This window comes from Meriones unguiculatus, chromosome 5, assembly GCF_030254825.1.
Source record: "Meriones unguiculatus strain TT.TT164.6M chromosome 5, Bangor_MerUng_6.1, whole genome shotgun sequence".
NCBI lineage: Eukaryota > Metazoa > Chordata > Mammalia > Rodentia > Muridae > Meriones > Meriones unguiculatus.
In genome coordinates, this window is record NC_083353.1 from 34,085,718 (window position 1) to 34,374,075 (window position 288,358).

A 288,358-nucleotide genomic window follows, 5' to 3' on the forward strand; every position below is an offset into this window, starting at 1 on the left:
GAGCAGGAGAGACCATTTCTACGCACATGGTCACAAAAAGGCATTTAAGACAAAGCACACATCTGCAAGCCAGAAAGAAAGACCATACCAGAAAGCCCTCTGAAACCTGGATTTTAGACTCTCTAGCTTACAGACCCCTGAGAAAGCAGAGTTCTGTTGTTTAAACCATGTACTAGGTAGTATTTTGTTATGGCAGCTTGAACAGACCAAGACAGATACTGAAACGAGACTTCTAAAGAGAAAGGCATTTGCATAGTTTACAAAGCAAGACAAAAACTATGTGTAATGAGAACTTAATTTAAAAAGCAGCGAAGAAACCAGAACTTTCATACATTGCTGATACAAATATGAATAACACAACAATTGCATAACTATCTGGTATGTGCTCAAATTCTTAAGCATAGAGCTAACAAAAGACCTAACAATTCTCTTCTTTGAATTTACTCGAGATAAAGATGCACACTCACACAGAAACTGGTACACAAATTTTCTAGCAGCATCATTTCTCTGGTTCTCCTTTCTTTTTTTCTTTTCGGGCAGGTTCTCTCTATGTAGCTCTGGTTGTCCTGGAATTCACTATGTAGAGAAGGCTGACTTTGAACTCATAGAGTTCCGCCTGCTTCTACCTCTAAAGTTTGTGGATTAAAGGCATGCCCTACCTACTATACCTGGCAGTAGCAACATTATTTCAAAGAGCTAAATACTGATAACAACTTGAATACTGATCACATAATAAACAGCTCAATAAAACCAGATAGACACACACACACTGAAAATGGATGAGCTGATACATGGAAACAATGCTAAATGAACAAAGCAATTCACAAATTACAGATTATCTGATTCCATTTGTGGAAAATGCCCAGAACCTGCAAATCCACAGAGACAGAATGTAGATTAGTGGACAGGCTGTTTGTGGGAGTAGAGTCTGGGGAACTTACTAGTCCAATGGTCTGCTGTGGACACTGGGAGGGCGAAGCTGTCCTGAATCAGAGTTTGTGGTGGCTATGCGTATCTTTGCATGAGCTCATACACAGTAACTTACTATAAGGATACATACTAAAACATTAATAAAGGTTGTATGTTTACAAATGGTCTGCTACTCACATTTTTCTTTCTTTAGAGACAGTCTGACTCTACAGCCCTTGTCTTCATCCTCTGTGTAGCACATGCTGTCCCTGAGCTCACCACAGTCTTTTCACCTCAGTTTTCTAAGTGATAAGATTCTGTATATAAGTCCTCTTGACTGAATACTTCTTTCATTTCTTTTAATGTTTTTGAGTCTTCTATTCTGAGTATTCTTTTCACTGATCAGACAATAAATAAACAAGTAAACGAATAGATGTTATGATTAAAATAGGTTTAATTTCATGTCCTGGGTACATTTTTTTACAGTCATTTATCAATTAATGAAGGAAAATAATAGCTATTAACTTAAATTCTTCCCTGTGTATTGACAGATCCTCTGCCACTGTTAAAAATGCAAGGCAAGCTAGGTGTAGTGGTGCACACCTTTAATCCCAGCTATTGAGAAGGCAGAGCCAGGTGGATTGCTGTGAGTTCAAGGCCAACCTGGTCTATACAGGCAAATAAACTAAATAAACTTCTTGAGGTCAGGGACTTTATTTTTTTCTCAGTACAATAAATCAAAACCTAGTGTGGTGAATGAATCAGAAAGAAATTAGTGAAGACCTCCCTCCTTGTCTTTTCATTCTAGAAAGCCATAATTGATCTCAGAAGGCAAGAACTGGGCAGACAATAATAGCCCAATATGACAAACACTATCATCAGGTGCTAAGAGACTAGATTGTAGGGACACAAAACCTGGGCATTAAGACAGGACACTTTAGGAAGGTAATTTCTAAATTGAGTTTGCAATGAGGAGAGAAACAACTCTATGGAAAAGGCTGTTGCATGTACCAAAGTGCAATGCTGGGTATTCATGAAATTTCACTGGCTGTGGTTAAATTTGTGTGAAAGTTTTAATGAGAGAAGCGGGTGCAAGAGTTAGTTAGGAAAGGTCTGTACTATGAAGGGCCCTACACAAGCTCTGAGTGGGGTTTCTTTTGAAGCAGAGAGTAATTAGGACTGTAATCTGATGGTGATTCCAGCATTAGATGCTCTTCTCTTGAGTTTGAAGACTCCACTATTTACAGTCTCTTTACTACACACACATTTTCCTACAGAATATCCAGGAGTAAGTTGAGAACCCAACAGGGCTTTGAGAGCTATTAAGCAGCTGTTTTATTGTCCACCTGTCTTTCCTCCTCACTTCTCACCCCATTGAGGAGGAAGTTTCGATCTTCATTTGGGGAGAAGAGAGCTACTTGGTTTGCAGTTCCAGACCTGAAGGAAGCAGAGTCCTGGCTTTTGTGCGACTTTGCTTTAGAGAGAAGGTTGCTTTACTTTGAAGTAGCCCAAGGTTCCAGCTAGCCCCTTCAGTGTGGCAGGTGAGGCCTCATTTTCTCCTGCCAGTGCAGCTTTTGGGGTATCGGGAGACTTAGCAGTTAGGTGTGTCTTAGGATAATTAGCTAATTACTCTGGATGATGCTGGATTTTATGTTAAATCTTAAGCTCTTCCTTGCCTTTGTATAATCCATCTTTACCACTCTTCTTAAGGTTTACCCACTATGTGCATCTGTGCATTTGTCTGTAGACCTGTGCATAATGTAAGTGGTTGTGAACTGCCGTATGTGTGAGTGTTGGGAATCAAACCAGGTTCTCAAGAGTAACAAGCACTCTTAACAGATAAGCCCTCTCTCCAGCCATTCTCCTGCTATCTTAATGGTTCATTTCTGCTCTATTTTGATTACTAGACTAACATCTGGCCTTTAATATTATAATATGATAAAACATATCTAAAATCACATCATATAACCATCTAGAGAAGAAGTCATTGAATGCTTTCATGTAAGCAAAAATTATTCAGTGTGCAGGACAGATGTGAAGGAAGCAGTGATCCATGTGAAAAACAGCAGTTATCTGACCCCATTCAATACAGTGCTAGGAAAGAGGAAAATAGCTAAAGGAAGGGGAGAAGACACAGTGACAGACGCTATGAGAACAACACTTACAAATGACTTGATTCTGTGCTGGACAGCACGCCACTTGTTTTACTAGTGTTGGTTTATCTACTTCCTTTAATCCTGATGAGGAAGAACTCTTTTTTTTTAATTACATTTTTATTTTTTATATTAATTACAATTTATTTACTTTGTATCCCAGCTGTAGCCCCTTCCCTCACTCCCTCCCAATCTCACCCTCCCTCATCTCCTCCCTGCCCCTCTCTAAGTCTACTGATAGGGGAGAGCCTCCTCCCTTTCCATCTGACCCTAGCTTATCAGGTCTCACAAGGACCGGCTGCCATGTCCTCCTCTGTGGCCTAGCTAGGCTGTTCCTCCCATGGGGGGTGGGGGAGTCAAAGTGCTAGCCACAGAGTTCATGCCAGAGATAGTCCCTGTTCCCCTTACTAGGGTACCCACTTGGATACTGAGCTGCCATGGGCTACATCCAAGAAGGGATTCTAGGTTATATCCATTCATGGTCCTTGGTGGAGAATCAGTCTCAGAAAAGACCCCTGTGCCCAGATATATTTGGTCTTTGTGGAGCTTCTGTCCTCTCCAGGTCTTACTAACTCCCTCTTCTTTCATATGATTCCCTGCACTCTGTCCAAAGTTTGGCCATAAGTCTCAGCATATGCTTTGATACACTGCTAAGTTGAATCTTTTTGATTGCTGAGTAGTATTCCATTGTGTAAAAATATCACAATTTCTGTATCCATTCCTCAGTTGAGGGACATCTGGGTTGTTTCCAGGTTCTGGCTATTACAAATAAAGCTGCTACAAACATGGTTGAACAAATGTCCTTGCTGTGTACTTGAGCATATTTTAGATATATGCCTAGGAGTGGTACAGCTGGATCTTAAGGAAGCACTATTCCTAATTGTCTGAGAAAGCACCAGATTGGCCATTCTGCCAAAAGCAATCTACAGATTCAATGTAATTCCCATCAAAATACCAACACAGTTCTTTATAGACCTTGAAAGAAAAATTCTCAACTTTATATGGAAAAACAAACAAACAAACAAACAAGCAACAACCCAGAGTTTCCAAAACGACTCTGCACAATAACAGATTGTCTGGAGGTACCTCCATCCCTGATCTCAAGCTGTACTGTAGAGCAATAGTAATAAAAACTGCATAGTATTGGCAAAGAAACAGAATGGTGGATCAATGGAACTGAATAGGAGACCTAGAAATAAGCCCACACACCTATGGATACTTGATTTTTGACAAAGAAGCCAAAACCATTTAATGGAAAAAGACAGCATCTTCAACAAATGGTTCTGGTCTAACTGGTTGTTTACATGCAGAAAAATGAAAATAGATCCATACTTCTCACCCTGTACAAAACTACAGTCCAAGTGGATCAAAGACCTCAACATAAAACCAGATACTCTAAATCGGTTAGAAGAAAAAAATGGGGAACAGCCTAGAACTCATTGGCACAGGAGACAACTTCCTGACCAGAACACCAAGAGCACAGGCTCTAAGAACAACAATCAATAAAAGGGACCTCATAAAACTGAAAAGCTGTAAAGCAAAGGACACCAGCAGACTTTGTCACTCCTTCTTCAGGGCCCCTGCCTGTACCTTGCTACTCCCTGTTACTTTGACTTGCAATTCAACACATGATTGTCTACAACAAGTTTGCTTTTAGATAGGAAATTAAATGCTGCTTTTAAGAATGTATATGAAAGCTTGAAACAGTATCTCAGGTAGCCCAGGCTGGCCTAGAACTCCTGATTCTTCTGCTTCTGTGCCCAAGGCCTGATTGCAGGTATGAATTAATGTGCCCAACTTCTAAGGCTTTTCTCTCAGACCTTCCTCAATTCCTAAATTCTGATGACATCTAAGTATTTTACAATTTTATGCTACTTTGATTTTTTTTTCTTCCTAATGAGAATTTTGGTTATAAAATTATCTGTATATGTGTACTTACTTAATTTATTACTATTTCCTATTGCAAATTTGGTAAAGATTGAGTCATACCCAGGTCTCCATTTGTATATTTATTTTAGGTCACTGTTACGGTTTCAGTATCTATCATGTGGTATGTTGTATAATGAACAATCAATTTCATTGTTTGCATAGATTGTAAGCTTTCAGGCTTATACCTGTCAGCTCTCTTGAAGGAAAGAGAACTGATTGAATATATGTTACAAAGGAGATTTATGCGATTCTTTACACAATAGGACCTGTATATCCTAAAGATGCCTTTCCACATGCTGGTGAGGTTGAGAACCTAGTGGTTCCTCAGTCTACAAGGCTGGGCCACTCAGCAGTCACATTGTGGTGCTAAAGGCCAGGAGGTTTCCTGGAGCGCTGCTGGGGAGACCACTGAGGGTGGAACAAGCTAGCCTCCAGTGTCACTGAAGAGTGACAGCAGCAAACACAGCAACAGTCAGGAGCAGGGAGTAAGGGTGGCAGGAAAAAAGCATCAGTGTCTGTTCTTGGAAAATATTTTCCCTACTCGCTTAATCCTTTCAGGAAATAACTGTCACAGGCCCACCCAGAGGCACACACCTTAGCTGATCCCAGATCCAGTCAAGTTTAAATACTAAGGTTAATTATTACATGGTTTAATAATACAAGCCACTCAGTGTGTCTCTAGGACGTGAATGAGTGTCACATTACCGCGTGTCCCAACTTCTGTTTGTCTGTAAGATTTACTCCTGTTCCTGCTACAAGCAATTCCCACCTAAATGATAGCAAAGAATTTTGGTTTTATAAATTCATTACCGACCACAAATATGTGTGCCTTTGAGATAACCATTATTCCAATCAAGTCATAGATCAGCTATTTTTGAGAAAAAAGGTCTGGAAAAATAATCAAAACCCACAAATTTTTGTGCAAATAAGAGCTGGTTCATACATTTAATCTCCCAATTCAAGACGAAACTGCTAGTGTACGGATTATAGTGGAAGATGGCAATACAATCCAAGTTTCAAAAACAAACGGTGCCAGAAATGTGGTCAATTCTTTGCTTGAGGAAAATTAAAAAGGGAAATAGAAAACAAGACAAGAAATTTCTGAGTTAGGTTCTCAAAGGAAGCAAGAAATTACAAAGTTCAATCTCCTTTGTTGTCTTGAGGTAATATGATCATAGTGAGTTTTTCTTTATTTTGGTTTAATTCATAATTGTATTGTCATAGGTGATATAGAACTTGCTTTTTACAGAATACCAAATAGTCTATAAAGTAACACGATATAATTTCCAATGTGTGTTTACTATGTGTGAATTTCCTTTTTACATCACTTAATTCAGCAAGGAAGATAGAAAACTACTGTATCATTTTCTCACTACTGTGACCAAGGGAAGAGAGGTCCATTTGGTCTCATGGTTCAGGAATACCATTCTCCAAGGTGGGGGAGGCCTGGTGGGAGCTTGTGATATGGCTTGCTTACATTTTCATGGACTTTGGGACAGAGACCTCTTGCTGGAATAAGGGACAGGCTGTAAATTTCACATCACTGGACCGAGCTTCCTCCAAATCATCTTCCTGAAATAGCTCCACCTGCTGGTGATTAAGTGTTCTAACATATGGCCTGTAGGGGAAATTTCACATGCAAAGACTAACAGCCAGTTAATAACAAGAGATAGAAATCTGATTTGAGTTTTGGATTTATGAAATTTTGATTTATGAGTAACACACATGTACACACACAGGGAGAGAGAGAGAGAGATTGCAGAGAAGACATGGGGGAAAGAGGGAGAAAGAAAAAGTAAAGGAGTGAGGAGGGGAGGAGGGAGGGAAAGGCATGATGGTTTGAGAGAGGCGGTGCTGGAATTTGAAGGCTGCAGAATCTGACTTCAAGCATATATATATTTGTCATACTCTGATTCCTTTCACGGTAACTTGACACAGTCTCTTCACAAAAGACTTCGTTTCCTGACACCATTGAAAGGTGTTTATTTCTGCTGCTGCTGCTATACTTAACTAGTTACATCAATAAATGTGTAGATATCTGCTAGCAATTGTTCTGGTTTTAGGGTTAATATGACTACAAGGGTCCTTACTGTCTGGCCATTCCAGTAGGAGGTCTAGGATATTATAGTAAGTGCTGAGCAGAGACTGACTATTGATTATCAGATACTGGCTCATTCCTGGAGCCCAGAAGGTTCTCACTGAATAACATATGGGGAAATGTCAGGGGTACACACCAACATGTTATTTTCCAGTGATGGTACAAGAAGACCAACTAACCATAGAGTTGAAGAAGAAAGATGGAAAAAGTCGTGGGAAAGTAGAGGACATTCAGTTCATGTGGGGATTTGTAAGTAGATAGGAATTAGTTTAGTTTAATGGACTTAAAAAGCCACTGGAGTGTTTTAGTAAAACAAATATCCCACTTCCATATGGAAATTGGTGTAGGGGTGCAAGACTGAACTGAGTAGATGACTCAAGTGCTATCATGATATTCCAGGTGAGGTGATGGCTTGAGGGGAGCAGTGGATCTTAAGCTGAAGAGTTCGGAATCTCCCCAGAGACCTGTTAGAACACAGCTGTGCCTCTGCTGCCCTCTCCGGTGGCTTCCTCATCTGGTATACCTGTGATGAGGGCAAGCGGGAAGGCCATGCTGATGCTGCTTCTACAAAGGTCAAACAGGGCCACAGGGGAGAAAAAGGGAAAATATTTGGAGTATATTTTGAAGTTGAAGTGATAGGCTTCAGTGGGTTGAATTTATGGGGTTGAAAGAAAGAGGTCCATGCTCAGAGTTGGGGTAGGTGACAGGGATGATTTTATCCAAGTAGAGAAGATCTCAGCAACCAACAGTTTTAGTAGGTGACAGTAGCCAAGAATTAGGATTGAATTAAATCCAAAGAAAATTCTGAGGATATTACATTTTTAATGTCTAGATTACACTAATTATAATAGGTGATGTATTACGGCAACCAAGTCCTTTCACTGAGGTGGTGTGACTGGAGTAAAGGACATGGCTATTTTTTGCTGATCCCAGCTAAGTGATGGGTCCAGCACGGATTGAAGTTGGAGAAGATTGGAACTAGAGGATTGATTTAAGCCAAACAGAAATGACCAGGCCAACTTTCTGGCAGGGCAGAGCTTGGAAGCGGCATTGGACGATGTTTTAATCTGGGACATGTGGAATGCCGAGCGATGACTCAGATGTCTGCAGATGAGTGAGCAGGATGAAGTGAAAACCTGGTTTTTACGAGTCACACATGATAATCCCCAAAAGCCTTTGCTGAGTGCATGTGTTCACTCCATCTGAGGGTCTGTCAGCCATTGCTGAGTGCTTTGCATCCATAAGCTGGTTTAAATCTTATAATTTCCCAGGAGAGAGGTGTCATTTTTTTCATTTTTCTAGAGATGACAGGACAACGTGGTTGACATCACATATTTGGAGCATCTTGAGTTGGTGTTTATACTTGATGCTGGTGAAATCCAACCTACTTTAGATGTCTTCAGTCTGTAAAAATGTAAAGCACACTGTATGTTTGAGTGCATGCCCATGTGTGCGTGTCCGTGTGTATGCCCACATATGTCTCTGTGTATGTGTGTGTGTAGGAGGAAGTAGATTGTTCTGCTTTGGGTCCAAAATGCTTAATGTCAGCCAGTAGAGAAAAATCAATGCCCACCTCCATCACTGTCCCTTTATGAAACATCTAAGTTCAGTCATATCACTTGAGTTGGTAGTTGGTATTTCAGGAATTTAGTTCATTATAGATGTGGAGAGTGTGCAAGGCCTGTGCCTGAACGGTATCTCCGACATAGATTTATCCAGAGCTTTTATCACTGTTTTCAAGTGCTAGTAATTTAATAATATGTTTGAAAGTGTGACATTTTCTTGCATTTCACAGAAGGGCATTCTGAAGTCCTAGGCTGTGTGGCTGCCTCCCTTCCCATTCCTTTGTCTTGTATCTGTCATCTCCTCTTGCATTCTAGACCTTTATCTTCCAAATCAATGTTTACTGGGAACAAAAGAGCCAAAGCACAGGATTCTGTTGATGCACACTTATTTTCGCACTGTCTCAGAAGCCGCCCTGTGCTTGCACTGTGCTCCTGAACCCTGGCTGCTGGCACCATGGTCCTCCTCACACAGATGAGACGGAAAACTCAACAGGCTTGCTGGTGAATCAGACAGAGAAGAAAAATAGAAATTTTAGAAACGTTGTTTCATAGGTTTTTTTTTTTCTTTTTTTCTGCCGAGAGAAGCATTCTAGAGTGCTCATGTGCTTTTATTTTTTGCCAGTTTCCGAATGAGTTATTCACTTGAAAACTTAGAAGCTGAACAAGGACGGGAAACCTAGTAACTGGATGTAGGGTCTTTGAGGGCAACAGGATGATAGTTTTTAATAAAAAAATATTCATCAGTACTATATTATGAAGGATAGTGAGTATTTAGTTTTGTGGAAACCCCTCTGGTTGTGAGGCATGGATGGCAGATCTATTATATGCTTAGTTCCCTGCTAGCCGGCCTTTGTTTCCACAGAAAGAACTTTAAAATGCACCTTCCTGCTTATAATGTAAAAAAAACAAAAAACAAAAAAAAACAAACAATCAAACAAACAAACAGAAAATACAAAGACAAGCCAAAAGCAAACACTTCCAAATATCAGAACATAAGATTTTTAATTGCTGACGGTTACAGAAATATAAACATAGAGTATGCTTTGCCTGAGTGTTCCTGTGGCATGGTAATCCTGGGCTGGTCAAGTGAATAGAAGTAGGATGTCATCAGGGATTGGAGAGTGTGTGAAGACATGCCTGTCTCCCATAGGCCACGTAGGTTACACTTGTTTCTCTCAACTATGAGATATATGGATCTAAATGTAATCTGTTGCCAATTAAGAAGAGATATCACAAATACTTTTTTATGAAGCTGAAAGTAAGAGTGAATCACACCTTTAGTCCCGGCACTCAGTAGGCAGAGGAAGGTGGATCTCTGAGTTTGAGGCCATCCTGGTCTACAGAGTGAGTTAGGACAACCAGGGATTCTCAGAGAAGCTCTGTCTTGACAACCCTCCTTAAACACAAACACACAAAAAGTGAGTCACAACCTGGTTCAACATCTGTTATAGTGGAAAAAGTAAAGTTATTCTCATGAAGGTGAACTGAATGAATTAGAAGAAAATACGAAAGAAAAAACTGCCCCAGCCGGGAATATCAATTCTTACCACTATGGGGGAGATTCTGTTGTTTACAAGGTAGAGACAAGTAGGGATTTCAGTTGTACTTGTGAGACCAGCTTTTCTTCCCTGGCGAATAGAGAAGACACTTCTTAGCCCTGGCTATGGAAAAGGATCAATGAATCTGACACAAGGGCAGGAGAGCCTTGTTGATGCCATGACCCATGGGACCTCCAGACTATATGACTGATAAGTGGGACCCATTGGATTCCCTTTTCTAGTTATTCAAGTTAAGATAATGGAAAGAAATATGCAATTGTGAAATAGCCACACCATGTTGAGCCCTAACGAAACAAAAGCTGGAAGGATCATAAGCTCAGGAGGGCAGCGATTAGGACCACCTACTTCAGGGGTGGTTGACAGAGGGAGGGAGCCTGTGGACAATGGTAATCTCATGGCAAACTCTTCTTCCTTCAACACGGGCTGTGTAAACCTCAGTTGTAACCAAAGGCGTCCAGCTCAAACACTGACTGTTAGTTTTTGCTTAGGATTACTTGGTGGTCAGATATGGACACTTGCCATCATTATACTTCTACATACTTAGGGATATGAAAGGAAGAAGAAGGCAGATGGAAGAAGCAAGCAGCACATTCCTTTTTAAGAGGAATATGTTAATTTGGTGAGTGTTCAGTGGCAATCTAGTTTGGAAAACTCTCAGCCCATTTCAGCCTTCTTAGCTTTTTCTTTCATTCACTTTCTATAAAGATAAGATCTGAGACTGCACATAGCGTAAAAAATAGGATGACTGCTATTTACCCAGAAGGAAGTTCTTGCATGCAGGAGCAAGCTATGAAATTCTATATCAGCATTCATTTCTGAACATAGATGGGAATCAAGTTTTCATTTTGATTTGCTTCACAAATTAACTAGTGTTGCAGTTTCATAATTTACCTAAAGTAATCTGAAGATAATTTTTGGATCAAATTATGTTAAATTTATGTTCTGTAGAAAATCTTACTTTTTCCACATCATCCAGCATATTACTTAGTTCTAACATTTTGTTTCTTATAACTGATTGACTCTACCTTGGAATGAGAATAACTAAGCAAAGATCACAGTGAGACTGCAGACAGGTTCTTTGGTTGCCTTTAGAGAATGCACATAGAAAGACACATTGCATATCACAGGCCAGGAAGTGGGACTGCAGGCCACACAGACAAGATGCCTTCAGACAGATGTCAAAAGAAGAGTGACATGCAAGAGAGTGACAAGGAAACCACTGATAGCAATATGAGGTTGATGAGTGCCACCAGGAAGTCTGCTGGAAGCTGCATGCATTTGTTACCTTACAAGGAAGCTGTTTTGCATTTTCTCTATAAAGTACACTTTAAACATTGACAAAACAACAAAAAGTGGAAAGTCCTCAATTTGGAAAGGATATTCTAGAATCCTATCCCTTATTTTATAAAAGTCCACATAGCAGTGTGTTCATGTCTAAGGCCTCCAAGGATGGACATACTTTAAAGCTTTGGGCAAGGCAAAACAATCCCTCACTGGGACTTAGCAGGTCTGCAAGGGTGCCCCTTGGGTATTGCAAGACATCCCTGTGCCCGGCTCCTCCACAGCCAAGCTTTCTGGGCCAGACTTTATTTTGGGTTAGGATAGATGTTTCTTTTTATTTTCTTTTGTTCTGCTGCAAACTTCTTACCACTTTAATTCTCTCCAATGGCTTTTGGTGACTCCACGGCACTGAGAAACCATCAGCTGCAGCACAGTTACAGGACAGCCTCCTGCCCCTCAAAGAAGGGGAAAGCAATCAGCTGTGTCTCATGTTACACAGCTGCTAACTGCTCTTCTGTGTATTTGAATATTCTGTGTACTAACGAACACATATACCATGCGACTTCGCATGGGTGGCTGTCTCCGGGCATACTGATCTCAGGATGCAGCCACTTTATATATTAGACACCATCACACACCAGTGTGTTTCATGGTGAGTATGCCATTACACCTTCCCTGTTGCTGATGAGTCTGTTGAGGAATGTACTCATTGTTGCTATCATCTGGCACTTTTGAGTATTGTGGTTATGAATGTTTGGTTTTTTTGGGAGCTATATACCTAGGGGTAAGATTATTGGTTTAAGGGAAGCAAAAAAGGCCCAGTTGCTCTTGTGGAAGAGGAAAATTTTATCTGCACAATACCCATGTGGAGGTTCACAGGCATCCAGAGCTCCAGTACCAAGGCGTTTGTTGCTCCTTTTGACCACTGAAGACAACAGGCACATATATGTCTCACAGACATACACACAAGCAAAACATTCATATACATAAAATTAATAAATTACTCCTAGTGACATACTGATACAGCCACAGAACAACCTCACTCAACCTTCATCAGACTTTTTTCAGCAGGTGGAAGTTAACACAGAGACCCATAATGGGACAACGTGCAGAGGGTGAAAGACTTGGGCATATTTTTATTACACCCCACCCATCAAGGCACAAGGGTGTACATGGAAGAGGAAATGGAAAAGTAAAGACTTTACTACACAGAGGTGGCCAGCGACTTCCAGGAGGCAGAGTGTTCCAGACACGAGAGGGCTGATGTACTTATGCACTCAGAAAGACCGTGACAGCTCACATACAACCTGCACAAGTTCAGACCTGACAAAACCCCAGCACAAAGCGAGGAAAGCAGATACAGAGTCCCACCTCTAACCAATAATAAAAAAAAGAAAAAATTAGAAGATCATTTGGTCTATGTATGGTAATGTTATATTATTGTTTTTAGGAAGCATGGACTTGGTTTACAAGGAGGGTAACATTGACAGTGTTCTCAAGCAAGTCATGAAGGCAGAGAGGGCATGGCTATCTGCATATGGAACCGTTTCTTCAAGCTGCTGTCATTCCAGCATGTGGCCAGGGGATATCTGACTGTTTTTAAACTGAGCAGATCCAAGGAGACAAGCTGATATCAGTCCCTTACTTCACCAATGAATTTGTTGACTCAAACAATAGCAATAGTAAAGGGAAAGTGATCATCATTTTGAGAGAGAATTGGGAGAAAGTGAAAGGGGTTGGTGGGAGAAAAGTAAGGGGAAAATGTTAATTCTGTTTCAGTTAAGCTATATTAAATAAAGATGTGATTTTGGTATACGCTTTCTCATTAGAAACACCATTAATGTTTTTATGAAATTGTTTTTATTTTTCCATGAAATAGCTTATTTATTAGAAATAAACACCTTTTGCCTAGAACAGAAGAGCCACACATCTCTGGAAAGAGACAGGAGTTTATGATTCTGACTGTTTTGCCAACATTACTCGACAAGCTTTACTCAACAACATTACTCAAGGGTTGAGTAATATCCAAATTTAAACTGGGAATTCTGTAATTTGTTTGGGTTTCTTTTCAGTGGAGGGTCCAAGAAACAAGACGGGTTTTCTTGCTTGTCAGCTAATGAACAAACATAGAACACCTATAGGAGTTGTCTGAGCAATTGTTAACCATGTTTAGAAGACATTTAAAATTGTTTTCCAGCTTCACAAAATGTCTCTATGCCTTTGAGAATGTATGCTCACATTCTATAGATCTGAAAGCTTTTGACATTACTTTTGAGCCTTCCTTTGCTGGACTTAAGATGGTTTATGTGGAGAGTCAGTGGTGCCGAACATACAAAATGTTGTACTATAATAAAAAATACAATCTGTAATTATGATTATATAAAGGTCAGTTGATTATATTTCTATACTGCTTATTCTGGGACATTAGAAGAAGGTTATTGTTCTTTACAAAGAGAATTTTGAGTATTTTTGAATAATTATTATTTTTATTTCATTTGCCTGCCTGCATGTCAGTGTAAGGGTGTCACGTCCCCTGGAACTGAAATTACAGACATTTGTGAACCTGGGTCCTTTGGAAGAGCAGTGAGTGCTCTAAGCCTCTCAGCCATCTCTGCAGCCCTGAGTATTTTTAATATCTCCATTGTTAGGACATTTATTTTGTAGACTATTTACTTCCCGTTTAGGTTCACAGGTAACATAACACTGTCTTGTTAACCACGACAGTTGTAATTCTATGCCACTGAATTTCAAAGTTTTTTGTGTTACGAAACTATCAGAGACTATACGTAGTAATAAAGCTAACGTGCTAATCAATACAATAAGTAAATGCAATGATAAATGAGCATGATGGGTGCAGGTCAGGCTCCTGTGAAATTCTGTACACCGCACTCAGCTGAAATCTTCTGCAGATCCTCACATTTTATTATCTTAGAGATTGACTCTGATATATGTTAGAACGTGTGAGTGCATTTGTACCAACTTTTCTTTTTAAGGAACAGAATCAACATTGGGATGGATGTAGACTGTAATTTGTTCAGTTTTCCCCCTCAGTTTTGTTCAAACACTATCATTGTAAACCTCAAGGTCTGAACATAATACTTTGGTGTTCGTTGTGGGGAGGAGAATGGTCAGCAAGGGAAACATAACCCCACCAGTCTCTTTTGACTGGGGAAGAAATAAAAATAACCAGGAAGAGAGACCAGCAGCAGAGGCTCAGCATCTGTTTCACTTTCTTAGGGGACTCATTCATTAAAACCCCAGCGTAGCTAAGCTGGACTTCAGTGAAGCTGTATTTTAACCCAATTAGATTGGGATCAAAGAACATGAACAAGGTAGAGAGAAAGATGGAGGGTGCCCCGGTTATAAGCATCTTATGTTCTACTACATTGGATTGCATCTACTACAGGAATTGTAAACTTGCAGGCACAGTGATGCATTTTTGAACATCTGAGCTACTATACACTGAAAACACCATGAAATAAAAATAATCTCTTCACACTTCCCAACTGGCTGTTTATCAACTTTTTCCTTTCCCACATTTGTGCATGAAGTGTCCCTTCACAGCCAGAAATCCTGTGGTGTTTTTGGCTCTGATTTGGACAGTAACTTGCTTATTTTCAAAGTTAACAGCAGAAAGCGAAGAAAAATGTCGTCTATTAGTGTGTTACATTATGTAAAGAAAACAAGATTGCTGCACACTGCCATCCACTATCCTTTCCAACCATGTCTTTAAACCTTTTCATTTCAAATCAAACCATCATACTGAACAGCTCCCACATATCTGGAGTTGGAAATGAATCCAGACTGTGGAGGTCTTAGGGTGGCTGACCCATTTATTTGAAGTTTTCATGGGCTAAATCTCCATCAAACAACCTCCAAGGGCACTCACACAGATAACCACAACACATGATCATGTACAAAGTGCAGCCAATAGCAAGTGTTAAATATTGACATTCTCTTCCCGTAGCCCCTGGAAGAATCGTACAGGACTCAACCTTTTCAACGGTGCTTGTGCGCCCGCTTGCTTTGAGGTTCGTCAAGTGTCCATGTGTAATGGAGTCTGAGTGTGAATGTGTTGTGGTTTTCTTTCAGATGAGCCTGAAGCCAGATGTGTTCTGTCTGTCAGTAGGCTGAACAGGACATGAGGAGACTATTAAAGGAGACTTTCCTCCTTGGCAGGAGCGGATCCTGACAACATGCTGTTTCAAAAGCAAAATTCAATGCTAAGGATAAAGGCGATAATTCCAAACAATGTTTTGTTTTGCTCGTGATAATTAAATTATGGCATCCTAGAATTAAAAGATACTTTATTTTCACAGAAAAGTGAACAAATTGTAATTATACTATATTCTGATATTCTGATCCACTAATTATACATATGCACTTCCGTGGATCTCCGTAGAGACGTGAGGGTTGGTTAGGAAGAACTAGTAACTGGCAGCAGGGCTTTCGTGCTGGGAGCAGCTTCGGCTTTGGATTGGGGTGATGATCAACTGAGATGAGTTATTTTTAATGTTTGCCATTTAATGTGAATGCATAAACGTGGCATGTGAGAAATTGAAAATTAGAATAACTTGAAAAAGAAGTTACCTTTTCTGGCCCCTTGCCCTTAAACAGAATGTTGAAGCTATTCTGGATGCCCTGTTATTTTTCCTCTCAAAGATTTTATTGATGGAGAACTTTATTCCTAGTCACTCTAGTGTGTGTGTATGTGTGTTTTTTAAACCAAGGCTATAATTTTTCTTTATCTTTAAGCTAAATAAAGAAAGCATAAATATCTCTAAGATTTTTCTTTAGTTTTGTTTTCTTTATGGAAGATGAATATAAGTGAAGAATGCCGGGCTGTGAAGAGAAGCATTAGGAAGAAAAAGACACTGATGAAGATGTCTGCAATGTAGTTCAGGACTGTTTGACCGCCAGCAACCCTCATAACATGGACTCATTTATGGAATAAAGTATTAGATTAAAAGTTTGAACAATACTACTTTTCTGAGGCAGAAGGACTTGAGTGGTAAATGCCATGATGTAACTGACAAAGTCTGGAAGAAAGAGACCGGAAAAGGACCAAGAGCTCTAGAGTGACTGCACACACAGCAGACACCTTCTTTCCCAGTATTTTAAAAACAGAAGCATCAGCAAGACAATACTGTATTTATGTGGCTGGGATAGCCAGGCCCCTGGCTCCTCCTGAAAGGGCTGTCACTGGTGCTTTCTCTACTGAGTTAAATTAGAACTGGTAGGAAGAACGGAGAGGGAGAGCTGAACAGCTTCAGAGACTGCCCAGGAATTGGAGAGATTCTGAGGACTAAGAAGGAAGCTCTTCCATAGCCCTCCCACAAGAATTTGTGCTTCAGTTTCAGCCCTTTCTACTGTTAGCTTGCTTCTCCCTTGATGGTCCCTGTGTTGTTGGGCTGTGGCAGCAGCCCTTGCAAAGGATGCCTGCTGTCTGTGAGAGCAGGACAGGCTCCTGGTGCTTGCCACTGGCCAGTCTTTTAAATGACATCCACAGCTCTCCCTGAAGCTTCTTTAGTGGGACCCACGATTGTTTCAGTGCCTGCTTAGTGGTGATTCTCCATTTGTCTGTTAGCCCCTCCTTTCCTTTAAACAGTGCTGCCCTACTTCTGCATTAGGGTTTGTCTCTGGAACAGGATTTACATCAACGTGTCTTAGGGATCTTTTGTTTATTATATTCAACTGCTTCTTTGGCTTCCTCTGGCTTCTTCCCTGGATTCTCATTCATCATTCCTATTTACTGTACTGCCTGCTTATGCTTTATGTTTTATCCAGGGGTTCTGACAAGAACCACCCTTTGTCTAACATGATGCTGGAAGATGTAGTCTTACTAGTTTGTAGCAGCAAACTATTAATAAGACAAGATTTCTGAATTTTAGCAACTAATAACTCCAAGAATTGTGTCCTAGGGGAAAAGAATATTGATTAAATGTTAAAACTTATAATATTCAAAAGGATTTATATATACAATCACAATTTAAAGCTAGCCATCTGCTCTACTTTACATATTTAACTATATTAGTAAAATCCTACCTTTTCCAAACCTAATTTATACCTGAGCAACCCTGGCTGTGTTATCAGTATGGTCATATCCTGTAGAAAAGGACCACCTTTGTTTTCTTTAAAAAAGTACAACTACAATTAAAAATAGGCTTTCTGTGTATGTGGAGGTGCTGCAATTTAATGACAATAAATAATTTAAATATCATAAAGTATGTTGAAAAACGGTAGGCTATATTGCTAGTTTATAAACCCTAAAAATATAACACTGACATATTTATATAAGTTTAGAAACTCTATATGTTATCCTCACAATAGTTCAATGTGTTAAGGAGCAATAACTTTCTCCAAGACGTATCAACAGTCTCACTAAGAGGATGATAGCATCAGCCAAGACCGGGTAAGGTCGAGACTCTGCATGTAGTTCCCTTTAGCTGATACTCAGTCTGGAGAGTCAGGGAACTCTCGCTCCACTCCTCTTAACTGCATTGTTCGCCTGCTTGTTTTTGCCCATCGGTGGCAATCCTCTGTAAGACTAAACCTTAATTACTCTTCCTTTTCTGCAGCACAAGGCCGTCTAAACTTGAGTGTACAGACGCTGATCGCGTTATTTATGCCACGATATTCTAAGACCCAAATCTCTCTTGGAAAAGCTACGAAACTCATGAAACGGGAAAAGGCAATTATTAGTTGGCAACGACACAGATTTTCTTTATGGAACTTTGAATTATGCCTCTTTAGCAGATCTTGGTCACATAGGCCACTGAGTCTTGCACAGCTGTGGTTTAACCTCCAGTACTTTCGTAACTTTTTTTTTTTCTTTTTATGAGATGTAGCTCAGTTCTGACATTTAGAAGATTGTGGCTTTGAAGCGTTTGTGCGGACTCTCTGCAAGCATTTTCTTTTGCTAATGAACTAAAATTGATCTCTGTAATTGAAAGATAATGACACTATTTGAGTGTAATGACTAAATGCCAAGCGAGACGGGGCTCGGCTAAGGCTCCCCGTACCCTGTCTATGGCGCTTTATCTTAATTGTAAAATCACATCGTATAGCACCTCACAATTGCTTAATTACGAAGAAAAAAAAATAGTAGAAGCAGTGGGAAGGGACAGCCCAGAGCTGGTTCAAAGCTGGACTTGCTACAAAACCCTGGTCAAGTGTCTCTGCGCCTCAGGGCTGCGCTGCTCGCCCGCAGACTGGCGCACTTGGGTTATTTAAGGTCTCCTCAGTGTTTCCAACTCTGAAGCTGAATCCCACCAAATTGATTTTTCATAGTCAGGAGGAAAAAAAAAAAAAAAACCGAACAAAGCTGAACTGTGAAATATTTGACAAGCATTAACAGGATTGAACATGTTTTAGACATTCAGTGTTCTGCAGGAGAAAAGAATAGTTAGGAAGTGTCCCTGCCCCCACTCACCCCACTACTGTATAACGTGTATTTGTTTAAATTGGAAACACTGAGCAATTACACTAAGCTGTTTTTGTGCTTCTTGTGGTTTGGATGGAGAGGGAATGCTCCAGCCCATAATGTCACAGGAAGTATTGCACTTTTCAGACTCAGAGCTGAGGACCTGATCAGTTTAGGTGGCCAGATTATATGAGAACCCTCCTGGAGATAGGATTATGAATTTTATTTACTGAAATTGCCCACCTCTTGGGGAACTGAGAAAAAAGCAGATGAAAGTGGAAACTGCCTGAAACAGCAGAGCGCTGCTTGCTTGACTTCTTCAGAGAGGCTCATCATTAAGCCTGGAAGTCAGAAAGCTCTACAGCTAGAAACCGAAAACCTCCATTTATAACATACGCATTTCACTAACTCTTCTAAAATCAGATTTACCAATTGACTCACACACAAAAATACAATTGTCTGTACAATTTTATGAGTGGATACAGAATATGAAATTGCAAAAGAATGTTCACATGTTTTTTAATTACAATTCTTCAAGACAAAACTACTTTTTTATTACTTAAGTCTAAGGTAACTGTCTTAAAATTATCAGAGATTAAATTATAGAAATAGGTGAAATAGACTGCCTAATAAACCACAAACACCTCACTTTATTTTTACCTAGGTCTGAAAATAGCACATATGCATACATTTTGAAATGAAAAGGTAAATAAAAATGCTGTTGTAGAGAAGATAACTTGAATTAATAAGCTACTACTTTTTTCTGCCTCTGTATTTATAGAAGGCTAGCCTATCCATTGATACCAATGCATATTTTGTCGGCTAACCTCCTACAATATTTGATAATGCTTACTCATTTTTTTAAAGGACAAAATATTGTGCCACCTGTAAACAAGGCTCATTCTTATAGCCTTCCATTCTGAAAGAGACGATTTTGTGTTTTCTACTCATGGTTCTTTTTTCTAGTGATAACTGCAGCTTCATGTACACAGAGAAAAGCAAGATGCTTGCTACAGTTCACAGCAGTCAAGCAGTTCAGGGACTATTGTGCAGGAAAGGTCTATTTTTACCCAGAATTGAAGGAGAAATGAAAGAGCAAGTAGCCAAAGCTAGGAAAGATGTTTGGATCAGGAGCTGATGCATGGGAGGCGCTGGAGGAGCCACTGGAGGGGCAACTGTGAACCCTGAGGTGTTACCTCAGTATCTAGCTACCGAGGCACCCTGCACACCCCCCCCCCAGCTACAACAAAACCTCCGCTAGCCCTTCCTGCAACTTGGATGGCTTATCTAAAAGTTAGAGCAACTGTACAAAATCAAGTAAAAGGAAAAGCTCTAAACTGCTTGGAAGCCAGGATTACTTGAACAATATTTTAAATGAGGAAGCTATCTTCTGTGGAAATATTGAACATAACAAATCACATTTTTTAATGTACCAACTCATTAAAGAACTCTCCAAAAAGAAATTTTATTTTGTAGGGGAAATTTGTTCAGAAGGATGCCATTTTATTCATGTTATGAATTGGGATTGAGCCTATTTTGTGAAATCAAATTTGTGGGGGAAAGTGATATAAGAGAATTTATGAAAATAATTATGTCTCTGTAGGAATAAATGAAGTACAAAACCACGAGGGTTGATATGCATAATTAGATTCTTTCTAATGTCAGTTATGTATTTTTTAAACTGATAGAAATATATGCATGATACATACATACATATATGAATATATGTTATATATAATATTATACATATATAAAATCATAGGAAGAAAGGAAGAAGCCCGTTTACACACATGTGACTGCAGTAGTAAAAGAACTCTGCCTTAGAGGTTTAAGCTGCCCCAATTAAATTTGTCGTGCAAATACTCCTGTTAGGAGCCAGTGCTTCAGCCACCAGTGAGTTCAAGTTCATTGCCACAGACACTGCTTCTCTCCTGTTCTGAAGACAGTGGTGATTGTGCTTTAATTCACCAGGTCAATAAGTGACTGGAAAAGGACTCAAACTCCTATACTGATCTACGTCTCGGCAGCTCACAGTGACCAGCAGTGGAGGACAGGGCCTGGCATTTCAGTGGGTTGTGTTATAAAACACTGATGTTCAGGGATGACTGTGACTCCTAAAGAGCTTCACATGAGTGCCTCTCTGCTTTCATTTCTAACTCTCGGCCTCTGAAACTTGGCAGAATTTCATGCTGTCAATGTTACCCCAGCCCTTTTGGAGAGTTGATGGTGAGTCTGAGCTTGAGCTTGCTTTGTGTATAAACACAAAATGATCAAAAAATGCTTACATCTTGATGGTCCTGGTACCATCAAGAACAGCATCACCCGGACACCATTGCCTGAAACTTGGTAGAAATACAAATTCCTTGGCCTTATCTCAGACATAAACAATCAGGAGATTTGGAAAAGGACACAGCAATCCTTCCTCAGTCTTCTGGGTGATTTAGTTGTGGGTTCAAGTTTGAGAAGGGGGGTCTCAAGAAAAGGGTTCTTGCCTCACACCTGCCACTTTCTAGTCATGAAGTTCTGGAAATTTGCTCAACGTCACTGAGTTTCTGGTTTCTACATCCATACAATGAGGGATGTTCAGCAATGGGCTCTCCCAGTCCTGACATTCCCAGGGCACAGCATTCTAATTACTCAGCAAAAGAGAATTCATTAGGAAAAAGAAATGCCTGGACATCTGGCTGCAGTGATAATCTAATACTGTTCAGCCACACGCCACATTCATGAGTTTAATGCACAGTGATCCTTCTCAATCCTCATTAATTTCAGATCTTCCTCATAGCAGCTACTGTAAAATAAAATGAGCCTGCTAAATAACTCAAGACCAACTCAGTTGTAAGTAGAATAAATGACAAGAATCGTACTTTTAATTGTTGAAAATGTTGCACAGCTTTAATGATATAATAAAATTCAATGTAAAGTATACAGCTTTCCTTGGAAGATTTCCTTTCCCACACTTATCATAAACCAAATGCCTAGAAAGGCATTTATTGGGCCTGTAAGCACTAATAGTTTGCCACAATTCCCTCTTTGCTTTATGCAATTTATTTAAAGCTTAAAAAGTGATAAATATAGCCGGGTGTGGTGGTGCATGTCTTTAATCCCAGCACTCAGGGAGGCAGAGGCAAGCGGATCACTGTGAGTTCAAGGCCAGCCTGGTCTACAAAGTGAGTCCAGGACAGCCAAGGCTACATAAAGAAACCCTGTCTCAAAAAACCAAACCAAACCAAAACAAAACAAAAAAAAGTGATACACATTTTTTATAAGTATCCGGTAGACTTCTAACACACCAGTGGAAGTTAGCTAGCCTAAATGGCTGAAGGGTATGCTTCTTTCTTTTCTGTTTTCAAGAGTATGTTTCTTATCTCTGGAATCTTTATCATTTTAAAGGTGATTTTCGAGTAGCGTATTATTTCCATCTTATGCAGAAGTGCATTACGATTTGGCAACTGGAGAATCCACTGAGCAGTGCTAGATGTACGTATTTATTACTATCAAACATCAAAATGAGCATTTACTTCTTATACCTGGCATGGGACTCCTGCTGCAACAGGATTAGAACTCTGAACCCTGAGAAACACAAGTGTTGATATTGTATGCTTAACTGTTTTCATGCCATTATTTTCCTAACTGGAATAGCTTTTTAAAAAAGCGCGTAGGGTATTCTAGTATTTGAGACACACTAGTAATAAGTCTACCTGAGTAATGAAGCAAGCGGGCAGCTGTTTCCTTCTGTTAAACAAAGGAAAGCCACCGTCCACGTGCAGACTCAGTGTAGCTCAACCTTTCCCCTCTCATCTGTTCATCCTCTCGTTAACTGAGATGCATACAACCCACATGGTTGCTTTGTCGAAAAGGCTCTGTGAATGTGATTGCTTTAAAAACAAACAAACAAAAAAACAAACAAACAAACAAACAGACAAAACAACCGGTCAGTAATGGTAAACTTTTTTATGCTATTGTGGAACAACAGAATACAACGCCTAACAGTATTTTGTTGCTTATTTTCTTAGCAAATATAAACCAGGACATTAGTTATAAAAAGAATCTTGTATGTGAAATGTTCAAGAAACAAGCGCCGCACGAAGTAACTCAGACCAGTTTCAACACTGGGCAACACTTCGGCTTTTTACAGGAAGTTGTTGTATTCTCTTACTTGCAAGAAATTATTTCAAATTATTTTCTTTGGGTTTGAGGTGGGAACTGAGATTCTTTGTATCAAATCGATTAAAAATAAGAAAACAGTAAGCGGTCGGCTTTTTCAAATGGCTTTGTCATTTGTCCAGAAGGCGGCGCTCTCAGTCCGTACGCAGCGGCGCTCAGAGCAGACAGTCTGGTTTCTTTTCTGCAGCTAGGAAATTGTCTGACGCGGAAAATATCAACACAAACCATGCGTTTTGCCGCTGGAGCACGCTGGACCTCATCTGCTTAAAAAGATGCACGGATATAGTCATCACAGTTCATAATTTAATAAACTGCTAAAAAAAACCCACACATTTTCATTTTAGCGACTTTGGTCTCACAACTAAATTCGCATTGCTACAAAGACATTTGAATTTTGCACTAATATGTCATGAGCACTGCACCCGCTGCAAATTAATGAGTCTCTGAATAGCACTGTGCATTTGTCATTTGAATTTATGCTAATGCAATGAGGTCTCCTGGTGATGCTGATAGTCCATAGCAGCAGCTCGAACAGGAGACTGTGTGGGCACTTCCCTTCCACTTTATATCGTGACCTCCTCTCTTGTCTTTTCTGCCCTGTCACTTAGGCAGCAATCCTGTGGCTGGTTATTGATAGGCCTGCTAATTATCTTCGACTTTACACTATTGGCCTGACCCCCAACACCGAGCAGAAGCAATGGATCAGTGCTGAGAGAATTATGTACATCACACAGTGACAGGCTAGGACCAGGAGGTCAGAATGAGTTCACTGAGAACCACTGGTATTTGCAAAGGATGTTGCTATAGAAATTGTCGACATTTTCCGGAGATATAGTGTATTTTATATCAATAAGTCAATTAAAAAACTGTCTGTACTTTTTGCAGACACGATTAGCAGCATTTGTTTGTATGTGCAAAAAATAGAAGCCCAGCCCCTTTTGTTTTCCCATTCCTAGGCTATTTGCACTTCAGTCTAAGGCAAAGGCTCGAGTTATGCCTCTGGGTTATCAGGGCACGTAAGTCTTTATTCTGCACACATTTTCTATTGGTCATGGGTGTGTGGTGACACATTTGAATCTAAAGGTAGGATTGCTGGCACCTTGGGCATGTTGTATGGAGAAAAACGCACAAATAACAAGCTTGATGGAACATTAGTTAGTGACAAAAGGCTGCCAGTGTTTCTGTCCTTTGCTTTAAGACTTAACTGTGAAGTTATTATTATTATTTTTGTTTGGTACTTGCATTTGCCCTGCTTCTAGTTACTGAAAATAAAAGTGGGCAGTTTATTCTTTAAAAAAAATCAGATTTTTATGCTTAAAAATAACATGAAAAAAGTAAATTAAAAATAGAAAGCCTCAAACAAAAGTATATGTGTCAATTTTGCACCTTTTGAAAATTGTTTTTTGATTGTAGGATGTGTGGATAAGTATGCAAACTGTTTGTACTATACTGTACAATTAAAGCACCAAGTGAAATTTGGTTAAAATATAGCATTGTTAGCATCCATGCCCATGTCAAAAATGGTGACAGGTATGGGTGAATTCTTGGATTATCTCAGGTAGGAAAAGCATCCTGTGACTGAGGGGTAGCATAGCTCCTTACGTGACATAGCATGCTAAAATCTATACTCCTAAAGAAGCTAAACAACAAGGAAGACCTAGAGAAAATGCTCAGTCCTCATTCAGAAGGACAAATGTGATAGACACTGGAAGCAGAAGACAGGGAACAGGACGGGAGCCTACCACAGAGTTGAAGCAGTGGCTGAGACTCATAGCCAAACTTTGGGCACAGAACATTGAATTTTACGATAAAAGGGGGACATAGAAAGACCTGGAGGGGACAGGAGCTCCAAAAGGAGACCAAGAGAGCGAAACAAAACAAAACAACAACAAAAAAACTGAGCTCTGTGGGCCCTGCAGAGACTGATACCCCAACCAAGGACAATGCATGGAGAGGACCTAAACCCCCAGCTCAGAAGTAGCTCATAGACTCAGTGTCCAAGTGGGGTCCCTAGAAAGGGGAGCAGGGACTCTCTCTGGCATGAACTCTGTGACAGGCTCTTTGATCACCTCCCTCGGGGGGTGGGGTGGGGGAAGCAGCCTTGTCAGGCTACAGAGGAAGACAATGCAGCCAGTCCTGATGAGACCTAATTGGCTAGGGTCAAACAGAAGGGGAGGAGGTCCTCCCCTATCAGTGGACTGGGGGAGGGGCAAAGGGGGAGAAGAGGAAGGGAGGGTGGGATTGGGAGAAGTCGAGGGAGGGGGCCACAGCCTGGATACAAACTGAATAAATTGTAATAAATGATAATAATAAAAACAAAACAAACAAACAAACAAAAGAAGCAGCTTGAGGAGCTGCTTGAGGAGCTGAAGGTGACTTGATGATCGTCCGCAGTCCCCAGAATGAAAAGATTCTCTCTGAACGAACTCACAGGAAGAGGAACTAAATTCCAGCCCTTCAGCCTTGCTCATTGTTCAGCACGTGGACCCCAGCAGAGCAAGCACTGCTGTCCCTCCCGCTACCTGTTGGAGCTACGCGAAGGGTTAAAGTACTGCTCTAGAGAATGCAGCATACGGCGGCAGCTAATGGACTCTTCGCTGAGGCTCCTCCGTTTTCTATCAAGGAGGGGAGACGTTTTCACTCTTCTTGGAAAAACTTTGAAATGTAAACTGTTTCGATTGATGGCTCCTTCTGGCCCTGGCAACTCTTTTTGGTAGCTGGTGCTCTTTCTGTAATACTTGTTAAAAACGTCTCTGTAGCAAAGATGTTGTTTTTTTTAATGCGATTTTTTTTAAGTCGGCGCATGTGTGAGTACAGACAGGCTCTCATCTTGCACCGCCCTGAGACTGGCAGGTGAACACGCCCCCTGTTGTCCTTACTCGTTTGCAGTACTTTATAAGATTAGTCTCTTGGAAAGCTGTTTTCAGTCGAAACTGTCAATCCACTTCCAATGTGGTCCCTCTCGCTGGGATGACTTCTCAGAGGCTGTGAGGGTGCTGTGGCCAGCAGTCCCTTTCCTAGCCTGGTTATGTTCACTGTGCCAGATAACCGCTGCGAGCCCTTCCCTGGAAAGACTGCAGACACGGCTTTAAGTATACATATACATGTTTATCTTAAAGATCATATTTAGTATTTAAACCACATACCTTCAATCCCTGGTTCAATTTTAATCACTTTATCCTTTAATAAAAAAAACCATTTTAATCAGACATGTATGAAATGACTACTTGCATGTGATTTTTTTTAGTTATTAAAGATTATTTTCTTTAATGACATGAAAGCTATAACCACAAGCAATTTTACAAAGAAGCCTGCTTATCATAAAACCCATCTCTATTTCCATCTTATGTCTTCTTTGTAGTTTTTTTTAAATTTTTATTAATTACAGTTTATTCACTTTGTATCCCCCTGTAGCTACCTCCCTCCTCACCTCCAAATCCCACTCTCCCTTCCCCTTCTCCACCCATGTCCCTCCCCAAGATAGGGGCGGTCCTCCTCTCCTTCCTTCTGATCCTAGTTTATCAGGTCTCATCAGGAGTGGCTGCATTGTCTTCCTCTGTGGCCTGGTAAGGCTGTTCCCCCCTCAGGGGGAGGTGATCAAAGGGACAGCCACTGAGTTAATGTCAGAGAAAGCCTTGCTCTCCTTACTGGAGATGCACTTGGCGACTGAGTTGTAATGGGCTACATCTGTGTAGGGGTTCTAGGTTATATCCATGAATGGTCCTTGGTTGGAGTATCAGTCTCAAAAAAGACCCCTGTGCCCATTTGGTTCTGTTTGCATGTGATTTTTAATATTCTGTTAACAGTCTTTAACTATCCATTTGAGAAAAATGCATAAGGTAAAAATTGATCATCCTGCTTAAAATAAAATCATCCTGGCTCAAATAGTGAACTTTGCTAAGCCACTCAAAGCGGTAAGAAAAATGCCCATTTCAGTCTAAATTTTGACTTCTTATGTGGCTCTGATAGGCTCCTTACAATGATGAGTCATTCTTCATCTTGGGCTCTGTAGAGCATTTTTTTTTTTTGAGGTATGCATTGTTATTTGTTGGGTACTATTTTTCTTTCCAGATCATACAATGAGCATTACAGTACTATTTGTGTTCCCTAAAGAATGAATTTTGTTGTGTGTTCCAAGCCTAGTGCTGACATGTTTCTAAGTGGATCCACCCTTCCCTGAAAGGATCATTATCCTGTCCACCATGAGTTGTTTTTTTTTTTTTTTTTTTTTTAACTTGGAACCAGAGTTGACCAAGAGTGCATTCTACAGCCATGAGGCTGCAATTCAATACAATTCAATACAACTGTGTTTCTTGTCAAGTGTTAAGTCAAAGTCTGATTAGATATTCAACCTTCAGGAAAGAAACTCATGTCTACTGAAGTCATCTTAAGCCACATGTCTGCTCAGAGGGTTAGAAACATTTCTTTTCCTTTATTTCTACAGACAGACAGACTGGCTGACAGACAAATGTACATATACACACAGGCACTCATTCTCTAGTTTTGTATGCTTTCTTACGTATATGCATGCGTATATAAGTGAATAGGTATGTGTGCATGTGCATGTTTATACATGTAGATTTGGGAATAACTCTGTGTAGTTACACACAAAATGAGGCTACAATTATCACACTGTTATTTTCAGTTTTTGAAGTTATAGATCAACAAGAAAGAGTGGTGAGGTGTTACCAAAATATTTCAAGAGATTTTTCAAATTATTTACTGAAATGCAGGTACATCGAATCCTTCCTAAATAAATATGACATATATAATTCCTCCCTCTGGACAGGCTCTGTTGCTAAGTGTCTCTGTTTTAGCCCAGCATGCAGTGTCCTTGATGTATTTTAATTCCTATAGCGTTTGTATGAAGCTTGTGTCCAGGCCCCTGACTTCATGACAGCTGTAACTGAGTGCAAAAACAGGATTAGAATTCCATGAACAATATAGTGTAATTGGAAATAAATAGCAAACTTCAAACAATATAATTATTCTTTAATTTGAAGAGAACAGTACTAGGTGGCATTTACCTTTCATAGGGTGTTCTTGAATTCTTAAGTTTAATTCTTCCTTTTTTTTAAATTATGGAAAAATTCAAAGCAGAAACTAAATGACAGAACCTCTTGGTAAAGCTGGTATTTACCTTCTTTTAACCTTCACACTCTCTTTTCTTTCTTTTGGCCTATAGGAACTATGTTAAAATCTCTGTTTCATTGCCATTGTCATGGCCAGTGTTAGGACCAAGCAGAAGCCAGGCCAGGTGACTTTTCTGTAAGCCGAGATGAAAATCCTGGGAACACTGGCTTAGCTGTCAATAACTTCCTCCCATTGCAAAACTTTCTTCTTTTATTACAATGGGTTTAACTGTCCTAAACAGACTTATAACAATTCTTTCTTTCTTTCTCTTCCTTCCTTCCTTCCTTCCTTCCTTCCTTCCTTCCTTCCTTCCTTCCTTCCTTTCTTTCTTTCTTTTCTTTCTATCTAACTATGTATTTATGTATCTATCAATCATCTATGTATGTATGTATGTATGTATGTGTGTGTGTGTGTATCTGAGACAGTGTCACTATTTGGCACATGTAGTCCTGGAACTCAATATTTATTATCTCTGAACTCTCAGAGATCTACTTGTCTCTGCTGCCTTAATGCTGAGATTAAAGGTATGTTCTACCATGCCCTATTTGTTGATTTATTTTTTTTTTCATTTTTTAAAATTCTTTATTAATTACACTTTACTCACTTTGTATCCACTCCTGTGGTTCCCTCCCTCCTCCTGTCCCTATCCCTTCCTTCCTCCACCCTCTGCATGCATGCCCCTCCCCAAGTCCACTGATAGGGGAGGTCTTCTTTTCCTTCCTTCTGATCCTAGTCAATTAGGTCTCATCAGGAGTGGCTGCATTGTCTTCTTCTGTGGCCTGGTAATGTTGCTTCCCCCTCAGGGGGAGGTAATTAAAGAGCAGGTCAATCAGTTCATGTCAGAGACAGTCCCTGTTCCTATTACAATGGAACCCACTTGTATACTGAACTGCCATGGACTACATCTGTGCAGGGGTCTTAGGTTGGAGTATCAGCCTCAGGAAAGACCCCTGTGCTCAGATTTTTTTGGTTTATTTATTTTCAAAGAAACAAGAATATTCCTATTTGCAAAGTGAAGATGAATCTGTAAGCCTTCAGATGTGCAGCTTACTTTAAATGTGGGTCCCCTAACAATGGGAATAGGGGCTGTCTCTGACTCTGTTGTCTGACTTTGGATCCCTTTCCCCTAACTGGGCTGCCTTGTCTGGCCGCAGTGGGAGAGGATGTGCTTAGTCCTGCTGCAACTTGAGTGCCAAGGTGGGTTGGTCCCCGTTAGGGACCTTGGCTTCTCTGAGGATAGCGAGGCTTGGGGGAAGGAGGCATGAAGGTGAAGCTGGGAAGAGAGGAGGAAGGGGGCTGGGATCAGGCTAGAAAGTGATTAAAAATTAATTAATTAAAAAAGATCTCTTCTAAAGTAAAAATTATTTTTTTTTGTATTTTCAACTGTCAGTAAAAGAGATTGGGTTTTAAATAAATATTTCTATTATTTTTTTTTCCCTAACTCTCCCCATATCCAACTTGACTCCCTTCTTTTCCTGATTGTCCTCTTTTTAAAAATGTAGTAACCCTGGGCTGGAGAGATGGCTCAGAGGTTAAGAGCACTCACTGCCCTTCTAAAAGTCCTGAGTTCAATTCCCAACAACCACATATTGGCTCACAACTATCTATAATGAGATCTGGTGCTCTCTTTTGGTGTGCAGGTGTACATACAGGTAGAACACTGTATACATAATAAATAAGTCTTGAAAATAATGTAGTGACCCATCAACTCCTATTTTTGCTCTTCATGTATTTCTGGGTGGGATGTTATTCAGTGGAGCAAGGTCAACTTACCAGGCAGCACACAACCTGAGACCCACTTTGCAGTAGAGGGTCAACCTTGACACTATTAACGATATTCTGCTTTGCTCAAAGACAGGAGCCGAACATAGCTGTCTTCTAAGAGGCTCCACCCAGCAGTGGATCAAAACAGATGCTGAGACTCACAGCCTGAGATTCACAACTGGATGAAGTGTATTTTTGCTCTTCATGTATTTCTGGGTGTGATGTTATTCAATGGAGCAAGGTCAACTTACCAGGCAGCACACAACCTGAGACCCACTCCGCAGTAGAGGGTCAACCTTGACACTATTAACGATATTCTGCTTTGCTCAAAGACAGGAGCCGAACATAGTTGTCTTCTAAGAGGCTCCACCCAGCAGTGGATCAAAACAGATGCTGAGACTCACAGCCTGAGATTCACAACTGGATGAAGTGTAGGGAGTTTTGTGAAAAAGTAGGAGAAATGATAGAAGGACCTGGACGGGACTGGAGCTCCACAAGAAGACTAACTAAGCAGGGCCTAGAAGTATCCACAAGTGTCCCAGCTTGTGGATACTGAGCACTCAGTCGAGGATCATGCATAGATTGGACCTATGCCCCCTACACAGATTAACAGATGGACAGCTCAGGCTTCATGTGACTTCCCTAGTAAGGGAAAGGGTACTGTCTCTGACATGCACTCTGTTGCCTGCTTTTTGGTCACTTCCCCCTGGGGGGCTGCCTTGCCAGACCACAGGGGAAGAGGATACACTCAATCTTCATGTCACTTGATGAGCTGTTCTATTTCATTGATCTGCATGTCTGTTTATATGAAGCACTGTGCAGTTTTGGCTACTAAAGCTTTGTAGTGCATTTTGAAGCCAAAGAGTGAGATGTTTCAAGATTTTCTTTTTCCTTTTTGTTTAACATTGATTTTTACCTCAATATAGAATACAGGGAGTTTGACTAACATATCATTGATACTACAGGGAAATTTCAGCAATATACACGTTTAAACACTTAAAAAATCCATAAACAATAGATATATTTCCATTCATCTGCAAACTTCTCCAATTTCTTTGATCAATATTCCATAGTTTGATCCCCTTAGTTACATTTATTTGTATTATTTTTTGTAGATACTGTAAATAGAATTTCTTACTTGATTTTTTAAAATTTTACTATAACATGATAAATGGTTCTAATTTTGGTATATTGATTTTGTACTTTCTAATTTTACAGAAGTTGTTTATTAACTAGTTTAAACAGATGTTTGATGGGTTCGTTTCAGTTTTTTTTAAAGCATAAGATGCATCTGCATAAAAAGATTATATAATTTGTTCCTTTTCAGATTTTTATGTGTACACGCAGTCACAGTCACTGTGAGTCCTTTTTTACTCTTGCTTAATTTCTCTGGCCAGAACTTCTTCTGTGTGTTGAATAAGCATGATTGAAGAGGGCACTCTTGTCTTGCTCTAGAACTAAGAGAGGAAGCTTTAGATAGTGTAGTTTAGTATGAGGGTAGATGTGAGGTTGTTATATATTACTGTAAACTTCATTTGTCATTATGATGAGAGGTTTAATGTTCTCATTTCTTCCCACATTTTCTGAAATGATCACCTGACATTTGTCTGTTACATTCATATGATGTACTGTGTCTATTTATCTGTTTGTAGGTTGAAGCTTCCCACCATACTTGGCAAGAACCTTATTCAGTCCTGAGGAATGGCATTTACGATGTGCTATTGATTTAGTTTGCTAATATATTTTGGTCTGTGTTCATCAGTAGTGCATGTCTGTAGTCTCTGTTTTGCCATATCCTTGCTTGGTTTTAGTCTCTAAAAACAAACAAGCAAAGAGACAAATACAACAAAATTACAAATGAGTAATGAAAGAGTTAAGCTTTTTAAAAAGATAAACAAAATTGCCAACTTTTTAACAGCCTAAAGATGAAATAATAGGTGAGAAAATAAAATGTTAAAATCTTAAGAATATTATTTGAACGATGTCTGTGTCAATTAACAATTCTCTGTTGGGACCTCATCCAATTCATGTGGGGAAAGTTGAGCAAATTTTGACAATTTGAAATAAATCTAGGAACAGAGTACTACATATGAAATAAAGCCCATTAAGAGATTCAAGTGATCCTGAAAGTATGGCTCCTGAGCTTAAGTTCTTATTCAGGAACACTCAGCTCACAGTTTTGTGTGCACCATGCCACATTCCCCTCCTGCTTCCTATAGAGCCCACTCTAAGGTACAGTGTCAGGACAGTACTTTAAGTCACAGTGTTTTCCAGGTGATTTATTTTGCTAAAATACCATAATCATCTTAGTGGAATGCAATGAATTACAAATTATAAACAACTTTGAAAAATCTATATTTATGCAACCAAAAAAAATCCAAGTTTTCAGAAATCATATCTGGTAGTATGAACATTGTTTCTCTAGAAGATTATTCTCTGTCCTCCTCCCACTCCCAATTTAAAGCAACTAATTAGGAAAGGCTGTAACTAGGAAGGAGTGATTAACTCATTAACTTAATCATTGTCGTACTTGTGAATATGGACTTGTACCAGAGTTAAGAGGTTAATGAATTCAAATATGTTGTCAAAGCTGCCTATGATTTCAAAGAAGAGGATGGTATGTCATACACAGTTTAGATGCCGGGGAAGCAGAGCTCAGCTCTGATAAAGTCTGAACTAACAATAAGTTATTTAAATTGTATGGCTGATGGTGTGTAGAAAATAAATAAGAATTTCTCCTTGTACTATTGCCAGCATCACTGCCACCTGCGAAGTCTCTGCCACCAACATCATTATAGTCATATACTCCAAAATTTCTTGCTAGTGGGTGTTGGCTTGGTTGAGTACAGGTGACTGACACGCAGAGACTTTCTTCTGAAATTGTTTCTGGATATTTTCCTTTCTTTGAATGTTTTACAGCCATAGATCTGTCTACTCTATGTTAAAACCTTCAAGACTTGTAGCATGGTTCCCTGTGAACTTATTACCTGCTTTTTAAGCCTCCTTCTATAGTAGGTGTCATGCTAATTGCAGAGGTTCCACCACAACCCTGTATCAGCAGGATGACAATCTGAGTGGGGAAAGTCAATAAACAACAAAATTAAATATCCAAATCAACAGCAAATTCAACTGTCTTGACACAGGAAAAAAGCTTGGCAATCGAAAGGGCGGAAAGAAGGCATGTGTCTCTTTTTGTGTGTGGGTTCGGGGGTATGTGGGGGGGTTGATTGGAGAGTAAAAGAAAAGAATATACAGAGGTTTTATTGGCCATTAGAATTTGCATTTCATTTCAAGAAAACGAAAGATCACTGATGAGTTTTAGGAAGAAAGAACAAATCAAGAATTTAGTTCATTCTAAGAAAACTAAGATTTTCATTTGAATAATGCTATTGTTATTTGTGGGAAAAGTGCTGCTATGGAGAATATAAAAGAATCATAATAATGGAATGGTAAATAGTGGGTGGTGTCTAGAATAGAAGGTGGGGATGGAGAAGAAAGGGATATAATTTATAGAAAGAAGTGAGACACGTAACCTATTAAACAATGAGCAGTTAGTATAGATTTGGTAAAGGTCTCATGTGTCCACAAGATTATATGACAGTTGGGTAGACTATTTTGAGGAGAGATACCTCTCTGTGACTCCAGGGGTCCATTATAATTTTTCCTATTACATGGCATACCCTGGAGCCATGTAATAGTGGCCCCGTGGATGCTGACTATTAAATGTGCTTTGTTGCTTTGAATTATAAAATGGGATGCTGCGTTGAGTGTTGGTGTCCACAGTTTTGTTTACTTGAGAAGCCATGGGCTAGAAAGTGTACTGGGACTCGCAATTGTATCAGTCCCTAGGAAGGACATACCTTTTGCTGGTTGCTTTTTTTCAAGCAGGGCACTTAAATATTCACTCCTTGCTATAGTGCATTACTGTTCAGTGCTTTGCTGCCGTACAATTTCTATACATCATTTAGAGATTTTCTCATTGTATGCTAGCAGTAGCCCTGCTTCCACTGGTGAGATATCATGTATGTACCATAACTGTGCTTTTCAACCCAAAACCATATGTGAGCTAACGATAGGTGTTTGTGTGGGAAGAGACAAATACATCAGGACATGCATGCCCACTGCAAAGATTCTAGAGTTGAGATTTAGAAAGCAGGAGAGCGGGTTGAAAGAGTACCATGGCACATTCAGGGCAGTATAGAAAGGGCAGTATGATGAATTTCAAGTGGGGCTAGATCTATTGACATCATGTGTAAATACAGCAGTGGGTGAAGACGGACGCTAACGAGGAAAAAAGAGAAGTTCCCACAGAGTACAGCCCTGTTGCTGCTGCTACAGAGGTGTGCTGTTCAAAGGTGGCAGTATTTTATGCCTGTTATCTTTGATTTGTGCTGTTTTCCTTTAAAAAAAAAAAAGGCCTCACTCTTTAACCTAGTTTTTGTTAAAATTCACAGTCTTATTTTTACCTTATAAGTTCTGGGATTATAGGCACATGCTAATCACTCCTGGCTAGAAGGACAGTTTTGATATTCTATAGAAGAATTGACTGAGCCATGATTGGAAAAGATTGGACTTGCCTAGTGACTCAAAGTACCTAAATGGTTCTGCCCTTAACTTGGAGGTACAAGATAAACTAGTGAGGCATTTACTCTGTGGGTCTGACACATGAGCTTTGGCCACATGGGCTGCATGTGTTAACCCCAGCTACCGGCATCTCAAACGTTAATACATGTAACTTAATGCATCATATATCACACATACACCAATACATAGAGGATTATCCAAAACTAGAGAAATGATCAATTGTATTCTTTCAAAATGCTAACAGTTTAAAAAGTGCTCATTGTTCAGACAAAAGGAGAGGAGGACTTTTCCTATCAGTGGGCTAGGGGAGAGGCATAGGGGGAGAAGAGGGAGGGAGAATGGGATTGGGAGGAGACAAGGGAGGGGGACAGATAGGATACAAAGTGAATAAATTGTAATAAATAATAATAATAATTAATAAAAATGAAAAAAAGAGCAAAAAAGTGCTTGAAGGAATTGCATGGACTTTTGTGGATACTTTTTTAAAAAATCAGTATGTAAGATAATCTCAGATCCAAAGTTTTCTTCTTACAATATAAACTGATAATATTGCGTGTACATTAACAAAGTGAACTCCCTAGATAATATAAAATTGAACACATTGCATTTAAAAAAATGGAAAATTTCCATATGTTAATATTCTGGCAAAACAGTTGAGGAAAACATAATAAAGAAAGATGGGTGTCCCTGTTGGAGGATTTCTTGTCGATTTGATGGATTGAATGCTAACTAACAGTGAGTTAGCCCAGATGCTGGCTGCCAGGAGGGAAGCTGCTGTCTATGGTTTAGATGCTCTGAATGGAGAGAAACTGCAGTTGAACTTTGAAACAAGAGAAAATGCTACCTCATGTCATGTTCCACAGTATTTGTTCAATTCAGTTGTAAGTAGCTACAATTTTATTTCATAGAAACCTAAAAAGAAAACAGGCTCTGGTGTCAGTAATGTGCAGGTTGATCAGTAATGCTGTCAGTGCCTCAGTACCTCACCTCAGCCACGTGAAGCCAAAACAGAACACACCCAAGGGGATGAATGGCTTAAACCAGCAAGTGCGTGTCCCTTCCCTTACTTCTGTTGCTGGGCAATTCTGGGAAAGCCAGTTAGAATTTCCTACATTTCACACCTACTCCACTGTCAAATTTTCAACCAAGAAACTTCTATTTACTCTTTGAATCACTGTATTCTGTTTTCAGGGATAGTTTTCCTGACTGCATATTAGGTTGAATCCCATCTGTAGAAAGCTCTCTGACACATGTTTATAATTGCTCCAGGGATTATTTTCTCTGCCATGAATTTCATTAGGATAATTCCTGTGTTTTGTTCAAAATCGTGCTCTGTAACCTTGTTCTAAATCATTGGAAAAATATTTGCATTTTAAAAGGGCTTTGAGATAACTGGAAATTGAAAATAAGTTGTCCAAATCTTTTTCTAACAGTTTGAAAAAATGAAACCTAATAGTTTTTGAAAACATTGATATGTTATTTTAAATGGCATTATAGCTATTAAAGAAAAACTTAGGCTTGTATATTAAACAAAATGAAAGGTTTGATTGACAGGCAATTGTCTTCCATTTGCCCTCACAATCCCATTCATGGCTCTGAAAGTTGATGGTGGAATTGTCTTTGAGGGTGTAGCCACAGTACTGCTCTCTAGCCACATTCTGCTGAGCCTGTCTTGAATATACCCTTGAAATCTCCAGTTTTGAGACTTTTGCTACTTGTACTAAGTCAGCCAGGGGTTTCTGTAAGATTTGGATGCTCCTCAGACCTCCTGCCCTAGTCCATCCTTTAAGTGCTTCTACTGTCCCTACCATCTCGGCCTAAAACGGTTTTCTCCAGATTTGCACAGACATCACTTACAGCCTCAACACTGAAGCCTCTGTTTGTTCTGAGTCCGAGGAGGACTGGAGCTAGATGCCTTCAGGCCATGAATCCTAGGAATGTGCAGCAAGACTGCCTGAGTTTCCAGAGTGTGGACCCTGAAGGCGGTGCTTGGTTCTGCATGGTAGTCACTGGATAACAAGCTCTTCATCACTGACTGCTGAGCCTCTTGTGGATGCAAACCGTGGCTTAGAATACTCTGTTACTAATAAATATGATGTGTGTGCCCTCCTGGTTTCACAGGGGTTGGATCGGAACAGCTCTATTGTACAGTGTGGCTATTTGGATTAACAGAATAAGTTTCAGTCTGGAAGCAGGGACTGGAATAGGACGTTCTAGAATTTCTTGCCAATGTGCTATCAGTAATCTTGAACGTCCTTTAGAGTTACTTTTTTTATACATCCCACAAATAGTAGCCTTTTCTTCATCTTTACTTGGTGCAACACCAATTCTGCATCAGTCTGGAACCTGGGAGGGTGAAGTGAGATGTGAGTAGGTATTTTTTAAATTTCCATTCTCACTTTACACATATGCTTAATCAGCCTTGTAGTCTGAATAAGTAGTAGAAGCAATGCTTTATATTTGAGCTATTTTGAGATACTGAAAACATTCCATCTCTTTCAAAATTGGCCACATCGTTTTTTGATACTTTTCCCACTCTGAACATAAAACAGGTGCACCAGCAATCATTGGCACAAAGTAGAAACTTTTTGCATTGAAGACTGATCATTTTTTTGTAGTTCACTTCATCTTAGTCACCAATGTTGATTCAGAGATATTAAGTATGGTGATAACTTGAAGCCAAATTAGTCAAGATTTGGCCAGCATTAACCAGGGTTTGCTTTAGCTGTGGGAGGAACTTGCAAAAGGCAATATTGATTATGTCTGGAATATGCCAATTATAATTTGACATTCTGATTTCTGTTTTTTGTTTAACTTAGGAGCAGATTCTGCTTTGCTCTATTTGTGAAAGACAACTGGATGAGTGAAGATTACTGTGCAAGGAGTCTACAAACATATCTGAAATTAGAGGCAAAGAGAAAATGGTACTTCATTTGTGCTGCTTTTGATTGGGTAGAGGTGAGGAATTTTACCAAAAGGTGTTATTTTGGTAAAACAGGGAAGGATGGAGAGAATGAGAAAGCCAAGAGAGATGCCTAAGACAGAGGTGAAACAAAACATAATTAAGTACTTCCAAGGCTTTATATACGATTTTAGTGATGACAGCAGGGAGGAAATTCTGTCACCATGAGAGAAAGTGACTGGGAACTGAAGGCATGCAGAATGAATTGTCATGTAGAAATCCGGTGTCTTAGAGAAGTTATACATTTTGAACAGCATGGTCTACATGTGTGACAGAGATAATCCTAGCTGCTAATTATACTCTCCTAGAAAGCAGGAATCCTCTTGGCTGTAGATGAGAATGAAGATACTTGGAGATCCATGGAATAATGGCTTAGGAGGGTGATCCCTCATCCAAGGACCCGGAAGACAACTTTGAAACTTTTATTGAGCATGAAGAAAGTTGGGAGAGATCAGAATCTGTGAGGAGATTTTAGAGCAAACTCTGATCTGGGGGTGGCTGTCTTTATGACTAATGTAGGAGTGTCTTGGAAAGCAATCTTTCCCTCCATCCTACAGCAGAGGTTCAAAAATTCAGCTCAGAGAGCTGGAGCTGCAATCCTTGTAGTCAGAGAACAGCTTTTAAGGGACATGACCACACCTGAAATGTTTCTATATATAATTGGCTGCAGAAAAAGGGTTCAGGAGAGAAATCCAGGGGAAAATGCAGCAGAGATCTTAGTTTGCAGTCATTTAAATGAGGAGCTCTGTATACAAAGATGCTGCTTCTTACCTCGGCACCCCAGAATAAGTGGTTACAGGTTACAGTGTAGAGGTCAGAAGCAGCAAAATGAATAGAATGGGCCAACCACAGGTGAAATGAACTGTACTGTCCCTGTCAAAGCAAGTGTGGTTGGAGGGTCCCTGCATAAAAGTTTCCACAGAATCTCTAAAACAATACCTCAAGCAGATGAATCTGCTTGTAAGTAAGGCCTGAAGAACATGAGGCCTTTCCATGACTAAGTAAGAACTGTCCTATCTCTGTTGTCTTCCCTTCATTACATCACATAGTTCGCATCTATTGAGCATGGGAGAGAGAACAGCAAAGTGAATAATTTCAGGAGAAGGAAGACAGCCTGTGTGCTGCTAAGCTTGGCCAGGTGACAGTGGAGACACGCGCTTGTGAATGAAGGCTGAAATGTTAATTATTATGATTACATGTTATAATTTCTGAGTGAAATGCTAACATGACCCTTTAGAAATAAGGAATTTATATTATTGACAAAAGAATAAAAACCACAGGACCTGTCTCACTATTAATGCAGTGACATGATAAATGTTCCCCCCCTATGGTTGGGCTTAAAAGGTAAAGATAGAAATCATGAACTAGGATGAGTATTATTCCCACTGAAGTCTCCCTTCATTATTAGCTGCTTACATCTATTAAGGGAGTGGCACAGCTGTACACATCTGGTGAGCCTCCTCCTGGTTCCCTCTGAACCACCTCATGAGCCTGAGGAGCAACACTGTCCTTTCTCCAAGGGGATGTTAGTAGCTTCAATCGAGTGTGGCCCTGTGTGAGTAATCAGCTGCCCTGTTTTCAAGGCAGCAATGAGCATGCTGTGCTCCATGGACAGCATTCCACAACAGCCTAATGCACCCACCCTTCCAAACAATCTAAGAGCTTTCCTGATACTGAACCAGGGAATGGGCAGCCATGGCCTTGGTAACCACCCATCTTTGATAAGCTTCCAATCTGTGGATCTGCTGAAGCGACTGGCGTTGGTGACTTCAAGCAGATCTTTCTGTCTCAGCAGAAGACATTGAAGACAGCCTCTTAGCTGGAATAAACTCCAGGCCGCAGCTGTGGTTGGGAAAGAAGATAGTGTATTCTTTCTGAAAAGAAATTAGAGACCAACAAACCAAGTAATCCAATTAAAAATGGGGTACAGAGATAAGCAGAGAATTCACAACAGAGGAATATTGAACGGTGAAGAAACACTTAAAGAAATGCTCAATGTCCTTAGTCATCAGGGAAATGCAAATCAAAACAACCTTGAGATTCCATCTTATACTGATTAGAATGGTTAAGATCAAAAACTCAAGTGACAGCACATGCTGGAGAGGATGTGGAGAAAGGGAAACCCTCTTCCATTTCTGGTGGGAGTACAAACTTGTACAACCACTTTGGAAGTCAATCTGGAGATTTCTCAGAAAACTGGCAATAGCACTACTTCAAGATACAGCTATACCACCCCTTGGTGGTATACCCAAAAGATAGCCCACCATGCAACAAAAAATATTTGCTCAACTATGTTCATTGCATCTTTATTCATAATAGCCAGAATCTGAAAACAACCTAGATGTCTCTCAGTGGAGGGATGGATACAGAAATTGTGGTACATCTACACAATGGAATACTGCTCAGCACAAAGAAATCATGAAATTTGCAGGCAAATGAATGGAATTAGAAAAGATCTTCCTTAGTGAAGTAACCCAGAAACAGAAGACAAGCATAGTATATACTCACTTATAAGCAGACATTAGCCATATAATATAGGATAAGCATTCTAAAATCTACAGACCTAAAGAAGCTTAACAAGGAGAACCCTAGAGAGGATGCTTTAATCTTATTCAGAATGGCAGAGAGGATAGACACCAGAAGCGGGGATGAGAGGAAACAGGATGGGAACCTACTGTAGAGGGTCCTCTGAAAGGTTCCACCCAACAGGGGATAGAAGCAGATGTTGAGCCTCTCAGCCAAACTTTGAGCAAAGAATAGGGAGTTTTATGGAAGAAGGAAGGGGGGTGGTTTAGAAAGTCCTGGAGTGGACAGGAGCTCTACAAGGAGACCAACAAAGCCAAAAAATGCTGGGCTCAGGAGGTCCTGCAGAGACTGATGCATCTAGCAAAGATCATGCATGGAGAGGACCTAGATCTCTTGCTCAGGTGTAGCCGATGGGCAGCTCAGGCGCCATGTGGGTTCTTGTATAAGGGGTGCAGGCTGCGGCCGCTGTCATGAACTCGGTTGCGTGCTCTTTGCACTTGCCCCTGGCGATGAAGCCTTGTCAGGCCACAGAGGAAGACGATCCAGGCAATCCTGATGACAATTGATAAACTCCGGGCAGATGGCAGAGGAGAAATCTCCTTTTCAGTGGACTAGGGGAAGAGGAAGGGAGGGTGGGACTGGGAGGAGTTAAGGGAGGGAGCTACAGTCAGGATAAAGAATTAGGCACCTTCTCTGACATGAACTCATGGGCTGGCTGTTTGATCACCTCCGCCTGAGGGGGGAGCAGCCTTACAAGTCCACAGAGGAAGACAATGCCACCAGACTTTTTTTTTTTTTTTTAATTTTTTATTAGTTACATTTTATTAACTCTGTATCCCAGCTGTATTCCGCTCCCTCATTCCCTTCCAAACCCACCTTCCCTCATCTTCTTCCTGCTCTTTTCCACATCCACTGATTGGGGAGGACCTCCTCCCCTTTCATCTGGCCCTGTTTTATCAGGTATCTTCAGGACTGTCTGCAAAGTCCTCCTCTGTAGCCTAGCAGGACTGCTCCTCCCTTGTAGGGGTGGGGAGGCCAAAGAGCCTGCCTTTGAGTTCCTGTCAGAGATAGTCCCTGTTCCCCTTATTATAGGAAACCAATTGGTTACTGAGCTACCACGGGCTTCATCCGAGCAGAAGTTCTAGGTTATATCCATAGATGGTCCTTGGTGGAGTATCAGTCTCAGAAAAGACCCCTGTGCCCAGATATATTTGGTCCTTGTGGAGCTCCTATTCTTTCCCCATCATACTAACTCTCCCTTCTTTCATATAATTCCCAGGAGCCTGCCGCAGTGGGCCCTTGAAAGACTCTATCTAGCAGTGTATCATAACCAAACCTTCGGCAGAATGCCATCAGTCTTGATGAGACCTGATAGATGAGAGTCAAATGGAAGGAGAGGAGGACCTCTCCTATCAACGGACTGGGGGAGGGGCATAGGGGAAGAAGAAGTGGGGAGTGTGGTTTTGGAAGGAGATAGAGGAGGAGCTACAGCTGGGATACAAAATGAATAAACTGTAATTAATAAAAATAAAATAAAAAGAATTAATAAAATGTAAGAAAATACAAAAAAATAGCTATTTTTCCACATCCACACAGAATTGTATTTTAAACACACACACACACACACAGATGATCCCTAAGTTTTCATATTTGAAGATAAGAATGAGAAATAAAGTTTTTAAACTTTATATCACATACAATAGTCTGAATAATTTTGATATGTAATTCAGGCATATTCTCTCACCATTAAAGTTAGACTTAATCATTTATATTTTAATTATTAAATGATGATTAGTTATAAAGTGTAATGCATTAATATACATTAAATTGGCAATTTTGCAAGTAATATGTAGTATTTATTAAAGAAATACAATTTAATTTATTAAGCAGCACATATATTTTCTTATAAAATACAATGAGAAAAACATCATTTTCAAAAAAAGCTTACTTAAACACAGAAATCATTATTCTTTATTTTTTTCTAACTAAATTGTTGTTCTTATTTAAGTTAATGGCAAAATATACAAAATGAATACTCTTTGCTCCTATTTCAAAATCACACACAAGTGGCCCTACAGCAAGTTATAGACACTGTGCAAAAAGTGACAGTACTCACGCGCTAGCAGCTGTATTGCTGGGAGTCAGCCAATGGTTAAATTCCTCACTGAAAGGCAGCCATTTTTCCTAAAGGGTGCCAACCCCTCAACTCTATAGTGGTCTCCAAATAAATGCAACAACAGGCATTTTCTTTTCATAAATCTCAGGGGAAGGTGAGTGATCTTGTCACTCATTATTTCTTTTATCTTTTAGCCAGCGAGTAATGCCTTCCTTATTTCACTCTCTGTCTTGATATGTTTGGTAAAAGAAAAATGATTGAGGCGAGATCTAAATTCCCAGTGACAAACACCTCATCACCTTGACACCCATTGTCATCTTTTTCCTTGGAGAGATGCAAGAGAACTTGTGAAAAACTGAATACTGTGATTGATGACAACTGCACCCATGAACTGTTGTCTTCTTTTTATTTTGTGGTTTCTCCAATCTCCACTAAAGATGGCTAATTAAACATAAAACTCACAATAATCCTTGGTGTTGTGGGTTATTAATATTTATTATTGAATTATTTGTTAGTTAAACAGTGGTTATTCATAAACTAGTTGTATACCCAAATCACCAGACTAGGATGCATTTAGTTAACCTAGAGCACAATGCTGGGCAATGATTACTCCATCCTAAACCTCCAAACCTGCATAATTTCTTACCATTCAGATTTTATACATTATACTTGCTTTTATTCATATCTTAGGTCATCTCTCCTCGCGATTCTAAGTCTTCTCCTGCTAATCTCTCCTCTCCTACTCCTCCCACTCACTTCTTTCTCCTCCCCTCCAGACTAGGATGTCCCACCCTATTCTCTCCATTGCTCAACATTGGCTGGTTGTTTTATTGAAATTACAGAGAACAAATAGTGGCATTTTTACACAAACTTGAGACAGGTGATGCTTAGAATAAGCATCACAATGCAATGTCCAGAGTGAAACCAGATAGTGGGGAAGAGAAATCATCATTTGAATGAACAAGGGTAAATTGTATACATTTCACAAGAAAATTATACCAACACCTTGGCTTCAAAATGAATTTGTTAAAAATATAATTTTATATAAAATATATTAATTTACATACTAAACATTTGGTTGTAATTAGCACCAATTTCAGAGGGTCATTGTTTTATATGTCTTGTTTCCCTTGACATATATATGTCTGTCATATATATGTCTTATATACATATGTATAAAAACAACCAATGATACAGCACATCTGGGGAAAACAAAACTTTTAATATTTAGTTTGTTATTGTTCACTTTGAATTAATAGGTATCAAACTTGATATTTATCTTTTAAAAGTAGAAATGAAGTTTTGTGTATAATAGTGTATTTGCTTTTGTGAAGAAAACCAGGAAGAGAGCCTTAAGCAGCTTTCCCTATTGTCATTTAATCACAGGGAAAGGCCTTAGAGGATACTAAAACTCAACTCTTATCTAGTGACCTTATGGCAGACGCAGCTCCTGTTAAACATGATTGTTTTGCTTTGTTCTTGTTCTTTTGACCCATGTGTAGTTTCTTATTTTCTTTTTAAAAAGTCCCCAGGACATGAGGAAAAGTGGATGACATGCTCTGGTGACTGGTAGAGACCAGACCAGAGTCAAATTCACATGAGAAAAGTGCTTGACAAAAATATTTCATCTAAGATATTTTCCAGCTGAGTTTCTTTTGCATTCTCTTCCCACCACATTCTCTGAACAGAGTGGTGGAAAAGCTGAGAAGCTTACGCTCTGAGAAGTCCTGGGAACTCGGGCACAGAAAACCAGGTCACTTTTTCTTTCTTTCTTTTCTTTTTTTGGCTGAGTTTTTTGCAAGAAAGTAATCTTAATTTTGAAACTGAATATGTGAACTTTAAATTCGAAATAATTGTGTGAATAAAGAACAAATTTAGGAAAAATTCACTTCTTTTAAGTGTTGTGAGCTTCTCTGTTACATGTTTCCATGCTGTAAAATTGTACTCTTTCATTGAAAAAGAATGCAGAAGGAGTGAGATTATCCTTTTTAGCTTTGGTTTGAATTTATGTATGTTGCCAGCATAAAAATACAGTAAGCCTCATGTCACTGGTAAAAGTATTTATTAATTATACACACACAGATGGAATCAAGATGAATAAATATATTTTATTGAAAACATGTTGTCCACATTTTGGGTACTATCAATATTGATTATTCATTCCAAATCAACAATATATACAGACTCTAAAGTCAGCATAAAGTTTTGTCCTTAAATGATTTCTATTGAAATTTCATTTAATTCAGCAGTACAACTAGGCTGACATGGAAATGTTGCTAGATTTTTCTTTGTTCACATCCTGCATTCTTTTCTGAACTGTATTTAAAAAAAAATCATACTTAAATCTCCTTATAGAACAGTTGACAAAGTTGTCTGACGCCCTGAAGGATCTTTAAAAATATCTGTAAACAAATAATTTCTCTGTAATGGTTCTGTGTTTTGGACATGAGTACCTCATTGCTTTGTTTTGTTTTCTACTTATGTGTTTACTCTCAGCAGTATTGAACTACCTACTTTAATAATTTGATCCAGCCTCCAGATATCACATTTTTCTTCTGTCTCTACCCTCTCCCTCCTTGCTTTTTTTTTTTTTTTATTTGAAACGTGGAAAGGATTTTGAATTAAACAATTAAGAATGTGGAGGCCCTATGTTCTTAAATATCAAACTACAAACCTTTTGAGACTGGATTTCTTACAGAGTTTTAAAATTTCCCAGATTTATCAAAACATATAGAAGAAGCAATTTGTGTGTGTGTGTTATAATGCATCTTGTTTACCCGTGTTAACATGAATGTACATGAAGACTAAATGCATTTAAACTTCACATTGAGTTAGAGTTTTGACCTTTGTAAATTACTTGTGTCTACTTAGGACAGGCCAACAGATTTCACTTTTATTTTTGATTAATTCAAAACAACATATGTGTACAGTGAGGGCTGCACTATAGCTAAATTTGGCTCATATCATGAATCATTAGAATATATTGACAGACACATTGTCATTTTTACAAAGTTGAGGAGAACAGTTTTATAGGATAAGTCAATTATAAAGAGAGTTTCCCTTAGAATGTTACAAGTAAAAAAACATTTTTCCTGCTATTTTGAGGAAAAAATTGGATTAAATTGTTCACATCAATGTTTTTATTCTCTTTAAATAAAGACAAAAATGCTTAAGGAATATAGGTTTTCATATGAATTTAAATTATGAATTCATAACAGAAAGAAATTATTTCAGTGAAGTTTTAAGCAAGAAGCAATCATGGCCATTTCATGATGTCCATGCTTTTAGAATAATACAAATGTCATTGATGTATGATTTTCTTATTATACATAAATATATTTATAAGTCCCTTTCAATCAGTTAGCTACAGTATCACACATTTATTACCAAATACACAAGTATAGTTAAGCTCATAAATTTGAGTGTTTGTGTTTTGAGTTCATATGTTAATACAAATACAAAGCAATATTTTAAATGGATTGGCATATCAATTCTTATTTTTTCACGTAAGCCTGATATAATATGTACAATCTTACAAATGCATTCCTAAGTTTTGCTCAAGAAAGACACACGGGGAACATGCACTTGTGTAATTTTTTTGTACTTGATATACTATTGTTTTAACGTGGCTCTCTGCAGTAGAATGCTTTCACAGGCTGTGTTCATAGTGCTATTGTCTGTTGTTAACACCATAGAAAATTAAGGACCCTAGTGCAAATAACAGGCTTCTTAATCTTTATCAATCACAGTGAAGCACTTGATTTTGTTGGTATTAAGCTTAGATATCATTCTTTCCAAATTTGAGCAAACTGGACATGAATCTAAGGTGTCATGTTGGTATATCCAGAAGAATCAAGTTTGTGTCAGATAGTGATCACATTTGTAGCTCTCTTCATTCCAAAGTAAGCGCAAAGTTGAATTATCAATGGGACGTTGGCCTAGAATTCACAAAAGAAAAATCTTGGGCTAGTGCCTTTTGCTGGCAGCAAAGACAGATTTTATCAGTAATTTTAAGTGGATCTTTCATTGGGCTAGATTATTCTTCAGAGAGTATTACTTACATGCTGAGGCCTGGTTGAGTTTGCTGTGTACAGGCTGAGCTAGGCTATCCCCTCATCTGAGTAGTGAATGCTCTGCATAGCGGCCTTGAATATGTCAAATCATATCTCAAGACATATTGGTAACTTAGAGAGTTTTAAGAATAATATATATATATATATATACAATAATACAGTAAAATCCTTAGAATTTAATATAAATCTAAGCTACTAAACTTCATGTTTGATATTTAAGAGATTTCTGTACTATATTGTGGAATTTCAATTAAATGGATTGTTAGCATTTTAAAAAATTGCCTTTGAGCATAACATACTGTTAAGACTTTCTCTGTCTGAGTTGTGGTGTCCTAAGACACTCCTACCAGTGTCCAGAAATTACTGGCTTAATTTGGTCCAGTTCAGTGTGAGGTTTAAACACTCCACATGTGTTTCAATGTAGTTCCACCATTTTCCTCCAGTGGTCTGAAGAGTAATGAGGAAGAAAGCAAGGCCTGTTCTAACTGTAGCATTTAGGAAGGAAAGATCATGCATTGAGAGCCTGTGTTGCCAAAATGTCTTATTTGGATCCTTCTTATACTGGGTCTGTCCCATCTGACTTTGCAGAGTGTTAAATAGTAGATCTGGCTTTCAGTTAACTTTTACTGCTGGAATGGATTACATCTGGGGGACCCAGCACTGAAGTCTCCTGGGCAAAAGGACTTGTCTGATTACTGTGGTGAAAAGTCCTTTTAAGGGGTCTGAGCTGACCCTTTCCCTGAGCTTTGAGCTTTTCTTGTTCATTTGAGAATCGCAGGGAAATGAGCATCTACTCAAATACCAGTGAAGTCTCACTTATGTTCAAAATAGAAAGAAATTATTCATTTTGAATTAAAAATAAATATTCTGCCAACATGTCATTATTGTGAACTGACGGGTCAAGTAGACCAAGCAATTATTCCTTTGTTTCTACATGGGCATGACATTTTAAATAAAGAGAGCATGTCTCCCTTCCTTTGTCATTTGTGAATTATGTGAACCTTGAATCAGGCAAAGTTTTCATTCATACTCTGTACAAAATATGACCAGTGTTTAGTTCTTAAGCATCACAAAATTAAAGGACAATAGAAACAATATATTGCAGATGTCCGAATAGTCTACACTTTATATAACTAGATTCCATGAAATGAGCATTTTAAATGGAAGAGTTCAAAAGTTGCCTCCAACAGTTCTTTGACCACAGCTTCAAAATTAATACTTTTATAAAATGAAAGTCAAATACTCTCTACATACATTCGCAAATGAAAATGAAGAGGGGATGTTAGCTGCATTTATTTATTTATTTATTTATTTATTTATTTATTTATTGTATTTTCCATTTGCCCATGCCATTCTTGGTGCCTTGAAGAACACAAGTAATTTGAGGAAAAAAAAAGTTAGGTGTGTACATATTATGAGGCTTATGAAAGCAGAATTGTATGAGGGTTACGTTGGTAACATATTTACAGAAATTAGCCAACCATTGGTGTTTAAAGAGGCTAAGACACTGGTTTAAGAAAGAGAATGTCAAGTTAGAGATAGATTGCTTAGTGAATGTCAGAAGAGTGTGGGAAATTGAATACACAAAACAGTAAAACATCAACCTGGGCAGAAGTGAGTGTGTGAAGAAATAGCACTGGAGTCAAACTGCTTAATTCTTGTGAAAGCTGGGCATGGTGGTACATCCCATTAATCCTAATATCAGGAGGCAGAGGCAGGTTAGTCTCTGTAAGTTCAAAGCCACTAAGACCCTACGTCAAAATTAAAACAAAATGGCAGCAACACAGGAGTTCAAGAAGGGGTGTGCTGTTTAAGGTGGAGAGCATGAGAACAAAATGAAAACACTGAAAAACTGCAGTGAACACTGCTCCTCGCCTCAGGCATGTGTGCCATATACTCATAAACAAACGCACACATATATGTACACATATGTATACTTGAGGATATATAAACTTATAGACATATAAAGGCATCTATATATGTAGATATTGTATGTATGTATACATACACACACATATATATCTGTGTGTGTGTATATATATATATATATATATATATATATATATATATATATGAAGACTGAAGTGTTTCTGTACTTCACATTGGTTCTGGGATCAGATTTCTACAATCTGTTGGTTGTCTGTGTCTCCTCAAGTAGAGAAAACTGATCATTTTTTATTTTTACACATCTAGAATCCCTGGATCTAGCCCAAAGTGTTATGACATCTGGGCAGAAATGCAAAGGAAGCTTGCACAGATTGAACTTTCAACATCTGTCTGATGACCGGTTTTGGGCCAACCCTAAAGGGGATGTCCAGGAGCCTTGTCAGTGCACAAGGGCCTTGCTCAAAGTATTCACAGTAATCATAGCCACTGAGTGCAGGTTCTCTGTTTTTAAGAAGCAAGACTTAGAAAGGAAAACTATTGAGAGCTACACAGTATTGAAGGTCTTTATCCAACAGAACAAAAGTGGTACCAGACAGTGACGAATACTCTCAGCCACTGGGAAAAACTGTGAAATATAGCTGGTGCTGGAGGACTGTAGTTCAAAGGAAACAAGGGATCTGTCTGAGATCCCTTCATATTGACTTTGTACGTATAGACCTGTGTATGTGTTGGTGTGTATTTGTGTTCGTGTGTGTGTGTGTGTGTGTGTGTGTGTGTGCATATGTGCATGAGCATGTACAAGCAGTGTGAGAAGACAACCTCGGGAGCCATTCATGCTATCTTTATAGACAGGGCTTCTCACTAGACTGGAGCTCAGGGACTAGACTGGCCTGGCTGGCCAGTGAGCTCTAGATATTTGTTTGTCTTTGCTTCCCCAGCAATGAGACTACAGTGTGCACCCCCTCTCCTGCCGTTTTTATGTAGGTTCTGAGGCTAGAACTCATGTCTTGTGTTTGCTTTGCAAGCACTTTACCAACACAGCTATATCCCAGTCCCTTCACTTAGAATTTAAGTTAGAAGAGGTACTGTTCCTTTCTTTTAAAAATAATATTTTTCAATTGACTTACTGACTGATTGTATGTGCACGTGTGTGCACATGTCTGGATGTCAGGCAACAACTTTGGGGAGTCTGATGAGGCAGGGTTTCTTGATTCTGCTGCTGTCCCACAAACGTCAAGCTCACTGGTTCGAATTCGCCTGCTCACTTTCCTGTCTCTCCCTCCTGTTCTTCCACCAGAGAACTAAGATTACAGATGTGAGCACTCTAAAAAGCTGTTCACTGGATCTAACTGGAACCATCAGCCACACATAGTGTCCTTGCCTGCAGAGCCACCTCCCAGGCTGAGGATGATTACTTCTAGGCTCTGTTTCTCTGCTGGGACAGTGACACATAAGGTCCTCAAAGCATAAGCAGTCATAGGGCCCATGGCAATTTAATGTCACCAGCACTCTGCTGGCTGGGGACTGCAGAGTAGCAATGAGCTTTACTGTTCTGTACATATTCAGATAGAGTCAATTTAGAGAGCACAACCTCTCCATGGTGCCCTTGCACAAGCCTGTTTATGTACTTATTCACCTTACAAAGCCTTCAAGTATGCATGTGTTTTCCAACAACACATACAATGGTTCCAAGAAGGGAATTGTTACACAGAACCTAATAAAGTTGAAAGATTTAACTCTTTAACTTTTGGAACTCAGATTCTAAGCAAAAAAGTAAAGAGAAGCTAGAGAATCATTCTCTAGTGAGTCTTCCCTCCCTGACCCAGAAGGATAGTTTACTTCTGTTTCAAGAATTTAAAATTTTTCAGAGACTTAAGTGTGTATTTTACTTATACTTGGTATCTCTGTTTTATCATAAAATGCCTTGACTTGGGGCATAAGAATTGGAAAGTTTGTAATTAAAAATGAGAAAAGCATGAAAAAGACATGAAGCCTATAAGGAAAATTCTTGACAAAGGCATTTGCACTACGTGTTTGTAAATAACTCTCAAAGCCACGGAGCTTTCAGGTCAGCCTTTGGCTCTATATTTCCCAAAAACCTCTTAAGATTTTCATTTTATTTTTTTCCATAAAAAAATAGGAGTCTCTGAATCAGTGATAATGGCAAGGCAGAATTAGTGGCTTCTCTCTGTGGCGGGAAGAAATGGGAGGCACACAGGAGAGTGACAGGCCAGGCTGCTGCAGAGAGCTCAGAAGCTTGGGTTCCGTGTTTGGCCTCAGGCCAAAGGCTGCAACTAGCAGGAGAGTGCCAGCATCTCACTGTAATTGCATGTCCTGGAGCCTATTATTGCACTAATAAAAATACCATCCAATAAATCTGAGAAAGGAAGAGGGAGGGAAAACAGCACCAGGAAGAAAGGAATTGCCCCAAATATTTTATTATATTTAATAAAATTCTCATTAATGGGAAAAGAAGCTTTCTGCTAAATAAATGTGCTTTAATTTTATTTTCTGATTAATTTGATTTGGAGGAAAATGCAAGTAATACTGTTTTTTTTTTTCTTTTCAGTATGCTTTCTTAAAATACTAGTTAGAGGCAAGTCGGCATCAGAGAGAGACAGTGCTTTCTCTGGGAAAAGAGCAGCAGCGCCAGGCCTCCGGACACCAGTGGGTCTTTGTGATTAAGTCATGGCACTGAATGACCCTGTGGAAATGATTTGACCTCCTATAACCACAGTACTGTTTCATGCTTACAAATATCTTGAAATAAAAAAAATGTCAAGGACATTTGACATCCATATTATCATTTATCGTGGCTAATACAGGGCTTATCTGCCTACTAACAACCATAATGATCACTGCATAGGACATCTCTGGTAATTTTCTCAAATTAATAATGATAAAAGTTGACCTGTTTTTATGAGACAGTTCTCCTCAGTATCATTATAGACATAGGAGCAAGTCTTAATAAAGTTAGTCTATGAATGCAACCCATAATGAATTTTCCAATAACATCAAGAAACACACACAAAAAAATAAGAATTACGATAGCTAAATTTGTTACTCATTTACTGTAAAAACTTTCGCATACAAAAGAGAAAAAGAAAAAAAAATATATCACACTTCTACCGTGAACCAGATCCTTGTGAGTGTGGGGTGGAGGGATGATGAGTAGAAAAGAGGAGGGGGGAGGGGAAGAAGGGAGTGAGGGGGTAGGGGGAAAGAGAGAAAGCTCTCGTCATGTACCTCCTGGCAGGCCTAGAACTTGGAATTTACTAGGTAGACCAGGCTGGCTTCAAACTGACATAGATTCTCCTGCCTCTTACTCTAGAGTCTACCAGCTGAATCATAGTGTCACATACGTTACCTTTTTTGTTAGTGTTTAGGGAATACTATGACACACAGTAGAGATTAACAAATTATTTGATGAACAAATATACTTGGTTTTCTTTTGTTGTTATTCTCAGTATCATCTTTTAAAACAAACCTGATTTTCATTTTACAGAAGAGTATGAACAATTCTAAATCTCTTTCTCTCTCTCTCTCTTTATTTATCAGTAATACACAATCAGTAAGTGGTAAAACCAAAATAGTACTGATTTTCTTAATCTAAAATGAAATGTTCATAACAAAGGGACTTAGGCAGTATTTTAATTAATACCAATTATCATTCCACCTTCCAGAGTTTTCAACTATTACAATGACTTTAATGAGTGAAAGGCTGACATGATATGCCAGTGTACAGTGACTACTTCTCTTTTTCATTTTCATTTTCATTTTTCTTCACAACTTATTCATTATATATCCCGATGAAGCTGCCTTCCTCAACTTTCCCCAGTACTACCCTCCCTCTTTCTTCCCCCCTCTCCCATTCTCCTAGTCCACTGAAAGGGGGAGTTCTCCACTATTGCCATCTGCCCATAGCTTGTTAAGTTTCATCTCATCAGGACTGCCTGGATCCTCTTCCTCTGTGTCCTGACAAGGCTACACCATCAGGGGCGAGTGATCAGAGAGCAGTCATTTGAATTCATGATAGAGACAGCTCCTGCTCCCCTCCCTCAGAGATCCACATGGAAACTCAGCTGCCAATCTGAGCAAAGGCTCTAGGTCCTCTCAATGAATAGTCTTTGCTTTTTTCATCAGTCTCTGCAGGACCCTCTGGGCTCAGATCTTTTAGCTTTGTTGGTCTCCTTGTGGAGCTCCTGTCTCCTCCATGTCTCTCTGTTTCTGAATGAATGCATGAGATTAAGAGAGTGCTGACTTTTGCTTCCTGCTGGAAAAACCAGGCTGGTATGGTTTCTGTGGGTCCTCAAGGTCATGGAGCAAGGAAAAAAACCTTTCCCTCCTTTAAGTGTATTGAATGCTCTCTCTCCCTCTCTCTCTCTCTCTCTCTCTCTCTCTCTCTCTCTCTGTGTGTGTGTGTGTGTGTGTGTGTGTGTGTATGTGTGTGTGTTTATGCAGGTGCACATGCATGGGTATGCATATGTACATGGAGAGCAAGGATCAAGGCTGGATGTCTTTCTCAATCACTCTCCATCTATTTGTTTGAGACAGCATGTCTCACCGTAATCGAAGCTGACTGGCTATCTAGACTGGATGAGCAGCAAGAAATTCTCCTGCCTTCCCTTCAAGAACTGAGCTTACAGACACTCACCTCATGCCTGACCTTTATTTGAGAGATGGGTAAGCAAATTAAAGTCCTTGTGATCATACAGCAAGTTTTCTACCTACCAAGCCATTGTCCAGGCCCTCCCCGCCCCGTGCACCCCCCTCCCCCCGGCCAAGAGCTTGTCATGGACTTGAGGAGCAGATGCATGGATTTGGAAATCATGAGAGCCAGGAAAGCTCAGATTGGGGATGAGGCTGGATGTGGGTGATGTTTGAGCTGGGAAACCAGTGGGTTATAGTAGCTGATGGAGGACACAGTTTGAACAGCTCCAGGAGTAAGCTTGCTGCCAATTATGGTTGAGATTTTTCTTCAGAACCACTGCTTGGCTTGGTAAATGGGTTGGTGAGAATAAAACCTTTTGCACAGTATTGATAGAATGCCGTTAGCCTGGGGAGCTGGCTTTCAATTTATTGTTTCTCCACTCCTAATCTACTCTCTTTACTCTGCTTTGTACCACTACCATGAAACTTTCCTTGTTAACCAGCTGACAGCAAGTTAATCTTCATTAGCAGGATGCCAAAAGGACACCGCAGGGTAAAGGAGTGTCCCTTGGTCTCTCTGGCATATTCCTTCCTACTGCTCCTGCAGTATATGGAGCTAGCACATGGTAACACCCACTCCAGTGCTTGCTTTGCCAGCACCCAGCCTTGGCTACATTCCAACACATTTGTAATGCTCCAGAGTAGCTTTCAGCCAAGTTAGCCCACAGTGGTGAGTCGAAACTCACCGGTTTCTAAGGCAGGCCATTGAACACTTGAGCAGCACCCTAACAAGTGATTTCTAGGATGTCTGACTAGAATGCCAGTCGGGACTTTCCCAAATATCTTATTGGTACTCTATAGAGCAAACTCTTAGTGAGATTTGGGGCATCCCAAAGAACAGGTTCCAGATGATGCCTGCAACAACACACTGATTCTCAGCCATGAGAGAAAACAGTCTTCCAAGCTCCTTCCATTTTAGATACTTTGTTTTAGCACCGGGAGTGGAAGCTGTGCCTTTATCTGTGACACTGGGAGTGGAAGCTGTGCCTTTATCTGTGATCCCTCCGCATGGCCTTTAAGCTTCGTTTGTCTTTTGTAGTTTATCTTTCTCCCTTACAAGTTAATAATTTTTATATTACTTTTTATGTTCAAATTACTTGTGTGGTTTCTGTTTCCTGACCAGACCCTGATCAATATTCCGGATTGCCTTCAAAAGTAGTGCCTAAGGCAAAACGCCTGCCTGGAGTCCTTCATGTGGGAATGAAATCTTAGAAAGAAGACAAGGAAATAGACCTGAATGAAGGAAGAGCCAGTGCAAAGGGGAGTCTCTGCGCACATCAGGGGGTAGGATGGTTTTCAGTCCTGAGGACTCTCTGGAGCTACAGGAAATGCTTTAAAACCACCCAAGAAAGGAAGCAGGGGCTCCTCTAATCCTTTTTGTTGTTGTATTATTTTTGTTTTTTGAGACAGGGTTTCTTTGTGTAGCCCTGGTGGCTGTCCTAGACTCATTTTCTGGATGTGATGGGCTTGACTTATAGACCAGGCTGGCCTCAAACTCACAGAGATCCTCCTGCCTCTGCCTCCCAAGTGCTGGGATTAAAGACATTCACCATTCTGCATGGCTTGGCTCCTCTAATCTTTAAGAGAAGAAGGTCACAGCAAGGTCGTCTCAGACTGCATTAGTTTGGAGGTTATTTGGGAGATGGTTGAACCCTCCACACCTGCTCCTATAGCAGTGGCTCAGACAGCAGGTGAGCAAATACAGAAATACATAAGAATATTCAACAAAGGTATAGAAGGTGCTTGGTCTCATTTTTAAGATATGTTTTAAATCTATTCCATGACATTTCCAAAGAATGAATATGGTATTGATAAAGAAAAGTGAATGTTACAACATTTTCTTCTAATGTATAAAATAGAGTTGAACTGTCAGGGTCATTGGATTTAGCTGGTATTTTAATAATTCCCTCAATTAATATACTTATTTTGAGAGCTGGCAAGAGTCTTACATTAAATAAATGCCAAGCAGGTTAGTACACAATCAATGCTATTAAGATATGCTGTTATCAGAATTCACTGGAGAAAGATATTTCCTTTTCCTGGAGTGAGAAGCTGAAGCCCAAAAAATGGCATCCTTTCCACTAAAGCTGAGAGATCATAGATAACTAGCAAAAAGACTATGATATGGCTAGAAATCAAGAACAGTCAAAAAGTAAGTCCAATAGTTCACAATCAGCGTATAAATGAAAGTAAGTATCCCAAGACAGTCACACAGGAAAATCACAACGAAGATGAATCCTGATGCTGAACAATTGTCTTCTCCATTCAAGTGCTCCTTCCTATCAACTCTTCACCACCTCCTTCATTCCTTCTCAACTCATTGAGAGAGGCCTGAAATCAGTGCCTGCTTCACACTTTCTTTATCCACTTCCTGATCTTATCTTTGTAAGGACCACATGTCATCACCTAAAGCTGAAGATATGCGTTTCCAGGATTGGCTTCAATTTATCATCTCTTTTTTTTTATTCTAAAAACAAAAACTAAAAAAGAATTGATATTTATTTCAAAATATATTTTCAATTTAGAATTCCTCCAAAATATATCTAGGTTTTTCAATTTTAAAGATTATATGTGTGTGTCGTGCTAGGAGAGTGTAGACCTGTGCAAATCTTGGGGAAAGGGACAGCTCTGTAGAAAGGTTAATTTTTTCTAGAAACATAAGCAAACATCAAAGAAAGAAGGAAACTGGAAGGAAGATTTAGAGATGGCCAGAAGAAGCAACACTGATAGAGAGGTCATGCTTCGTGGAGATAACACTTTGCTTATCTTCATAGAAGTACAGGAGGAAGACATGGAGTTAAGCACAGAGGTGCTTGAATAACATACATGAAGGCTTTTCCAGGCTTCCTTGACCACCATTTATTCCTTCTCTGAATCCCGTTGTACATTTCCATGTAGCATGCTCTTGGCCCTTTTGACATTCAAAAGTGTACTGTCAAAATGTTTGAAAGCTCAGCCTCTTCAGTTAAAGACAGGAACTTTTCCTTAATATGTGAGCATCAGTGCTGATGAAGGCTGATGAGCTCCATGTGGTGGAGGGGAGAGATTTGGAGATTGATGCCAGTTTTGTCACTTACCAGCTGGTGACTTTAGGAGAGTCATTTCAACTTTGTATGCCTTAGCTTCACTCATTTGTAAAATGAGCATAATACAGCCTCCCTGAAAAGACTGTTAGGATGATTAAACCAGATTCTGCAGCCCAACAATTCCCCAAGTGTGTTATTTAGAATACCAAGCCCAAAAAATGATCCCCTGTAAGAAAACTCCATGCTTACTATTTTGTGAAATGCAGTATTCCACAGAAACCTCTAAATTAACCTCTGCACAAGTGTTTCCCTATATGTCTGAACAAGTCTTCTTTTCCTTAACATACACTGATGTAAGTGGAAGGCACAGTGAGTAACATGGCCAAATGGAATCACTTGTGCCTGTGTTAAGATATGCAGATTTTAAGATGCGCCCATGGCAATGAAAAGTTCATATGGTTACTATGATCCCATGAGCAGGTAGAAATGTAGAGATAAACACTGCAAAAATGTTATCAAAGTATACAAATTCTTTCATCGATTATACACTCACATGCACTCTCCATTGTATTAAAAAGGTTGGACATGCTCCAATAAACTGCTGAAATAGTGTCCTCTATAATGAAGTCTGTTGTAGTGTTGTAGAGAGGAATCACATTTAGATGCTTCTATCTTTTTATACTATAAGGGTTTTGCTCTGAATAAATACTACTTAGAAAAATATAGTTAGGTATAATGGCAAAAGTGAACGAAAACTGAACACCGATGATCACAAATAAAACAAAACTTAAATAAATCCTTTTGTAGTGTTATATCACGATACCCACTGTTATAAAGCATATTGTCTAATTAATAGGATATTTCTATTTTTCTTGTGTAAGTATGCCAATGATAATGTGAGTTCATAACAGTTTGCACGCTGTTATGCGTCAGCAGAGCCCATTTCCAGATCACCTGAACTAAGAATTCACGGCTAGAGAGTCTTAATGACATTGATCTGTAGAATGAAGTTCGCAGTTCATCCCCTGACTGAGAAGCAACTTAATAAGTGTTGTCATCAAGAGCCTTAAAATAAATGGCAAAATGTTGGTGCTTCTCCGGCTTTACGTAAAACTTGTAACAAATTGAAGTTCTGTGTTGATGAACTATCACATGGTGAAATCACATGAGTTTGCAGTTACTGTAACTGCTGTTGTTTTCATTGTGGTGGTTGTGGTTTTGCTTAGTCTGGGGCCATTTTTTGTTTCTGTTTAATAGCTGTTTTAAACTATACATCACTGTATATTAAACTGTATGCAATTCTAAGTGTTTAAAAACACAAGTTGAAAGTACATTTAGGCCAAGAACCTCATCACATTCACACTATGACAATTTAGTCTCAAATCCAGAAGGTACAAAGTGTGATAAAGCACATCCCATATTCAAATTTTCACAGTTCATAAGTGGGAGATTTGAATATGCAGCGAACAATACATAATATAAACAGGAAAGAAAAAAAAGCTTCACTTCCTATGCACAACACAAGAAAGGTGATTTGCAGTGTATTTCCAGTACACAAGGTACTTAAAGCATATTTGGCGACACTCAGCAGTAAGTGGAGAAACCATTGCTGTCCCTCCCCCCCGTACCTCCCCCCTCCCTTATCCATCTGATTTTGAGGCATTAGAATAGTTTTGTGGCTATGTGTGCTCTGTAATCCCGGCTGATGTTTTGATTTGAAGCTGTGATTGAATTAATGTCTCCTCCTCCTTTTCCTTCTCCTTCTTCCTCTTTGAAGATGTACCTTAGGTACATGTGAAAGCTACTAGTTTTATCTTTCCAAGGGAAAAATGGAAACAAGATGAGCTCTTTTATAGTCCTTTTGTCTGTCTATCCTTACTCAACTTGGTCCACTATTAATTTCCCAATGGGCTACTCCCTCTGATTTTTACTAAAAGGTTCACCATTTCTTAGTGGACTGGAATTTCCTGTTTGATACTCATCTGAAAATAAAGCCAGCAGGAAAGAAAAAGCAAGTTAAAAAGATCCAAAAGAATGTGCCCAGGGATACTTCTTGCTCTCAGAAATGCTTGATTAGCATTAAACCAGCAAAGGAAAAACAGAATAGCTAGTTCTTCAGTATATTTTCAGTCTCTCTTCTTCTTCCCTTCCCAATATTCATATTTTGTGGACTGGTCTCCAACCTCAAATATTCAGTAACCAAGAATAATGTGCTAGATAATGGAGTAAGGGGATCCTAGAGCAGTTTATGAAGGTTTGTAGATGAGAACAATCTGTTTTTTAACTCTTCAAAGATGTACAGATTTATATTGTACAGATACATACTTATCTTGTGTTCATATGAATCTTGATTGATTTTCAACATTTTAGAATGCTAGGAGATAGAAAAATGATCTTTATTAATTTGTTTTTAAGCATGTATTAGAGGATTTAGAAACACTTTATATCTCACTATCATGTTAACAGAACATCATACACACTGCTAATATTTTCCTCAACTCACTACAGAAAATGAAACATCGAAGGTTAATTTCCTTGGCCACAGCCTCACAGTTAGTGAATGTAGATCGGATGGGATCCTAAGCAGCTAACTACTAGAACTACTGTTCGCACCTACTACGATACAATCTTCTGATGTAAGAAGTTTGGGTAACTGCACAGAAGTAGCCCACGGCAGCTCAGTGTCCAAGAGGGTTCCCCAATAATAGGAACAGGGGCTGTCTCTGACATGAAGTCAGGGGCTGGCTCTTTGATCACATTCCCCTGGTGGGGGAGCAGCCTTACCAGGCCACAGAGGAGGACCTCCCCTATCATTGGACTGGGTGAGGGGCACAGGAGAATAAGAGGGAGAGTGGGATTGAGGGGGGGTTGGGAGAGAGGGAGGAATCCACAGCTGGGATGCAAAGTGAATAAACTGTATTTAATAAAAATAAATTTAAAATTAAAAAATAAATTAAAAAGGATCATGTTTGGCATGTGGTTTTATTTGTAGTGTCGTGTAACCTTACAGAGAGAATTTGGTGAGAGAGTGGTAATAAACACTATCATTTAGTACCTGGGAAGTACTCGGTCAATTGCATGCATAAAGGTGTGCAAAGGGTTGTTTGTTCTCCACACCTACTCATACTCTGACCAGCCTCGGTCAGGAAAAGGGTTAGGCAATCAGTACTTGAGACTTTGTGAGCCTCATATCTCTCTTGTCCTTCCCATCCTCCTCCTGTGTCTCATCCTCCCTCTTCTGCTGACTCCTGTTCCTCTTCTTCCTTCATCTCCACTCTTTTGTCTCTTTGTTATTGTGCTAAACATCACATTACATAATAAAACTTGTCTTTTTTTCTCGTATTTTACGAGCATGGATGTTTTCCATGTGTGCATGTCTGTGTGCTACATGCATTTAGTGTCCATAGTGGCTAGAAGAGGGCATTGGACCCCCTGGGACTGATTTATAGACTTTTGTGAAACACTATATGGGTGTAGAACTCAGGTCTTCTGCAAAAATAACCAGTGCTCTTAACTGTTTCATAATCTTTCCAGACCCCAGAATTTACCATTTTATAAATATATTCAAAATGTGTTAACCAGTGCTGGCCATGGTGGCTCATGCCTATAATCCTAGGACTGGGAAGGTTAAGACAGGAGACCTGTGACCATCCTGGGCTGTACAATGAGCCCCAGGCCAGCCTGAGCTATGCAGAAAAACTGTCTCTTCTGGAAAAACGTCCGTGATAAAATGTGAGATTATCACCACCATGTTCATGACTATTCATTTTTCTCAAACTGAAACTCTGTACCCATTAAATAACATTTTCATTCCCCAAATACCTACAGCCCCTGAAAAATGTCACCCTGCCTTCTGTCTCTTGATTTTTACTATTTTAAGCATCTCACACAAGTGGCTCTACACAGCGTTTTATTTCGTTCTGTGACCGACTTCCCGGAGCGGAATGCTCTCGACTTACAGCATTTGTCAGAACTTCCATTGCCTTTAAGGCCAAGTAATATTCCATTAAATGTATATACCAAAGTTTGTATACCTATTCATCTGTCTATGGACATGACCTGATTTGTGAAATTGCTGCTATGAACACGTGTGCACAATATAACAAAGAAGTAGATGGAAAAAGTGGAAACAAGTCTGCTAATAAAGAAGCCCAAGCCAGATGCCTTCAGAGTAGAATTCTGCCAGGCCTTTAAAGATCTATAATCAATACTTCTTATGCTAAAGAGAGAAAGAAAGAAAGACACAAGAAACAGAAGGAGCACTTCTGAAGTCCTGCAAAGCCACTGTAACTCTAACACCAGAACCAAGGTCCTATATATCCAGAAGTAGAATTGCTTTTTAGTTTAGTTTTGTTTTGAGAAACTGCCATACTGTATTTTTATAATGTCTATACTATTTACAGTGTCCTTTAAGTCATTTAGGTTTTCTGTCGCATCACTGACAACCCTTGGTAATTACTGCTCTTTGTCCTTTTTAGACTTTTGTGAGAGTAGGTGTGTAAATGGGTATGAATTAATTTGCCACTGCACTTTTGATCTGCCTCTTTGTGCAGAGGGTTGTTTGTTCTCCACACCTACTCATACTCTGAACAGCCTCGGTCAGGAAAAGGGCTAGGCAATCAGTACTTTAGACTTTGTGAGCCTCATATCTCTCTTGTCCTTCCCATCCTCCTCCTGGTTCTCATCCTCCCTCTTCTGCTGAGTCCTGTTCCACTTCTTTCTACATCTCCACTCTTTCGTCCCTTTGTTATTGTGCTAAACATCACATTACATAATAAAACTTGTCTTTTTCCCATTTTATTTTATGAGCATGAATGTCTAACATCCACTTATAAGTGAGTATATTTCTGTTTCTGGGATAACTCACTCAGGATGATCTTTTCTAGATCCTACTATTTGCCTGCAAATTTCATGATTTCTTTGTTTTTCATTGCTGAGTAGTATTCATTCCTCTGTTGAGTGACATCTGGGTTTTTTTCCAGGTTCTGGCTATTACAAATAAGGCTGCTACAAACATGAGTAGTATTCCATTGTGTAAATATACCACAATTTCTGTATCCATTCCTCAACTGAGGGATATCTGAGTTGTTTCCAGATTGTGGTTATTACGAATAAAGCTGCTACAAAGTTGGTTGAGCAAATGTCCTTGTTGTGTACTTGAACAAATTTTGGGTATATGCCTAGGAGTGGTATAGCTGGATCTTGAGGTAGCATTATTCCTAATTCTCTGAGAAAGCGCCAGATTAATTTCCAATATTACTTGGCCTTAAAAGCAATGGAAGTGGATGTGAAAGTTTACATTCCCATCAGCAGTGGAGAAGGGTTCCCCTTTCTCCACATCCTCTCCAGCATGTGTTGTCACTTCAGTTTTTGATCTTAGCCATGCTCACGGGTGTAAGGTGAAATCTCAGGGACATTTTGATTTGCATTTCTCTGATGATTAATGGATCTTAGCCATTCTAATGGGTGTAAGATGAAATCTCAGGGACATTTTGATTTGCATTTCTCTGATGATTAAAAAAATTAATATACATTTAATTTATCACTATTTATTCACTTTGTGTCTCAGCTGTAACCCCACACTTGTCTCCTCTCAGTTCCACTCTCCCTCATCTCCTCCCATGCAACTTCCCCAATCCACTGATAGTGGAGGACCTCCTCCCCTTCCTTCTGAGCTGACCTAACAGGTCTCATCAGGACTGTCTTTTATAGTCTTCCCTGTGGCCTGGTCAGGCTGCTCCCACCTCAGGGGGAGGTCATCAAAGAACCAGCCACTGAGTTCATGTCAGAGGCAGCCCCTGCTCCCATTATTAGGGAGCCCATTAGGAGACTGAGCTGCCATGGGCTAACCCTGTGCAGGGGGTCCAGGTTATCTCCTTGAATAGTCCCTGGTTGGAGTATCAGTCTCAGAAAAGATCCCTATGTCTAGATTTTTTTGGTTCTGTTGTTCCCCTTGTGGAGCTCCAGACCCTTCCAGGTCTTTCTGTCTCCACTTTCTTTTATAAGATTCCCTGCACTCTTCCCAAAGTTTGGCTATGAGTCTCAGCATCCACTTTAATACCCTGCTGGGTAGAGTCTTTCAGAGGCCCTCTGTGGTAAGCTCCAGTCTTGTTCCTTATTTTTACCTTCTGATGTCTATCTCATTTGCCTTTCTGAATGAAGATTGATCATCTTACCCAGGGTCCTCCTTCTTGCTTAGCTTCTTTAGGTATACAGATTTTAGTATGATTATTCTATATTTTATGTCTAATATCCACATATAAGTGAGTGTATACCATGTGTGTCTTTCTGCTTCTGGGATAACTCACTCAGGATGGTCTTTTTATCATTCCCATCATTTGCTTGCAAATTTCATGATTTCCTTGTTTTTAATTCTGAGTAGTATTCCATTGTGTAAATGTACCACAATTTCTGTATCCATTCCTCAATTGAGGGCCATCTGAGTTGTTTCCAGATTGTGGCTATTATGAATAAAGCTGCTACAAACTTGGTTGAACAAATGTCCTTGTTGTGTACTTGAGCAAATTTTGGGTATATGCCTAGGAGCGGTATAGCTGGATCTTGAGGTAGCATTATTCCTAATTGTCTGAGAAAGCGCCAGATTGACTTCCAGAGTGGTTGTACAAGTTTACATTCTTCACATACTTTCCAGCATGTCTTGTCACTTGAGTTCTTGATCTTAGCCATTCTGATGGATATAAGGTGAAATCTCAGGGTTGTTTTGAGTTGCATTTCTCTGATGAGTAAGGATGTTGGCATTTAAGTTTTTCTCTGCCATTCAATATTCCTCTACAGAGAATTATCTGTTTATCTCTGTACTCCATTTTTTAATTGGATTACTTGGTTTGCTGCTGGTTAACTTCTTGTGTTCTTGATATATTCTGGATATTAGCCCTTTGTCAGACATAGTGTTGGTGAAGATCCTTTCCCAGTCTGTAGCCTGGCGTTTTGTTCTGATGACAGTGTCCTTTGCTTTACAAAAGCTTTTCAGTTTCATGAGGTCCCATTTATTGATTGTTGCTCTTAGAGCCTGTGCTGTTGGTGTTCTATTGAAGAAGTTATCTCCTGTGCCAATGAGTTCAAGCCACTTCCCTGCTTTTTCTTCTAACAAGTTTAGTGTGTCTGGTTTTATGTTGAGGTTTTTAATCCACTTGGACTTTAGTTTTGTGCAGGGTGACAAATATGGGTCAATTTGCATTTTTCTACATGTAGACATTCACTTAGACCAACATCACTTGTTGCAGATGCTGTCTTTTTTTTCTTCCTATGGTTTTGGCTTCTTTGTAAAAAATCAAGTATCCGTAGGTATGTTGTTTTATTTCTGGGTCTTCTATTCAATTCCTTTGATCCACCATTCTGTTTCTATGATAGTACCATGCAGTTTCTATTACTATTTCTCTGTAGTATAGCTTGAGATCAGGAATGGAAATACCTCCAGGTGATTGGTTGTTGTACAGGATCATTTTGGCAATTCTGGTTTTTATGTTTTTCCATATGAAATTGAGAATTGTTCTTTCAAGGTTTGTAAAGAATTATATTGGTATTTTGATGGGAATTGCATTGAATCTGCAGATTGCTTTTGGCAGGATGGCCATTTTCACTATGTCAATCCTACTGATCCATGATCATGGGAGATCTTTCCATCTTCTGATAACTTCTCCAATTTCTTTCTTTAGCGATTTGATGTTTTTTTCAAACAGGTCTTTGACTTGCTTTGTTAAAGTCACACCAAGGTACTTTATGTTATTAGTGGCTATTGTGAAGTACATTGTTTCCCTAATTTCTTTTTTTGTCTTTTGTATACAGGAGGGCTACTGGTTTTGTTTGTTTGTTTGTTTTTGAGTTAATTTTGTCCTATCTACTTTGCTAAAGTTGTTTATCAGCTGAAGGAGTTCTTTGGTTGTATTTTTGGAGACACTCGTGTATACTATCATATCATCTACAGATAGTGATATTTTGACTTTTTCCTTTTTATTTTGTATCCCATTGATCTGCTTTAGTTTTCTTATTGCTCTAGCAAGGACTTCAAGTACTATCTTTAAGATATACAAAGAGAGTGGGCAGCCTTGTCTTGTCTGTGATTTCAGTGGAATCAATTTAAGTTTCTGTCCATTTCGTTTGATGTTGGCTATATGCTTGCTGTATATTGTATTTACTATGGTTAGGTATGTGCCTTTTATCTCTGATCTCTCCATGACTTAAAGCATGAATGGGTATTGGATTTTGTCAAACCCTTTTTCGACATCTAAGGAGATTATCACGTGGTTTTTCTCCATTTTGTTTATATGTTGGATTACATTGATGGATTTCCTTATATTGAACCACTCCTGCATGCTGGCAATAAAGCCTACTTGATCATAGTGGATGATATCTTTTATGTCTTCTTGGATTTGATTTGCAAGTATTTTATAGAGTATGTTTGCATCAATGTTCATAGAAGAGATAGGTCTGAAGTTCTCTTTTTTTGTTGGGTCTTTATGTGGTTCAGGTATCAAGGTGACTGTGGCTTCATAGAATTAGTTTGGTAGTGTTCCTTCTGTTTGTATTTTGTGGAGTAGTTTGAAGAGAATTGGAGTTAGCTTTTCTTTGAAGGTCTAGTAGAATTCTGTACTGAAACCATTTGGCTCTGGGTGTTTTTTTGGAAGGGAGACTTTTGATGACTGCTTCTATTTCCTTGGGGAATATAGGATTATTTAATCTATTTACCTGATCTTTATTTAATTTTGGTAAATGGAATCTAACAAGAAAATTGTCCATTTCATTTACATTTTCAAATTTTGTGGCATATAGGCTTTTGTAGTAAGGCAATGATTTTTTGGATTTTCTCAGTGCCTGTTGTTATGTCCCCTTTTAGTTTCTGATTTTTCTGGTTTGGATAGTTTCTGTCTGCTTTTTACTTAGTTTGGTTAAGGGTTTGTTCTTAAAGAACCAGCGCTTTGTTTCCTTGATTATTTGAATTGTTTTCTCTGTTTCTAATTCATTGAGTTCAGCTCTGAATTTGATTATTTACAATAGTCTGTTCCTCTTGTGTGTGTCTGCTTCTTTTTTTTTCCCTAGGGCTTTTAGGTGTGCCATTAAGTTGCTTGTATGAGATGTTTCAAACTTCTTTTTGGAGGCACTTAGTGCTATGAACTTTCCTCTTACAGCATTGCTTTCACTGTGTCCCATAAGTTTGGGTAAGTTGTGCTTTCATTTTCATTGAATTTCAGGAAGTCTCTAATTTCTTTTTTATTTCTTCCCTGACCAAGCTGTCACTGAGTAAAGAATTGTTTAGTTTCCATGTGTGTAGGCTTTTTGTTATTTCTGTTGTTGTTGAGGTCAAGTTTTAGGCCATGGTGTTCTAATAGGACACAAGGGATTATTTCAATCTTCTTGTATTTGTTGAGGCTTGCTTTGTGTCGGCTATATGCTCAATTTTTGGGAAGGTTTCATGGGGTGCTGAAAATAAGGTATTCTTTTTTGAGTTTGCGTGAAAAGTTCTTTATACATCTATTAGGTCCATTTGATTTAAAACCTCTCTAAGTGTCATTAATTCCCTATTTAACTTCTGTCTTGTTGATCTGTCCCTTGGTGAGAGTGGAGTTCTAAAGTCTCCCTCTATTAAGGCACTGGAATCAATGCGTGATTTAACCTTTAATGATGTTTTATTTACAAATGTAGCTGCTCTTGTACTTGGGGCATAGATGTTCAGGATTGTGATGTCCTCCAGGTGGATTTTTTCCTTTGATGAGAATGAAGTGTCTCTCCTCATCTTTTTTTATTAGTTTTGGTTGAAAGTCTATTTTTATTAGATATTAGGATAGCTACCCCAGCTTGTTTTCTGGGACCATTTGCTTGAAAAACATTTTTATAGCCCTTTACCCTGAAGTAGTGTTTATCTTTTTTGCAGAGGTGTGTTTCTTGGATGCAGCAGAATGTTGGATCCTGTTTTGTTTTCTCCATCTATGTTGATTGAAAACTTTGCTGGATTTAGTAGTCTGGGTGGGCATCCTTGATCTTGTAGAGTCTGCATGACATCTGCCCAGGCCTTTCTGGCTTTCATAGTTTCTGTTAAGAAGACTTGTGTGATTCTGATAGGTCTACCTTTATATGTTTCTTGGCCTTTTCCCCTTGCTGCTTTTAATAGTTTTTCTTTGTTCTTTAGATTTAGTGTAGGAGTTTCTTTTCTGGTCTAGTCTATTTGATGTTCTGTAGGCCTCTTGTATGTTTATGGACATCTGTTTCTTTAAGTTAGGAAAATTTTCTTCTAGGATATTCTTGAAAATGTTTTCTGAAAATTGGAGCCTGGAATCTTCTTTTTCATCTATTCCTATTATTCTTAGATTTCATCTTTTCATGGCGTCCTTGATTTCTTGGATGTTTTGTGTTGGGAACTTTTCCAATTTTACTGTTTCTTTGAGAGATTTATCAATTTCTGCAAGTGCACCTGAATTTCTCCCTTCTATTTCTTGCATTCTATTGGTGATGTTTACCTTTGTGGTTCCTGATTTTTCTCTAAGTTCTCCAGCTCCAGGTTTTTTTCTGTTTGTGTTTCCTTTATTGATTCTAATTCTGTTTTCAAGCCTTGCACCATTTCCTTCATCTGTTTGAATGTGGATTCCTGTATTTCCATGATGGTCTCTCTTTTTTTTGTTCGTTTCCTCTCTATATACCACTACTTGTGCCTCTGTTTGTTTGGCTGTATTTGTCTGTATTTCTTTGAGAGTTTTGTTTGTTTCCTCTTTATGTGTTTCTAATAACAAGATAAGCATAGGTTTGAGATGATTTTCCTATGTTTCTGATAAATTAGCATATCATTGCTAGAAAAGCCATGATGTCCTGATGTGTTCTTACGCTGACCTTTAGCCATTTGTTTATCTGTAAACTTTATTGTTTGTTCCTGGAGCCTGTACTTCAGACTGGGTCCATCTGTCTCTGGTGTCTGGAGTATTCTGCAGGAAGATGACAGAGGTTCACCGCTTCGAGAGCAGATGTTGATGTTTCAGCTGTAGCTGAGGGAGGAAGGTTGTGGGTTCATGTGTGCAAATGCAGGTGTATGTGTGGAAGTGTGCCTTGAAGGACATGGTGCTAGAGTGTGGAAATGCCTGGAATGTGGAGCTTAAGCATGGAGGGTGTGTGGGTGATGATGTTGTTCACAAGCACAATTTGCATGTGCAGGTGCCCTGACTACCTCAGTGGCCTACAGGCCTGTTGTGCTGTCCTCCTGGTATTCAGATCTCTCTGGGCTCCAGGAATTGTTTGCCTGGACTCCTCTGGTAGACACACAGAACAGGGCCTTCAATGTTGAGAATGCTGTCCCAAGGATCCTTATACTGCCCACAGTGGGAGTGTGGGTGGGAGAGATCTGATGTTTGGTTGCTAGTGTAGAGGGACGCTGGATTTGGGACTCTGCAGCACCCACTTGAAGGCACTCACAGTACTAATTGGAAAGCACAGGGGTTAACCCTGTTCTCCACTCTCAGATTTGGGCCTGCTGGGGCAAATGAGAGTATAGATGTGTCAACTCAGTGTTATTCACTGTTTGGCAGGGATCCCCGTACTTGGGGTAGCCACCTCTGTGGTCTCAGTCACTGAGCATGGAGGCTCCTGCTTGGGCTAGCCACCACTTTGCTGCCACAGCAGACCTGGCAGCCTTGCTGGTGATGTTTCAGTGCAGAGGCTCATGCTTGGGGCAACCACTGCCACCTCTGGTGAGTAGGGAGACCTGTGCTTGGGGCAAGAGGAAGTTTACGGGGTGGGGGTGTTGAATATTTGCCACTCTCCATTCCCAGAGACATCCATAGGTGACCTGGATCCAAATGGTCCCTGCTCACTGGCTGTCCCTTCTCTCCCAGGAAGCCTCAATGTTGATGTTCTGCCTTCAATTGCCTCTCAACTCATCAATTTCAGAGTTCTGGATCCTGTGCCCTCAGATATGGTGCACGCTGGTCACTGCAATCTTGGACTCTCCTCCAAGTCTTTCATTATATTTGTGAGAGTCCAATAGTCTCTGTTCTTTACTTGTTCTAGGATTCCTGCAATGTATTTATTGGTCCATTTGTTGTCTCTTAGATCTGCTCACTTTTGTTCAATCTTTCATCTTTCTTTTTTGTGGACTTCATAGTTTCCCTTGATTTACCTTATGTTCATTGATTCTTTCTTCTGATGGATCAAATATGTGCTCGTATATTCTAGTGAATTTTCTTCTCAATATTTATGCTTTTCAGCTCAAGTTAACTTTTGATTTCTTTTTTAAAAACTTTCTACTTCCATTTTGTTCATACATCTTTTCTTAAAAGTCTCTACTTCTGTGATTCTTTGAGCACTCTTCAGATGCTTGTTTTTTTCTTCACACTGGAAATCTACATCATAGCATCCCAGGGACAGTTGCCAGTGATTCATTTTCCCCCATTGAATGATATAAACTTTATTCATTTTCTTTTTCTTTTTGGTTAAAATTGGCTGTATAAATATAATAGTATGTTAACTAAGTAAACCAGGGTCTACCTCTTTCCTTAGAACTTACTATTTTTAAAACTGATTTTTGCTATTCATTTCAGGGCTGGCCATTTGATAATGGATAGCTAAGTTTTGAGGTTTTCACTGGGGAAGACTGCTTCTTCTGCTCTCAACATTCCTTAGCTGTCTGTAGTTCTCATCTAGGGTTGAAGCTTCTAGCTTTCTCACTCCCATGTTAACATGCCTAGTGGTGCCATCCTTATATCATAATCAAGAGTCATGTTGGTGATATTTCATTTCTTGGAAAAACTGAAAAAAAAACACCAACAACACAAAACTGAAAACTAAAAACACTCAAGTTTTCGAAAACCTTCTAATTGCTAGTGGGTGCTTCCATACCAACAATAAGTCTGTGCTATGACTTTAAGGCATTCTCATCGCTCTTCTGAGCCTGCCCTTTTTTCCAGGGTGTACATGGCCATTTTTATTTTACCCTATAAATGCAGTTATTAATGTTCTAGCTATAGATCAATGCTTTAAGAGCTTGAATAGGCTAGAATTAACCACATTTTACTTTCCAAGCATTTTCTTGGGATTTTTTTGTTTTGTTTTTTATATGATTTTTTATTTATTACAGTTTATTCACTTTGTATCCCAGCTGTAGCTTCCACTCTCATCCCCTCCCATTCCCTCCCCCTCTCCTTCCCTCCCTCATCTCCTCTCATGTCCCTTCCCCAGTCCACTGATAGGGGAGGACCTCTTCCCCTTCCATCTAACCCTAGCCTATCAGGTCTTATCAGGACTCTCTTTCATAGCCTTCCTCTGTGGCATGGTAAGCTTCTCCCTCACCACAAAATTCATGTCAGAGACAGCTCCTGTTCCCCTTTCTAGGCAGCCCATTTAACTGAGTTGCCATTGGCTATATCTGTGCAGGGGTTCTAGGTTATCTCCATGCATGGTCCTTGGTTGGAGTATCAGTTTCAGAAAAGACCCCTGATCCCAGAATTTTTGGTTCTGTTGTTCTTCTTGTAAGTCTTTAGTATCTTTGAGTATTCCACAGTCATTACACTGACTGAACTCAACAGTACAAGTATTGCCCAAGCAAGGAGAAACTGTCCTAGTATTTTTATCTTTACTTCTACCCAGAATTCTTTCTGGTCCCACTTTACCCTTTTAAAATGTATAAATCATTTTTTGACTCTGAGAGGTGTGAGTCAAATTTGTTCTTCTGGCCATAGCTTTTCATCTAAATCAAATAATACATTGAACATGCTTTCTGAAAGGCTAGGATGATCTTCCAGTGGCAGTTGTGTTACAGGCTTTGGGGTTTGCAGGTTTGTGACACTCAACTGTGGCCTCATGGTACACTTGAACCTCATGGTACATGGACAAACTAAACCAAACCAAACTGGATTCAGGAGCTCAACTGTTCAGATGAGTGTATTCAGTGAGGTAAATCTTCCAGACAATTAATTCCACAATTAATTCCAATCTGAAGAAATCTCAGATCTAAAACACTGTTCCCAGCACCCAGGTAAGTGATGATCAGTCTAAGACTGAAATGCAAGCTTCATTTGTCACTACTTTAAGACAGCATAAAGGGCAGCCAAGCTTCTTTGGCTCCCCATAGCTATTTGACATAGGCTGTGAGGGATGTTGGTAAGTAGAAATGACAAATCCCAAGTATCACTGGCTAAGTAAACTTATGATTTTGTACATCTGAAACTGATTTTTAAGAGACAGAACTTATGGGTGAGACAGGCTTATCACTAAGTTATATGAAATCTTGAAGACTATGTGACAAGAGGCATGGGTTACCTGTAGTTTTGACTCAGTTGGAACAGGCTCTTAGCTTTTGTTGGTGGTGGTGGTTTTATTTTATTTTATTTTATTTTCTAATGAGCGCCCAGGTGATATTCAGAGTTGCTGGCCCATGAACCACACTTGGGTAAGAGAGCTTGTCAAAATCTAAACAGCATGACTACATGAGAGATGGATGGGATAAATGTTGGGTAGGTAATCAAAATTGCTAGGAATTTTTAGAATGATGTTTCCTGTGGCTGCTGGAAATCACATGCAGGCAATCTGTAGATAAGAAAGCAAGCTTCCTACCATCAAGGTATGAGTGATAGCTCTTGCCAGTGTTTTACATTAAAATAAATTGTTCTTCACAGTAGAAGAAGAAAGATCAAGAATTTACAGAACAATCCTGCAGGAAGGCATGGGAAGAGAGAGGAGTAGAAGACAGGAAGAGAACAACACACATGAACCATGTTTGTGATCATGCCTTTAATTATGAGAACATGAAAACTGAAACATAGACACTGACTTTCACATAGAGTGAGGCAGAGATGACATTTTAAGAAGACACAACTGCAAAGGCAAATACCACCAACATTTCTCTCTTCCTGAAGAATTACAGACTTCTTAGATGCCAGCCAAATGGAGGGATCCTCAGAAATTCAAAATCAGGTGCCAGCCTTGCCGTCTTTTCTGTCTGCTGTACCAGGTATTGCATTGGTAACCTCAGCAACGTTATGAAGTGAATAAACCCAGGCAGAGTAGAGGCAATGCTTGTGTTTTCACAATAAATATGAAATTCTTGCACATTTGAGTACATGAGTCACTTAAAGTCGTCATTGTCATCATTATCATCACTGCTGCCACCACCACCACCACCATCATCATTTGAACAGAACACAGAAAAATTTTTATAAAGGAAATAATAGGTTGACTGAGTGAGAATTTCAAACAAAGCGATCAGGGAGTATGTAGTGATGAAACGGCTTCAGTTTAGTGTGTGTTTGTGCACCATACACGCAATTTCAACTTTGTGTCCATTTCAGATGTCTGGAGGCCTACTATAAAGGTTCGCCAATTCATCTTCCACGACCCCTGAATATATAATGGTTGCAAAATTGGACTTATTTCTTGCTTTCTTTGAATCATCTCCACAGAACACATTTTACTACCCAGAAATCGTGAAAGCAATTATATAAATGAGAACACAGACCAGAGATTTGAAATAAATTCCAAGGTAACACAGCAAGTTAGCAGCTGTCAGTGGAAAGGCTGTAAAAAACAAATGCTAAGAGACCAATTTCTTAAATTTGTGTTTAAATGCACATAAAAATTTAAGTAGCTGCCTGAAATGTTGCAGCACTCTGGTTTGGGGAATATTTGAGCATTACAGTTTCCCTTTTCTTTTGAAATGGTAATGTATGAGGTACACAGCACATTTGATTTCTCTTGACATACGCAAGTTAATTGTTTAGTTTTATTTAAACATGTTTTGGTTTGTTGCATTCTTGTAGCTTTGAAGGCATGGTTAATGTTTCATCAGAAAAAAAAATTACACTTGTTTAAATACTTGATTTTTTTATGTGTTACCACATTCCTAATTATAGACACTTCTGTGTACAGTGGTCAAATTTTTGCCAGCAGGAAATACAGATGAATTTGGAATAAAATCAATGGCAACTTAAGAAAATCAACTTTACATAGGGCCTTTTTTCTTGTGGGGCATTACTTAAACCAAATGCTATGTGCTCTGCTATTTGATATTATAACTATCAATTACATTGATACTTACTGCATCTAGGTCCTTGTTATGAAAGTATTCTTTAGAAATATTGATGAATAAATTCATTTGAATTCAATATTGACTGTGTCTTCTATTCGGCTTTGAGCCAAAATATGACTCAAATGCATGAATGCAGTAGCTGTGTCAATGGAATAGCCTCACCCTTGGAAACCCTCTGGCGTGAAGCGGCAGCTCAGGGCAAGGGGCATGGCCCGACAACAGTGGCTTTCACTGCTGCAGACGGTCAGCTGGAGGGCAGCTTGCAGTACTGCAGGCTAGGTCTATCATTTTAATGGTCTCGATACTTGGCAGGAAGCATAGTGTACATAGAAAGTCATGAAAGCAAAATTAAAATCAAAGCTCATGTTACCCCAAATATTGCTGCTTGAGAAAGAACTTAAAGATACAGAGCTGGTTTTGAAGAAGGGATGTTGGGTGAATTTTAGCTGACAGGAGTATCTTCGTTGGTTTTCTAGTGCCAACTGTAATAGCACCACCATGACCCAAAGCAACTTCAGGAGGAAATGATTCATTTTGCCTTAGGGCCTGTGGCCCATCATGAAGGGAGGCCAGAGCAGGGACACAAGGTAAGGACCTGGAAACAGAAACTGAAGTACAGACCATGGATGGAGGAATATTCCTTCTTGGGTTGTTCTCTATGGTTCACTCAGACTGATTTTTCACACCACCCAAGGGTGGCACTGTTGACAAAGGGCCGCCCTCTCACATCAATAATGAAAAGAATGATTCATAGACTTGCCTAGAGGTTAATGTGATGATGCCTTTTTCTTTTTTCTGTACTTTTTTTTCTTTTTTTTTTTTTTAGTTGAGATTGCCTCTTCTGACCTCACTCTAGCTTGTGGAAAGTTAACAAAAACTAACCAGCATAAGATCATGGAGTGGGGAGCCTAACCAAACTTTTAAATTTATTTTAAAAATGTGACAAAAGTTGTTATAAAATAAACAATAAAACTATTCTATGATATAATAAATTGTCAAAATAGATTTCATTGTGCATAAAGAACAAATATTAATTCTCAACTATTTAACTGACCTCATGAGACTTCAATAGTTCAGACAAAATATAAAAATTATACTTGTTCTGTTAACAAACATTGAAGAAATTCACCTGTGTCTAAGAACTTGCACTTAGTGGGTCTGGGAGTGATAGCTGACGACGCGCCTCGGGTTCTTCACTGCCTTGGGCCTCTGTACTCTCCCGTCTTCTTCACAGTGTGGTATGATCCTTCTAGTCTTCTCTTTTTCAACCCTGCAGCCATCACTGGAATAAAGAACGGACTCATTCACTGGAACAAAGTATAGAATCTCCTCCAGTAATTGCTCCGAAGTACCTTGCTTTTTATTAGGAAAAACATCTATGCATTAAATTTCTTTTCTCATAAGTATATTAGAAACTATAATAATGAGATGTCTGTAATATAGTATTTATATAGAGAGCATGAACATCTCCCTTTTTACTTTCATTTTATGTGTATGGGTGTCTTGCTTGCATTGATGTCTGTGCAACATGGGTGTACAGTGCCTGCAGAGGTCAAATGAGGGCATCGGTTCTTATGGAACTGGCATTACAGGTGATTGTGAGCCTCCACATGGGTGCTAGGAATTGAACCCAGGTCTTCTGGAAGAGCAGCTCTTAACCACTGAGCCACCATTCCAGCCTCCAGAACCTAAATATCTGTGATATCCAGTTGTGTGATTCCCTATAGGACATGATCTAGGAAGATAAACATAAACAGGGTAAAGCGAGATTCACATGTTGTTTCTAAACTGAACAATTTAGGGTTTTTTTTTTAAATCTTTTAATTTGTAGTTGCAAGTCTTCAAATATTTTGGTATAATCAAATATCATAAAATAAAGCAGAGTCATTGTTTCAAAGGACATTTCTCTTGGAATGAAGGCTTTTTGAGCTCATATACCTTGAGTTTCTAATATACATGGCTTTTCCCCTCATTTTATTCCTAATTTGCAAAACTATAACTTAGCTTGAACAAGAACACTTATTACTTATTTGTGTTGAATTACTGTATGAGATAACCCTGGTCAGTATAAAAGTTTCAGTTATGACATAAAGGCAACTGCCAGGTAGGTTAGTTTTAAAATTAGTACTATGTTAGGGTACCTAGAGATCCAATATAAGGAATAAATTATTTTTATTTGTTTAGTTCCTGTTCTGCCATGCGTCCAGGGTGAACATACCATCTTCTTTTGCTAGTGTTGTTTTTTTGCTGGTGCTGGGCATTGATACCAGGACCTGGTGAATGGTTAGCATGTACATTTATCAGATCCAATTATAAAAAGCCATAATGTACTCTTTCATAAGACAAATAAGGCTGTTCATTGAAGGAAAAAGGAGTCAGTGAATCTAATGCAAAAACAAACAAACAAACAAACAAAGCAATCATGTGTGAATTAATCATCTGGAGAGTTACCTGCACTCTGCTTGGTTCATGCTGATCTATCAAGCTAATTGAGATGTGGATCTCAATATAAGAAACACTGTTGAGTTCATGAATGGAATGATGGTGTTATTGTTTCTCGTAGTTGTATTTCAGAGATATTGCAAAGACTCAGTTTATACCCAGACCATCTGATTAGGAAGGCAAGAAGCCAAAGAGAATTTGAGGAGCAAGGAGTTGACTGAGAAGCAGAGAAAGCCGAATAAAGAAGAGGATGACTAGAAAGAAGACTTGCTTGTAGAATGATGTAAAGATCAACTGGGATTTTAGCTTGTTTAGTTGAAAGTTATGACAGTGCCTGGTGAGCAGGGAGAAGAGTAGTTCTCATCTTCACATCCTGGTGGAGGTCAAGCATAGTTTTATTGTCATGAACATTTATTATTTCAATTCAGCATTTACCTCCTTCAAAATAAGACTATTAATCTGTTCCATAATTTCATTCAGGTGGACTTGTTGCACACAGCTTTATTCTCAACACCCAGCAAGTTGAGATAGGAGGATCAAGAATTGGATTGCCTACTTACTGAGTTACAGACCAGCCAGGGTTGTATAACACAGCTCTGAGTCAAACAAAAACCAACCAATAAAACAAATTGAAACTAAAATAAACTCCAAACAACAAAATATAAACATTATTCCATTCACTAATTCTAGTTGATTTTTTTTATAGGACCCAGGACCCAGATTTTTCTTTTTAAATTCATCTTGAATTGCAAGACACAGTGAAAAGATAGAGGAACTCTTGAGTGAACAGAAAGGTAGCAGCTAGATGAAGGTCTCATTTTGCCTATGAGAATTCATGTCTATATCTCATGACAGTATTTAGTAGAAAATGTCTAGCACAATATTTGAATATATCAAAATTACGCTTTTAAAAAATACATTCAGTATGTTTATCCTATATTATATGTCTAATATCCACTTATAAGTGAATATATACCATGTGTCTTTCTGCTTCTGGGATACCTCACTCAGGATGATCTTTTCTAGTTCCCACCATTTGCCTGCAAATTTCATGATTTCCTTGTGTTTAATTGCTGAATACTATTCCATTGTGTAAATGTACCACAATTTCTGTATCCATTCCTCAGTTGAGGGACATCTGGGTTATTTCCAGCTTCTGGCTATTATACACAAAGCTGCTACGAACATGGTTGAGCAAATGTCCTTGTTGTATACTTGAACATCTTTTGGATATATGCATGCCCAGGATCTTGAGGTAGCACTATTCCTAATTGTCTGAGAAAGCGCCAGATTGATTTCCAAAGTGGCTATATAAGTTTACATTCACACCAGCAATGAAGGAGATTTCCCCTTCTTCACATCTTCTCCAGCATGTGCTGTCATTTGAGTTAGCCATTCTGATGCGTGTAAGTTGAAATCTCAGGGTCGTTTTGATTTGCATTTCCCTGATGACTAGGGATGTTGAGCATTTCCTTAAGTGTTTCTCTGCCATTCAGTATTTCTCTATTGAGAATTCTCTATTTAGCTCTGTACCCCATTTTTTAATTGGATTACTTGGTTTTTTTGCTCTTTAACTTCTTGAGTTCTTTATGTATTCTGAATATTAGCTCTCTGTCATATATAGTGTTGTGAAGATCCTTTCCCAATCTGTAGGCTGTCATTTTTTTTCTGACAACATTTTCCTTTGCTTTACAAAAGTTTTTCAGCTTCATGAGGTCCCATTTATTGACTGTTGAACTTAGAGCCTGTGCTGTTGGTGTTCTGTTCAGGAAGTTGTCTCCTATGCCATAAGTGACCCCAAAAATTATACCAGGGAACTCCTACAGCTGATAAACACCTTCAGCTTAGTAGCTGGATACAAAATTAACTCAAAAAATCGTAGCCCTCCTGTATACAAAAGACAAATGGGCTGAGAAAGAAATTTGGGAAACAACACCCTTCACAATAGACACAAAGGACATAAAGTACCTTGGTGTAACCCTAACCAAGCAAGTCAAAGACTTGTATGGAAAAAATTTCAAGTCTCTGAAGAAAGAAATAGAAGAAGATATTAGAAGATGGAAAGATCTCCCATGCCCATGCCTTAGCAGGATTAACATAGTAAAAATGGCCATCTTACCAAAAGCAATCTACAGATTCAGTGTAATTCCCATCAAATTACCAACACAATTCTTCACAAACCTTGAAAGAAAAATTTTCAACTTGATATGGAATGACAAAAAACAAAACAAAACAAAACAAAAACCAGAATCGCTAAAACAATCCTCTACAATAAAAGATCTTCTGGAGGTGTCTCCATCCGTGATTTCAAGCTGTACTATAGGGTAATAGTAATAAAAACTGCATGGTGCTGGTGTAGAAACTGGCTGGTGGATGAATGGAACCGAATAGAAGACCCAGAAATAAACCCACACACTATGGAACACCTGATTTTTGTCAAAGATTCCAAAACCATACAATGGAAGATAGACAGCACCTTCCACAAATGGTGCTGGTCTAACTGGATGTCTACATGTAGAAAAATGCAAATAGATCAATATTCATCACCCTGCACAAAACTAAAGTCCAAGTGGATCAAAGACCTCACATAAAACCGGACACACGCAATACCTGTTAGAAGAAATAGTGGGGAAGAGCCTGGATGCTACTCTTACAGTGAAATTTAAAAGAGGTAGAGGTAGTAGAATCGTGCTAATTCATTTGTTGGACTAGTGGGAAGCCAGTATCCTAATGTTTTGGTTTTGGTTTTGGTTTTGGTTTTTTCTCCCTTTCCAGATCATTATTTTCAGATAGGTACAAAGGTTCAGAGGTGGAGGAATGTGGCTTCTATTGAAGTACAGATCTCAATTTGGATGAATTAATTCACTCTGAGTGTGTGTTTAAAGCCTGTGGGACCAGAAATAGTTGATAGTTCTCATATAAGGTTTAAGGCTCTAAGTATTTGGATCGGTGCTTTGTTACCACTCCGTTGTGGTAGTTTGACATGTTGAAAACTAGGTCTTTTACTTGGTTGCACATTCCTGCCAATTTTGCTTCAGCAAGGATCTTTGTAGCTTCATCCTGATTGGTAAAATGATTTTCTAAACAGGTTTTTTTCAATGTTCAAGCAACGAAATTTTTCAAGTTTTTCCTCAGAAACAATATATCCAGAGTCAGAGTTTTGGTTTTGTTTTGCTTGTTTGTTGTTCTTTTAGAAAAATTCTGTTTTTCAAATGAAAAAGTATTAGAAATTTTCACCAGACCTCAGAATGTGCATAAAGAGATGTTATCATGTGTCTGAAGGTTATTGTCGTGAACTGTGAATTAAATGAGTGAAATAAAAATTATTTTCTATTCTCATTAGAGACCAACACAATGCCTTGAATGGCAAAGTAAGGGATGAATTTGCTCCCAAATCCACACCACTAACCAGCTGGTCAACCAATCAGTTACTTGTCTATTTAGCCAGAAGAAAATCTCACTGTGGATCCCAAATAAATTTTGCATCATGAAATAAACACTGCAAACCAGGTGTCCTTGAAAGCTTATTTCTCTTTAGTTTTTATCCCTGAGAACCACACAGTCACACTCAGTGGCCAAATGTAACAATTGGGCACTTTAACATTTAAAATAAGATAACATAAATTCCACTCTTTGCCTAATTAGATGAAGGTCTAAATAATTTTATTAATATTTTCTGCAATTATAATTGTGTTTATTGTGAAGTCTAAGAAGAAAATCAAAGACTGCTTAAAAATAGTATTTGCTAGTAGGATAACAAAGAGGCCTTGACTTTTCTTTAGTCTTTTAATAATAAAGATTATCTTTAAAAACCCTCTAACAGCTTTTCTTTTATTAGTAGCTGAAAGAAATCTCTAGGAGAGGTGGATACTTTAAAAATAAAAGGAGCAATGTGAAAGGTGTTCATCTTCCTGAAGCCTCCATTGTTCACTAAAGCCTTGTGTTAGACATTAAAGGTTTGCGAGTTCATCATCATATTTTATTGAAGTTGGTAATAATTTACTTATTATCTGCAATGGTTTTCTGAAAAATATTTCTCTTTCCATTAAGGATTTCATTTCAGCATTTACTTGTCAGTTAAATCCTCACATCATTAATGTGACTTCTCATCACAGCAGAATTGAATATTCATGCCTCACTCAAATCACTGTTATTTTGGCCTCTTGGTATTTTTTTCCCCCTCCTTGAAAGTGAAGATTATTAACCCATCACTTTACAGCCAAGATTTTTCTGGAGACTTTACTGGCTTAGAGATGTAATTTGAAGTTTACACTGAGTCATTTTTCTGTCATTGGTAGTAATTTTTGCTTTTAACTGTCCAGGTCTTAGAAGGTCACTTAGCTTTCTGTTCTGTTAGCTACTTGGCTAACCGTTTAGAAGTGTTTTAGACTCCAGAGTGATCCCATCTCAGTACTCTCTGATGATGATCACTTAATTGTCTCATCTACCCCCAGGAAAGAGCCTTCTGAGTATTTTCATTGGCCAACAGATGCTGGATGATTGCTGAAGCCTCTTGCAGCCATAAAGATTCTAAGACTATTTGAATATTATTCTGTCTTCCTTTGGAACAATCAGCATTAGGAAAGCTAATCTTCAAATGTTCTGTGTGAGGCCATGGGTTACATGTTTCTTAACCAATTTACGGCAGGTTGAAGTCCCTCTTGGGTCCTGTCTACCGTTTGTGTCATTGCTTTTACTGAGGCCAGCTTCAGATTAAGCTCCATAGGGAAACAGTTGGAGGCTGTGGAGGAGGAAGCACAAAGGGAAGCTGGAAACAAGGAATCTTCATCAGAGTTTAGAGGATGCACGGTGCATTTTAAAAGTCTCATTGAATTTCATCCGTTGGACTCCAAGTGAAGATATTTGAAAGCAACTTTCTACCACCTCCTTCATAAGAACACACACACACACACACACACACACACACACACATTTCCAGAATTTTTAAAGAGCAGAGTTAGAAGAAGAAAAGGTCCATGAAAAGTGTATGAGTTGAAATGTTGGTGAGAAGGAAACTGATTTCAGGGGCTCAAGGCTTGCCATGGCCCTTCGGGGAAATGGGTTTGGGAACAGGAAGTAAACTAGTATCACCCACTGTGGAGGAGTTCTAATGAACAACAGAAACGGTACAAATAGAAGTACCTAACGTGGACACTATGTATTGAAGTATAGGACTGGAGCCTCTAAATGGTTGGCATATTTGTGCAGAAACAGCACAAATATTTAGTGTTTATTTGGTAAACACTACAATATTATTTTGGCAGTGAGTTACATAGTTTTGTTTTTCTATGAAGGTATAAGGAGGGGTACTTTGATAATCTACAATTAGTAACAATTTAGAAGGTGCTTATCTTAATATGCTTAATATCAGTGATGGATGCTAGAATCCAGAATGGAAGGTTTCTGAAAGTAAGCAGCAAGCAGAACCAGACACTGGTGGAATTCAGTTAATCCAGCTCCTTCTGCCTCTCTCCATGGTGGTGCACTTACCCTTTCAGGCCACAGTTAGTCATTTAACGGTTGATTTACCATCAGAGAGTTACATGGGGAAGCCACAGGGCAAGGAACCTAATTAGTACTAAACACTGACAGTAATTTGGGCCTGTTTTTATAAGTTGCTTGGTAAAGAAACACACCAGCTCTGGGTTATCAGTATGAATTAACGGTGGCTTCTGTGCTCCTGGCCAAATCATTATAAACTACTTAGCATACAAATTATTATGGGAAATATTTTGATATAGCAGAACTTGACTTATTCATCTCACAAATCTGCAGATCCAATAATTTTCAAGCCAACCTCGGCAGTCTTTTCTCGTTCTCAGTAAAATTTATTAATAGGGCACTGTCATAAAATCTCATGTTGCAAAGACTTCATTACTTCCACCAAAGATACTAGAGTAGAATTCCTAGTCTACTTACTGCAACATAATTGAATAACAGATTAAAGTACAAGTCTATTTATCAAGTGAAGAAGTAGTTTTGTATGACATCATGGCAGTCTCTCCTGTACACATGCATAGAAAGTTCTTACCCTGGCCGATTCTATTGTCATTTTAAAGTCCTTCATTAATGTAATAGGAAAATGTTAGAGGAACATTTAAAACAAGAATTCAAGACAGCAAATATAGAAAGAATAATTTTATCAATATGTGGAGCAAGCATACAGTTTTGACTTATAAGTCTAAGTGCTGTGTCCTTGCCTTCCATAACCACTTCATGCATTTTTCTTACCAGATTTTCAGTTCATATTAAAGAACAGACTGAAAAGTAGTTTATAAATGGGAAAAATGTAATAAAAATTTCATATAAACAATAGGTTAACTATCTAGTGTGGGTGGGGTAGAAACCAACAAGCCAGAATAATAGTGATTTGAGTAGGGCATGAATATTCAATTCTGCCTATGTTGAAAAGTTACATTAATGATGTGAAAGTTTTACTGACAAGCAAATGCTGAACATGAAATCTTCAGTGGAAAGAGAAATATTTTTAAAAAGTGTACTGCAGATAATAAGTAAATTGATACAAATTTCAATAAAATATGATTGCTGTTTGCAAGCCAATTCATTATGTGCTACTTGAACTTCAGCTGAACAAAAGTACTTCAATGTCATTCAGTTTTACAACTCAGGATTTGAATGCCTAGTGTAAGTATCCTGTACATGGACAGGGTGGATCGGAGAGGAAAGAAACACCCTAGGGTCCAATTTTGTTCTAATCAATGAAAGAAGTGTTAAGTCAATAGTATAATTATATAACATTCATTCAGCTGAATTGTCACTGTGTAACAAGATGTTAAGTGGAAATAATCATTTATATACTCTATGATTAAGAGAGCTTTCAACAGAACTAAGTAAAACTAGCTTCATGACTTATGAACTATTTATTTTGAGAATATAAAAAGGTAAAGGGTTGAAAATTAGAGGGGGGGATTCAGTGACATCTTTGTATAAACTGAATTCTTACCCATTCTTTCCTTCCTCCTCACTGAGGATGGGAAGTACATTATAATTGTCTCATTACAATTGAACTGAACTGAGAGGGATACGTAGACTAGCTCTTTTTTATATCAGAAAAAAATACAAATGGCTAAAAAGGTATTTGTAAGTGTTTAACATCATTAGCTATGAGAGAAATAAAATTAAAATTCTGTTAAGATTCATCTTATCCTAGTCAGCTGATCCCCATCTGGAAAACATGACAGTAAAGGCTTGCATGGATATTAAAAAGGGGGGTGGGGTGGTGGAAACTCCTGCTGACCCTTAGTGGGAATGTGAACTTATGCAGCCACTATAGAAGTCAGTGTGGACTATTATTTTTCTAGGAAAAACAATAGTAGAACTATAATGTGACCCAGCTATATTATTTTTTGTTATATATATTCCCAAGGGATTCTAGACCCCAAGGCAGAGATCACCATGATCATCGCTGCTCTATTTACAAAAACTAGGAAATGGAATCAGCCTAGATGTCTAGCAACCGATGAATGGATGATGAAAATGTGGTACACATACACATTGGAATTTTATTCAGTATTAAGAGAAAGGAAAATTACAAACTTTTCAGTAAATTGGATGAAATCAGAAAAAAAATCACATTGAGTGATGTAGTCAAAAAGACAAATGCTACATGTTTTCTCTTATATATAAACCATAGCTTCAGAATTGTTGATTTCTGTGTTTCAATTGGAGTAATGAGCCATGATGATGGGGGTATGAAGAGGTCTTAAGGTGACACTAGCAAAACACATATACTGTGGGAAGAAGGTGGGAGGAATAGGTAGGTATGAATAGGTTCAAAGAGGAATGGAGTGGAGCATGGACAAATGGTAGAAGTAGGGTCAGTCGATCAAAACTAAGGAAACATGAAAAAATCACATGGAAACCAACTGTTCTATAAGTTAACTACAAAATATAACTTATTAAAACTATTAAAAAGGGACAGGGTCTGGAGAGATGTCTCAGTGGCTTCTATTCCAGAGGACCCAGGTTCAACCTCAGTAGCCACATGTTGTCTCAAAACTGTCTATTGCTTCAGCACCAGGAAGTTCATTGTCACAAGATTATTCTGGCAAGAAGAATCTTCTGGCAATGAACCTCCATAGGCATGGCATGTATATGGTGCACAGACATAATGTAGGCTAGCACTCATACATATAAAGATAAATAAGTGGAAATAAGTGGTATTTTGTAAGTAGAGTTTGAACAATGGAACTCTGAATTATTAGATAATATTGCTCCCAGAAACCAATGATAAGTTATTAAACACAAACCTCAATGCCATGGTGCTGCACCTCTTTAGGGCTGTTGGTCAGAGAGGCTTCACGGGGTCCAAAGATAACATATGTAATTGTTATTACTCTAGTCTGTCCACCAACACTTGATAGTCGGGCCCTGTTGTCAAACACACCACAAACTGAAGTTTCAGGACATCAATTTGAAACTGCGCTGAAAGATTCCACTCTTCTAGCCACATTTCTTAGCTCCAGAAGGTCTTGTGGAAACTCCTGTGGGAAAAACAAAACCTTACATTGTTTTAATTAGTTGGGGCTCCTCCATAATACAATATAAACAGGCTAGGCAAGATGTGGTGTTTAAATTTTAAATATTTAAATATTCTTCAGTTGTCTAGGTTTGAGGCTTTATGAGATCTTCTCCATCCATGTTAGCATGTCCATGTCTCCTCATTCAAGTAATGTTTAGGCAGTCATATTAGTGAGGCTTCCCGGGTGTACCTTCTCATATTTTGAGGAGATACAATCTCACAGTTCAGCTCCCTTGTTCCTCTTGCTCTCCCTTTACACAACAATGCCTTGCACTTGAGGAAAGCCACTGTGACTGGGCACCAAAACTCGCATTTTGATTAGTTGTGGCTTTCTATAATGATCTTTGTACATTGTAAAGAGAAATTTCCTTGGTGAAGGGTGAGTCCTACATTTACATGTGGATACAAGGACAAATATTTAGAATGCTGTCAAGGATTATACTGGCTAAATAAAAGGAGATTGTAGGTAGATTCTTCTCCAAATCCACAATTTCTTTGGCTCTGTTCAGATAGCTTGGTTTCTATTACCAGGCTTGATTTCACTCTTGTTGAATGGGTATTAAGTCCAACTCCATTAGAGTTTTTTGGTTATCACTAATGTATGTATACCACTACTGTACCTTTAGCATTATGGTGCCCTGATGGTCATTGGGATAAATGGATGTCATAACTGGAAGTTGGTTGCTTACCTCCTCTGGAAGCTTGCACAATACTTTGAGGTACCATGAAAGCTGATCTTCATGAAGAAAACTTTCAGGTCCAATCTAAAATCAGGGCTTCTGAGACCTGTGTCTGAAGTGTGTAATGTCTTTAGCAATAGAGACTTACCTTTCACCTCTGGTTGGTAACTAAGGACAATTAGAATAACTTATAATGCTTTGGGAATTTGTTGGGCAACCCTGATCAACAACTCAAAAGAGAACTTCTCATGCCTGGTTTTGAGGGTTTTTCAGATATGTGTGGCTTTTAGAGGAGCATTGTCAGCCTAGATGAATTTCATTTAAACTATATGTATACACTTACACACAGGCCCACTTGTATTATATGTATTTTTAGGTAGGTAGTTAATAGTTTGACTTCTTATGATGGCTTCAGATATCCTTACTGTTCTTTTAATACTAATACATTAAGTCACAGAGGAATTGAGATTGCAATTTTCAGCTGGAGGACAAGTGAAATGGAAAGAGAGACAAAAAGAGAGGGATGGAAGAAAGGAGGAAAGAGAGTGATATAGAGGTATGGAGAGAGGTTGAGGAAATTATAAAAAGAGGAAGAAAGGAGAGAAAAGGCAGACTGAATAATTTGAAACATAAACTGTAGCCGAAAGCACTTGTGCTTCCTGAGAAGTGGCATGGACATACAGCCCCACTTCGTCTTACTGAAGGGAGCTGACTCGCTTTCAGCTAGTCATCAGGTGTAAAATAAACATAAAAGCCAGGCATGGCAGCCTATGGCTGAATCCACACCCTAGAAGTAGAATTGTTTTCAGTTTGAGGCTAGCCTGAGGTAAATATTGAGTTCATTGCTAATCTGTGATAGATAATTAAGTGGTCTCAAAAAAGTCAAGCAATTAGGAAGGTAAAATGTCTCAGAGGGTTAAAACACTTGCTATGGCAAGTTTAAAGACCCAAAGTTTCAGCTTTAGAACCCAGGCAAAATCATGCATCAGCAATCCCAGAATTCCTCTGGGAGGAGGGTGCTGAAGAATCACCCCAAAGCTTCTAAATCAGTGTCCAAGAATATACAGAGGGCAGACATGATTAAAGGGAGTGATCCTCAACAAGGTAGAAAGAGAGAACTGACTTCCAGAAGTTGTCCTATAGTCACTCATGGCACCTGTGAACTTTCACTCTCACACACCCACTCCACACACAACCATACCCCATACACACACACACACACACACACACACACGCTGATCACAAATAAAAAAGTAAAGTTAAAAAAATCAATCTACCACTCACCCCACCACACTGAGAATGTCTGGGATGGTAAACCAGTGGGCAGAACTGGGCCTAGACAGGGGCAAGGTCCTCAGGCTCCTCTCCTGCTCCTACACCTCCAAGTGGTACTGATGGCTGCACCTAATAACAGAAATTACAGGGGCCGTATAAAAGGAAAGGGAAGGCACAGTCTAACAAGGTTGAGTCTTAACACTACTTCAGACAACCCAACATATTAGGAAAGACTTGTTTCTCTCCATTAGCAAAGGTCATATAAATAATCCCAAGCAATCTATAAAAGAAAAAAAAACAGCCTAAGGTATTTATAGCTAAAGGGTATTTGGAAAGGTTGTAGTGTTAAAAATGAGAAAATCAATATCCACATTTCTGTCATATTTCCAAATCCTGTGAATGAACACATAAAAATCAAAATTAAAAAATATGATGGCATCTATAATCATTATTAAAAAAATAAGCACTTGTGAATATGCATGTTATAAGGCACAAAACATTGACTGAAAATTTTAGTGGAATGAACAGAAACAGTGGGTTCATGCACTGGAATAGTCAATGTTGCAAAACTTCTCCTCAACCTGCTATAAAGCACTGTAGAATTCTTATCAAATTCCACATTTATCTTTATGTAAAATCTTATAATATCTATATAGGAAGACAAAGATACTATTAAAAACTTACAAACAATTTTGAAAGAAGAATGAGCTGGGAGGAACAATTGCAACTGATAGGAAGTGTTATAATAGCTTTCAAGGCTGTATGAGATATTGTACAGGAAGAGAGGCAGGCTCCTAAATCGATAGAATAGCCAGAAACATCTTACTTACTTAAATCTGAAGTTCAGGAGGTATTTGATAAAGGTATAAAAACTCCTCAATGGAAGAAGAGACTTTTTTGTAAATAGTGTTGGCTCAATGGTTACCCATAAATGGGGAAATGAAGAACCTCATCTCTTATAAAACCAAGCCAACTAAACAAATACAGATGTAAAGTTTAAATCTATAAAATTTAGATGATAAAATAGAAGAAAATCTTTAGGACCCTAACCTTGATGAAGAGTCGTTGGATATGACCCCATTCATTCCCATGTACTGCAGGAGGAAGCTTCCCTGATGGTAACTGAGCAACACATAGCATATTTGTATTTTTCAGTTTGAGTTACCTCAGTATGAAGTGTCCTTTTCCATCTCTTTTGGTTAATTTTGGTTCAAAGCTTATTTTATTAGGTACTAGAATGGCCACTCCAGCTTCCTTCTTGGGTCAGTTTGCTTGGAAACAGCACTTTACACTCAGGTAATGTCTGTCTTTGTTGCTGAGGTGTGTTTCCTGTATGAAGTATATTGATGGATCTTGTTTTCTCATCCTGTTTTCTCATTCTGTTAGTTTGTCTTTTTATTGGAGAGTTGAGTCCATTGATGCTGAGAGATTTAATGAACAGTGGTTGTTAATTCCTGCTATTTTGATGTTAGTGGTGGTGGACTACAAGTATGGTGTGTGTGTGTGTGTGTGTGTGTGTGTATTTCCCTTCTTTTGGTTTTGCTGATGTGGGATTCATTTCCTGTGTTTTCCTGAGTATAGTTAGCCTCCTTGGGTTGGAGTTTTCCTTCTAGTATCTTCTGTAAGTCTGGTCTTACCCTTGCTGAGTAAGTTTTCTGTTCCTTGGTTTATGTTGCTCCTTCTGAATCTTAGGAGTGTGTGGGGGCTGTGGGTTGCCTGGCAGTGTGTACATCTGTGGCCCTGTCAGGGATCCCTAGTAGAATTCATGAATATGATTAGGGAGCTGGCTGGTTTTTTTTTTCTTTTTTTAAAATTCTTTATTAATTACACTTTATTCACTTTGTATTCCCCCTATGGTTCCCTCCCTCCTCCTGTCCCAATCCCTCCCTTCCTCTACCCTCTGCATGCATGCCCCTCTCCAAATCCAGTGATAGGGGAGGTCCTCCTCTCCTTCCTTCTGATCTTAGTCTATCAGATCACATCAGGGTGGCTGCATTGTCATCTTCTGTGGCCTGGTAAGGCTGCTCCCCCCTTAGGAGGAGATGATCAAAGAGCAGGCCAATCAGATTATGCCAGAGGCAGTCCCTCTTCCCATTACTATAAAACCCACTTGGACACTAAACTGCCATGGGCTACATCTGTGCAGGGTTCTAGGTTATCTCCATGCCTCGTACTTGGTTGGAGATGAGTCTCTGGGAAGACCCCTGTGTTCCAATTTTCTGGTTCTGTTGCTCTCCTTGTGGAGTTCCTGTCCTCTCCAGATCTTACTATTTCCCACTTCTTACATAAGATTCCATTCGTGAGAACTTTTATTCACAGTGGGACCTGTGTACATATGAACTCACAAACCGTGGCAGCATGCACAGAAGCTGCATGGATCTGGACCTCATGAGGTCTCAGTGCTGAGAAGGGAAGTAGATACAAGCCCTCATCCTTAACTCAAAAGGTATCTCCAACAGACACCCACTCATAAATGAGAATTTAATTTTCTCCAACAGAACCTCACTGAGTATACAAGCCACTCTACACTGAGGCCCTATGCCAAGTAGGAGATGGCCAATCCAAACAAACTCACTGGTATTTTTGGAGTTTCTTGGTCTCATAACTCTATGTCAGTGGTCTTTTCTCTTTTGCTTACAGATCCTTTGCTTACGATATCATGGCTTCAGTTTTTGTGTTTTTATGAGAGTTTTGTGTATGCAAATGTGCGTGTCTCTGCATCTATATGTGGTATTCCTTGAGCCTTCTCTCTAGCTTCTTTTCTTGTGTTTGTTTTGTCTTATTCTGGTTTGCTTTTGGATTATATAATTTTTTGTTGTTGTCATTTTTTTAGGTACTTGTTTGTACCATAGTGAGGAAAAAGAGTGTTAATATTGTAGTTGGAAATGGGAAGAATCTAGGACGCAATTGGGATGAGGGGAACCAGCATCAGAATATACTGTATTTAAAAAATCTATTTTCAACAAAAATTTGAACATCTGTACAACTGATTCCCAGAAAAAGAATAAAAATGCAAATATGAAGCAATACAACTATAAAACATAAAATTAGCACAAACATATTTCATTAGGGAGGGTGTATTTCAAATAATACACACAAAATTTTTAACACTACTAACCATTAGTGAAATACAAATGAAAAACATAACTGTCACTACATACTCATCAGAAAAGTAGAAAAACAGGGACCACACCATAGCTTTTTGCTCATAGCTTTTTGTAATGTGGAAGTGGTTCAGGCTTTTTGAAAATGGATTCGAAATTCTTCTTAAGAGCAGGCCCTCATAAAACTAAAACAACAACAAACAAAGAACAAAAAGAAAAGAAAAGAAAACCCCCCAAACCAAAAAAGCTCCTCTGTTCATCAAGGAACATCAACATTTAAGAGAAGAGGCAGCCTACCTAATGGGGGGAACCTCCAAACCTTTACTAGCTGTATCCCTGACAGTGGGTTAATGTTTAGAGTATACAAAGAATTAAAAAACAAAACAAAACAGAAAAACTGTAAACTTCAAGGAACCAAATCACACAATTAAAATGAGACATAGATTTAAAGTTCTTAAAGATGAAATACAAATGGCTGAGAAACATTAAAAAAAATGTTCAACATTTCAGCCAGAAAGAAAATGAAAATTAAGACTACATTAGATTTGTGCAGGGTGATAAGTATGGATCTATTTTCATTTTTCTACATGTATCACCCTGCACAAAACTGAAGTCCAAGTGGATCAAAGACCTCAACATAAAACCAGACACATTAAATCGGCTAGAAAAAAAAGTGGGGAATACCCTAGAACTCATTGGTACAGGAGAAATCTTCCTGAACAGAACACCAACAGCACAGGCTCTAAGAGCAACAATCAATAAATGGGACCTCCTGAAATTGAAAAGCTTCTGTAAAGCAAAGGACACAGACATCAAAACAAAGTGACTGCCTACAGATTGGGAAAGAATCTTCACCAACCCTTTATCTGACAGAGGACTCATATCCAGTATATATAAAGAACTAAAGAAGCTGAAAAGCAGCAAACCAAATAATCCACTTAAAAATTGGGGAACAGAGCTAAACAGAGAATTCTCTGTAGAGGAATATCGAATGGCAGAGAAGCACTTAAAGAAATGCTCAACCTCATTAGCCATTAGGGAAATGCAAATTAAAACAACCCTGAGATTCCACCTTACACCCATCAGAATGGCCAAGATCAAAAACTCAAGTGACAACACATGCTGGAGAGGTTGTGGAGAAAGGGGAACCCTCCTTCATTGCTGGTGGGAATGTAAACTTGTACAATCACTCTGGAAATCAATCTGGTGCTTTCTCAGACAACTAGGAATAGTGCTTCCTCAAGATTCAGCCATACCCCTCCTAGGCATATACCCAAAAGAGACTCAAGCACACAAAAAGGACATTTTCTCAACCATGTTTGTAGCAGCTTTATTTGTAATAGCCAGAAGCTGGAAACAGCCCAGATGCCCCTCAACTGAAGAATGGATGCAGAAATTGTGGTACATATATACAATGGAGTATTACTCACCAATGAAAAATAAGGAAATCATGAAATTTGCAGGTAAATGATGGGACCTGGAAAGGATCATCCTGAGTCAGTTGTCCCAGAAGCAAAAAGACACACATGGTATATACTCACTCATATAAACATACAACATAGAATAAACCCACTAAAATCTGTACATCTAAACATACTAAGCAAAAGAGAGGACCCTAACTAAAACGCTCAATCCCCATCCTGAAAGGCAAAGAGGATGGACATCAGAAGAAAAAGAAAACAGGAAACAACCTTGGAACCTGCCACAGAGGACATCTGAAAGCCTCTGCCATGCAGACTGTGAAAGCAGATGCTGAGCCTGATGGCCAACTGACAGGCAGAGTGAATGGAATTTTATGTAAGAAGTGGGAAATAGTAAGAGCTGGAGAGGACAGGAACTCCACAAGGAGAGCAACAGAACAAGAAAATTTGAGCACAGAGAACTTCCCAGAGACTCATACTCCAACCAAGGACTATTCATGGAGATAACCTAGAACCCTGACAATGCAGACACTTCTGATGAGAACTGATAGACTAAGATCAGAAAGAAGGAGAGGAGGACCTCCCCTATCAGTGGACTTGGGGAGGGGCATGCGTGAAGAAAGGAGGGGGAGTGTGGGACCAGCAGGGGAGGAAGGAGGGGCTTATGGGGGGATACAAAATGAATAAAATGTAATTAATAAAAGTTAAATAAGAAATTAAAAAAAATACTGTAAAGCCAAACACACACACACACACACACACACAAAAAAAAAAAAAAAAATGAAAAAACCTGGAAGCCATAACATATACACAAAAGGACTTTTAAGGCAAAAACTGAAACCAACCAAACAAACAAACAAAAAAACCCAACATCATGAGACAGGGAGCCTCTAAAATGCCAGTGAGTTTGTTTGCTGTGGACCATGTACTGCCGGGCATGCAGCCTACCTTTGAGCCTGGTTTGTTTCTGCAGTGAGGCTCCTTCGAAAAAAACTCATTTTTCAGTAGCAAGAGGTTATCAGTTGGTGATAGCTTCTGCGTTAGGGATGGTGTGTGTATGAACTTCCCCTCTCAACTTACAGGACACCACCCGGTGCAGACCCATGCAGGCTCTGTGCATGCTGCCTCAGTCCCTGTGAATTCATATGTGTATTGAACCTGCTGTGTTTAGAAGGCCTTGTTTCCCTTGGTGTCCTCCATTCCTCTGGCCCTTACACTCTATTTTACAGAGTTCCCTGAGTCTTGAGGAGAGGGATTTGATGAACATATCCTATTTAGGGCAGACGGTAAATGAGCAAGTTTCTTAAGTGATGTTAGCAGGAAGATGGGCCCCGTGGTGTGCATGATGGGGAGGGACTTCTGGGTGCTGCTGTAGAGATACCCTATGGCCAACATCCCTATCCCCCTTACAGCTTGAAGAACACAGAGATTCCAAACTCTCAGAGTAATTGTATGCCCGTTAATTTATTTTAAACATTCAATACTATCATCAAATACATAGTGAAGTGTTTGTAATTCTGATCTTTCTCTGTGATGCTATGCACTGAAGAGTGGAAGAATGTTCTGGAGCCTGAGAAGTCTTGAACATAAGCAGGGAGGCCAGAATTCACAATGTTTTCTGTCATCAGAGAGTTATGCTGGTAGCTATTCAACACCATTTCCCCCTACTCCATATTGGTTCTGCACATCATTCTGTTTTATTGTTATTTTGGCTATAAAGTATTAGGAACTGTTATAGTAAAATATTGTAGGGCAGAATATTACTCAAAGCTCTTGGTATGGTGCCCAATCCTTTGCAATATTAAACAGTCTGTATACAGAAACAAAAAAGGTTGTCTGTGCAATTTTGTTTGATATCAAAAGACCCTTTGGAAGACAAATTGGAGAAGTAACGCAACCCCCCCTTTTTTTTAATGACAAAGAGCTAATTCAGCAGGTTTAGCAGAAACACACACAAGCACAACCCATTCCGTCTTTATATTCAATATGTCAAAGAAAAATGTGTCTTCAAATCCTAGGAGCTCAGCTTCCATTGGTTTCAACGGGAGCTGTACTCTTAGAGCCATGGGCTAATTCTGGCCTATGAGTTTCCCCAATATATTCTCTTGGGTGGTCATTTTAGCTTCCGCAAAGTGTCTCCTCTAGCTATTATAGCCAGTGTTTGAAAGCTTAAAGCAATGCGAATAGGCCAAAACATAAATCAATATTATGCACTACAAATAAAGACAAGAGAGACTTACCCTGTAGATGCCCAGCACATATTCCAGTTCCCTGGTAGGCAGGTCAAGACTGGTTCACAGGAATTTAAAAATAAAGGGACCTTAAAAAGAAAAACACAGATGTTAACAAAACTATTCTCTACCTCTCAGTAAAAAGTGACTAGCTAGGTTTCCCATCAAGACATTGGGCTCAGGAAAGGAAATACCATTGTGTAGTGTGTCCAGGGAGCACAGAAGGGCAGACAGACTAGAGATCAAGCACCAGGGAACTCATTTCTCTTCTGCAATGCCCACTGTCTAAATGGAGCTTGTTTTGACTTTGTTTGGCTTATAGATATATCGTTTTTGTTGTGGTGGTAGTTCACGTGGAAAATAAGTGCTGTGAATACTGTCACCACATCTAAGCCTTGTCTATGTGATCTGTGCGAGGGCAGCTGACCTCCGACCTCCGGACTTCAAGGATTACTCAGTACTGTTGCCCTTTGTTGACTTGGAATATTCTAGTTTTAAACTCACGACTGGAAGTAAATAACACGTTAAAAGGATATCCAAAAAACAAGTACACTATATGCCTGGCTTATCTGTAACACTTTTCTTCACTGTAACAACAATTTGAGGTGTCATCGCAGAGAACATAGGCTTAGGATGGTCACTATTTTTAGTGCATTTATCAATTGTGTATGTGGATGGTACATGTGTGTCAAGGAGTATATGTAGAGGTTAGAGGATAGCTTGAGGGAGTTTGTCCTCTCCTTCCTTCATGTGGGACCTGGGGATCAAAGTTAGGTCAGCAGAATTGGTGGCAAGTGCCTTGGTAATCCTACCAGCCCAATACTCAGGAGAGTATGAGCCAGCTCAATCACTGAAATGCCAAAGGAATTTTGTTATGAGAAAAATTTACTTCATAAAATGATTTGCTACAACTTAGCAATATGGAAGTAAGCAATAAAAATAGAGAATTTTGTTCCAGTCTATTTTACATGTATTTTTCTAGAACTTCTAAAGCAGTTAGAAGTTAAAAGACTTCACGGTTTTATCCTCAATGTGTTTCTAATATTAAGTACTAATCTCTAAGCAAAGACTTTTTTTTGAAAAACCAAAAGAAGAACCATCTATAGAAGAAAAACTAGGAAGTCTAAATCACAAAGCAATCACTTTTCAAGCATGCAAGAGTTCTTAGACAGCTTTGATGTATATTCACGTACATTCATATGCACCAACTTTTAAGAATAACAAGAAGAACTTCTAGCAACTGCGCGTTAAGTTAGAGATGGCGCTCCTGCCCAGTGAGCCAGGGCGCTGGGTCAATATAAGATGCCGTAGCTTCCCACATTCCCCTTCTGCTTTCCTCCTGCCCCTTCTCTTTCGTGGAAACTATGCATTTTTCCGAATGCCATGGCTTATCTTGAGATTTTAGTAATTTTACCACCAAGAGAATGCAATGGGAGTCGTTTTTCATTCAGACTAATATCATGTTCCGTGTTTTTAGCTTAATTATAACCATTATAAAGGCTAAGCAAACATGAAAAAGCCTGTTAGACATATTTGCTGCTTTCTTAGGGAGAAATATGTAGATAAAAGAAAATCAAATTATAGGATAGTTTATGTCCAAAATAGTAAGGATGTAATAGTGAAATCCAGGTATTATTTTCCGTATGCAGCTGGGATTGTTATTAACGCGTCCATAATGATGATGGGGGATTTTTATAGAGGAGAAAACACTGACCTACAAGTAGAGTGGGTGAATGGGGAGAAGTGGCCGAACAGGAAGGGAGAGGGTTAAACAGCCTCACTTCAGGCATGGCAGCAACACAGACAAATGTGTACTTCCCAGGCAGAGGGGAATTAACCCGGCTGATCTGCTTGGCACGCAGAGCTTATGTTCAAGAGCTAGAGACCAGTGAGAGCCATGACTGAAACGCTGGTGGGGGCGTCTCTCTCTGGAAACGCCAGCTACAGAGTCTGGCATTTCTTGGCAAAGTAATGAAAGTCTCTGAGGAGGAACATGATTCTGAAAGATACATTCTAAACAAATAAACAGGTAGCTATATGCAGAAAGGGGGGCAAAATTAGGATCAGAAAGTCCCTGAGGAGGGTTTTGAGTACTCAGGTAGGCAGTGACGATCAGACTTCTGGTCTGTACAAAAGTCTTTATAGTTGTGTGTCAGGAGATGCAGAAGTTCCTGGAGCTCACAGAAATTCATCATAGCTGCTTTAAATCAAACAAGACCCTTCAATTTCTGTTGTGGGGAATGTATGTTTCCCCTTTGGTAATTAAAGAAATAATATGATTGTGGAGACCAGTTTAACTGAAATGAAGAATTACACAGAGGGGCTAGCAGATGTTCAATACAATCCCTTTACGAAAATAAATGACTGCATGCTCTAAGAGGCAACAGGTCTTCATCCCACAGTTTCGGAGACTAACAAGGTTTGTATTTGCTGGGACTTCTGTCCCTTCCTTCAGGCCTTGGCTGAAAGCAGGGGTGACATCATGTCCCCAGCTAACGCCTTGGTTGACTTTCTGCATGTAGCTTCTTACTCACTCTCAAAATGCTAGTCCCCAACCCCAACCCAGGGAAGGAATTATTGTAGAACAAAGGAGGAACTCTCCCTTTTCCACCCCTCCCGGGGAGAACTTCAGGGTTTGTAGCCTGTAATACTGTTTGAGGCTCCCCTCCCCCCTCCTTTTAACGCTGTTCACTGTTCCTGAATGTCTCTATAAGATGTTTAGACGATGGTGGAACTGGCAGACTACGACATTACGTGCTGTATTATTCATTGTTTGGTGACTAGACTTCATATCTGTGGTAAAAATAAACACGATGCCTCTCAGCTTATTTCAATCATTCAGTACTTTCCGGAACTGTTTCCTATAATAGAGAGGGTGGGGATTCATTCATGAACTATTATGGCAGAATTAGGAGTAGGCTGAATGGAAACTTCAATTTTGAAGGAAGTGTAACAGTTGTCTTAGGGACTTTCTGAGCATGAAGAGTTACTCTTCTTCCACATAAAGGATTTTCTACAATTCTTTGGTTTAGAAACAGTCATGTTTACGCTGGTTAAAGCTCACATTGTCCCTTTCCTCATTAAGATGGAGAGATGAATTTCTGGCCATGTTTGGTTTCAACTTTACTTCCTAAGTGTCCAGTAGGTGTTGCTGTGTTTGCACTAATGCTGACTCTATGTAAACTTAGCTGGTCCCTTTGTGGTGAGCAGGCCCCTCAGCAGCCTTAGCTTGTAAATTCTGTCCAAGTTCAGACACTGTCCCCGAACATGCATGCCCTAGAGGCATTGCTTGCTGTGAATCAGTGTTTAGGTAAACAGAGAATCTCTCACTTGTTCTGTCACTTTACACGATGGGAAAGATGAGCCATCAATGGAAATCCAAATAAAACTTTTTCCTCCTTCTTTTTCTATGATAATCCCAGTGTCCTAAGTTCATATTAAAGAGGAGAATGTCTGTCTGTCTGGTATAAGTTTCCAGGTACAAATAGTGTTGAAGACATTTTATATCAGACAAAGAACACTTGCATAGGACCCACATTCAATGGTTCACACACTCTTCATCCTCTCTCTCAAGTGTGTTTACACTGGAAAGGTCTCATGATCCCAGATGTAGGCAGCAACAAATGATCTGTCTGTAACACTGACATCTCTACTACTTAGAAGGCAGAAGCAGCAAGCTTCTACTTTTTTACTTAAAATTCCTAAGAAAACTTCCTAAGAATTAGAACAGTGAAATACTTGTCATTTCTGTATTTAAAAGGTAGAGTGTTAAAGTTAAAGGTATCACAATAATTTACTCACAGAGTGTGCTTTGATGAGGCCAACATAGCCTGTGGACCTTAGGCTGCTTTTGCATTTGAAGTTTTATTAGTTGAGCAAACCTGTAAAATTGGACTGTAAAAATACAAACTAACAAAGCATATTTAATCCTTTCTGATGGCTAAACACAGCACAAGCATATCCACTTCGGGTTGAAAACCATTGCTTTGGCCTGAACTGATGGTGTTCACAATGGGATGTGCATTCTGGTCCACAGCACAGGGGAAGGCACTGGGTAAAGAAAGGAAGAGACACCCAGCTCATTACGGAGAAAAGAAACAGTGCCAGGAGAAACATGAAGAAAAAGTGGCAATGAGAAGCTGTTGTAGTTTCATTTTCGCAGTTGCATCTACTCAGTGACATGAAACGACATTTAGTAAGCCTTTAAAAGGTCTGAATAGATTGCTGAGCTAGAAGGCACGTGCTTTTGTACAGATTACTCAGTGAACACTTTAAAATAATTTTTAATAAAATAATGAAGTTCTTCTGTTGTAGAAATCTCTTAGCTATTTTCAAATAGCAAAACAAAAATTACCCTGAAGAGTGAAGTTTGGAGCAAAGTAAATAAATCTGACCCCTTTTCTATATTGTACTACAGTGGATTTTTACTGCTTTTAGAGTTATGGGATTTGTGATCTGTGATCCTTCCTGTCTCCTGTCCACCACCCACACTTCCTTTTTCTTCTGTTCGGCTTCCTGTGCTCTGTATTTCTCAGTGGTGGCATTTGGGGGCGATGTCATTTTGTGCTGGATGGTGGAAGGAGATTTCAGAAGGTGAAGGAGGAGCACCAGGTAAGCTTTCTCCCTGGAGAGCTTCATTACCGAAACGCTCTGAAGCCATGGGTAGCGAGTGTGGAAATGGAGAGCTGCAGTGTAGATGCGTTGGTAATCAGCTCAGGGGTTGTAGGACCTAGAGATGCAACAGTCTACTCATTCGCAGCTCACTTTAATTCAGCTAAATGGAGCTTGATATGGATCTTACTCCCCTTCAATTTGGTTCCTCCCCTCTGGCAAATTCTCAATCAGAATTTCCTACTATTTAGTAACTAAATTAAAAATCTGTAAATGGTAGGCAACTTCGTGTAAAGCAATGATACATCCATAAGCATAGAGAGTATATCGAGCATTCTATATAAATATATTCTAATATACTAGTAAAGAGTTAAGGTCTTTTGTTATAGTGAAATATTTTTTGATAGAGCAACAAAACATAAAGGAACACTTTATTTCTAAAGAAAATACTTAACGATAGATGCTATTTTTTTCTCATAAGAAAAAGTCCAAGTGGGTTCCCTAGTAAGGGGTTAGGGACTGTCTCTGACATGAACTCAGTGGCTGGCTCTTTGATCATCTCCCTGTGATGGGGAGCAGTCTTGCCAGGCCACAGAGGAAGACAATACAGCCAGTCCTGATGAGACCTGATAGGCTAGGGTCAGATGGAAGGGCAGGAGGACCTCCCCTATCAGTGGACTTGGGGAGGAGCATAGGAGGAGATGAGGAAAGTAGGGTGGGATTGGGAGGGAATAAGGGAGGGGACTACAGCTACAAAGTGAATAAACTGTAATTAATAAAAAAATAAATTTTAAAAAGAAAGAGTTGATTTAAAAGGAGTTGGGTGTGAAATACTCACTCAGCAATAAATAATTGAATTTATAAACTGGATGCTTCATGTGCAGCCAGTATTTTGTTGTTTTTTTTTGTTTGTTTGTTTGTTTTTTGAGCCTCTCACATACCTTATTTCATCTGCTCTTTATGGCAATGTGATGAGGCGGGCTCAGTGTCCTTCATTCCCTGTGTGTCGGAGATCTGGAGTCAGCGAGGCTCTTACCCAGAATTGCCCACTGCTCTGTTAGGCAGCTGAGCAGTAATGGCTCCAGGCCTTTTCACACTGTTGTGGAGTGAATAGTTGGCATGTATTTATGCATTCAGTTTTTATTAATTTTACTTCATTCGTGTTAAGTGTTCATCTGAAACTATGATCAAACTAAGGTGATAACACATAGTTTAAGTCAGGCTGCTTACCCTGGAGGCATTGGTAATGCAAATTTTAGTGCCAATATGTGAAAATGTAAAATAATGTAAAAAAAATCTAGAGGATATTAAATAGGAACAATGAGGAGAAAATTCCTGAGGGAGAGACTAAATTATATTCTGTACTAATAAAAGAGTGTAAAAGTTACTAAAATTTGAAAGTAGAAGAGTGTGGAACTACTATTATAAAAGATAAATCATTGTCACAAAAAGCTAGGACAATATACCATCTGAATACCCCTCAACAGCAGGTGTTCCTTGGCATCTTCTAGAGTTCTTTCCTCCAAAAGGTGTTAGAACTCATCTGACCAGTTATAGATACTGTTTGCTACAGACATTTCTTTCAAGTTCTGCAGGGAATTTTGTGGCACCGTAGGTGTGGGGCATAGCACATTGAAGGTGTGTTGACATGCTGGAGTTGAAGTCAAAAAAGAAAAGAAATTGAGTGCCACTATGGAGCCATCAAAGAAGGTAAAATTCGGAGGGAGGGTGGGATTGGGAGGGGAGGAGGGAGAAAGGTACAGGGGGGATACAAAGTGAATAAACTGTATTAATAAAACTAAAATAATTAAATAATAAAAAAGAAGAAAAAAGACTTGACATAACAATGTAAACACAACAGATTCCTAATTAGAAGTTTGTTCAATTCTGCAAACAAGAAGTATGATCATTTATAAGTTAGTTGCCACAATGGAGCATAAAAACTGAACAAAATCTAGTCTCCACTATTTTGAGTCTCACATACATAGTAGGGGTATAATGAAAGCTGTATTAATCTACATCTTTGCCAATGAGCATAAAGTACAGACAAAATACTGACATTATGTAGAAATATGTTACTCTAAATTGAAAATAACTAATGATCTCAAGTGGAGATGATCTTTTCACCAGAAGTGAAATGGGCAAAGTGATGGAGTTTGATGGACCACAGTTCAGCTGAGTGAGAGCAAGTGGTGGGGGCTGGGAGATAGGGGTGGAGCACTGTGAAGGCTAGAGTGTAGATAGGGTAACCTGTTGTCCTCTGTTAACCTGCCTCCCAGCCTTTTTTGGGAAAACTTAATTTCTCTATGATAATACTTAATTTTAAAGGGGTTCCAGCACTTATTACACATGGCTAGTTCTCTTAAATTGTGAGTTTCTTGAAGAAAGTGGTAATACAAGGAAGACAAAGGTGTATGAAATGGAAAGTAGATTGGCTTGCCTGTAACATACTTGTTTATTTATTTATTTTAAATTCAAACAATAAAACTTGAAAGTATAACATTGAGCCTGTATATGCCAAACTTACCACTCTAATTCCTCTTTCTCATAAATCCACGAGGCAAGCATTATTATTTCTAATTTGTAGCTGAGGAATCAAGGCTTAGACTGACTATGCCACTTGATTAAAATCACACCACACAGGCAGTTGCTTTACTCTGAAGTCTCAACCTTAACTGATACCTGACATAGCAGTAGCTCTTCGAGTTTTGTAGTGTTTTCTGAGCCCTAGGCATGGGGGCAGTGCTGTTAATTTTAACTCCTATGTAAGAGACATGAGTCTTAATGTTGGAAAGATATTAGATTATTTGTGTATATGTACTATACATGTATAAATATGCAATGTATTATTCATAGCTCCCTGGAAAAATTCCTAGGACTTCCTTTAGCATAGTTATTTTATTTCTTTAAAAATATTTCTGTTTGGGGTCTTTTCTGAGACTGATACTCTAACCAAGGACCATGCATGGAGATAACCTAGAACCCCTAGAACCCCTGCACAGATGTAGCCCATGGCAGCTCAGACTCCAAGTGGGTACCCTAGTGAGGGGAACAGGGACTGTCTCTGACATGAACTCAGTGGCTGGCTCTTTGACCACCTCCCCCTGAGGGGGAAAGCAGCCTTGCCAGACCACAGAAGAAGAAAATGCAACCAGTCCTAATGAGACCTGATAGGCTAGGGTCAGATGGAAGGGGAGGAGGACCTCTCCTATCAGTGAACTGGGGGAGGGGCATGGGAGAAGAAGGCAGAGGGAGGATGGGATTGGGAGGGAATGAAGGAGAGGGCTACAGCTGGTAAGTGAATAAACTGCAATTAACATAAAAGGTTAAAATTAAAATAAAAAATATATCTGTTCTTTTGTGCAGTGTTGGAAGCTGGATACCAGTTACAGAATCTGTGAAATTTTTACTTTGTTTTCTTTGATAATTTCCCTCTTCACCATTTGTTCTTTCCTTTTATCATTAAGTGTTGAATATCCTGGATCAAAGATTTATATTTCAAACAGTTGTGTCAGTGTTTTCATTTATTTCCTGTATTTGTTTAGCCTTTCAGTTTTCATGTTTTATTTTCTGACCATTGCTTAAGTTTTTGCTTCATTAGTATGCACTAATTTCCGTTTTTTCTTTACTTTTTCTACAGCACCTTAGTCATATGACAAAGCAGTATACAAATTACATGGTTTTAAAAAATATCTGTACTTCGATTTCCATGATGTTGTATATTCTTATTTATTCTTAACTCAGTCACATGTGGAACCTTTTCTTCAGTTCTGATGCTCAAGTCCATTGTTTAGAAGTAGACTTCCCTGCAGTTTGAAGTTTGTGCTTTTCTGTGTGGCTAATGGGCTGGAAGGGACAGTTGAATCTGTGGTTATTAACTGTAGCAGTGACACTCATCCTTGAAGTCCTGCATGTGGACAGCCTTCCTTTGGCTGTCCACATGCTGCAGTAACTGAGTCCTTCAGTTTTCCCATCATGGTTCTCGTTGGCTGTCACCTCTCTACCTGTTAAACATTGCCATAATTTCACTGCAGTCTTATCTCTTACTGTATGCTCCAGATTCCATGGTGGGATCATTGTAGATCATTCTCTCAGTGAAGGCTGAGCTCTATCTATGCTTGCTGCAGTTCCGTTCATTTCTTTCATTTATTTATTGCTGTTTTAGTGAGGGCTTGAGCACAACTCAAAATAAACTCTTGTATATGATCTCCATCTTAGGTCTCAACTCAAAATTCCAATTATATTTTAAAATTTTTTGTGAATTTTCCTTTTCCTGATTTCTCAATCCATTATTATAGGTCTTAGTTCAAATATTCCTCGTACTTCTTCAGGATTCCAGCTTCTACAGAAGACTAGCTGAAACACAGCCTCATGGGACTGAGGAACTACTAGATTCTTGAACTTTCCATTCACAGCTGTTGTTGGGTTAGATGGACTGCAGTCTGTATGTCATTCCAGTAAGTTCCATATATATAAACTACATTTAGATATGTATATGAAATATACAGATACATTTATATTCATTCCATAAGTTCTGTGATTCTAAAGAATATTGAATAGTTTTATAATATCTATTATTTTGGTTTTTCCATTATTAATTCTTTTATTTTCTGATATTAATATAAGTACAATTCCCTTTTCCCTTTCTTCCCTCCATACCCTTCCATTTACCGTTGCTTTCTCTCTTTCAGAATCATGGCATCTTTTTTATTAATTGTTATTACATGTATGTATGGATGTGTTTGTGTATACATATATATTCCTAAAAAATAACCTGCTCAGTCTGTATAATGTTACTTGTATGCATAGTTTTAGGTCTGACCATTTGGCACTGGATGAAAAGTTGGTGTGCTCTTCCCTGGGGAAGACTGTTTTTCCCATTCTTAGTGTTCTTCTGGTGTCTATAGTTCTTTGTGTAGGACTCAGGCCTCATGGGTTTTCCCTGTCCTTCTGGTCCCACTCTCCCTACCTTCCTTTTACCGCTATCCCATTCTTCAGAAAAGGGGACCTCCCTTAACCCTCCAGCACATCAAGTTGCATCAGGACTGAGCGCATCCTCCTTCACTGAGGCCGAACAGGGCAGTCCTGCCAAGGGGAAAGTGATCCAAAAGCTTGCAACAGAGTTCTTGTCAGAGACAGCTTCTACTCCCCTTACTCGGGAACCCACAAGAAGACTAAGATGCCCATCGGCTACATCTCTGTACAGGACATTGGTCCAGTCCATGCATGGTCCTTGGTTGGTGCTTCAGTCTCAGTAAGCCCCACTGGGCCCACGTTGGTTAAGTCTGTTAGCCTTCTTGTGGAGCTCCTGCCCTCTCCAGGTCCTTCTATTCTTTCTCCCACTCTTCTACGAGCTCCTCCCCGCATTCCTGTCCAACTACTGTTTGGCTGTGAGTCTCAGCACCTGTTTCAGTAAGCTATGCTAGGCTCCCATCTGCAAGCATAGCAGAGAACTATGGAGTATGTCTCAAGTTAGATAGGCATTTGTTGGACATTCTCTCAATCTCTGCTCTATCTTTATCCCTAACTTCTAGTGGAGGAAGGGGAACACTAACACACCCACAAAAACTTCAACCCAAAATTACCCTGCCAACAAGATAATGGCCTTTGAGGGCAGGAATTTATGGTGCCCTCTGATGAGTACCTTGGCAGTGTATGTGGTTCTGAGCTGAGCAGTGTGTCAGCAGGTGTGAGCATTACTCCTATGTGTCCACTAAACCTGACCCTTAAGACCGTGAGTCTCAAGACTCATCAGATAGTCTTTCCTTTTATATCTCTTCACCTCATAGAACCCAGAATGATGAAATAAATTAGAGAAAAGTATGTGAGTGAGAACTGAGGCATAGAAAGATGAAAGTAATGCCTAACTTTTTTGAAACATGTAAGCATGTATAAAAAAGAGTCTAAGAACTAAAATTAGAATCTGATATAGAACAATAGACAGTTGGCTTAACAATTAACTGCAAGCAAGCTAAGAGAGGAAATTTATAGTGTCCCATTTTACAGTAACAGAAATGGAAGGCTTCAGGAATACTCTGCTGATTTTGCTCTGGGGTAACAACGTAGAAAGGTTACACTGAGGAAGTCTGTCTGACAAAGCAAGTGTGGGAACTGAAGGGCTTGAAACAAAGAGAACTTTGTTTTTTACTTTTGTACATTTTTGAGAGGGGGTGTCATACAGCCTGGCTGGCCTCAGACTTGGAATGTTGTCAAGGATGACCTCGAACAACTGATTCTTCTGTCTCTATCTTCTAAATGCTGGCATCATGCGTGAGCAGCACCACATTTGTTGCATGTGAACCCAGGGCCTCAATTATGCCAGGCCAGCAGTGTACCAACTGGACTGCACTCACAGCCTCCCGCTCACTTTGTCAGAACTGATGTGCTGTTATGCTGTGTCGCTAATAGCATTCCTTCCTGCCCCCCACCCTGCCCTGCAGAGAAGAAATATCCCCCTTTTATTATTGAAATGGATGGAAACAAAGTAGCCACAGAAATATAGTAACAACAACAACAGCAATAGTAATAATAATAATAAACTACATTGGAAATTTTTCTTTTATTTTTGTCCAGGAATATCGATAATAGAATAACATTTGTGTATAGACTTGGGAATAGATCAGGGGAACACTCTAGGTGGGTTTTGAAAGTGAAAGGAAACACAAAATATTTATTTTAATTCTGGACATGTTATAATTTGACAGGCAGTGCATGATAAGCAACAAATATGACTGTGAAACTGATGTCAGTCTGAAAGTTCATGTGCAAGGATGGATGAGTATCATTCCATTATAGATGGTCTTTGTTGAGAGATCTAATGTTATTTCCAAAGAAGAAAGCACATTGAAAGAACACCTGGTATTAAATGTTGGAGAAAGCTTTATCAGGGAGTAGTGAGAGACATCAACCTAGTAAATGAACAGAATAATCAGAGCAGTAGGATGGGAAGCTTACTGATGTGTTTCCATGGAAATCAAGAGAAAGTCAAGGAGATTCTTTAAAATAGTCTAATACTACAAAACTGTGGGGAATCTTCAAGTGTTATGCTTTGTATCCTAATCTGTATATTTTATGATGTATGGGAGAGGGGCAATAACTGTTGAATGCCTAAGTAAGTCATGCATGAACACAAGTATTAAGGAAGAGCAGTGGTTATCTCTTTTTTTTTTTTTTTTTTTTTTTTTTTTTTTTTTTTTTAGTGGTTATCTCTTAGGTAAAATTTTAGATTTGAGGGAAGCTGATGCAGACTTTAGGGACTTACAAAGAGGTGACAATGGAGGAATACAAACAGTTTACCTGGACTAGGAAATTTGGGTAGTGAAATATTAACACAGACACTTGTCAGCAAGGGACACCAGCCCACTGAAGAAACTTTATGTAATTTAGAATAGGTCTTTGAGTGACAGGCAGGGCAGGGGAAGAAACCAGTGGACATAGTGGATTTTTAAAATATCAAAAACAGCATTAGATGAGGAAATGCATGGATAAAAGGACTTCTTACCTGGAGAGTTATAAAATCAAAAACAAATGTGTATTTTAACACAATTCCATGAAAAATATTTTAGATGTAATCTACTTAAAGTCAAAGTAAAACAAAAACTTTAGGCTGTAGAATTTTGGAGTTACAACAGCCCTCTTCCTTCTCATTTTGTTGAGCAGAATTCATGAACAATGTTTTATTTTCCAAACAGGGTTAGTTCAAGAGTTCAAATAACGTGGATGGCCCTAAAGTTATTTTTTCCTAGCTTTGCTAAGGAAGAATCTATTGTCATGCTTTGCTTAATGGTGGCGATCTTAAGATGTTTTCAGCTGGGTTCTTAAGGTGTAGGTCTTAAGATGTTTTCAGCTGGGAAATTGCATCCTTGCGAAGCAGCAGAGGAGATGTGCTGGATAGTCTTGAGGATGCCTGGCTTGTACGGCACAGCCACTGCTGACTATGCAGCTTGTTGTTGGCCACTGTGCTTGTGAGGCATTTGTGACTAGTTGACTAGATTCAACTTTTTGATATCCCATTTGTTTTTTATTAGTTAAGGTACAGGTTAACTTACAATAACAAAACTAAGTTAATCTCTAGTATGCTATGAATGGTAATTTATTTCTCTCATGAAAGAGCACATATACATATAAGTTATCCAGGGTTGTCAGGAGTAACATTTATTACCCAAGGCTGTTCTAGAATAATCAGTGCAGACCAAACAAGGCAGACAGAGAGCAGAAGGTAGATCATGTCCAGAAAGGTGCTTTGGAAGGCATACAAACTCTTTATTCTTATGTCTTACAGATTAGCACTCAGTCCTATGAGTATGCTGAGCTACAACGGTGGCTGAGAAATATGTGCCAGAGTTGGGTCTCCATTGCTGCTCTTGAGGTTCTTTCTTTGTGACTTTGGATAAACAACATTGTATAAAGCATTAGTTAGGTGTTCAGATGGTATAACTGAGGCAACAAAACAGACAAGCAAAATGAATCCTTTTTTAACTAATTTTTTATTTATTACAACTTATTTACTTCTGTATCCCAGCTGTGACCACCTCCCTTGTCCCCTCCCAAACCCACTCTCCCTGCCTCATCTCCTCCCATGCCTCTCCCCAAGTTCACTGATAGGGGAGGCCCTCCTCCCCTTCCATCTGAGCCTATCAGGTCTCATAAGGACTGGCTGCATTGTCTTCCTCTGTGGCCTGGTAAGGCTGCTTCCCCATCAGGGAGAGGTGCTCAAAGAGCCAGCCACTGAGTTCATGTCAGAGACAGCCCCTGTTCCCCTTACTTGGAGTCTGAGCTGGCATGGGCTATATCTGTGTAGGGATTTTAGTTTATCTCCATGCATGGTCCTTGGTTGGAGTATCAGTCTCAGAAAAACCCCTGGGCCCAGTTTTGTTTTGTTGTTGTTGTTGTTTGTTTGTTTTTTGTTTTGTTGCTCTCCTTGTAGAACTCCTATCCTTACCAGGACTTTCATCTTCTCCTTCTTTCATAAGATTCCCTGCACCCTTCCTAAACTTTGGCTATGAGCCTCAGCCTCAGATACTTTGTTGGGAAGAGTCTTTCAGAGGCCCTCTGTGGTAGGCTCCTGTCCTGTTCCCTGTTTTCTCCCTCTTCCGATATCCATCCCATTGAGGGTGGATCAGCTTACTTAGTGTCCTCCTTCTTGCTTAGCTTCTTTAGGTGTACAGGTTTTAGTATGTTTATCCTATATTTTATGTCTGATATCCACTTATAAGTAAGTAAGTAAATACAATATTTGTCTTTCTGTTTCTGGGATACCTTACTCAGGATGATCTTTTCTCATTCCCATCATTTGCCCACAAATTTCATGATTTCCTTGTTTTTAATTGCTGAGTAGTATTCTATTGTGTAAATGTACCTCAATTTCTGTATCCATTCCTCAATTGAGAGACATCTGCTTTGTTTCCAGATTCTGTCTATTATGAATAAAGCTGCTATGAACATGGTTGAGCAAATGCCCTTGTTGTATACTTGAGCATCTTTTGGATATATGCATAGGAGTGGTATGGCTAGATCTTGAGATAGTACTATTTCTAATTGTCTGAGAAGGCACCAGATTGATTTCCAAAGTGGCTGTACAAGTTCACATTCTCCACATCTTCTCCAGCATGTCTTGTCACTTGAGTTCTTGATCTTAGCCATTCTGATGGATATAAGGTAAAATCTCAGAGTCATTTTGATTTGCATTTCCCTGATAAGTAAGGATGTTGACATTTCTTTAAGTTTTTCTCTGCCATTCGATCTTCCTCTATTAAGAATTTTCTGTTTAGCTCAGTACCCCATTTTTTAATTGGATTACTTGATTTGTTGCTTTTTAACTTCTTGAGTTGTTTATACATTCCGGATAATAGCCCTCTGTCAGATATAGGATTGGTGAAGATTGTTTCCCAGTCTATAGACTGGCATTTTGTTCTGATGACAGTGTCCTTTGCTTTACAAAAGCTTTTCAGTTACATGAGGTCCCATTTATTGATTGTTGATCTTAGAACCTGTGCTTTTGGTGCTCTGTTCAGGAAGTTGTCTCCTGTGCCAATGAATTCCAGGTTGTTCCCCACTTTTTTCTTCTAACAGGTTTAGTGTGTCTGGTTTTATGTTGAGGTCTTTGATCCACTTGGACTTTAGTTTTGTGCAGTGTGATAAATATGGGTCTAACAAAATGAATCCTTAATGAACAATCACAACATATTGAATAAATATGAGAGAGATTAAATACAAATTTACACCGGCATCTATTTAAATTGACAATTCTATTTGGGTGCCTGTTTGAGTTCCCACCATGCATCATTTTCAGCCACTGTGTGTCTGTTGTCTTTTGGCAATTAAAATTATTCAGCATCAAAATCATAGCTCTGGGACTAGAAAAGGGAATCTAAGAAGCATTCACTCACAGTGTGATTCAGAACAACTGCTTTTCCCTTTGGTCTATTCATGCATATTTCAATTGGCATTAATGTAAAGTACCAAGCAGGCTCTCTTCTACATGAAATTGTTGTTCTGAACTTGGCAGCAATCCTGGCGTTACATTCTAAATGGTCATTCTGGGATGGCAAATCAGCAATCCTCAGCCGATAGGCTTAACAATGAGGAGATTGCTGGAGGCAGGTGTTGTTGGGAAGCCTAATTTTGTTGGCATTAAGTGACAATTCATATTTGCTGCAGGGGCAGTAAATTGTACTGTTTTAAAACAGGAAATCTGAGTTAAAAGCTGTGTAAAACCATTATACTGTAGCCAGCACTCCAGGCTCTTCTAATTAGGTCATTTGGAAAAAGATGACCTTTTAGTTTCTGTGCCTCTTTGCTGGGGACACATGTTTCTAATTATCATTTGTATTTTACTTCGCTGAAGTTGTTGACAAGCCGAGTATTCTGTGTGTGTGTCTCTGTCTCTGTGTGTGTGTGCACGTGCATGTTTGCAGGGACACAACTTGTGAGATAAATGTTTTTTTTGTGTGTGTGTGTTCTATTATTCTACAAAAAGAAGATGAAAACAATGTGCACACTAATTTTACTATCAGAGCAAACAAAAGCCATATGGACTTGGGTGAAGAGCACTCTGAGAGGGCATTTCTCATGTCCCTGGTGTTTTAAGGAAACCTCATACTAACTTTGTTTGAAGGTACTCTCCTTATTCAGTTTTGGGACAGCAAATATACATGTAAGATGTGAGAGAAAAAGGAACTTTGCTCTGTTATTACTAGAAGAACAGCTGCTGGTCATGTTTGAAAAATCTGCCTATGATCCAAACCAAAATTCTCAGGATGACATTTTGAGGCTCAGTTGTCCTTCTGTACCCTCTTTTTGCAATGGGTACCCATAAAAACTTACATTGTCTCCCAGTGACCACTTCTTGCCAAACAGCTAAAGACATAAAGGTCTAATACCACTACCTGGAGGTTAAAATTCTCTTCTGTAAGTTAGAGGACTGTTGCCCAGTCAGTAAAGCTTTCCCTCTGGCTGGCTCCCCTGTGACTTCCCTTTCTCTTGTGGGGAAAGTTTCTGAATGCTATCAGGTCTTCATCTGAGACCTTAAATCCATAAACTGCCACAGCTGGCAGCCTCTGGGAAGACTTCTACCTCAGTCTGCCTCGAGGCCATTCATAGCTTAAACTCTCCTGGAATATAATGGTCTACTTTTAAGAATCTTGCACCAGGGAGAGTTGACAAGGAAGGATGGTACTATCTAAATGTTTAATATATAAATTACTCTGGCAGTTTGAAGAAAATGTACGGAAGATGACTTGAAGTTTATTATGAAATTGCTAATAATTTATTCAACTCAATTTTCCCTTAGACATTCTTTGGTGGGTAATGATAGCTCTCTAACAAAGTAGTTCTAAGTCTGGAAAAGGACTGGCAGTCATTACATGACAGAGACTGGCACCATGCCAAAGTACCCTGAGGCAGGGTTCTCTGCAGTTGAGCTTGGGACAGTGCCAGGGGAAGCTATCACTCTGTGAAGTGCTTCTTGATTTGGTCAGTGTCTGAAGCTGCCTGTTTGCCCCTCCTGTTGAGGTCATCTTTTCCTTTTTTCCTATTCTCAGTTGGCAGCTGTTTCATTGAGATGTTAACTAGCAATGAGAGGACCACTGACAAAAAGAGGGCACTTGAATAGATAGTAGGGTTGAGCCTGAGTCTGACAAATGTGTCCTCTTGTCAGTTAAATAGCTTTACACAAGCACAGTGTGAGGGCCTAAAAAAACATGCATGGCAGACCTTTAAATGTAAAGGTCTGTAATTGGACAAGGCATGAGCTAGTGAAATCTGTCTGTCTGCTTGCTATAGGGTTCAGATGGAGTCAGGATACCAGGGAAGGCTCCTTCCTGGGAGTCACGTACTCATACTCTGGAAGGATTTGCTTAAAGGCTTCCCCACTGTCATGCAGAACCGCCCTCAGACTATGAAGACGCTTATCCCCATACTATGTTCATCCTTCAACTATGTTCCGGATGCTTCTATCCAGTCTCTTTTCCCCGTAGTTGACTCAGTGTGTCCTTCTTGCCCCTCTTCCGGAATCCCTGTTATCTACAGTGAAATTCCTACTACAGAATGTACAACTTCCTCATCACAGCAAACCCAAGGCTGCTTTATAAAACTTTGAAGGCTTGAGAGTATTCTAAGAGAATGAGAATAATTTGAAGAATGCAAACTCCAACCTGATGGTGCCCTACCAACCTTGACACCATCTGTGGTGCTTATCATGGAAAACCTAATTTTATCTGTCCCTGCTTAGCTCCTTGCCCACTGAGACATTTCTGGGATCATCTTCAGAAGGGACTTTCCTCCAATCAGTCCTTGAAAATCTAGGCCACTTCTTGCCACTCTTCTTAATTTATTTTCTTTTCTTCTTTCTTCCTTTCTTCTTTTTTTCTTTCTTTTTCTTTTCTTCCTTCCTTTCTTCCCTTCTTTCTTTCTTTCCTTCTTTTTCCTTTCTTCCCTTCCTTCCTTTCTTTTTTTCTTTTTTTTCTTTCTTTCTTTCCTTCTTTCTTCTTTCTTTCTGACAGGTCTGATTATCCTGGAACATACTGTATAGATCAAGCTGGCTTTGAACTCACAGAAATTTGCCTGCCTCTGCCTCCCAGGTGCTGGAATTAAAGGCGTGTCTAGTTTCCTTCGTAATTTCTCATACCATCAAATAAATTTAAAAGAAAGTTAACATTATACTGGTCTCCACAGAGATGCTATTGTATGCACATTATCATTAGAGCTTGAGTCGGAAATTATTTATTTATGAAGAAGGTTTTGGCTTTCATGAATGAGCTCATTGGAATGAGTTTTGAGAAATAAGAAGCAAGGATAAAATTATATATCATATTTTCTCTTAGAACAAACTTGTGTCAAAATGGACACAATTGGCATTTAGGAACTAGAAAGTTTTTTTGTTGTGTTACATTGTCCTGTTCATTATTTAGCAGTATCACGGTAACATATCCTTTCCAACCACAACGACCCAAATGTCTCCAGAATTCTCCAAAGGTGTTTGGACTGTAGACTCATTTCTGCTAAGTAGCTGATGACCAAGAACAGCAGGCACAAACTGAAGACAACTTCTGAAGTAGTGTGTGTGGATGAACATCTGCCTTGGATATTAACTGCCATGTTAACTACAGACACAATGGCCATGGACGACTATGTGAGTGTGTGTGTATGTGTGTGTGTCTGTGAGTGTGGGTGTTTGTGTATGTGTGTATGAGAGCATGTGTGTGTGTCTTTGTGTGTGTATTTGTGTATTTGTCTGTGTGTATGAGTGTGAGTGTCTGTGTGTGAGTGTATGTTTGTGTGTGAGCGTGTATATGTCTCTGTGTTAGTGTGTTTATGTATGAGATGTGTGTGTGAGCGTGTATTTGTGAATATGAATGTGTGTATGAGTGTGTGTGAGTGAGTGTGTGTGCATGAATTAGTGAATGTGTGTGTCTTTGTGTGTCTATATGTTTGCATTAACCTACCTGGAAAACTTTTGAAAAAGTGAACTGATTTTCTATCTCAACAGTATTGTTATTCAATATAAAAAACACCCACAATGAATACCAGCAATTGCTAAGTAATCTAGATGTGGATAAAACGATGTTATTTCCTTTAAAACACTTTCCACTCTGTCTTTTTATATATATTGAGTATTTTGTTATGATATGTGGCCCCTATTGTGATACAGGTTATTGAATGGAAATACCAGCCAATGTCAGAGGTGGGAATGGAACAGAAATCAGCAGGTAGTGATGTTCTGTCCTACATGCCACTCTCAGCTGCATTTGCTGACCAAGTTCCTTCAAGTGAAAGATAACCGATGCTCAACAGCCTGGCTCATGAGTTCATGTTAGGACAGTCTCTAGGACCTGACCTGTATCTTCATGTTCACATGGCTCTTAAAGGCGAACAGCTTCTGGGGTATTTCTTGTGCAACAATGGGTCTGGACAAAGCTCTGAGTATACAGAATTGATTATTTATTCTTTGATTTGTATCAGTTGGACTTTTACCCAAACTAAATATCCAACACCTATGGCTTCCCCTCTGACATAATTACCCAAATCAGTTAAGCTACATATCGGAAGGGAGTCCAATATAACAATTGTTACCAGAATTTTTGGAAGAGGGTTGATATTGAGTGCACGTCAAATATGTAAAGTGCTATGGGAGGCTCTGGGTCTTCGTGTGAGCTATGAAGCCTCGACAGGATTGAGAAGGACTGCGAGAGGCATTTGTGCATCTCATACTTTGGATACAGGTTTGTTAGAATCCTGTGAGCAACAGCTTGGAGGCAGAATTAACTCAGGGTGCTGCTAGGGACGTGGTTTTGACTCTGGGGAGCAGTGCTTGGGGACAAGCTTGGCAGGTGAGAATGGGGCTAGCCTGCGGCAGTTAGCCTGGGAGTACTGAATTCATAGCTGAGAGAACACAATGCCCCAAATCTGAGTTTTCTTGTATCACTGTCCTAAAAACAGACTTCTCTCCAAGGACATTGTAGAAAAACATTTGCTGTTAGGATAACAAGAAAACAAAAGCGTAGTTCTGGGAGCTTTGTCCTCATCTCAGATGAGTAGGCCTAGAGCAAGAAGCAGTTTGTGTTCTGAGTGATATGCATAGAAAATGAGCTAAGAAGAAGCTGAGTGAATGCTCTTGGGCAGCGTGTGACACAGAATTCACCGGGTTCCGACATCTTCCACTGTTGTGCATTCAACGACTAAATCAGAAACTGCCCATGCTTAGAAATCTTAGAAATTACATACTGACACTTAAAAGTTATTGATCTGAAATTATCATGAGCTGTTTTTATAGATACAAAGAGTGTTGGCAAGAGTGCTTCTAGAATTTCAGATTATGCTCTCTTAAGTTCATGTAATTAGCTTTGGAACACTGAGAGTGAGGGTGGGTTATGGTTTTTATGTTCGTTACTTTAAAAAATGGTAAAAATGGTTGCTTTTCATCTGCTTTGAGTTCTCTAACTTGGAAAAATTTCGGTTCTCACAATTCCAAAGAATCTGAAAAGATGAAGTCGCAGTTTTAAAAAGAAAACATAACTGTTCCTTTTAGACTCTGTAGATAACTGTTTGTAGGAGTGACTTGGAACAAACCTGATTGGATGTTATTGCTCAGATGCTGACCTGTTCCACACGATGTTTAACACCAAGGTCCTTCTCTGAGCTGGGTGTGAGTGTGTGTGCCTACATATATATGTGTATGTTTATACTTAATAACATCAACATGCAAACAACTGAGTGGACTGAATATTAAACTATGGAAAAGTGGTAGAGGGATACAAAAGGGAAACATGCTTCTTGTCTTCACTGAATCTTCATACTTACCCGAGTTAAGGAGTTGGGAAAGAAAGTAAGTAACATTTCCTTGATATCCGTCTTTTCGGGCATGCAACAGTTTGGTAGCACACTCAATTTCCTCATTGCTAGCTCCCTAAGGACTCACCTACAAGCGGATAGTGAACCAGGATGACGGCTTTTGCCGAGGACACCTCTATTCCTTCATGACTGTGAGCACTAGGAGGATCAGCAAGGCACACTAGGACCTTGTCTGTGTATAATCTGAGGTGCATCAGCCAGCAGCCAGCCTGGACTGCATCAGCCAGCTGGGTAACTCTCGGCTTCCCCTTTCCTTTGAAGCTGTTCTCATAGGTCACTTTTCTACTTGGGAAACATTGAAATATATCTACTTTTATTCTGTAAGTAGGAATGCTTGCCTGCATAAATGTGCACCACCGGTGAACCCGGTATCCATGGGATCCAGAAGAAGACCTCAGGACCCCTCTCACTGGAGTTCAAGACTGACGTGAGCTGCTGTCTTGGTTCTGGGAACTGAGTCTGGGTCCTCTGCAAGAACAGAGGTGCTCTTTACCCTGAGCATCTCTCTAGCCTCCCAACTTGGATCCCTTTTATCTTCTTCGCTTGTGCTTCTGAAATGCTTTGATGTCTTCTATTTTAGCATAAAACTTTATAATCTGGCAATATGTGCCTCTCATGTCCTGTGGTTTCAAGAATACCTGAGATAGAAAAATGTATCCCCAAAGGAATGTCCACTAAAGGAGGAACAGCTTTAAACATTATGAGTTAACTATAGTTTTATCATGCGGAACATGGCAGGATTCGTGGTGATAAATATTCTCGAGATTTCAGTGGTTTAAAACCCCAAAGGAAAAACGGGGTGCACTTCTTTTTCTCTAGGGTGAAAGCCCTCCAAGTCTAGCTGCAGAGCATGCTCTCTCTGGGTCCAGGTGGAGGGGGGCCGTTTTTGGGTTTTCACTAACCACACTGGCAAGGAAAGTGAACAGTACAGTTGGATGGACTCCAAAGGAATCACAATCATTGGTCAAAACAAGTTGAAAGTTTCTGCCCAATTTCGAAGGCTGGAAGAATGCTATTTATTTCAGTGTCTTCAAATGAAGGTTGTCCCACACTCTCCAGGAACAGAACTAATAACTTCCATATCATTAAAAACCAAGAACAAGGCAAAAAAAATGGCTTCTGAACTGTGTAATTTTTTTGGGTCCAAAGCATTTCTTTCCATTTTTTATTTAACTACACTTTTTGACATTATAATTTAATTACATCAGTTTCTCCTTCCCTCTCCATCCTCCAAACTCTCCCATGTGCCCTTCCCTTGCCCTCTTTCAAATTCATGAATGGTTTTTCCTTTATTATTATTGTATATGTAATATGTATTCCTGAATATATAACTTTCTCAGTCCACAGACTGTTGCTGTATTTATTGGATAACTAGTGGATATGTTTTTCTTGGAGGAAGTCTAGTTTTCCTTTTTTATTCTCTTCCTTTGTTACCTATAGATTGTGTGTGTGTGTGTGAGAGAGAGAGAGAGAGAGAGAGAGAGAGAGAGAGAGGGACAGACAGACAGACAGAAAGTTTGCTGCCTCAGAGCTTTTCCTGTCTCTGTTCAAGGGCAAATATGTTTTAATTTATTTTTTTTTATTATTACTATTTATTCATTTTCTATCCCGGCTGTACCCCCTCCTTTGTCCCCTCCCAGTCTCACTCTACCTCCCTCATCTCTTCCCATGCCCCTCTCTAAGTCCAATGATAGGGGAGGTCCTCCTCCCCTTTCATCTGACCCTAGCCTATCAAGTCTCATTAGGACTGGCTGCATTGCCTTCCTCTGTGGCCTGGTAAGGCTGCTCCCCCCTCAGGAGGAGGTGATCAAAGAGCCAGCCACTGGGTTCATGTCAGAGACATCCCCTGTTCTCATTACTAGGGTACCCATTTGGATACTGAGCTGCCATGGGCTACATCTGAGCAGGGGTTCTAGGTTATCTCCATGAATGGTCTTTGGTTGGAGTATCAGTCTCGGAAAAGACCCCTGGGCCCAGATTTTTGGTTCTGTTGCTCTACTTGTAGAGAGCCTCTTCCCTCCTGGTCTTTTTATCTCCTCCTTCTTTCATAAGATTCCCTGCACTCTGCCCAAACAAGGGAAGCTATTTAATGTTTACTCAGGGACTAAGCTGGTTTAGTAAGGTGGCTGTGGCAGGCTGTAAAGTGACTCCACCCTGACCGCACTAGCCCTGGGTAGTTGGCTAGGTTTCCTGTACCAGGCATGAGTCCCCTCAGAAGGTGCCTTGTTGCCATCAGAAAGTGAAGAAGTGCCACCGGGCTATGACCCAGTGCCTAGAGCCTCTTCACAGTGGAAATTTCCCACAGAATCCATGCCCACTTTATGCCTAGATCACACACTATGTCACTGCACAAGTGGTATACAAAAGGGTGTTTAGGGATGAGGATTGCTTTCCGAAATCACTCTCTGGTCATGCTTCCCTGGAGTGATTTCCAGAGACTGTCTTGATGAGAGTTCTGGGTTTTGTAGAACCATTTCACACACTGCATACAGTTTCTTTCATCACTTTCACTCACAACTGGGTAATAAACACAGTTGCCATCTATGGCCCATCTCAGCTAAGTGCGGCTGCCTTTCTCTCCTGTTCTTAGGAAAGATTCAACAGTGCTACCCCGCTTCTGTTGTTTCTAATGTTGTTTAAGGAAAGAGACAAAGCAGCTCTGCAGGTAGGCTGACCATTAAAGCACTGCCATTTTGGAGGATGTCTCCGGTTGATCTAGTACTGTTTTCATGGGCCAGGAGACCCGGACTTCTGACTATGCTAGGACCAAATACTATGCCAGTTTTTGCTTCTTTTGATCTGTGTAATACCTCCTGACCACTGAGGAGGATCTTTCTGAGCACATCTTTTATAACACAGTATTAGGGACTATGGAAGTTTTCAGGTAAATTGAGATATATTTAAGGCTTTAAAGACAATTTCAGTAAAATAATGCTAAAAGTCACAGTAACTGGTAAATTTAAAGTTGTCATGGTTGGTGAGTTGGTTCAGTAGTTAAAAGACCTTTGCTGTGAAGTCTAATGAACTGAGTTCAATCCCTAGAATCTTCACAGAGGAAGAAGAGAACCAACTTTTGGAAGATATCTTCTGATCGCCACCATTTGTGGTATGACATGTACTTGCGAATACACACACACACACACACACACATACATGTACAACAAAAAATGTAAAAATTACAGCTTTGGGGCAAAGTTCTCTCTTTAAAACTTCTGCAAGTTTGTTGATAAAAATGTAGACATAACTGTCTACATTTGATTGTATCATCAAAAATCTTTAAAAAGAACCCTCTAAGTTTGAGATGTTTTGAGAACAAGGTATGCACCAAATTGTTCTCTTGGATCCAGCTATCTTACCATCCCTGTGATAGGCCTAGCAGTAAATATAAAACATTCTGTCTGCCTTTGAGAAACTCAAAATCAATTTGTGGAGTAGGTATTAAAAATATGATACAGAGACTAAAACCTGTAGGTATATAACAGAGTGTTAATTTGGCAGAAGGCACTATAAGTGTTGTTAAGTAAACAGAGAGACCACTGAGACTGGAGTCATCTGGAGTAGTGTCCCCAGAGGATGGGATGGCTCATATAGTTCAAGAAAGAGTTTAGGTCCCAAGATATAAGAAAAGGTATCAACAATCAATGGACTGGCGTTCATCAGCTTTTACTTCACGCTTGACCTTCCCAATCTGATACCATTTAAGCTGTGTGTTGGGCATCATTTAAGTTGTGTGTGTTGTGCGGGATTGAAGGATTTGGATATGGGCACAACAGCCACTGATGATGAAAGCCTGAGAGCCAACAAGGAACTCTGCCATTTCTTCCCTTTGAGGCCAGGAGGGAGCTAATAGCTTTCTTTACAGTGTATGAAAACCCTGGTAGGGGCTGAGCAGTCTGGATGACTGAGGTGATGACCACAACAAGTCTTCTTGGGGGGTGGGGCTTCTAACACGCCTTTGAAGTGAGGAAGAAAAACCTCACGTAGAGCTGTCCTGAGAGTTAACAGACCCAGGCACAGAGACCACCTAGCTGTCACTGGACTATGAACAGCCTCTAAGGTTTCTCCTTGGACAGCCTGGGAAGCAATCTCCTGGAGTCATCAAGTCTGTAAGAGCAGTCACCACCCATGGAATCCCCCTCCTGCTGCTGTGTCGAGTGGGGAGGGGCATCTGATCAGGCTGAAGTTTCCTCTCTTCTAAGAGGATGTGTTCCTCCCTGCTCAAAACCAAAGTTAGAATATTTGTTTGAAAACAAATTCTGAGACTCTGGTTTTAGTTATAAATTTCCATAGGGAACAATAGAACTATAGTACATTTCTAATTTAAAACTTTGCATTGTTGATGAAATTTTGAAAATAACAGGACTAGGCAACCCAAACATCTGTTACTTTAATTCTTTCCTCCCTCAACTTACACCAAACTTGTGTTACTAGTCTTGGAATGTGGGCCCTGTCTCTGATCAGTATTTTGAAGAATTTTGAAACATACAAGAAAATAGAGATAAGATTCTGTGCTTAAAATTTATAATGCTTTGCAGATTGCATTGTGGTTTTCTGAAACAACGAAATGTCATGGTAGGTTTTAACACAGCTTTCAGGCACAGCATAGTCTCTTTGATGCAGGATATTTAAACTAACGTTAGTTACAACAGAGAACTCAAGTTTAAAATTTGAGCCCCACTCCCCCATTACCACACATCAGACTACTTGAGACGGCATTTCTCTGGGGAAATGCAATGCTATTTTGATGATCAAACACATTGAGAACAAAGGTCCTTGTTTGGCAGTGTTGGGTGTGGTGTAGGGAAGTTTGAGTTAAGTTCTCTGTGGAAGAATGAGTGGGTGGCGACTGGCCAGGGTGGCCACTGTTGTGATCAACTCCTGCTGGAAAAGGTAGGGCCTGGGCCTGTTGGAGGCAAGAGCAGAGCTGTGCATTATGAACTCAAGCATGGCACACAAAGGCTGCTGTATCCCTGAGAAAGGGCAGCTCCTGTGTGCGGCCAGGAGAGCTCTGCTGTCACCATGGAGACAGTAAGGAGAGAAGTAACTTTACAAGACTGTTATTTTCATCATCATCATCACCATCATTTTATGGGAAAGGCTCTGTGCACTCATGCACACTATTAACCAAAATCTTATCACAATGTGACTTGTCAAGGAATCAGCAACCTGTCAGAAGAAAAAAAAGGCTATTATTTTCCTCTTCTAAAATTTCTGCTGACACAACCTACCTTGGGCTCAGTAGGGCTGGGGCTATGGGGAAGGTGGGGGATGGCTGAAGGTGAAACCCAGCTGAGGGTGTTATTGGATCTTCCGACTGAAGTCTTGAGAGGACTGTGGTGGGAATAAAGATGATCAAGTAAGTCCAACCAAGCTGGCTCGATCTGCGTAGGAGAGAGACCACCGCAGTGTGTGCTTTTAGATGGCTCCAGAGAGCTCAGAGCTAAGGATGATGATGAGCTGCTTCAGAGCCCTTGTCACCAGGTTCACTTCTCAGGCCTCTGAGCCTCGGGGAGAGCTGTGGGTGTGAAACAATTGGATCTGCTTGGCTGCTTGGCTTCTTTAGCTTTACATTGTTTGTTTGTTTGTTTGTTTTTTTCTAGTGGGCCACAACCGATGTTAAAGGTGAGTGCCAGTCTTTCTGCAAGCAGCAATAGAAAGGATGCAGGTCCTCTTTTTTTATCTTGTATTTTACCATTTTAAAATATTGTTTTTTGTCATTCTTTCTACTTTAACAATGAACCTTTCCCCCATATACACATACATATATATGTGTATGTATATGTGTATATATATATGGAATAAGCAGCCTCTCATATGTTTGTGTGTGTCCCCTCTCCAGGCCAGGTCTGGAAATACAGTGCCTGTGTTTTGCAGTGACTTAGATACTTTGCGTTTCTGTGGAAGTTCGGTTTAGTACTCAGCCATGCTGAACTTCCCTCCCTTCAAGTCTGAGGGTGTCTGTAGCCACACTTTCACTGGGACTTATACACACACACACCGGAGAACTCCTGTACTGAAGGGCCAGTCCTTCTGCCAGACTGGGGAGCTGTTCCCCATTTAGAACATGGAAATTCTACTTTGCTAATATGATAACTTTCTCAGGACTCTACAGGACAGTTGAAGCACAGATTTGCTGGCAATTGAGGGTAAATGTTAATGGTGAGGCTCCTAATTTCTTCTACTTTAGAATTAAAAATAAAAGCACTAACAACTCTTAATTGAGGCTGAAACAGCCACAAATTTAAGCAGCTTTCCAGGCAACTTCAGAAATATTTTAAAATAATCATTTACTTTAAAATGATAAACTGAAGTATGCAGAGAATTCTGAATTTCAGTAATTGCTCTCAATTAGTCATGCAACCAGCTTATCTGTTCTGCAATTCTCTCCTGTTTGTTCCCGGGGGTAGATTATCATCCACCATTGGCATTTCTCTGTGTTAGAGAAAAGTATTCTTCAATTCTTCCTTTCTCACCTCCGATTCCCATTCTAAACTCCAACAGAAATACTCATTTGTGTGCTTGCAACCTGCTTCCGAGGACAGTTTCTGCTACTCTTGAGGTTGGTGTTTTCATACATAAAAAATTCCCATTTTTTAAGGGCTTTCTCTTAATTTTTTTGTCACAGATATGTTCACATGCTACAGTCACATAGGATGTCCACATACATACAACATACATACAATGGCACAAAAGTCGTGATGTACATTGCATTTAATAAAACTTTATTAGATCAATTAACAATCACCACACTCTGTGGAGACTGTGTGGGAGGACTTGTGTGTGTGTGCTCTATAGATTGCAGAACAGAGAGTCTGTCTCCTAATTCCACACTTATTGTGAAATGTCAGACACGTTCCTCTCTGGATAATTCGTTCTCAGAAAGTTTGAAGAAAATTTACACAGCAATTTTGAATTACTTGTAGGTGGAAATAAGGATAATTTTTACTTTTTATGGCAATTTGGATTTTTCACATGTGGATAATTTTATGAGCTTTCAAAGAAAATGCTTCAAAAGTCCCTATTGTTTAGATGGAAATGGCTGAGAGTAATGCTATGTTATTGACATTTTGCATTTTATAATTATTATGCTACATGTACATTTATAGATTCATACAAACATAACACACTTTGTAAAGTTTAATTAGATGATTACTCTATCAGTTCATTTAATCTATTATGTATCTGAAATCTATGTGTCTTTGGAAGAAAGAAAATAGTCTCACTGTTTTTAAATCTGTGATAAAGTTCATCTATTTACTTTTAACACTGAAAAAAAACTAATATTGTTTAAGAACTTATTCATTTTGAATTTAAAACTATAATTTGCTACCAACTCTGAGTTAGCAATGTGGATTGAGTATCTGCATCTATTTCTCATGCTGCCTTACCCCCAAATGGCTAGAATTTATGCAGTTCTGGAGCTTTATACTGATGATCATGTGACTATACCATTTTTGAGGGAGAGGTGAATTAGTGGTCCCTTTCTCTTCTAAGGTGCTTTGGTCACTGTGCTTTATCATATCAAAGGGAAAGGAAACTAGAACAATTGGAAACTTAGCTGAGATTCATTGTAGAAGTCCCAGAATAATCAGACTTCTGTGGTCCTTGTTTTACCACAGAGTAAGAATCTCAGAAAATGAAGGTGAGGTTGCATAACCTACTGTGACCTGAGAACTCAGTGGTCTGACAGTAACAAGTTTTCCCATATTCAAATGAAGAGAGATGTGGACTGCTAACAGGTGTCCCACAAACTTGCTGCCACATTTTAAAGCTACCACATCTAGCTTTGGTGATTAACTTTAATATAAAATTAATGAAACTTGAAACCTTAGTATTAGATAACGGTATGAATCATTGTATTTATTAAACAATGCTATCATAATTGGGATCTTCTCAGACTTCAAATAAAACTGAAAGAATAATTAGAGTGATTTCTAAGAAAATATATTATAAGATTTCAAAAGAGATACACTGCAGTATTTTTGTCTTTATAGGGTTACATGTTATCCTTCAGGATAGAGTGGCATTCATTCAGACTAACTGATCAGATCTGAGTTAGTGAAAAACTTAAATTTTTCACTATGTATGTAAAAGGGGATTATTTCTTTTCGGCAACTGAGATAGGCTATGAAAGACATAACTGAGTAGAATAAATCACCCATTTAACATATATTTGCCAGAAATTTAGCTATAGCATTACTGTTTATGTGGAGGACAGAACAGCGAAAGAAACAAAAAAAGCCTTCTTCTGGAGTAGCAGATATCATGGCGGTAGAATCAGACATTAAACAGAAGATATGTTTTCAATCATATTCTGTTAAGTGTGATAAGGAGCAATCAAGTAAGTGAAGAGATGGCAGTGAGATTCAGGATTGGAGTTTTCTTAACTAACTTGATTGGAGAAGGTGATATTTGAATGGAGAATGGGAAGACAAATCATGTGATCTGGAAGAAGAATAGAATTTGAACAGACTCTGAGGAATGAGAGGTCCGGGAACAATTGACTTGGAGCACGGTCAGAGACACTTGGCGGGGCTGGTGGTGGAGGCAGGAATGGGAGGAAATGTGTGGACCTTACTGTACATGCAAAGATGTTCGTATATTTGAGTAAAGTTGGATGTCATTAGAGGGTTAACATATGCCTATTTTGATTTTAAGAAAATGCTAGATCCTGTGTAGATAGCAACTTTGATTTGTAGGTGAACTAGAAGGAAACTGAGGCAGAGAAACCAATTAGTAAGTGGGGATTTCACATTTTCACAAGATGCTTGTGGGTTGAAATAGGGTGCTAGTGGCAAAAAGGGTAAGAAACAGCAAAGGTAAATAAGAGACTATTCCAATTCAACTGATGAGTAAAGAGAGGTCATTTGATCAGTTCTAGAAATATATTCAAAAGTACAACTCACATGTCAACATCACCAGCAGATTTAAAACAGTGTCAAAATCAATGAAGTTTTAATGCAATTTCAAAGGACTGAGCTAAAACTAAAAGTAGGTAAAGATTTTTAGACATTTTTAGACATTTAGACATTAGTCTCCATTTTTAGATGTTTCTCTGATTGTAAGTCTTCATTGTCCTCATGAAGAAAACATTTAAAATCTAGTATATTGGGTATAATTTAAATCCATTCTCATTTTGTTGTATAATTTCTATGGAAAATGAGGAGATGGCTGGAGAGAATCCATAGAGGCCAGCATTCTGTTTCTTCTGAAAGATGGAGGCCTGCTCTCCACCTTAGAATGTTTGCTACAATGTCAGTTTAGGGAGGTGATAAATTGCCAGTGACACAGCAAAGACTTTTTTTTTTTAAATTTCATAAGGACAGAAAAGAGTGTTGACTTTTATGCTGGAGAAACTTTGGAGAGCAAACCTTCCGTTGAAGGGATGGTGTCACTACAACCATACCCTGGACCTCATGCAGCTCAAAGACTCTCTTCTGCTCACCTAGTTCCTTTGGGAAAGGGATGGAAGGGGACTCGGTGCTTTAGAAGTACTTCCTGAAGGACAATCTGATTTATTTATTTTTTTATCATCATGTTCATGGACTCCCTTTGTATTTTTACCCAGCTTCTTTGTGAGCTCTTTAGTTTCTAAAAAGGTTATTTACCTGTGGCTTCAAAGCCTCTCTGCTCCTTGATTTGTATGTTGCATTGTGATTTTTTTTCCCCTTTCATATGATTGAGTTCTTCAAAGGAAGCATCTTTCAAAGTAGTGACAAGCAAAATACAGCTGGAGGATCAGTAACTCCCTGTTAAGCAGCTTTGCCTGCTGTCATTGTTGACTGCTAGGGGGTGGTGATCCATGTCACTCACTAAAATGACACCTTGGCAAGACTGCAGTCAGCTTCTGGGGGTTTCCTGCGTGAGAACACCCTCTAGGTAACTAGATGCTCATAAATCCCGAGCACCTCACCTTAGTGCCTGGAACACAGTAGGCACTCAACAATTATTTATTAATACTAACTCTACGACCTTTTGAACTCTGTGCTGACACATGGTAGGCATTTGTCACATACTGTAGCAAGGCATGGATTCCTGACAAACCTGGGTAAAGTTTATTAATAGAAGAATAAATAACCTTTCAAGCCAGCAGAGACTTTGAGACTCAACGAATTGATATAAACTTATATTTTTTAAGCCATCAAAGTAAGAAGAGATTAAGAGCAACGTTTACTTATTAAGATAATTTCCTAATCATTCTTATAAGAACTTTAATGAGTGACAAACTGACGCTGGATATAAATTTATGATTTCCCAAAATAACATTTGATTGGTTTGAGTGATGTCTTACATCAAGTAATCATAGTTAATTTTTGCTTCTGGAGAGATTTGACTTTACCAGTCTATCATGTCATCAGATGTATTTCAGGAATGATTTCTTTGTCTGTTGATACAGAGTTAAAGAATTCTGATGGAGAGTCTTAAACATATAACTTGTATTTCATATGGGTGGGACATGCCTGGACTCCAGTCACAGCCAACATCTAAAGAATTATTGTATATTTAACAATATTTTTACTCAAGCAAATCAAGAGCAAAGTTCAAAATTTCCTGTATGCATAGAGTTGATAATGGAAGAAGAACCACTGGATCATTTTTAAAATTTTCAAATTAAGTTTAATAAATATTCCAATCTTGATGATATTGTAATTATTCACAGTAATTATAAAAGAAAAAGAATTATAATTATACTGCTAAAATAGATGTGAAAATTTAGCATTTATTTGTTATTTGTATTTCCTAAGTATTCTATATAAATAAAGAGGGCTGATGTTTAATTCAGTTTACAAAATAATGCATGTCTAGAAGAAAACTTCAGAGAGGAAAAAAATACAAATATAGAATGGAAAGAATCAAGTTATGAGGCTTAATTAGTTTTTCTAACTTTTACTGATAATGAACTTTGAATGACTGCACTGCTGTTTCTTGCCGGGGGGGGAGGTGGGTGGATAATAAACAGATCACCTCAATAAACAATGTCTCAAGAATGAACCTAAGGTAGGCATGAGGAAAACTGAGCATGAGGAGGGACAACTCTGGAAGCAAACTGAGCTGGAGAGCTCAGCCTGGTAGAGGATGCTTCAACCATTCAGCACTTGTGACTAGCACTGACGTGAAGAGTCTGGGCCTTGCTCTCCATTAATTCTACTCTCCTCCATTCTCCTCTCCATGGATAGGCACAATTCACTTCTTCCTTTGGTCTCAGAAGCAGCAATGGGCTCACGTTTTGTGAGCTGCTCTAAATTACAGCTTGCTCACGCCTTTGAGATCTGGTAGTTGATTCTCAGACTCTGGCTGAACTTTGGGAGCACATGCGAGTGTCTGTAATCTGTAGCAGCCTCCAGAGAGTCAGACTGAATTGGCCTGGGGCGGGGCTCCATCTTCTCATTTGTGAAAAGCTACTCATCTGTGTCTAAAATATGATGAGAGCTGAGAGTCTTTGATTGCAGGGGGAAGAAATTCTCCTATCACTTCCATGTTTGGCTTATTTTCCCACAAATTCCTGGAGGAAATTTTGAAAGCACTGTCCATAGGACAACAGTGATTTTCAAGGAAACAGTTCTTTGGTGAAAGTTCTTCCTTGCTTGCTTGTAATTCTTCCCAGGCAGGAAAAGAGGCTGGAGAAAGAGGAAGAACCCTGAAGATATTCAGCGTTGTGTGGTGAGCCTTGGAATGTGCTCTATGAATGAGTTTGGAGAACTGAAGAGCAACGCAGAGGCAAATCTAAACGTAACAAGACTTTAAACAATGACATCACAGATAAACTTCGCTATGAGAGTGGGTGAGCTCTTGACTGAAATCCTGGCTACTGCCAGCTGCATTAAATCTGTGATTTATTTTTTCTGAGATACAGTCTTCTTATCTATGACATATATACAATATCTACCGTACTCTTTTTAGGCAGTTGCTGTATATCGGGGTTAGGTTAAATTATAAAGTTAAACAACATTTTATAGTACATGTAATATACAAATATTATTACTACTATGGGTTAAACTTTTAAAATATGTATTTATGTGAACACATTTCAAGGTACACATTTTTCAATAAGGCAACAATTTGGGGAGGGATAGCTTTAAAACTGTAATTAAGGCAGTGTGTAATAATCATCTAATCTGATTTGTGTGGTAAGTTTATAAAAAAATGCACCTTTTATAAACCTAATATTTTAATTTTACACATGATACAATGGTTTATTGACCTTGGAAAGCACATCCTATGTAATTTTCTCATCACTTAATCTCATATTTAAAGCTTTTATTCTAACAGGTTTGTACACAGAGTAGCCAAGAAGAAAAGACAGCTGCATGAATAGAAACATTTGTGATATGCTAGTGTCAAAATCTTAGTTTTGTCTCAAGCTGTGGAGGTTAGTGAGTTTGGGCAACTACACTCAATGATCATGGATAGAGTGGCTTGACAGTTAAATTATTTCCTGTGGTTTTAGAGGATGGGAAGTCCAGGAACAGGACACTAACATGCCCAATTTTGGAGAGGAATTGTATATATGCTGTTGAGAAACAAGGTCTATTTCTGCCAAGTAAGGATGCTGGCTTTTCTAGACTGTAGAGCAGCCCAAGTATCTTTTAGAAATGGTTATGTTGGTTCAGTGTATGGAGCCATGCGGGAACCATGTGGGGAGCGAGGCTGTGCACTCTAACCCTGACTATGTGGGGAGCAAGGCTGTGCATCTTAGCTGCTGACATTCTCACAAAAAATTCTGTGCCCCACTGATGCTTAATTCTCTTGCTTTAAGGAATGGAGTATGACATCATTGACTCTTAATTAATTGTTATACCACATAGCCCTAGTTAGCATGGAACTGACAGTGTACACCTGGCTGGTCCCAAATTTGCTGTGATTCCCCTTCTTCTGGTTCTGAGGTATTGAGATCACAGGTATGTACAGCTAATACTGGGATTAAGTTAAATTAGTGCTACATCAAGACCTAGCTATACCATTGCTGGGCATATATCTGAAAGATGTTCACCAAACAACAAGGATGTTTGATCAACTATGTTCATAGCTTTATTCATAATAACCAGAATCTGGAAACAACCTAAATGTCCCTCAGGGGAGGAGTGGATACAGAAATTGTGGCACATTTACACAATGGAATATTACTCAGCAATTAAATACAAGGAAATCATGAAATTTGCAGACAAATGGTAGACACTAGAAAAGATCATCCTGATGAGGTAACCCAGAAGTAGAAAGACACACATGATATATACTCACTTATAAATGGATATTAGCCATATAATAATATAAGATAAACATATTAAAATCTATAGTCCTAAAGAAACTAAACAACAAGGAGGACCCTAGGGAAGTTGCTTAATCCTCATTCAGAAGCAAAATCAGGACAGACATTGGAAACAAGATAAGATAGGGAACATGACAGGAAACTACCATAGAGGCCCTTGAAAGACTCTACCCAGCAGGGTATAGAAGCAGATGTTGAGATTCATAGCCAAACTTTGGGCAGAGTGCAGGGAATCTTATGGAAGAAGGGGGAGATAGAAAAACCTGGACAGGACAGGACCTCTACAAGGAGACCAACAGAGCCAAAAAATCTGGACTCAGAGGCCCAGCAGAGACTGGTGAATCAACTGAGGACCATGCATGGAGAGGACCTAGACCCCCTGCTCAGATGTAGTCCGTGGGCAGCTCAGTCTGCACGAAAGTCTCTTAATAAGGGGAGCAGGAGCAGTAGGACTGCTATTTGATCACCCTCTCCCACCCCTGTGGCTTACTAGGCCACAGAGAAAGAGGATCCAGACATTCCTGATGAGACCTGATAGGCTAGGGTCAGATAGTAGGGGTGGAGTATCTCCTCTATCAGTGGACTAGGGGAGGAAGGGGGAGGGAAGGTGGGATGGCAGGAGTTGAGGGAGGGGGCTACAGCCAAGACAAAAAGTGAATAAATTGTATTATTAATAATAATAATTTAAAATAAAGTTAAATTATAATAGTTAACATTTTATAGTACATGTAATATACAAATATCACTAGTATGGGTTGAACGTCTTTAATATGTATTTATGTAAACACATTTCATGGTGTACCTTTTTTAGTCAGGCAACAATTCTGGAAGGAAATGGCTTTAAAACCATAATTAAGTCAGTATGTAATAGTCATCATCTAAAATGATTGTGTGATAAGTTTATTAAAGAAGAATGTCCAAATATACATTGGACTTTTACAGCCAGGAAGCTACATTATTGAGTATCTGAGAGTATCTGACTAGGTGTGTCACCATCAACATTGTAGTTTTGGCCACACACATTCCACTGTCATCACTGACAGGTGCTGGACCCTTAAGACACAAATGATGATGTAACCCAGAACAATAGACAGGACAGCTATCACACTGCAGTAGATCGTGCTAGATCATGCACATAAGCAACATTTCCTTTAGCGTTCTCAGAAGAATTTGATGGGCACTCTTGGTTAGGAAGGGAAGACACATCTAAGCAAAACACAGGCTATTTCTGTGAATATGGCCTAAGAATCCATATGGGTTGGAGTGAATGGAGTAATATAAGCAACACAAATGGTATTTACTTAATCATGTGCCTTTCCAGATGCATTCTTTGAGTAGAATTATCTCAACTCTAAATCAGTTCAATGAGACATTGTTGTAGAAATACTTTTAGATGACTTTTCTTGTTCCCCAATGATTGAGACAGAGACCTATTTATTGATTTATTTAAAATTTAAACAGCCTTAAGCACAATAACTGGGCAGGTAATATTTAAGCTAATTTTCAAAACTATTCTGGCTACCTTCCAGTTGTACTCCCCAAATTACTTGCCAATATGTCACCTAATCTGGGCTGGAACGTCTCCACCAGGCCACATTCTCGCCATCTTCTCCTTCTCCCCTGCCTCATGGTCTTTTCTTGAGACCCCAAACCTGGGAACTGAAGACCAGCTACTTCTCTTCTGCCCAGTTACAAGCTGTCTAGCCTTCTTTATTAGCCAATCAGAGATAACTGGAGAGCAAAGTTTACATAACAAACATCAGTGTGGTGTACATGAGAAAGCACTCCTCTGGACTGCACCAGATCCTGGGGTCCCAAAATTTAGCATTTGTATATATAGCACAGACACACCTCCAACAAGACAGAGAATTGTATAATAGTAAAACCCCCATTTTTCAGATAGGCATCTTGGAGATGAATTACTTGCTCTAATTTATACAGGTTAATCAATGCAAAGTGAGACTGAAATCAGTTTCTTTTTAAAATTATTATTATTATGGAGTCCATAAATTACATTTTCTTTTCCTATACACAAAACTACTTGAGAAAATATTTTCAAAATTAAAACTACCACAAATATTGTAAAATCATGTTATTTTTATTTGAATTTGTGATGGAACCTACAGGAAGTGGGGCCAAGTGGAAGGGAGTTAGGTTGTCCAACATGAACCCTTGAAGTAGATATTAGGACTCTGCCCTTTTCCTGCATGTTTCATGGATATCACAAAGGACATGGCTTTCCTATCCCTTGTGCAGCTACAAGATGCTCCACCTCACTATGTTCCCAACACAACAGAGCCAAACAGTCAACAACTAAACCTTCTCAAACTGAGTCCAAATAAGTCTGCTTTTTTTTCTTTTTTCTTTTTTTTGCTGATTATTTTATATATTTTCTTATAATAATGGATGGATGATTACCTTCTCTGGTTTGGTGACAAGGCACTCATCCAAGGTGCTCTGTCACTGACTATCTTTATGTGACCGTAAAGATTTTATTTTCTATTCCTAGAAATTGATCTTCATATATGTGAAGTGGCTATCTGCCACTGCTGAGTTCACTAACCTCAGAAGTCATAAAGAAACACCAGATAAACCCTAGAATCAGGCTGGGCTGGAGATTAGAAATCTTTACACTTAACATCTCTCACGGTGAGACTCCAAGATAGATGGGAAAGCACAGATGAATACAGGGACACTGCTTCTTTGTTTGATGTTGTACCAGTGCTCAGCTGATATTGGTCCTCTGTCGTAACTGGTGGATACTGTGGTGGTTTGACAATGAATATGCTCATGGATCTGAATGCTTGATCACCACAGAGTGGAACTATTTGAAAGGTTAGGAAAGATTAGTAGGTATGGCATTGTTGAAGTAGGTGTGGTTTGCAGGAGGAAGTGTGTCCCTTGGGGTGGGCTTTGAGATTTCAAAGGCCCATGCCATTTCCAGTCTTTCTCTTTCTCTCTTGGCCTACAGATCAGAATGTAGCTCTCACCTACTGCTCCAGTAACATGAGGGCTACCATGATCTCCTTCATGATGATAATGCACCACACCTCTGAAATTGTAAGCAAGCCCTCAAAGATTTTCTTTTAAGAGTTGCCTTGGTCATAGTGTCTCTTTGCAGCAATAGATCAGTGACTAAAACAGAAGTTATTGCATACACTCTAATTCTTTGTTCAATGCCAGTGGTCTCCTCTTAGATGACACTTCCACAGGATGCCTTTTCTCCAGTCACTCAAGACTGATGCTTCTTTAGTCTACTGTACCAATCCTGCCTCTTATCTAGCTCTTCTCTTACTGCACACATCCTTATTCCCTTCTTTATATAACTATTGTACAATGGGATATGAAGGGAAAATTATGTTTTCATCACCTCCGAATCTTCTCTACCTAACTGTACCAGGATCAGAGAGGAGGTCAATGAATACTTACTGAACAATCAAGTCTAAATGTTTCCAGGTGGTGGTGGGATTCTCGTCAACCTTGCTCAGCTGAGCAATTTGAATTACTTTAGGAATGCTTGTCTAGACATGTCTCTGGGATGCAAAAGAGCTGAGTTAGTTAAGGACACAATCTGGCCCAATCTGGCCTGCTGATTACTAGTCTGTGGTAGGACTTGTAGCCTTGGTTCTCAAGTAAGCATCTGCCTAAGATAAAGACAAGCAGCCAAGCCCATGTTATTTCTTAGAATTCAGAGCACTCTAATTTTCACTGTGAGCTAACACATTCTGGACATAAGGCTCTTCGCATTAGAAAAGATGAGAAGTCTTCATTCTTATGTTGGGGTGGAGCCAGTTTTTTTGAGATGGTTGATGATAAATTTCAGAAAGCAGCAGTTTCCTCATTTATAAAATGTTCTGCTTGTTGTTGGTCTCTGATTCTACTTTACAGAAAGCCTTAAATCTTAGAGTTACTAGATGCTAGTCCTCAAAAGGATTTTTGGGACTATTTTACACAGGAGGAACACCACATCAAATATTCAGTGTGTCAGAAAATAAAACCCAAAGAAAGAAAACAAAAATCACACCTTGATTGGATCCTGACACAGGCTCATGTCACTGCCCACTTCTACACATCTATCCTATCCATATCACTATGATCCGAGGAGTGTTCATGTTGAGAATCATGATCCTACCTTGAGTTCATATTATTCCACTCCTGCTGGCTTTCATGATTTTTTATCATGCATTTATTTCTTTCTCAGTGCCTTGTATTATTGTAATAGAGTTGAATTGTTTAGTGTGTATATTTCAAGGGTAATTATCTTATTACTTATTTAAGACACACATCTGGAATTGGCAATAAGGGAACATTTAAGTGGTGCTTAAGGAGGAAATGGAGAGCAGTTGAGAATGGCCATACTTAGGCAGTTAGATAATTTGGGGCTTATGTTTTATGAGCATAAATTTTATGCTTTTGTCCACCTCCTAAAATATAATTAAACTATTTCCAATGGACAATGGTTTCATCTAGTGGAAGAAAGCTGAGGCTTGTAAAATATAACATGAAGAATAGCTCCATAATTTACTAATGTTTGATAATTGAGTTAGTTTTCATCAAAATGTTTCTGAGTACCTGTTTAATATCAGGTAGTGTACTAAACATTAGAGACATTTGTACTCATCTGAATATAATAATCATGGAAACCAAAATAAAATTTACCTTAAACGAATGTCTGAAAATGATTTTCAACAAGACATAGTTATGGGGTTTGTTACCCTGTATTTTGTGCCTCCTCTGTGTTACCCTTGAGGAGAACATCTTTTCTTCTACCCTGGTTGCTATTTTCTTGCTAAGATATCTGTCTCTATTTCTGTCTGTCTGTCTGTCTGTCTCTTTCTCTCTCTCTCTCAGTTTTTCAATCTCTCTGTCTCTATCTCTCCCTTTCACACACACATACAAAAGTTCAGCCTAACACCTAGTAAATATTCACTGTACGTGGACACATACACTGCTCTTGCTTGTTTTTAGAGAATGTGGGAAAGTGGGAGACAGTGAGTTCAGTTTCAATTCCACCTTCCCAGGTTACTCTCTCTCTGCTGGACAGACTTACAGTGAAAGGTAAACTTACAGTGCCCTGATATCATTTGGGAGACATTCTACAAGTCCTCATGTTTATGATATTATTCTTACCATTACAGTTATGCAAAGATATCCTCTTCATAGGAACCCTGTCAAATATTAATACAAAGGAGACAGAGTCTACTAACATAAAATAGTCTTTTTTTTTCTTGATCAACCCAGTGTTACTTAGCAAATAAGTGAAGAGTGGGGAGTTTGACCTGTAGGTTGGTGATGTTCAAGAAAGCTTCCAACATGGGTGAGAGGGTGGTAGGAACAGATATAGACAGCAATAGTTGGACAATGGAGTTAAAGGAAAGCTCCCAGCTCTGGATGCCTATAGGGAGCCAGGACTCAGCCAAAGGACCTGGGATTATCCCTGGCATACTGACACTACACTTTCTCCTACTCATATTAAGTGAGGCGTTTCAAACTGCAGAGCCAATAGTTCTACTTGAATCATTTGGCTGTTTTGAAGATGAATGTTTAAAAAGTACTAGAGATGAAGGGCTCAGTATAAATGTTGTGTACTCTGCCAGAAAGAGCTTCAGAGCTGCTTTTAAAAGCAAATGTGTAAACTCGCAGTGTTACTGATACTGCCATCTTTTATTATACTGGCAACTGGACAACACATTAGTGTTTGTCTCTTCTTTGATGTTCTCTTGCCATTTCCATAGGGCATCCCCGCAGGGACAAACTGTACTAGGCTGAACCAGTCATTTCACAAAGACATAAAGTCAGAGGACAACCATCCTACCCAGGAGCTACAGAGAAGGCTAAGTTATGCATTAATGCTTGAAACTACAGACTCAGGATTTCAGCAAGGCAAATACAGATATTTATCCATATTATGTGTGAATTAAAAAACTCAAGTTTAACTTGTGCATACATATGAATACAAAATAATCATTCCTGGTAAAATATACTATACATGACACACTGAGATCCCAAGTCCTTAGGTTTCAGAATGAGGGACTTTTTAGAAAGTGAAGATAGATGAGCAAAGCAGACAACACGGTAAATGTTCTCTAAACTGGGGTGCTTTTCAGGAAGCCCTGCAAGAGGGGAATGATCAGAAAGCAGGCAACAGAGTTCCTTTCAGAGACAGCCCCCACTTTCCTTACTAGCAGACCCACATGAAGCCTGAGCTGCCCATCTGCTACATCTGTGTAGGGGGCCTAGGTCCAGTCTATAAGTGGTCCTTGGTTGGTGCATTAGTCTCTGCAAGCCTCTTTGAGCCCTGGTTAGTTGTCTCTGTTGGTCTTCTTGTGAACTTCCCTCATGAACATTGATACAAAAATACTCAATAAAGTACTCACAAACTGAGTCCAAGAACACATCAAAAACATCATCCACCATGACCAAGTAGGCTTCATCCCAGAGATGTGGGGGTGGATCAACATGCGAAAATCCATCAATGTAATGCACTTTATAAACAAACTGAAAGGGAGAAGAAAACCCACATGATCATCTCATTAGATGCAGAAAAGCCTTTGACAAAATCCAACACCCCTTCATGGTAAAAGTCTTGGAGAGATCAGGGATAGAAGGCCCTTCCCTAAACATCATAAAGGCAATATACAGCAAGTCAACATCAAATTAAATGGAGAAAAACGTAAATCAATTCCACTAAAATCATGGACAAGACAAGGCTGCCAACTCTCTCCATATCTATCCCTTCATCTATTTCAAGAGATGAAAGGAGCAGGCTGCTCTGGGAAGAAGTGCCCAACCTGCCATGGCCATGCCATGCAGATGCCCAAGCAAAGGGGCTGGCTGAACACCGGCACGTCTGAGAACACAGCTCTTCTCTTTTCCAAGTCCCGGGCGCCTGTGAAAGGAGGACGGGAATGACATGTCTCCACTCCTCAGAGGGTTTCCAGCGCATCACCACAGCAGCCTGTGCTAGTTTCCTGACACCTAAAGGGGTGCCGGGAGATGTGAGTTTGTTTTGTTTTGCCTCATTTGTGTTTTACTTTGCCATGTGCCTACCAGAACTCAGACACACTTTCTAACAAACTAAAGGATTCCCAAATCGAAAAATAATTAGAAGCACTGGTAATTCTTTTTGGTGTTTCAATAGCCCCAGTGAGCGCTTGTGCGGCAGTGTTATTATCCACACCATTCTTCACATGAAAATAAAGGGAATTTGAAGTGAAAAATTTTCTTTTGTGATGTTCTTTTTCGTCTCTGGATGAGTAGCTTTTCTTTCACTTGGAAAAAAAATTCACCACATTCCAAACCCTCACATAAATAAATCTAACCACCTCTCTCTCCTTGCTTCTTGTTTTTCATAGAAAGGGTTTGAAGTGATAGGTATAAGCTCAGGACCCCCAAAACCAAGTTCTCAGAACAAAAGAGATTCATTTACTACAGAGGGACTAAGGACAGGAAATAAGAGACAAAGACAGGAGACAGAGGATAAGGGAGAAGGGTTATTTGTCCAGGGGGACAAAGGACTGCCTCTGAATAAAGAGAAGACAGACTTGGCCCATAAGCAAATGGACAATTATAAAGGTAAAAGGAAGAGCCCTGTGTTAGGATGAGGTGTTTAATTTTGACTGGGCATTTTAATTAGGTGAGCCAAAGGGGAAATATTGATTGCTGGACTTCAGTATGGTGATAGCTGGACCTTGGTAGTCAGCCTCAAGAGGAGAAAATGGCCAAATAAGGGAACAGACTTTGATGGTTAGTTTTAGGAATGTAACCTATTATTGTTATTATTATTTAAAGCAAGGCAGAGGAAATGTGGAGAAGAACAAGGCCTGCCAGAGTCATGTTTGCCATGCTTGAGCTGGCTCTAGTCACATGATCCAGGTCACATATGTCAAAATCTTTCAGCTTAGCAGAAAAAAATAGTTTTCCATCTTAAATGATCAGATAAACAAGTGATTTTAAAGAAGGAACACATCTTTACAATAAGTATTATAGTAATCAAAGCTATTGATTTTGTCCAGTAAGCATCATAAGCAGCATAAGGCTCAGTAAGTTCAAAGTTGTTCAGTAATGAGCAAACCCTCAACCTGATATTATACTCACATTTTATAGTATGAACTTTTCACACAATAAAGTGCCATATTTTTAAGACCAATCATATGACTGAGTTAAGTATGCTAGCTAGGGCAATACCACAGCCTGAATGGCTTAAAAAACACAAATATGTTTTTTAGAGTTCTAGAGGCATGGTAACAGCTGAGTTGGTTCTTAGTGAGGGTCCTTCTTGGCTTCCAATCACAAACCTCATTCTGGGTCCTCATGTGATTGAAGAGGGCTGATTTCTTGTGCATTCTCCATCTTTTCGTTACATCAATCCCAGCATTAAAAAACCATAGCCGTGCAACCTAATTTAATTCTAAAACAGGAAACAAGTTAGGAACCTGCCACAGAGGGCCTCTGAAAGGCTCTGCCCTGCAGACTATCGAAGAAGATGCTGAACTTATGACAAACTGTTGGGCAGAGTGCAGGGAATCTTATGAAAGAAGTGGGAAATAGTAAGATCTGGAGAGGACAGGAACTCCACAAGGAGAGCTGTTAACAGAACCAGAAAATATGAACAAAGGGGTCTTCCCAGAGACTCATACTCCAACCAATTACCATACATGGAGATAACCTAGAACCCCTGCACAGATGTAGCCCATGGCAGTTCAGTGTCCAAGTGGGTTCCATTGTAATGGAAAGAGGGACTGCCTCTGACATAAACTGATTGGCCTGCTCTTTGATCACCTCCCCCTGAGGGGGAGCAGCCTTACCAGGCCACAGAAGATGACAATGTAGCCACTCCTGATGAGATTTGATAGACTATGATCAGAAGGAAGGAGAGGGGGACCTTCCCTATCAGTGGACTTGGGGAGGGGCATGGGTGAAGAAGAGGGAGGGAGGGTGGGACTAGGAGGGGAGGAGGGAGGGACTTATGGGGGGATACAAAGTGAATAAAGTGTAATTAATAAAGTTAAAAAAAAATCATAGCCGTGTAACCTAATTTAATTCTAAGTCCTGCCAGAGCATCTCTGTCTCCACTGTGGTGGAACGCCTGCTCTTACAGCGGCAGTTTGGTAGCTCAGTTCAGAGCACCCATTCAGGGATAGCATGGAAGCTTTGATCTGGGCAGCACAGAACCGTCCGACCTATTAATAGTCACTGCATTAAGAAACAGATTTTTCAAGGACCAAGTAGAAGGAAAAAAACAACTTAGTCTTGATATTGTTTTGAGGGGGGATTGACATAGTTGTATAACAGAATATCCACTAGAATGCCATCCACTTTAAGTTAATCATGGGACACAAAAAACAACTATTTAGTAACCTATTTGAGCTCCATGTTTTTTTTTTGTTTGTTTGTTTGTTTGTTTTTTATATACATAGAAGAGGGAGGAAGAGAAAGAGGGGAGGAGACAGTGAGGGAGAGGGAAAGAAACATTGAAAAAGGAGAAGAAATATGCAGACAAACTCATCTCAGAGGAGTGTGACCAGATGAGGACCAAAAGATTGGGTGATGATTTGAATGAGAGATGTCCCTCATAGTCTCAGTCATTTGAATACTTCAGTTAGTGGCACTGTTTTGAGAGGTTTATTTGGTGTAGTCTGGTAGGAGTCACTGGGGGATGGGCTTTGCCATAAAAAAGCCTCCATTATGTCCATTATGTCTGAATTGCTCTCTTCACCCTGTGGTTCAAGATGTGAGCTGTCAGTATTGCTGTCCTGCCACCCTGCCCGCTGCCTGCTTGCCACGCCTCTCTACTGTGATGGAGTGGAATCTAACCGGCCGAAACCCTAGATCCAAAGAAGTGTTTCTTCTGTAAGTTTCCTGGGCCTGTGATGTGTTATCACAGCAACCCAAAGTAACTAATGTAATTGCTGAGTGTGGGGTGATGCTGGAAGACAAACTCGAGGCTAACTCAGGGGTTGACAGAGGTTCTGGTTGCAAATAACAGAGTTTGAAACCACCTTTAAGCTTACCAGCCATTCACCACGTAGCTTTAAGAAAATTACTTTGTATTTTGTGCTCATTTCTTTACTTATAATGCTTATCTCATAATATTCTAATAAGAAATAAATGGGGTAATCTTTAATGACATGTGTGACACACTTTCCCTGGGGAGATTCAACACACACCCCAGACGGAGATGCCACAGCAGACCAAGGTACAGCTAGCACCAAAGTCCAGCTTGGTGTACCATGAGTTAAATTGAGGTTGCTTACAGGACTGTGCACAAGGGGTTACTAATGCGCAGAAATGACTCAACGACAGTTGTATTACCTTTCTTGTATAGACCCACCCCAGCATGGGTGATAGCTCACAAAAGCTGGGAAACCTGTAACACAGCGCAGCCTACAGGCAGGTTCTTTCCAGGGGCCTCTTCCAGGCAGGTCGGCTGGTTTGTGCTTCTTTCATGCAGCAGGTCTGGTCTGTAAGTCTTTTAGCTGCTTAGCTTTGCCTGACCTGAAGCACTCTTAGGATTATTGCTTACTCTGGCAGGAAGGAGCCTAGTGAATCTCCTCAGTTTCAGGAACCTCTTGCAGCTATTTTGAATTGTTTACCTCCTTACGTAAGGAGCCTCCTTGTAGGACAGTGTTTCAATCTCTGAGGAAATTGGCACAACTTAAATAGGAAGCGTTCAGTAACTGGTAGGTATTTAGTGTTGCCCTACACCCGTTTAAATGCCCTGTAGCTGGTCGTTCTTCACGTGGGTATCATTTTCCTGCTGTTTTTCCCGTTCAGGCTGTGGATTCTGAGGGACTGGGTACATGTTATTGAGTGAGGCCTGATGATCTAAAGCAGAGCTTCAAGATCATAGCTATAAGGCAAGATCCTCACAGCTTATTAGAGTTCAGACTCAACAAAGAGAGCAGTTTCTCTGGTCTGAGCATGCAGCTAAGTGGGAGAGTTCTGGCCTCACAGACATGAGGTTCTAGGTTCAATCCCCACTCTTGCCCCCAGCCCTAAATATACTCATGTATCTGTTCTAATGAAAATGGATTTGATTGTTTGTGAAGTACTTTAAATGAATATGTAGTAAATGTGACTTGGGTAAATTAAACTTTTTTTTTTTTTTTTTTTTTTTTTTTGAGCTCAATGTTCCCTTTATTAAAAAGAGCTTCAAGCTGCTTGGGAAATCTGATTCTCAAGAGAACAGAAGTTCTGTTTTTACTTCTGTTCCTTTGTATTTGACGCTCTGGGCAGAGGCAGTGTTACAAGGGATTTCATCTTTTAACCAGAACAGGAAGTATCAGAAATCTTATGAAATGACCAGCTTTTGAGAAGTTTGTAAGTTCGGATTGGGCGGTTCCTGCCACTCTACCTGGCGCCCTTGAGCCTGCAGGTCTGGCACACAGCCGTGGAAGCGCGTGTCAGCGTTTCTGAAAGGTGTGCAGACAGTTGCGCATAACACCTGAGCCTGCTTCTTTCTTCCCCCTCGTTCTTCATTTTCCCTTTTCACGCTGTGTCCTCATTCTTATTTTCTCATGTTTTTTTTTTTTTCCTCTTGGCCTTCTGTTCTGTCACTTACTGCTACATTTCAAAGAACATGCCCTGTTTGGATTGTAACATTAGTTCTGAAAAGAGGCTTGCAGCAGGCAGTGGAAAAAAAGGTATGCAGGCGAACACAGCAATAAAAAGTCTATTTGAGTACATACGAAACTAAAACTACATTTCTGATTACTTTCTGCTCCCATTGAGGATTCTTACAGCATATATTTCAGTTTTATTTTACATAGCAATACTCCTATTTTTTGTTGACTTTTAAATTTTCTCTCCTTTCTGTTATTGGCCAAACTTAGGTTTGCATATTTATTCACTATTTCCATATCTGCACGAATAAATAGACCTCTGTTTTCTTCCGTCTCTCTTCAAACAACCACTTCAGCTTTAAACCTTACTGTTGTTGTTGTTGTATTCTGTTAGCCGTCCTTTGGAGTCTGACCTGAAGCTGGATGGTAACGAAGCCGGAGTCTTTGGGGATTCTCTTTGCCAAAATTATGAGGGGCGAGGCAGGGAAGACTAGATTCCGGAATACTGCTTTTCTTCTTGGAAACTATCCTCATTATGACTGTTTCCCGTTTGCTTTATAACCCGCTTTTTTCCTTGCTCGCTTTTCCAGCCACTCTGCTGGTCAGATTTCTGAGATGTAGTCTGACACTGACGCTCATCTGGAAAGCCTCCACACACTGTGGATGGCTTTTCCCGCACATGCGCACATGCCGTGCTTGCGTTTATGTTGGCGACCTGTTGAATTGGGGTTGCAATAAAAGCCAAGGTACGGTCTACTGTCTTGCTCAGGAGCGACAGCAGAAGTCTGCGTTTTGTCTGGTGAGCCTACAGAGACTTTTTCATCAGGATTTGAATCTCCGGTGCACAACTTGCTGCATCTCATTCTTTGCTCATTTGCATCTTAAGCGAAGCATCTTACTTTCCAGTCATCCATATTTATGATCTATCAGAGTACATGGTGACTCCTTTCAGTGTAATTTTCCAATGCCATTTAGTCTCTGTATTCCAAATTAGGGTTACCATTATAAAGAGGCAAATAGTTTATTAGATCTCAAATAAACCCTATATAAACAGGGGTAAATAAGAATAAAACAAGTATAGTCATGCCAACTTGAGGGAAATGTGTTTTTATTTTAATAAACATAATAAAATAAATTGTTCCTTTATTTCTATAACGTTTTAAGGTATACTAAATACTTTCACAAGAATTTTTGGTGTGTTCACCTTCAAAGAAATGAGCAAAGTTGGGGAAGTATGAATATGGGATCAGAGAGACAAAGGTCTGTCACACAGTTTGAGAGCAAAACTGCAGCCCTGACTGCCTGTGTCCAGGCCTTGCTTTACTGTCATTATTCTGTCTTGTTTGGTGGAGTCATGTTAAACGTTCTAGAACATTTAAACTTAGGCCATTTAGTTCAATTCAGCAATCAAAGTAGAAGGTCCACAGTGCCGTGCCAGGCCCAGGGACCCAAAGGTGAGTACAGCTGACAGTATGCGCGCTAAGTGGCTCTGCTGGCTTCCGCGGTGTGGACACAAGACTTAACCCTCTCTCAGCCATACTCCCATTCCTGAGTGAAGTTAGATTCCAAAATGGAGGTATGATGCCCTTTCTGGGGAGATGTAAACACAGGGTCTGCTTACTCCAGAGAGAGAAGCAGTGGGAGAGCTGAGTGCAGAAGCCCCAGTGTCAGCCTTTGTGAACAAAAGAGAAGAACAAAAGAGCAGAAGTGTCTCAGATTCTCATCACGGTGACAGGTCACAGCAGCTGAAAACTGAAGAACACTGTGGAGCCTGCAGGCAGCTCAATGTGTTGGAGAGTGTCCTTTTCGGGGAGCTCAGCTGGTCTCTGCTTCTTCCAGGCAGTCGGGCTTGTCTGAGTCTTCTTCGCAGCTTGCGTGATAGAAGACTTATTCTCAGCAGCCTTTTGTTTTATACTCCTGGGGAAGAGGGTGGGACCTAATAAGTCTGGTCTTTTTTGGGGAACTGCCTGAAGCCAATTTGAGTTGTTTGCTTCCTGCCTTAATAAGCTCCCGTGTAGAATGGACTGTTTCAATCTCATAGGAAGCTGCTGTACAGCACAGGCGGCAGCCTGGGCTACCCTCCCTGTCTTCCATTTACCAGGAGAGCTCTTTCCTATGTCTATGAGAGCAATCCTAAAATCTCAAAGGGAGATTAGACATTTATATATTGTACCAATAGTATCTATTGGGTTAACCTATAAATCTTTGTCTCAATTCTGCTAGAGAGGTGAGTTTGATGTGTGTATGTGTGTGTGTGTGTGTGTGTGTGTGTGTGTGTGGTGTGTGCGCGCGCGCACGCGCGAACACGAGTGCTCACGTGAGACTGAAGGTTTTAAATTAACATAGAAAATTTTCAAATTATATTTTGAAATTTAGTGTGTGTTTGGCTGGGGTGTGTACATGCTCAGGCATACATGAAGATAAAAGGAGAAATCAATGAGTTTGCCCTTTCCTTCAGTAATGTGGGTCATGGGCATAAAATTAAGGTTGTCAGGCTTGGCCACAAGTGCTCTTCCTCTCTGAGCTCTCTTGCCAGATCAGTGCCATAACCTCCCCTATCTCAAAAAGCATAATTTCTGTCTTGGCAGTGACTCCTGGATCTCTCACCTGCACTGTTTTCATGTTCAGCCTATGTTTCTAACATAGTTTTTAAGCTTTTAAATCCTTCTTGTTAATAAAATAATAACGTGGTCTCCCCTGATACTTCTTACTTGTTCTTACATTGTCAGCGGTTCAAATGACCTGGTTACTTAACACAATATGTTTTGTTGTTGTTGTTCTCACTATCGACCTTAGGAAATAAATAGCAAACAGAAATGACGAGATTCACTTTTTTAAAACTATTTTCTTTTGATTCACAAATTATCTATCCCATATATAAATATTTTTTCCACCTCACCACCCCTTGCTCCTCTGGGCCCCTAAATGTGGATTACAGCATGTTTGATTCTGTATTCCCTCACTGGACTGCATGCTTTCCTCTACCGGTTCACTAATCATCTATATGATAATGAACCACAGATTAGCAAGGTTGCTGAATCATCTTAGAGGCAGAGTTGGCAACCCCATCTATAAGGCCTTCTGCAGCTGTCCCTCTGTAAGCCTGCTTCTACAGACTCCCCCCCCCGAAGGAGCAGCACCCCGCATCTGCCTTCGCGGGTCTGAGCACCTGCTAACAGGGGATGTGGGAGACTCAGTTGTTTGTTCTGAGCTTATAGAGACATGTTTTGTTGTTATCCCATAAATGACATCAGAACTATTCACAGTGTACTCACAGCAGGTTAAGTATTACCTATACTCTAGAAGGGACTTACAGTATTCAGGTGGATGAGCATAGGTTATCTGTAAATACTCTTCTATTTTTTATTTAAGACTTTAGAAGCCTTGGATTTGGTATCCACAAAGTCTTAGAACCAGCTCCTCTCCTCAAGGATAAGGAAGAATGGCTGCATTTAAAATGTTCTCTGGGCTTGGAGATGGACCTCACTAGAAGTGTTTCCAGAGTGTATCTGATTTGATAAAAAGCACCCAAGGTCCCATGCTAAAGAGAAAAACAATGTGAATTTAAGCCATTGTATTTTCTGACTTAAATTTTTTTGTTCCTATATTCTGTGTCTGAATGCAATTACTATCCCGTTTAAGTTAGTAAAGTGACAACTTTAATTCTTCTGATCATGGAAATGCAGTTATCTAGTTCTGAAGTGTTTATCAGCCTCCACTTTATCATGCCCAGTTCTACAATCATATCCAGTCCTTCATCGTGTTCCCTTAGACTGCAACAGTTCTGTCTACTGTTTAAATGTTAGTTTTCATCTAGACATAGTTTAGTCATTCATTTCTTTAGTTAGAGTGATAACAGATAACATTATAAAAACATCCTTACTTTCTGTGTTAAGTAGGAAGGCTAGTTAATTAATTAATGGAGACTCATTAAATATTTAATTGATTAATCTTTAGTTTAGTTGTGTTTAAGTTAAGAAGGGCCAAGTAATAAGTTTAATCTGGTCAGTCAGATCTCAGATCAAATTGCCCTCATCTTCTGCTCTAGGGAAACTTCTAGCTGAAGGCGGTACCCAGGCTACACCTACACTGGCCTTTTCAGTATGGTCGGAGGAGGCTCCTTTAGTGAGTATCACCAATAGATGGTTAGCATTAAATTTTGGGGTTGTACTTTGGTATTAGGCAAATATCAAGTTGCATTATAGATATGTTCTGCTTATGGGAAATCTGCCCCAAGATTTAAATATCCATATTTACAGAGATTTACATATTAAAATCAAGTTGTGTTATGAATATGTGATGCATTATGGGTATGTGATGCTTCCATGAGATATGTAAATATTCAAATATAATCTACTTGGTGCTGAGGAAAAGTATTTCTTGGCATCAGGAAATATCTACAGAATCTGTGTAATAATAGAAGCCTGCAGTCAGCTTAGGTGCAGCAGAATACTTAGTTCCTATGTGGCTTGGTTTCTTATCTGAACAAGTAGAACATAAACTACATATGATCTAACACATTAAAACTTGCCTGGGAAAGATGTTACATGGAAGATGGACATAACAGAGTTTGGTTGAATCCAAGACAAGAGTATCTCACTCACAGTCCTATGTATAAAGTTTGCTCTTTCCTCAGTTAAAAATCTTAGCTTGTCCTCAGCATTTGCTTACAGGATTTACCATAACAAAAGACCTGTCCTGAGGCATCAGGAGGATGCCCAGCAGGACAGGAAGCGTGGATGCTGAGGAAAACACACCATCTGTGATGGCAGAGGAATCAGGGGTCCACACTGGTAGTGTCTGCAACCCTGGTCCTCCTTGTGGGTGAAGGAAGTGGAACACTAAAGAAAATAACCTGTCTAGGCTAGTTTTTGAATTCTTAGTAACAGTCATAAGTCAAATGAGTTGAAATACAACTCCATGGAACATTTAGTCATTCCTGAATGAACTATGTTTTGGGCATCCTGATAATTTTGTTGTTGTTGTTAAATAATTAAATACTATTAAATACTTGATCTGTGTTCATATTGTTTGAAAATTTGAAATAAAATATCATTTTAACTTCTTTATTTATTTAATTAATTTTTAAAATTTATTTTTAATGTATATATTTACTTTACATTCTAACTTCTTATCTCTGTCAAGAATGTTAAAGATTAGAGAAGATGAAAGAAAGACCGGAAGACATTTGCCACTTGACTATTAACAACCATTGTAAATTCTAGTAAGTTACTCTTCTTTGGACATTGATTCATACATCCATTTTTATTTAAAAATGTTTAAGTTGGTGTACAAAAAAAATTTTAGGTGTATCAAAAATTAACAATCATGTTGTTTTTATATTAGATATTTAAAAAAATGCATTCTCCACCTGCCATTGCTTGGGTGACATAGACACAGGTGGGATGTTGTGTTCTCTAAAAATATTTTAGCCTCATAGGTTTTGAAAAGGTGAAGCTATTGACTTTGTCTTAATGATATATGTTAACATTTTTGAAATTTTATTATTTACTGATAAACTATACAATATAAATTATACATTTTGTCTCAAATTCAAGAGTGTGAATAATTGTTTGTGGCAGTCCTAAATTTACAACACTATCTCCTAAGGAATTAATACAATATGCATTTTAATTATCTAAGTGACTTTTTAACATGGTCAAATTTTCTTAACGTATGTGGGTGTGAGGTTCTGCAGGATCAAAGGTAATTAATGTTTTGCAGCAGTAAGTGTGATAAATACTTGCTTGTTAAGTCAATTACATCCAGACAGAACTTGAATGTGAAGTAAGGTTGTGCTATAAGTAACCTGCAGATAGCATTCATATAACAGATACACTAATTTGCCACTTGCTATTCCAGCAAGATTTGAAAAATTAGATGGTTGAGTTGCCTTAAGAACACAATTTGCTGCACAGATGCCTGAGAGAGAACTTTAGGCTTCAGCTCTGCTTGTTGATTTTTGCCAAGTAGTCACCCGGGGCCTGTTTTGGAACAGTTGAAAAGTCACATAAAAGCAATAATTGTATTAAAAAAAAAAAACCTAGACACAATTAAGCACTCTGCTTAAGATCCTAAAGAATCTGAAGCAGATTATCAGGTGTATTGGTATAAAATACAAGAATAATGGGAAAATTAGGGGGCGAAGGATGGAATTCCCCATTGAAGTGAAATTTAATGAGGATGGTGGAGAGACATAATGGTGTGCTCTACCTGACTCCACTTTTAATTTAGATGGAATTTGAAATATGAGTTGTAAAGTTTTGGCTCTTAATAAAGTAAGTTATGATTCTTCTTTTTCCCCATTTACCTGCAGCTGAAATAATACTTGAACCAGAAAAGGCAAAAGGCAAAATTACATTATTACATATTATTTCCCTAACAGTCACATAATGAGCAATATTTAATTGTGGGATTCAATTTATTTCAAATTGCTTATGCTTTATTTTCTAGTTCCATAAGATAAATATTCACATTATTTATTGCATTAGTTGTGGTGCATCATAGAGTGCAATGTATTCTTTCAATGTATTTTTTCAAATTAAAAAAGTTAATAATAATCATAATAACAATGGAAATGTGCATGCGTGAGCACATGTATGTGTGTGTCTATGTAAATCTGTGGAGTCCATTCTTTCCACACATCTTTATGTGGGTGTAGGGAGTGAGATCAGAGTCCCAGCCTTTTACTTTACCTGGGCAGATCTCCTACTGAACACTGTAATGCATTCTCATGTATCTTCTGGTGCCCTGGTCTTTCAGCTCATGAATATCTTCAACTTTCGACATTTTTTTGTTGAAGTTGAAAATATAAGCAGAAGAGAAGAAATACGTTGTAAATAGAAATATTTAAAAATATGTTATAGTTGTTTGAAGTTTTGCTTCCTGTTACTAATATGCGAGTTGTTTATGTACAAGTATATATTTCATTGTCTTGTTAACTTACTTATTTGCTTTTGCTAAATTGGCTTAATATTTCAAAGTGAACCAAAGCTCTGTGTTTCCCAGGAACTGCTCAGATATACTGTGTGAAATATGGTTTGGATGCTGAGTATAAATAGAAGGTTTTTCAACACTAAATCTCTGTTGTGTTGTCTTTCCTTAAAGCCCATTAAGACCTAAACATTATAAACTAGAAAATTTAAAAAAATGACTCATTAAGGCTCAGAAAGTAAACTACTCAGGAGACTTAGGAAGTCTCTGAAACTGGCCAGACACACAGGCTTCTCCTTCCCCAAAGTTATAGATTTATTTTATTTTATTTTATTTTATTTTTGTATGAAGTGTTTGCCTGCATGTAAGTATACACTCTACATGTGCGTGTGGCAGCAGCAGAGGGCAGAAAAGGGCATCAGATGTCGTACAAATGGAGTTGCAGATAGTTGTGACCATATGGGTGTAGGAAAGAAAATTCTGGTCCTCTGGAAGAGCAGCAAGTGCTCTTAACCACTGAGCCATCTCTCCAGCCCTAAGCAGTAACAACTTCCAAGGAGGAGACCAGATGAACTGGCTAGAAGAAAGAGAGGAGCAGAGATACCTGGAAGAGGCTTAGAACAGCTTATCTGCCCAAAGAGACACAGTCTAACCTGTTGATGTACCTGAAAGACAGGCACTGTGCTCCAGGGGTCCAGTTTTCATGAGCCATCCTATGCCTGAGTAGGTTTTCAGTAGGCTACAACTGTCTTTGAGCCGTTCTTGTTTCTGTAAATAACCCTTTGCCCAAACTCCCCAAGTAACGCCAATAAACTCATTGCTCCAATAAATAGTGCTTATGTGGGTAGCCTTACTTTGATCTGTTATTGATTCCTTATCATGGGTGAGTAAACACATTTTCCTGTCTCCCTAGGAACAGTGTCAAAGTAACTTCTCAGAAAAACACTCTAGACTGGTGTATAGTTTTAAAAAAGTAAAGAACAAAGGTGTCTGAAGGAATGGATTTCCATAAAGGATGAATGCCCAAGTAACTCTGAATTGTAAGTTAGACATGCTCTCTCGCAGGCATCTGTATTCCCCATCGCCCTGTGTGCTTCTCTTGCACCTCCTGAGTAGCCTCTGTAATGGTAGTCGGATATCATCAACTGGGCTTCAGTTCTTGACTGTCTATTACCTCTTAATCATAAGAAAGCAAATACTACAGCCTGTTGGGATGCAGGGTACTTATACAGGGGAAGTGGAGCTAACATATTTAGTAATAAAATTTTCACAAGTGATTTCATGTCCTACAGGCGCAATCACACTTGTGCGACACGGAGGCTCTTGCTTGCTCCTTCTTATTTGCCCAGGCTTCATCTGTATCTTAGAAAGAATTGGTTTCCTTCTGTCTCCCAGTGTCATAAGGTAGGCAGAAAAAAAATATACCCTCCATGCCAGTTAAAGCATTTATATGGTAGTTCAACACACATGCTTTGAGTAATTCTCGTTTTACATGTAAAATAGTGTTGGAGGTATATTTGAGGTAGAATGTATCTGCAGGCATGTTGACCAGTGATTAATCTGATTCAGATCCTTAATTTCTAAGCTGTGCTGTCCACCAAAGTGAGAATAATAGGAAGAATGGTCTTAAGTCTTGTGAACTGCCCATTTCACACTGTGCAGAATTTCAGTGATAAAAAAAAAAAAAGAAACTTCCTTCCCGGTATGCATTTTAAGGTTCTACAATGGTTCTCCACAGCCAGTCTAATCCCTCACTCTGTTTTGCCATGCCATACTGCTGCTTTCACATCCCTGCCCACCACACAGATGGAATGATGCTGACTTCAGACCTGTCTTTAAACTAGAAGAAGAATGCCATGACTCTCATGACCTATCATTTCATGTGAAATCCTATACCTGCCTTATTGTTGGGTCTTACTTGTCTTCTGTGAAGGATCAGACGTAGAGCTGCTTCTTTGACTACGTGAGTTCAACAGGGGGTAAGAAACGGGTTACATTTTTCTGTTCTGCCTTCTCTCTGGAGTGAAGTGCCTGCAATAGGTGCGCGGCGAACAGCTGTGGTGACCTCACAAACGGAAGAAGCACACACAGAAAGAAACTGCCTTTAATGATTTAAACCTGCCTGGGCCATCTGCATTTTGTCTGTGTACAGTTCTGCATACTAAGTGTTAATTTTTAGATTTCCCCTTACTCTGGAGGCATAGTACAGATGATTAGGTTGAGAATCACAACCCTGATAATTAGCTTAGAGATTCAGAATCAGGATGTGTGCTACAAAAGTGATTTTTTAGAGCATTTGGCCCTAAGGGGCTAGATAACCAGCTGTCTCTGGTTTTCTACCTGCCAACATCTGGCTCGGTCAATAGGTACTAGGAAATGTAACAGAGCATGGGGGAGTTCTTTGCCTAACTCTGTCTTGACCTCAGGAGAGTAGGACAAGGCCCTGATTATCTTTTGGGAACTGGTGAAAGAATACAGAATTATTTATATTGTATTATATTTGCAAAGTGACTTGAAAACACTTAAAAGAAAGAAGCTCTCACTCTCAACTCTTTTTGAAGTGAATTGGTATGTTATTGCCATTTTATAGAGCTTATTATGGTGCAAAAAAAGATTTAGTTTCTTTGTTTTGTTGCACAGTGAATTAGCAGAGGCCAGAACAAATGCTGATATATTTTCAGAGACACCCTGCTTTTTTCAGTTTCTATGTCATCTTATCTTGAAGGGAATAAAAGCAAGGAAGAGGACAATGGTAAAAACAAACGAATAAACAAACAACAACAACAACAACAAAAAACAAAACAAAACAAGTGACCAAGTGTAAAAAAGTTTATTTTAAAAGCAGGGAACTGTTTATGTATATCTTAAGTTTAAGATAGCCACTTTCTAAGCATCAAATGTGCAATGGTTCTGTAGTGGTTTAAAAATATAGTAATTCTCAGATGTGCTTATGGCTGGTGTGATTTTGCTCACTAGGCCCCACTCTACTCCATCCTAAGCATGCTGTGCAGTGTGGGACATTTCATCCTTGAACTTACAGCATTTCGCATCCGTACACTGGGCCAGTGTACTCGCCTCCTGCTTAAGTCACAGACATTTTACCTCTCTCTTCTACCAACAAGTTTAGGAAGTGTTGATAGCCTTAGAGTCCTGGTACTGCTCTTGGCCTGCAGCTGCTGTGTGGAGCGCGGGGGGGGGGGGGGGGGGGGGGAGAGCATGCGTGTTTGGGTCCCGCTGCGGTCTTCCATCATAGTGTACCTCACAGTCAGCTTTCATGGCCTGGCCTTATTTACTTATTATTTATTATTGAACTTTATTTGTAATGATGATGTAGGATGTAGCTGTCCACCCCACTAACGGGCAGGATCCACTTCAGTTCCTCCTGGTTCTAGCCTGATTCAGGCTCCCCTGGGCCTCCTGTTAATCACCCACCTCCCTCACACCATTGTGTTCCCACAGGGCTCCCTCCCTGGTAAACTTGACTTCTGCTTCAGAGGCACAAAAGAAAGCACAGGACTCCTCCACACCCTGGAGAAATGAGGAAGGCAAAGCAGTTAGGTCAGCCTTTTCTGCTGCCCTGTGGGCTGCGTTATTCCGCATTGGTCACTCCTATTCACTGATGATTGCAGAACTGCTGCAAAGCTCTCTGGAGGTCCAGTGAGAGCCAGGGCAAGATTTCCTGCTCTTGATGCCCTGTAGAATCCTCAAACCTGTTGGCCTGGGTGCTTCTTGTACGGGAGCTGGGGCACTGGGGACTTTTCTGATCTTCCTCCACTTCTTCACATTATTTAATATCCACAGTTACCCATCTCCTAGGGGCCGAGGAGAGTTTACATAATTTTACAGCATCTCTTGTGCTCTGTTCTCATAATGATTTACAAGGAGAAAGTTAAATCATTTACTGTCTTTAAACTAGAAGAAGAGTACCATGACTCTCATTACCTATGGCTTCACGTGAAATCCTATGCTTGCTTTATTGTTAGTTCTTATTTGTCCACAAACCACAAGGATTTACAAAAATGCTTGCGACTGGCCAAAAAATTAACAGGAATGCAGTTGAAGGATTATTTTAAAACTGAGCACCCTCAAGCTATACATGAAAACAAGTGAGGTTCAAATGTGTGTTTTGCTAGTGTAGGATGAACGTTTTTTTGCACAATGCATGCAGTGTTGGAACTACTCGTGTTTTGTGCAGCTGCAGGAAGTGTAGTCTTGCTCTTAGGGCTGTTGCTTTGCATCTTGACTTTATGCCTGCAGGCAGGATGCTTGACCTAACCCCTTGTTTCCTTCAGCTCCGGATGAATAACAATTGTTCTTTGTCCATTGTAGGGCTGCTGTGAAAACCAAAATCTGACTTCAACGAAAGCGTGCTGGAAGAAAAACTGTAGTAGGAGCAAAACACTCACTTGTTCTGCACACTTGGGGAAGTTCAGGGCCTAGCCCTACCGGTTCCAACATCAGTGAGGAGCGTTTTTCTTCTTGTACTTATCATTCCTTTTTGTATGTCCAAGGTTATTCCTACACCAGCCTTTCTTTGTTAGAGTCTATGCCTTCATAGACAGATTTTTTCAAACATATATTTAAAAAGTTTAACCCTATATATTTAGTGGCTATTGGAGGACACTGAAGACTTCTAGATAACATTAGGAAAATTATAATGCTTGTTAGCAACAAAAGTGAATTAATGGAGAATATGCTTTGAAAACTTTAATGAAATTTAATGTATGCTGATAATGAAATATATCACCATAAATATGCTTATTTGTAGTTATTGATACTGTGACTTTATGTAATATGTGCATGTACCTAATTCAGTACATCTAGTAAATTGACACTTTCATATGCAGTTTAGAAAATACAGCTCAGCTGGGCACAGTGGCACACACCCTTAATCCCTGCACTTGGAAAGCAGCAGCAGGTAGTTTCCTGTAAGTTCTAGGCCAGCCTGCTCTACATGGTTTACTCCAGGACAGCTATGGTCACACAGATCCTATCTCCAAATACTTTCATGCTCCCACTGCCCACATATAGTGTTCAATGTGGAGATCCAAGCTCTCAAGTGCCCTAAAAAATGGGTTTGTCTCCTCAATAACTGTAGTAGATGAGCTGTGTATGACTTTACCTTGGTTGGATACTTGTTTTGCCCTATGTCCTTAAAAGATTCTTGAGCCCAGACTGGTTTGGATATTTGCCAAAATAAAATCCACATGACCACAAGAAATGTTGCATCTAGCTGATCTCAGTGACACTAGCTTTTAGAGGCTCTTATTCCAAAACCAAAAAATTTTGCACAAGTTTTTATAGCTAGAGTCATTTAGCTGATTTAACAGATCGGGAGAAAAATCAAAGAAAAAGGCATCTCCAGCTCTGGTGCTTTGATGATCCCTCTGATATGATGGGAGAACAGTTTTTCTTTCTTAGAATTAAGATTTGCTTCCAAAAATCTTTGAAGATTATTCATTGATCAAATGCAATGATGTGGGAGAAATTTTTTTTTAAATATCTGTTACAAAGTAAAATTTTTAGAATACATCTGTGTAGGCTTATTTTCAAGGAATAAAACTGGTTTTAAACATGGCAATTCTCTAAGAAGCACTAATTCTCCATAGTGATCACTGAAATGAACCTTTTATTCTGGTTATTAATTTTAAAATCATATCTAAATAAAATAAATGTTTACAACTTATCTTCTACACACACACACACACACACACACACACACACACCAGAACATTTTATCCAAAGCCAAGACAATTTTTTGAGAGAAAAAAATCAATAAAATATTTTGCTAATTTTTAACAAAATTATATAAATGTTCACGCTTTTTTAAAAAATATAAAATAGTTCATAGTCATGATATCAGATTCAGATTTCTTGCAAAGATTCTTTCCAATTCATAGCAAGGTGCTCTTATACTGTAGTGTAGTGTATTCAATGTGAAATGACCTGAAAATCTCTTTTATATCCAGCTTTCAAAGGATACCATTTCTTGCAGGAAGAAGGCTTACTCTTGGAAGTATCATGTAAGAAATGAGGGCAACATAAAAACTAAAATGATTTACTGTCTCAAAGACAATGTTTCCCTTTACAGCTGAGTCCAAAAGGAAACTGTATCGGTTGCATTATGCTAATCTGGAGGGCTTCTCTCTCTGATTGGCTGCATCTCCAACAGTCATTATTCCAAGATTTATTGAGATTAATAGTAAAAATAAATATTTATACTGTCAAAAATGAGGGAGATGTTGAAATCCAGGATGTCTTAATATTTAGTTTAAGGGATTTCTTTTTCATCAGGGTAAGTAAAGCCTATTTCCTATTAGTGAGTGAGAATTCCAGCAGCCTCATGGGCTGAGCTGGGAACAGTGCCAGGTTTGCGCATATGCACAGTTACCTTCAGGGCATTGGACACATTTTACAATCCATGTTTTTGTACCAGTCTCTTTCCCTCTCTTCCAACCTCCCCTACTCTCCCCTCTGCGTTTTTCTTCCTACCCCAATTGCTTCCTCTCTAACCTAATGGTGGTGGATTTCTCATTTTGTTCTTCTGAAATGTTGGCCCAGTTATAAGGCTCTGTGAACAACTTAAAAAAATCAGCTTGTTTAATTGAAGATATTACCTTAATAAAGATTCTCTCTTCCTCCTTCCTTTAGGTCTGCTGCTCTATTATTTCCATATGGAGTTTTTCTTGCCTATTTTCCATAATGAAAACAGTAAATGTGGGACTGAAGAGATGGCCTGGAGATTAAGAGCACTTACTGGTCTATCAGAGGAGTAGAGTCTAGACCCTAGCTTCTATATTAATTGGGAAACAGACAACAGTAAATGAAACTCCAAGAGATAAGATGCCTTAATCTGGCCTTTGTACACACATACATCCACATAAACACACATGTACATACACACACAAACACACACACATATACACACAGAGGCACAAAAACACATACATACAAATAAAAATAATAAATCTCTAAAGAGATATAGTAAACTCTCTATTTTATTATTTAAATGTGGGAAATTTTGTTTTCAAAATTTGTCAGATCATTTGAGATTTTTGGTATTAATACAGGAGAAATCAGACATCAAAAGCATATTGTCTACCTATAAAAAGTAAAACACAGTAAAGTGCCTTTCAACATTCTCTGAAGCACCAGTCTCTGAGTACCGCTCTGCTCTGTGGAAGAGGTGGCTGCTGTTCCCAGCAAGCTCCTGAGCCGCCATCTCAGTCCTGAGTGGATTTGCTGCACAGCACCATTTACAACTTATTCTTTGTGAAAATATGAGTCTTCGACTTTATTTTTCAATGATATTTTTGAAAACTTTATATATAATCGAAATTTATTTGGTATAGGTTCCAGAAATAATTATTGGACTGTATGGTTCAAAATAAGGAAAAAGACATGTGTAATGCGAATCAGCTTTTTGCCTTTAGGTACCCAGTTTCCCTACCTGTCCATTTTACCATGTGAAGGGTTAAAATAGGGTTTTGTTATGTAGCCCGGGCTGGCTGAGGGTTTACTACATAGTCCAGGCTGGCTTCAAGGCTGCTGAGATTCTCTTCGCTGAGTGCTGGCATTCCAGGTGTGTGCCAGCATGCCTAGTTACCTTTAAGTTTTAAAGCATTCCTTACCACTTTAGAGACTTTCTTGTCTAGAAAAAAAAGTCATGAGTCAGTTTCTTTAGTTCCTTATTATATCAGATGAGTACTCATTGAATGATAATTTCCAGTGAAATTTTATTTCAAAAAAGTGATCAAAGCTTCAAAATAGAAGTACAGCAGATTGTGGGATATTTTGTAATTAGCTCTAAGAATGTTTTCATGGAAGTATGTGGTATGAAGGATGGAGGGAAAGTTACAGACTCTGCAAGGAATATTATCAGAAAGATCCCATTTTGTGCATGTGAAAGATTTGCATGTTCTTATGAAAGTTATGAGCACTATGAAGAATCTTGGCGGAGGTGTGAGAGGTCATGTCATAACTCAATGGTATTTGTGCTTCAGGAAGTCGCTTCCATCTTCAGTTAAGAATGTGGCCCAGATTTGGGACCTTTCCCTCTAACTGTCTCACCTCAATAGAAGAACGCGTGCCTAGTCTACTGCAATTTGATATGCCAAGGTCGGATCATGTCTGTGGGAAGGCTGCACTTTTTTCAAGAGAAACAGAGAAAGAGTGGATGGGAGTGGGAGTTGGCAGAAGGCCTGAGAGAAGAGGAAGGGGAAACTGAAATCAGAAATAAATTAATTAATTTTAAAAAGAGAACATGGCAGGAAGATCTCTTAGGAAACAGTGGTAGTGGTCTAGATCAGAGGCATTTATTGATGGTCTGACTCAAGGGATGTGGACGGGAAGGAACCTGCAAGAACATGAGAGTTGTCAGTGAAATCACTTTGCTGTTAGTATGTATGGGCGTTTTTTCAGTTCTTTCCTTGAGTTTGTAACTTGTTTCAGAAGCCTAATCACCATTCTGATTCTAGTTAGGATTCTAGCATTCTTTATTACACATTGGTTTCTAGGAGACAGATACTTCAAAGTATAGTGTTTAAAAAACAAAGAGGAAATTTCACTTTTTCCAAGAATACGTTGGTTTTACACAGACCCAAACAGTTGGAGAGCCACAGATGATGCTTTTATTTCTCAGAGGGCATCTCTCTAACACAAAAATAGCGTGTATGGGCTACACATCAAGCCGGGCAACAGATTTGCTGAGAGCTCATCTTAGAAACACATTATTATCATGCAAATATATAAGCAAGACTAAACTAAACTAAAGGAAACAAAACACAATTAAATCATTGCCTAACTATTGGGAGACAATGAGAATTCAGTAGCACCAGTATTAATTGCCAGAAACTGAACTTAAAACTTCTCTGTTGCATTTACTTGTGTGTGTGTGTGTGTGTGTGTGTATGAGAGAGAGATGGGGGGTACATGCTACTGCACATGTGTAGGTCAACACTAAACACAAAACCTCTATGGCAAAGATGAAAAGTTTTCCAAAGGTAAAATTATGGAGAAGAATTTAACGGGAGAATTTCATTTAATAGGCACTAGCTCTGATTTTCTTGAGGGAACAGTTTTGGGTAGATGTGGCTAATGAGGGAGGGAAACAGGCCATGGAATGTTGCTTTCTGGATAGAGGAACAAACACACAGGTAACACTAAAGCCGTGTACATGTACAGGCACTTTAGGGAACTAGAAAATGATGGTATTTACTTGGGCCTGGACAGTTGATTTTAGGGGAGCTGGGGCCCCATAAGGCAGCACATAAGCCGCACTGGAGAGTGTAGATAATAGCCTCAGGGAGAAATGAAGCCACAAATGAGTTAAGCAGAGGTTCTGAGGATATGGGAAGAAGTGTGAATCAGCAGAGCTGGGGTCTAATGGTCGCTCGGATGGGATGTTCACTTTCTGAATGACTTGTTTAACCAATTAAACAAAGTCCCAATTATTTAATATGCTTATGCCTACATTATGTCTAGATATGTTTTATTGATGCTTAGTTACATGTTTTTAATTACTAGACTGCTTTGTCTCAAAGTATCTTAATAGAATTTTGTTTCTCAGCAAGATAGGATGATTTTTCAGCCTCCAGAAATTCACAGTGCTACCTCACTTGGAAATGGAGATATTGTAAAAGTAATGGTTAACATTAAGATTAGGTCATGCATGGATGGAGAGATGATTCAGGTGTTAAGAGTGCTTGCTACTCTTGCTTGGAACTGTTAGGTTTATAGAACCCACACTAGACAACCTATAATGCTAACTCCAGTTGCATGGACTCTGACACTCTTTCTAGCTTTTTTTTTTTTTTTTTTTCGGACGCTCACTACATGTGCTCACAAGCATAAATAAAATGAAAAGATCTTTGTTTGTTTTTACTAAGTGACAATTTCATACATACCCTTAATGCATTTTGAGCAGCCCACCCCTCCGTCCTGCCTTTAACTCCTCTCCTGTTTCCACCACCACTAATCCCCTCTCAATTTCATGTTTACTCTCCCTCTCCCAGGAGCTATCAATTACCAATAGCTTCTCAGTGAGGGGTGGGAATCACTGACCTCTTTCCCTTTTATCTACAGTGGTACATTTTTCATTTTGATTTTTCAATAGTCGTTCATGTTGGTTTTTCCTCCCAAGACTCCTCTTACCCTCCATCTATCTTATCCATTCTTTCCTATCTTTTCTAAGACCATCTGCATTTTTCTCCCTCCTCTCTTAAAATCTCTTTCTCACCATACCAACTACTGGTATCTTGACTGCATTGGATACTCCAACTGAAGAACACATAGTAAATAGATTCAAAGCTAAGATCCACATACGACAACGAACATGGAATATTTTACTTTCTGTGTTGAGGTTACCTCATCTGGGAAGATTGTGTCTGCTCGTCATTTACCTCTTGATTTAATTATTCCTAACAACCAAGTAATATTCCATCATGTAAAAGAAATTTCTGTTCATTATCCATTCATCAGTTGACTATTGTAAATAGAGCAGCAATGAAATAGACAAACAAGTATTTCCATAGTATGAGACAATCCGTTAGTATATTATGCTGAAGATTAGTATAACTGGATCACATGATAGTTCTATTTCTAGCTTTTCGATGAATTTGTCACACTGATTTCTACAGTGGTTTTACCAGTTTGCACTTTCATTAGAAATGAATAAGAATTTTCCTTTCACTACATCCATAAAATAATTTATCATTAAAAAATATTAACCAGTCTGATTGGGATAAGATAAAATCTAAGTAGTTTTAGTTTGCATTTACATGATTGCTCAGGATGTTGAACACTAAAAAGCATTCTCTGCTATCTTCCTTCCTGTTTTTCTTTCTTTGTTTCTGCTTTTATTTCTTTTTACACTCTCTGTTAGTTCCATTGCCCCATTAAAAAAATCTTATTAATTCTTTGTGAATTTAGCCATCATGCACCCCAATAAAACTCATCTCTCCCATCTCCTCCTACCCACCCCTCTACCCTTGCAACTACCCCAAAGGAAAAGGAAAGAGAAAAGAAAAAAAAAAAAAAAAAAAAAAAAAACTAATCGTGGAAGCTGTAGTATGTCACAGTGTGTCCACATTTCTTTGCTTGCAGATGTTCATTGTGATGACTCATTGGTCTGGTTGAGGCCTCTGGCTTCAGCTACACCATCAATACTGGAACCTCACTGGGACTCTTCTTGAATTTCCTGTTGTTGCCCCCCTCCATGGAGATCCTGTAGTTTTGGATCTGTAGGACCAGACCCTTCATGTACTCCATCAGCTTATCAATGGGGTAGATGCTGGGATGGGCCAATTCAAATCACCGAATCTGGGCTGAGATTCACACAGTTGGGGCAAGCTCTCCTGCTCTGCCTTGGCTGACTCATCCAATGCCCCAGCCTTCAAGGGACAGAGCCAGCTCTCCCACTCCCCTTCCTTAGGGGCAGACTCATCCCAGATCATGCCATCAGGGCCAGCTCTACTCTGCTGCCCAGGTGATATGCAGGCCATGTTTCAGTGAGTGCTCCTGCAGGTGACTGGCTGGGCCAGCTCTCTTGCTTTCATGACTCTGGGGCTATCTCTTTCACCTGCAGTAGGTGCCCCATGCTCTGTTTTTAAATCTGAGTTGTTTATATTCTTTATGACTAATATTATGAGGTTTTTTTTTCCTTTGGTATATTCTATACCGTGATCCTCTTCTAATGCTGGTAAAGAAAAACTTACTTGAAGTTTTCTTATATTTATTTTGTAGTGAACTGTACTTTATTGGCATGTATTAGTTGTTTCAAATTATGGGTTTCATTATGATATTTTCATGTATGTATTATATTGATATTTTTATTTTAGAATAGTACCATCCTGTGATTAATTAGTTTTTAATACATATCTTAAAATATATAAAAGGTATAATTTGAAGATACTCCATTTGGAAGTAAGAATAATTTTAATTTTTTTAAATGTAGGAGATTATTTCTTCAAGTTAGGAAAGGAAAAGTTGGTCCAGAAGTTATGAGTACTTGACTGCAGAAGATTTGAGTTAAGGGTCATATCAACCACTCAGGCACCTCACAGTCATTTGTAACTCTAGCTCCAGATGATGCAATGCTCTCTTCTGGCCTCTGTGAGTACCTGTGCTCACATGTGCATACTCACACACATGCCTGAAACAGCAACAACAAAAACTTCCACCAATGTACTGATCAGGAAGGTCACCCAGGGAGCACTGGATACGAAAACGTATGAAACGCTTCACAGAAGAATATGTAACAAGGAAGGCTATGAACTGCTACTCAGTGATCATCTGCATTCCGGTATGCTTTGGACCTAGTCACTTTGCTTCAAAAGCTCTAAATTGACCAAAAGGAAGCTGCTCACCTATTCCAGTAGTGTTCTTTGAAGGAAATGCACTTCTTTCGGTCATTAGTAAGTGATGTGTTAGGAACTCTTGCCTCCAATGGACAGGCTCTGCTGACCTGAGGCTCCTCGTCATAGTGGAAGGCAAGAAGACAAAGCTCAGCAGTCAGCTCTGCTTGCCAGGGCATGCCAATAAAGCGTTCCCTGAACCGAGGGGGCTGCTCTGCCATGGAAGTGAAGGCTTAGTACATTATCATGTTGTTTCTAGAAGGCTTTCCTCTTTTCATTTTTGCCTCATCGGGCCCCTCCTTCAGGGCTCAGTAACACAGGAGAGATGCTTTTTGACAGACAAGAGAGAATCTTACACTTGACTTCCAATATCAAGGCATTTTAACTGGCACACTTTATATTGAATAATTCATGGATATTCAAGCTTTACTTCACTCCACAAAGAAAGTGCTTTCTCTTAGCAGCCGTGGTAGATATGAGCAGCTAATTCATTATTTAAAGAGATTAAGTATTAGCAACTGGTCCTGGCTCTTCAGAGCTCTCTATTCCCTTTACTCATGTTATCCCCAGCCTCTGAGCTGCTTCCAACAGTTCTTAGATTGATTTTTTTTTTTACCATATTTAAGTCTTTTAAAGAAATGAATCTACTCCCATTCTTCACTATTTTCAGAACAGCTTTGTCCTGTTTTAAAATATGCAGCAGTGTCTGTTAGAACCAAGTCACTGCAGGCTCACCGGAATACACACCATTGTGACATCTTTGCTTTCAGTTAAGAAAATGTGGAGGTGGGAGGAATGTAAGAAAAGCGAGTTTGCTCAAATTTATAGACTGCTTGCTACAATAGACCAAGGAAGGTTTGGGCGTTTTCAACATGTGGCAAAAGTGGACAATGCCTAACTTTCAAGTATTATTACTTGGAAAAGTCCCCGTGGAGTACTATCCTCTGTTGTTTCAGAGAAGAGAGGAGAGGTCATGTTTGAAATGCCCCTTCCCATTTGTAGACATTTCCTAAGGTTGGCTGTCATTCAACAAAAATTTTCACTCTTTCATATCCAGTTTAGAACTGTGAAGAAAGTTTTTCAAGGGTTATGGGGCTTCACTTTCCAAAGACCTTAGCAGAGGTGACTTCACAAGGTAATCTGTGGGGAAATGGAAAGAGTGATACACAGAGAAACACACACACACACATACACACATACACACACAAACACGGTGAGATGAAAGAAATACTGGCCATGAGGCTGCTTAGAGACATGGTAAAAACTTTTCTTAATTTTCAGGCTGTATCAGTGATAATCTTCTCTAAGAGTATTTTTAAAGCAGGCTTTTTTAGCTAAAATAACAAAACAATTGAAAGTCTTGATTTGTGTCTTGCATGTCATGAAAACAGTGTGCTCCTAAACTAATAGTTTACTAACGTCGATAGCACTTTCCATTCTGTTAAGAATAATTATGTTCAGTGAATATTCCTCCCTATATCTTTAAATAATCGTTTTTTTTTTTTTTTTTTTTTTTTTATTTCTGGGCATCCTTGTTTTCTGACTTGGGAAAAGAGTTTGAACATAGCCAGAGTAATATACTACCCTTGCTCAAATAAGAGGTAGTGGCTGCTTTCAACTTAGATTCAACTTGTTTTTAAAACTGAGATCATATAAGGTTTTTCTTTGTTTAATAAGTAACAAAGATTCCAATTTTTTATTCGCAGTAATGTAACATAGTATTGTGGGGTCCGGAGTTAGGATGACCAGTTTTGAAGATACAGTTACAAGGTTCAATCAGTAAACTACCATAACAGTTAGCCATTCAACACCTGCTTAAAATGTTGGTGTGGTGGACTGGGGGAGAGGCATGGGAGGAGAAATGGGAGGAAGGGAGGGTTTGGGAGGGGAAGAGGGAGGAGGCTACAGCTGAGATACAAAGTAAATAAATAGTAATAAATAAAAAAATTAAAAAAATATGGGTGTGGTGGCTTACATTTGTAAACCCAGTCAGTACAGGGATGGAGAGAAAGAAAAGCCCTTGTAGCTCTCAGTTCCATGAGAGACACTGTTAAAAAATATGGTAGCTAGTAATTCAGGATGACCTCATATTTGTGCTCCCATGTGCTTGTGTGCATTCACACTCACATGAGTGAACACACACACATGCACACACACACACACACACGCACACACACACACTTTGAGTGTCTTTTTTCCATTAAAGTTTTTATTTATTTATTTTTTTATTAATTACAGTTTATTCACTTTGCATCCCAGCTATAGCTCCCTCCATGTCCCTTCCCAATCACTCCCTTCCTCCTTCTTCTCCTCCCAAGCCCCTCAACAAGTCTACTGATAGGAGAGGTCCTCCTCCCCTTCTGTCTGACCCTAGCTTATCAGGGCTCATCAAGACTGGCTGCATTGTCTTCCTCTGATGCCTGGTAAAGGCTGCTCCCCTTAAGGAGGAGGTGATCAAAGAGCCAACCATTGAGTTTATGTCAGAGACAGCCCCTGTGTCCCTTACTAGGGAACCCACTTGATAGAAAAAAGGAGGAGATAGAAAGACCTGAAAGGAACAGTAGCTCCACAGGGAGAGCAACAGACCCAAAAAATCTGGCCACAGGGGTCTTTTCTGAGACTGATACTCCAACCAAGCACCATGCATGGAGATAAGCTGGATGCGTGTCTTAATCACCCTGTTTCCATTTCTGACTGGTAAAGTGAGTTAGGGGACATGAATGGAATCTTCCTCAGGGATGTGAAAGTTCCATGAGATAATGTATGAAAATTGCAAAGCATAGTGAGAAGCTCATAAGAAATATTCAATAAACCTCTTTTCTGAAGAGCCTTTTTAGAAAATTAACCTGGCACTGACATTGAAATTTAATTTGCAATTGAGATTGTAGAAATTTAGTAAATGCTGCTTTGTACAGAATTGGTAATTTTATGAAATGCCAGTGTATTTTGCCATAATTTAAACAGGCATCTCAGATCAGCTGTGCCAGGAAGGGAAATAAGTTTTATATTACTCTTGGACATAACTGTTGAGAGGTGTTTTAAAAAAGTCCCTCCTCAATGGGACCTTGTAGCTGCTGCCTTTGTGGGGTGCTTTTGGATACCTTAATTGATTTAAGTGAATTTTAATAGAAAACTGATGTACTCCTATTCATCTTGAAATTTGTAAACATTTTAATTTCCTCTCCCAAAAGTTTTGTATTAGTTATTTTAGACAGTTGACAGAGAGTGAATAATTTTATTATTTTTTTTGCAAAGAGGAAGGAATTTCTCTAATTAGAAATAAAATTTCTTTTTCCAAGACATGATTTAAATTATGAATCCCAGATTCTATGATTCTCCTCTCAAGCTTTTCATCATATGGAGTCGTGTCTTCAACTGAATTTCTTTAAGAGACATTTTAGAACATTCTGTCCTTTATACAGAGGCACAGACACAGACAGACAGACAGACAGACACATACACACATACACACACAGACACACCTTTCAGGCACCCCTACTTCCTCCGCAATGATAAAATCTCAATAAAGATGAGACAAAGCACAAAGGACTAAAATATCACATACATATAAAATATTTATAAATCATTCCAAAACTTCATGAAAGCAAGCTATTCTCTTTTCCTTCTCAGGCATGCTTACTTTACTATAGATTAAAAATGCTGACAGACAGTCTGGAGGACCAAATTAGGTTTGGCAGGTTTTATTTGCAATTACCAAAGGGAGAGCATTACTCAATGGTAGGTCATCTAATGGATGTTGAGTTGAGTCCTACCTGCAGTTTTGGATGCTTTTGATATGTCTTCCTTGTGATCTGTCCTGGGGAAGTTAATATGGATTAAACTGGACGCAAAAGCATAGTTTTGAGGGCAGATGATGATTAGTTTGAGAAGTATAGCATGTGCTAGTGTTACTTTAATCTAGGTGGATTCAAGCATATTTCTAAGATGCACTCACTTGTGCTCATATGAATTTTGGTATGTTTTTGGGGGATCCAAGGAAGTTATAGGAAAACTTGAACTGCATGGTCTCAGAAAGCCTTCCATGGAGGCATCCATTATTGCTGTAGGTTAGCTAGAGTGTGCTGAAGGCTGTTTTGTAAATATTGATTCATCTCTGTGGTCTTTAAAATTTCACCTATAGATAAACTAAAGACAAGAATGTGAGAATAGATAAAACCAGGGGGTTTAGAATTTTACTTATGTGCCTTAATGAGAAGAAATGATATTCTTTATATAAGAATGTAGTACAGACCTTTACATCCTATAAATTGTCATGAGATAAACTGTATTTAGGTATTAATATTATTACTGATGCTGGCTCATTACAATATGTTAGGTAGAAATTTAGAAATTTCCAAATTAATGTTTAAGAAATAAAGTTTAATGTTGAAAATATTTGCCATATTTAATATATTTTAATAAAAATCTCAAGTTTTTAAAGTTGCATTTTGATATTCATGTTTTGAGAACACTTTATATCTAGGGCTATAAGTCAATATTAGAGCTTGCCTAGCACGTGTGAGGCCTGCTCTAGGTTCAGTACCTAGTTTTGCGAAATAAGAAAATTATTGACAAATAAGTAAATAATACTCTTTTAGGATTGAAGATGTGAGTCAGTGGTAGAGGCCTTGCCAAGACATTCCTGAAGATCCAGGTTTGAACTTCAAAAAAGCCTGAAAGAAAAGCACTTTAAGTGTATACCTGTAGGTAAATAATAATTACTGAAAAGAGGTCATGAACTTGAAAGTGAGCAAGGAGAGGTATATGGGAAGGTTTGGGAGGAGAAAAGGAAAGAGGGGAAACGGTGTAATTACATTATAATCTTAAAAAATAAATTAAATTAAAAAAAGGCAAAACTTCTCAAGCCAAAATACCCCTCAAATCTCACAAAACAAAAGCCCATTTCAAAATGCTATGATCGCTAAGGAGGAAGAAATTTAAAGGACATTATTGTTTAACTTTTCTCAACATGTATAGTTGTGATTTAAATACCATTTGAAGAATGTTGGAGATTCATTCATCTTTCTGTACATTTCTTGCCTCAGATCTTGCGTCCGAATCTGTCAGCCTGCACACTTTATGAACCACACATTTCCTGATTTTTGTCATATTGACTTGGGGTTAAAATTACCCATCTCTCTGGTATGCTAATGTTAGGGTTGAGGAACTGTCTCCAGGTATTGACCTGTCCTCTAGACTGGGTAACAGGGCAGCTTTTTTTTTTTTTTTTTTGCAAATGCCTTTTTGGAAGAATAAAACCTTTTAAAGAACAAAGACCTGATTTATTAGTTCAATTAACTGTCTTACTGTATAAATTCCATATTTACAAGAAACAGAATTAGCATAGCAATTTTGTTTGTGACTCAAGAGTAGAGGTATATTTCAAAATGTGTACAAAGAAAAGGTATATTTTGAAATTACATGAATCTAACAGGGCAGAGGAAGCTCAATCTATGTAGAACAAAAAGAGCCATAAAAAAATAAAAATGTAGTGATAGCCAAATTTGGTGATAAGATTGTGAGGTTTAGAGGTTAAGTGCCAAGCTAGATTCAATAAAACCTTAAAACTGTGTGATTCAAAGAAGAAAATTAGGAAAAAATGAAGGAATAACTTCAATTCTTTTGGCAACTTTATTTATTAGACTACCTATCTTCCCTCCACCAGAGTGCATGAACAACAGCTAATTATTCATGGAAATCCCATGTTATTGGAGCAACCTAATTTATAGCTATTGGTATTTTAAAATTGGCCCATTTTTTTGAAATTACTAGACTTGAAATTTTTCTTTTTTCCTTCTATATTTGAGATCCTAATATAATTACATCATATCTTCCTTCTGATCCCTCCAGGTCCTCCTGTATACCTCTTTTTGCTCTCTCTCTTTCTCAAATTCATGGTCTCATTTTTTAATTAATTGTTATTACATGCATATATGTATAGTATATTTACATGCATAAATATTTCTAAATATAACCTTTTAAAAATCTAGAAAAATACTGCTTTCTTAACTAGATAATTTCTGGATCATATGGAGCTTAGTAGAGTGTCATTTTTAAAATATAAGTTAAAACAATGGATTCCTAGCACATAGGTCAAAATAGTATACAATGTATTATGCTCAACCTTTGTCTCCAGAGATTGCTGTTTTGCTGATGATTTCAAGTGTGTAGCTTAGTTTGAGCATTTTATCACTGATATGTGTTATTGAACACCTTGAAAAGAATGATAGAGCTGAATGGAAATCACTTCAGTGTTTCATAATAATCTTGATAGATGACTTTGCATTTGTCAACTATACTTTTTAAAATTTTGATTAACTTATCTGTATTATTAGGAAGAAAGAATAGAGACAATTGTGAATATGTATATAGTTATTTTCTTTGGTAAAGTCAGGTAGATTTCTATTCTTATTTATTTATCTGCTTACCTTTCATCTGTCTACCAATCATCTATCTATCTTCCTATCTGTTATCTATATAATTTATCTTTGTATCTATCATCTATTTTTAAATACACACTACTCCATACAAATATACAAAGAAGTGACTTCTTTTTTAATACACTTGAAGCCTAAGGTTATAAAATGCTCTGAGACTGACTTCTGGAAGTGTTTAAAGGGTTTAAAGTGTTTTGAGATATTTTGTTCCCATTCTGAATTCATCCTCTTAGCCAATGGAATGTCTGCATTCATGCTTTCTTCCATTTCAGCCATATTCTCAGTTATCATTGATGTCCAGAGTCTGTCTTTTGAGTGGTTTTCTTATTGATCTTTTCTATCTTTTCTATTTTTATCACCCGCAGGCTGGAAGTCTTGGCTTAATAGAATTGTCTCTAAATATTAGTTTAAGTAGACGCTGAGGAAAATCCTGGGGAGTAATTTCATGACCATAGTATAGGGAACCGTGTTGAGGGAATTGTTGAAACAAACTGCTTTATTTTTTCCTTTCACTCCATGTTTATATTCTATGGGAAAGGGAGTTTGATAATCTAGTTGATTAAAGCACAGGACATTTGTTGAACTTCAGTTTTAAGAGAGTGTTCCTATGTTCTCAAGGTCATGACCCATCTATTTCAACATAGTGTCTCTTGACCTCTTTGTACTAAACAGCTCAAATAGGTCTACTTTCAGAATAGACCTTAGTCATAGGCGTCTATTCCTATATTATCTTTTGTGTTAGCCTTTCTGCATTCATGAGTGGGTAGTTCAGTAATGTTCACGGTATTCTGAGGCCCCCAAATCTTAGTTCTCTGAATAAAAGGGTAGAAATCCTTACAGTGATTGGGTATTCAAACTTTGCTCTTAGGAAGACAAAGACAAACCACATTTTTTTTCCAAATTAAGAAAACACCCATTTCCTAGGTACTTGTTCCTTACATGAAAGATCAATCCTTTAGCTAAAATAAAATAAAATAAATCAAAACTAAATAGGAACAAAAAAACTGCAAAACAGCAAACAACAACAAAACCTCCAGCATCTGGGAAAGACTGCAAACCCCTTCTTCTCTCTGATACTCTAGATATATGCTTTGTTCACAGATTTTATGGGACCTATTCAGGCTTCTCAGAAACTCATGGTTTGTTTTTATATTCCAGGACATTAAAGAATCTCTGTAGTTCAATTGTGGATATCTGAAGAATTACTCTAATTATTCTAAAAGATCATATGATCATTTGATAGGTAGAAATCTAAGCCTTATTTAATATGGAAAGTCTTGTGTATGGAATGAATATTAAGTACAATTAACTACATTACAGGGTTTTACCTGTTCAAGTAAAGTTTTCAGTTAGGGAATAAGTTGCAGGCTTTCCAGGAAGGCTAATACCAAATAATTTTCAATAAATTTTCAGTCACATAACTATTACTTCGTATGCTTATTATAAAGAGGAAAAATACCCGAGGTTAAAAGTAAAGCTCAAGTCAGATCACTTCTATTAAGCCCCATTTTAAGAGGTTCATAATTTTTTCATTAAAGGAAAAATCTATTTTTTCCATCCCATTCTACAAAATATTCTTCTTGTTATGGAGACTTTGGTCTAATTTATATAGTTGGAGCCAAGCTGAACTGGTATTTTTGAACCTAATTTGTGATTGAGTGAATTGGACCATTATTACTGGAAAGAGCAAAGAGCATTTTGCTAAAGCCCTTGAGGTGTTGAAGACATAATGTCTGCAGGCAGGGGAAAAAGCAAAATCTTTTTAATGTGTAATTTATGACACTTATCTTGGAAACTGTTTTGATCACAAGCCAAAGGAACAAACACATGTGTGATTAGAGCCCTTATGTGGAGGCAATAGTTCATATTCTGTTAGTCCTGGGAAGATGCTCCTTTGGAACTGACCATGATTTGAATGACTAAAGCTGTGGATCTCTTTACACAGCCTAACATGCCATCATGAGAAACAGAGGCTCCTTTTCTGGATTATTGAGCTATTATTTTTGAGTTTCAGGTAGCCAGATATCCCAAGCTTTCCACTTAGCATTTACTAAACCATTGACAGGATATCCTTCTGGAGCTAGCTGGACTCAGCTCTCTGGCAGAGACCTGATAAGGTTCCAGCTGGGGATGAGAGAAAGAAATAAAATCTCATTGCAATCCTGGAACCCAGGGAGGATAGATAAACAAGCCTCATTAAATATGTATGTCTATTGTATTGGTTTCTCTGGGAGGTTTCCCCAATCCCAGCATCACTGAGAAGTTTAGGGACCTAATGTCAGCTACGGAAGAGTTATATTATACTAAAAATAGACATTACAAATACTTGAGCTAATATTCTGTAAGCTTGACTGACTTTAATTCTGCAAATATCTACAGATTCTTTGTAAACAACTAGGTTATGTTGTTTTCATTAGATAAAGCAGAAGGCAAACCCATGGGTGTGTGCAGTTATATCCCTATTATATATCTCTGTCTTGAAGCCATCAGTCTGTGTGGCTAGTGCAAACAACTGTTCAGGAAATTCAAGGGTAAAGACCTCATTCCTGCTTTGACATTTATTTTGTTTTACCCTCACAGATATATTACAACAGAGGTGTTCAGAACTAATGTCCTACATAAGGGGTGTCAGTTATATATTAGACTATATTGTGTGTGTGACGGTAACAAACACAACGTCTCGTGCAAGGCAAGCATTTTAAGGCTGTACTACATCTCCAGACCCTAAATTAATTTTGAATATGTGGAATACAATGACAGAATTTCAGATTTGCCAAGAACCTTAAAGATTACTTCCTAAAGATTTTCTCAGTGCTTAAAAATTAACAAATCTTGCTTTTAGTCTATCAATTTTTAGGACAGTATTATCTTTTCCACAATATGATAAAACTTTAGAGAGACATGTTTTACTTTTCTGAGAAAATGTTAAAAACAAACAAACTTGGAGGCTCTTGCTTTGTAGCACTATAGGCAATTCCATCTGCTCATGACCCACTTGTATGGTCTGTGTTCACATGCATTATCTATCTCAGCTTTCTGCACTCTTGCTTGTCTTTGCTGAGCTCTTGGAAGCAAGAAAAAGCCACTCCCAATCACTGATACCGCTCCCCTCTCTGTTCTTGACGGCTCCTGGCTCAGTGCTTATCTGCTGTGACAGAAGCAATGTGTGACTCATGGGGGCTGCTCATGAGACAGAGAGCGATAAGACAACTGGTTGTATCTCGGAGATTCCTCCAATCTGATGTTGACACTCACTGGCTTATGAGTGCAAAAATGAACACTAGTGGATGATTGCAGGAGGGGATTTTATCCCATCTGCATCTTCTGTATGTGCTTGTTTCACTCAGACACTCAAACTTCCACTTTTCCACTTTCCGAGTGTTTAGCTAATTTGCTGCCTGCTCTGCGAAGGTGTCATGTAACTCTACCCTTACTCACACTGGGAACCAGCACCTCCTCAAGTTGAGTGATGTGAGGGATGCTGAGTTCCTTTCACACATGGTCAGTCATCAGAGACAGAAGTTCCTGCAACGCCAGGGATTAGGGAAAGTAGGTTTGGAGACAGACAGCCCTGGCCTTGAATCTCTGCGTTTCCATTTAAGGACTGGTGGGAAAGTAGAAAGGGAAAATGTAGAATGAACAGAGTTGATGGCTAAGGGCTAAGTAGGAGGCAGGCTCTTTGCCAGGCAGAACCCTGGACATATGCATTTCTGTGTAGGTGTGGGTGGGCAACAGACAACCACAGAAGAGGTGAGGTGAGATACCTCTAAATGTACTAATGCACTAAATGCTTCCATCATCATCATCATTGTAATAATTAAAAAGAAAGGATAGATAAATCTGCTAAGGTTCCAATGTAGTTATTAGATCTTGTTTGTTCTGAGTATATGGGTGTATCTGTGAATATGCATGTATGTGTACTTGATATACAATAGGTCCATAAATTATCAATCTTGTGGAGCCAGTGAGCCAGGCAACTAGGGAAGATGGCTGGAGCAAGAATGAGGTGGAGAAGTGTCCAAACACTGAAAATCCTGTCTTAAGACAGGCAGGAGTAGGACTGTTTTCTCACTACCCTGGGCCTGCATGTCCTGGTGTGCACCTTATGATCTCCACTTCTGCCACCCTTGAGGTGGTCACATAGCATGGTGGCCAGGTTTCAGGCATGTCCAACAAACAGCTGCAATTCATGGAAATGAAGCATTCCCAGCACCTAGGTCCTAGCCAATGATGCACACTTACCACCAAAGCACCTATGCACTCCCCAGTCTTTTTTATTGATGCCTTTCTTATCTATCTATCTATCTATCTATCTATCTATCTATCTATCTATCTATCTATCTATCTATCTATCTATCTGTCCATCTATTCATCCATCTACCTGCCTGTCTCTCTATCTTTTACTTTTTCATTTATTTAATCACTTTTCAGCCTGATCTTAGCCCCTCCCTCCTCTTCTCTCAGTCTCACCCTTACACACCCTCTTGTTCCTCTAAGAGAAGGGAAGTCCCGTAAGGGGCACCAACCCACCCTAGCACCTCAAGTTACAGCAGGACTGAGCGCATCATCTCCCACTGAGGCCTGACAAGGTGGCCCAGCTAGGAAAAAGGGATTCAGAGGCAGGCAACAGACACAAAGACAGGCCCTACTCCCATAGTTAGGTGATCCCCATGATGACCAAGTTGAACATCTGCTACATTATGTGTAGGGGGTCCAACTCCAGCCCATGCAATCTCTTTGGTTGGTGGTTCTTTGTCTGTGTACCCCCTTGAGCCCCAGTTAGTTGACTCTGTAGGTCTTCTCTCAGTGTCTTTGACCCCTCTGCTCTCCTCACTCCTTCCTCTCTTTCAGAAAACTCTCTGAGTCTGTTGTTTGGCTGTGGGTTTCTGCATCTCTTCTTTTCATCAACTTCTGGGTGAAGCTTCTCAGAAGACTGTTATGTGAGGCTCCTGTCTGCAAGCCGAGCAGAGCATCTTTCATAGTGTTAGGTGTTGGCTCTCTCCCATAGGGTGGGTCTCCAGCTGAACCAGCCATTGGTTTGCCATCAATCTCTTCTCCATCTTTATCCCTATATTTCTTGTAGGCAAGAAAAAATTTTGGTCAAAGGTTTTCTGGGTGATTTGGTGTCCCCCTTTCTCTACTGAAAGTCCTGCTAGCTCCAGGAGGTGGCGAGTTCAGGCTCCATATCCCTCTCTGCTAGGAGTCTCAGGTAGGGTCACCTGCATAGACTCCCAGGGTCCTCCTCTGACACAGAGATGCACCCCACACCAATATCTGTTCTCTCTTCTGGTCATCCTCCCAATTCCCACTCTCCCCACACCTGATTCCCACCTGTTACCCTGCCCACCCTCTCCCACCCAGTTAGCTACCTGCCTCTATCTACTTAAGATATCTATTTTATTTCTTTTTCTGAGTAAGATTCAAGCATCCCTTTAGGCCCTCCTTGAATTCTTTTATAGCTCTGCCCCTCCCCACCTTACAGAGAGCTGTTTCACCAAAAAGTGTCTCTGAAGAAGGCTGTTTCTTCTGCAATCACTCTGAGATCCTGCCTGCACCACACCTGCGAGGATTCACTCCCTCCAGTCTAGCCCAGTCCACAATGTGCCTGGATACAAGGAGCAGACCTAGGGCACCATCACATATCATCTATCTGTCTATCTATCTATCTATCTATCTATCTATCTATCTATCTATCTATCATCTATGTATGTATGTATGTATCTATCTATCTATCATCTATCTATCTCTCTATGTATCTATGTATCTATTTATCTATTTATCATATCTATCTATCTCTCTATCTATCATCTATTCATAATTAATGTATAATTTTGTTATCTATATACCATTTATCTACCTACCCATTCATCTATCTACATCTATCATATTTATATACCACATACTATATTAGTTATTGGAAATACAAAGATAAACAAGCCATACTTTTAGTATCTAAAGGTTGCAGATACTTCTAATGTTCAAAGTTATTTTTGCATAGATTGCCTTATTCTCTATTCTTAGTAATATTTTGAGATGCTAGTATTTTCTAGGCCACCCAGAGTCTACAGGATGCTGTAAAAATGACTTCCTGTATTTTGATCTCTCACTTCTCCCAGTGACTTTTCAGAGCAACTGGAACTACTATAGAGGAAATGTGGATGGATCTAGTAGCTATACACAAAAGAACTTGGTGGAAGTGAAAAAAAAAAGATAATTTCCTCTATCACTCTTCTGAGATGTCCTAATCCTGTGAAAAACATTCTATTTCCTTAAGAAAAGGCTAGAATATAAGTGAATCCTTGGGCAGACTTACTGGATTCCATGTGGCCCCAGTTGGGTATGCACAGAAAACTTTTAAACAATTATGCATGGGCTTGTCTCTTTCCAAGCAGTAAGATCAGGATCTATTAAAGCACTTCTGTGTATTAATCATACTTACAGGACTTACAGGATGAACAGGCATGCTCAATCTTAAAAGAAGCTGTGTAGACAGACACTCAAGAGGCATTTTTCCAAATGAAGGAGAAAAGGAGAAACAAAGTTTGAAAAATATGTCATCGGAGATATTATCCATTATCATTAAATATAGATACACACTATAGAAGGCAATTAATGTTATTTTTGATTCCTGGCAGAAGTTGAGATGGCGGTTTGTCTGACTGGTACAGCATCAGTGACCAGGACTGGGTCTCATTAGGGAAGAGCACAGACTGCCAACGCAACAAATGGGGTCCCTAGGTGCGCACAGTTAATGCACCCTCTCATTACAGCTGGCCCGTACATCTCCATGGTCATGAAGAGGATGGAAGCAAAACATGGCTCGCAGAGAAGATGCGTAAGTGCTTTGGGTTGTGTGTGAGTTGTGTAAAGCGTGGACTTGAAAGTAGCCACAAAGCTTCAGCTCACCTGAGTGTACACGGGTGCACACACACACACACACACACACACACACAAATAATAAAGGTAGGTAAAGCCTGCAACTGCCTGTTCTGCTGTTCTTGATTCTTCCCCACAAGTTTCCTTCAGCTCTTTTAGTGATATTTCTTATGTGCAAATTTTATTACTTTTCTTATCTTTCTTCTTTCTTTCCCCCCTTTCCTTTCCCTCCATATTCTCTATCCCTACCTTCTTTTCTTTTCTATGCAGGATCCATGAGACAAGGCTGTTTTCTTCACTAGTCTTCAGTTGAGAACTGGTGAAAGAAGAAAGGACATTTTGAACATTTAAAAAAGAATCCCTGGAGAGGACAGGAGCTCCACAAGGAAGGCAACAGAACCAAAATATCTGGGCACAGGGGTCTTTTCTGAGTCTGATACTCCAACCAAGGACCATTCATGGAGATAACCTAGAACCCCTGCTCAGAGGTAGCCCATGGCAGCTCAGTGTACAAGTGGATTCCCTAGTAAGGGGAATAGGGACTGTCTCTGAGAAGAACTCAGTGGCTGGCTCTTTGATCACCTCCCCATGAGGGGGGAGCAGCCTTACCAGGCCACAGAGGAAGATAATGCAGCCAGTCCTGATGACACCTGGTAGACTAGGATCAGAAGGAAGGGGAGAAAGAACTCCCCTATAAGTAGACTGGGAGAGGGATATGAATGGAGAAGGGAGAGGGAGTGTGGGCTTGGGAGGGGGGAGGGAGCTACTGTGGGGATACAAAGTGAATAAATTGTAATTAATAAAAATAAAAAATTAAAAAATCAATATTCAAGACTAAAAATTTAATTAAAAAAGTCAGTCACCATATTTCAGTTGTGGCATGGTGAGATTGCACAAGATTGAATCTCTGATGTTAAGTTTTCATTGTCTTCCAGGCTAACCTAAAGTTTGAGGAAGTGGATGAGGACAGAAAGGATGTTCTTGTGCTTAGCAGCAACCTTTCAGAAAACTCCAGCTTCTAAAATTCCTGAGGCTGTGCGATGATTTAAAGAGTTCATGCTGCTTTGGGGCTTCAGTGCTAATGCTTTAAGGAATGTCGAAAGCCCAGAAATGTGTTCACCTGCTTTTGGTGTCTTATTTCCTGAAAGGATTGGAATGCTGAGAGGTAATGAGTTTTAAGGTATGTGAAGAAGAGGGCCGAGGTCTTGAACTTTGCTCTTCTTTTCTCTGCTGTACCAGCCATGAAGTCATGTTCTGCTTGGCCTCACTGTGCTTATTGTCTTCATTCGATTTACCTATTTATTGGCCTTTCCCTTCAGACCATTGGTCTTTTGTTTGTGCTGGGGACATTAATTCACCTATGCATGCTTATTGTCTTTACCTAGTGAACTCTTGTTGTCTTTTGAGACTGGGTAACACTACGCAGTCCTGAATTTACCACATAGAACTGGCTGGGTTGGAACTCACAGGGATCCACTTGCCTCTGCCTCTTGAATGCAGGGATTAAAGTCCTGTGTTGCCAGACCTAGCCTAATGAATTTTACTAAGAGCGTTTTTAGGCTGATATCTCTTCAGTCATTCTTCAATATTTACCTTTGTTATCTCATTGAAATCCACATCTAATAAAATACTGAGTAACAGCATTTGGAGAAAAGTTTTTGAAATAATAAAATTATCAAACATTTTTTTTGAGAGCAGGAATAAGTCGTTTGTTGCATTACACCTTGGGAAAAATAGTTCTATTATGATCTTCTTACAGTCTGCCCCATGTACTGGAGTGTAACACCTATATTTTAAACAACAAAACAGTGTGAGTTTAGACAGAGAAACTTTTAACATGCAGAATGTAACCTACAAATTAAACCAATTAACAAGATGGAAGAAACCATTCATTGAAAAGTTAATTTTCTTCCTTATATTTAAAAGCAACACAGAATGAATATATCAAAATGAACACCAGTTACGGAGCTACTGAATCTTATACCTTGTAAGGATTTTGAAATGAAATGCTTTTAACCCACACCTTTTTATAAGTTAATAATTGTACATCTGCTTTTTATGGCTCTTCTGCTTCTTTCCACATATGACCTTCTCAATGTACTGTCAAGATTGCCAATAAGAGTCTCTTGCTTTTTCTAGTCTGGTGATGCCTTCCTTAAAGAGGAAGAGCCTTTAACTACAACTACAAGCAGGAGAGCCTGTGAGCTTGCAGCATATGAATTTCAACACATGGATTTTACAACACTCATTTTGTTTCTTTAGAGTCCTGTTATTTATATATTTTTCAATGGAAAGCTGTGTTCTGGACAGTTGAGTATATCTGAGATAGCCAAGTTTTTTAAGACTCATGAATGTATTTTATCTATTTATTTGTTCTGGCTTTTGTTCTCAGTAATTTTGGGTTCTAACTGTTGTGATACTTTTGTTTGTATCCCACGAAAATTACCTCAAATAATGTGTGAGAACAGTTCATGAGACAGGAATGTGCTTCCATAGTACCTTTTCAGAACTAAGGAAATGATCAAATTATCCTTCTTTTGTAACCCTCTCTGATTTGTACATGAAAAAAATTAAAAAAAGAAAATTGCTTTTTAATTTCTTGAGTTCTTTATATATACTGGATATTAGCCCTCTGTCAGATGTAGGGTTGGTGAAGATCCTTCCCCAGTCTGTAGGCTGTCGTTTTGTTTTGATGACAGTGGCTTTTGCTTTACAGAATTTTTTCAGTTTCATGAGGTCCCATTTATTGATTGCTGATCTTAGAGCCTGTGCTGTTGGTGTTCTGTTCAGGAAGTAGTCTCCTGTGCTGATGAGTTCTGGGGTCTAGGAGCCTACCACAGACGGCCTCTGAAAGACTCTACCTAGCAGTGTATCAAAGCAGATATTAAGAGTCATAACCAAGCCTTCAACAGAGTGCAGGAAATCATATGAAAGAAGGGGGAGCTGTCCTGGAGAGGACAGGAGCTCCACAAGGACCAAATAAACCAGGGCACAGGGGTCTTTCATGAGACTGTTTCTCCAACCAAGGACCATGTATGGATATAATCTAGAACCCTTGTTCAGATATAGCCCATGGTAGCTCAATGTCCAAATGGGTTCTCTAATAAAGGGAACAGGGACTATTTCTGACATGAACTCAACGGCGAGCTCTTCTACCACCACGACCCCCCCCCCCCCCGCCGCGAGGGAGGAGCAGACTTGCTAAGCCACAGAAGAGGACATTGCAGCCAGTCCTGAAGAGACTTGATAAGCTAGGGTCAGATGGAAGGGAAGGATGTCCTCCCCTGTTAGTGGACTTGGAAAGGGGCAGGGAGAAGATGAGGGAGGGAGAGAGGAATTGGGAGGGAGTGAAGGAGGTGGCTATGGCTGGGATACAAAGTAAATAACCTGTGATTAATATAAAAAAAAGTAAATTTAAAAAAAGAAAATTGCATTCATACAGATAATTCAAGAAGGATTATCCAGATTGTATTTACATAGGTGTGTGTGTATATAAAACAAATAAAAATAAAGAAGCCATGGTTTTGAGAATAAGAATAGGAAGGTACATTGCAGAGATTGGAAGAAGAAAAGGGAAGGAATGAAGATAAACTTATATTCTAATTAAAAATAAAAATGAATTATTAAATAAAAAATAAAAATTCAAAAACAGAAGAGTGGCAAAGTAAAATTGATTATTAGAACTTCCTCCACAATGGACTTTACACTAAAAAAGAATAAAGAGAGAGAATTTTGTTACGTGTTTTAACATAAATGAAACTGAAAAATAGATGAAGAAAAAAAATTTAAAAAAAAGAAAAAAATTCACTTGAAGTTCAACAAGATGCCCAGGGAAGAAAAACACTTCCTGCAATTACTTCATGACCTGAATTCCATTTCCATGCTCCACTTTAAGGTCAAAAGGAGAATCTATTCCACAAAATTAATTAGCTTCTTACTTCACACACACACACACACACACACACACACACACACACGAATGAATGAATGAAAGAGTAATAAATAAAAAGCAGCCACTTGAAATGGTCCCATGCTAGTAAATAGTAAAACAGCAAAACAGAATCTACCAAAGCAAAACCAAAAAAAAAAAATCCTAAACACAGTCCAGAGATGTGTCAGCATTGCCTCAGAGACAAAACACAAAGGAGAACAGACCTAAAAGTAGCAAGCTAGACAACGCTAATGATTTAATTACAGAATTTGGAATAGTACTGCAAGTACATTATGTTGAGTAGACCAGCAGCCATTATTTAATCAGTGTGTCCAGAATCATTATTACAGTATTTAAACTATACTAGAAGTTTACAAGATAACAAGCAATATTTATATTTTAGAAAACAGAAGATTTCTCTTCTATAGACACAGTGAAAACATGGACTTTTTAAACAAGGTTTAAAAACAGAGTTAGAAGAGGGGACGTTGAGTTTCTGTGGTCTTACTCTTAGTAAGAACATTAATGCTATGTGAAAGAAAGTACATAGTGACAGTAAAACATGAAATTAGGAGCAATTTTTTTATTGTTTATTATTATTAGTTACATTTTATTAACTCTGTATCCCAGCTGTATCCCACTCCCTTATTCCCTCCCAATCCCACCCTCCCTCCCTCAGCTCCTCTGTGCCCCTTTCCAAGTCCACTGATTGGGGAGGACCTCCTCCCCTTTCGTCTGGCCCTGTTTTATCAGGTAACTTCATGGCTGGCTGCAAAGTCCTCCTCTGTGGCCTAACAGGACTGCTTCTCCCTTGGGGGGTGGGGAGTCAAACAGCCTGCCATTGAGTTCCTGTCAGAGATAGTCCCTGTTCTCCTTACTATGGGAAGCCAATTGGTTATTGAGCTGCCACGAGCTTCATCCAAGTAAAGGTTCTAGGTTATATCCATACATGGTCCTTGGTTGGAGAAACAGTTTCAGAAAAAAAACCCTGTGCCCAGATATATTTGGTACTTGTGGGGCTCCTATCCTTTCCCTGTCATACTAACTCCCCTTCTGCCGAAGGTTTGGTTATGAGTCTTAGTATCTGTTTTGAAATGAGGAGCAATTTTTAGAAGAGTTTATAATCAAATTAAAAGCTATTTCTTGTTTTAAATGTTTATTTAAAAATGTTATAAATTAAATGAATTTTGAGACTTGACAAAAACCCTTGCAAAAATAAAAACTTCTTTACCGATCTTCTGGGTACGAACATCTTATGTAATTTTTGTACAGTTGTCAAATTTAGGAAATGAACCCTGATGTTTAATATTAACTACTCTATAGATCTTACTCAAATTTCTCCATTTCCAACTTCTGTTCTTTATCTGGCCTGAAATCTGATCTGGAATTTCTGCAGTCTATTCTCCATAGAGTTTCTTGTTGGGGGCATTTCTGCAGTCTTTTTTTTTAAGTTATTTTTTATTATTTATTGCAATTTATTCACTTTGTATCCCAGCTGTATCCCCCTCCCTCATTTCTTCCCAGTCCCACCCTCTTTCCCTCTTCTCCCCCTTTGCCCCTTCCCTAGTCCACTGATAGGGGAAGTCCTCCTATCTGACCCTAGCTTATCAGGTCTCATTAGGTCTGGTGACATTGTCTTCCTCAATGGCTTGGGCAAGGCTGTCTTAATATTTCTTTCTTTCTTTTTATTTTTTTCTGTAGCCAAGTGCCCCACCACTGAGCTACCATAAATGTCCTCTGAAAGACTGCCCAGCAGGGCATAGAAGCAGATGCAGAGACTCACAGGCAAACTTTGGGCAGAGCACAGGGAGTCTTAAGGAAGAAAGCAGAGATAGCGGGACCCGGAGGAGCTCCATGAGACCAACAAAGACAAAAAAGTTGGGCCCAGGAGGGCCTACAGAGACTGATGCACCAACCAAAAACCTACACACCACGCTCAGAAGCAGACCATAGGCAGCTCAGTCTCCATGTGGTTTCCTGAGTAAGGGGAGCAGGGGTTCATATCCCTGATATGAACTCACTGATCACTTCCCCCTTGCGGTGCAGCCTTGCCAGGCCACAGAGGAACAGGATTCAGGCAGTCCTGATGAGACTTGGTAGGCTAGGATCAAATGGCAAGGGAAGAGGACTCCCTTTCAGTGGACTAGGGGATGGGATGGGGGAGAAGAGGGAACAAGGGTAGAACTGGGAAGACATGGGGGAAGGGACTACAATTGAAATATAAAGTGAATTAATTGCAAAGTAAAATAAAACAAATAGTAATATACACACATATATATTTCCTTTGTTCACATTAACACTTTCCAAGCATGATAGCAATGATACGGTAGGATAAAAAAATTCCTCAGTTTAAGTTTGTTTGGTGTTGACTCATGTGCTAATTCCTATCATACATTTTTTAAGAGCAATAGAGTAGTAGTTTTCTATCCATCTCAGTCTGTCTTACCATGTGATAAGGTCTACTTTGTTTTCTGAGTCTACACACATTTCAAGCTTGTATTATGCTGCACCAATATCTAATTTGTGCTGCAGATACATACATGGGTTAAAGTGATGGGCTGTACCATGGGCTGCCTACACAGGCTCACATCCCAGAAGAAATCTGGCTCTCCCTCCTCCAACAGCTGTCAACTACTCACAGCTCCTCAGCTATTGTTGGGAATTTATGGGACCTCTATGATTCATCTGAGATTTTGTCTATCCAGGAATTCTGCATACAGTCATAGTCACAGCTATGAGTTGCGTTCACATGTGTGACGATGTTGCCATGTCCAGAAGACACAGCTCTGCAGCACTTGTCCCAAACCCCACTCTATAATGTTTCCACCCCTTTTCCTTGATGACCCCTGGCCCCACTACTCTTTCTTTAATTAAATTTTTATTTTTATATTAATTACATTTTATTCACTTTGTATCCCAGATGTAGCCCCCTCCCTCCTCTCCTCCCAATCCCAACTTCCCTCCTTCATCTCCTCCTATGCCCCTCTCCAAGTCCACTGATAGGGGAGGTCCTCCTCCCCTTCCATCTGACCTTAGCCTATCAGGTCTCATCAGGACTGGCTGCATTGTTCTCTTCTGTGGCCTGGCAAGACTGCTCCCCCATCCAGGAGATGCAGTCAAAGAGCCAGCCACTGAGTTCAGGTCAGAGACAGTCCCTGTTCCCCTTACTAGGGTACCAACTTGGAGGTTGAACTGCTACAGGCTACATCTGAGGAGGGGTTCTAGGTTATATTTATGAATGGTCCTTGGTTGGAGTATCACTCTCAGGAAAGACCCCTGAGCCCAGATAATTGGTTCTTCTGCTATGCTTGTGTAGCTCATGTCCTCTCCAAGTTTTTCTATCTCTCCCTTCTTTCCTAAGATTAGCTGCACTCTGCCCAAAGTTTGTTTATGAGTATCATAATCTGCTTCTATACAATGCTGGGTAGAATCTTTCAGAGGCCCTCCATTGTAGGCTCCTGTCCTGTTTTCTGTTTTTTCCTTCTTCTAATGTCCATCCCATTTGTCTTTCTGAGTGAGGACTGATAATCTTACCAAGCATCCTCCCAGCCACCTTTGAAGATGCAGTTCATTTCTTTTATTTCATCTCAGTACCATGATATTTATCTGTTTTATTAGTAAGTGTTTTCCTTAAAAAATATACACTAATTCCTGTATATACCTTGCCTGATGTTCTTATTTTATGGATATTGCTTCTTCATATAGAAAAGTATAAAATTTTAAGCTAATCTCAAGCTCATGTTTGATCAGAGGCATTGCATGTACATTAATGAGCTCCACTGTAGGGCACATTGGAAAAATAGAGATGGAAAGGGATGACCTTTTCTCTTGAAACCCTCACTTCTGTGTAGGATATTGGTCAGAAAGCCTGTTGAAAGATGTCCTAATCCCTAGATTTATGAATTTGTTTCTTTACATGATGGAAATAATGATTCCTGACCTTGAAATTAGATTATTTTGCACTTAGATTATTTTGGGCGACTCAAACCAATTTTTAAGAAACCATGTTTCCTTTTTTACTTTTTAAATTTATTTTTTTATAAATTACAGTTTATTCACTTTTTATCCCAGCTGTAGCCCCCTTCCTATCCCCTCCCAATGCCTCCCTCTCTTTCTCATCCCCTCCCATGCCCCTCCCCAAGTCCACTGATAAGGGAGGTTCTCTTCCTCTTCCATCTGACCCTAGCTTATCAGGTCTCATCAGGACTGGCTGCATTGTCTTCCTCTGTGGCCTCATAAGGCTGCTCTCCCCTCAGGGGGAGGTGATCAAAGAGCCAACCATTGAATTCATGTCAGACACAGTCCCTGTTTTGCTTACTAAGGAACCCACCTGGAAACTGTGCTGCCACAGACTACTTCTGTGCAGGGGATCTAGATTAACTCCATGCATGGTCCTTGATTGGAGTATCAGTCTCAGAAAAGACCCCTATGCCCAGATTTTTTTGGTTCTGTTGCTCTCCTGTGGAGCTCCTGTTCCCTCCAGGTCTTTCTATCTCCCCCTTCTTTCATAAGATTCCCTACACTCTGCCCAAAGTTTGGCTATAAATATCAGCATATGTTGTGATATCCTGCTGGGTAGTCTTTCAGAGGCCCTCTATGATAGGCTGCTGTCCTGTTCCTTATTTTCTCCCTCTTTCAATGTCTGTCCCATTTGCCCTTCTGAGTGAGGATTGATCATCTTACCCAGGGTCCTCCTTCTTGCTGAGCTTTTTTAGGTGTATGGATTTTAGTATGTTTATCTGATATTATATTTCTAATGTCCACTTATAAGTGAGTATATGCCATATGTGTCTTTCTGCTTCTGAGATACTTCACTCAGGATGATCTTTTCTAGTTCCCACCATCTGCCTTCAAACTTCATGATTTCTTTGTTTTTAATTGCTGAGTAATATTCCACTGTGTAAATGTACCACAATTTCTGTATCCATTCCTCGGCTGAGGGACATATGGAGTCTTTTCAGATTCTGGATCTTACAAGGTGCAATGAAGATTGTTGAACAAATGCCCTTGTTGTATACTTGATCATATTTTGGATATATGCCTTGGGCTGTATCTTGAGGAAGCACTATTCCTAATTGTCTCAGAAAACAGCAGATTGATTTCCAAAGTGGCCTTACAAGTTTATATTCCCACCAGCAATGGAGGAGAGTTTCTTTTTCTCCACATCTTCTCCAGCATGTGTTGTTACTTGAGTTTTTGATCTTAGCCATTCTGATGGGTGTAAGGTGAAATCTCAGGGTCATTTTGGTTTGCATTTCCCTGATCACTAAGGATGTTGAGCATTTCTTTAAGTGTTTCTTTCTCTGCCATTCGATATTTCTCTGTTGAGAATTCTGTTTAGGTTTGTACCCCAGTTTTTAATTGGATTACTGTGCTGTCGGCATTCTGTTCAGGAAGTTGTCTCCTCTGCCAACGAGAATAAGGCTCTTCCCCAGTTTTTCTTTTAACACGTTTAGTGTATCTGGTTTTATGTTGAGGTCTTTGATCCACTTAGACTTTAGTTTTGTGCAGGGTGATATGTATGGATCTATTTGCATTTTCTACATGTAGACATCCAGTTAGACCAGTGCCATTTGTTGAAGATGCTGTCTTTCTTCCATTGAATGGTTTTGGCTTCTTTGTCAAAATTCAAGTATCCATACGTGTGTGGATTTTTTTTCTGGGTCTTCTCTTAGATTTCATTGATTCCCCAGTCTCTTTCTATACCAGTACCATGCAGTTTTTATTACTATTTTTTTCTGTAGAACGGGTTGAGATCAGGGATGGAGATACCTCCAGAGGATCTGTTGTTTTACAGGATAGTTTTAGCAATTCTGTTTTGTTTTGTTTTGCTTTGTTTTTCCATATGAAATTGAGAATTGTTCTTCCAAAGTCCCGAAAGAATTGTGTTGGTATCTTGATGGGAATTGCATTGAATCTGCAGCATACTTTTGGCAGGATGGTCATTTTTACTATGTTAATCCTACTGATCCACCTGCATGGGAGATCTTTCTATCTTCTGATATCTTCTTCCATTTCTTTCTTCAGAGACTAAGTTTTTTTCAAAGAGGTCTTTCACTTGCTTTGTTAAACTCACCCCAAGGTACTTTATGTTATTAGTGGCTATTGTTAAGGGTGGTGTTTCCCTTATTTCTTTCTTTGCCCTTTTGTCTTTCATATACAAGAGGGCTATTGCTTTTTTTTTTTTAGTTAATTTTGTATCCAGCTACTTTGCTGAAGGTATTTATCAGCTGAAGGAGTTCTCTGGTTGAATTTTTGGGGTTGCTCATGTATACTGTCATATCATCTACAAATAGTGATACTTTGACTTCTTTCTTACTGATTTGTATCTCCTTGATCTCCTTTAGTTGTTTTATTGCTCTAGCTTCGACTTCAAGTATGTTGAAAAGATACAGAGAGAGTAGGCAGCCTTGCCTTGTCCATGTTTCCTTAAAACCTGGGAAATTTTCTTAGCTGAATTTAAAAGCAGAAGAGGCATAGATAGCTTTGAAAAGGGAGAAAAAGAGCCATGAGCCTAGGTACACAAATATCCTCTAAAACATGAAAAAGCAGGTAAGGGAATTAGAGTTGTAAGAAGAAATAGTTTTTTGTTTTTATTTTTATTTTTGGTTGTTTTGATTTTTTTGTTTTTGTTTTTGGCTTTTGGTTTTTTAGAGACAGGGCTTTTCTGTGTAGCCTTGGCTGTCTTGGATTAGATTTGTAGACCAGGCTGGCCTTGAATTCAGAGAGAACCTCTTGCTTCTACTTCCTATGTGCTGGGATTATGGGTGTATGGCACCATGCTGTAGTTTTTAATTTTTTTTCTATTTTTTTCTTTTTTCTTTTTTTGTTTCTATTTTTTTTTAAGAAAGAGGGTATAAGAAGGGGGAGACAGAAATACCTGGAAGGGTCAGGAGCTCCACAAGGAGAAACACAGAACCAAAAAATCTGGGCACAGAGGTCCTTGCTCAGACCAAGGACCATGTATGGCGATAACCTAGAACCTCTGCACAGATGTAGCCCGTGGCAGTTCAGTTTCCAAGTGAGTTCCCTACTAAGGGGAACAGGGGCTCTCTCTGACATGAACTCAGTGGCTGGCACTTTGATCACCTCCCCACGAAGGGTGAGAAGCCTTACCAAGCCACAAAGGGAGACAATGCACCCTGTCCTGATGAGACCTGATAGGCTAGGGTCAATGAAAAGGGAGGAGGACCTCCCATATCAGTGGACTGGGGAAGGGGCAGGGAGGAGAAGAGGGAGAGAAGGATTAGGAGGGGATAGAAAGGGGGCTACAGTGAGGATAAAAAGTAAATAAATTGTAATAAATAAAAAAATTGAAAAAAAAAAAACAAAAAGAAAAGAAAGAGGGTATAAAGTTGAGCCGGGGGAGGCAAGTGGGGAAGATCTAGGAGGAGTCTAAGCAAGAAAAAAATGATAAAAATACCTTGTATGAAAAAGACAAAGACTTAAAGCTGCACAAGGATGGTACCAACAGACGTGTTCATGTAGATGGAGGAAAGTTCAAAAGGTCTCAAAACCTACACTATGACTTCAGCCATTAAGGAATGCTCAGAGTCTTCTCTAGGAAAGAGCCCGCCAATTAGTCTTCCTTTACCAGTTGGTCAACTCTGAAGATATGTGACACAAGTAACATTATATAGAGCAGGCCACCTATGATTATGAACTTAATAGTTATGTATTTATACACACATATGTATATAAGAAAAATCAATTTAAAAAGACCTGAATCTGAAAGAGTGCAAGGGGTGTGTGGGGGAGGCTTTGGAGCAAAGAAACAAAAGGAGTAAATGTAATTATAATAAAAAAATAATTAAAACAAAAATCAATAAATTAAAAGCAAGAAGAAACGCAGTACTGCGAGCACGGTGATTTATCCCAGGGAGGCCTGGGTTAGACCTGTGAACAGTTACACATTTAAGGTTTTTCAGCTCTCTAAGTTAAAGGGAATTTTAGTATAGAAGCAAGAGAAAGGCTATACTAATGCTAATAAATACTGATGTGTCAATACGTATAATTACAGAATATTTTAGCAATAAATTTTTGCTAACGAACCATCTATGTCGATAGTATAGGAACCTGGTAGGATCCATTAACTTACATGAGAAAAACCCGGAATGAGATCCATCTGCTGAACGTTGTGACTGGCCTGAATTTTCTAAGACTTTTAGCAAAGATTTGAGCATCTACCCACCAGAGTCAGTCCCACCACCCATGAAAGAATATTTTTTAGCATCTTTTCCATATTAACTTACTTGGTTCTTCTGTGGCTGAGCGTGAGTTGGGCACCAATAGGCTCAGTTATCACTATTAAGGAAGAAGAGGTTTTGAAATGAAACCAGGAAAACTCAAACTCACAGGTAGAACATTTAGAAATACAGCCCAGAGAAAGATGAAACTAGAATTAAAGAAGCAGGGAAGGAAGAGAGAAAGGAGGAAGAGAAGAAAGAAAAGGAAGGAGGAAGGGAAGAAAGGAGAAAGGAAGGAAGAAGAGAAGAAAAGGAGAGGGAGGGAGGTTTGTAGAAAAGCAGGGAAGGACAGAGGAGGCAAAGAGGGAAGGAGGCACTGAGGAAGGTAGGAAGAGAAGGAAGAAAAGAGAAATGGAAAGGGAGGGAAAGGATGAAAGGTAGCAGCGAGGAGGAAGGCATGGAAGAAGTGAGGGAGGGAGCTGGGAGGGAGAGGATAAAAAAGGGAGGAAGGCCAAAAAACAGTTGTGCCCTTCAAAGCCATTAACTGCTCATGAGTTGGCCAAATCCATGAACTTCTGGGTTTCTTTGAGGAAGTGTGTATTATTTAATTTTTCACCACTAATTGCATAGGATTTGATTTTAACCCATTTAAACTTTAATTTTAAAATACTTAGATAAGTAAAAGAAAATGTAAGATTACTATAACTTCCAGCTCCTTAGATGTGTTTGTATAAATTCTGATACATGACCCCATACCTTCCTTTACTTTTCATTTGAAAAGAAAAACTGTATCATTCTATTTTAAAGATAGGTGGGGTGAACTGGAAATCTGAAGTGTTTTCCTGTGGCAGGAGAGTGGACGGTCATGAGTGGGAGACTTGGAGAAGACACGAGTATGCATTATACTTTATATTTTTAACTATATGCATATTCACAGGTGTATGTATTTCAAAGGCTATTTTAAACTTTTGTTGTTCATATTATAGCTCAATCAAAAAGTAAGACAGAAAACTAAATACGTGGAAGGAACTTTTCAAATAACATTTGCTTTTTGTCAAAAGAGAAGATGTGGCCATGCCTTGTTAATGAGGTAGGGAGAAACTGTCATTGTGACCAAACCAGTCAATGCATGTTTGAATAGCTTGACTGCTTGACTATATCATGGGTATTCTGTATGTCCTGGCATCAGTGTGGCCTCAAATTAATTAGTTAGTTTTTTTTTTTTTAATAATCTAGTTGCATCTACTATAGTCATCTCTGGCCATTCAAAAATACAATGTGGGAATATAAGCTAAAGAGCAGTGATCATGGGATTCTGCCTGAATGAGTGTTTATAGACATTTCACAAAGCACATAAAATACACAAACTTTTAGCCAGTAAGCTACTTCCAGTTAGCACTCTACAAGGATGCCTGGTTTTTTTTTTCCACTTTCATTTGAAATCAGGCTTAAAACTCTCTGATACTTACTGTATCCAAATGAGGTCATAAATGGAAATGTTATTTAGCTTCTCAGACAGCATTATGTAGAAGACTTGGGTAAATGTAGAACCAGATAGATTTCTTCTGTAGCTGATGGCCTTCTGATTATTAAAGAAAAGGAGGAAGATGCAGAAAGTCTTAAAGTAGTCATCACATTTTTTGCTGTGTGATCTGTATAAGTCTTCCACAATATTGAGCTACTGCCTAAAGTCCTTTTAGCAACAAAATTTTCTCTAAAGTTCTGTTTTATAGTAATTATTGACACTGTAAAATAAGATGGTAACACCACTCTTTTTAAAGCACTCATGGAATCTGGAAGTCACCAGAGCCCATTAAAAGATGAACAACAATTCTTAACAGCTGAGAAATTTCTGTCTGGTTTCACACTGTCACTGAATTCCTTCACAGGATTTAGCTTATGAGAGGATATTATAGTACTTGGAAATTTTCCTTTGCATATTTTGTTTTGATTATTTGCAACACACTTTCTATAACCATAGGGCTGAAATTCCATTGTATCTAAAAAAATGTATTGTCATTCCAACTATTTGCCTAAATACAAAATTCTGAAAAACTATTAAACATTTCAAGGTGTTTAAAATTTTTAATTTGAAAAGGTATATATTCATAGTTACATGTGTATTATCTGTTACTAAAATAAGTTTTACACTAATTTATTTTTTGTTTAATTTTCACATTTTTTAGACTCTTACCGTTTTCCCCCACTTCCTTTCAAGTTCATAATTTCTTATATAACTGTACACACACACACACACACAAAATCAGTGGAGCCCATTTAGTGTTACAGTGTTGCTCTTAAGTACATGTATTTAAGGATGATAATCTGGGATTAGGTAATCCTCTTCTAGGTGTACCAGAGGGCTCATTCCCAAGGACTGATTTTTCATCTTTCAGCAGCCGTTACTTCCCTATAGCTCTTCATCTAGAAGCTTGTGAAACGCCACCCATCTACATTGGCAGGATGACTGGTGTTGTCACTATGTATATCTTGTTTAGGCAACCACATTGTTGGGATTTCATGAGTGAAGTAGTCCTGATATCCTGTAGCTCTTAAAATATTTCCATCCCCTCTTCTGTGATGTTCCCTAAGCCGTAGGAGTAGGATATTGTATAGGTATCAGTAGGTACTGAGTTCCCCACGATCACTTCATCTCTCCTTTTTTTTTTTCTGTTCTGTGTACATTTTATTTTCTGAGATAATATTTCTACTATTATAAATTTTTTCTTTTAATACTTTCAAAGTTAAATTTTCAAGGGGCCATAAGATATTTTATTTTATTGTTTTTGTTTTTTTATTAATTACAGTTTATTCACTTTGTATCCCCCCATAAGCCCCTCCTTCCTTCCCTCCCGATCCCATCCTCCCTCCCCTTTCTTCGCGCATGCCCCTCCCCAAGTCCACTGATAGGGGAGGTCCTCCTCTCTTTCCTTCTGATCTTAGTCTATCAGATCTCATCAGGAGTGGCTGATCAGGGAAAAGCAAATCAAAACGACCCTGAGATATCACCTTACACCCATCAGAATGGCCAAGATGAAAAACTCAAGCGATAACACATGCTGGAGAGGTTGTAGAGAAAGGGGAACCCTCCTCCACTGCTGGTGGGAATGTAAACTGGTACAACCACTCTGGAAAGCTATCTGGCGCTTTCTAAGACAAATAGGAATAGTGCTTCCTCCAGACCCAGCTATACCACTGCTAGGTATATACCCAAAGTTTGTTCAAGTACATAAAAAGGACACTTGCTCAACCATGTTTATAGCAGCTCTATTTGTAATAGCCAGAACCTGGAAACAATCCAGATGTCCATCAACGGTGGAATGGGTACAGAAATTGTGGTATTTTTATACAATGGAATACTACTCAGCAATCAAAAAGGAGGAAATCATGAAATTTGCAGGCAAATGGTGGGATCTAGAAAAGATCATTCTGAGTGAAATATCCCAGAAGGAGAAAGAGAAGCATGGGATATACTCACTTATATAGACCTATAAGATATGATAAACATAATGAAATCTATACACCTAAAAAAGATAATCAATTGAGCGGACATGGGGTAAGATGATCAATCCTCGTTTAGAAAGACAGATGGGATGTGCATTGAACGTATGACAGGAGTCTACTGAGCGCATCTGAAAGACTCTAACTAGCAGTGTTTTCAAAGCAAAGACTCATGACCAAACCTTTGGCAGAGTACAGGGAATCATAAGAAAGAAGGGGAGTTAGTCTGATGGGGAAAGGATAGGAGCTCCACAAGGACCAAATATATCTGGGCACAGGGTCTTTTCTGAGACTGACATTCAACTAAGGACCATGTATGGATATAACCTAGAACCTCCACTCAGATGTAGCCTCTGGTAGCTCAGTAACCAATTGGTTTCCCAAAGTGAGGGGAACAGGGACTATTTCTAACAGGAACTCAATGACTGGCTCTTTGGTCTCCCCACCCCCGAAGGGAGGAGCAGTCCTGTTAGGCCACAGAGGAGGGCTTTGCAGCCAGTCCTGAAGATACCTGATAAAACAGGATCAGATGAATGGGGAGGAGGTCCCCCCCATCAGTGGACTTGGAAAGGGGCACGGTGGAGATGAGGGAGGGAGGGAGGGACTGGGAGGGAATGAGGGATCGGGACACGGCTGGGATACAGAGTTAATAAAATGTAACTGATAAAAAAAAATAATAATAATAAAAAAATGGAAAAAAAAGAAAAAAAAAGAGTGGCTGCATTGTCATCTTCTGTGGCCTGGTAAGTCTGCTCCCCACTCAAGGGGAGGTCATCAAAGAGCAGGCCAATTAGATTATGTCAGAGGCAGTCCCTCTTCCTGTTACTATGTAACCCACTTGGACACTACACTGTCATGGAGTACATCTGTGCAGGGGTTCTAGGTTATCTCCATGCATGGTACTTGGTTGGAGTATGAGTCTCGGGGAAGACCCCTGTGTTCAAATTTTCTGGTTCTGTTGCTCTCCTTGTGGGGTTCTTGTCACCTCTCCTTCTTAACTGCTTGAGGATCCCCATAGAAGCCACAGTCTGGGAGGAACATGGCTTCTTGACTGATGAGTGAGAATGGAATTTCTCTGTGGTTATAAAGATAAATATTTTCACATGAATGTAAAGAATTTTCCTATATTATCCTAAATTATTTCTCAGCTGTAGGTCACAAATCATGTAAGGTGGTATATTATTAAAATTATATTTAAACTGTCAATTTTATTATAATAGCTTCCTTTGATTTCATCTAATGTGAAGAATTCAGTGTCATCTGATTTAAAAAGATTTAACCAGGGTTAGTGAGTGCCGTGAATATTTCCCCAGGCTTTTCTAGTAAATCATCTTGTTTCTTTTTCACGCAGGGGTACCTTGTTTACAGCATGCTCAGAAATCACAAGGCAAAATACTTACTCACTTATGCTACTACATATTGCTTCCTCTATCACCTATCTGTCTATCTATCATCTATCTATCTATCTAATCTATCTAGGATTTATGTGTGATCTACCTATCATCTCTCTTGTTAGGATCTTGCTAAGTTGACCAAACTGTCTGCAGATCACAGTTCTGACTTTGTATCTTGAGTTCTGGAATGTACAAATAGCACAATGTTGTGACTTCAACACACATATTTTTTTGTTGTTGTTTTAGTTTTTTTATTTATTACAGTTTATTCACTTTATATCCCAGCTGTAGCCCCTTGTCCTCTCCCAATCCCATCCTCCCTCCCTCATTTCTTCCCCTGCCCCTCCCCCAGTCCACTGAAAGGGGAAGTCCTTCTCCTCTTCTCTCTGACCTTAGCTTATCAGGTGTCATCAGAACTGGCTGCATTGTCATCCTCTGTAGCCTGATAAGGCTGCCCACCACTTCAGGGAGAGGTGATCAAAGAGCCAGCCACTGAGTTCATGCCAGAGACAGTCCCTGTTCCCCTTACTAGGGCACCCACTTGGAGACTGAGCTGGCATGGGCTACATCTGTGCAGGGGTTCTAGGGTTTCTAGGTTATCTCCATGCATGGTCCTTGGTTAGAGTACCAGTCTCAGAAAAGATCCCTGGGCTTTTCAGTGGTGTCAGGACAGACCTCTGAGCTCCTTGTGGAGCTCCTGTCCTCTCCAGGTCTTTCCGTCTCCCCCTTCTTTCACAAGATTCCCTACACTCTGCCCAAAGTTTGGCTATGATTCTCAGCATCTGCTTCAATACCCTGTTCAGTAGTGTTTCAGAGACCCTCTGTGGTAGGTTCCTGTCCTATTCCTTTTTTTTTCCCTCTTCCAATGTCTATCCGGTTTGCCTTTCTGAATGAAGATTGAGCATCTTACCTAGGGTCTTCTTTATTGCTTAGCTTCTTGTTTTTAATTACTGAGTAGTATTCCATTGTGTAAATGTACCACAATTTCTGTATCCATTCCTCAGTTGAAGGACATCTGGGTTGTTGCCAGATTTTGGCTGTTATGAATAAAGCTGCTACAAACATGATTGCGCAAATGCCCTTGTTGTATACTTGAGCATATTTTGGATATATGCCTAGGAGTGGTATAGCTGGATCTTGGGGAAGCACTATTCCTAATTTCCCGATTTCCAAAGCAACACACATATTTTTGTTATACTTTCACACATGTTTTTATTTCCATAAGTACATTGTAAAGTAAATGGTTTCATTACAACATTTTCATACATTTGCATTATATGATTTCATCACATTAATGCTTCGTTACTGTCACTTATCACTACTAGTTCACATTTATCCATATGATCCTCCTTTTAGTTTCATCCCATATGTATATACACACCTATTATATATATATATATATATACATACATACATGTACATATGCATTGTATACATGTATAACATATCTTGATTTCCACATACGAGGGAAAAATGTATTTTGTTATCGGTTTAGTTTTTTTATCTTAATATTATGATCTTCACTTCATTCTTCTTTATGGTTTCTAAAACCACCAAAACCTTGGACTGCAAAATTAAGTTTACTTTATAACATGAGGAGAAAATTCAGGTTTTTCGTTAGTATACAAACCAACCAAAGTTGACTTAACAGTCACTTCTGCCCCCAAATGTTTAATATTTCAATTTTTGTTTAAAATTGGGAGCAAAATTTTTTTTTCCAGAAATCCTGTATCCCCTTAGAAGTGGATTCCTAGGAATGATTCTCATTGGTGAACCATGGTTAAGTATCTGTGTAAGGTTTATCTTTTGACTTCAGCATTTTGTCTCCGAGTCACTCTGTCATGGGACTGTTTAGGAATATGTTCGTTGGCTAGGGCCAAAGTGGACGATGGGAAGCTGTCTCATATAGCCCATGTTCTCCCAATCTGAATTTCACTGTTAGCCCTGGATGTCAATCACTGTAATTCAGGCAGATATAAACATGCTGCTTTGCTCTAAGAAGTCTTCCTACACACCAGTGTTATAGACTGTCTCTTGGATTGGCACCATGAGAATTCATGTTTTAGGAGAGTGTATCAAAGTGTTCTTTTGGATGAACAAGGGTAAGTATGTCTTCTTTAAAAACTGGGAGAATGTAACTAGTGACTTATGGAAAGGAGAATATGTTTTACTGCTGGATTAGCTATATTATAATAGATTATGTTTATTTTTAGAAAATATTTATTTTATATGTATGTATGTGCCCCACAGGTGTGCAGTGCAAGTGGAAAACAGAAGGGGACATTGGATCCCCTGGAACTGGAGTAACACAGGATGGTGATTCACTATGTGGTTGCTGAGAATTGCATCCAGGTCCTCTCTAAGAATAATGAGCTCTTAACCACTAATCCATCCTTTCAGCACCCATTTGCTATTTTCAATTAACAAATATACAATGGTAACGTGTGAAAAAAATGAACTGAAATGATTTTGAACACTGGTTTATCATTTTTAACATTTTAACATGGCATAAGGAAAACAGATTTGCTAATTTTTTAATGAACAAAATCAATAAACATGCCTTTACTTGCATATGCTTTTTCTTTTGTTTATCAGCCAATTTTGTATATTCTTGAATACCACAGAAACTACATATTTCAACGAATTTTAAAGCCAGAAGAATGACTTACAAATTTAAAATTAATCTATGAGGCTCCATTTTTTCCCCAGACAGACTCTTGGCTATGACTGACTGTTGGTGGATATAACTTTTTCAGTTTAGCCACTCGTACATGGCATATTTTGTATCATGTCCTTGCTTCAGTGAATAACATCCTACCCTCACGTGAAGCAAAAAATCTCAATTAATCCAGTGATTCACGTGTGAAAAGAAGACAAGAAAGCAGAAAGGATACTTGTTGGGTAGAAACGTTCAGCTGTAGAAGCAGGAAATGAGAGTGGGAGTTAAAATTCATTATGTAAGTACCTTAAAGTGTCAAAAATAGAAATTAGTATTTTGTCTTTTCTGAAAATGTCCTCTGCTGTCTAATTGGAGAGTAAGTCTGGGAATTCATGGACCATAGAGTATGTTCAGAACTTATATAAGGTATTAGAAATGGAACAGATTATACATACTTAGTGCTTTAAGAACTTAAGTTTATAAATTCATAGAATAATGCATATATAATTCTTTGTTTTTTACACATAGTTTATTGGATTGGTTTATAAATTTTAATTTCAGTTTTTAATACTTATTACATGCTTGATTAGCAGTACAAGAAGAAGAAATTGACAGCAAAAAGTAGTATTTGGATAAAAACATGTCCTATCAATTAAAATTCACAGTAATTTTTAAAAGTATGGATTTATGGAAGCTTCTTTGAAAATTAGGGAAATAAGATAAAGAAGATATAGTTACCACTCTTAAGAAGAGATTACATAGTATTTTATTCCAATATTTTGATATATGGATTTTTTAACATAAATAAACCATAGTGAATTTACCACAGATACATTCCACTTATGTATTATCATAACTAATAGTTTAAAACTTAATTTAAAAAAAAAGTTACTTATTTTTTATTCATTCACATCCTGGTTGTAGTCCCATTCCTTCCGTCCTCCTGGTCCCCAACTCTTTTGATTAATTTTGTTTGAAAGTCTATTTTATTACATACTACTTCAGTTTGCTTCTTGCTTGCTTGGAAAACCCTCTTCTAGCCCTTTCCTCTGAGGTAATGTCTGTCATTATTGCTGAGGTGTGGTTCTTTTATGGAGTAGAATGATGGGTCCTCTTTTCACATCCATTCTGTTAAACCTTTTTATTGGGGAGTTGAGGCCATTGATGTTGACAGATATTAACGACCAGTGGTTGTTACTTGATTTGATGTTAATTTGTTAATTTGATGCTGTTGATCGTAGAGTGTGCGCACGCGCCCCTCTATGTGTGTGTGTTTGTGTGTGCTGTTTTGCTGGGGTTATTTATTTCTTGTGCTTTCCTGGGTGTGATTAGCTTGCTGAGGTTGGAGTTTTCCCTCTAGTGTCTTCTGAAGGACTGGATTTGTAGATAGGTATTGTTTAAATTTGTTTTTTGTTGTGGAAGATCTTGTTTTCTTCTTCTATAGTAATTAAAAGTCTTGCTGGGTATAATAATCGGGGCTGACATCTGTGTTCTCTTAGTGTCTGGAAGATATCCGCCCACACCCTTTTGGTTTTTAGAGAATCTGATCAGAAGTCAGGTGTAATTGTGATAGGTTTGCCTTTATATGCGACTTGGACTTTTTCCCTTGCAGCTTTTAATATTCTCTTTTTGTTCTGTACATTTAGTGTTTTGATTATCATGTGGTTGGATTATTTTCTTCTCTGGTCCAATTTATTTGGTGTTTGTAAGTTTTTTGTATGTTTATAGGCCTCTCTTTCTTTAGGGTGGCGAAGTTTTCTTCTATGATTTTGTTGAAAATGTTTTTCTGGGCCTTAGTGCTGGGAGTCTTCTCCATCCATTCCTATTATTGTTAGGTTTGGTTTTTTTCATAGTGTCTCATATTTCTTGGATGTTCTGTGTCAGGAGATTTTTAGATTTAACATCTTCTTTGACTGATGTATTGATTTCTTCAATCATATCTTTTGCACCTAAGGTTCTTTCTTCCATCTCTTATATTCTGTTGGTGATGCTTGTGTCTGTAGTTCCTGTCCTCTGCCCTAGGTTTTTCTTCTCCAGGGTTGCCTCATTTTGTGTTTTCTTTGTTGATTCTAGTTCCATTTTTAGGTCTTGAAGAGTTTTATTCATATTCTTCTCCTGTTCGATGGTAGTATCTGGCATTTCTTTAATTTCTTTAAGGGATTTGTTCTTTCTTTCACCTGTTTGATTCTATTTCCCTATTCTAGTTTGAGGGTTTTATTTTCTTCCTTTAAAGCCTCTATCATTTTTATAACCTCAGATTTGAAATCTTTCTCTTGTGCATCAGGTGTGATTGTATCTCCAGTGCTTGTTGCTGTTTTCTGGTGATGTCAAATGGCCCTGGGTTTTCTTGCTTGTGTTCTTAAGTTGACCTCTAACTATCTGGATGTCTGCGGTGTTAGCAGTTCTGGTGGTCTCTGATGGTTAAAGAGTTCAAGAGCAGGTTGAGAGGGCTCTAAGTTGAATGCTGCTTTGGGCCCCACACTGGCCTCCTCAGGGTGACAGGCGGTGTGGGTCGATAGAACCCAGGTGCAGCTTGCCCCTGCTGGTCTTGTCCCAGGTGGACAATGAGTCAGCAGGGAGTGGGCTTTAAGCTGAATGTTGCTTGGCCAGACTTGGGGCTGCAGGGGATGGAGGACCACAGCTGGATGACCTCTCTTCTGTCTGTATCCTGGGTGGGTCAGGCAGATCAGGCGGATTGCAAAGTGGGCGTCGATGTCACAGGATCAGCCTTGGCAACAAACAGGCGAATGGGCAATGGCATATTGGATTCAGATTGGGCTGCATAGCTGCTTGCTGGCCCAGCAAGTGATGAGCTCCTGGCACTCACATTTGGTTCGGCTCCGCCATCTTGGGCCTAGAACATTGTATATTTGATTGTCCAGCTGGTCTTCACACAAGACCAGTTGATGAATATGAAGTGCCCCTAGACCTGCAAGCCCAGTGTTCTGGTAGGCAGAAAGCACTGTGCAAACCCAGAGAGCCCAAGGCTCTGGGCTCCAGGAATTGGGATGCTTCAGTATGTAGGCGGGGATCAGGAGTGATCTGAGGTCTAGCTGCTACAGTGGATCTGTGACCTGCGCTCAGGCAGGCTGGAAACACTGTGCAGGCATGCAAGACCTAGGCTTTGCTAGGCAGAAAAGGCTGCAATGCAGCTCAGGTCATGTCTGAGAGATTGTCGAGGGGAAGGCTGGAACCAAACCTTTCCTGCTCCTGGAATACCTTCCCAGTGAAGCAGTATTTTGGAGTCCCTTGCAAGGTTTTCCACTGTAATCACAGCCTGATCTTCTGCCACTCTGATACAGTACACTCTGGCCGCTGCCATCTTGGAAAACAGGCTCCTTCAAACTTTTTTTAATGAATGTATATGAGTCCATCATAAATAATTTTAGCCCTCTTCAGAATTATTATTTTTTTAATTCTTCAGTGATCTATCTTTTTTACATTGCTATTTTATCAAAGGATACTTTGATAAAAGCATAATTTTAGAGTAAAATTACCCAGAGATTTGAAAGGCTTTTATTTTGTATTGTGTTAGTGTCAGGAAGCTTCAACTGACATCATGAGGCTTGGAGAGCACTCATTAGTCTCCTCTTACTGCATTTGGTTACATAATGCATATGATTAATAACTCATCCACCAGTTTCTTTCTCTGCTTTGTGTTTAGTTCATATCATTTTAATTAGAGCAAGTTATTAAAAAAGACATTATAATATTTGTAACGTTTTATAAACTTTACTAAATATTATCCACAAAAATATTGCGATTGAGCAAACATTTTAGGTAATTGTTTATTTATACAAATATAATATAGATTTTATATTCTTTTGAAGTACTAATTTTAATAAAGTTTGATCCTGAAATTTTACCTTGGTTGTCTCATTTTGTTATTTGTTCTTTAGTGAGTACCAAGAGTTTATCTAAATGTCTTTTCAATGATATGCTTATAAATACAGAGATAAGAAGACTAATATGACCCCCCTCATGTGTCCATGTCTCCATTTCTGTGGCATGTAAAACGTGCTACTTTACAGGCCCCAAAGGGCACTAATGTTGTTAAAAATAAGGCTTTATGATAGAGACATTGTATAGAATTTCTTGGATATGCCTAATAAAAATAAAGAGAGCCTTTAAAATAAAAGAACAAGAGAAAAGCAGAGGTCAGTGTGAGAAACACTCAACCTGTCTTTGCTGGCTTTTGAGTTAAAGCAGCCAGTCCCTGAAGCTGGAAAAGACAAGGAAATGGCTATTTCTTGGAGAATCCAGGACAAAAAACAGCCAGCCAACACTATAGGAAGATCTGTGTCAAAATTCTGACTTCAAAAATAAGATGACAAATTTGTTTTATCTCAACATCTAAGCTTGTAGAGAGGGTAATATCAGCAATGTGGTGGGCATTGGGGTGCCACCTGTAATCTCAGCATTTGGGCAGGAAAAGCAGGGAGATCAGGAGATTAAAGTCATACCCTGTTACGTAGGAAGTTGGAAGCCAGCTTGTGCCATTGAGACTATGTCTGTAAAATAAATAAATAATAAAATAAAAGGAACAACAAAAGCAAAGTAAAACAAGTTACTGATATATTTGGTGCGCCTAGACTTTTTTCCATTTTGACCCTAGGACTATAAAGTGGAGGTTGGCTTGTTAATGCTGTTTACCATTTCTCTTAAAGTAGAAGCAGAGGGAAGTGTTTAGACAGATTCATTTGGGGTCGCCAGTCCTTCATACATGCTAGAGTCCACACAAGCCCTATAAAATAAGTGATCCAACCCACCACAAGACTAAGTACATTCCCTCCAGGCTTTTGGCCTTGCTGTCTCTCATTTTGTGGCACCTTTCCTTTGAACATTCACTAGTGTGTGTTTACTTTCTTAGGATTGCTGCTTTCATGTCCTTATGCTATGCTCTTGCTCAGCCTTACTTGTCAGGGCTTCCTGTACACCTAACAGGCTCAGTTTTTCTTCTGTACTCTATGTTCTACTTTGATTTCCATCCTCCCTCAATCCCCATGAAGATTAATTTGTCTCTACAAGAGATTTTTAGTTAATACGAGCAGGGTTGTGTTTTCAAGCATAAAATAAAGTTGGCACAGGGTTAGGGTTAAATTATTCGTTAAATTAATGATTGAATGAATGGAATTTTATTTAAGTTGAGAATGTCAACAAAAAAATTCCTATGGAGGTCACACCTAAAATTGTTTTTAAAAGAGGGCTGAGTGTGACTCTGAAAAGGAAGAAAAGGACATTGCAAGCAGAGGAAAACGCAGCTTATAAAGGCAAGCTAAAATCCAACAATGTGGAGCCTACTCTAATTTCCACTCTCTGACTTTCTGGTGTGGAGAGCCAGAGACTTGCAGCTGAAGAACATATGACATATGCACTGAAATGACATGTTTGCCTAGGTGTATACCTTTCACACTACTGGACATATATGAAAGTTCTTGAAAAGGATATGATGGTATACAATATAGTTCTGAAAGACCACTCTGGTGGTCAAGTCAATGATTCAGAGGTAGGAGGAGAAAGCAAGAACAGTGAGAAGGCCAAAGTTCTGAGCCCTGTCTCTGAATGCGACATGCTCTCACAGGTCTACCCGTCTCCTACAATCTAAATGGGCAAGAATTATATCAAAGGCATTTAGTTGCAATCACAGGAGAATTTGTCAGTTGTTTCATGTGTAGCTCTTTGTTTTCCATCTCAGCCACGAGATGCTTTCTGTTCTCAGTGGAAGTAGAACGCACATTGCAGGGATGTGGACTCTCACCTTTCTAAATCCGGGTGAATGCCATGGTATTCTGTACAATGAACAAAAACATAAAACATATCCATATATGTGCTTCTACTCACATGGCTTTAGTATGTAAGTCAGAAGGATGGGGATGTTAATTTTGGAAAAAAAACATTATTTAGACAAAAATATTTATTTTGCATTGTTTTTCATGTTTCTGTTTTCCATTTTCAAAGTATAACTTAGTGACATGTCTGCTTTGGGCTGATTTTTCTCATGAATTTTCTATAACGGTGATTTGAATTTATAGAATTGTGAGATATACCAGCAACACATTATATGAGTGTGGGTATCTTTGAAATGCAAGTCCCAAAGTTATGTGTATTCATTGATATACAGAATCACACAGTATGGGAGTCACTGTCTTAAAGGCAACATGGATTAAATAAGTGAAGTAAAATAAACATAACTCCCGTTAATAAGCCAGCATTTGACAAGGGCATACCATAGGGACAGCTTAAGTTATTTCATAGAGTGCTTATCTTATTCACAGTAAGTTTGTGGGATAATTGCAATAACTATATTTTATAGGCGAGGAAATTGGACTTAGAAAGACTAAGCAGCTAGCCCAAGTCCACAAACACTCGAAATCAGATAGAACTGGAATTTCTCAAGTCTCTAGCTCTGTTATACAGTCTGCCTTTACATGGAAATACAAACTTGTATGCTTAGGAGAATAAAAATAATTAATAAATGAGGAAAGATAGCTTCATACACAAACTGAGTAGTTGTTTATATTATTGGTGTATTATAAACACATTGGTCTCTGTTCTGTTTAATAATGGGCTTGACTAAACAAAGGCACCAAATGCCTTAGCTACCATCATTCTCCTGAGCTTTTAGCTGTACTTTCAGAAGTGCACATTAATGGTTTTAGCAGATTCTGTTATTATTTTTCTTCTATGAGAAATTATATTTTGTTTCAATTTATTTTTCTTGTCTTTGCTACTGTCTGTAATCACAAGCTATCAGTCTGAGCTGGGGATATAGCTTATTTGGTAGAGTATTTGTACAGCATGCACATGAAACTCTGTGGGCTTGACCTCGGGGACCACATAAAACTGAATGTTAAGACACACCTGTAATCCGAGCACTCAGAAGATAGAAGCAGAAAGATCAGAAGTTCAAAGTGATCTTTGGCTACACAATGAGTTCTGGGAAAGAGGCTTACCTCTTTTCAAAAGCAGTAACACTGCCTCCCCCCCAACATCTAGCATACAGTTTTTATGTGTGCTTTGGCCCTCAGAATAATGCATTCAGGTTTTCAAGCCCTGATTTATTGTTCTGCTGACGGCACCCTGCAGAATTTACCAGAAAAGTGGAGAGCCTGTTGAAGCACCAGAGAGCATGTTAACCTCTGTACCAATCCAAGAATGCAAAGCAGAACATGGCTAAAGCATGAACCTCTGGAGGATCTTCCAGAGACCTTGCAAATGATCTTTAGTGACTGCAAAGAGCCTCCTGTTCCTGGAATTCCTAAAAGCAAGTAGAAGATTACAGATTTGGTGTTGTTATTTGAACATCATTTTTAATTGGAAAAATAATTCCCACACCAGCTGAATTTCTTTATTTTTACAAATATAAATCTTCAGAGTTTGGTCTCAGAGCAGCATGCTTCTAGAAACAGTTAAAATCCAATAACTCTTAAAAGCAGAAGAAACAAAACAAGAAGCCTTTGAAAATAGCCAGCATTAACTCCCAATTTGTAAAACACCTAGCAACTGACACAGCAACAAGGCTTGGGCACTGTTTACATTTTAACGTTCCTTATGCTCCATTTTTCCCTTTTAATCCTCTGTCAAATAGCAATTTGTGTCAACAGCAAGTGGTTTGCCTGGAGGGACAATCTCCTTATGTGTTGACTTGGCTGACTTCAAAAGCAAATAATGTTGAATTTACATATCTATAATTCAAAGGTACTTCTCTTTGGTCTCTAGTATTTTAAGTCATTACAATTTTAAATGAACTGTCTGTGTTTCAAACTAGACTGAAATGTATTGTATGGATGGAAAGCAAACTCTAACATTTTATTACATTTTAAAAATGTATTTATAGTTTTGGTTTTTGTTTGGTGTAGAAGGCCAGTGTCATGGCATACACAAGGTATACCTGATATACATTTCTAAACCATGTGGGCGAGGTGTGCTGGGTGCCAAAGTAAGGTCTTCAATATTGTTTTAGGCACCTTCACCTGCTGAACCATCTCACCTGCCTGCTACAATGTTGTATAAGAGCCATTTATTCTCTTTAAGCCAGGATCATGTCTTTTCATTTATTCTTGGTAGTCCCTGAAGGATCAAGGAACCATAATAATTTAATCTGATCATTGATTTAATCTCTCATTTAATGAGTGCCCAGTATTTGATTATTCTTCTGCCAAAGTTTCCTTATTTCCTGTTTCTCACAGTCATTGCTACAGGCCCATTGCAGGCTTTACTGGCTACACTCGGAAACGTGGTGAAGGCACTGCTATTTACACTGATCCCTCCTCAATCTCCTGCAATTTCCACCTAGAAGATGCACTAATTGAATATCCTGCCCAAGAACCTATTTCAATTCTCATAAAAAGACATAATTGGCCCTGGAGAGATGGCTGGATGGTTAAGAGCATTTCTTTCTCTTTTAGAGGTTAGATATTAGGTTTGCTTCCTAATATCCATAATGTGGGTCACAACCACCTACTTCTTTAGTCCAGAGTATCTGGTATCTTTTTCTGGCCATCCCAAAAACCAGGCACATACATAATACACATATATAATACCTGCAGGAAAAACACTCATTTACATAAAATAAATAATTCTAAACACAAAGCCATTCTTAAGTCATTAATGTGTAGAATCAGGGAGATTTTGAAGCTGATCCTAATGTTACCACCTAATAGTGGTTTCTAGTATTTCAAATGTACCCTGTATGCACTATGAATCTGAATAGTCATGATCTTTGTACATGGACTGTGTTTCCTATCTCAGCACCCATGTTCCTAATACCTTGAAAATGGTCCTCCATAATTCATCCTATAGAAATTGTTAAGGTGCATACTCAGAATATGAGTCCAAGAGCAATACGCATTTGCATTATCTAATGGTCAAAGGAGTGAATCATACCAGTTTCCTTAATAAAGGACAGTATGGTGTTACGCTGCAAACGAACGCTTTGTGATAAATGTTTTTCAGAATGAAAAAGATGAATGTATTTGCTCCCCCCCATTTGTGAAAGAGTATATGGAGTAGATAAAAGCATGCGCTCTGTCTAAAGAGCACCACAATTTAAATCTCAGCTCCATTCTCTAGCTGTTTAAGCTTGAATATGTTGTTGAATCTCTTTGTAACTCAGCTTCCTTATGAATAAATTATATATAGTTAACACACTTGTGTTGAGGATGGGATAATATACAAAATGTATTGAGAACAATGTCTGGGACTGAGAAATAATAACAAAAGTAATTTGTTAAAAATCATATACTGGGCTGGGGAGACAGTTCAGCTGGTAAAGTGTGACTTCGTGACAGGAGCATCTGAGTTTTGATCCAGCATCCATGGAAAGGCACAGCATAGAGTTGTGCTGAAACCCTAGCGCTGGGGAAAAGGAGGGCAGCAGATTCCAGGGGCTTTTCAGGTAAACTAGCTGGAAAAGTGAGCTCTAGGCTCAATTAAAAACCCTTCTCAAAAAGAAAGACGGAGAATTAATGAGGAAAACATCTGCTATCAACCTCTGACTTTCACAAGCACAGATGAGCACATTCACACACACACATAAATACCTCCATAAATATTTTTACATACAAATACATAAATCAAAATAAAAAAATTAAAATCAAATGTTTCAGAATGTCAAAATTTTACCAAACTAAAACAATGTTTTCCCTTGTCTCTAACTTCATTTTCATCTAATTTTCTTCATTGGAAACACTTTGTCCAGTAAATTATAATCTTTAGATATTCTTGTGCTGGTTTGAATGAGTTGTCCTCATATTCTCTGGCATTTCAATACTTGGTCCACAATTGTTGGCCCTCTTTGGATAGTCTCAGGAGTTGTGACCGTGCTAGAGGAAGTATACCACTGGAGGTGGGCTTAGAGAGCTTAAACACCTGCCTTTGTGAGGTCTCCCTCTCAGCTTCCTGTCTGGAGTTCAGGATGAGAGCTTTCAGCTGTTCCTGACTCTATACCTAATGCTTGCTACAATGCTTTTATGAGGGTGATGGACTCTTATCTCTCTGGAACTGTAAGCCCCAAATAAACAATCTTTTCTATAAATAGCCTTAGTCTTGGTGTTTTATCACAGTAATTGAAAAGTAACAATTGTCACATATCCTTCCCATTGCAATCTCAATGAAGAAATGTAGATAGGGGACGTGGGGCATGCAGCTATTGTAGTGACTTCACAGATCAAATTACTTCTGTTGACCCAAGCTTTTCCCAAAACACAACTATTTATAAAGCAGGCATGCTCATTGGCAGGAAGACAGAAAGTCTTCAAAAATCTTAAAATGAGTAAACAATATAGCTGATTGTTCATTACCATCTATTAGTAACAAATACACTAACTACTTTATTTCATTTAAGACTTGCGACAGCTAAACAAAGTAGATATTTATTTATTTTAAGTGGACATAATATAGACACAATGCCCTGTTTTAAAATAAAAGAATTAGGTACAAAAGAAAGCAAATTACTTAAAAACCACACACTAGAGATTAGTAGGACCATAAGTCAAATCGAGATGATTTTCATTCAAGGAAACCCTCTTGTCACAGGACTTTAAGCCTCAAGATTCAAAGACTACTATCCCTCTGTAGCTAATTTAAATGTTTCTCTCCTATTTTAATTTTCTGAGAGTGTCACAGTATACCACGCACCATGGCTTGAACTACAGGCATTATTTTTAGTTCTGGAGACTGAATACTCAATATCAAAGTACCGACAGGCTCATGGACGCTTGGCACACAGTGGGGAGTGCTTCCTCACACTCACCTTCTTTTCTCTCTCACATTGTGTTTGTTGTCCTCAGCAAGGCCATGCCTGATGTCTTTCAGGTTAATGTTTTGTTTGTCTGTTTGTTTTTTAATTACGAGTCAGATTGAACTGTGTTCCACGCCAATACTCTCATTTTAACTTACTGGTCTCTTTAAAAATTTTAATCCAAATGCAGTCACATTTTGAGGTAGTAACGAATTTTAACACACGGATTTGGAGGAGACACAATTTACTTTTCTCTTCCATTCCAGGAATTATGACATTCAAAAAAAAAAAAAAATGAAATGAGCCAGGCAATGATGGCATACACCTTTAATCCCAGCAGAGGCAGTCAGATCCCTGTAAGTTCAAGGGCAGCCTGGTTTACAGAGTGAGTTCCAGGACAGCCACAGATACAGTGAGACCCTGTCTCAAAAACAAAACAAAAGCAAGAAAGAAAAAAGAAAGGAATGCATATTAATGCACATTTGTATTTCTCCCAGTTACTGAGAATCCAATGACTGTTGTAAAACTAACACACGAAATTTCTTCTCTCTTATTAGTTTCCTACATTCTCAAGATGTAGAGAAATTTTCAGTCTCTTATCTATTATAGCATCTTATATATGCCCACCTGTCCTTGCTATTTTTATTGTTACATTTCTTCTTTTCCTACCTAGACAGAAAGAAACCTCTATCTCACCATTCTTTTTGTTTTTGGAGTTCTCAGAATTACTCGCAAACAGAAAAAAGTCGTCTGAACATCCTGTGCTAAGAGCCTCTCCCCTGTCCGTATCTGTCACACTGTTTTCATATTTATCTTAGTTTAAAAAATAACTTGAATTATTATTTCTTTTTAAAGATGAGGCTTCTAATATTCAATCAAATATATTATTTACTGAATACTACACAGTTTGTAAATCATAAAATGAACATGTATTATTAAGAGCATTATTTCTAATCCTGGTATATATAGCATGGCATGGCATGGCTTTCACTTGTTCATCCAGTTTTATCGTTTTATATCACTCTGGTGAACAATTTATTCCTTTATATAATGATGCAATTTTGTGGAAACTAATTTTAAAATGGAGCTACTATGACTGAGTGAGTCACACTTTGATCCTCATGATTGCTAAATGGTAGAATATATAAATAATGAAAATAAATACATTTAAGTTGTAGAATAATGATATTGTCAAGCAATTCCCATCCATATATAAAATTTTGTTCTTAAGCTCCTGGGTTGCATGCAGGTGCTAAACATAAATGGAACCCTGGTAGGATGCGAGAAAAATAGTCCATGTTCCAAGCTCAAGTAGAAAGCCAAATGCTGCACTGATTCTGGCTCTGGGAACAGTACATACTGTTATATTCTGGCACATCAGATTTTCCAGGGATGTGCCTGGTATCTTGGAGCAAAGCCAATGTGATTTTTCTGCCATGGAAGTCTTGTTTCTTTATAGGTCTCTTTGCCATATTCATTATGTAAATCATAGCTTCCTGTCCCTGAATCTTGAGACTTCCCTCTTTCCCTGTGCAATAAAAGGGCCCTGACATTTCCCACAGTTTTGCAGATATAACCATCTTTTGTTCCTTTATAGCTAAAGGTTGATATTATACAAATGTATGAAAGGAATGATCAGGCAAGTAGATCCTGTGACCATACTACTTGCTAGTAATTTTTAGCCCTTTTGTTAATATTCAGATACCACCCTCTCTATTGGGTATTTTTCAGAGGGAAAAAGAGAACTATTTCTCTCTTATGCTGTTCTGATTATAAATACAAACTTGTTTCAAGGCCTTTAAAAAATGTTGTGATGTAATATTTAACTTCAATTACTTTATTGGTTTCTAGTTTTAGGTTAGCTTGCAAATCCTTTTAATATCATTGGACAGATATTGTAAGTTTTATATCAGTTTATAAAAATCAATACACAGGTTTTAGAACCATTTAATTAGAATGACTGATCAGTATTGATTTATTTTCCATAGGAAGTGACAACCAGCTTCCCATTGTGAAATATTCATGTAGCCAAGTCTAAACAAAGTGCTTAGAAAAAGCCGAACATTGTTAGTAAAACTAAAAAGCAAATACGGAATATATGACTTTAAAAATATATTGCCTAGGTAGCAAGATTTAAATAGAGTATTCATTTCAGATGTAGAGGGATGGACAACTGTTTTTTTATTATTATTTTAAAGTTAATAATAAAGAGTAAATTCTTAGCATTTTTGTTTGGTGCTGGAAGCCCAACCCAGGATTTTACATACCCTAGGAAAATGCTGTACTACTGAGCTAAATTCTGTAATTTTAAAATTTTATCTCTAATGAAGTTTTTGATAAGCAGTTTGTCTTGAAACTGCCAAATTCTCTTCACATTATTTTATTTCTAGTTTCTCTTGAATACTTCAGAAGACAAATTTTCCCACCTTTTCTGTGGAATCCATCAGGTCTCAGATTATACAACTACCACAAAGTGTAGAATATGACCCAGAAGGGAAGCTGGTCCTCTCTGTAGCTTTGGTGAACAGAGGAGGGTGCAAAGTAGCTGGGCCAGTGTCTCTATCTTGATGAGGAACCCCACTGCAGCGTAGTGCAAACATGCTTAAGAAATACTTTTTTTCCAAGGTTGGTGTCAGGTTTGCTATTAAGGGTCCATATAGTCACCTTTTGGCTTTCAGAATGAAAATGTGTAGAGCTGTGCTATCCATGTTCATGTTTTCTTACTAAATGTCCTCTTAGGGTTCTATTACTGTAATAAAACACTGTGAATGAAAGAAAATTGAGAAGAAAAGTCTGTCTGTCTATCTATCTATCTATCTATCTATCTATTTATCTATCTATCTATCTATCTATCTATCTATCTATCTATCTATCTATCTATATTTGCTTACTCCTTCTCATCCTAGTCCATCACTGAGGGAAGTCAGGACAAGAACTCAAATAGGGAAGAAACCTGGAGGCAGGAGCTGACACAGAGGCAGTGACAGGTAGCTGCTTACTCCTTATGACTTGCTCAGCCTGCTTTCTTACGAAACCCTGGACCACTAGCACTGGGAAAGTACCACTTACAATGGGCTGTGACTTTCCCAATCAATCACTAATTAATAAAATTCCCTATAGCCAAATCGCATGAGGCATTTTTTCAATTGAGGTACCATTCTTTCAGATGACTCTAGCTTGTGTCAAGTTGACATAAAACTAGCAAGCACAATTTACCCCTTTGATAACTTGACACATAAACACATCACTGTTAAGACATAACCTGCCCTTTCTTGTTTATCCCCAAGATCACACATTCTTATGAACATTACAATATAAACATTCCAAATTTTAAAGCCTTCACAGACTTTAAAAATTCAAACAGTTAAGTTCAGTCTCTTTAAAATATTCAATGTCTTTTAAAATCCAAAGCTTCTCAACAGTGGGATCCTATAAAATAAATATATAAGTTAAATACTTTCTTACTTCAAGAAGAAACAACCAGAAACAGCCATAATCTGAACAAAACAAAACTAAAATCCAACTATCTAGATAACTTAGTATCCAAGGTCTGAATCCACTCACAATCTTCTGGGCTCCTCCAAAAGGTCTGGGTCACTTCTCTGGCTCCACCATAGTTTGGTTTTTAGTCTGTGGTTGGCTCTCTCTAATGCTACTGCTGTTCTTGGTAGCCATCCCATGGTTATGGCATCTCCAAAATGCTGGTATCTCTTCCTGCAACTGGGCTGCACTTTGACCTCTCCAGCAACTGTAGCCCTGTCATACAGTGCTACAGTTGTTTTTCATGTCTTCAAAACCACTATGAACCGGGTGACTCTTGCACTACAAAATTCGGTAATCAGCACAAGGTACAACCTTGGCCACGTCTAGAACACAGCTTTGGTGTGCTGATCTTGAGGGAACACTACACAGAAGACTTCACCTCAGTGATGCTGGTTTCTTCTTAATCACAGCTGACTCTTTAGCCTTAGCTGACCAACACTGATTGTCTCAGAAAACCAAGGGTTTTACTCCTGTGGTTCTGTTATTTTGTCAAAAGTTTTGAACAGTTCAACATACAATGCATTATTGCAACTTTTGGGAACTACATGAAGTTAGAAGGAGAGAGCTAACTTCACAATGCTGTTCTTCTACACACACACACACACACACACACACACACACACAAATAAAGTAAAACAATTTCTAAGACTCTAATGCCGGAGCCAGCCAGAAGAGTCAAACGGTTCTTGAGTTGGGAGTGAGGATTAATATTAAAAAAATAAACACACAGCACACAGGAAACTTTGTAAAGGTCTAAATTCGACAGCCACAGCAGCAGGCAGGCTGCAGCAGCAAGCAGCACGAGCAGCAAGTCTCAAGCCTCTGCCTCCTCTTCTGCTTCCAGCCCTCTGACCTCTGTATTTGTGAGGAGTTTCTTTTAGCCAGTAAAACATCTCAGAACAATGGGTTAATTTCCACAAGGAGCCTGAGGAAGAGGTGTGACCATCACAAGCTATCCCACCTGCTGTCACAAACAAAAGGAGATAAATTTGCAAGTTCTTCTCTGCCATTAGTAAAGGCCTGCTAAAAGCCAATTCTCTGCTGAGATTTAAATATCAAAGCAGGGCACTGGAGTCAGGGCTCCCAACACTGTAACACTCCCTTTCAGTTTTAGAGACTCCAGACCAGGAAAATAGATATCACAAATTTGGATACTTGTATTAATTACTTCCTTATTATTGAACAAGGTAATTTATAGAAGAAAGAGTTTCGGGGCATTGCAGTTTCAGAAGTTTAGAGTCTATGACTATGGAAGGGAACATGGTAGCAGGCAGGCAGACAGGCAGGCATGGCACTGGAGCATCAGCTGAGTGATTGATCCATAAGGATGAGGTAAACAGAGCAAGAGATACGGAATGTTGTGAGATTTTTGAAACTTCAAATCCCATCCCTAGTGGCATACCTCTTCTAACAAGGTCACAACTCTTAATCTTTCCCGAACAGTTCCAGAAACTGGGGACCAAGTACTTAAAAACATGGGTCTTTGCAGGCTGTTTTCATTTAAACAGCGACAGTGACTATTCCTGCTAGCTTGTAGCTCATAATTCCTTAGCTCTAACATGAAAGCGATAGAAGTGGTTCATGTCTTAATTTTATGCATACATTTAATGCTTGATTCTCCAATGAAAATGATTTACTTAATCAAATTTCAAAGACAGTGAAACAAAAATTCTTTACTGTGACCTTAGAGAGAGAATGTATATATACACCTATGTATAATATTCATGTGTGTTGTATAAACAGTAAATTTAAGATATAGTAGATCTTGAGAAGACACTAAACGGCATGAATGTTTTAAATAAGTCATGCCAGGAAGAGGAATTGTGTAGGTCCCTGACAAAGAGTGCAGTAACTGCATGTAAGGATCATTCTGTGTTCCACTTTATCACATTCTGTATGTTAAGTACGGAAGCAGTGCAATACTCACATTCATTCAAACCTAAGGAGATAAAGAAGCTAGGTTTTTAATCCAAGCACTTAGGAGGCAGAGACAGGTGAATCTCTGTGACTCCAAGGTCAGCCTGGTCTATATACAGCCTGGTCTCCTATGTTCAAGGTAATATTCAAAAGGCAGGCAGGTTGTTAAGCTTAGTTTGGGGTAATAAAATTAATATGGGCATCCAGGATGCCACATAAAAATTCTTCTAAGGACTCCTTTATCAAAAGGCCAATTTAATTGTTGTCCATGATTACTATCACTTCTTTTTAGCAGCTGCTTTTCTTAGTAGACTTGACAATTCTGAATTTATGGATGACAACTTGATTGGCAGTTTGACATGGCTAGATAAACTAATTTATCTTTGCAATGAATTCAATGTCCAGTGGCTCAGGGGATTGCATATTAAATATATCAAAAGTTTATTCTTAGTTCAAATAAGTTTCTATTTGACATAATATTTAAGAGAGTAAGAGTTGGTACAAAGAATTCTTTGATAAGTACTTTTTAATTTTGACTTTTTTTTTTCCAGAGCTGAGGACTGAACCCAGGGCCTTGCACTTGCTAGCCAAGCACTCTACCACTGAGCTAAAGCCCCAACCCAGTAAGTACTTTTTAAAAAATGCACCTTTAATCTTACTATTTTCTAAGTTACAAAGCTCTATGAAAAGTACTTGTTCATTAGTCTGTTTTTTGAGGTGATTTTTTTCCTCTGGATGACATCTCATTTTGCTTTGTAAAGAATCCAGATTTCTGAAAGTATGAAAAGTCTTTCTTAGAGATTCAGATATAATACACAAGTCAATTTACATTCCAATGAAGATATAACTTTCCATTGGAGGGATTCCTATAAAAATCAATTGCATTATTCTCTGCATTCCCCACAGTAAAGTATAAGTCAAGTGCCTGATATAACACCATGATTATTAACATTGCAACAGCTATCCTTTGATGTTCACAAATACAGAAAATTAGTAAAAGAGGATGTTTTATTTAAATCCAGGATGTTGTTGTTGATGTCTTGGTGAGAAACAAAATACAATATCTTTTGAGAAAAAGGTTGAGTCAGTATTTCAATATCAAGTGTTAATGGATTTCTCACAGGCGACACATATAGCAGTATTTGTTTAAAATAAAAGCAATGAGGTTCCTAAGCTCAATTTTATTTTTTTAATTTTATGAAGAAGATTCTATGAACAAAAAATATAGGTACAACTCCAAAAAATAATATTTAAAAAATCTGGTTTTGAATGGTTGGTACAATTTGAACATATGGAGAACATCAAGGGTGTTGCTTTAGTGACAACTACAAATAGAAAAAAGGTCTGGAAAATCTAGAGAAGGAGTAAGGATGTCTGCAGTGTGGTGTCTTGGATTTGGATGTGATGGGTTGATGCAGTGTTCATTATATCATTGTGTTCTCTCAAACTTTCAATTTTCCAAGAAAATCAGGGTAATACAATTATAATTCCTCAACATCTAGTCGCCTCTGCTTTTCAATATTATTTAGCTTAAGTCTTTGGACCCTTAACACTGACTTTCCTTAGCAGGATTCACTGGAGTAAAATCTCGAAGGTTACTTGAAGGAATAAAGAATATCTGTCTGTGATGCTGATACCTGAAGTTATTAGGAATGAAAACATATGACAAAAACACCTTTGGATGGTCGCCTTGCCAGCACATTACGGGAGCCTGCCAGTCAAATCAGTCTTTCCTTGCCAATACTCAACACAGCTGTTTCCAGTATCACTGCAGCGATCTATTTTTATGTCCCTGTGACATTTGTGAATTGATAACACTGTGGTATTAATTCATTCCCAAATGTTCATAAAAATTAATCAAGATGCTTCTAGAGTGCTATTCTCTAGAATTTGAGTGCAGGATCTAGAAGCACATTGTGGTACAGGAAGATGAACTCAGAGGCATTACTTGTTTCCTTTGATATTTCAACACCAAAGGACTTGTAGAAAGAAGTGATAAAGGAGACTGTCCTAGAATACATTAAGCTAGGGTGGGTGCGATGAGGGGAAAGAAGCTGTGAATCTAACTGTGCACAGTGCTCATTTATCTTTTTGATGTTGATCAAGGTGCTGCTTTATACAAACTTTCTTGATAGCCCAAGGGTCTGAGCAAGCTGCATGGATGTAACTTTTGACTGGTACCTAATGGTAGACTTTGAGACAAGTTACACAGCATTTTGTTTATCTTCTTTTATAAAAATTTAACACAATATATTTTTAACATGTTTTCCCTTTCCCTAACTTCTCTCAGAGCCTCCTTTCCTCCCAAGCCACTAATATTGATTACCTCTACTCTCTCACAAACAGTACCCTAAACCCAAAAACAAAAATGAAAAAACAAACAAACAAACAAAATCACAAATAAGACAAAAATGTCAAAACAAAGTACCACCCAAATTAAAAAATATGTTATCTCTATTTATGGTCCTGGGTTGGAGTATTAGTCTCAAAAAAAAAAAAAAAAGCCTTGGCCCAGCTTTTTGATACTGTTGCTCTCCTTGTGGATCACCTGTCACCTTTAGTTCTTTCTAGCTCCACCTTCTTTCATAAGAAACACTGCACAGATGTAGCCCATGGCAGCTCAGTCTCCAAGTGGGTTCCCTAGTAAGGGGAATAGGAACTCAGTGGCTGGCTCTTTGATCATCTCCCCCTGACAGGGGAGCAGTCTTACCAGGCCACAGAGGAAGACAATGCAGTCAGTCCTGATGAGACCTGATAGGCTAGGGTCAGATGGAAGGGGAGGAGGACCTCCCCTATCAGTGGACTGGAGAGGGGAATGGGAGGAGATGACAGAGGGAAGGTGGGGTTGCAAGGGCACAAGGGAGGAATCTATAGCTGGGATACAAAGTGAATAAATTGTAATACATATAAAAATTAAAAAATTATGAAGTTTGTTTTGTATTGGACAACTCTTCCTAGGCATGGTTCTGTTATGGAGTGTGGTTGCTTGTTGAGTGAATCTCTTTATTTCTAAAATGGCAGAAATCCCAGGCTCTTTCTCAGAGTTGTGTGGATTAAGAGCTTTGAGGTAGGCACTTTAAGATTTAGAAGGAATTTACATAGTATATGGATTTTAATAGGTGATTAGTGAGCTAACAGAATTATTATCATTTGGAGAGAAGTGATTTACAATAGAGTGTGGCAGGCTTTGTAATTGTAAAGTATTGTCAGGATTGGAGTCATTGCCTCCCCTGACACTAACAAGTTTCATTTCAGAGGCATTAGAACAATGTATAAATAATTTGCAATGTTCAATGAAAAATAACTCCTGGTTCATTGAGCAGCAACCATAATGTTTAACACAGATTTTTACAGAAGAGAGAATAGATGGATGTATGAAATAAGACCAAGAAAAAGAAGTTGCAAATTCTTTGGTGTATATTCTCATGTAATTTCTAAAATTAATACATGATCATTGATCCATCATTTTATGTTAGTACCATGCAGTTTTTATTACTATTGCTCTGTAGTACAGCTTAAGATCAGGGATGGAGATACCTCCAGACGATCTATTGTTGTACAGGATTGTTTTAGTAATTCTGAGTTTTTTTGTTTTTCCAAATGAAGTTGAGAATTGTTCTTTCAAGGTCTGTAAAGAATTGTGTTGGTATTTTGATGAGAATTGCATTGAATCTGTAGAATGCTTTTGCCAGGATGGCCATTTTCACTATGTTAATTCTACTGATCCATGAGCATGGGAGATCTTTCCATATTCTGATATCCTAGAAACAGAATTATGGATCAATGAAACCCAGAAATAAGCCCATACACCTACAGATACTTGATTTTTGACAAAGAAGCCAAAATCATACAATGGAAAAAAGACAGCATCTTCAACAACGGTGCTGGTCCAACTGGATATCTACATGCAGAAAAATGCAAATAGATCCATATTTATAACCCTGCACAAAACTAAAGTCCAAGTGAATCAAAGACCTCAATATAAAACCAGATGCACTAAATCTGTTAGAAGAAAAACTAGGAAAGAGCCTTGACCTCAATGGCATAAGAGACAACTTATTGAACAGAACACCAACAGCACAGGCTCCAAGTTCAACAATCAATAAATGGGACCTCATGAAACTGAAAAATTTCTGTAAAGCAAAGGACACTCTCCTCAGAACAAAATGTCAGGCTACAGATTGGACAAAGATCTTCACCAACCCTATATCTGACAGAGGGCTATTATCCGGAATATATAAAGAACTTAAGAAGTTACAAAGCAACTAATCAAGTAATCCAATTAAAGAATGAGATACAGAGATAGACAGTGAATTCTCTTTAGAGGAATGGCAGAGGAACACTTAAAGAAATGCTCAACCTCATTAGCCATCAGGGAAATGCAAATCAAAATGACCCTGAGATTTCACCTTACACCCATCAGAAATGGCTAATAGATAAATGTAGCTGTCTGATGTTAGTCCTCCTCCTAAGGGTCCATCCCGAGGGTGAGGGCAGGGGATTCAGGCCCAGAGAGTGAGAGGCATGGAGTCATTACACAGACACTGGGAGTAGGGTAAATACACAGCACTAAGTATGGAAAGCTGGGTTTTAGGGAAATTTAAGACAATTTCCTTTGATATGCATAATAATGCAGCTGTGTAGTCCTAGTAGTTGGGAGTAGAAACAGGATGATAAAGAACTCAGGGTTTGGAGTAACTTGGAGAAATCATGGGGGAGAAAACTGTAATCAGAGTATATTGTATGTGAAAATAATCTATGTTCAATAAAATAAAAAAAACTATTTTGAAAAAAATATTGAATTGAATAATGTAAATTTATATAATGAACAACATATTTAGTTGAAAAAATACTTCAAGTTTAAGCCAGCTTGTGCTACATGAGGCCCTGCATTAGGTTCCATACCTCTAAAGACATAGCCCACCAGATTTTATGAATGTGTCTGAGAAGAAGTTCTGTAGTTTAAGTGATTTGTTCATCTGGTTGGATTAGGAGTGAAACAAATTGTGACAAACCTTCTCATCCATCAATAGCCACTGTTCCTCTGCTTGAGGAAAGGCTCTATACATTCTAGTCAGCTTGTAGATAGGAGAGGCATGCTGCCAATTACAACCTACACAACATGAGTAGAGGCATGTTTGTAACTCCTGACCAAACCATTGAAGATCTCATTCTCCATATGTGTCCCCTGCCTAGGGAATTATTGAGAATTTAGATTGAGACAGTGAACCTAATACTGAGGCAGGCTAGATCACCATGTCTTCCAGTAGGTCCTTAGCTCACTTAGTAAAGGAGAAAATGCACTTTTGCTAAGTCACCAAGGTTTTGAGATGTTTTGTTATTATAGCTTTTCATGTCCTAATTTATATAGAAGATTTAGTAGTACTACATCAAATATGACCAAATATTTGATAGAAGTGTTTTAAAGAAGAAAAATTGGTTTTGGCTCATAGCTCACAGACTACAGTCCACTATTACTGGGGTTGAATTGTTGTAGAGGGCTAACTGGTTAGGAGATGCTATTGGCCAGGCAGCAGCCCCTAGGGTTGAGGCCTACTTCCAGTGACCCACTTTCTATGATAAGGTCAGCCTTCTAAAGGTTAAACAACCTTTCAGAGAAGAACTGCCATCTAGAGAGCAACTGTTCAAACATAGATTTAAGGGACACATTCACATTTAAGCAAACATAGCTATCATAAACAACACTTCCATGAACATCCATAACTTTTTATATGAACATACGTTTTCAATCTTTTGGGGAAATATACATGGGATTAAATTTGTTGCGGGAAATCCAAACTATTTTTACATGTGGCTGCACCATTTCCTATGAACAATGTATAATGAAACCAGTTTCTCCATATCCTAGTCAATACCTGTCATTGTTGTATTCAAGTATATATTTTTGATGACAAACACACCAGCAATGGAATGTCACTAAGTTTAAGTTTGGGGATCACTTGTTACACAGCCATGCTGCCTAAAATACATAGTTAGGTGAACAAATACTACAATGGGAACCAGGAAGTATTAAACTAGGTCTGTATCTTGCTCTTTGGTGAGTTACTTGCCTTCTGGATTTTATAAAAATATCCATATACAGTGATGTTAATTTTTCACATTCTCATATTTCCTAATTGTTATTTTTCTTTTTCATATACAAACCAAGATTTAGATCAGTGGTTCTCAACCTGTGAGTCATGACCTTATGAACTCAAATGACCCTTTCATGGGGGATGCGTATCAGATATCCTGCATATCAAATATTTACATTAAAGTAGCAAAGTTGCATGGATGGAGTAGCAATAAAAAAATATTGTGGGTTGAGGTCATTAAAGCATGAAGAACTCTATTAGAGGGTCATGGCATTATGAAGGTTGAGAACTACTGATTTAAAGAAACTTCAGAGTGGACAAATATATGTATCAAGACTTAGGTAAGCTTTGTAATGGACACACAGATAAAGAGAAGCATGTGTTTTCATAGCTAAGTGATAGTTTGATCATTATTGACAAGTTTCCTGCAGTCTTGATATCCTAGATGGTTAAGGTGATGATAAAGCTGCTACATCTTTAACCAAACAATGAGGATTTTCATCTGATTATCTAAATGAGAACTAGCTATACCAATAGAACACAGAATATATTAACTATGAAAAACTAAATTCAACTACTAAATACTATTAAATTTTATCATGTAGAATTACTTTGCTCCCCACTGGAAATACACATGGGGCTAAAGTATACAACAGTTGGCCTCCGTGATATTAATAATTTGAAGTCATGTCACATAAAATCATTTAATGTAGTCAGTGACTTTTAGAAAGAAATCAGTTTCATTGAAGCCAGCTTTTTAAACATCATGTCATACATAAGTAGTATGTTTATTTTCGTACAAATTAAAAGAAGAAAAGGAAAATAGACTTAAAAACTTGAATCTAGGTCTTATGTGCTCACTTCTTCATTCCTTAGTCTTTGACTTTACATACATAGTTAACTGGAGTGAGTGTACTTAAAATGTATCAGATGATTGTATTGTTTTAGTCTATGCAGTATAATTTAAATTTCCTTAATTCGGATGTGTAAAAATGGATATAGTCTCCTAACTTAGGTTGCTAGGGATAATCTTGGAGAAAAAGGTTATAGTATTATAAGGAATTTTGATGTGGGCTCCAAGAAGAGGAGTTTCCTTTTAAACACCATCTTATCACTTTGAATCATCGTTTACATAAGATAATTCTTTTATAAATAGTAATTAAATAATAATTATTCTAACCTAAGTATATGAAATATTTGCCTAAACTGCATTAGGTTTTGATGTGAACTATTTGGTGGTTTGAATAAAGAATTTCTTTAATGCTTTAACACTTGGTCCCCAGTTGGCGCCTCCATTCTTTCTGGTCTGTTGCTGTGTCTTCAGACTACAATAGACTGACCACTCTAGAAACATAATTAAAATAAATCTTTTCTCCTTTAGGTTGTTTTTGGTCATGTTGTATTATCACAGCAACAACAAGAAAGCAAACTAATATGGTGGGTAGTTTTTGATGTTGGAATGATTAAGAAAGCTGAGATGATCCTATAAATACAGCTTATGCTGGTTGCATTGATAATAGAAGTTTGAGTTAGAGGACAGGTTTCTTTTAAATACACATTTTTGTAGACCAGTTTCTTTTTCTTTTAGTTATTCAGAGGCCTAGATAGGCTACTTTAAATGGAATCTTAAATAGAGGCCAATGCTTACTTTACATGTATGTAGAAAAAAATGGGGAAAGGTCAAGACTTTCCAGTGAAGTTACTGTGCCTCCTACACAGTGTGTGTAAGTGGTTGAATTCAATTTTGGATTAATGAGGTACTTGCAGCCATAGTGATTTTCCTCCATGTTGTCCAAGGTTGCTCATGTAGCAGTGTATCATAATGTACATCAGATTATAAAAGAATACAGACTAACCATTAAGAATGTGTCCTCTTTCAACATTGGAAAGATCCAAAATAGAATACACCTGCAAGTGTAAATGAATTCCATTAAGCAATCACCTGCCAATACTTGAATTTTGAGAAGATGATATTATAAGTCTTGTTAATTTAACTGTGCTTCTAATGCCAAGTTTTGAAATTCTATTAAAATAATGCTAAATAAATATGAAATAACTCAAACCAACATCAGAGATACATTGAAACTTAAATGAAAAACAGCACACAAATCAATGTAGCCTGTTTATGTCGCCCCAGAGATTCGTATAAAGAACAACAAACATAACCTTTTCATCTGTTTCTCAAATGGGAAAAAGAAATGAGACATTTGATTATAATTGTTTTAATGAGCTGTGATTCAGAATGATGAAGTTGGAATGGTTTGTGTAAAAAAAATTCTGTTAATGAGCTTTTATTTCTTTCAAAACTTATAAGATATATAATTCTCCAAGGATAAAGTTTAGTGACAAAGAGTGTTTACCTTCTGCAAATTAAACTCCCTAATATTTATCTGCTTTATTTTCAACAAACATACTTATAAGTTATTGGCATCACAATAAAAAGATGTGTTAATAGAAAAACAAAATTATGCAAAAAACATGGATATACTTGTTATTGATTTTTTGTATTAAATTTACCTACAAGTTAAACTTCTTTGACTGATTTTTCTTGTGCATATCTTGGATTCTTACCACTTAAACTTCTGGTAACAATTACAACTAATAGACTATTCAAAACATTATCTTATGTTAAACTTTACAGCAACTCATATTCGTATCTGAGTAGGAGATTGAACTGATATTGATTTTAGATATCCTTCATCTTTTCTTTTTCAAGTACATGATTCCATGTTGAGTACTTTAAAGAAAAGCTAACTATTGGTGGGTAGGATTTATATCCAAAGTTAGTAACATATTTAAAAAATATTAAATTTAGCCATTTTAAGGTATTTACTTAATAGAACTCTAAGTATTTGTCAATGAGACACAGAAAAGAAAGGGAAAATTGCAGAGTTTAATGAGAATGTTCTCAATAGGGCATGTTCCAGAGCCCAGGCAGTTTGGCAAGGGCTGATATTAAGGGCCATTGATTTTCTAAGGAGTCACTGTAGAAGTGCCACCCCAAACTAAAGTTCATTCTCATCAGGACAGAAAAGAGCTGTGAATCTTGAACTTCTACGGAATCGATTCTATCTAACCTCTAAGTGTAAAATAGCTAATGGCATTATCTGTTTGGAATATTGTACATAGTGAATATTATTCACATTAAAAAAACCACAGCTTTATAACATTGAACAAACTGAACTATTAAAAAGAACAGGAAGTCAGAGTCTTAGGAATCTGCCAAGCACCTGATTTCTTCCTCCTCACTTTCCAGTTTCACAGAATCAGTTGAATCCCTGTTATAATACCTGTTTAGGTAACAGAACTATCACTGTAAACACCTGATATTTTATCAATAAGCGGGTAAATGTAAGAATCCACATCATTTATTAGCCTCTTTTGGCATAGATATCATGAGTCACGAGCAAAATATGAGAAAACTAACTGATTCTTTTTGAAAAGTACAATAAGAACAATGGTAGTAATAACAGCAATAACATTAGCTGACAATAATTACTGGCTGTGTACATTTCAATGTGTTCTGCAAACTACTTATTATTAAACTCCATCTTCACTAAAGTTTTATAAAATAGATACAGCAAAGAGAATGTGGCACTGAAGAAGTAAGTACCAATAGTAAGCACCAAATTGGAGTGAAAAATATAAGAGCAGATTAATTTGAGATGTACAAAGAAATAGGAGTAATTTTATAATTACTTTTCAAGTGGAGAGTAAATAAATTGATGGTTTAGTACATTTTCCTAACTTCAACTGTATATATATTCATAAATACAGAATTCTGTTACTTTGTGTGTTGCTAGGATAAAATATTTGGCAAGGCAACCTTAAGGAAAACAGTTTATTTTGCCTCGAAGTTCAAGGACTCAGTGGTTAGAAAGCCATGGTGGCAAATACCTTAGGCTGCTGAGAGGTGATGGATCCTTTTAGTGTCCTCACTGCTTTTTCTTTTCAGAAAAACAATTTTCTTTTAGCATAAGAAATTTACATTTGATTTTAACCTTACTTTACAAATTCAATGAAATTTCCTATGGAAAAGATGAGTTACATACCTAAGAGGTGGCATACTTTATTAATATGAATGCGTACAAACATATAAAACATTATTACATATTCAATGGTGATAGTATAGCTCATTACTTTACAAACAACCAAGTGAAGCTCTATAGGAAAATTTTCGATTTCTAGAGCAATTTTCTCTTAAAACTGTTAAAACTGATGATGTAATCATTACACTCCAGATGCCTGGCTGAAAGTCTTTATATGTATTGTGTTTGCCCTCATGACAATACTTTGAAATCACTGTTTGATCACTTGGAATTTATAGTTTCAGACCCTGGTCACATTCAAAGTTAAGCAGGAAAATGATCATCAGATCTGAGTCTCTCCACCATAGTTCTGTGTTACAACTAAACATACAATAAGGATAGACCTCTTTGTGTGCCATCAGGTGAAACAAATTTTACATGAATGCCCCATATATCAAAATGAAAGCATCCACTGAGTGTGCAAAGAGACTATCTCTGTGATTTTACAGGAACTTTGATTATTTCTAGTACACTGACTTTTATTAATTTTTACAAAAACACCCTTTATTTATTTTATCTGAGAATAAAGAGTTGGAAATAAATTTTCCAAGCAAATGAATCCAAGAAACAACCTTCTGTAGCTATTTCAATATCTAACAAAAATAGCTAAACCAATTAATCAAAAGAGATGGAGGAAATTTCATAGTCATCAAAGGAAAAAAGTCCATCAAGATGATGTTTCAGTTCTTAACAGCTAGGCCCCAAACACAAGGGCACCCATATTTGCAAAAGAAACATTACTGAAATTTAAATCACACATTGAAACTCACACATCAATAGTGGGAAGCTTCAACACTCCACTCTCAGCAATGCATAAGTCAACCAGAAAAAAATTAAACAGAGAAATAATGGAGCTAACGTGTTATGAATCAAATGGACCTAACAAACATTTACAGAGCATTTCAGTAAAACACAAAAGAATATACTTTCTCAGCACCTCATGGAATGTTCTCAAAAATTTACAACATACTCAGTCCAAAGCAAACCTCAACAGATACAAGAAAATTGAAATAACCTCCTGCATCCTTATCAGATTAACATAAATTAGTCTGATAAGGATGATAGGGGATATCATCCCCTATCAGTGGACTTGGGGAGGGGCATGAGTGAAGAAGGAGGAGGGAAGGTAGGATTGGCAGGGGAGGAGGGAGGAGGCTAGAGGGGATACAAAGTGAATAAAGTATAATTAAGAAAATAAAAAAGACCCACAAAAAGAGAAATTAATCAAATGAAAAATAAAAGCTGGATATCATCAACGGCACAAAAAAAATTCTGCAATTTGTGGAGACTGAACCACTCCCGATTTAGTAAATTCGAGGTCAAAGCAGAAAAAAGTGAAAGAGATTAAAGACTTCTAAGAATTCAGTGAAACTGAAGGAAAAACACACTTATACTTACGGGACACAGTGGAATGCTGCTAAGAAGGAAGTTCATAGCTCTAAGCACCTTCATAAAGAACTGGAGAGCTCAGTACTAGTAACTTAACAACACACTCATTAGCTGTGGAACAAAAGGAAGCAAACACGAGCTGGGTGCTATGGCACATGCCTGTAATCCCAGCCTGGTCTACAAAGTAAGCCCAGGACAGCCAAGGCTACACCAAAAAACAAAAACAAAAACAAAACAACAACAAAAATAAACAAAACAAAACAAAAAAGAAGCAAACACACACACAAAAGGAGTAGATGGCAGGAAATAATCAAACTTAGGACTGAAATCAATAAATCAGAAACAAAGAGAACAATATAAAGAATCAACAAAACAGAGTTGGTTCTTTGAGAAAGTCTGCAAGATAGACAAACTTTTATCCAAACTAACTAAAGACAGAGGGAGAATGTTCAAATTAACAAAATCAGAAACGAAAAGGCAGCCGTAACAACAAACACCAAAAAATCCAAAATCATTGGATCATACTTCTGAAACCTGTATTTTACAAAATTAGAAAATATTTTTAAAATTGACAATTTTCTTGATACATACTATTTACTAAGGCTATGGAAATAGAAGCAGTCATTAAAAGTCTTCCAATCAAAGAAAGCTCAGGCCAGATAGTTTTAGTGCAGAATTTTACCAGACTTTCAAAGAAGTGTTAATGCCAATACTTCTCAAAATATTCCATAAAATAGAAACAGAAGGAATATTATAAAATTCATTCTATGAGGCTACAGTCACCCTGATACCAAACATTCAACAAAGAAAGAGGATTATAGACTATTTTCCCTCATGGAGATTGATGTAAAAATACTTGATAAAATTCTTGCAAACTGAAATTCAAGAAAACATTGAAAAGATAATTCACCAAGATCTTTTGAAGAAGGCTTAATCTCAGAGATGCAGGGATAGTTCCATATTCAAAAATCTGTCAATGAAATCTGCAATATAAACAAACTGAAAGAAAAAACAACAACACATGATTATCTCATTAGATGGAGAAAAGACCTTTGGAAAAATACAATACCCCTTCATGATATAAGTTATGGATAGATTAGGGATGCAAGGCACATACCTAAACACAGTAAAGACAATATACAGCAAGCCAATAGCCAACATCAAATTAAATGGAGAGAAACTAAAGCAATTCCACTAAAATTGGGGACAAGACAAAGCTGCTCTCTCTCTCTCTCTCTCTCTCCATATATATATATGTGTGTGTGTGTGTGTGTGTGTGCATGTATGTGTGTATATGTGTGTGTGTGTTCAATACAGTACTTGAACTTCACTTCTTTTTATTCTGTCTCAGACTCCAGTCTATGAACTGGTGACACCCATAATGAACCTCATTTTGATAATCACTCACAAATGCTTTCTGAGGTGATTCTAGAGCCTATCAAGTTGACTATTAATTTTAATCCTTGTATTTCCACTCTTGTCAACTTGACATTCAAATACATCATTTTTGTACCATTACTTTTCCTACCTCTTGTATTTATAGCTGATGACCATATCATATTGCAAAACGCATTTACTCTAACTCCAAAGTCCCATAATCTTTGTCAGTTCTAACACTACCTTTAATACTTTCTGAGATTTTTAGTTAATTTTTTTTATTAATTACAGTTTATTCACTTTGTATCCCAACTGTAGTCCCCTTCCTCGTCCACTCCCAATCTCACCCTCTTTCCAAACTCTTTTCCACCCATACCCCTTCTCCAGTCCACTGATAGGGGAGGCCCTCCTCCCCTTGCATCTGATCCTAGTCTATCAGGTCTCATCAGGACTGGCAAAATTGTCTTCCTCTGTGGCCTAGTAAGGCGGCACCCTCCTCAGGGAGAGGTTTTCAAAGAACTAGCCACTGAGTTCATGTCAGCGACAGTCCCTGTTCCCATTGCTAGGTAACCCACTTGGAGACTGAGCTGCCATGGGCTACATCTGTGCAGGGGTTCTAGGTTATCTCCATCAGTCTGAGGAAATATCCCTGTGCCCAGGTTCTTTTTTTTTTTTCCTTTCTTTGTGGAACTCCTGTTCCCTTCAGGTCTTTCTTTTTCTTTTTAAATCTTTATTTTATTTTATTTTATTTTAATTACACTTTATTTACTTTGTATCCCTCCTCTAGTTCCCTTCCTCCTTCCCTCCCAATCTCTCCCTTCCTCCCCCTTCTACACACATGCCCCTCTCCAAGTCCACTGGTAGGGGAGGGTTTCTTTTTCTTCCATCTGATCCTAGTCTGTTAGGTCTCATCAAGAGTGGCTGCATTGTCTTCATCTGTGGCCTGGTAAGGCTGCTCCCCTCTCAGGGGGAGGTGATCAAAAGCAGGCCAATCAATTCATGTCAGAAGCAATCCCTGTTCCCATTACTATGGAACCCACTTGGACACTGAACTGACATGGGCTACATCTGTACAGGGGTTCTAGGTTATCTCCATGCATGGTACTTGGTTGGAGTATGAGTCTCAGGAAAGACCCCTGTGTTCAAATTTTTTGGTTCTGTTGCTCTCCTTGTGGACCTCCTGTCCTCTCCAAATCTTATTATTTCCTACTTCTTTCATAAATTGCCTACACTCTGCCCAATGTTTGACTATGAGTCTCAGCCTCTGCTTTGATACCCTGTAGGGTAGTCTTTCAGAGTCTGTCTGTTTTTGGCTCTGTTTTCTCCCTCTTCCAATGTCCATCCCATTTGCCTTTTTGAACGAGGAGTATACTCAAAAGATGCTCAAGTATACAACAAGGACATTTTCTCAATCATGTTTGTAGCAACTTTATTTGTAATAGCCAGAAGTTGGAAACAATCCAGATGTCCCTCAGTTGAGGAATGGATACAAGAAATTGTGGTACATTTACACTACTCAGCTATTAAAAAGAAGGAAATCATGAAATTTACATGGAAATGGTGGGAACTAGAAAAGGTCTTCCTGAGTGAGGTATCCCAGAAGGAGAAAGACCACATGGTATATGCTCACTTATTAGTGGATATTAGACCTATTATATAGGATAATCACACTAAAATCTGTATACTTTCTGAGATTTTTAACTGAGGTTTTTTAACATTTTAAATATTTTCTGAGATTCAAACTAGTCTCTGTACTGTGGGTCCTTGTAAAAAAAAATCTTAAAATTAACTTATCTTTCAACATATGACAGCATTATTAAAGCTTTTCCATTTCAAAACAAAGAGATGATGTCATAAAGGAAACATGGGACCAAAGCAACACTGAAATTCAGCAGACAAATACTGAATTTGACAAGTCCTGCAGTTCCATGTTTGGCACCTGACACTTGTGTTGGAGTCAGTGAGGGCTACACTAGGCTTTGGTAGCCCTGGCCCTGTCACTCAGGAACATCATATCCCTCTTGAGCTGCTTCACTGCCTGAGTGTCGTTCTCTCCTATATCCTGTGGGTCAGAATCTCTGAGAGTATGGAGTCTCTATTAGGCCTTACCTGCGGTTGCCTCTCAGAGACTGACCTTGCTATTCATTTCCTGGTCTCAACGACTCTCTGGACTACGGTTGAAGACTCCTTGACCACCTCAATTTACATTTTCCATGAATACAAATCCAATATTACGTGGATGTTGCTTCCAAGTTTTTCTGCGAGTTAGAGATAGAACTTTTCCTCCTGGTCCACCGTTGCAGAGGTCTTTGTTGACCCTGGGGAATCACTTATGAAAGCAATCGTTTTCTGGGAGAAGGGACCTTTGTTAGTGACAATCTCATCTTAGACTCTCCTTCCAAATGAATTTGGAATTACAGAAGTTGGAGCTCTTGATGGGTGGAGCCTAGTCCTCAGATCCCCCTTTTCATGTCCCAATGGGACTATGAAGCCTCTTTTTAACCTTCAAAGATTCCTTTTCAACTACTTTTTTTGGATGCCACTTTAAACTTACTCAGGCTTCTTTTCTTGCTGAACTGCACATTTTTTATGACTTTATGCTCCATTTGTTAATTTTAGTTATAGAGCTGGAAAAGCACTGTGAGCAGTAACCAAGCTGCACTGAATGAATGCTGTTCTGTCTTCAAAGTTCCTCTGCCAAACTCCTTAGTCCATTGCAGAATGTAGCCAGGCTACTTGCCGGCATAACACATCAATGTACAGTCACCCAGTTTCTGAATTGGTCCATGCTGCTCTCAGAAGCCTCATGATCTGGGCCTTATGCTTCACAATACTTAAGCTTATAATATTCAAGGGCTTTTCTAGTTCAAAGTTCCAAAATTTCCCATGTTCCTTCTCCAAAACAGTTCTTAAGACTCAAAAGCCCCATGGTTTGTTGTTCATCCCAACGAGTTCACTCTAGGTACTCTGTTCACTCAATATTCTCCGCCAGTTACTTCACACACTGAAGGAGCAAAATGCCGGCTTAGAACAAGCCAGGTCAAGAATACCGTGAATTGTGGTAGAGAAGTTCTGGTGGCAGGAACTTAGTTGGCCTCACACAGCATTCACAGTCAGGTGGCAAAGAGATGAATGTCAGACCCCTGGCACATGGAATGGTGACCCTCAGACCATGGATAAGGTAGGGCTTCCTGAGCTAACCTAATCTAGATAATTTGTCGCAGGAATGCCAAGGGACTTATCTAGACAATTCTACAGCCTTTCAAGCTGAAAATCCTGACTAACCTTCATAAGTACTTAATGTATTTCTAAATTTTATAATACAATACTCCATAATTTAATAACTATTTATTTAATGATTCTCTCACCTTCAAGGAACTGTTTTAAACAGTGAGAATTTACCTAATAAAACAATTTTGTACCATAATTGAGTTAAAATTCTAGAATTACTGTTTTGTGCATGTAATCCAGCAACTTCTTTGTCTTACAAGCATGAACAAAGTTTCTTTATATTTTAATTTTTTAAGATTAAATCACAACTGATTCTATTTTTCATAAAGATTGAGTTTTCAGTTTTCTATCAAAATGGGTGTGCTTATGACCCTGTTTCTTTTATTATATACATATGTAATACTCATACTATACTAGTTTTGCTTCTGTAAGATGCATATTCCAAATCTCAGTGTCTTAAAACAAAAGAAGTTTCTGCCTTGTTCACATGAATTCCCATTGTTCTTGGTTCAGCATCCAGGCCTCCTTCATTTTATGGCTCCTTCAGGTTAATACTTGATCTCAAGATAATCTTGGCAGGGCAAGAAGGGGTTGAAGTTCTCAGTTTGCAATTATATATCCAGATACTTGTGATAGTCACTTTTTGAGCCCAAGCCATTAAATAGAAAGACCTAACCACACCCAGTCATTCAGGGATCTTAGAATTTTAATATTTCTATATTATTGTTTCTCAACCTAGCTATAAAATTGTTCTGCCATGAGTGAAGACATTCTACATTTGAAAGATTTTAGCAAATTTCTTTCAAAGGTGATCATTTCAAGTTTATGCGACTATCAAATGGATAATTTTGTTTAGACTCACCAAACTTTGATAGGTATAGCTTTTCCAAATTTGAAACAAAATGTTGTACATAAAATATATTGTGGTTTTAATTTCCACTTCCCTGTCTACTTGTAAAGCAGAATATTGCTTACAACTTCTTAAGTCAAAAAGTCTATCTGTAGCATTTACCTTCAAGGAGTGTCTGTTGCTGTGGTAACATACTGGACCAAAAGAAAGTTCGGAGGAGGGAGTTTATTTCGTCTTATACTTCTATGTAACAATCACTCCATCACTGGGGAAATTTCAGGACAAGAACTCAAACACAGAGGGAGTTTGGAGGCAGGAATTGAGAGAAGCCCTGGAGGAGTACTGCTTTACTGGCTTGCTCCTCATGGCTTGCTCAACCTACTCTTTTACAGCACCCAAGAATACAAGTCCAGGAGTGTCACCACCCACATTGAGTTGGGCTGCCCTCAACAATCATCAGTCAAGAAAAAACACCACAGGCTCTCTATGAGCCAATCTGGTGGGGATATTTTCTCTCAGTTATGGTTCTTGTTACTAAAATCCCTCAGATTGTGGTAAACTGACCTAAATAGAGAGAACAGAGTGAGTGGAGGAGCGAGAGGGAAAGAAGGTGGACACAAGAATTTGCTTACCTCTATTGCTAAGAGTACTTCTACAAAAACCTGTAAATTTGGAATTATAGAATTTGTGCAGAGAGGAATTTTAATCCATCAACATGACTACCCTGGAAAGGGATCATATCCAAAGTCCTAGGCCTTGGTGATCTGGCTGGAATACTGACACACACTTAGAACACACCTTTAATCCCTCTGGCTGGAAAAGAGACACATCTTTAGTATCCTTTAATTTCTTTCTTTCTTTTTTTTTTTTACTTTTACAGATGATTTTTATTAAAAAAACAAAAACAAAAAAACAAAGACTCAAAGCTAATTAATTCTTCTTGTACCCTATCTAAATACATAAAGAATTAATTTTTTATATTCATAGCAGCTTTATTTTATTTTATTTTTATTTAATTTTATTTTTTTATTATTATTTACATTTTATTAATTCTGTATCCCAGCTGCTGCATCCCACTCCCTCATTCCCTCCCAATCCCACCCTTCCTCGTTCATCTCCTCCCTGCCCCTTTCCAAGTCCATGGATTGGGGAAGACCACCTCCCCTTTCATCTGACCCTGGTTTATCAGGTATCTTCAGGACTGGCTGCAAAGTCCTCCTCTGTGGCCTAGCAGGACTGCTCCTCCCTTGGGGGGTGGGGAGGTCAAAGAGCCTGCTATTGAGTTCATGTCAGAAATAGTCCCTGTTCCCCTTACTATGGGAAACCAGATGGTTACTGAGCTACCACGGGCTACATCGGAGCAGAGGTTCTAGGTTATATCAATACATGGTCCTTGGTGGAGTGTCAGTCTTAGAAAACACCCTGTGCCCAGATATATTTGGTCCTTGTGGAGCTCCAATCCTTTTCATGTCATACTAACTCCCCTTCTTTCATATGATTCCCTGCACTCTGCCAAAGGATTGGTTATGAGTCTTAGTATCTGCTTTGAAACACTGCTAAGTAGAGTCTTTCAGATGCCTTCTGCAGTAGACTCCTGTCATACATCCAATGCACATCTTGTCTTTCTAAGTGAGGACTGATCATCTTAACCTGTGTCTGCTTTCTTGTTTATCTTCTTTAGGTGTATAGATGTAATTATGTTTATCATATCTTGTAGGTCTATATAAGTGAGTATATACCATGTTTGTCTTTCTCCTTCTGGGATACTTCGCTCAGAATGATCTTTTCTAGATCCCACCATTTACCTGCAAATTTCATGATTTCCTCATTTTTGATTACTGAATAGTATTCCATTGTGTAAAAATATCACAATTTCTGTATCCATTCCTCAGTTGATAGACATCTGGGCTGTTTCCAGGTTCTGGGTATTACAAATAAAGCTGCTACAAACATAGTTGAGCAAATGTCCTTGTTGTGTACTTGAACAAATTTTGGGTATATACCTAGCAGTGGTATAGCTGGATCTTGAGGAAGCACTATTCCTAATTGTCTGAGAAAGCTCCAGATTGACTTCCAAAGTGGTTGTACCAATTTACATTCCCACCAGCAACGGAGGAGGGTTCCCCTTTCTCCACAACCTCTCCAGCATGTGTTGTCACTTGAGTTTTTGATCTTGGCCATTCTGATGGGTGTAAGGTGAAATCTCAGGGTCGTTTTGATTTGTATTTCCCTAATGGCTAATGAAGTTGAGCATTTCTTTAAGTGTTTCTCTGCCATTTGATATTCCTCTACAGAGAATTCTCTGTTTGCTCTGTTCCCCATTTTTTAATTGTATTACTTGGTTTGTTGCTTTTCAGCTTCTTTAGTTCTTTTTTTTTCTCTAATTCAAGTTTCTTTTTTTAATTTTTTTAAATTTTATTAATTACATTTTATTCATTTTGTATCCCCCCATAAGCCCCTCTCCCCTCCCCTCCCAATCGCAACCTCCCTCCCCTTTCTGCATGCATGCCACTCCCCAAGTCCACTGATAGGGGAGGTTCTCCTCTCCTTTCTGATCTTAGTCTATCAGTTCACATCAAAAGTGGCTGCATTGTCCTCTACTGTGGCCTAGTAAGGCTGCTCCCCCCTCAGGGGGAGGTGATCATAGTGCAGGCCAATCAGATTATGTCAGAGGCAGTCCCTCTTCCCATTACTATGTAACCCACTTGGACACTGAACTGCCCTGGGCTACATCTGTGCAGGGGTTCTAGGTTATCTCCATGAATAGTCCTTGGTTGGAGTATGAGTCTCTGGGAAGTTCCCTGTGTTCAAATTTTCTTGTTCTGTCACTCTCCTTGTGGAGACCCTGTCCTCTCTAGCTCTTACTATTTCCTACTTCTTACATAAAATTCCATTCACTCTGCCCAACAGTTGACCATCAGGCTCAGCATCTGCTTTGATAGTCTGTAGGGCAGGGGCTTTCAGAGGCCCTCTGTGGTAGGTTCCTAGTTTGTTTCCTGTTTTCTTCTTCTGGCTTTCAGAAGCCCTCTGTAGAAGGTTCCTAGGTTGTTTCCTGTTTTCTTCTTCTGATGTCCATCCTCTTTGCCTTTCAGGATGGGGATTGACCATTTTAGTTAGGGTCCTTTCTGTGCATCTTTAGATGCACAGATTTTAGTGGGTTTGTCCTATGTTGTATGTCTATATGAGTGAGTATATTCTGTGTGTGTCTTTTTGCTTCTGGGACAACTCACTCAGGATAATCCTTTCCAGGTCCCACCATTTACGTGCAAATTTCATGATTTCCTTATTTTTCATTGCTGAGTAATACTCCATTGTATAGATGTACCACAGTTTCTGCATCCATTCTTCAGTTGAGGAGCATCTGGGCTGTTTCCAGCTTCTGGCTATTACAAATAAAGCTGCTACAATATGGAAATCCATCAATGTGATCCACCATATTAACAAACTGAAAGAAAAAAAGCACATGATAATCTCCTTAGATGCTGAAAAAGCATTTGACAAAATCCAACATCCATTCATGTTTAAAATATTGGAGAGATCAGGGATACAAGGCACATATTTAAACATAGTAAAGGCAATATACAGCAAGCCTATAGCCAACATCAAACTGAATGAAGAGAAACTTAAAGCAATCCCACTGAAATCAGGGACAAGACAAGGCTGCCCACTCTCTCCATATCTCTTCAAGATAGTTCTGGAAGTCCTTGCTAGAGCAATAAGACAGTTGAAGGAGATCAAGGGGATACAAATTGGAAAAGAAGAAGTCAAATTATCACTATTTGCAGATGATATGATACTATACGTGAGTGACCCCAAAAACTCTACCAGGGAACTCCTACAGCTATTAAACACCTTCAGCAAAGTGGCCGGATACAAAATTAACTAAAAAAAAAAGAAAAATCAGTAGCCCTCCTGTATACAAAAGACAAAAGGGCTGAGAAAGAAATTAGGGAAACAACACCCTTCACAATAGCCACAAATGACATAAGGTACCTAGGAGTAACCCTAACCAAGGAAGTCAAAGACTTGTATGAAAAAAATTTCAAGTCTCTGAAGAAAGAATTAGAAGAAGAAATCAGAAGTTGGAAAGATCTCCCATGCTCATAGATTGGCAGGATTAACATAGTAAAAATGGCCATCTTACCAAAAGCAATCTACAGATTCTTTAGTTCTTTATATATACTGGATATTAGTCCTCTGTCAGATAAAGGGTTGGTGAAGATTCTTTCCCAATCTGTAGGCAGTCCTTTTGTTTTGATGACAGTGTCCTTTGCTTTACAGAAGCTTTTCAGTTTCATGAGGTTCCATTTATTGATGGTTGCTCTTAGAGCCTGTGCTGTTGGTGTTCTGTTCAGGAAGTTGTCTCCTGTGCCAATGAGTTCTAGGCTGTTCCCCACTTTTTCTTCTAACCGATTTAGAGTATCTGGTTTTATGTTGAGGTCTTTGATCTACTTGGACTGTACTTTTGTGCAGGGTGATAAATATGGATTTATTTTCATTTTCTGTATTTAGACATCCAGTTGAACCAGCACAACTTGTTCAAGATGCTGTCTTTTTTCCATTGAATGGTGTTGGTTTCTTTGTCAAAAATAAAGTATTCATAGGTGTTAGGGTTTCATTTCTGGGTCTTCTATTCGGTTCTATTGATCCTTCTTTCTGTTTCTATGCCAATACCATGCAGTTTTTATTACTATTGCTCTGTAGTATAGTTTGAGATCGGGGATGAAGATACTTCCAGATCTTTTTTTTCCAGATTTGTTGTTGTACAGGATTGTTTTGGAGATTCTGGGCTTTTTTGTTTCTCCATATGAAGCTGAGAATCTTTTTTTCAAGGTCTGTAAAGAATTGAGTTGGCATTTTGATGGGAATTGCATTGAATCTGTAGATTGCTTTTGGCAGGATGGCCATTTTCACAATGTTAATCCTACCAATCCATGAGCATGGTAGATCTATCCATCTTCTGATGTCTTCTTCAATTTCTTTCTTCAGAGACTTGAAGTTTTTCTCAAACAGGTCTTTCACTTGCTTGGTTAGTGTCACCCCAAGGTACTTTGTGTTATTAGTGGCTATTGTGAAGGGTGTTGTTTCCCTAATTTTTTTCTTGGTTCTTTTGTCTTTGGTATACATGAGGGCCTCTGATTTTTTTGAGTTAATTTTGTATCCTGCCACTTTGCTGAAGGTGTTTATCAGCTGAAGGAGTTCTCCAGTTGAATTTTTGGCGTCCCTCATGTATGCTATCATATCATCTGCGAATAGTGACACTTTGACCTCTTCCTTTCTGATTTGTATCCCCTTGATCTCCTTTAGTTGTCTTATTGCTCTGGCTAGGACTTCAAGTACTATGTTGAAGAGATATGGAGAGAGTGGGCAGCCTTGCCTTGTCCCTGATTTTAGTGGGATTGATTTAAGTTTCTCTCCATTGAGTTTGATGTTGGCCATAAGCTTGCTGTATATTGCCTTTACTATGTTTAGGTATGTGCCTTGTATTCCTGATCTCTCCAAGACTTTAAACATGAATGGGTGTTGGACTTTGTCAAATGCTTTTTCAGCATCTAAAGAGATGATCATGTGGTGTTTCTCCTCCAGTTTGTATATGTGGTGGATTACATTGATGGATTTCCATATGTTGAACTTCCCTTGCATGCCTGGAATGAAGCCTACTTGATCGTGGTGGATGATATCTTTGATGTGTTCTTGGATTTGGATTGCAAGTATTTTATTGAGTATTTTTGCCACAATGTTCATAAGAGGGATAGGTCTGACATTCTCTTTTTTTTTTTGTTGGGTCTTTGTATGGTTTAGGTATTAACGTGACTGTGGTTTCATAGAATGAGTTTGGTAATCTTCCTTCTGTTTCTATTTTGTGGAATAGTTTGGAAAGAATTGGAGTTAGCACTTCTTTGAAGGTCTGGTAGAATTCTGCACTGAATCCATCTGGCCCAAGACTTTTAATTTCAAACAGTGACATCTAAGGAGGTGGGGAGATGGACAAAGTGATTAATCAGAGACAGAATAAATCTGGGTCAGAGATAGGATATGCCAACTCTTTGAGAGAGAGAGAGAGAGAGAGAGAGAGAGAGAGAGAGCACTTAAGAGCAGTGCAGAGAGGGAGGGTCAGATAGATAGTACACCACAGCAGAGAAGAATACAGAACAGGTATGCAATACTTTGTGAGACATTACAATAGAGCTCAGAAGTACAGTACAACTCAGTGCAGCTCAGTTGAGGTTTTGCAATTTAGTTCTTGGATTTCAGAGACAGTTTTTCCTAGTAGAAATTCAGTGAGATTCTGAGAACAGCCAGTTTGTATTAGTCAGCTTGGAGAGGAGTTTTGAGCCAGAATAGCTGAGTTGATCCAGTTAGCCAGATTTCAGAAAGAACTACATAAGATGATTTTATTTAACAGTAAATCTCTGAGGCTGACAACATTCTAAGTGTAGGTTAGCAGATGGAGGCTAGGCGCTGAAGTCTTCAAGGCCTTAGCTTGTAGAAGATTAGATTGTATGGAGGCTAGAAGCTTTCAGGCCTAGGTCCAGGGATGGATAGAAATGGTCTGGGCTCAGCACAAGTCATTTATTAGTAAAGCTTAGGTACAACTCTTCTATCATTCCCATCTGAGGAAATAAAACATTTTTGTCCATGGGCAATTGTTAAATTTAAAACTAGAATTTTTCAAAGGAGTTATGCTAGGCTCCTGTCTGTAAGTCTAGCAGAGTAACATTAATAGTGCCAAGGATGGATCATTCCCATGCCATGGGTCTCAAATAGGGCCAGTCTTTGGTTGGCCATTCCCTCAACCTTTATTCCATATTTTCCCCTGAATATCTTGTAGGTAAGACAAATTTGGGTTCCTACCCTTTTCTATACTGAGCTCTTTGGAAATAAGTCCTGTAGACAGCAGCTGATGGAAACAGAGGAAAAGCCCCACAGCTAAATATTAGACAGAGCTCAGAGAGTCCCATGGAAGAGTTGGTGGAAAAATTGAGGGAGCAGGAGGAGTCAAGGGCTCCTCAGAAAAAGTTACAGAGTCAACTAACCTGGGCCCAGAAAGACTCATAGAGACTGAACCACAACCAAACAGCAGGCATGGACTGGTACTAGGACCCCTGCATATAGGAGATGTGCAGCTTGGTCTTCGTATGGATGGCCCAAGTACTGGAGCAGGGTCCTTCTCTGACTCTGTTGTCTCCCTTTGAATCCTGTCCTCCTAACCAGGCTTCTTTGTTTGACCTCAGTGGGAGAGGATGTTCTACACTGAGTTAATGTGCCAGGGAGAGTTGTACCTATGGGGGACCTCCCCCTTCTCTGAGGAAGATAGGGGAGAATGGAGAATGGTGTGCAAGGTAGGGGTATTAGGAGCAGAGGAGGAGGGGTCTGCAATCAGGATGTAAAATCAATACATAAATATACTTAAAAATGAAAAACCTAGAATTTTTGCCTACTACATTAGAGAAAAGAATTAGTGTCACCATGTCTTACCTTTTTATGTGCATTGAGTTACTGCCACCTTGTTACATGACACACCTACTAATTTCCAGTAAATGCTTTTGAAATTTAGTAAGTTGGTCCAGTCTCTACTTAACTAGGCCTGCTGGAGGATTTGGCCATAAGAAAGAACATACTTGATTTAATTTAAGTGAAAGCAAATTTGTACTTAAGAACTCATAAATGAGATACTATGAGAAGGTGGTTAGCATATCATTTTGAAATCAAGAAAGAAAAAAAACATCGAAAAGGAAAGCAGACACTGTACTCACCATGTGACTAAAAGACATACAGAAGAATGTAAAATTTAAAGTGATCATTATTTTAGAGATCTTTGTGTTTACATGCATGATGTCTTTAATGGAGAATTGCAGACTTCAGTCTCAGTTACAAGTTAATTCAGCTGCTTCCCAGGTAAACTTATTCTTTAATCTGAATGATTTGGATTTGTAATTCAATCAGAATATGAAAAATAATTTGGCTTTTGTTTTCCCCAGAGAATTTTTGTTTTCTTAGCAAATCCTATCAGTGACATGTAGTCATAGGCCAGATGATTTTGATGGGGTTCTTATCTGTCAGCAAAGAACACACTCAGAATTCTGATAAAAACTATTTGTCTTTGTTTCCCTCTGGAGTTTTTGCTCTAGAGTTCAAGTATAAATTATCTATAAGTGACCTGAAGTATGAATTTGGCCTTATATCTCAATGTTTTCTATATTGTAAAGTACTGTGTTCTAGAATTAATGCTTTCTTATGTATGTGAGCATCCTTACAGTCCAATACTTCGACTTTCTCGTTCTGTTCTGTGTTCTTCCCTGGATCAACTATGACTCATGGTTTTGACTTGCACTTCCATATTGATAGGCCTCCTCCTTACAGAACTTCTATTTATACTTCCGTTGAATTCCCAAAGATCGATATAAGTCTGTTCGCAAAGTGACACTAAGAATGAGTAATTGCTAACAACTTCTGCTGGACCCTGGCAGACTAGATTGGTGGATTTTTTTTTTTCTCTTCTCTTCACTGGCTCAAAGCTTTGTTTGAGTCATATGAAAATTTCTCTTTATTTTATTCTGGATTCATAATTCTGTATCTCAATAGTGTTTGAACTTACTCTCTCTGTGGTATGTATTAGCAAACCAAACATTAAAATGAGAGATTATTTTCATGCTAAATAATGCTGTGTCTGTGTCCTGCTACAACACTGAAGACACTAGAACTCGTGGCCTCTAAAATGCTTAAATCACTCCTACTCTCATCATTTTATGTGCTAATTTTAACAAAATACTGTTGATGCTTAGGGGTCTCCATGTTACTCTCTATCCCTGCAATGAATGAAGCAGCAAGTTTGTCATTGCATGCTTTCATGATAAATTTCAGTGCTGTTTCTAGTCCTAGGACTCAGCAACTGCCAAATTCTCTTCCATTGTCTGTCTTAGCTTCTAAGGCCTAGGCTGATCTGTAGTATGATTTAAAACTAAAACTCAGACCCCAAGGTTAGCATCCAACTGCTGAAAATTTTGCTTTATACAAGTAGCTATATTTTTATCTTTACAAAGGGAATACTGTACCAAATTGGAAACTATTCTAATTCACAGAGCAAACTCTTTAGTCATTCTGGTACTCACTGGTTTTAAGTTGTTATCATTTCTTAGGCAACCCGGCATTTCAAGATCCAGGTAAAGTTCTCTGCCTCTTGAGAAGCTAGTTCAATATCTTTTATTTTAATGCTATCTTATAAAAGCAAATGCAAAAACAACAAAAACAAATAGTTTCATGTTAATACAAACTTAAATTAGAAGATTTTGAATCTAAAGAGAATGTAAAATTTGGGAGTAAAGGATACAACGAAATATCATTGAGTGCTAGCTGCTTTACTTTGACTTTTATTAGTAGTACTGGTAGAATTAATCTAAATGATTTGAGAATTTCATGTATGAATACATGTATATGTGACTATGTATTTACAATATTTGCAAGCCTCCTCTCCCCCCCAATGGCTACGGGGTCCCCTACACTGCCCTTTTAAACCTTGCCTTTAATTATTATTGTTACATGTACATATATGAGCACCGCCACCACACACACAGCCTACCTGGTCTATTTAATGTTACATGTGTGTTTAGGACTGAGCACTTGAGATACTGTATAAATTACTAGAGCACTGCTATCTTAATGATTTTGCTATTGCACTGAAAGTTAACATATATATATATATATTTTTTTTTCTGGCTTCAAGTTAGGAATTTTAAATACAAATGGAACATTACAACACTTTTTAGTCATCTCAAATCACTTTGGCACACTTTCTTTCAGCCTCCCATTTTTATTGTACACAGATAGATTTAATTTCAAGTTTTTTAAAATTGTTTTTTTAACTTTTAAATTATTATTGTTTATTACAATTTATTCACTTTATATTCCTGCTGTAGCCTTCTCCCTCATCTCCTCCTGGTCCCATCATTTTCCCTCTTTCTCCCCTGTCCCTCCCCTAGTCCACTGATAGAGGAGTTGTTTCTCCCCTACTATCTGGCCCTAGGCTATCAGATCTCATCAGGACTGTCTGGATCCTCTTTCTCTGTACCCTACTAAGGACACCTTACCAGGGGAAGGTGATCAAAGAACAGGCAACAGAGTTCATGCCAGAGAATGCTCCTGCTCCCCTTATAGGAAACCTCTTTGAAAAAAGTATGTTTAAAGTTTTATATCATAATGTTACAGAGATGTTTAAGTAAATCTCTTAGGAGATTCATCTCATTCATTCATTCTGACAAATTGCCTAATCCAATACAACTACAAATCCCTAATGTTAAATGTTTATTATATTTTACTACACATGACAGTGAGAAGAATATTTTTGGATATAAATATTGGTCGAATTCTGAAGTGTTTTTCTTCTACTTTTTGAAATAGCCCCCCCCTTGAGTTTTTTATCTTAGCCATTCTGATGGGTGTGAGGTGAAATCTCAGAGCCATTTTGATTTCCATTTTTCCTGATGGCTAAAGATGTTGAACATTTCTTTAAATGTTTCTCTGTGATTTGATATTCCTCTATTGAGAATTTTCTGTTTTGCTCTGTACTCATTTTTTAATTGGATTACTTGGTTTGTTGGTGTTTAACTTCTTGAGTTCTGTATATATTCTGGATATTAGCCCTCTGTCAGATATAAGGTTGGTGAAGATCCTTTCCCAGTCTGTAGGCTGTTGTTTGGTTTTGTTGACAGTCTATTTTGCTTAACAGAATCTTTTCAGTTTCATGAGGTCTCATTTATTGATTGGTGATCTTAGATCCTTTTTAAAAGCAATGTACAACAAGTCTACAGCCAACATCAAACTAAATAGGGAAAATTAATTCAATCCCACTCAAATCAGGGACAAAGCAAGAGTACCCACTTTTTCCCTATCTCTTTCATATAGTACTTGAAGTCCAAGCTTCAGTAATAAAACAGCTAAAGGAAATCAAGTGGATACAAATGGGAAAATAAGAAGTCAAAATATCACTATTACCAGATAGCATAAATAAGTGACACCAAAAATTTTACCAAGAACTCCTTCGGCTAATAAACACCTTCAGCAAAATGGCAGGATACAAAATTAACTCTAAAAAATATGAAGCTCTCCTGTATACAAGTGACAAACAGGCTGAGAAAGAAATTAGGGAAACAAAACCCTTCACTATAGCCACAAATAACATAAAGTACCTTGGTGTAACTCTAACCAAGTAAGTGAATGACCTGTATATAAAAAAAGGCTTCAAGTCTCTGAAGAAAGAAATCGAAGGAGATATCAGACAACGGAAAGATCTCCCATGCTCATGGATCAGTAGAATTAACATAGTGAAAATGGCCATCCTACCAAAAGCAGTCTATAGATTTAATGCAATTCCCATCAAAATTTCAACACGATTCTCTACTGAGCTTGAAAGAACAATTCTCAATTTTATATGGAAAACCAAAAAAACCCAGATTGGCTAAAACTACCCTGTACAATTACAGAGTTCTGGAGGTATCTCCATTCCTGATCTCAAACTGTACTCTAGAGTAATAGTAATAAAAACTGTATGGTAGTGGCATAGAAACAGACTGTGGGGTGGGTCAATACAACTGAACTGAAGGTCCAGCAATAAACCCACACACCTACAGAAACTTGATTTTTGACAAAGAGGTTAAAACCATAAAATGGAAAAAAGATAACATCTTCAACAAATAGTGCTGGTCTATCTGGATGTCTCCATGAAGAAAAATGCAAATAGAGCCAAATTTACCACCCTGCACAAAACTAAAGTCCAAGTGGATCAAAGACCTCAACATAAAACCAGACACACTAAATCTGTGAGAAGGAAAAGTGTGGAGGAGCCTTGATCTCATTGGCACGGAGACAACTTCCTGAACTGAACACCAATAGCACAGGCTCTAAGATCAACAATTAATAAATGGGATCTCATGAAACTGAAAAGTTTCTGTAAAGCAAAGGACACTGTCATCAGAACAAAATCACAGCCTACAGACTGTGAAAAGATTTTCACCAAGCCTACATCTGACAGAGGTCTAATATACAGAATATATAAAGAAATGAAGAGGTTAAAACACCAACAAACCAAGTAATACAATTAAAAAATGGGGTACAGAGTGTAACTGAGAATTCTCACTAGAGGAATATTGAATGGCAGAGAAAGAAACACTTAAAAGAAATGCTCAACATCCTTAGTCATTTGGGAAATGCAAATCAAAATCAGAATGGCTAAGGGAAAAACTCAAGGGATGATGCATGCTGGAGAGGATGTGGAGAAAGGGGAACCTTCTTCCATAGCTGGTGGGAATGTAAACTTGTACAATCACTTTGGAAATCAATGTGGTGCTTTCTCAGATACTTAGGAATAGTGCTACCTTAAAATCCAGCTATATGATGCAGCCAGCCTTGATGAACCCTGATAAACTAGGGTCAGATAGAAGGGGAGGAGGTTCTCCCCTATCAAGAGACTAGAGAAAGGGTGAGAAAAGGGAGGGTTAGTGGGACTGGAAGGGGTTGAGAGAGGGCCTGCAGTGGGGAAACACAGTCTCATGTCAAATCAACTATGTTGTCTTGGCACATCATTCTTGTGTCTTTCAGTATTCAATGACTGTCAGTCAGCTTTGCCTCACTGCTTTTCTTAAAAAAAGAGTTCCTCTTAGGTCAATGAGGACCAAGTAATAAAATGCTTCAACTACAGCAGAGCATAGTTAAGGAGATTCATCTAAAGAAGTCTAGAGGCTCATAATGTATTAGAATGACTTTTAAAGAGAAATAATTTGATGAGTTTAAAATCCTGGATCCATTTGCATTTTTCTACATGTAGACATCCAGTTAGACCAGCACCATTTGTTGAAGATGCTATCTTTTTTTCCATTGTATGGTTTTGGCATCTTTGTCAAAAATCAGGTGTCCATAAGTGTGTGGGTTTATTTCTGGGTCTTCTATTCGGTTCCATTGATCCACCAGTCTGTTTCTATGCCGGTACCATGCAGTTTTTATTACTGTTGCTCTATAGTACAGCTTGAGATCAGGGATGGAGATACCTCCAGAAGATCTTTTATTGTAAAGGATTGTTTTAGCAATTCTGGGTTTCTTGTTGTGCCATATGAAGTTGAGAATTTTTCTTTCCAGGTCTGTAAGGAATTGTGTTGGTAATTTGATGGGTATTGCATTGAATCTGTAGATTGCTTTTGGTAAGATGGCCATTTTTACTATATTAATCTTGCCAAGCCATGAGCATGGTAGATCTTTCCATCTTCTGATATCTTCTTCTAATTCTTTCTTCAGAGACTTGAAATTTTTTTTCATACAAGTCTTTGACTTGCTTGGTTAGGGTTACACCAAGGTACTTTATGTCTTTTGTGGCTATTGTGAAGGGTGTTGTTTCCTCAATTTCTTTCTCAGCCCTTTTGTCTTTTGTATACAGGAGGGCTACTGAGTTTTTTTTTTTTTTTTGAGTTAATTTTGTAACCTGCCACTTTGCTAAAGGTGTTTATCAGCTGTAGGAGTTCTCTTGTAGAATTTTTGGGGTCACTCAGGGATACTATCATATCATCTGCAAATAATGATACATCGACTTCTTCCTTTCCAATTTGTATCCCCTTTATCTCCTTCAACTGTTTCATTGCTCTAGCAAGGACTTCCAGAACTATGTTGAAGAGATATGGAGAGAGTGGCAGCCTTGCCTTGTCCTTGACTTCAGTGGGATTGCTTTAAGTTTCTCTCCATTTTAGTTTGATGTTGGCTATAGGCTTGCTGTATATTGCCTTTACGATGTTTAGGGATGTGCCTTGTATCCCTGATCTCTCCAATACTTTAAACATGAATGGATGTTGGATTTTGTCAAATGCTTTTTCAGCATCTAAGGAGATTATCATGTGGTTTTTTTCTTTCAGTTTTTTAATATAGTGGATCACATTGATGGATTCTCGTATACTGAACCACCCATGCATACCTGGGATGAAGCCTACTTGGTCATAGTGGATGATATCTTTGATGTATTTTTGTATTCAGTTTGCAAGTATTTTGTTGAGTATTTTTGCAGCAATGTTCATAAGGGAGATTTCCCTGAAATTCTCTTTCTTTGTTGGGTCTTTGTGAGGTTTAGGTACCAAGGTGACTGTGTCTTCATAGAATGAGTTTGGTAATGTTCCTCCTGTTTCTATTTTGTGGAATAGTTTGAAGAGAATTGGAGTTAGCTCTTCTTTGAAAGTCTGGTAGAAACATCTGGTCCTGGGCTTTTTTTGGATAGGAGACTTTTGATGACCGTTTCTATTTCCTTAGTGGATATAGGACTATTTAATTGATTTACCTGGTCTTGATTCAGCTTTGGTAAGTCAAATCGATCAAGAAATTGTCCATTTCATTTAGATTTTCAAATTTTGTGGCATATAGACTTTTGAAGTAAGTCCTAATGATTGTTTAGATTTCCTCAGTGTCTGTTGTTATGCCCCCCCTTTCATTTCTGATTTTGCTGATTTCATTTCTGATAGTGTCTCTTTGCTGTTTAGTTAGTTTGGCTAAGGGTTTGTCTAATAATAATTAGATCTGGAGAGGACAGGAGGTCCATAAGGAGAGCAACAGAACCAAAAAAAAATTGAACACAGGGTTCTTTTCTGAGACTCATACTCCAACCAAGTACCATGCATGGAGATAACCTAGAACCCCTGCACAGACGTAGCCCATGGCATTTCAGTGTCCAAATGGGTTCAGGGTAATGGGAACAGGGACTGCTTCTGACATGAACTGATTGGCCTGCTCTTTGATCATTTCCCCCTGAGTGGGGAGCAGCCTTACCAGGCCACAAAGGAAGACAATGCAGCCACTCCTAATGAGACCTAACAGACTAGGATCAGAAGGAAGAAAAAGAAACAGTCCCCTACCAGTGAACTTGGGGAGGGGAGTGTGTGGAGAAAGGGGAGGAAGGGAAGGATTGGGAGGGGAGGAGGAAGGGAACTAGAGGGGGGATAACAAAGTAAATAAAGTATAATTAAAAAGAAAGATGGAATGGGAGAAGGATAAGAGGAGAATGGAGAGTGAACATGGTCAAATATGCCATAGACATGTACAAAATTATCAGAGAATACATAAAAATATGAAAAAAAAAATCCTGCAACACTGGAGATGGATTCTCAAAGGAAGCAGTGTCAGTTTCTTAGTGAGCCATGTGTTGTTCCTCAGCATGGCCCTCTGCTCTCTGCAGAGCTCCTTTCACACACTAGGTGCTCAGCACCCGTTTGTTGGCTTCAACAGGAGTTACAGAATTATCACTGTGGTTTCAACCCTGTATACAGATAAAAGTGTTAGCCACAGTTCACAAGCTCTCTGTATAGCAGCAAGATAGAAATACATATCTTACAGCATGTTAACTGTCAAGGACAAAAATCTGTCCTTGATTTCCTTTAGATACCTATTAAAGCCCCTTGATGTAGAGACTATAAAGACAGGACAGCACCTCTTACAGAACTTAATTCCTTCCTGTTAAGCTCACAACCTGAGCTATTCACTCATCAGTGTTTGTTTTTATGCTCATTTCTATAAAGTTATAGTAGTGGAAATTGATTTTGTTGCTCTAAGTAAAACTGGTTATAGTTTTAAACTAGAACTATCAGTATTTTAATGGTTAAAAGATAGAACTCTCTTAAATAAAGACCAACTTTTCAAACTTTTACCAATTTGGGGAAAAAAATTCTTTTATTCTCTCTGATAATTCCTAGTGAGTTTAGTGACCTCTCCACTTTTCTGATGCATTGTAAAATCCACAGAGGTGATCTTCTGATAAAGTTTAATTGCCAAATTGATATCAAAAAATATTTACCAGGTGATTGCAAAACTCAGCTTCTGTAACATAGAGAAAGGATGTATCAGGATGTGCCATTTGCTCTATGCCAAAGGTTGTTACTCAGGACACTTAGATTTCAGTGCAAGCCACTGTTAGTCACCATAGCACTAATGATTGCACTTCACAGATTTCTCTCCTGTCCCAGCCTTTCTAGAAAAACAAAACAAAACAAAACAAAACAAAAAAAAAAAAAACATGTTAGATCAACGTATGTTTGCATCTCTCATGGTGCCCGAACCTCTTTACCTGAAAACCTTGCTGAGAACTAGCTGAGCGCCTGGCTTCAGCCTTGCCTTACAGTAAAGAACAAAATGTTTCCAGCACGATAATTCTACTTAGGAATGGAGATTCTCACAGACTTAAATTCTGAAAGGTGCATGAGATGGTCTGTGCTAAACGACAGGTTGCTATGGTTACATTCTTCTGTGGCTCAGATGGGGATAGGGGCCAATTATCAAGTTTTGTTTGGCTGATTCTAAGTAGTTTGTTACCTGGATACTCAACAAATAAGAAAACTAGGTGTGGGGAGGGGGACTTACTTTCTTTTTCCCTAGAAAGGAAACAGTCATCATAGAAAAAAGAAAAGACAAACAATAAAACACCTCTCAAATTCTAAACAACACGGTAAATAATTTAGTTTAGAAAAAGAGTTTCCCAACTGTTGACTTTATTTAGAAACTGACACATGGCCAGAGAACCAAGATAGCTTCTATGCTGCAAATTGCATTTATTTGTTATTTCTTTGTTGGTCTGATAATACCTGATTTAAGTAATTACTTTCCCCTTTTCTAAGTTTGCTTTGTGAATTCCATGTTTGTGTGTGTGTGTGTGAGCTTGTGTATGCCTCTGTTTGTGTATATGTGCATGTGTGTGTGTGTGTATCCATGTGTGTTTGTTGTGTCTGCGTGTATGCATTTGTGTGGGGGGGTATGTGTGTGCATGTGAATGTATCCATTTCTGTGTGTGTATGTGTATTTTCATACTTAATCCTCTTATCAGTTTTGCTTAGCCTATTCTCTCCTTTCCATGATTGAAGCAGGATTGTTAATTAATGATATTCCAGAGGCAATTTCTGGAGTTACTATTGGAAAACCCTTCTTAATTAACGAAATGATAAATCCCCACTGTAGCAGCACAGCAGCGAAGTTCATCTGTGTCATTCAAAAGCCGTGATTTTAAAAAACCCTCAACACATTTTCATGAGGATGTTGGACACTTAAACTCTGGATCTTTTATCAAAGGTCTCACAGCAATCCAGAGCGGAGCAATGACAGGGGGATGGGGCAGGAAGGACTGGACAAAATTAAAACGCTCTTCTGTCGGTGTAATAGCTCACACTGGTCTGACAGCAGAGCATTTTAACTTCGTCAAGCGTGTCTGCTACTCATCTATTCCATCTCCTGCTTGTTATCGAAGTTTCAGATTAAATGTAAAGATATGAATGTATTGCCATAATAAATTTATAAGTGGATATTTAAGGAGCAAAGATTTGAATGACACAAATGAACCTCGGTGCAGCAGGAAAGTGGGTAGGATTTGCAGAGAGATGCCACAGAAGTCAGAAATGACTGCTGGAAATCGCCTTAATTAAAAAAAAAAAAAGACAGAGCTCCACAAATCTCCATAGAAGGTATCTAACATGAAATTAGGCTTACTTTTCATTATTTATGCTGCTTTAAAAATGTCATAAAAACTTTAGAAAATATGGTTAAACTGTATTATTTAAATGTGAGACACTGGAAAGTTAAGTTGTTAAAATTGGGTGCAAGGATAAGATTCCAAAATTAAACTAGAATGTTTAGAAATATATGATTTTCCTTATATCTATGAAATATAATTAATTTTCTAATTACATTCCGTTAAATGAATAACAGTCTCAACATAACAAACTAGAGCATTGGTACTTTCTAAGGGTGCTTTCTTTTGCTTCCCACAGGGGGCATAATATTGTCTTGGATATTACAGGAAAACCACACCACATAAGATGTGGTTCACATAAGATGTGGCTCCTTGGGGTTCACATTACCTGTGTTCAGGATAAGAGTGAAAGCAATGCCAGAAGGTACCCAAACCTTTGCTTAATGTTCTGTGAGGACCCAGTGCAGCCTGAGAAGAAGCTGTGGAAGATAAAATAAGGGCACTGGATAAAGTGTATGACAGGATTCTGAGCTGTCCTGACTTTGAATACCTCCCAAACAGCAGATAACCCTGGAGGCAATCAGAAGAAGAAGGTGGTCATAAAAGGAGATGTACAATGAGCGGAATAAGCATTTCTAAGCTGTCTGAACCACAGCTGAAAAGCGTGTCCTATGATTGTGACTTCCACTTATTTTTTTTTCTCAATTGCTCGTTGTCTCCCAGCAAATGTTAGTTTTCACATGCTTATATACTTTATGACACAGAAAGACCTTGTGAAGATACAGTTATAACAACTACAGGACGAGTGGGAGACAGATGTATAAAAAATAGATATAATAATACATTAGGCTGTTTTCTGAGTTTATACAAATAAGAATTGTGTTCAAGATAAAATCTGCTTTGAGCATAAATGGCAGGGAGAAAACGGATAATTTACACAGTCAATCTGAGGCTCAGCATTTTGATTTTTGAATATATAGATAGGAAGTTTCAAGAGTGGTTCAGTTGTGAAACTTTAAAAATTACTCATAGGATAAGTAAGCTTTTAGTGAACTGGTTCAGTAACCCCAAGGAGAGTGTGAGAGCAGGAGGCACTTTCACAAATAACTCAACTCAGCATTCTTCTGTCTGGTGGCAGGTGTGTGACTTGGCTGCATAGTGAAATATTTGAGCAACCAAGTTTGAACATATTATGAAGTCAAAATGATAGCAAACAATCTCCAAACTTTAAAATTTATTCTGTTAGTTACATAACTGACTATACAAAGTAAGAAGACTCATTGCAATATATAGCACAGATAGCTTGTAAATGACATACGAAATTGGCTTTCCAAATTCTGGGCTGTAGCACAGTCACATTTATAAGGTGCCATTGCAGTGTTCAATCCAGAAGCTCTCTTAAGACTTCCCACACCAAAAAGATAGGAGAGAGATGTGAAAACTTGTCAGTGGCCTCTAAGCCACTTAAGACAATCATCTTTTAAAATCTCAGTTTTTTGATTTCCTCTTCTACCTAAATAACATCTGGATTTTTTGGTGACAATGAGATAATATGGCTAATTCTGTCTTGTCTCTATGGTTTGCACTAAGTCAACCACAACAGAAGCCCATGCTCTCTTTCATTTTTAATTAAATACACAGAAAGTTCACTAAAATTTCTCTCCACAGACCCAGATCTGTGATATTTCCCCAGGGTCATTAATACATCTTGGAATTCTTGCTAATGCCTATGGACCCACATGGAGGTCATGGGTAACACAGATACAGTCTCATGTCTCTGGCACCTCCCTACACAATCTCCCCATCTCTGATTATCTTTCTCTTTCATGCCTGAGAGGTGGTTCCAGGTGCCTATAGCTTCTCCCAATTTGTATTTCTCCTATTCTCCAGGGTATGGGGACACCCGGCAAAGCGCACGTGACTTCCAGGACCTACATTCTTAAAGAAATTAGTCTTCCTTTATCTTAGAAGCCAACTATCAATGGCTCTCCAGTTATGGTTAGGGCTATTAAGCTCCTCCCCTTCTGTGCTAAAGAGTTGACTGGTTTATTCTTGAGCAGGTCTCATGCAGGTAACTTGGACTGCTGTGCTCATGAGTTCAGTGGTCCTGTAGCATCCAGAAGACTCTTCCCTGACCTATGGTTCTTAGGCTCCTTCTGCTTCCTCTTCTGTGATGGTTAGAAGCCTTTCATGGGTTGGGGAATGCAGATTAGATATTGCATTTGTGGCTGAGCACTCCACTGACACTTTTTTATGCATTTTGATAGTCAATTTCCAATATACAAAGAACTTATTTGAAACCATTCTGTGTCATCTGTCTGAATTCTCCTAATGTCCACAACCCCACCAAGCCCATGCAAACTCTTCTACCATTGTGTGCCTGACGACCTTCTACCAATGCTCATTTTTGCCATTATGCTTTATCTCATGGATTTTCCTACTGTTATTTGAAAATTTTAAGGCCTTTCTTTTAGTATTTCTCACCTATTTGTTCTCATAGATGCAATGTACATACAGTCTTGATCCATATTGCTTGTCTATTACTTTTTCTTAGGAGACTGCTCAAATATTTGATCAGATTTCTTTCATATTTACTTCAACTAATATATGTTTTAACACAAACATACACAACTCTGTTTCTTATTCTTCTTTGATATTTCTCTTATCACCTTGTTATTACATATTTTTTCACACACATATTTTTATTAACAGACTTTAGTATAATGTAAATTCCATGAGAGCAAGATTTTCTCCTGTTGTGTACTATGTATCTAGTACTAGGATAGTGTCAGCACATACTAAGAAGGATATAAAGTCAGAAACATATGTGTGCTAAAAACTTATATTTGTCATATCAGTGGATAAATTACACTGGATGATATACAGGAAGATAAAGTATCTTCCTGAAAGGAAACATGAGGAAAGGGAAATATTTGTACAGGGACTTTTTTCAATGCAGATGGCCCCTATGCTCTGTGTAGATGCCAGCATTGTTTGCATACTAGAATTCTTTTTTCAGAAGATTTATTTTTAAATTATTTGAAAAATTAGATGATGTATTAATAATCAGTATAGTAGAAAAATTCCAGAAACTAATTTTACCTACAAATGTGACTTTAGACAATTTTATTTATTAATTTATTTTGTCCTTTCTTAGGTATTTTATTATACTTTTTACATTGCTTTTTATTTTTGAGATTATAATTTAATTACATTTCTTCCTTTCCTTTCCTTCCTCCAAGTCTTTCCATACATCCCTCCCCATTTTCCCTCAAATTCATAACATCTTTTTCATTTTTATTGTATGCATATATTTATACATATATGTGTATGTATACCCATATATGATGTGTATGTATATATATGTGTGTGTGTTCCTAAATATAACCTGTTTAATCCATATAATGTTATTTTATTGATGCATATAAATTAGGTCCGGATATTTCTTGCCGTCTGCATTTTATTTTACCTGTGGAGGTGGGTTGATTCTCATGTGCTGGATCAAAGGTGTATGCCATCGTGTATGGTCCATCACTTCTGTTTTCAGACTTTAGAACTTAAGACAAATCTAAAAACTTGGAGCTACAAAATGATAGAAACAAAATGTCAATTTAAGATTTCATGTTAGTGGTAGCTCAGTGTCTGAATGGGTTCTCTAATAAGGGGGACAGGGACTATTTCTGACATGAACTCAATGGAGAGCTCTTCCACTCCTCTCCCATGAGGGAAGAGCAGCCTTGCTAGGCCACAGAAGAGGAGATTGCAGGCAGTCCTGAAGAGGCTTGATAAGCTAGGGTCAAATGGAGGGGGAGGAGTTCCTCCCCTGTTAGTGGACTTGGAAAGGAGGAGGGAGCAGACGAGGGAGGAAGGGTGGGATTGGAGGGAATGAAGAAGGGGGCTACAGCTGGGATACAGAGTAAATAACTTGTGATTAATATAAAAAATAAATTTAAAAAAAGAGAAAAAAACCCTAATGATCAGTTTTTGTGTACCATATATCCTTCAACTTATTTTTCTAGTAAATGTCTAGCCATTTAGAAGTAAAAATGTAAAACCTACATAGTACATGGAGTTGATGTAAATCTTGTACACAAACAGACACATGTGACTTTGAAGCCTCATTCTCTCTGTCAGAAAGACAACATTCCAAACCTGTGGTGATTTATGCAACGGTAGGACGAAAGAAAAAGAGACTGCATTTTTTATTTCATATGCACTCTCATTGCCTGTATTAGTAGGTATATGTGTTTATATTGATTGAGAGATGTATTAAATACCTTGAAGGGTTGTTTTAGTTTTGTTGTTGTTGTTCTGAAAGGGCTTTGTTACTTTGGGCTTTGGTTTTGTTATTGTTGTTTGTCTGTTTTTCAGTGGCAGTTATCAAATCCAGGGACTTTCTTATTGTACTACCATGTGCCCATTGATAGGCTAAACAGTTAAAAGATAAAACATTCAAGCTACTTACTCAATAAATGCTGAATTTAGAAACAACAAAAAAAGATTTCATGTTAGAACAAAGATGCTTTTTATAATTTGCTTTTAGGTAACTTTATGGCTTAAACTATGGATCTTTATACATTTCCTAGCAGAATGCTGAAAATGTCATTGTTGGCAAATTTTGCAGACAAAAGCAAATGTGCCATGGAGTGGTCAAGGTTTATAAGGAGTTTATCAGTACAAGTGTTAGCTCTTGAATTCATGACTTAAGACTTTAAGACCTTTACCTTGTACACTTGACTAAAAAAATGCTACTATAAGATTGAAAAATGAAACATTTAGTTTTGAATGAAAATTAGGAAATTTATTTAAACATCCCTAAATAGTTAATTATAAAGAGTTTCATCTATAGCTGATATATAGAAATGGACACCTGACATGTACACTTACACTCTAAAGTTAGTCATGTTTGTACTTATTGTTATGTATTTAAGCTCAATGACATCTAAGGAAGTTACATAAACTAAACACCACTGCAGAATTTAAAATCAGCCCGGAGAGGGCAGAAGCAGGGCAAACCTTCAGGCTCTTGCAGCAGAACAATGTGCTTGATGAAATTGCCTGCATTGTGGCCATGCTTTGCTCCACAGCAAACAAAGACCTGTTTGACCACACAGTTTCCTTGTCTTAAATCTAATTTAGAAAAAAAAAATAAAGCAAAAGTATCTTTGTAATAAACCCAAAAGAACTTTCTTTTGGGGGTCTTTATAAAAGGACTTTTTATGACAGTCATCATTTTTTTTCTTATATGCCATATATTTTTTACAATGAAGACATCATTGTGTAACACAAATCCTCATAAGCAACTCACTAATGTTTTGCAACATACACAAAAACCACGAAGCTGAATGTCTGAGGATGTTTTGTGCACTCTGTATTCAAATGCTAATTTCTGTTCTCAGAGATCTGGTTTGAGTCCAGACTTTGGAATTATTATTATGAACCATCTCCTGGTAGGTTCTTTCTTGGTAGGTTGTAAACATTGTTCTTCACCACCTTTAGATTGGTGAAATAAATTACTAAACAGCCAATAGCTGGGCTGGAGAGTTAATTAAGGTGAGGAAGCTGGGGAGGGCAGGTCACCATCAGGACACCCATGAAGAAGGAGCAGCCAGGGAGAGACTAAGAAGGCAGGTAATGGGTTATATGACAGACCAACACTGCTGGGTTACAATAGTTGAGTGTCTGCCCAGCTATAGTGCCTAATAAGTATAAAGGTCTCTGTGCCATTATTCAGAGCAAGGGTGGGCATAGAATCACTGTACTTTTACAGCCAAAGGAAAGGTTTCAGATACAGTGGAGCTCAAATGTTGAGTAAATTGATAGAAACCTATCAACCTCTTTGGGCCTTCCATCTTGGTATGGATTCTTGTTTTTAAGAGAATATGACAGACATATCTGCTTATGTTTCTTCTAGACCAGTGTTCCTCAAAGATTTCTGTCACATTGCCATTGAGATTTTCCAATAGAAGGAAAGGAGTTTCTGGGGGAAATGAACAATAGAGATGACCTTTAAAGGTCATATCCATAATGGTCATTAACAAAGAAACACACACTCTTGTTTTCCCACTTGAATTAGAGAAAAACAAGTCATATGTTCTGATATTTATTTACAATTGGGTTTTTATAAAAAGAAGGGATACATTTCATTATTTAGTGTGTGTGTGTGTGTGTGTGTGTGTGTGTGTGCGCACACGCTGCAGCATGTGTATGGCAGTCAAAGGAGAAAATACAGGACTTCCTTCTTTCCATAGTTTAGATTTGAACTCAGATTTTCAGGCTTGGCAGCAAGTACCTTCACCCCCTGACCCATCTTTCTGGTATTTTACTGTCAATAAAAGTACATGTATTGTCCATTTCTATTTTATGTGTTGTATTTTATATGGTCTAAATATTTTATTCTTGTTATATATATTTTTTTATGTATTTGGAAAGTGACTTCAGTCTTGAAGCTGAATGTATCTTTTTAACTAGGTTTGTGGAATCTCCTGTAACAATATAGCTTTAGACGTCAATAACCTGAATTAGCTCTAGTCTATTTTGTGTATTTTGATTGTTGGTTTAAGATGCAGTCTTTATGAAGGCCATGAAGTGATTTTCCAAAATTTCTTCTAAAGGTTCTAAAGTTTCAGCCCTTCTTTACTTTCAGTTGTTTTGAGCTGATTGTGTTTATGGTATGAAAAGGCACATAATTGCCTTCTACTTGATTTTCATATCCCCAGTGAGATGTGACATCATTTTTCACACAGATGGTAAATTGACCACATTTTATTAAACAATCACTTCTTCTTTTCTTACTAACTAAAAATATTTGTCTGCCTGTAAAAAATACCATTTATATGAAAGCAAATTTCTCTTCTCTTTATTATATTTCATAATACGTTGACTGCCTCCCCTCAACTCTTCCTTCTTTCCATTTTTCTTGTTGAAGAATTTCAATCTAGCAACATGGCTGTTCTGGCAAGAGATTACTTCCAAAGACCTTCTATTGTATGTGAAAGAGAATTTTTACTGAGGATTTCTTACTAGGATAATTTTATAGAGACAGGGTGCAGAGTGAACAAGCTAGACACAGGTAAAGACAGAATGAGCCAGAGAATAAGAAGCCAGAATATTAAAACTTGGAAATCATAAAATTTTCAGGCAAATGAATGGAACTAGAAGAAGAGATCATCCTGAGTGAGGTAACTCAGAAACCAAAAGACAGGCTAATTAAGCAGATACTAGTCATACAATATAAGACAGCCATCTATAGATCTAAAGAAGCTAAACATTAAGGAGGACCCTAAGGAGGATGGTTAAATCTCATTCAGAATGGCAAACAGGATAACATACCAGAAGCTGTGGAAGAGAGGGAAAGGATGGGAGTCTACTACAGAAGGTCCTCTGAAAGGATTCATGCAACAGGGCATCAAAGCAGATGCTGAGACTCAGGGCAAAATATTGGGCAGAGCATAGGGAGTCTTATGGAGGAAGGGAGGGATGGGATTAGAGGAACATTGAGGGACAGGAGCTCCACAGGGAGACCAATGGAAGATCTGAGTACAGGGGGTCCTGCAGAGACTGATGCACCATAGGAGAACCATGCATAGAGATGACCTAGACCCCTGCTCAGATGTGGTCTATTGGCAGCTCAATGTCCATGTGGATCTCTGAGTGAGGGAATCAGAGGCTGCCTCTCTCATGAACTCAGCTGATTGCTCTCTAATCACTAGACCCTGATGCAGTTTTGCCAGGCCACAGACGAAGAGGATTCAGGCAGTCCTGATGAGACTTAACAAGCTATAAGCAGATGACAATAGTGGAGAACTACCCCTTTCAGTAGACTAGGGGAAGGGAATGGGGGGAAGCTTGAGAGGGGGGGGGGTGGAACTTCTGGGAGTTGAGGAAGGGAGGGTCCATCAGTATATATAATGAATAAATTGAGAAGAAAAACATAAAAACTTATTCACAGAATTAGTTGGAGGCCAAGCAGAAGCCAGAAGTCAAAAGTCAGTTTGAATCAGTCATTTGGAGAGGAGTTTAGGCCAGAACAGCTGAGTTGAACCAGCCAGTGTGAGAATTCAAAAAGAACTAGAAAGTCTTGGGAATGGTTCGTATCTCATCTTTTCATCTAAGGAAATAAAAAACATTTACATTTCTTTTCCAAAATTGTCAGAGATATTCTTGGCTTTTTTCACTCACACACTTTTCAGAATCTTTTATTCCAAACTTTCATGAGCAGTATTGTCTGGCTTCGGAACTGTCCTTATGCTAACTTTGGGGACCCAGTTGGGTTGCTTTTCTGCTTTTCAAGCTTCTGAATAGATTTATGAGATAGGCATTTATATTTATTGAAGACATATGAAGTTAATTTCTAAAATCATCTCAGTTAACATCTCAGAAAATTTTTTATTATTTATTTTTAGATATCTACATAACCCTCAAGTTTTGCAATTATAGTAAATTTTGATAAAATATGTTTTTAGAATGGTAAAGTTTTAAAATGTGAAGATACTGTTTATAGAATTTCTACTCTTCCTGCTTCTTCTCTTTAACTCAACACTTTATTTCTTTTATTTCTCAGTATTCTGTTTTTGTCAGTTTTCTAATGTACCAACATACAATAACTTCTATAATTTTTTTCTCATTAACTTCTGTTAACTCAATTATTCCTTGCTTTCTTCTTTTTTGATTTTACTTGTGTACTTTTGCTCTTTTTCTGAGTTCTTTGCTTAATTGTTTTGAAACATTCTAACTTTTTTTCCCTTTTTTTTTAAATTTTTCATCAATTACACTTTATTCATTCTGCATCCCCCCATAAGCCCCTCCCTCCTCCCCTCCCAATCCCACCTTCCCTCCTCCCTCTGCTTGCATGCCACTCCCCAAGTCCACTGATAGGGGAGGTTCTCCTCTCCTTTCTGATCTTAGTCTATCAGTTTACATCAAAAGTGGCTGCATTGTCCTCTACTATGGCCTGGTAAGGTTGCTCCACCTCAGGGGGAGGTGATCAAAGAGCAGGCCAATCAAATTATGTCAGAGGCAGTCCCTCTTCACATTTGGACTCTGAACTGCCCTGGGCTACATCTGTGCAGGGGTTCTGGGTTATCTCCATGAATAGTCCTTGGTTGGAGTATGAGTCTCTGGGAAGTTCCCTGTGTTCAAATTTTCTTGTTCTGTTGCTCTCCTTGTGGAGACCCTGTCCTCTCCAGCTCTTACTATTTCCCAGTTCTTACCTAAAATTCCGTTCACCTGCCCAACAGTTGCCCATCCGGCTCAGCATCTGCTTTGATAGTCTGAAGGGCAGAGGCATTCAGAGGCCCTCTGTGGTTGGTTCCTAGGTTGTTTCTTGTTTTCTTCTTCTTCTGATGTCCATCCTCTTTGCCTTTCCGGATAGGGATTGGACATTTTAGTTAGGGTCCTCTCTCTTGCTTAGTTTCTTTAGATGCACAGGTTTTAGTGGGTTTGTCCTATGTTGTATGTCTATATGAGTGAGTATATACCATGTGTGTCTTTTTGCTTCTGGGACAACTCACTCAGGATGATCCTTTCCAGATCCCACCATTTACCTGCAAATTTCATGATTTCCTTATTTTTCATTGCTGAGTAATATTCCATTGTGTAGATGTACCACAATTTCTGCATCCATTCTTCAATTGAGGGGCATCTGGGTTGTTTCCAGCTTCTGGCTATTACAAATAAAGCTGCTACAAACATGGTTGATCAAATGTCCTTTTTGTGTACTTGAGCCTCTTTTGGATATATGCCCAGTAGTGGTATGGCTGGATCTTGAGGAAGCGCTATTCCTAGTTGTCTGAGAAAGCGCCAGATTGATTTCCAGAGTGGTTGTACAAGTTTACATTCCCACCAGCAGTGGAGAAGGGTTCCCCTTTCTCCACAACCTCTCCAGCATGTGTTGTCACTTGAGTTTTTGATCTTGGCCATTCTCATGGGTGTAAGGTGAAATCTCAGGGTTGTTTTGATTTGCATTTCCCTAATGGCTAGTGAGGATGAGCATTTCTTTAAGTGCTTCTCTGCCATTCGGTATTCCTCTACAGAGAATTCTCTGTTTAGCTCTGTTCCCCATTTTTTAAGTGGATTACTTGGTTTGCTGCTTTTCAGCTTCTTTAGTTCTTTATATATACTGGATATGAGTCCTCTGTCAGATAAAGGGTTGGTGAAGATTCTTTCCCAATCTGTAGGTGGTCGCTTTGTTTTGATGACAGTGTCCTTTGCTTTACAGAAGCTTTTCAGTTTCATGAGGTCCCATTTATTGGTTGTTGCTCTTAGAGCCTGTGCTGTTGGTGTTCTGTTCAGGAAGTTTTCCCCTGTACCAATGAGTTCTAGGGTATTTCCCACTTTTTTTTCAAGCCGATTTAATGTGTCTGGTTTTATGTTGAGGTCTTTGATCCACTTGGACTTCAGTTTTGTGCAGGGTGACAAGTATGGATCTATTTTCATTTTTCTACATGTAGACATCCAGTTAGACCAGCACCATTTGTTGAAGATGATATCTTTTTTCCATTGTATGGTTTTGGCGTCTTTGTCAAAGATCAGGTGTCCATAAGTGTGTGGGTTTATTTCTGGGTCCTCTCTTCGGTTCCATTGATCCACCATTCTGTTTCTATGCCAGTACCATGCAGTTTTTAAAACTGTTGCTCTATAGTACAACTTAAGATCAGGGATGGAGATACCTCCGGAAGATCTTTTATTGTAGAGGATTTTTTTTTAGCAATTCTGGGTTTCTTGTTATTCCATATGAAGTTGAGAATTTTTCTTTCCAGGTCTGTAAAGAATTGTGTTTGTAATTTGATGGGCATTGCATTGAATCTGTAGATTGCTTTTGGTAAGATGGCCATTTTTACTATGTTAATCCTACCAAGCCATGAGCATGGGAGATCTTTCCATCTTCTCATATCTTCTTCTAATTCTTTCTTCAGAGATTTGAAATTTTTTTCATACAAGTCTTTTACTTCCTTGGTTAGGGTTACTCCGAGGTACCTTATGTCATTTGTGGCTATTGTGAAGGGTGTTGTTTCCTTAATTTCTTTCTCAGCCCTTTTGTCTTTTGTATACAGGAGGACTACTGATTTTTTTGAGTTAATTTTGTATCCGGCCACTTTGCTGAAGGTGTTTATCAGCTGTAGGAGTTCCCTGGTAGAGTTTTTGGGGTCACTCACGTATAGTATCATATCATCTGCAAATAGTGATAATTTGACTTCTTCCTTTCCAATTTGTATCCCCTTGATCTCCTTCAACTGTCTTATTGCTCTAGCAAGGACTTCCAGCACTATGTTGAAGAGATATGGAGAGAGTGGGCAGCCTTGTCTTGTCCCTGATTTCAGTGGGATTGCTTTAAGTTTCTCTCCGTTCAGTTTGATGTCGGCTATAGGCTTACTGTATATCGCCTTTACTATGTTTAGATATGTGCCTTGTATCCCTGATCTCTCCAATACTTTGAACATGAATGGATGTTGGATTTTGTCAAATGCTTTTTCAGCATCTAGGGAGATTATCATGTGGTTTTTTTCTTTCAGTTTGTTAATATGGTGGATCACATTGATGGATTTCCGTATATTGAACCACCCCTGCATACCTGGGATGAAGCCCACTTGGTCATAGTGGATAATATCTTTGATGTGTTCTTGGATTCGGTTTGCAAGTATTTTATTAAGTATTTTTGCATCAATGTTCATAAGGGAGATTGGCCGGAAATTCTCTTTCTTTGTTGAGTCTTTGTGAGGTTTAGGTACCAAGGTGACTGTGGCTTCATAGAATGAATTTGGTAATATTCCTTCTGTTTCTATTTTGTGGAATAGTTTGAAGAGAATGGGTGTTAGCTCTTCTTTGAAGGTCTGGTAGAATTCTGCGCTGAAGCCATCTGGTCCTGGGCTTTTTTTGGATGGGAGACTTTTGATGACCACTTCTATTTCTTTGGGGGATATAGGACTATTTATTTGATTTACCTGGTCCTGATTCAGCTTTGGTAAGTCAAATCGATCAAGAAAATTGTCCATTTCATTTAGATTTTCAAATTTTGTGGCATATAGACTTTTGAAGTAAGTCCTAATGATTGTTTGGATTTCCTCAGTGTCTGTAGTTATATCCCCCTTTTCATTTCTGATTTTGTTGATTTGGGTGGTGTCTCTCTGCCTTTTAGTTAGCCTGGCTAAGGGTTTGTCGATCTTGTTGATTTTCTCAAAGAACCAGCTCTTGGTTTCATTGATTCTTTGAATTGTTTTATTTGTTTCCAATTGATTGATTTCAGCCCTGAGTTTGATTATTTCCAGCCGTCTACTCCTTCTTGTTGTGTCTGCTTCTTCTTTTTCTAGGGTTTTTAAGTGAGCCAGTAGGGTGCTTGAATGAGCTATCTCGAATTTCTTCTTGAAGGCACTTAGTGCTATGAACTTTCCTCTTAGCACTACTTTCATTGTGTCCCACAAGTTCGGGTATGTTGTGTCTTCATTTTCATTGATTTCTAGAAAGACTTTAATTTCTTTCTTTATTTCTTCCCTGACCCAGCTGTCATTTAGTAACAAGTTGTTCAGTTTCCATGTGTGTGTAGGCTTTTTGCTATTTCTGTTATTGTTTTTTATTCCATGGTGATCAGACAAGATACATGGGATTATTTCAATCTTCTTGTATCTGTTGAGGCTTGCTTTGTGACCCACTATATGGTCTATTTTGGAGAAGGTTCCATGAGGTGCTGAGAAGAAGGTAAATTCTTTTGTGTTTGGGTGTAAAGTTCTGTAAATGTCTGTTAGGTCCATTTGATTCATGACCTCTGTCAGAGACAATGTTTCTTTGTTTAATTTCTGTTTTGTTGACCTGTCCTTTGTTGAGAGTGGGGTGTTGAAGTCTCCCACTATTAATGTGTGGGGATCTATATGTGCTTTAAATTTTATCAATGTTTCTTTTACAAATGTGGGTGCCCTTGTATTTGGGGCATAGATGTTCAGGATTGTGATGTCTTCCTGGTGGAATTTTCTCTTGATGAGTATGAAGTGTCCTTCCCCATCTCTTTTTATTAATTTTGGTTGAAAGTCTATTTTATCAGATATTAGAATGGCTACTCCTGCTTGCTTCTTGGGTCCGTTTGCTTGGAAAGTCGTCTTCCAACCCTTTACCCTCAGGTAATGTCTATCTTTGTGTCTTAGGTGTGTTTCTTATATGCAACAGATTGCTGGGTTTTGTTTACATATCCATTCTGTTAATCTGTGTCTTTTTATTGGAGAGTTGAGTCCATTGATGTTGAGAGAGATTAATGACCAGCGGTTGTTAGATCTCTTGATTTTGATGTTGGCTGCGGTCATCAGGTTGTGTGCTTGGTTGCTTTTTGTTTTACTGAAGTGAGGTTATTTATTTCCTGTGTTTTCTTGAATGTAGCTAGCTTTCTTTTTTTTTTCCCTTCCAGTGTCTTCTGCAATGCTGGATTTGTTTGTAGGTATTATTGAAATTTGTTTTTGTCATTGAATATCTTGTTTTCTCCATCTATGAGGACTGAGAGTTTTGCGGGGTATAGTAGCCTTGGCTGACATCTGTGTTCTCTTAGGGTCTGCATGATATCCATCCAGGCCCTTCTGGCTTTCATAGTCTCTGTTGAAAAGTCAGGTGTGATTCTAATGGGTTTGCCATTATATGTTACTTGGCCTTTATCCCTTGCAGCTCTTAGTATTTTTTCTTTGTTCTGTATACTTACTGTTTTGATTATTATGTGGTGGGAGGATTTTCTTTTCTGGTCAAATTTGTTGGGTGTTCTGTAGGCCTCATGTATTCTAATTGGCCTCTCCTTTAGCTTGGGGAAATTTTCTTCAATGATTTTGTTGAAAATATTTTCTGGGCCTTGGAGAAGGGAGTCTTCTTTTTCCTCTATACCTATTATTCTTAGGTTTTGTCTTTTCATATTGTCTTGCGTTTCTTGGACGGTCTGTGTCAGGAATTTTTCGGATTTAACATTTTCTTTGACAGATACATCGATTTCTTCCATTGTATCTTCTACACCTGAGATTCTTTCTTCCATCTCTTGTAGTCTGTTGGTTATGCTTACCTCTGTAGTTCCTGTTTTCTTCCCTATATTCTTCCTTTCCATTATTTCTTCCATTTGTGTTTTCTTTAATTTTTCCAATTCTATCTTCAGGTCTTGAGTTGTTTTGTTTACTTCCTTCACCTGTATGATTGTACTTTCCTGTTTTTCTTTTAGTTCCTTCAACTCTGTTTCTTTTATTTCATTCAGTGTTTTAAGCATTTCCTTTCTAAAGGCCATAAACTGTTTGGCTGCAGCTTCCTCTATTTCTTTACGGATGGCAATATTCTGTTTGAGTTTATCTTCCTCTATGCCCTTACGAATCTTATTTGTTTCCTCTGTTATCATCTTCATGAGCATACTTGTTAGGTCATCTTCTTGGATTTCAGTTATGGTGGGGTGTCCAGGGCTACTTGCCCCTGGGTAACTGGGTTCTGGAGATGCCATATTGCTCTGTCTTTTGTTGCTTGAGCTTTTACGCTGGCCTCTACCCATTGTGCTATCTTAGGTGTTTGGGGTTACTTTCTGGTGTTTTCTGGGGATCCTGTGGTGGAGAGAATCCCCTTTGCAGAAAGCTGGTTTTTCCTGAAGGATGTCTTCTCAGCTTTTTGGGTATAGTCCCTGGATGGCTGGTGTTTTTTCAGGAGTTACTCACCTCAGGGATATAGACCTGAGTGGTAACTGTGGTCTTTGTTAGTCGAGAGGGTTCTCCTCTCACCCAGGGAAGTCCTGAGGGCAGCTGCCCTGTTTCTGGGTTTCTTGTTGTAAATTTAATGATCAGCTGCTGTGACCCAGTTGGACATCAGGTGAGCAGCAACTGTTTGTGCCTGTGTCTGGAGCACAGCTGAGTGATCGTGCCTCAGCCCCACTGGTCTGTTAGACATTTCTAGGGAAGGATTGGGTGATTTAAGTCAGTACAGTTTCCTTCCTTCCCTGTGGATTCTCTGGAGACACGGACTCCCAGTGTCTTTTTTTGCCCTGGTGCACACTGCTTAGTGTCCGCCAGCTGGCTGGCCGCAGAAACTGCCTGTGCCTAGAGCACAGCTATGTGATGGTGGCTCAGTCTCTGCCAGCTGTCTGGTGCACAGAAACTGCCTGTGTCTGCCTTTGCGGCCTTTGGGAACCTGGGTGCCTCCCTAACCTGAGTAATTTTCCGGGGACCTTTTCAGGTTGGGGGTGTTGGCTGAGTGCTCTGAGATCAGACCAGCCGTTTCCCTCCCTGTGTGTTTGCACCGGACATTGAAACTCATTCGCTGTTGCCCTGGCGCCCACAATACTATCTCAGGCGGTGAGTCAAGCGCGCAGGAAGGCAGGGCTCAGTGCCGGAACCTGGGTCCCCGGCTCTGGCTGCGGGCTAGCTCCTGGGGTGCCCGTGGACCCCGAGTCTTTTCCAGGGGATGTCTGGGTGATCTAAGGCTGGTCCCAGTAGTTTCCTGTACCCTGGGGTTATCTCTCGACTGAAAATTCCAGTCTCTGATAGTGTGGTGTGCATGGTTCAGTCTGGGACCGTGACCAGAGACACTGGCTTGTGGCTCTGGGCTGGGGCTGGGGCTGGCAGCCGGCAGCCAAGCATCTGGTGGAACCGGGATCTCTTCCGCGGTTTAGCTGGGTGAGTTAAAAGCTGATTGAATCCCCCACTGTGGGGTATCCTCTCACCTGGGAAACACAATGACTGTGTTTTATGGCCACGAGTTCTGATTACTGGTCACTGTGCTGATCCTGCTGCTGCTGCTGCTCAGAATGAGAGTCCTCCCGGCGCCGCCATCTTGCCCCTCCTCCACATTCTAACTTTTTAACAAATCTTTTTTCTTGTCTTAAAATGCCATTTTTGATACTTTTTTTAATTTTACTGTTTAAGGATCTCACCAACATGACCACCTAAATGTGACCTGACCAGGAGTGACACCAATCGACTTGCTAGCATGAATAAGGGGAAACTCATGAGGCTTCAACCCTAGTCAGAGAACTATAATCTGCCAAGACAAGCTGAGATCAGGAGAAATAGTCTTCTTCAGAGAAGAGCACACCAGTTGGTTATCCAATACCAAATTATCAGCCCCGAAATTATGAACTTATAAGTAACATTACACAGATTGAACAGTTTGTATTTATGAATTTAGGAATACACACATATTTATAAATGCATAAATATAACCTGCTCAATATGCTTGATGTTTCCCGTAGGTATATGACCTCAGGACTGACTACTTGGTATTGGATAACCCATTGGGATGCTCTTCAGTGGGAAAGATAATTTCTTCTAGTCCTCCTTTTGAACAGATATGAAAATATCAGTCAGGTAAGTCTAAGAGTTTTTTTTTTTTTTTCAGGTTTCTTAGTTTCAGAGAAAGTAGAACTTACTGTTACATATATTTTGACATGTATGATTTTGCATTTTATTGGTACATTTATAACACATGGCTGCAGAGGTGGCAGTTGTAGTGGTGGTGCTGGTGGTGCGTGCAAATGTGCATGAGAGAGAGAGAGAGAGAGAGAGAGAGAGAGAGAGAGAGAGAGAGAGATTTATTTCTTTGAGAGGTGTTAGCATGAGTCTTTCTTGGAGACATGAATAATAGCCCCAGCCTTTCAGGAACAAAGCCTGGTTAAAAGTTATGGAAGACAACATATGAGACTAACAGGTTCCTCTGAGACGTTTCCCAGGTGATAGCAGCATTTTCATACTTTAAACACAGGCTTCAACTTCTATTATTTATTTAAGCTTTTAACCAGCAGAAAAAATTTGTGAACGTGGTAAATCCTCTCTGCTATGAATTTATTTTCAGTTTCCAGATCCCAGCCCAGCTCTCTGACTTTACTAATTCCCAGATAGAGAAATGGCCACAAAATGCTTAATAAGTTGTTCTGATTGCCCTTGAACTATTTACTTATACAATTTACATATATAATAACAATTGGTACATTTATGGCTTGCATCTTTTTGAGTGGAACTTCTTTCTTCTAATTCACATAGTAACACGATGACCCTTTTTATGTAGTGTGATTCTGTTTACATTGTCAAAGGTTATTGATCCAAAGTTTGAATGCTTGCCTGAGCTGAAGCATTTATCTTTACCCAAGACCTGGATCCATTATATTTGTTTCCCACCACGACTACTCTCTCCTTCTGGAATTTAAAGAAGCTTTATAAATGATTCAAGAAACAGAAATTGTTGGTGTGAAATGGGATTTTAATAGCAATATACATTGGAATCATACGAGTTGTGGTTGCAAGAGACCAGAAATGAAATCTCATAACTTACAAATGGCTGGCAGCCTTGGCTTTAGCAGATTTGTTGACTGTTGCCATTGTTTTTAAATCTGAAGCTCAGCTGCTCCTAGGTTCCTTTGTGTTAAATTTCACCTTCTCATCAAACCAGTTTAAAAGGTTTTCTAATGTTGCTTTCTACTGTTTCCCGAGTGCTTTGTTTTGAATATAAAGCTGTGACTGTTTCAAAAGGTTCTTTCTCCAGCCCCAGAATACAATTCAAGATGGTGTACCAAATGAGAAATTCCTTTTGAGTGTCTGTTGTACAATCCAGTGCTATTTATTTCATGAAGTTGAAGTACTCTTTTACTAAAAATTAATTTCCATGTAAATACTTCTGTGTGTTTTAAAAGAAGTAAAAATTTAAAAAATTTATTAATTTAAAAAATTATTTGTAATTCTCTGTTTGTGTGTTTGTGTGTGTGTCTCTCTCTATATACACACACTTATACACATAACTTCTACTCATAGGACAGGCTCAAAGTTGTGTGAATTTTAATGCTCATAGCAAAATTGAGGCTTTGTTCTGCTGAAGAAGGTACTTTCTAACCTTTTAAAATTTCCCAATAGAATTTCACAGAATAAAAAACAAAACAAAACAAAACAAACAAACAAACAAACAACAAAAAACCCACGATTCTTTCATAAAAGAGTAAAATGTCTGTTCTCTCCATTTTATCAGTAAGGCCTATGCATTTTCATATAGTGTAAACTCATTTAGAATTTGGTGAGAGTGCTTACATATATGTATAAAAACGTTGCATCAAAAAACTCAGGGTAATTTCTGATAAATAGGATAAACAAATATGGTAAAAAGATTGTTTGGTTCCATGTACTTATTTCAAAAGGCACTAAAAAGTAAGCTCCCTAAAAAGTAATGTATTGAATTATTTATCCACATTTTCTGCATTTTAAAAGTTTTTTCCTTCTCCCTGTCTTTTAGATTGACTGGCACTACATTGTCCAGGTTTCTGATCATCTTAACTTACTCTCTTCAGTGTTGGGAATACAGGTATGTGTCTTTATGTCCAAGTCTCTCATCTTTGCAGACAAAGCTGTACTTGAGAATTTTTTCAGAAGTGGACAGCAGACTCCAAACTCCTGCCATGTCCAAAAGCAACTCATACAACCATTTAGAACACCCAGAATCTGATACCAGGCATGTAGCTGGGCAGACTTGTAGGTCAAAACCAAATATAGCTTGGTTTTGGTCCTACAGTGCATATGTTATTACACTTTTTACATGAATTAATTTGGCAAAAATGTTCAAACCAGAAACCCTGCCAAGTAAATGTAATTGTTCATTTTTTATTGAGTTAATTTTGAGGGATGCTAATTTTTCTCCATATATATACGTATATATATATATATATATATATATATATATATATGACCCTTTTTATGTAGTGTGATTCTGTTTACATTGTCAAAGGTTATTGGTCCAAAGTTTGAATGCTTGCCTGAGCTGAATACTGAGAAATAAATGTTCAACATCCTTAGTCATCAGGGAAATGCAAATCAAAACGACTCTGAGATTTCATCTTACACCTTTCAGAATGGCTAAGATAGAAAACTCAAATGACAGAAACATGCTGGAGAGTATGTGGAGAAAGGGAAGCACTCTTCCGTTGCTGGTGGGAGTGCACACTTGTACAGCCACTGTGGAAATCAATGTGGATTTTTTTTTTTCAGAAAATTGGAACTAGGTCTACCTCAAGACCCAGACATACCACTTCTGGGCAAATACCCAGATGATGCTCCAACTTACCACGAGGATACTACTCCTCAGATATGTTCATTGCAGTCTTATTGGTAATATCCAGAAACTGGAAACAACCTAGATACATCTCAATTGAAGAATGGATGAAAAATATTTGTACATTTACACAATGGAATACTACTCAGCTTTTAAAAACGAAGAACTCATAAAATCTGCATGCAGATGTATGGAACTAGAATAGATCATCCTGAGTGAGGTAACATAGACACACAAAGAATCATTTGGTATATATTTACTTAAAGTGGCTTATTACCCATTTAGTACAGGATAACCATACTATAATCCACAGACCCAAAGAAGCCAAGGAGAGCCCAAGGGAAGATGGTCGAACATCACTCTGAACAGGAAATACAGCAGACATCTGAAGTAGGAGGAGGGAACTAGGTTGGAGATGTTGTGGGGAGGATAACTGGGGTGGGGATCAGGTGGGCAGAGAGAGGAGGAGGGGATAAGGGGAAGAACAGGGAGAGAGAATAGAAATTGGTGGGGGCCATTTCTAGGACAGTGGAGGCCCTTAGGTTTCTGCAGGGGTGACCTAGCTGAGACTCCAACCAACTGGTGTTAATGAGTGTGAAGTTGGCACCTCTCATAGCCAGGAGGAACTCTAATTCACACACACACACACACACACACACACACACACACACACACGTGTTTTGCTTACATGTATGTCTGTACACTACATGCATACCTGATGCCTGTGGAAGCCAGAAAAGAGCTTCAAATCCCCTTAAATTAGAATTACAGAGGGTTGGGCATTGCCATGTGGGTTCTGCAATCAAACCTGGATACTGTAGAAGAATAGCCAGTGTTCTTAACTGCTGAATCATCCTTCTACCCCTTACTGTAATCATTCCTGGTAACTTTATTTCACTTAGAGGAAACACAAAATATTTCTCCTTTAGAGAATTTAAAGACCAAAAAGATGGCTATGGTATGTATTTCTTCTTTGCAAACCCTAATATTTTATATTATCACTGAAATCATGACAGCAAAACAAACAAACAGAATACAGTTTTCCATATCCTTAGCTAATGTTAATGACTTTTGACTTTCCTACCTCTAATTTCAGGGGTTTAACAAATTTGAAAGCAATTCCTTTTCTGTATAGCCAAATACAAGAGAGAATTTCTTCAGAGTAAGATATGCTTATTTTCTCTATAATTTGGTTTGTATTTTCTTTTTATTATAAATCATTATGTTTCCACCAATGAAATGACTCATTCAAATATTTAAAATCAAACAGTCATTGGTTTTTCTATGAGATGAAGCATGTAGTTTTGTTGCTCTTATTACTATGCTTTTGGAAATTTTTGCTATGAACAGTTCTGCACCACAACCAAGACAGCAATAATAAATAGTGATTAGACAAAGTTTGGGAGATGGTGCTTTCCCCACAGAGAAAGCATCTCAAGAAGCAATGTGGCAAATGATGGCAGAAATGTGAACCTCTGGGTCCATGTACCTTCTCCAGAGAGAAACAAACTGCTGTGTGCAATATAGGAAATAACAAGAGTCAGGTTTATGAATAAAAGTACAGGCTCAAATAGCATCTCTTTTCATTTATCTAGCACATAAAGACTGAACAACCTGACACAGAAATTTGTGTTTGACAACATTGTGACAAAACAAAACAAATGAACAAACAAATGAACAAACAATAATGAATAAATAATGTGCCACTCAAAAAAAAAAAAAAAACAAAAACACGAAAGAAAGACGGATGAAAGAAAGAAAGAATGAATGAAAGAAAGAAGACTCAAACTCTTTATTTTTTCAGATCTGTAGTGGTTTGAATAAAATGGGCCCTCATAGGCCCATAGGGAGTGGTGCTATGAGGAGGTGAGGCCTTGCTGGAGTAGGTGTGGACTTATTGGAGAAAGTGTGTCACTGGAGGTGGGCTTTGAGGTTTCAGTTGTTCAAGCCAGGCCCAGTGCCATTCTCTCTTCCTACTACCTGTCTATCCAGATGTAGAACTCTTAGACCCTTCTTCAGCACCATGTCTGCCTGTGTGTCACCATGCATCCCACCATGAAAATGGACTAAACCTCTGAACTGCAAGCCAGTTCCAGTTATTTGTTTTTCTTTGTAAGTGTTGCTGTGGTCAGGGTGTCTTTTCATAGCAGTAAGACATTAGAACTTACTTTGTTCTTTTTAGATATTCTTCCTGACTTTGAAGAACATTTCTCTCCCCTTTGCTGTCATAATGAAGTCTTCAAAAATAACCAGTGTGGCATCTACAAGATTGTCTCTACTGGTTGATAGGCTTTGCAGCCCAGGGAAGGTAAGAACTTCTCCATGATAGACATGCACTGACACTTTAGACTTTAACATAGCTCCTGACACTGAGGAGGCCAGCAACTTGCATGTATTAAAGTAAGGAAGAAAAGAAGTGAGAGCCAGTCACTATTCCATGACTTTTAATTTTTCTTCAGGAGCAGTGTCTTTCTTCCAGATAATGATACACCATAGTTACTGGAATCATGCTGTTCTTTGGGCTCCTGTTGTTGAGGTGTTGTCTCTTTGAAGCTATGTCATGAGTATGAAATGGCATCAGAGTCATTAAGTACATACATGCTACATTAAGGAGAAATGGTTCAGCATAGCTGGTTCTATGACTTCTTTATTGTTTGCAGTGAAATGAAATGGAAACTCTTACAAAACATGACATGCAGCAGCTATCACTAAAACAACCTAAGTTGCTTTCTGATAGCATTGCCACTGTTCTAATTCTCACTAAATGTTAAGTAAGTTTCTGTGCTAAAAATATATTGAGCTGAAACAGTGGATTAAGAAAGATGTTGTTCTAAATTCCATCTTCTACTTTTCATTTAATGGGTCTAAATTCCTTGAAGTCTCAGACCTTAAATTAACTTTCAGCAATCTTAAGTTATGGTTCTGAGTCCCTTGGAGGAGGAGCTTATGAATATTAACTGTATGTAAGGATATGCTTTGTTGATATGAGGCTCATTGGAGCACAGGATTAGTGAGAGGCATATGATGAATACAGGGCACAGTGTGGAGTCTGAATATTCCAAAGAACAGACAGTATGTTATTGTGAAAGGTCTTGTAGCTCCAGTTCTGATTTTGAAATGTTACAGTGCTTGCTCATTGTCCCAGCATGATCTTCAGCACAGTTGCTTGATGCTTTTTTAAAGTAATCCAAATGCATGAGTATCAGAAATACCTTCAGTTATCAGGGACTGTATCTTTAAGGAGTGCATTTGGCATTAAACAGCCTTTTCCAGCTAATGAATTTCTCAAGTTACAAGAGTAATGGCCTTTTTAATCTTAGCAAGAGTAATTAAACAGACATTTGTTATTAATGATGTTGTTAATGGTAGAAGATATTGAATTTTCACTTTGAATGTTACATTGCTAGAGACTGACTGTTTCAAATACCATACATATGTATAGATGATAGTTTTAAAAGCAAAATATCTCCTTAAGAGCATTGTTAAGGGACTAATAATTTAAAACAGAGAAAACCATCTTAACTTCTATTAATATCAGGAAAATGAAATACTTCCAATTGAGTCACAACTATCTTTTATGCACAGAAGATGTTTGATGAATTCTGCTCATCAGTTGAAATGTTTATTCCATTGAAATTGTATATCAACAATAGATCATTAAAGAAACAAAAACAATAGGATAATACAGACGATTACATAGAGATTTATTGTGGAAATTGCCATGGATTATTTTGTCATCTGAGAAACACAAATGTACTTCTTCCAGATTGGAAGTCAGGTCAGCCTCAGCTGCAAATGAGTCTGAATCTGATAGGCAGTTTGAGCAGTTGCTGTTGTTAAGTTCTGTATTGAGTTCCAAGGACCAATAGCTGTCATGTGAGGGCAGAGAAGATGTACATTCCAGCTGTGAGAGGAAATTTGCCCTCCATCTGTTTTTTTGTTAGTTGGACCTCTCATTAGATTTGATGTCATTCATAGACTTTGGTTAGAACAATCTTTTCATCAGTATATATTGATAATACATAGTAATGGGTTTAATTTCAACAGTTTCATACATTTGTTTTGATTATACTCAGCCCATTACCATCTCTTATCCCCTTTATACTGATTCTCTTCCTGAATTCCTAAATTCTGAAAGTCCTTACTTTCATGTCTTTGGAGGTAAATGACCAAATTTGGATTACTTACAGGATTGTGTGTAACTTACTAGTAGTTATACCACTGAAGAAATGTCTCTTCTTGTTCTGGTAACCATTAAGTATTTACGAATCCTCAGGGAGAAGAGGAACCTGTTGACCCCATTATTCATATCAACTTTTGACAGGCAGCTTTATTCACTGAAGCTAGGCATGTAAAAATTATACTTAAAACCACATAGAAATATATCAAATAAATAAAAGCAACTATGCAGAAATGAAAAAATCCCTTCATTATGTTTAAATGGTATTAATGAATTAGTCAAAATGGAACCAATCAGTCTTCATTTGGTCCTACCTGTTAACTAAAAATGCTTAGAAAGCCTGGTCTCTCTGCTAGAATGTATTGTCAAGAGCCATGGAATACGTTTTTTAATGAACTTGACTGAGGGCACTCACTGGAACACAAATTGTATAAGAAAGAGTTCACTAACTGGTTGGAATTTTGTCTTCTTGTGGGATTTAGCATTTTATGAGCCCAGAGGAAGAGGAAAATCCATTGTTAGATTTGTTCTTTGACTCTTGGGCAAAGGTATGGCTCACAAAGAGGAAGTGCAATACTGGCATGCAGCTGTAGATGAAGGAAGGAGTTAGATGGCTCTAGGAGGTAGGCACGCTAGAAATCATGTATTAAAGGAAGTCAAAAGCCTCAAGAGTTGATTGATTATCCTGCAGAGAGGATGCAGAAGACTCTTCTGCCATCAAAAGCATCAGGGCTTCTCTGAGAAGTGAAGTCAGAATCACTGAGAAGTTTTGTTTATGAACCTTTCCTTTTTTTAAAAAAAATATCTATCTGCCTATTATCTATCATCTATCTATCTATCTATCTATCTATCTATCTATCTATCTATCTATCTATCTATCTTTTTATTCATTTTATAGCCTAATTGAAGGACTTCTCCCTCCTGTCCTCCCAGTCCCACCCTGATGCCCATCTCGCATTTCCCCATCCCTTCAGCCTCTCATCCTTAGAGAAAAGGACAGCCACTGGTATCAGCCCACCCCATTATATCAAGTTCCAACAGGACTAAGCCCATTCTCTCCCACTGAGACCTGAGAAGGCAGCACATCTAGGATCTATGGGAAAGGGATCAAAAAGCAGGCAACAGGGTCAGAGATGGACTGTGCTCTAATTGTTAGCGAATCCACATGAAGAATAAGCTGCACATCTGCTACTTATGTGGAGGGGGCTAGGTCCTGCCCATGCAAGCTCTTCAGTTTCTGTGAGCCCCATTGGGCCCAGGTTATGTCACTCTGCAGGTCTTCTGGTGGTGGTTTTGACCCCTTCAGCTCTCTCTATCCTTTCTTCCGTTCTTGGACAAGACAGAAGAGCTCCACTTGTTGTTTGGCGGTGTGTCTCTGCAACTGTTTTCATCAGCTGCCAAATGAAGCTTCTCAGAAGACAATTATACAAGCAAAGCAGTGTATCTTTAATAGTGTCAGAGGTTGGTTCTCTACCATGGAGTGGGTCTCAAGTTGGCTCAGCATTGGTTGGCCATTTTCTGGAACTCTGCTCCATCTTTATCCCTGCACTAGTTATCAGCAGAACAAATTTTAGGTTGAGGGTTTTGTGGGTGGGTTGGTGTCCCCTCCATCCACTGGAAGTCCCGACTGGCTACAGGAGGTGGCAACTTCAGGCCACCTCTGTAGAAGTCTCAGTTAAGGTCACCCCATAGACTCCTGAAAGCCTTCACACTCCCACAGATAACCCCATTAAGTTTTGTTCTCTCTCTCAGTCTTCCTCTCTCTCCACACCTGATCCCCACCCTCATTCTTCTCTCTATCCCTCTCCCATCCAGTTTCCTCCCTCTGTCTGCTTCAGATGTCTATTTTATTTTCCCTTCTGAGTGAGAGTCAAGCATCTTCCCTTGATACCTCTTTGTTAGTTGGCATATTTGGGTCTGTGGATTGTAGCCAGGTTATCCAGTATTTTATGGCTAATACCCACTAACAAGTGAATAGAGACCATATGTGTCTTTCTGGGTCTGGGTTATCTCTCTCAGAATGATATTTTCTGGTTCCATCCATTTACCTGCAAATTTCATGGTGTTGTTTTTAATAGTTGAGTAGTATTCCATTGCATAAATGAAACATATTTTCTTTATCCATTCTTTGTTTGAATGTTGTTGATTATTAATATTTATTATTGATTTATCTTTTAGTTGAGCAATGGTTATTCCTAAACCAGCTGTATACCCAAATCACCACACAGAGACTAGGATATATTTTGTTAACCTAGAGCACAATGCTGGGCAATATTTACTACATCCTAAACCTCCAAGCCTGCATAGTTTCCTACCATTCAGCTTTTACCCATTGTACTTGCTTTTAGTCATATCTTAGGTCCTGTTCATCTTTCCTGATGGTTAGAACTTTCCTGATTATCTCTGATATCATACCCCTCCCCTTGCTTCCTTCTTCACCCCTCTATACCAGAATGTCCCACCCTATTCTCTTCATTGCACAACATCAGCTGGTCATTTAATTGAAAATACAGAAAACAGGGTGAAAACATGGATCTATTTTCATTTTTTTCTATATGTAGACATCCAGTTAGACCAGCACCAGTTGTTGAATATGTTATCTATTTTTCATTGAATGGTTTTAGGATCTTTGTCAGAAATCAGGTGTCCATAAGTTTGTGGATTTATTTCAGGGTCTTCTATTCTATTCCATTGATCTACCAGTTGGTTTCTATGTCAGTACCATGTAGTTTTTAGTATTGTTGCTTTATAGTGCAGCTTGATATCGGGGATGGAGATACCTCTAGAAGATCTTTTGTTGTAGAAGATTGTTTTAGCAATTCTGGGTTTCTTGTTATTCCATATGAAGTTGAGGATTTTTCTTTCAAGGTCTGTAAAGAATTGCATTGATAATTTGATGGGAATTGCATTGAATCTGTAGATTGCTTTCCGTAAGATGGCCATTTACTATGTTAATCTTGCCAAGCCATGAGCTTTCTGAGACCAACTGAGACCATTCATATATATAACCTAGAACCCCTGCACAAATGTAGCCCATGGCAGCTCAGTGTCCAAGTGGACATAGTAATGGGAACAGGGACTGTCTCTGTCATGAACTGGTTGGCCTGCTCTTTGATCACCACCCCCTGAGGTGGGAGCAGCCTTACCAGGCCACAGAAGAAGACATTGCAGCTCCTCCTGATGACACCTCAGAAGGAAGGAGAGGAAGACCTCCCCCATTGGGGAGGGGCATGGGTGGAGAAGGGAGAGGGAGGGTGGAGTTGAGAGGGGAAGTGGGAGGGAGCTACAAGAGGGATACAAAATGAATAAACTGTAATTAATAAAAATAAAAATACAGAGAACAAATGGCAGCATGTTTACACAAACTTGAGACAGGTGAGGCTTAGAATTAACATCACAATGCAATGTCTGGATTGAAACCAGATAGTGTGGTAGAGAAATCAGCATTTGAATGAATAAGGGTAAATTGTGTACCTTCCAAAAGAACATTATACCAGCAGTTGAGGAACATCTAGGTTGTTTCTAGTTACTGGTTATTACAAATTAAGCTGCTATGAATAAAGCCGAACAAATGTCCTTGTGGTATGGTGGAACACATTTTGGATATATGCCAAGGAGTGGGGTAGCTGGGTCTTGAGGACGAGCTATTCTCAGTTTTCTGAGAAAGTGCCAGATTGATTTCCAAAGTAGTTGCACTTCCACCAGCAAAGGAAGAGTGTTCCCCTTTCTCCACTTTCTCTCCAACATGTGCTGTCACTTGAGTTTTTGATCTTAGTGATTTTGGAGGATATAAAATGGAATCTTAAAGTAGTTTTGATTTACATTTCCTGGATAGCTAAAGACATTGACCATTACTTTAAGTGCTCCCCGGAGATACTTTTGTTGAGAATTCTCTGTTTAGTTCTATATCCCATTTTTTATTTGGGTTAATCGGTTTGTTAGTATTTAATTTCTCGAATTCTTTATGTATTATGGTTATTAGCCTTCTGTTGGATATAGGGCTGGTAAAGATATTTTCCAATTCCATAGGCAAATGTTTTATGCTATATTGATGGTGTCCTTTTCCTTACAGAAGCTATTCAGTTTCCTGAAGTCCCATTTATTAATTATTGAACTTAGTTCCTGAGCTGTTGGTATAGTGTTCAGAAAGTTGTTTCCTGTACCAATGCTTTCAAGGTAATCCCACTTTCTTTTCTATTACATTTAGGTATCTTGTTTTATGCTGAGGTCTTTGATCTACTTGTACTTGAGTTTTGTGCTGGGTGATAAATATGGATCTATCTGAATTTTTCTACATACAGACACCCAGTTCAACTAGTACCATTTAGTGAAAATGTTTCCTTTCTTTTCACTGTATTGTTTTGGCTCATTTGTCAAAAATTAAGTGTCCACAGGTGTATGGGTTTATTTTTGGGTCTTCTATTTGATTTTATTAATCTACCTGTCTGTTTTTATGCCAATGTCTTGTGGGTTTTACTACTATGGCTCTGTAGTACAGCTTGAAGTCAGGAATGATGATACCTCCAGAAGTTCTTTTCTCTATACCAGGAATCACTGATGGCAGAAGAGGCAGTCACAGAGCAGAGACCTTCAGGATCTCATAGAATGGTGTCGCTCTGAAGTGACAGAGCAGTGTTAACACCTAAAATCAAAAGGTGTAAATTATGCTATGGTTTCTCAAGGTCAGGTACACTTAGATGACAGTATATAGTATAGTATACAGGGATGAACAATCTTATATCAAAAGAAAATATTGATATTATATTTAGTATATTATAAAAACAAGCATTAATAAACAGGGTGTCCCAACTTCAGGGTCCAGTGTTTAGCTACAGAACACAATGACTGATGAGTTACCTGGACTCTTAAGAGACCTCTTGATATGTGTCAGTGTCAGCTATGTACTGTAATAATTGCCTTATTATTTCCTATAAATGATCTAAATAGATAATCACTGGGGGGCCTTGAGGAATGTAACCCCAAACATTTCTATGACTGTTGTGGACAGGACCTTAACTGGTATTATAACTGGAAATCTGAAGGTTACAATGTTCCTTGTAGAGTGAGAGGACTAGTCAGGAATAGAGATCTGCAGAATCCTGACCAAAGTTCATCTTAGTTAGCTTCGGTATGTTCTAGAGCCTACCTAATTAGTATTTACTCATTTAATAAATGTACAACTTACAATTAAATACTCAAAAGCTGGATTAAACACAATTGAAATCTTGGCTTATGGAGTGAGAGCTATTAGAACAAAAACATGACAAGTTGAAAATTTTTGAACTGCTTCCTTCACCAACTGAGATAGAGAATAAAAAAATATTACTGTCAAGAGGAAAGTGACTGATTAGAATCATCTTTCAGAACTTTAAAGATCCAGACATGATGGTCTCTATCACTGTGCATATTCACATATCCAGTCCTCAGGGGGTTTAGCTCAAAGTTATGGCATTTGCAATGCAGAATCACATTCCTGTTGAAAAAATTTCTGACTGCTTATTAAGCTCTAATCCATAGGAGCTGGATTCAGTTGTATCTTTCAAGGAATTAAGTTAAAATTAAAAGAAGCTTACAAGAAATATCAATTTTACAAGACATCTGGATGAGAAAGAAAGCATGAGGAAAGTATAAGCTGATAATGTTCTTCCTCCTCCCCCATGTCAGCCCCAAAGTTTCTCCTGAGCCTTTCTCACTTCATGACTATGCTCCTATGAGAGACAGGGATGTCTTCTGTGAAGACTGGAGAAAGAGAAAAAGTCAAAGCTTGGTGCTGAGTGGTTTGATTCCATTAGTGGGTTAAACCAAGAATGGAAGTGGTTGAATTGCAAGCTACATGCAGACAAAACCTTCTAATGCTTGGTTTGGGGGAGATACAATAGGTCATAGTTCTGTAGATGCATTAGCTTGAGGTTTATGTGAAATCATGAGCATTAAAGAAGGCATTACTGGCTTCTAGAACTGGGGGTGATGTTTAGAAGAAAGGAAATACATACTTCCATGGAGCCCAGCAAGAGCTCACTGAAATTCAATGTCTGGATGCTGTCCAAGTATTCTAGCTTCCCAAGAAAGAAAGGTATTCAACAAGAAAGAAAGGTATTCACAGACTTGCAGAAGTGATTGACTTAAGTAGCAAGTTCAGACAGGCTGTTACTAGATTAGGGCAGGGGTAGTACTTGACCAGGATCTATTTGGTACCTCCTGCCCCACTTCTTTGCCTATTGTCAGTGTGATTCCTTAGACATATTAACTCCAGCCTGAGAAGGACTAGTGCTCAGACGGCCTAGGAATTAGTGTTTGAGTCATAACACTAGCAAGATTACCAAGGCAGGAGAGGAGACAGATGAGAACAAAGGAGATTTAGAATGGGCATAAAGGAAAGAGACTGAGTACTACTTGTGGTCCTGAAAAGATAGATACATAGGGAATATGAGCTCAACGCTAAGCTCCCCTGGACCATGGAATGACTTATTCAGACAATGAAAAACATATGGACAGACAAGGGCAAAACTGATGTACATCATTACATCTACCTCCCAGGAACAATCTGACAGCCTGCTGTACTCCCCCTTGAGGTCTGCTTTATTCCGTGACCCATAGCAACCCGCAGTCAATGGAAAGGCATAAGCAGGACTCCAGTGACTCCATACTCTACCTACTGCAAAATGATCTATTGGTGATAGATCTGAGTCTGAACACTTCTCAATGCTATGCTGTTTTTAAGACCCTTTGCGGCTAATTCTCCTTGTATCTGTAGCTCCTCTCCTAGCTGTTAGAGTGGCACCACTTGGGGCTTTCTGGAGTTCTCCTTTCTTCTCTACCTTAAACTGTCCTCACAGAGAAATGCTCTCACTTGCTCCTTGCTAGTAGCTGTTAGCATGTCTTTTCTGGAGGATTTGACTATCGAGGTAACGAAGATGTGAACAGTGACTGCTTTCCCAAACAGTAGAGCAGAATGCTATTCATTTCTCTTTATTTTCTGAATGTGTAGGTTATGTAGTTGCAATCACTTCAAACTTCTTGTCCAATCACCAGCTGTTTGCAGTAGAAACATGTTCTTCATGAAAGCCCATGTGGAATTATGAGGTTCAAGTTAGCTGTAAAGAATCGAAGGCATGAGACCTTCACTTTCTATTGCTTGTCTTGTCTGTAGGCTATTTCTGTCTTATACAAAGCTGAAAGCTAAGACAGCCTTCTCTGCTTATGTAGAGAAGCTCCTCAGCTCTTTCAGCAGAGCTTGCAGCTCACACTCTTATTAGAATAGCACAATGTTGTTTGATTAAACTGTGGACTTAACAGACAATGTTTTTTATAGTTTTAGCATAGTACTCTGAGCTATTGTCTAGTTATTCTTACTAAGGTGACTTAAATCTTGGGATGATTTTGGCTTTCTCAATGAGTAGATTTCCTTTACAGCAGAGGTTCAGTGGGAAGTTATTTTTCAGTTGAAAGGAAACCCTTTTTTGGTCATGCTTGAGAACAGTTCCCATAGTTACATAGTGACAGAGTGTGCTTCCTTTCTGCCTTTAAATCTTTATTTCTCTTGAGGTAAAACAGCTATTTAAGCAACACTTTAATAGAGCCCAAGAAGCTCCAGAGAAGCAGGTTCTCAGAGGGCAGAACTGTGCTTCTTTGGATGTAGGGTTCAGGCTGTCCTGAGGCTGGCTTCCAGCCAACACCTTCCCAAGGCAGCGGTCCCTCTGCTTCTTCTCATCAGGAACATCCGCCATCTTGGGCTCAGGGTCATTTGAATCACACAGTTAACCTGATTCTTTTTCATTTTCCAAAATATCATAAATAGTTTCCCCCCAGTTTTTTTAGAAGGGGAAAAATCTGGCTTCAGTTGTTAATTTCCTCTGTTCTGTCAAGATTAGGCTAGTAGTTCTGAGTAATTCTGGCTCATTTTCTCAAGGGACCAGGCCTGAAATAATCCACTGTTTATTTTTATACAATTTCTCACAGTACTATAACATTGCAGTGACTTCCTGGGATGTTTCTAGTTTTTCACAGGCCAAGAGGCCATTCTCAGAGGTAGCTCCTTCATGTAAACCTAAAAATGGCGCTTTCCCACATTCTAGTTTATCAGGAAGTTTAAAGTTCAGTGGCCCTCCCCCCTTTCTTTTTGTCACAGGGAAAGGAAAAAATAAGAGGCAGTTCCAGCTTCCAGACGGTCATTCCACTGCAGGACTTTGAAACCTGGGAAAGAAGAGGGAGGCTGGAGTGTATCTTGGCTGGGAGATGGCTGGACTGGGAAACAGGACTCTCTGTCATTCCCTGTGTCACTCTCTGAGTGACCCTGACCTCTTCCCAGCATTCTTGACCCCACCCCTAAGTTGGGGGAAATGTTGATCATCATGTAACTCTGAGAGCACTCCCTCAGTCATGAGACTGTTGTAAATAAAATAAAATAAAATAAAAATTGTGTTTGGAAGGCTGGCTTCATCTCCATACTTGGGCCTGAACCTGGCTTCTGGATTCATCTGATACTCAGTTCAGCAGCTTGATTTAAGTTCAATTGGTGGACTCATAGTTCCTGCAACATAAGGACAGGCTTTCTCTGTGTCCTTCATCTGCACATGCTGAGGTTTCTGTTGGAGAGGCAGTTCAGAACCCCCACTTCAGGCCAGTCTGCCTCTGAAATCAGCTCGCTGTCGCTTGCTGTTCCACTTGACTGTATTATCTTACTAGTGTGTTTGTAGAGTTGTAATTTTTTTTTCTGTGTTTTTTCTTTATTCTAACACAGAGCAAACACACAGAAGCATTCAAACATCTTCTTGACCTATCTCACACCAGTTACTTAGCAGTTCAGGTTTGAGCTTAATGCCATCATGAACCTCGCCGGACACTCACACATCTTGAACATCTATGTGGTTGTGCTATGATTATTTAGGTGCACAAAGGAGGCAGTAAAAAAAAAATCTGTTTAAACCGTCTACAGTGTTAAAGTTGATCCTAGAAGGCAAAAATTGCTTAGCTCTGTCAGGTCCAGAGCTATATTTAAATTTATTGTTTCATAACAAACCTGGTCTATTTCAGTGTATTGTTCTCTGTACAAGGTCTCCCTGTAACCATGCATTAGAATAGACTGCTGCCAGCATTCTCAAAGTTTCAGAGATGGATTCTTGATTACTTGCTTCCTGCCCCAGGGATTCTTGCTGTTAGGATTGTCATTAAACAAAGCAGCTTCCCTAGCATTGTGTTCTCATAAACAATTTGCACCTTTGTAAACTGATTAATGGAATGAGTTTGTTTTGATAATTGATCCTTGACTTGTTTTTTAAAGGCCAGCAAAACCTTAAAGGTCTTCTATATTTGTTATAGTTGTTTCCTTGAAATTTTAGAAAAATTTAGAAATTCTATTTTAAAAAAGAACATCAAAATGTACAAATGTTCAGTTTTGAGACAGAAGAGTTCTGAAGGCCTGTGTACAGCATGATGTCCAAAGTTAATAATAACATATTAACATATGAATTTTGCCAGGAAAATGGTTGACAAAGTGTACCATCCCAAAATGGCTGTTAAAAGAGATGCTGGATAGTAGTAATCATATAACAATACTTATGTCTGAAAGTACATAGTGAAACTTAAATGTGTATATTTTTGACATTGAAGGCAGAAGGAAAAGAACATTAAGAAATAAATTGAGACTGGAAAGCATTCTTTCAATTATAATGCATTAAAATTATTATATAGAGTTATCAGAGTTATAAGCTACCAGAACTGTGGGAAGTGGTCTAGTTCCAGACTATCCAAATGCCAGGTAAGGAATGCAATGCCTAGCATAGACACAGACACACAGAAAACACACAGCCTGAAGTGCTAACACCATGTACTGCTTCATATGAAGACTAACATATGAGTCTTTGTTGATTAACTGGGTTAAAAATGCTCCTTAATGACGACTGTTCTTTGCTTTACGCGCCAAGTCAATAATTCTGTCAGTCATGCAGCCTTTGACAAGAAAATGGGAGAGGTTTTCCCAATAAATCCATTTTAATAATGTGAAAATTTGATAGCTATTTTATTTAATTACATTTCAAGTTATGGGGTGCTTTTTAAAAGGAATAATAAACATACAAATACAAATATGCCAACAGAAGTCGATTGCAAGTGGAAAAGAGAACTTTAAACCAAGAGGAAGATGAGATGTAGTCACCATCAGGGTATCCAAGGTAGAGATTTTGAGTGACTAGTCATTTGAAAAGGCATAGCAAACTCTTGTGGATAGTTGCTACTGGCAATTTAAAAAAATATATATATATATACATATATATATGTATATATATTGGTGTAGCACAATCATCAGAAGACAAAGAGATTTCCAAAGCCACTGGGGTAAAACACATGGAAGTAGGCCTCTCTTTTCTAAAGATTGCATTTTTCATTTGCAAGTGTCTTTAGGGGTAAAAGTCTATGCAGCCAACAGTGAAGGAGTAACTGGGAGCACATGACAGGAGTAATATGTAATGTACAGCATGAGCATTACCAAAATTTATGAACAGGTTTTCCATCTGTACTGTAGGACAGTTTTATAAGGGGTAGAAAACACATGACTGTGACATATTGGCCTCTTAGAATTCTCCTAGGACATGGCCAGAGACAGATTCTGATAGAGATAGAATCTCATTTTAAATTCTTTATGTGTTTCTTTTACTGCTTAGGAGGAAACCCTTCAGGCATTACTGAAGATCACTGACTGAAAGAGTACATGTTCTTAATGAGTTAATGAGAAACTGAGATAAACAAAGGAGTTGCTTAAATATAGATTTTCTCCTCATGAGACAAATTTGTCTAATTAAAATGTTCTTTATATCCTGCATTCTGATTTTCCTTGAAGGAAATATTGGTCTACAAAATTCCAATGAGACATGTTAAAATAATATTTGTGACAGAAATATCAACTTCTTACCTAAATAATTAAAATTAATATATGGTGTTTGGTGTTTCATGTTTCAAATTAGCATTAGCATTAGTGATGATAATGATAATAAAAATCACTACTACTTTTATCTTAAGAGAAAGCTGAGGCTCAAAGAAGATAAATTCTTGTCCATTGTGACAAAGATGACAACTAAGAAGGGTGGGTAGATCAGTTTAAACATTCCTTCTTCTCTAGCTTCCCATTCATTGTGTGGAACCAGCACAACTGGATTCAAAGCTCGTTAGCTTTCCATTGCAAGGGAGAAACCTTGTTGAACATTTGCACATGAGAAATACTGAGCTGTAACTTCACAGAATAGTTAACTGATAAATGAGAGAGCCTGAGAGGTCAAAGCTCAGATATAGTTTGTGAGCCAAGAGTGATTTTTTCTGAATATAGTTTTATTCTCAATAAATACAGTATTATAGGGTGATTAGAAATTCATTATTAAGTAATTTATTTATGGGGAGTGGCATTTAACAGTTTTCCAAAACATGACTCACTTTGAATTAAATTATAAAGTTCTTTTAAACATCCAATTTTTTCACTTAGAAAAAAATTTCCTCTCACCATCTATTAAGTGTCTTTCATTTGAGATCTACTACTCTATTATTTTCATGTGATTATGTCACTTTGAAACCTGTGTAATATCAATCATCTAAATTTATTGTGAATTTGAGTGAATAAGCTGCTTCTTTTTTGAATATTTGTATTTTGACATTTTCATTGTAGAATAAAAGGCCACATATCCAATTATAATAATGAATTCAGACATCAACTATGAGGTATAAAATGTTTCATTTATGGGAAGGAATATATTGGGTTTTCTTAAAATCACACAAATTACACAATTGGCTAGTGTATTTGCCTCATACCTTAAGACTCCTTTAGGGGACTTGTTTATGGCATTTTCTTCCTAGAACAATAACTGTTAACCCTCTACTTTGTGTCAGAAGTGGGAAAAGAGCAAGTAGCATGAATTTTTCCATTAGGTTTAGTAAAATTCATGACCATTTCTTAATCCACATCTCATGGTTAGGATGTGTGGCACTACAGGGAAAATAAGTGGGCTCTAAGGTAGTCCAAGTGGATGGTGGTATTCTATGCCATGGTCTTGGGCACAGTGCACAGGCCACATTGCTCTGATATGTGGGTTATTAGTTTTAGTTTTATTTAGTTTAGTTTTATTTGTTTGCCAATCACCATCAGTTGATTCAGTGTTTTTTCTTTGTTTAAAACCCATTTTGTGGTTTTATGAATAATATAAGACAGTGGTTCTCAAACTAAAGAAAATATAGCCTTTTGTGAGTAGTGCCAATACATACACTACACTTATAATTATAGCTAAGCTAAAGACTAGTCTAACTTTTTAAAAAATGACATTAAAGTCATTGTGTAAATACAAACAGCATAGTATATTTCATAAAATATACCTATAATTTCTAATATGCTCATATGTAGTGAAAACATAACAGTGTTTTACGTGTTTTTAAAACAACTTTAGTTTTGGTTTAATAGAAAGTAGATGGATTCTTATGAATGTTTCTGCATTCAATCTGTTCTTTTATGTTGTTTTGGTCATAGACTATGAAAATAAGCTACTTTCATAAACTAACAGTTTTAAAAGGAGAACTATTTGAATAGCATTCTGATAGTTATGGATAATTCTTTGATAATCAAAACTTGACAAGTAGCAATAATTTTTGGAAGCTTATTTGCAAAGTACAATCTACATCTATGCCAAGTATTTTTCATATTCTGTTACATTAAGAATCATTGGTCTGGTAAGAGCTCAAGTTTATCTTTCATCTAGACATGCATTTCTATGCCATTTGTAAACCATATCCATTAATTTCACAAACAATTCACTGGAAGGCTTGTTAAGATTCTGGAATCTGGTGTACAGGCAGTTCAGTATCCAAGTGGGTTCCATTGTAATAGGAACAGGGACTGTCTCTGACGTGAACTGATTGGCCTGCTCTTTAATTACCTCCCCCTGAGGGGGAAGCCCCATTATCAGGCCACAGAATAAGACAATGCAGCCACCCCTGATGAGACCTAGGATCAGAAGGAAGGAAAAGAAGACCTCCCCTATCAGTGGACTTGGGGAGGGGCATGCATGCAGAGGGTGGAGAAAGGGGGGGATTGGGACGGGAGGAATGAGGGATCCACAGGGGGGATACAAAGTGAATAAAGTGTAATTAATAAAGAATAAAAAAATATTCTGGAATCTGTCTGTATCAGTTATATAGACTTTTCCCAATTTCTCTTTTCTACTTTTAAGATTAAATCTCATCTCTGGAAAGAAAGTACCAACTATGTATTTTGACTATGTTTCAGGTTTGCTTCTGTCATTTTTAAGAAAATAGAACAAACGAACAAATTAGGATACTAAGCATCTCTTTTTTCAAAAAGTTTTATGTTCTTTGAATAAAAGTTCCATGACAGAAAGGTTGGCCATTATAAGATGGTTTTCATCAGGGTGGGCATCACATCTGTCTAGCAGCAGTGCATCTTGTATATTTCACACTAGGCCTCCCATAAAGACTATTAACATGTGTATATTCAAAGGTCAAAGTGAATTAACAGGTTTTTAAGTGATGATCTTTTGTGATGACAGGGTGACACTAAAGACTATGTTAAGTAGTTGTTTAGCTTGGTGTCATAGCTCTTATATACAGTCTTCAGAATTTTAACAACTGTGTTTTTGTATTAGTAGTAACATGTCAATATACTGAACTGCCCACACATCTTACAATAGTTAGAAAACTAGTTTTGACCCTATGAATCCAATGAAGTGGTCTTAAACATCCCTAGGATTCCATTGTCTTCTTGTAGCAACTGTTGCTAAAACGGATGGTTCATTTTGGCAGAATACAATCTTTTTTTATGCTTAAACTTTGTAATTATACACAAAACTCTCTTTGCTGAAGGAACAGTGAAATCTCCAATTCTTAAGTAAGTACCATTTATTGAGCAATAAGCTATGCACTGTGCCAGTTATTTTATGGTCATTTTCTTATATTTATGTTCTAAAGTAATTAAAACATATTTAATTGTATAACTTTCCTGAAACCACCAGAAATGGATTGTTTAAAATAACCTGAATCCTTAAAATACAAACTGTATAATCCTAATATGGGCTATGTAACATTCTGCTTTGTTGTCTATTGTCTAGGCGTAGCATGATTAGAAATATTCATGTCACACACAGAAATAAGTATGCAACACTATAAACATGAATGTGCCTCATCTGAGCACACAGGATTATTTCCATGCAGCCAGAGGCATGTAGCTCAAGTACATAAAACTCAAGATATTGTTCACATAAAGATCCATATGGACAAATTTGGACATAATTAAAACCGCAGAAGTATGCTTCACTTCTAGTGTGTGTGCGCTTGTGTTTATTGTAGGGCAAGATCTTTTTCCAAGTCCCAGGGGTAACTGACATCTGCATTTGATTTAACAAACTTCCGTTTGTTTGAAACCCATGAAAGAAAAGATGCCAATGATTCTGTGAGTATACTCAGTTTTCAAGTTCAGTTCCTAGTACTCTGAACAAGCTTTCTGGGAAAGGATACATGAGCTTGCACATGTGATGGATTTGACTACTTACTGCTTCATCCTCTTCAATCCACACGTATCTTCAGATGGATGAAAATAAAATTTTCTCCTGTTTTGTTAGAATTATTAGACAAATCTTAGAATCTTAGCCTGCTCTCATATTAAATTACATAACTTAAACCTAAGTCTTGTTCCTGTTTTTTTGTTTTTCATTCTGAGACAGGGAGGTTAAAAGTACATAGTGATCTGTTTGGGAGTACAGTGATCTGTTTGGGAGTGATTAAGGTGTGATTAGATCAAAATCAACCTCTTGCAAACAGCTGCTAATGAATTCTCTTCTCCTTTCTCTAAGGGTTGCCTAATACTCGGTTCAAAGCTCTGTAGTAGGAACATTTCTAATGTAGTTTGTGCTGATGCTAAACTTTAATAACTAAGTCTTCTTCCCATGTTTTTTAAAAGGCTGACAATAATGGCTCAGTAATTACTGAACTAATGTTATCAATTCCAACAGATATCACATTTATTAAACAGAAAATGCTATGTTGCTGTTCATCAGTTAGAAATGTGTGTAATTGAAATATGAAAATGAAGTCTATTGGAGTATGTGATTCATCATGAATTCTGCAAGCCCTACACTAACTCTCCTTTTCCTAATTAAACTGTCAAATTGAAATCTTATAATTAATGCAACCACATCCCTTACACTAGGTTTCCCACATGCATGGAAAGCTCAATTCAGCAGAAACTTTGCAAGCCTTCTTTAGGAGGAAGGCAGGTCTTTGCTCTTCTGATCTACACGGCAGAAATCCTGCCCCCTCCACAGAATGCTGCGTGGCACCAGATTTCTGTTTTCTGCAAGATTAGGAAGGAGTAGGCTGACAGGTTTGTCAGGGGAGCTGGTAATCCTGCTTTCAGGGTTTCTGGGAGAAGCAGTAAAGAAGCTTCAGAGAGTTGCAGTAGGTCTTCTGTGTTCCTGCCAATACGGGAAAATTCTGCACTATTACTTGGTTATTTATTTTGTTGCTAAAATTTAAAAACTTGGGTGGACTTTTTTTCTTCTTCTTCTTAGTTTAAGCTTGGAATATATAAATTGCCAACTCAGTTCTAGAACATGTGATTGACAGGACTTATTTTACATTAACAATATGACCTAGGAACATGTAATCACAGCCTGAATAGTGTACCAAAGGAATTCCGCTTGAGTGCCTTGGGGAGAGCTTGTTTCTGTGTTTTTCCATCTATCTGGTCTTCCCTTTGATATACTAGCAGTTGCTGCCTAGATGTCTCAATCTTAGGGAAGATTATGAACTTATTTTCAGGAAAACTAATGCTGCTAATCTTAAGGTCTGATATAGTGAGCAATGACCATTGTCAACAAAGAACATCTTCATCCCACCCTCAGTTTACTTGGCCTTTTCTCAGAAGTCCTCATTATCTACGAGTTTCTGTCATATTTTATGCCCTACACAGCTTGAGCCCGCTCTAAGTCGTAACAAACCTGGAATGTGTTTCTGTGTAGGCCCTGAGCTTAATGCTTTGTGCTTTGGAACACATGGATAGCTTTCCCCGTTTTTTGGAACAGCATTTCATTTATTTCAGTTTCTGCATAGGGGCAGTTTTTCTAGTGTTGTGGCCCAGTAGACTCATGAAGCCTAAATACATTAAAATCTTAATTAATATGCTTGACCAGTATGAACAATTTTATTTCCTCTATTTCTTTAAATGATGGAAGCCAGTATGCCAGCCATTGTTAAGTGAGCACCAACCATGCTGGGCATGGCTGCTTCCAGAGAGCCACAGGGTGCCACAGTTCCAGTGAGTTTGCAGGTCAGCCAGTACAGGAGAACTTGTAGGTCTCTCTCTGTAGTGCTTAGGTGAGTGGCTCTGACTCATGAGGGTTCATGGACTTCTCCCTCTTTTCCTATATAATCCTCAAACTAGGAATGTTTTTAATAGACCACATAACATTATCTTACATAAACATGTAACCTGCATGTCAACCTTTCATGAGCTAATTTCATGATCTGTGGTAAGAACACCCCACCTCCAAGATTTCTGATAATTGCCAATTCAGGTTTGGAATTTCACAAGGTTTTCAGTCTGGGAAGACAGAGTACTTACACCACAGTAGCCTAAGCTATTGAAGGCATACCTACCCATGTGGTTCCGAGGAGGCCTTCAGCTACTCAGAGTGACTCAGTTCTACCCTTTTTCTTTGGGAGTAAAAGTTCTATTTCATGACAAAAAGTTCTGGTTTTAGTAACTGGAATAAGTTAGGTTCTTTGGCTTTAAGTGCCATTGAGCACTGCGTTTGTCTTTGCAGTGGACAGAGGCTCTATGTAAACCGTTTCCTCCCTTGGATGCTTTCTTCCTTATTCTCTCATAGTGCAGACACTTGGTTTGGGGTTTTGTAGTGAAATTTTTTTTTAGTTCATCCTCAGTTGAAAACACATGCATGAGAGGGCACACGATCTTGGTCAGCTGAAAACAGACACCTGAGAAGAGCACGTGATGTTTGCTGGAAGCTGTGGGCCTGGTGTTTAGCCAGCTGGAAAAACAGCCTTGTGTGGACTCTGAGAAACAGAAAGAAGCCCAAGGACAGAGAGAATGCCTTTGCATCACCACTCTTTGTAAGGTGCACATTGATTCGTCAGTCTTTGGTTTTCTACACTTTACTTCTCAGAAAGAAATGCTCCAGAGCAGAGACCTGGCAATCTAGGGGAGTCTTGCAGCTTTCGCTGACTTGTTCTGATTCAGTGGAGTCTTGCTCTTTCTGCTGAATCATGCTGACATGTTGTTTGGTCGTGGATTTTGGACTGGACTGCTGGTATCTGGGCAACAAAGAGTGGACTTAACCTCAAGGAACTATGTCTAAAAAGGTTCACAACCTCCTTTACCTAATAACTTCTTTCTTCCTACCTCTGGTCAGTGGGTTGGAAGGGAGGTAGAAGCATTTAAGAACCCTAAATAAAGTAGGTTTGTGAAAAATCTAAGCCTACAGGGTTTTATATTTCTGTTCATCAGTGTCCATACATAGAACATAAAGGAATTGCATATAGACCCAGGGTTTGAGTGTGTGTGTGTGCACAACTGTGTTTCTCTTAACCAGTCCAATGGTTCAAAATGTAGATTCAACAGTGGCAATGATGTTATATACATATTATTCACTGAGATTTTCATGAGTTTTGACTAACAGCAGCACCACTAACCTCTTTTTGGATAATTTTATTTAATGTGTGTGCACAGGTGTGTGTGTGTGTGTGTGTCCGTGCATTCTGTGTGTATGTCACAGTGCATATATGGAGGCCAGAGCACACCTCACAAGATTTGACTCTTTCCTTCCGCTACTTGTGTCTCAGGGACTGAACTCTGTTCACCAAGCTTGCCACAGGCGTCTGTAGCCATTGCTATCTCCTTTACCCCGAAGCTTCAGGTTTTTGGTAGACAATGATAATCTGAATGTCAGTTTACAACCCATCCAGGATCTGTAGGTAGGGCTCCGTGGTTACAAGCACTTACTGCTCTCCCAGAGGTCATGATTTTATTTAGTTCCCAGCACTCACAACAGCCTTGATCTCCAGCTCAGGGTCTGACAGTGTTTACTGGAGTCCACAGAAAACTCCAGTTTTCTATGTGTGAAAACACATGTACACTCCCAGAGACTCATAAATATACACAAAATAAAATATTTTAATTTTAATTTTTAAAGTTTGAAATTAAAATATATTTATTTGACATTACCACTTTTCCTACCTCCACTCTCTCCTATGTACAACTCCTTGCTCTCTTTCAAATTAATGGCACATTTTTTGTTGTTTTAGTGTGTGTTTGTGGATTCATTCCTAATTATAAAACACAATAATAAACACTAATATGAAAGGAACAAGTCTCACAGGGGCCTAACTTTAGATAAAATACACAGAAATCTTCATGCAGCAACAATTAATGAAAAAAGAAATAATGAATTTGAAGGAGAAAAGGGAAAAGGGAAATGTTACAATCTCATGAAATGGAAGTGGTAAAAAATCTTTTAAAAATGTACAGTCCAGTTGAATGACAATATCATTTTATCATATTGCAAATCATCAATATTTTCAAATTTAAGAAAATTTTGTGAATTATTTAATAGAGAAATGAGTCGTTTTATTGTTCATTTCCATCTATTTGTTTTCTGGTGAAGTGGAGCATAATTCATGAATACTAAGAAAAATACAAATTAATAAAAGTTTATGCTTTCTTTTCTTCTGATGCATGTTCATGTGTATAAGTTCATGTATGTTTGTTGATTAGGGTGATGTGTGTGTGCACGTAAGTGTGTGTGCATGCACATGTATGTGAGTGTGTGTATGTGCATGTGTGTTGTGCTTATGTACTCATTTGTGTAGAGGCTTGAAGTTCACGTCTGGTACCTTCCTTGATTGCTAGCTATCCACTTTGTACATTGATGTAGGCCACTATAGTTCCCTCTCGTCTTGCTGTGACAAATTGTTCTGGCAGAGCTCTGTTATTCCCTCTTACATTGTAGCCGGAGGTTACAGGATATTGTAAGCCACAGCAGCAGGAGGAGATTGGCACCCATGGTCAAGATTCACCCTGGTCTCAGTTCACTATCTTCCTTTTATATAGTCCAGAATCCCTGACCGAGGAGGGATACCACCCACAGCAGGAGAACATTTCTACCCCAGTTAACCTAACCAGAATGGTTTCCTCCTCTAGATACACCCAGAAGACAATCTCTCAGGTGATTCTAGCACTCACCAGGTTGCCAGTTGAAATTAACTATTTTACAGGGTTTCTTGCTAAAGTCAGAGCTAACTAGTTCCTGTGAATCCAGCTTGTTGTGTGGACCATTCTCTCTTTCTCCTAGATGCTGGCATTACATGCCTGCTTGCCTTTTAGATACTTGCACTCATGCAGTAAGTATTTTTTCCCACTGAAGCATTTTCCTATACTCTCTCCCACTAATGTATATTTTTATTGCTGTTTTTTAAAAATGTTTAACAATTTCCTTTGATTCATGTGCATCTTTAAGATAAATCTAATTTTATTCTCATAAGTGATGTGAGGCAGGGACCTAGTCTTTCACTAATTTTTACAAGTGGTCAGTTATCTGAACACTAGTTGTTAAAAAGTATCAAAGTTACAGCTGTTTTGAAATGTCATACAAATTGATAATTTATATAGTTTAAAATATTTTATGTTGCTTATAGTTGATTCTTATCATTTTTATTTTCAATTAATTTATGTGATTTCCTTGTTTTATGCTTGTTTAAATTCATTTTATGCTGCTTTGCAAAAATAGATCTAAGATATGCATATGATTTATTTACTGACTTTTTATCTAATATGAATGCAGTTTCAAAACTGACTTCAAAAATTTCTCAAACAATATATTTTAATCATATTCTTTTTTCCCCCAACTCTTCTAAGATCCTTGCAAGGCTCCCTACATACCTAAATTTATGATCTTTATCTCTCCTAAAAAAACAAAAACAAAAACAAAAACAAAAAAGAACCCAAAAAACAAAAAGCAACAACAAAAAACCACATACATACCAAAACATGGATTCAATTTGTGTTGATAAATTTTTCCTAAACATGGAACCTGTCATAGAGTATGATTGAGCCATCAATTGCAAAGAGCTTCTTAGTTAGGGGTAAGACTTTGTATTACTTCCTCTTCTCTGTGCTGAGTTTTTGCTGGTTGAACTTGTGAAGATTTTGTACATAAAGTCTTTGTGAGTTTGCATCTGCATGAACCCTACTGTGTTCAGAGAACACTTTTTCCTTGGAGTCATCCCCCCTCCAGCTGTTAGAATCATTCTGCCTCTGCTTCGGCATACATTCCTGAGCCTTGAAGAAAGGGGTGTGACGACAATATCAGTTAGGGTTGACTGCTCAGAAGTCTCTCGTTCTCTGTACATTGTCCAGCTGTGAGTCGCTGTGTTAATTACTTCAGTTTTAGCAATGAACTGGTCGACGGGTATAACGCTATCATAAGAAATTATTTTGTTGCTCTGTTCACTTAGCAGAATTACAATAGTAGACTTTTCCTTGGAGGCTGAGACCTATCTAGTCTCAGGTTCTTAGCTGTATAAGGGTATCAAGTATGGCTTCTGTCTCATGGAGAGGGCCTTAAGTTCAATTAAAAAAAAAATAGCAGTTGATTACTTCCATACCATACGTATCACTTTTGCACAAGTGGACATATCAAACAAACAGTGGGTATTTAGAATACATACAGAACTAAAGATAACTGAACATTAAAAAAAAAGAAAGAAAACAACCCTGTGTGTGTGTGTGTGTGTGTGTGTGTGTGTACAGGGGATGGAACTAAATAAAGTTCTCCAAATATAAAATACAAATGTCTGAAAAAATGTTAGAAATAATTTACAGCATTTTTAGCCATCAGGAAAATACAAACTAAAAGTATTTTGAGATTTCATCTTACCCCAGTCAGAATAATTAAGATCAATAAACAAATGGCAGTAGATGCTGATAAGAATGTAAGGAAAGAGGAACGCTTACTCCTTGCTAATGGGAATGGAATCATGTACAGCCAGTATTTTATAAATGGATAAAGGGGTTGAGGTCTAGTTTTGATTCCTAGGTTGCCTATAAACCATTAGGTTCCAGCTATCCCTCTGATACACTTTTCCAAAAGCTATGACTATGGACGTGTGACTTGAAATCTCAGATTGAAAAATTTTAAATGAAATTAACAATTCTGGCAAAATATTAATGCTTCTTTAAGAAAACTTTTCAATATTTACTTATTTTCTATTTATAGTTGTTTTGTCAATCTGTAAGTGTATACACTGTATGTATACTTGGTTCCCAGGAATATTAGAAGATGTCAGATCCCTTAGCACTGGAGTTATAGATGATTATGAACTGCTCTGTGGGTCCTGGAAACTGAACTAGTATTTTCTGCTAGAGCAAGTGTTCTTAAAACCAAATACTCTTAACTGATAAACCAAATCATCAGCCTCATATTAATTAGTTAAGTTAATCCTGGGATGTCTATACTAGTGTGAGGAATTGTTTGGGTTCACTAATTTTTTAAATTGTAAACACCACTGCAAAGAACATTTTAACTGAATGTGCTACTCAAGTTACAATTACACATTTTTTATATTCATTAAGAAAGTTCTTAGGCAAATATTATACATATTTTAAGAAATTATACTATCCTGAGAAAGCCCAAGTAGAATGACACATCATGACGCTGCACTAGAATACTATTGCCTTTTAATGTATGTAAATTCATGAAAACAGATTTCACTAAACTCTACCCTGACTGGCCAGTGCATTTGGATCCTACCCAGGGATGCTGGAAAGAGATTTGGGTCTGGATGCTGTGTATACCCCTCCAGCTCACAGTCTGAATTATTCTGTGCCCACACATGGTAGTCCACTGAGTATTAGATGATGGGTTGACTTAAAATTGCTCACTGGCTTCTGGCCAGTGGCTGAATAACATTAGATGGGAAGTGATACTCTTGGGAGTGACTTTGGGAGGAGACAGATAATCATTTTCTCATGGGACTGGGGAACATACTAATTTTCTCACATAAATGAAAATTCTACCTCGGTAATCTCTTTTCTGCTGGTCTATTCCACATTATTTTAAGGGAGAGGAGCTCAAATGAATAGTGGAGACTGAGGGAGGGAGTGCTGGGTTTGGTTTATTGTTCATGTCCATAACCACTTAACAATTTTCTTGTTTTTGTTTTGTCTCAGTTTTTTCAACTAGCTATGACACATATGTTATTTATGTGTCTTCTCCAGAAAAAGTCAAATAATTGATATAAAATAGACCATAATTAATGTTATTAGCTAATATTAGATAGACGTTTGTGGTGGTTTTTTAACAGCAGCACTGGAAGGTATAATCAGGAGAATCCTAAGTTTAAGGCCTTCCTTGGCAACATAGTGAAAGCCTGTCTCAAGAAACCACAAAAACAAACAGTATTTTTACCCTTCTAGAATCACTTCAAAGAATACTTCTTATACTACTGTTGGCTGTAATCTTGACTGGACATTTATCTTCTACTATTCTGTCTTCAGGTGTTTCAAAAAAAAAAAAAAAGAAAAACAAACAAACAAAAACAAGCTACTGAACAGGGAGAAGAAATCAACTATGACAAAAATATGATACCCTCAGTGTCCAGTTTGACCTTGCTTATTAAACCAGACACTCATGTGAAAATATAGATATGGAGTATCAGCTGGATAGAGAGAAGAACAAAAGAGGAAAGAACATTTTGCCATATTTGCATTTGTAGACACACATGCCCGTTTATGTTGGCCTTTTGGCATTCCTTAGTGAAGCTGCCTGAGATCCACCACTACCCTCATCTGTCACACTCGTTATTTTTCATACATTCAATAACACTATTTTAAACATTTCTGTTAGAATTTTGCCACATGTACCCCAAATCCATTGAGGAGCCTACTCTCTTGTGGAAGACTATGTCTTGGGTTCACTCTACTTATCATCAGCATGAATTTAGATCTGTTTCTTTTCCTTTCCACTTATGGACAGATGAAAGAGTGACATTTCCATCATAAAATGTCTTCAAAATATGAAAGTAATAATTAAGTATTCTCCTTGGTCCCCATTTGGTAGATGAAAAAAATCTTAATCCCTTTAACCTTTTCAGTTACTTTTTTTTTTTAAAGAATAGGCATAAAGTGCTTTTAGATGCTGTGTTTTTCTCTTGAACTTTCACCTCTATTGAAAGTTCTATTGCAAAGGGTGAAGAATTCTTTGCCTAGGCTGCAAGATGATTTATTATAATTTGACAGTAGTTTGATGAATACGTGTAGTGTTATAGAGTGAAGATGTCTCGGCATCAGTACTCCATGAATACAATATGCCTTATGCATGTGCACTCTTTGCACCAGACATTAGGGTAGTTGATACAGGGCAATGTTCATGGAGATTAACTAGTCTCTGCTCTCGGGAATTCTACATTCTCATGGATTACAAGCAGTAAGAAATGGAAGTGTGGAAAAATTATGATTACACAACATGGAGCGTGATGGACTGAGTCCAGCTTTATTTTATGTATGAGGTAAAGCTAGTGGAACTGAGAAGCTACAATTGATTTATAGGGTCCCCGTGGCTTCTGCAGAAATGGCCAATTTGAGGAAGTAATATAAAAAGGGGAATTGTGCTTAGTTTCTGTCTCTCTCCACAAATATCATGTAAACTCAGTATGTCTTTTCCACATTTGCTGTAGGTCTTCAAATGTCCCAAATAGGATTCTCCCACTGAATGTCATGTTGTAGTTTCTAGATTGCATTTCTAGATTTCATTTTGAAACACCATTGATTTCCATTCACATGCATGATTAGCATTTTAAGCATAAAATAGCTACAATTTTCATCACAAATGTTGATGCACACTTCCACACGTAAGCATTAATATGAAGTTACCAGTAGCTAGCCTAACAATATAACTTCCATTTAAACTAGTTTATCCTTCATATTAGAATGTACTCTTAAGTTGAAACAGTGATTTTTAAAAAGTGCTCTTGGATTTTGAGGTATTTACAAAGGTCCACATTTTACTGAACTTTGTGTATTGCATAGAAAAAGTCTTGAGCTAAAATTCAGAGAATTTTACTGGGTGTATTGTGTGTAGTGAAACAAATTATGTATGTTCCTGGGAAGAAATGGATGTTTCTTTCCTCTTCTTTCACATGAAGACACATTTTTGTCTATGTGATACACATGCAAGAGCTTGAGGAAGCCAGAGAAGGGCGTCATAGGCAATGAGGCTAGAGTTCCAGCTATCTGCATGCTTTCCATGTGGATGCTGGCAACTGAGCTCTCGTCCTCTGGAAAAGCAGCGAGGGCTTCTCATTGTTGAACATCTGAGACACCTCACAGCCTTATTTCTGATTTCACTTGAAACTGAATCGTTTTGCTGTTTGATATTTCCTTTGATCTGAGGAGCTTTATTTATTTTTTTAACCTTTTGAATGAGTTTTCTCTCTACACAATTATGGCTTACAGCAAGGTGTAAACTATGTTTTGAGGGTGCAGAAGCAACTCGCCTTTCCCTTTCATGGAGTGGAGCAGGTGAAGAAAGAGAAAGAATGAGAATGTATTTTGACCACAGAAATCTGAGGCTGTTGAAACTGCTCCTTCATCCTGATTTTTTTATGCTACTTCTGTCCGCTATGTAATCACACTAGTTAACATGTGTCAAGGAGCCTTCCTCAGCATTTTCATATAATGGTGTACTTTGCTTGCTATTCGTAACAAAAGGGATCATCATATTTTCCTTAGTTGCAGGCATTGGTGAGCAATGAAATTTTTTTCTCCCACAGCCCCGGCGTGCTCAAATTCTCCAGGCGTTTTGCCTCCCTGGACAGAATGGTGATTTTGCTGACTGAGACTCACGCTACATATGTCTACAATTGTGCTGGACTATATGGCAGTGTAAACACATGATAAGTTTACTGCATGAGGAGGTACTGCAGCTCTCAGAGAACTGTGATTTCCCGAAAGGCTAACACAGCAGCGCGTGCATTTGAATGTTAGGAGCACAGGGCAGGAGAGTTTTTCCATCAGTTCCTCTGATAGGCACCTCTCTTCCCAAATAGGAGTGCTCTGAAATATGTTCTCCATCATATGCGACAATCTGTGTAGAAGGTTATTTAGGCTATCTTTTCATTTTGCAGTGGATAATAAGTGATCATGTTCTCATTCACAGAGATTTAGAGAAACAAAAATCTTTCTGGGTCCATTGTACAAGGTCAACATTCATGCATGTCTGTTTTTAAAAGGAAAGGGTGACATGCCATAGAA